At 42.0% G+C, this 219,539-nt stretch overlaps 3 protein-coding genes and 1 pseudogene across 6 annotated transcripts in view; all 4 read left to right on the forward strand.

The window, feature by feature from the left end:
* Positions 1-34,113, forward strand: part of AFG1L (AFG1 like ATPase) — a 221,512-nt gene extending 187,399 nt beyond the window's left edge. The window contains exons 11-15 of one of the 3 annotated variants that reach the window (XR_007152444.1): positions 14,640-14,780; positions 16,953-17,066; positions 30,826-31,199; positions 33,352-33,514; positions 34,059-34,113. Coding sequence is in view for 1 of the 3 variants with exons in the window: in XM_047860287.1 (XP_047716243.1) it covers positions 14,640-14,780; positions 16,953-17,066; positions 20,332-20,460 (384 nt within the window). In the remaining 2 variants the exon portion in view is untranslated. Of the gene's footprint in view, positions 1-4,084; positions 4,221-14,639; positions 14,781-16,952; positions 17,067-20,331; positions 20,713-30,825; positions 31,200-33,351; positions 33,515-34,058 lie in introns of those variants that run through there. The other 2 variants (XR_007152445.1, XM_047860287.1) reach the window with 2 other exon arrangements.
* A 19,671-nt stretch (positions 34,114-53,784) lies between these two features.
* LOC125166902 (uncharacterized) lies at positions 53,785-53,879 on the forward strand (annotated as a pseudogene).
* Positions 53,880-63,988: 10,109 nt separating this feature from the next.
* Positions 63,989-189,451, forward strand: FOXO3 (forkhead box O3). 2 transcript variants are annotated; one of them, XR_007152086.1, is made up of 4 exons: positions 63,989-64,642; positions 168,612-170,047; positions 184,265-184,459; positions 184,654-189,451. XR_007152086.1 is itself a non-coding variant. In XM_047858252.1 (3 exons), exons 1-2 carry the CDS (start codon positions 64,025-64,027, stop codon positions 170,010-170,012), a joined length of 2,019 nt encoding a protein of 672 aa, XP_047714208.1. In that variant the 5' UTR covers positions 63,989-64,024; the 3' UTR covers positions 170,013-170,047; positions 184,654-189,451. The 2 variants fall into 2 exon arrangements, 1 of the variants encoding a protein (XP_047714208.1); XM_047858252.1 differs by lacking the exon at positions 184,265-184,459.
* Positions 189,452-209,227: 19,776 nt separating this feature from the next.
* LOC125166535 (chromobox protein homolog 3-like) lies at positions 209,228-209,969 on the forward strand. Its single transcript, XM_047860406.1, has 2 exons — positions 209,228-209,687; positions 209,887-209,969. The coding sequence occupies exons 1-2, from the start codon at positions 209,228-209,230 to the stop codon at positions 209,967-209,969; spliced, it is 543 nt and encodes a 180-aa protein (XP_047716362.1).
* Positions 209,970-219,539: the final 9,570 nt, after the last annotated feature.

Genomic DNA, 219,539 nt, shown 5'->3' on the forward strand with positions numbered 1-219,539 from the left:
GAAACAACTAAAATCTCCCACCATTTCTTGAATAATTTTTTTATTTTTATTTTTATTTAAAATTTTTTTTAACGTTTATTTATTTTTGAGACAGAGAGAGACAGAGCATGAACGGGGGAGGGTCAGAGAGAGGGAGACACAGAATCTGAAACAGGCTCCAGGCTCTGAGCTGTCAGCACAGAGCCCGACGCAGGGCTCGAACTCACGGACCGCGAGATCATGACCTGAGCTGAAGTCGGCCGCTTAACTGACTGAGACACCCAGGCACCCCTTGAAGAATTTTTTTAAATGAAAGTAATTTACTAGATTGGTAACATCTTGGGATTTGGAGGTTACTATGTAAAATGTGTTAATAGATGAATATAACAAGCCTCTGCTCTTAACTTAATCTTACTGTTTTCCAACCTTAATATATGTGGAAAAACTCTGTAAAATATAAATTATCCTTCACACTTACATGGAGATACAAAAATTATCTTACATACATTTTCCCCCAGTTTTATTGAGAAATAATTGACATACATCACCATATAAGGTTTAAAGTGTACAGCATGATGATTTGACTTACATATATTGTGAAATGTGATTACCCACAATAGGTTTAGTTAACGTCCATCATTTCATATAGATAAAAAGAAAAGGAAGAGTGATTGTCTCATAACTGAAAGTTTGCACCTTTTAACCACATTCCTCCATCTCCCTTCCTCCCAGCTCCCCACCTCTGGTAACCACAAATCTGATCTCTTTTTCTATGAGTTTTTTGTTTTTTGTTTTTTAGATTCCACATATAAGTGAGTTTAAGTTAGTCTGTTAACTAACAAACTTAAAAGATGTACTGCTGTTGAGTATCTAAAGTTCTTACATTTTATTTCCCGGATTCCCTTTTGCTTCCCATCTAATTAAAACAAACTAAATAACAAAATAAGCCTTAAAAAGAAATAGAAAAAGAATAATTTAGGCATGTATTTATTTGTAGCAAAAAATATTACAGATATACACATATACTCACAAATAGAATTATGTAGATTTTTTTAAAAAGCAGGGCAAAGAGAAAATAGAGAATAATTAAGTTGAAAGGAAAAGTTAGTATATGTAAATGCATGTCATAAACCTCTACAAGGTTCTTACACTGAACAATTATATCAGCTGTCAGCTTCTCCCAAAGAGGGGGAAAGATGTTCAGTAAGTTATAAGACATAAAATTAGTTACTCAGGAGAAGTGAAGCTTTTTCTGGCACTTGGACCCATAGGGGCTTCTAAAAGATGCCGGCAGACAGTTTTCTCAGCACTATTTCTGCTGTCAGTACAAGTTTGTATCACACAGATTCTTATAAACAAGCTGGGGCCCTTATGACAAAGTACTGTTCAATGAAACTAGTGCTATAAGAGGTCAAAAATGCCTTATAAGTAAGCTTTTCTATTATCAGGTTGATCCAGAGAAATTGCTTAGAAATTGGATAAATGCTTGGAGGTTGGATAGACTCATGTTCAAACCTTTCATGAATGTTGTATATTTTAATAAAAGTTGAGTAGCAGATAATTCAAGGTTGTCTTTTTGGTAAGAAGACGGAGTGAAGAATTCTATTGGTCTTACTCTGAAGCATTTGGCCCTTTGTGTATCTAACAGCACAGAGAGGCATTCAGCCTTGCTCTAATTAACTTTTTAGTATCTTTAGAATATTAATTAGTATTTTTCACCAAGTATTTCCATGATTTTGAAAGCAGAAGAGTGGGAGGAAGAAAAATTCTTTGATATCCATTTCTTTTCCAACTCTGATTAGGCTTTTTCAGTATCCAAGTCTAAGAGGATTGGGGAGAGTCCGTGAACTCTCACAGGGAAAAGCAAAACAAAAATAACAAAATCTCTGCATTTGTAAGACTTTAACAGTTTCAGAAGTCATCATCCTCAAATTTAAAATAAGTTACTTGCAGGTGCCTGGGTGCCTCAGTTGTTAGGCATCTGACTTTGGCTCAGGTCATGATCTCATGGTTCGTGACTTCAGAGTCCCACATCTGGTGAGCACAAACCCTGCTTTGGGTAAAAACATGAATCTGCTTTGGGTGTGCCCCGCTTCTGCCTCACTCCCTCCTCCCTCCCTCCCTCCCTCCCTCCCTCCCTCTCGCTCTCTCTCTCTCTCTCTCTCTCTTTCCCTTTCTCTCTCTCTGTCTCTCTGACCCTTGCCCACTTGTGCCCCCCCTCAAAATAAAATAAAATAGGTTACTTGCTATTCTATATCCTCTTGCTTTTTAGTGTCTTAAATGTCACTTTTCGTGCCTCCTTGCTTTGATTTCCAAAGGAAGGAGTTTACATTGATGAACCTTTCTTTTCAAACGCACGTTTAAAACCAGTAGCAAAGGTGTAGACCCTCATTTGGGGGTAATCTTTGAAATTTCTTCTGGATAGATCTCAAAGCCAGGCAAATTTAGAACAGTCTTTCCTCCAACAGAGATGTAGCAAATACTGCCCTCTACCGAGGGGATACGCAGGATGGCTTGACTATGTTAATGATTAAGTGCTAGTCTTCAGTTACTGATTTCAGTGAATTTGGTGGAATCATGTTGTTACTAATTACTTCATCATTACTGTATACATTCTTATTAAAATCATTATATTAAAAAATAGAAAACATAAGGGATGAAACATTTTAGCCTTGGCCACATACATTATTACCTCTGTCGTCTGTACAATCAGATATAATGTCTGAGGCATTAATAGTGTTTAAATTTCCATTTGTTTTAAACCAGCTAATAAAATCTTTTTACTAGTGGGAAATTAGAAGGAGGTTGTTACCGTATTGTTTTCATAAATGAGTTTGTAAAATGCAGTAATGATGAAGTAATTAGTAAAAAAAAAAAAATAAAAACAGGAAAAATGTGGAGATAACTTAAAAACACAGCGTTAGAAGAATGTGAAAAAGTAGGAAATCGTTAGCATCATCATCATTATTAAGAGGCACCACTGAATGTAAGCATCAATACAGCTCCAAGAAAATACATAAAAATTTTGGTTTTCTGTGCTACAGGCTATAAATAAAATATTTTTGTGACAGTTGTTGGAGTTTATATTTCCTAAATGAACTGGAAGTATTCCTGGGAATCAACCCAGCGCAGTGCTTTTCATCCAGCAGGTACTCAATAGATCTGATTTGATGTGGTTTGTGTTTTAAGAAAGTTGTCAGTTCTGGAATCTCCAGACTTAGGTATCTCCAGAATTTGGAGATTTATTACATACAGAAAGCTAGTCAAGTCAGAGTGAGGAAAGAGTGCAATCACCTCTGGTTTGCCACATAGATTTTTTTGTTGCCATTGTTATTATACACTCCATTAAAAATGACACGCACAACCCCAAAAGAGTACTGCATTAGCCCATCATTATCTCGAGGGGATAGAGAGTTTGCTAAAGATCCGGTAGATTTGGGGAGAACTAGCCTTCCTGCCATTGAGACTCTAAGTCAAGGAGTAAATCTTTCCCTCAGCACACCAGAGAACATTTTCTGAAGTAGAGTGTGTAAGAGATGGTAATATTTTCTGGAATAGTGAGCTATTTCCCAGTTGGATGGTAGGGACTTCATATTAATGTGATTTCTCATATTAAGGTGCCTTATTACCAGTCTTGGGAAATTATGTACTCTACAAATACACACATTTCAGTGCTTTGTTTTTCTAGTTATTATCTTTATTGATTTGGTGCACATAGTTGTTTTAACAAATTCATATGATATTTTTAGTTTGTTTTGAAAAGGATGCATTCATCCTAATTAAAGTGTTTTTTTTCCCCTATTAAAAAGCACTTTTCTTTAAGATATGATGTATTGTCATTTCTGTATACACAAAGCAAGATGCCATGCATACTTGTGTAATGAGGGGCTATCAGGGTAGCACTACAAGGAATTTATAAAGAGAAGTCTATACAGATAAAGAGTAACCCTTAGGACAATATAATCTAGACAGCGCTTGAAATAATAATCATCCTACTTGAGCTGAAATAATGGTGGCAGAGCAAGCATTAGCCAGGCAGAGAAAAAAGAAACTCAAGCTGACAGCTCATTCGTGTGTGCTGAAGTGGACCAACCGCTCATTGCAGGGCAGAAGGCAGCCTGGTGGTAACGCTCGTGCATTTCACACTGGTGTGGCTTTGAGAAAATCCCCGCTCCTGGCACCAGGGTCAAACCGAAGCAGACAGCTGTGCCGTTTCTCATACAGGAGAAAGAAGACAGCAGGCAAGCTCTTTATTCCTAAAAGTTTTTTAGAAAAACTGTGCTACATATAATCCAGCTGTATACTCCCAGTAATTAAGGAAAACAAATGCTCTTTGCAAACTCATTATAGATTTAAAGTTCTTTAGGTTTTCATCAGGTTTCCACAGAAACAAAGAGTTTGAAACAATAGTCGAGAATGCACAAACCATCGAATAAGTGGATTTTAATTGTTTCTGTTTAGAAAATTATTCAGATAGCCAGCCACATCAGAGACTATTAAACTTTTTAATTGCTCAGGTAGAAAGATGGAGAGTGCCATCATTATCTATCATAAGAAGAATCTGCATTAGATAATGCTACTTGAATTTTGAGCTAGAATAACATACTCAAGGATGCTACTAACTGAAGTGGCATTTAGTAGTCGAAAATAATCATATGCTTTAATTATTCATAGGACACAATGCATGAATTTATAATACTAATTATGGTTTCAAAAGGTGTCTTATGCTATGGTTTACTTACATAAGAGGATCAACTAATGCAAACAAAAGTGTAAATACTTACAACTGCTATAGAGATCATGTGCATGCAATTTTGTGGTGTGTTAGGTCAGAAGAGTAGAGAAACGTATCTTTGTGTTTTGCGAAGTTCTTGTGAGAGTTAGTACAAAATTTGTATTTGTTAAGCGTTCAGTAGTTACCATTGGTTCTGAAGAAGACTTGGTGATCATGTGTTTACTTGTTCACTAGTCTTGTATTATGCAAGATCGTGTTCCCTGGGCTGGTAGGTGCCCCAGACACTTGGGTGGACAAGATAGTACTGACCCTCCTGGGACTCCCAGTCTCGTACAGTGGAGTAAATGAGGGTGGCAACTGCAGCTTTGAATAGATTTGTAACTCCTCAAGCTCTTTAGTATATGCATTTGCGGTGACTGTTTTACACATTCACTCTTCATGATTATTAGGGAAGAGGCAGGGGATTAAATAACTGAAAAGCAGGGGCGCCTGGGTGGCTCACTTGGTTAAGTGTCTGACTTTGGTTCAGGTCATGATCTCACAGTTTGTGAGTTCGAGCCCCATGTCGGGCTCTGTGCTAACAGCTCAGAGCCTGGAGCCTGCTTCGGATTCTGTGTCTCCTCCTCTCTCTGCCCCTCATGCTCATGCTCTGTCTTTCAATAAGATATAAACGTTAAATTTTTTTTTAAACAGCTGAAAAACAAAACCAAAGAGTATACTTTGCAATCAGTAAAGATCTTCAACATTGTTTTGCTACATCATTCACTTTTTACTCTTTTGTCACAATATATTTTATTTCCCTTTTGGAAAATGCAGAAAAATCTATAAAATAAAGATCATAAAATACAGACTTCTAAGTCTGTCACTATCTATAACAATTGTTAGCATTTTTACGTATTTAGTCTTTTTCCTACATATATATTTTGAGCAAAATAGGTACCTTAGTATAATTATAATTTTGAAGTATGAGTTTTTCACTTAGCTTTTTATCATAAGCATGTTTTCATATCATAAAATATGTTTCGTAAACATTATTATTTGTTGGCAATATGTTCCATTATGTCAGCATGCCATAATTTATTGAGCCTTTCCTCTGTTGTTTTATTTTAAAGTTGCTTTTAGTTCACATAGTTATAAATAATCCTGTATATAGCCTTTGGTTGGATTTCTGGTCACTTCCTGTAGATTGATTTCTAGAAACAGAATGATTGGGTCAAGTCGATGACTTCTTTTAGGGCTCTTAATACAATCCAACAAAATATTTTTGGAGCATCTGAACTAATTTACTCTCTTAGCAGCAATGGATGTCTCATTACCTACTTGCCAGCATTGAGTAGTATAATTTATTTTTCTTGGCAAAATTGCTATATGAAAAATGATATATCATTGGTTACTAGTGAGCTTGACTATATTTTTCATTTGTTTATTAGCCTCTTCGACTTTGCTTTTAGTTCAGGAATTATGTATTCGTATCCTGTGTCCATTTTTCTGTTGGAATGCTCTTATAATTTTAGTTTCATTGCAGTCAGTCCTTATCTCTCTCAGTTGCCTTTTTCATGCCAGCTTGTTTTTTCTCTGTGACTTTCTGTTTTTATTTGATTGGTCCATGTCTTCTGGTATTCTATTGGGATGCCACATAATTGTCTAGCTTTTTTTCCTTCTAGCTCTTGTATACAGTTAATCACCAAGTTTTATTTTTAGACATGAGTTCTGTGCTACACCATAAAAATGCCATAATTGATTAAGAAAAATAAATGAACATAAAACAAATGACAGTATGTGTCTTTACATATCCTCATCAATTATATAAGACCAATCTTGCTACAAAAGCTAGACATACTTTTCTACGTGTGCTGGACTTGCTAAGGACTTTTGAAATATGGGCTTTTCCTAGTAAACCTCTCTGTAGCAAGTATAGTGTTTCAGTTAGCTATTGCCACATAACAAATCACCCCCAAAATTCAGTAGCTTAAAAAAATAAGCCTTTATTATTGCTCTCTAATCTACAGGCTTAGCTGGAAAGTTCTTTTAATATATTTTGGATTCACTTATGCATCTGCAGTCAGCTTTGCTGATCTTGGTTGGGTTCTCTCATCTACTATGGGCAGGTGGGGCAGCAGGCTGGAGGCTGGCCTCAGCTGTTTTCTCAGCTTAGACAGTTGGCTCTTCTTCTTATGCTGTCTCCTTCATCGGGAGTCCAGCCCAGCTGTTGCAACAGAATGAGCAGAAGTGTGCAAAGCCTCTTGAGACCTAAGCTCAGAACTGGAAAATTGTGACTTTAGCCTCATTCTATTGGTTGTGGTAAATACAAGTCTGGCCCAGATTGAGGAGTTGGGCAGACAGATGCTAAGACATGGAAGAGATGGAAAGTCACAATCTAAAGAGTGTAGACAAGGAGGCAAGAACAATTGGAACCATTATGATAATTAGACTACCCCACAAAGGCATTCTTTATTTCTCCAAAAATATATTAAATGGGTTTAAACTGAAAATTTTTTAAGAGAATTTTTAAGTTGCACTTGAATGCCCCAAGCATATTTAAATATCGAATACTAGGGGAAGTAAGGGTGAGTAGTCCTGTGGCAGCATACCATTTGGAGGGTACACAGGGCTAGATGAGATAATTTGTCAGCATCTATATGTGTTTCGATGAAAGTGTTTACTAAATTTCTGTTATATAATCAGAAGAAAAATAAACTTACAGACATATTTAAAATGCATCAAATATTAAATTTGAACAAAACTTTAACATCTTTTCAAATTTGTAATGAGAAAAGTTGCCTCCGTTAACATAACTTTTTAAAAATCAGCTTTGGGGGTGCCTGGGTGGCTCAGTCGGTTAAGCATCCGACTTCAGCTCAGGTCATGATCTCACAGTCCGAGAGTTTGAGCCCCGCCTTCCCCCACCTGTAGTGCCTGGAGCCTGCTTCAGAGTCTGTGTCTCCCTCTCTCTCTGCCCCTCCCCCTCTCATGCTCTGTCTCTCTCTGTCTCAAAAATAAATAAAAACATTAAAAATTTTTAAAAATAAATAAAAACCAGCTTTGATTTGAAATGGATAAGTGCAGTTCCTGATTAAAAAATTTTAATGATAATCTGAAGAAAACTTGAAGAGAAATTTTTGATAGTGACCATCTTGTGTGAAGAAGAATCCTTATCCACCTAGGAAATGTGAGAAAGTCTTCCACTTCCAATAATGGTGGACTCTGTCAGTAATTTGCACTGATCCTGTCGTTAGGATGATGAAGGAAGATGGATGAAATAAGAATTAGGATAAGCTAGCTGCTGAAACAAACAACCCCAAATCTCAGAGGCTGAACAAATGAACGTGTATTTCTTGCTCATATCACCATCCAGTGTAAGTTGGCCAGGACACTGCTCCATGTGGTCCTTCATGGAACCAGACTTTGTCCCTGTTGTGCTTCCACCCCTCCTTCGAGTCCTCAGAGCTCTCTGTTCAGCATGCAGGTAAGTCAAGGCAGTGAGGATCCTGTGGGCCAGATCTAGAAGCCATGCAGATCACTTTCCTTTACATTCCACTGGCCTTAACCTGATCACACGGCCACACCTAAGTGCAAGAGAGTCTGGGGAATAAGTGTCTAGCTGGGTGCCCAAGAAGATGAGGAAAACATGGATAGTGGTGAGTGCTAGCAATCTTTAAAAAAAAATGAGCTGAGTTGAACTGAGCTTACTTTTGGCAGCCTCACTGGACCAGCAGGACAAAAGTCAGAGTTTAGGACCAGCCCAGGATGGGGACCTAGTAAACTACCCCCACTTTGGATGGAACCTTGAAGGACTGAATGCTAGGAATAAGTGTGAACTAGAAGTCAACTAGCTCTCTCGTGGACTTCGGTCAAATTCAATGAGCCAAGTGACTCAGAATACTTCAAGCCTCGAACTTGGCTTTACTTCTATGAGTGTTTTTTTTTTCCCAAGATATACGAAGATACACAAAGCAAACATATGAGGAGACAAGACACTGTGGATGTGAACAAGAACAAGAACAAGAACAAATGATAAAATTAGGAACTCCAGATATTGGAATTATGAGTCTCTATTTTAAACAACTAACCTTACATATTCAAAGAGATTTTTTTTAATAGGCTTGGAAATTTAAGTGTAGGGATCTAGAAAGGTACATCGGCTTTGGAAAGAACCAATAGAAATTCTAGACCTATAAAGTACAATAACCAAAACAACTCAATGGATGAGTTTAAGAGCAAATAAACCAGAGCTAAAGAGAAATATAGTGGACTAGAATAGGGGTCAGAGGAAGCTATCCACGGTGAGTCATGAAGAACTGAAAAAGGGAAAATACAAAATAAAGGATAAAAGCAATGGAGAATATGAAGTTTAGCTTAGGTTCTCTTAGAGTACCAGAAGGAGAAGAATGATGGAGCATGGAGCAGAGGCAATATACATGTACAGATGGACTAGATGTTGTCTGACATTTATGGAGAAAAGGAATACAGCACATTCATCATCAAGCTTGCATGGAGAAAATTTGCTCAAATTAAAACATGACATAAATGGAAATATATCAATCTGGGCTGTGACAAAATGGATTTTGACATCACTAGGCCTTTGATCAGGGAACTCTGGCGCTTGGCCGCAAAAGCTAAACGTGAACTATTGGGAGATGCTACCATTTACCTCATCCCCTCTGTCTGGTTTTCCTAGTGTGAAGAACATAACTATATAACTAAAGTCAAATTTCACCCCAAATATGAAATCCCTTATCCTTTTGTCAGACTGTATAGGAGAAAATATATGTTCAGCCTTATGCTTTATTTTCTTTTTAAATATCCCTGAAAAAATAATACTTCCATGATGAAGAAAACCTTGGGGGAAAAAATGTCCGTGAAAAAACTGATATTATGATCTCACACATACGAGATGGGGTATAAGATTCCAATTATAAAAAATGACCCCCCACCAGAAATACTATTTTTGTTATTTAAAAGTAACACAGTTCATGGGGCAGGGATGGGGGGAGATCAAAAAGGTATAACAAAATTAATCTTTGATTCCACCACCCAAAGATAACCACTGTTAACATTTTGATCTATATCTTTCTAGACTTTTCCTACATACATACTAAGATATACAACAAAGGCTTGCCTTGGGAATGGGGAATTTGGGCCAACTAAGAAAGAATAGGAGTTTTTTTTGTAGGTGGTTCAATTATTTTGGAGACAAATGGGTATAAAAGAAAGAATAAGTCTGCTCCTTGGGCTGTGTTGTGTTTTATTCACACATTCATTTGCTAATTCATTCAGTAAGTATTAAGCACTTCCTATGTGCCATGGTGCCATGTGCTGGGGGTAGGCGCTCTTCATTCTGTGGGCCTGGTGCCTTTCCCCACCTGTAGTGCTAATGGTATTACCAAAAAAGTGGGAGGGGGCTGGCCTGAGACATGCTATTTTTGTCATCTGTAAATATGACTTCATAGAGCGCTAATGTGCCTGGCTGACAGAGACCGCAGCTTTTACCTCCTGAGTGCAAAGGCAGAAGCAAACTGGAGTCGAACTATTCACTTGTTTGGGCTCCCTGGCCTCATGAGCTCAGGAAAAGGTTATTTGATAGTTACTAGAAGAGTGGCTACTATTCATTAAATATCTGTTGTATGCCACATAGGTACTGTGCAGATACCATTTCATTTGCTTTTCATGTGACCTCTTAAAATTAATTTAAAATTATATTAATAAATTAATAAAATAAATGTGCTTTTCACATGACCACTTTAATAACTAACATTTATTGAGCACTTACTATGTGACGGCCACTGTTAGAAGATTTTACACGCAGTCAGTACAGTGAAGCTTCAGGACAAACCTGTGAGACATGTCCTGCTATGATCCCCAGTTTACAGATGAGGAGATGGAAGTTCAGAGATACTTGCTCAAGGTCGCATGACTGGATGTGACCAACAATTCCAAAGTATAAAGTATGTTTTTGCCCACAACTTTAACTTATTTTATTAATGAAAAATCGCATTTCTGAGTAATAAAAAAACAAACCAACCCATCTCTCACCAAAATCAATTCTGAGAGTTTATCACTTCTTGGATACTTCAACATTGAATCTAGTATAAGAAAACACTCTTTACTAAAGATTTCACATTTTAGATTAATATTAATCTAATGTTGGAGCTGATTTCCTTGGTTAATGATGTCCTCCTTCAATTAATACATTTCATTCTTAGGTTTTATTTATTTACTTATTTATTATTTTATGTTTATTTATTTATTTTTTGAGAGAGAAATAGAGACAAAGACAGAGAATCCCAAGCAGGCCCCGCACTGTCAGCACAGAGCCCTACGCAGGGCTTGAACTCAGGAACCATGAGATCATGACCTTAACCGAAATCCAGAGTCGGGTGCTTAATTGAGTCACCCAGGCGCCCTTCTTCTTATATATACATTATATATATATATATATATATATATTTTTTTTTTTAGTGTTTTTTTTTTTTTTTTTTTGAGAAAGAGACAACGTGCAAGTGGGGGAGGGGCAGAGAGAGAGGAAGACACAGAATCTGAAGCAGGGTTCAGACTCTGAGGTGACAGCACAGAACCTGATGCAGGGCTCAAACTCACAAACTGAACTCATGGACCAGAAGTCAGAGGCTTAACTGAACTGAGCCACCCAGGTGCCCCTCTTTTTATGCTTTTAAAGAAAAAATTATATTGTTACCTCTCTGCAGCCTAAGTTGGGATTTCTTTGTCAGTGAATAACCTTTACTAGTTTTAATGTTTTTTGTGGTGGTGGTGGTAAAATAATATATAATATAAAATTTGCCTTTTTTTTTTTTTTTGGCCATTTAACCATTTTTAAGAGTGAAGTTCAGTGGCATTAAGTCCATTCGTGCTGTTGTGCAGCCCCCACCACGGTTCATCTCTAGAACACTTTCATCATATTCCCAGACTGAAACTCAGTATCCATTAAACAGTCACTCCCCAGTGCCCACTGTTTTTTTTTTAACCATTGTTTTAAACTGTATAAAGCTTAATTTTCTTTACATGAATGAGCATGTAATTTTTTAGGGATATGATATTTGCTAATATAATGGCAAATGTAGAACCTACTGACAAAGGTATATAATTTGTAAAAATAGCTGAGTGGGCAAAATTCTGATTTTCAGTTGCCCTAGGCACTCCAGTGCACTTCTGATGATGATTTTCCTTGGGCATGTAGTTATACTGATAGAAATCACATCCGTGCATAAAGAACGAGTTTAATTATACATAACTACATACCTAAGATGAGGTTTTACATTTTTTTACATATACTTTCTGATTTACAAAAGATGAGACACTAAATTCTCACTGATCTTAAAAAAGTAGCGTGTCACCCTCAGAGCGAGTGTCCTATTGTATGAGTTACACGCTGTATCTTGCCTTCCCCCTCCCCCTTTAGGGAATTGTTTTCCTTCTAGGGGATTCCACAGGCTCATTTGGTCCCTGCTGTGACTCTGAGGACTGGCAAATGCACAAAGACTGATTTAGGGGTTTGGATATGGTGGATGGGGGAGCAACGTAACTGGTCCTATTTAAAATGACACTTTACATCCTCAACTCGTCTGTATTGAGCCTAATCATTTGAGCTCAAGATAATAAAAATAAAAAGCAGCCAAAGTGATTTGAGTGCTAATGTATGCCCTAGGCACTGTGGTAAATGCTTTGCCTGTATTATTTTGTGTCATCTTCACAATCCTGTGAGATAGGAATCAAACTCCCATTTATAGATGGGAAAACTAAAGGAAGAGAGGGTGCCTGGGTGGCTCAGTCAGATCATCTGACTCTTGACCACAGCTCAGGTCATGATCTCATGGGTTTGTGAGATCAGGCTCTGCGCTTACAGCATGAAGGAGTTCTTGGGATTCTCTCTCTCCTTCTCTCTCTGTCCCTCCCCGCTTGCTTTTACTCTCTCTCTCTCTCTCTCTCTCTCTCTCTCAAAATAAACATAAAAAAAAAAACAAAAAACTAAAGGAAGAGAAAGATTAGGTAGCTTGCCAAAGGTGCACAGTTAATAAGTAACAGACTGAGTATTCACTCCTGGTTCTTAACAGGCTTGACAGCAGGGTTCCCTTGAAGACAGCCAAGGTTAAACAAACCAACAACCCCACAGTAGAGTCCCTATATGGCCGAGTGAGTTGGGGAGCCTCAGCTAAGGCCAGGCACTGGGTCTGGAGGTAAAGGCTGTCCAGCCAGGGAGGGAAATGGGAAAGGCAAGGGTCCCCTCTTCCAGCCTCATTTGGTACCTGGTTGGTGAGAGGAGATGTGGAGAAGGGACATCTCTAAGCAGATTTCCAAAGGAGCCAGGACATTCTTTGTGCTTCTTTGTGCCCTCAGTCTCGTGCGCCTTTGCTCAGGGTCTGATAATTGCTGCATGCTTTTTTTTTTTTTTTAAGTTTATTCATTTATTTTTGAGAAAGCAAGAGAATGCATGAGTGGGGGAAGAGAGAGAGAGAGAGAGAGAGAGAGAGAGAGAGAGAGAGAGAGAATCTCACACATTGTCAGTGCGGAACCTGACTAAAGGCTCTATCTAATGAACTGTGAGATCATGACCTGAGCGGAAGTCAGATGCTCAACCAGCTGAGCCACCCAGGCGCCCCAACTGCTGTATCCTTCTTAGAAGCTGCTCTCGCTTGAGGGAACCACTTCCCCAGAGCTTCACTCTCTGATTTACTCTCACCTCCCCACACTTCCGTGAGAGGTCTACTTTCCTGAGTGACTGGATTCAGCTGGTTGCCGGGAGAGTATAGGCTTAAATAGATGGGCTCTGTAGTGGAAATGACTGTCTCTCCTTGTCACAAGTCCCTAATTCTCCCTGGAACATAGTCATACCTACATTTCTGGAAGAAGTTTTGATGCAAATAACTCAAGGAAGGGAGAGGTTTTTGGACAGGGTGGAGTGTTGGTGGATTCTGCCTGAAACTGAGAGGCTTCACAGCCTGTGTCCCAGAATGTGTTTGCAGATAGTTTTCACGATTTTCATGAGCTAAATTCATGTTTCAGGAAGAAGTGCCTTACGTTATAGGTGGAGCCTTTGTGAATAATTTTGTGAGCCTTGAGTGTTGGACCCTCCTCACATCAAGAGGGAACATGTTGCTCCAACTTATGCTCAAGGTCTCTGTCTGCTTCTGGTCAGGAAACCCTCTAGTATCTCCTATAGAAGCTGGCAGTGTTCACTGTCTTGCTCTTGAACACGTGTACTTGAAATTCAATGGAAGATTTTTTCTGATGATTTTTTTATTATTATTTTAATGTTTAATTATTTTTAAGAGAGAGAGACAGAACATGAGCCGGGGAGAGGCAGAGAGAGAGGGAGACACAGAATCCGAAGCAGGCTCCAGGCTCCGAGCTGTCAGCACAGAGCCCGACGAGGGGCTGGAACTCACAAGCTGTGAGATCATGACCTGAGCTAAAGTTGGATGCTTAACTGACTGAGCCACCCAGAGGCCCCATTTTCTGATGATTTCATACTGAAGCATAGTCTGTATGTCAAAATGGTGACATCAGAGGTGGCTTGCCATTGTAAGATAGCGCCATTTAGTGGTAGTGACAGTTTGCGGTTGAGCCATAAGAAGGATTTGTTGGGACACGTTTACAGTTATGTCATAGAAATAAAAAAAGTGAAGGCTGAGTTTAAGACAGGGACCTACAACCTAACAACTGAGGCGGCTCAAGATACTCTTTCACTCGTCACCACACTCTGTCCTCTCTCCTGCCCCTTTCCTCCATCGCTATTACAGTTTCGGTAGACACCGCTCTTCACCTGCTGTGAAAACTGCTCCATTTGGTCAGGTTACCCCAAACCACCCCCTAGATCCGACCATGACCAGAAAAGGAGGTGTTTTCAAATTAAGGCAGGGCAACCAGAATTGGCTTTAGGTTTCTAGTCTTTACTTCATTTTAATTACAGCCACTTGGAGCCAGTGACTATCTGGAACTGTCAAAGAATTTCGATACGGTATTTTTACGAAACATTCCACAATTTACGCTGGCCAAGAGGACGCAAGCTCGAAGATTCATAACTCTCATTGATAACTTCTATGATTTCAAGGTAAGGATGTAGTGCATTTTCTCAAGACTAAACATTTTGAACTGTGGAGCCAGCTTGCCTGGGCTGGAATCCTGGTTTATTCTCTGTGCCTCAGTATCCTCCTCTGCAAATTGGGGATAATATGATTTGCCTCAGAGGATTGCTGTTGTTGAGGGCAAAATAAGCTAATCCATGAAGAACATTTAAAACGTTGTTTTGGTTGTTTTGAGGATTAAATGAGCATGTAAGGCAACTCGAATATCATGTGGCATTTGAGGGCAGGAGGCAAGTACCAGAATCCACTAGGAGGGAGAGGTGAGATTTTAATGTTTCATTAATTCATTCATTCAGCAACCTTTCTCATGCTAAGCAGTGCTAAATGCTAGAAATTCAATGACAGGCGAAGCCAGGTCTAGTGCCTGCCTTCATAGAGCTTATAGTCTAGTGTCAGAGAAACATTAATCAGACATCCACAGAGCTAAATGTGAAGTCACCACTGAGGACTGATCTCTTGGAAGGAGAGAGAGGAGTATGGTGCTCTGAGGGTCTGGGGGAGAGAAGGCTGATCTTTGGAGCCACATTCCAGAGCCCACCCTGTCCCCAGACCAGCAAATGAGCCCTAATCCCAGGGCTGTTCATCTGCAGATTCACAAGCTCCTACACCACTCCTTATAAATGCTGGAGAAGCGATGGCTAACCTCCAGTGCAGGTTGAAAAGGGGTCACCAGGGGGCATGTTTGCAGCTTGCAGCAAAGGCCCTGTGGTAGGCCTGAGCACAAAGGGCAACCAGCCTGGCTCAGGCATGGTGCCGAGAGGACTCGGCCACAGTGAGTCACCTCAAAATGTGCCACACACTCCAATGGGGCCAGCATACACATGCTCAGCTAGACAGGAGAGGAAGGAAGCTAGGGGATCAAGTCCGGTCTCTTGTCTCCTGCATCACTTATCCAGACACCCTGCTCTGAAATAATCATGTGGGGTCCAGCATGAAGGGAGTGAGCCTGGAGGTGGCCCTCTGTTTTTAGAGGGCAATGCTTTAAGAAGAAAGTGGCAGAGGGGCATTAGTAGGTGGTTCTTAGAGTAAGAGGATTGATAAACTCTTACTTGTACATGTTTCAGCTAGGAATAACTTAAGGAAAACATATGCCTCTCCCCCTGTCCTATCTCACCCCCCATTGTTTCACTTCTTAATTAATGGGAAAGAAGATTTCTGTGGCAATATGATGGAATACCAGAACCACTCTCCTAACGTTTGCTTTAACTATATATCACACATGTAGGGCTGATATTCTTTTTTTAGAGAATCATTGAAATTCTCTTATTTCAGAAATTGGGAGCGCTAAACAGACATTATTCTAGAATGTATTCATGGAAATTTGTGAAATCAGAGTATTCCTGTCTCAATGATGAAAGAAGTGTCATTTGTGATTAAAAAGAATTTGTAAGAGGAGGTAGGAGACCGTCTGGAGATGGAAAAACTAGTCCCAATGTCAATACATTATTTTAAAGTATTGGTATCGTTGTTTAAATAATGATTTTTTAAAGGATAGCTGTGAATCCTGAAAACAAATTCAGGACTTGGTAAGCATCAAGAAGAGTATGTATTATCTTTAAATTTGTGGACATAGAGTTTATAAAGATATAAAAGCTGTTTCCAATATATGATCACATATGCACACTCAAACACTTACGTAATCAACAAATATTAATGCCAAGCTTAGTCTTTTTGAAGAATCTCTTAGTGTAGGATGCTGATATAAATGTAGGTTCTAGAAATTCAGGGTGTAATTAGAGTAGCAATGCATTGAACTTAGCAGTCACCTCTGCAAGAAGCATCTTTGATGTACACAGAGACGGGCTCCAACCAGCCAGGTGTAAATGTCAACATCAAGGTGTAACGGAAAGGCCACTGGACTTCAGATTGGGAGACCTGAGCTGGCATCACGAAAATCTTTGCTTCCTACTTTACAGGATATTACAAGATGTAAGGAAATATTTAGAAACGTACCATGCAGTTTAAAAATACCACTTTAAAGAAACACAAACTATTAGGAAGAATACAGACGTTCTAAAAGCGAACATCTAAACTCCTTGTAATGACAAACACAATTTTATTTCATGAGAGATTTGCTCTTACTTTCGAGTTGTGACATGTAAGGAGTCGTACCATTTCCTCATTCTCCTCTCTTTCAGGTGCGCATAATTTGTTCTGCATCGACTCCTATATCAAGCTTATTTTTGCATCAACATCATGACAGTGAGTTGGAGCATAGCAGAATACTGATGGATGACTTGGGGCTGAGCCAGGTAGGCAATATTAACATAATCTCTTTTTATTATAAAACAGCCTAATTGTTTTGGGTTTTATACGTGGCTACGTTTTGAAGAAGGAATGCGATACATATTTAACTATTGACTTGCTGCTTTCTTCTAAAGCCATTATAGCAGACTTTTCTCTCAATGTCACTAAAGTAGAGAATAAAATCTTAGGGTGGAAGGAATCTTCATGATCGTTTTTTGCATATAACGAAAACGAAGACCAGAGAAGGGGACCAGTGGGCCTGTGATCATCCTGCTGACTAATGGTGGGCAGGCCAGAAGCTGGACACCAGGGCACCTGTGTCTGGTGCTGGGCTCATTCTGCTACACCATGCTGCCTTTTTCTTTTTTTTTCTTTTTTTTTAATTTTTTTCCATGTTTTTATTTTTTGTTTTTGAGACAGAGAGAGACAGAGCATGAGCAGGGGAGGGGCAGAGAGAGAGCAAGACACAGAATGCGAAGCAGACTCCAGGCTCTGAGCTGTCAGCACAGAGCCCAACATGGGGCTCGAACCCACGGACCGTGAGATCATGACCTGAGCTGAAGTCAGACGCCCAACTGACTGAGCCACCCAGGCGCCCCACCATGCTGCCTTTTGTAGATATTCTTCGTGTCTACTGGACTTGTAGAGTGCAAGATACAGTATCCAAGCATGCAGGCTGACTATTCCAGGACCATAGAGTGCCTGGCAAGACCCTTGGTTTAAAAAGAAGTACATCTTTCATCTCCCAACACCTATTCCATAAACATGCTATAGAGAACCAGCCAGTGCTGGCTCAGTCCTCCTGGAGCTTGGGGTCTGGTGATTCACCCCAGGCCAACCTAAAGTGATGTTACATTTCCTTATTCTGTATGAACATTACAGGGGATATTTCTCAACAGTTGAAATATTAGTCAAAATTTTAAAGCTATCCATAAACAATAATCTCCAGAATGAGGGGAGCCCATTCTTCCAACCCCAGAGTTGAAAGACCATCTGGAGTGAGGAAACATTTCCTTACTGACCCAAGTAGAAATTATGCAATCTTAGGAGTTTGGGGAAATGAGGCCTATAATTCATTAAAAGGTGAACTTCTGGGGCACCTGGGTGGCTCAGTCAGTTAAGTGTCTGACTTTGGCTCAGGTCATGATCTCACATTTGTGAGTTTGAGCCCCATGTCAGGGTTTGCGCTGACAGCTCAGAGCCTGGATCCTGCTTCGAATTCTGTGTCTCCCTCTCTCTTTGCCCCTCCCCTGCTCACGCTTTGTGTCTCTCTTTTTCTCAAAAGAGAAATAAACAGGGGCGCCTGGGTGGCGCAGTCGGTTAAGCGTCCGACTTCAGCCAGGTCACGATCTCGCGGTCCGTGAGTTCGAGCCCCGCGTCGGGCTCTGGGCTGATGGCTCAGAGCCTGGAGCCTGTTTCCGATTCTGTGACTCCCTCTCTCGCTGCCCCTCCCCCGTTCATGCTCTGTCTCTCTCTGTCCCCAAAATAAATAAACGTTGAAAAAAAAAAAAATTTTAAAAAAAAAAAGAGAAATAAACATTAAAATGTTTAATAATTTTTAAATAATTATTAAAATGTAATAATAAATAAACATTAAAAAATTAAAAAAAAAAAGAAAAAGGTGAACTTTCAGGGCACTTGGGTGGCTCAGTCAGTTAAGTGTCTGACTTTTGCTCAGGTCATGATCTCACGGTTCGTGAATTTGAGCCCCACATTGGGCTCTGTGCTGACAGCTCAGAGCCTGGAGCCTGCTTTGGATTCTGTGTCTCCATCTTTCTCTGCCCTTGCCCACTCATGCTGTCTCTCTCAAAAAATAAATAAACATTAAGAAAATAAAATTAAAAAATAAATTTTGAATTTTTTTTTCCAACGTTTATTTATTTTTGGGACAGAGAGAGACAGAGCATGAACGGGGGAGGGGCAGAGAGAGAGGGAGACACAGAATTGGAAACAGGCTCCAGGCTCTGAGCCATCAGCCCAGAGCCTGACGCGGGGCTCGAACTCCCGGACCGCGAGATCGTGACCTGGCTGAAGTCGGACGCTCAACCGACTGCGCCACCCAGGCGCCCCTGAATATTTTTTTTTAAAGTGAACTTTCAAAATATGACTGCTTAAACCTATGTGTAAAAATAAATAGCTACTTATAAATCTATATGCTAAGAACTTTCAAAATGGTGGTTTCTTTAAGAACGATACGTGTATCCAAATAATATCTTTTACTGTTTGAAAAAATACACTGGAGGGGCTATATCATCTCAGTTTCTAAAGTTTTTTAAATCATTGGCGCTTCAGTTTTTCTCCCTATGATCAGGGTTCACATGTAGGGTAAAGTAAGCTCAACATGTGGGGCCAATAATCTATGAAGGAATGAGGGCTTTGGACCACAGGGTCATGCAGTTTTGCAGTAGGTCAGCCAGGAATACGTGGACTAAGGAGTCGAGAAGTTTTCTCTGAAGAAATGTGGTAGAAACCCCTAAGGAAAGAGACGCAATTTCTCTTTCTCACTTACTGACCACAAGCCCATGTTGCTATCACCAGTCCCAGGCTGTTTGCTGCCCTCACTGAGGGATCCCCGACTTAACCGTGGTTGGTGGGATCACAAAATGTCCCAGCAGCTCAAGACCAAAGGGCAGCTCTGCCTTCCCAAAATAGGCTTCCAGGCCACTCTCTAGGCCCACAGGGGACCTCTGTGTCAGCCCATTAGGAAAAGGTTCTGCAGGAGTTTATCCTCAGGGCCTCTGGTTGGGAATGTGGCCCTGCCTGTGACGCTTCAGAGGGATGTGTCAGCCTCTTCCAAACTTGCCAGAACTGCTGTGTTTTGGGCATTACTTCCTTCTGGTGTGCACTTTTGGAGAAAGAATTCTTTTCTGTCTGACGTGTCCTTTCTTCAGATTCTGCAGAAAACTTTCATCATGCAAAAACTTTCTTCATGCAAAAATGTTCATATTTGGATTTTGGGGCATTGCTTCAGCTTTAATTATTCTTCTTATGTTTTCCCTATCATTTTCTCCCTGGTAATTTGTTCTATCCATTGATTATTGGCTTAAATTAGTGGATTCTCCAATATCCAGAGAGATTATTATATATGAAAAGAGATTATTATATATGAAAAAAAGGTGTATGAAACATTTTAAAATCTAAACCAAAAAAGGTAAACCTAAAAAGTTGTTTTAACCCTGTACTTAGTTTTGTAAATCTTCATTTGTGGTAGTTTTAATTGGTGCTGGGTTGTTTCCTTTGTTTTGTTTTGTTTTGTGTTTTGGTAACCAGGACTCAGCAGAAGGACTCTCCATGTTTACCGGAGAAGAGGAAATCTTTGCGTTTCAGCGCACGATTTCCCGGCTCACAGAAATGCAGACTGAGCAGTACTGGAATGAAGGGGACAGAGGCAAGAAGTAACCGTGACTTTTTCATGAATAAAACTCAGGACAGATGATCACGGCGGGGAGAACTCTTCATTATGGAACTTGAAGGAATCGTTTTCTCATCGTTAATTATGCACTTTGTCCGTCCTCTGGACCATTTTTATCTAAAATTTCCCTCAGAGATGTAGTAGTGGATTCGTAAGTCAAAGCCATTTTTGTAGGGTTTTTTTTGCCTATTTATTTGGCTTTATTTCTGCACCACAAAATTAAAATCATCACTGCTGAAGATTAATGTAGGACCAGACCTTTTGGTTTTGTATTAAGCCACTTGAATGATCCTTGAACACACACACACACACACACACACACACACACACATACACACACGGTTAAATGCGGTGTCGTTATGGAAATCTCCGAGCTTTGACTGCATAGTAGCCTCATGATACAAACGCATCTTTTATGAGAGGGGAGAAAAACCCCTATATTTCAATTCAAAGCCAAGAAACTGTCTGATCTTATTATAAACTAAAGAGAATAACATTTTAGAATATGGGCTTATATGTGTGATTTTGGGGGGCCAAGAATGACACTAAATCTCCCAGGCTTTCAGGATTCCTCACAACCAAGGGTATGTTTTTTGACCTGCTATCAGGCTTGGCAGAGGCAGGACCAGATCTTCAGTGGACACGAAGTTGCCCGAAAAAAATTGAGGATGACACCATAGAATAAGGAGCGAGGGTGTCAAATTCTAACCCGCAGGCAGATCCCCCAAGTCTGACTGCCAGTAGAGGAACAGATGCCAGGAATAGGGGCCAGCGAGAGGGTGTCAGGAGGGGACAGAGTCCTGGGCACACAAAGTAGCAGAGCGGATTCCAGCTCATCTGACGCCAGCAGGACCCCAGTGGACGGGAGGCTCTGCCCAGCGCTCGGACGCCTTTGCTCTGGCTGCCAAATGCCACTCCCCACTCTCGCCTCTGCTTCTGTGGTGAGATGGACTTAACCGTAAATGGGAAGGAACACTGATGAACCTGCTTAAATAAAATCTGACTTGTCCTTCATCGAGGTCTTTCCTTCCTTCATTCAAGTACAACCTGACTTTGCTATTATCCCAGAAGGGATCTGAGTTGAGGCTGTTAATGGGATCTAAATCCCTCTTCCAGGAAAAAAGAGAAAAGGAAAACTGCGAAATCTATAACATATTGTGAAAATCAAATACGTGGGGGGAGTAGGCACAGTTCAAATGATTACGGTTGTCAACACAAGCCCTTTTGAATCTTTTGAATTTATACGTGAATCTATCCACATGGGTCTATTTTGGACATTAACCTAAGTCAAGCAGATAGATGGATAGGGTACCCAAGTATAGAGAGAAGTTTAAATCAAGGATTCTGAAGATTAACTGTGGATTTAAAAACATTAAAAGTTTTTTATTTCTGGGGTGCCTGGGTGGCTCAGTCATTTAAGCATCTGACTTCAGCTCAGGTCACGATCTCATGGTTTGTGAGTTCGAGCCCCACGTCGGATTCTGTGCTGACAGCTCAGAGCCTGGAGCCTGGCTTCAGATTCTGTGTCTCCCTCTCTCTCTGCCTCTCCCCTGCTCGCATTCTGTTTATCTCTCTCAAAAATAAATAAACATTAAAAAAACATTAAACTTTTTAAAAATTGAAGTATAGTCACACAGTGTTGCATTTAGTTTCAAGTGTACGTGATTCCACAAGTCCGTACATTATGCTGTGCTCACCACAAGTGTCGTTATCATACAACGCTATTACAGTACCATTGACTATATTCCCTATGCTGTACCTTTTATCCCTGTGACTTATTCATTCCATAGCTGGAAGCCTCTATCTTCCATTTCCCTTCACCCATTCTGCCCATCCCCCCAGCCTCCTCATCCCTGGAAACCATCAGTTTGTTCTCTGTACTTGTGGGTTTGTTTCTGCTTTTTGTTTGTTTGTTTTGTTTTTTAAATTCCATGTGTGAGTGAAATCGTATGATATTTGCCCTTTTCCGCCTGACTTATTTCACCAGCATAATACCTTCTAGGTCCATCCGTGTTGCTGCAGATGGAAAGATCTCACCCTTCTTTATGGCTAAGTGTAAAAATATCTTCATTGAAGTGAAACAAAAAGCGTCAGGCTCTGGGCTGATGGCTCAGAGCCTGGAGCCTGTTTCGGATTCTGTGTCTCCCTCTCTCTCTGCCCCTCCCCCGTTCATGCTCTGTCTCTCTCTGTCCCAAAAATAAATAAACGTTGAAAAAAAAAATTTGAAGTGAAACAAAAAGAGTTCAAAAACATGCCAAATAGGTTAAGGGGGACAAAGGTGGGATATATCCACTGTCTGCCAGATTTATTGCTAGATATTTATATTATCTCAGATAAAAAATTTAGCCTAGAGAGTTATATAATCATCCCTGTTTATAGATAAGGAACCAAGGCTTGGAAAAGTTAAGTAGCTGGACCTAAGATTCACAACTACAAAACTCACTTGTGCTTTATACCACATCACCTCTACAAAAAAGAGGTTATTTTTAATATTTTTATAAAAACTTCAGTGAATATGAATTTACAACAGAACCATTGCTTTAAACTCTGTAAGTATGAAATGTGTAACTTGTTTCCATCAATCTTAGTTTTTTGCTTTTCACATTTCTTTGGCAATTGTGCTATACCTTAATAAAAAGACGGTATGAACGGATGGACAGACAGACAGATGGCCAGCCTGACTGATAGAGGAACTGTCTCTGAGGGTGTGGGTGTATGTGAACTAGTCTGTACTCAAATACTATTGTAAAAGTTCAGTTGAGGTAAGGTATTTGGAATTAGAATTTCACTTTTCTATGGAAACAATGAGGTGATGTTAGGGCCCTGACTCACTGCACAGAAGCCCATGGAATTCTCAGTGTGACTGACCCATAATTTTGGTACTAAAGAACTTTAACTTTATATATTGTTTCTATAGGGCAAATTGTAGTTCAGGTTCCACCGTACTTGGATCATGTCCCCACCTCTGTCCCATCCCCTATGCCTCACCTCCTCCAGGGCCTGGCAGTATAGGCCATAGTGAAGGGGCTGTCTGAGCTGGGAGTTGGGGAGAGGAGGGAGTTACATGGTGGCTGGAAATGGCACGTCTTTATCCCCATCTACTCTCCACAGAGTCTGTTTCATAAACAGCCTGCAAGAAAAAGAAACAAGTCTTAAAGAATAGCTGTTACCAAAAAAAGAAAAAAAAAAAAAAGCTGTTACCAGGAAACAGTATGGTGCTAAAAAAAATTAATGCCAAAATGAGACATGAAAAACAACTTTTAGATTGGAAAGCAGTGTTTCAATTCATCTGTTTTTCTTGCAAATCCTGTCCCTATTACATTCTCAACATTCCAGTCTTTCTCCCTGGGGTTGCATGAAATCTCTCAAAGCAAATGTTCTCTCTCTCTCTATTTTTAATGCGTTAAATTGATACTTGAAGATGGAGGTTTGACCTGAGTATTTTTGTGGAACCCTCCCATGCACCTTAGAAAGTCAGACCGAGGAAATCTTTATAGTCAGGAAAATACCCAGGGCACCGTCCGCAATGACCACTAATTACCAAACTTAGAAGCAATCAAGTAGAGAAAAAGGGCAACTTTTCTTTAAAAGAGAAAGAAAAATCTGATCATTGCATTTTTCTTGGATTACCTTAGCAGTGGATAGGCTTATTTGCCAACATCAGTAATAATGAAAAGAAAGATGTGGTGGGCCTAGAGAATTTTTAACTTATTTCTGATGTTTATAAAATGTCAAAGACTACAGTACCATTCTAATCTAATCTATGCATTTTCAGTGGGATTTCAGATTTTAGCCATAAGGAATACTTGAATCTTCCTGAAGTAGATTTCTTGTAGCTGCAAGTGTACAAATAACATCATATTTGAATTGCTTGGAATTCTGAAAACAACTTTAAGATTTTACTTGTAAAATATGTAAGTGGAAGAGCTCATATCCACTTATTTCTTTAGCATTATGTAAGAAACACATGGTGCTTACTATATGCTGGGCATGGTTCTAATACTTTATAAATAAATTCTTTTGATCCTTAAGAACAATCCTGTGAGATAGATTACCATTTTACAGACGTGGAAACTGAGGCACAGAAAATGGTAAAACAACATACTGAATTGCTAGGATGTACATTGGAGCCAGTAAAAGTACCCACATACTGATTTATTATCTGTCCTGAAAACAGTCTCCCTGAGTCCGTACTTGAACCTCTACTTGTAGCACCTCGTCTGGGATACAAGCACCTGAGAGATAGGGGTCCCCGGGCTCTGACATTTGGGTTCCTGACTGATAGCCAGAATTTGTGTGGCAGCAAGTCTGTAACAAGTGATCTTGTGATCTTGTAAATCACCGTCCTCAGATCTACTGACCCGTAAGACATCCCTTGCTGGTAGAAAAAGATTTTCTTTGGAGATTGAGTTTCCACCTTTTTCTTAAGGCAGAAATAAGATTTGTTTTTCTCATTGGCGTAGCAGTTCATTTTCCTGGATCACAAAATTAAAAATAATAGGGGCGCCTGGGTTGGCTCAGTCAGTGAGCGGCCGACCCTTGGTTTCGGCTCAGGTTATAATTTCACGGTTCATAAGTTCGAGCCCCTCGTCAGCCTTCTGCTGACTGTGCGGAGCCTGCTTGGGATTCTCTCTCCCTCTGTCTCTGCCCCTTCTGCACGTGCTCTGTCTGTCTCTCTCTCAAATAAACTTTAAAAATAATAAAGTCTGTCTTCTTCATTGAATGTCTGCTGATTCTGTCCAGCTTCACACTGGAAACTGCCCATCTATTACCTCAGCAAGGCACTCAGCCCCAGTCAGACATGTCTACCGACCTGCTGTCTGTGATAACGTCAAAGTCCGGAGGACCTCTGTCTTTCCTGCCTGCCTGGGAAGTCCTCCAGAGGTTTTCCTGAGAGGTTTCCTTTCTCAGGGCTGTACTTTTTGGGTCCCCAGTGGTTGACTGCTAGTCTCTATGATGTGCCTTCTCTTCTCATCCAAGTATAGTGGGAAGGGTTCAGCATCTGGTTCTGCCAGCTTTTGCTTTGTGACCTTGAACTAGTGCTCTGAACCTCAGTTTTCTCATCAATTCTCATCTGTAAGTGAGAATAGTAATACCCATCTCACAGAGTTTTTCTGAGAATATTTGGCGAAAAGCACTTTGCAAGTGGTAGATGAAAAGCAGTTATAGATACTAGTGACTAGAATCACAAAGTAATAATAAATGCCTACTCTGCTTCGCATTCTAGCGCTTGAGGAAACAAAACAGTAGATGACACATCCCAACTCACTAAGGTTTCCAGCTGAAGAGAAAATAGACACATTAAAGTGCTAGACCCAAGGGCATGGAATTCTGGCTTAGTGAGATGCTGTGAAGATTGTTAAATTCAAATATATTCTTTCAGGACCTGAGAGCAAATAGATTGCTGCCTGTTTGGCGATCATCAAAGATTTCCCAGAAAGAGGGCACCATCTTGTGGTCAGCGGGATGAACTGACAGGAAAAAAAGTCCAAGAATCACACAAGCTGCCTATTCCCAGGCCTAGGTCCCACTCCTGGGGAGCCCAATACACTTGGTCAAGTGTGGGGCTTCGGGCCAGTACTTGTTAATGCTCCCATGGGTTCTCATGTGCAGCCAGGGTTGATCACTGCCCATCGGGCGCTTGCCCATGACCGCATGGCCAGTAACCACAGAGTTGGGCCTATAGCTGGGTCTTCTGACTCCCACACCTGGAGCACTTCCCAGGGAGCAAAGGCTGCTGCTCAGAGGTCCTGGAGCCCAGGTCACTGGCACAGACGGACATCTCCAGGGCCTCCCTGCTGCCTCCTAGTGCCTGTTCTCTTCCTTCTTCTGCTTCTCATCCTTTCTTAGACTTTCCTGCCTTTCGCCCCCATTCCCACTAACAACAGAGTAGCTAACCCAGCATGCTCCTACCCTGTCATTTCATCCATAGCAGTCTGAGGGAGATCCGAATATTCCTACTTTTTTATGAGGAAATGGAAGCCAGGGGTAACACAGCTGGGAAACATGTCTTCTGGACCCAGATCCTGTGCTCTGTGGCCTTCCCTGCTCCAGTAGTAATAAAATAAAAATAACAGCCCCCATTTATTGAGTCATTGTGGACCCTGATGTCTGGGGTAGGAAAGATGTGGGTGTAGGAGCATGTACAAAGGGGCTGTTCCTCACTGTAACGTGTGCGATGGCAAAGAACCGGAATCACAGTGGTTGGCAAGACTTTGAAGTCCCAACTGGCACAATAACTCTGTAAGAGGAGGTATGATCACTACCAGTCTTTTCGTTTAATGAGAAAATGGAGCGTCAAAGAATTTGCCTAAGTGGAGGCCACCTAAGGGAGTCTGTCAGTGGGGGAATGGCTAAGGAGGGTGCCCTGAGCTTGCAGGGGGTCCTCTGCAACAGTGAGAAGCAATGACCTGGATTTATGTATGGTATCATGGGCAAGCCCAAACTGTCCTGCGGGAGCATTAGATTCAGTACCATTAATATGAGTTTGGAAACCCATACATAAAATAACACCCAATATTTTTCTAGGGCATGCAAAATCTAAATGTATTAATGGCAGATAGATTGGAGGGAAAGAATATATACTAGAATGGATGCTTCTGGGGGGGAGGGAAATGACATGGGGTGTGGCAGATGAGAGGGAAAAACAAAAGGGTGGCCTTGCATGGGCAAATGATGTCACTGTGTCATAAACTGAGGAGTATAAGCCACATAATTTGACGCACCAGAGGTCCCTAGAAAGAAGACTGGAAGGTATTTGGAACGAGGGTTTGAAGGGAAGTGGGGGTGAGAGTGTCCCTTCAGGGTTGATTGCAGCTGCTGGGAAGGTCCAGCCAAGGTTGGGGGGTGGGGTGGGGGATGGTTGCTGTGAGTGCTACAGGAGCCAGTGGGCAGGGTCACCAGAATTCTCCATCACTGGGCCTCCAGGGAGATGCAGAGACAACAGACATTTTGGGGAATGGCAATGACTTTGTAGAAAGTCTGTGCAAGGATGGGAAACTGGGGTGCTGGTGAGAAACTGGGGAGGCAGGAAAGGCTGTGGTGTCCACACAGCAGAAGAGCTGGGTCGGGGAGGGGACGAAGGAAGGAGGGGACTGACCTTCCTCTACTGCTGCCTTGTGCAAAGAGAAGGCTTGAAGAAGTAAGGAACTTGATAAACTGTTTACTCTTTTTGTTAATGTTTATTTTGAGAGAGAGGAAGAGTGAGAGCAAGCAGGGAGAGAGGAAAAGAGAATCCCAAGTAGGCTCCATACTGTCAGTGCAGAACCCAACACCTGAGATCGTGACCTCAGCCAAAATCCAGAGTCTGATGCTTAACCAACTGAGCCACCCCGGTGCCTCTGGACCATTGTTTACTCTTAAAATTACTGCAGATTCCAAAAAGCTTTTATTTGTGTGTTTGTGTGTGTGTGTGGGGGGGGTGTTTATTTAACCATATGAGAAATTAAAATTGAGAAATTAAGTGTTAATTCATTTTAAAAATAATAAGCTCATTACATATTACATGAATAGCATTATAAAAATAGCTATATTTTTCAAAACAAAAACAATTTAGTAAATGGCATTGCTTAAAATTTTTGCAAACATCTGGCTTAATAGAATATAGTCAGAGTCTCATATCAGCTTATGCACTCCATCTGTTGTGATGTGACGCATCATGTAGCTTCTGGAAAATTCAAGTGTATACCTGTGAGGGAGTGACAAAGGTAGAGAATGTCTTGGTGGTATTATGAAAAATAGTTTTGATCTCACACTCACTGAAAGAGTCTTTGGACTATACTTTGACAAGGTTGAATTTTATTGCTAAAGGGATAAAGGATTCCTATGAGCCCAGTGGGGCCCAGCAGTTGAGGGCTGGTCTAGGGAGCTGGACTGGGGAGAGGGCACTGGGCATGGAGGTGGGGGGAGCAGGTGGGGCTAAGCCCTATGGGGATCTGAATAAAGAGAAGATGGCGGTCAGTCTACCTAATGAAACCTCTCTCTCTCAAGCCAGCCCTAACTTCCTCATTGCCAACTGCAGAGCTCTGGCTTTAGCCTTCAGTATCTCCTGCTGCTCTGAAGCACTTAGTGCTTCACCACCCCAGCCCCACCTTTACAGCTCTCTCTTCTCTAGCCGCCATACACCAATACTTGATTCTCCTCCTGCTTCTTATCTTCTCCTTCTCTGAATGCCCTTGGCTCTTTTTCCTTCTTCTCACCCCCTAAGTTCTTTCTTGAACCCATTAAAAATGGTAATTATAAAAAGACCCAATATTATACAAAATACTTTCACCCCTATCATTTTCTTCATAATTCTCTTCTTGATTCCCACAGCTACAAATACCACCCGATGCCGGTAATTCCCAAGTGTGTATCCCCACCCCTGACTTCCCCCCATCTCCCAGTCTGTACTGCCAACCGCCTATTGGACCTCTCCTCCTGAATGTTCTTTAAACTCAGTATGTCTAAAATGGTACTTCTTTCAACCCAGTCTTCCAAGCCCACAGTATCTTCTTGCAATGGTATCATCCAAGGCACTCAGGCAGCTGCAATACTCCATGAATTGGCAAGGACCAGTGATGTCAGAAAAAGAGGAGAAGTGATAGATGTTAGAATCATGTCGATACATGCTTCAGAAATGGTTCAAATAAGTGTTTGCACAGGACCAGACTTGGTACGTCATTAATTCTTGGAATGAATAGCAAATCCAATAATCTGAAGGTGGGAGCAGTTTGAGCAAACATGATCCTAAGCCCTCTGGGCCTGTCCTGAGTTCTACGGTAACTGAATTAGGTTTGGAGTCTCCACGGGCCTCATTATTCGCCCTGTGACTGAGGATATTGGAGACTTACAGAAAGGTAGAGGCTGGCCTTCAGGAGTACAATAGAAAGTTGATAGTTCTCATTCCTCTCATTCATTCTCTAACTCATCAAATTAAGGGCTTCTTATGGTGAGGCACTCTGCCAGATGCCATGTGGGCTATAATGATGTAAATGCTTACAAAATAGTGGTTATTTTGGTAAGAGAATCTATATGTTGACTAAACTGTTTCCCTAAGGAAATCTCTCCAATTTCAATCAAAATAAAACCTAGAATTAGGCAAGGATAAGCCATACTTGTTGAATTTCCCCAAATCTTAGCTAAGACAAAGACTTTCTTCATGTTTTGGGGGACACAGATAATAAACTCAGAAAGTACTTGGGATCCAGATGATTTGGCTTATCACACTTAATTTGATTATCTTCAGCTTGCACCTCCCCTTTGCTTCAGCTCTCCCTCCACAATCCAGACTCCTCCTCTGTCCCCTACCAGGAAGGGATACTCTAATAGACACAAAGATACCTCCAAGAACCGCACCCCCCCAAGGAAGACCAAAAAGAACCCCCTTCCCCAGCCGTGGCAGATGTTACCAGAGCTAATGCATCATCCAGTTTGTCTTTCCTTCCAAGCTTACAGGAGGATCACACCTCCTTTCCCCTAGACTGTTAGGCAAGTCCATGTAACTAGTTCTAAGCAATTGGTTGTGAGCAGAAATGGTGTGCCCTGTTGCTTCCGAGGTGAAGCATCATCAGGTGGTTTGAAGTCTTCTAGATTGCTCTTCTCTTGCCATGGAAAACATGGAAATATATTAAGACAGTTACACCCAAGACAGAAGTAGCCTGGAGTGCTGAGCCACCACATGGAAACCCATGGTGAATGTTGCATGAGCAAGGAATAAGATTACATTCTGATAAGCCATGGAGATTTTTGGTGGTGTTTATTTATTGCAGCATAAATGAGCTTATTTTGACTGGGTGGCAGCCATCCCCCAGGCTAGCTCTTTTCATTTTGGTTAATTGTCTGAGGACCTCACGCCTTCCTGAGAATTCACACTAAGGATGGCTTCCCTCTTCAGCTTTATCTCCAGATCCATGTGCTGTGTCCCTGGGAGGATGGGGGTATGACAGCTTATCTCTATATTCTCCCAAACCCCAGCATTCGTACATAAGCCATGACTGTCCTTACCAGCCCTACCTCATTCCTTAACTTTTAGTACTTTCCTACTTCATTTTTGTGTTCACAGTCATAGTGACAACATTAAGTGGATAGGTTTAAATTTGTTCTGTAACTTGAAACCCATGCTCGAGGGGCACCTGGGTGGCTCAGTCGGTTAAGTGTCCGACTTCGGCTCAGGTCATGATCACTATTGCACGGCTCGTGAGTTCGAGTATGCTGGGCTCTGTGCTGACAGCTCAGAATCTGGAGCCTGTTTCAGATTCTGTGTCTCTGTCTCTCTCTGCCCCTCCCCCGCTCGCACTCTCTCTCTCTCTCAAAAATACAAGTAAACATTTAAAAACATTTAAAAACTAAAACCATCTTCGCTTGCACTCTAGTGACAAGGAATGTTGCTTCAAGTTACTTAATGCTTGGAGTTCAGCCACCAGTTGCTTCAAACTTTAAGTAGCTGCAAGTTATAAAAACCGTCTGCTCAAGTACAAAGTCAGCACCCAGACAAAACCATCTTCAGAGATGAAACCAACCAACCAAAGACAAAAGGATACGGCCTAAAATCAAAAAGTGCTGGAGCACATGCTTATGCTGACTCCTAAGGAATTCAATGATTTATTGGATGAATCTTCACTCATCCAAGGGCATCGGAATCCAGAGGCAACCTGACGGAAGGGCCAGGTGGGCAAGAAAGAGCACTGGTTAGGAGTCAGGAGTACATTGGAGACCCTGTATTGCGTCTAGCCACGCACAACCTTGGGTAAGTCATCTGTGAAGTTTTCCTGTGAAGCTCTGACATTTTATAATTTGATTAAATAGCGTACAGATATAAGTGGCCAATAAGCACATGAGAAAATGCTCGGTAACTCGTTAGGGAAATGCAAATCAAAACCACAATCATATATCATGCCACACCAGTAGGATGGCTAGAATCAGAGAGACAGATAATGACAAGTGTTGATCAGGTTGCGGAGAAACTGGAACCCTCCTATGTCACTGGTGAAAGTGTAAAATGGTGCGGCTTTTGAGAACAGTTTGGCAGTTCCACAAAATGTTAAACATAAAGTCACACCAAGGTGAATGAGACAAACTCCCTAGCCATGATGTGCGCATGATCTTCCCGGGACAACACACGGACATAATGTTGTAGATGCCAAGAGGGTGGCTTGCCCAGGTGTCCTGGGAACACTGAGGGGGCTCAAGTCAGTCAAGAAGTTTAGTAAAAGGCAGAGGAAGAACAGAGTGACAGACATCATGTGCTTAGGGAGAGGTGCAAGATGGCAGGACCTATCCCTCCTCTCCAGAAGATTAACCTGATAAGAAGGAAGAATAGAGGGCAGGGTGTGATACATACCATGAGAAATTACTAAGTGCTCTGGATATTCAGAGGAGGGAGATAGAATGACTTGAATGTTATTCTTCTGAGTGTTGACAGAAATGGGATATCAGTTGGTCCTCCTAGATTTAACAACTCATTTTTAGAACACCAAATTTAGGATGCATAGTGTAAAAACTGCTGCTAGCCATTAAAACATACCCATATTTTGCACCAGTAACCTATCATATTAAAAAAAAATGTTTTTTAGTGTTCAAAATTTTTTTTAGTGTTCATTCATTTTTGAGAGACAGAGCACGAGTCGGGGAGGGGCAGGGAGAGAGAGAAACAGAATCTGAAGCTGGCTACAGGCTCAGAGTTGTCAGCCCAGAGCCCGATGTGGGGCTCAGAACCCACAAACCGTGAGATCACGACCTGAGCCGAAGTCAGACACTTAACCAACGGAGCCACCCAGGTGCCCCGAGTAACCTATCATATGTTTAACCGAATTCTGTAACATGCAGAATGTTAAATTCAATTGCTAAAGAAATATCAGTTGATTTCTGCTGAATAGAGTAACATAGTCTGTAGAATTAAATATAATTGCTTATGCCTTTGCGGTGCGGACATAATCAGATTTAACGGCACAAAAATAATCCTCTAACCATGATAAGGTAACACTGAGTTTGGGGCAAAGGAGATGCCCAGAGCACAGGTGAGCGACACCCTCGTGTTAGGATGCCTGTGACGCAGCCCACACTCTGAGAAGGAGGGAAGGACAGCTGTGGCGTGGCTGGCAGGGCACTCCTTCCCGGGCGTGCAGGAGGGACAGGATATCAACATCCAAAGCTGTTGTGGCACAAGGCAGACGGTTCCAGGGTGGCCTTCTGATGCCGGCTGAGGGCAGCTCCTTCGCCCCGTCTGGGCTGGTGCGACCAGCTCCCAGAGAAGCCCAGGGCACAGCATCTAATGTGGGGCTGAACGGGAACTGCAGCCTGTGTGTGGATTCTGGGACCTCCTATGCACCTGCCTCAGAAAGAGCTTTCTTCCCCAAGGTTCTGGGCTGTCCCCAGTTTGGGCCACTGAGCTTCAGCGCCATCAGCTCGGCCTCGAGGCCAGAAACTGTGCCCCAGGGTTGCATGGGTGGGGAGAGGTTGTGCTCACACCTGTCCTCTCCCTCACAGTCTGCTTTTGCCTTGTTTAAGTCCCGGGAAGAGCATAGCTTCTGTTTCTGGCTTCCATTCGTGGTGGAACGGGTCTGGACTGGGACCAAGAGACATCAGCTCGGAGCCTGGCACCATGCCGGGGCAAAGCCCAGTTCTTAATGTCCTTCCCATGGAGGGCCAGCTTGCTGTTTGGAGTCTGACCCTCTAGATAGCCACGTGACCTTGGTGTGTTACCTAAGGTCGCCCTGCCTGCAGGTTCCCGTTGTAAAATGGGTGGGGCAAAGCACACAGACCTTGCAGCCTGTTATGAGGATGAGCACGTGGCAAGGTTAGGCATCTGTTTGGTGATCATGGTCATCTATGATTCTCTTCCCGAGAGACGTGCTGGGTCACATACCCACTCTGATCCATTAGTTGGCCTGACATTTCAGGTCCGTCGGAAGGATTTGCAAGGAGACCCCGAGGAAGCTGCCCCTTGAATTCAGAGACCCAGATGATGACTGGAGCGGTCCACTGCAGCTCCCTGACCATTAGCCTTCCTCTGCCACGCTCACTGCTATCTGTCCGCGGCCTGCCTCCAGCCTGGCAGCACAGGTGAGCTGGCGGAGGGCCGGGCTTGAGCCTCCCTCCCCAGACATGATGCCTGCAGGGCAGCGGGACCCACTGGCACCATGATGCCATGACAAGCAGTCTCAGCCCCTAAGCTGAGGCTTCACCTTTTCAGTGTCAGGCTCCATCGAGAGCTGAGCATGAATGCCAGAGCATGCTGAGCATGAAAGGCCAGAGGCCTTTTCAGAGCAAGGGAAACACGGCCCATTCTGTACACAGATCCTCTGAGGCCTTTGCGCAGATTCTCGAGTGGCCCAGGGACCCCACGTTAAGATGTGTGCAGTGGCCTCTCCTAGTCAGGGAAGGGGCTCAAGCGCCCACCTGCTTTCTGGAAGGCCAAATTCAGGGTGTCCCTGCCCAGGCACTGATGCCGGGAGTGCCGAGGGTGAGCTGCCCTCCTCTCAGGCAGGCCCGGCCCCCACGACACACCTCCAAGTGTCTGGTACATTTGGAGAGAGTCCAGCCAAATGCCAACATTATAATCAGGTTTGAAGCAAAATCTTTCACTTTTTTTAACACTGTTTTCCAGCCATGAGCTTTCCAATGGTACAACGAAGCATTGATACAGTTTTCCGGACGATCGGGAAAGGGTAAGTTGTTGTATTGCCCCCAAACCCAGTGAGCCACACGACCACCTGTGAAGCCTCATGCAGATTATTGGAGACCACCTCAAGGCTCCTGAGTTTCAGTCTTCTGTGGAGGGGCCTGGGAATCTGCATTTTAAATAATGCTCTCAGAGAAGCTGATGATTGAGACTGGGAAACAAGGACTTAAGACATTTAACATTTCTAGAGAAATTTGTGGGCAAATCAAATACTCGAAGTTACATCCCTGAGGGATTTTAATGTGTCTATTAGTTCTACCAACTTTTTTTCTACAACCTAAGTAAGGTAACCTTGAGAGGTGCATAGAACACAGTGATTTTTTTTTTAACTGAAATAAGAGAAATGAAACAGATTAGATTTAAAAAGAAGTTAAACTGGGGCGCCTGGGTGGCTCAGTCAGTTATGCGTCGACTTCAGCTCAGGTCATGATCTCATGGTTCGTGAGTTCAAGCCCTGTGTCGAGCTCTGTGCTGACAGCTCAGAGCCTGGACCCTACTTTGGATTCTGTGTCTCCCTCTCTCTCTGCCCCTCCCCCGCTTGCACGCGTGCGTGTGCGCGCACGCGCTCTCTCTCTCTCTCTCAAAAATAATAAATAAATAAATAAATAAATAAATAAATAGGGGCACCTGGATGGCTCAGTCGGTTGAGCGTCCAACTTCAGCTCAGGTCAGCCCGTGAGTTCGAGCCCCGTGTCGGGCTCTGGGCTGATGGCTCAGAGCCTGGAGCCTGCTTCTGATTCTGTGTCTCCCTTTCTCTCTGCCCCTCCCCCGTTCATGCTCTGTCTCTCTCTGTCTCAAAAATAAATAAACTTAAAAAAATAAATAAATAAATACAAATAAGTTAAACTAAAGCTGTCTTATAACCTCATATATCAGATTTCACTGGAGCAATTTCTACTTTCTTATATTCATCCCTCTCTGTCTCCCTTGCCCCCTTTCTCTTTCTATTTTCCCCCATAAGTGGATTTGGGGTCATCTCAAATGAGACTTTTATTAAACTTACCCTGTAACAAGTATTTTAAGAGGATACGAGTGAAGTCTTTACCCAATATTTATTTATAAGGGTCAGCTGCCCTGACCCTTATATTCGTGTGTGTGTATGTGTGTGTTGGGGTGAGGGGAACAGACAGTTAACAAATGCACGTAAAAATAAACAAGAAAACATCCAGGTAGGCTTAGTGTTGAGACGAAAGTAGAGAAGGTGCTGTGATGGAAAGTGCCAGGCTTCCCTCGATCAGGTCAGGGAAGCTCTTGAGGAGGTAGCATCTGAGTGGAGCCCCAAATGACGTAGGGGACCAACTGTGTGACCTCGAGGGAGGGTGTTCAAGACAGACGGAAGCTACTGCAAGGACCCTAAGGCAGGACCGTGTTAGGGATGTGGGAGGAACAGAAAGAACATCTGTTGAGTCTGCATCTAAAGACCTTTTTTGTTCACTGTGCAAAATTTTTTATTAGAAACCCAATGTACCTGGAACACTGTAGGGGGGGCTACCTTACTGTCCCCTCCCGTGACCTGTGGATTGTTGAGTTTGTCCTTGCGAGTGACATGGTGAGCTCTTCCTCTTCCATCTATACGTTCCCCTGACAGGTTCTTCTTCGTGACATCTCCTAAAGGCCACTCCATCATCTTCTCTCCATCCTTTCCCCTTGTTGCAATGGTACCAAAACCGGTACCACTGAATAGCATGCCACCTCCTCCAGGAAGCCTTTCTCAATCCTTCTAGGGAGAATGAGCCAGAACAAGGGTCTTTAGCTTCATGCTCCTACAGCCCTTTCTTGCATTTCTCCAGCAGCTCCTACTTTGTCCTGCCCTGGATTGTATGCCATCCCTTATTTATACATCTCTCATCCCAGTACATGAAGAAGCCTCAAGAATGAGGTCTAGGCTTTATTCAGCTGAGCCCTGCCCCCACTGGGTTGGTGGGCATCTGCACGTGAGAGGGCTCGCTGTTGGTGGAGCCCCTCATTCCATTAACCCAGGGGCCTGGAGCACCTGAGCTTTGCTCTACCTGTGCTAGATTCTGGGGGGACGAGAAGGATAAGGCCCAACCCTTGCTTTTAAGAAGCTTAGAAATCTATATTGGTGGGGGAGGGGCAGGCAAGACTGGCACCCTGGAAGTACCATCAGGGGCAGTGGTCTCCAAACTGGGGGGGGGGAGCACACACCCCAGGAGCACTTGACGAGCACTAGGATGCAGGAAGAAAGCATAAGCAGCTCTAGTTTGTTGTACTGCTTACTATCGATTTAGAAATAAATGAAAAATTTAGAAATAAACATTGTTTTACTGATTTTCGCTATCTGGCTTGCCCTTGACACCTCTCCAGGCCCCTTGTCAGACAGCCACAGTCACATGACTCCCCAGGGAGAGGTTGCAGCTGGAGTGAGGAGGCCTGGGCCTCAGTGCCCTCACTTGTCCTTGCTAGTGACGACTCACCTCACACTCCAGTTTAGGTGTTACAGGATGTCATCAACATGGCTACTTCTATGAAGACAAGACCTTGAGGGGCACCTGGGTGGCTCAGTCGGTTGTGTGTCTGACTTTGGCTCAGGTCATGATCTTGCAGTTTGTGAGTTCGAGCCCGGTGTCAGGCTCTGTGCTGGCAGCTCAGGGCCTGGAGCCTGTTTGGATTCTGTGTCTCCCTCTCTCTCTGCCCCTCCCTGCTCGTGCTTGTCTCTCTCTCTCTCTCTCTCTCAAAATAAACATTAAAAAAAATTTATAAAGACGAGACCTTTAAGTAATAGGAACTTTAGGGGCACCTGGGTGGCTCAGTTGGTTAAGCATCTGACTTCCGCTCAGTTCATGATCTCACGGTCTGTGAGTTCAAGCCCCGTGTCAGGCTTTATGCTGACAGCTCAGAACCTGAAGCCTGTTTCGGATTCTGTGTCTCCCTCTCTCTCGGCCCTCCCCTGCTCATGCTCTGTCTCTCTCTGTCTCTCTCTCTGAAAAACAAATAAACATTAAAAAATTTTTTTTAAATAAACAATAGGAACTTTATGATATTTTGCAAATGAAATGGTGGGGAAAAGGAGTTGGCCATGAAAATCTTTTGTACCACAGAGAGGTTCTGGGGTTAAATTAAAAGAATTGTTGGACTTAAAGATGAACTACACATTTTTTCCTTGACAAACGGGCAAATAAGAGAAGAAAACGTAATTGTTCCAACTATGCCCGCCTTTCCTGGGATCAGTGGTTTAGTAATGGGCCACCAATGAGTATGTTTTAATGTGATACCTTCAAGGGATGGGTGATGTTTTTAAACGAGTGTGAGAAAAGAGCAGCCTTCCCATAGCAGTAGCAGCTGTACAAAGAGAGCATTTTGAACATGTCTGGGAATATTGCATCATAATAGGATTTGTGGCCAAAAGGGATGTTAAGTGTCATTAGTAAGAACTCCCACATCTGCACACTTAAAAAACAGTCTTTCAAATTAAGGGTTCATTTGTTTAAAAAAGAAACCCACAAAACACAATACCTTTTGGTGTCAAGAAGGTGGAAAAGAACCTCGTAAGTGGTAGATAGAACTGAAATACTAGTATCATGAATTAGTAAGTGCAGTGATTAATACAATTTTCCTAATTTTAACCTATAAACAACATCTTCTTCTGCAACAACAGCCTTTAAAACCAAGTATAGAAATAAACCCAGGACTAGGCCTTTGAATCATAAAGTATTACACTACAATTTTAAAAAGGCAATAAAACATTTCCAGTCACGATCTTATTTTAAAGTTGGGAAAAAATTGACATTCAATATCATGTTAGTTTTAGGTGTACAATATGATGATATTTGTATATACTGTATTGTGAAATGATCACCATAATAAGTCTAGTTGTATCCGTCATCATATATAGATACAAAATTGGTGTGTGTGTGTGTGTGTGTGTGTGTGTGTGTGATGAGAGCTTTTAAGATCTACTACTCTTATCAAACTTCCAAATATGCAACAGTAGCATTAACTATAGTTACTGTTCTGTACATTATCTCATAACTGGAACTTTGACCTTTTGACCACCTTCACTCATTTCCCCCATCCCCAAAACCCTTGCCTCTGGCAACCACCAGTCTGTTTTCTGTATCTGTGAACTCGGTTTTTTGTATGTTTGTTTGTTTTTAATTCCCACATATAAGTCAGATTGTATGGTATTTGTCTTTGTTTGGCTTATTTCACTTAGCATAATGCCTTGAGATCCAGCCACATTGTTGCAAATGGCAAAATTTCATTCTTTATATGACTGAATACTATTCCATTGTACATGTATACCACATTTTCTTATATTCATCTATCTGCCACATATTCATCTATCTGCCAACCGACACATTGTTTCCGTGTCCTTGCTATTGTGAATAATGCTGCAATAAACGGGGTGGGGGGTGCAGGCATTCTTTGAGAGAGTGATTTTGCTTCCTTTGGCTATATACCTAGAAATGAAATTGTATCATATGGTAGTTATATTTTTAATTTTGGGGGGAACCACCATACTGTTTTCCATAGTAGCTGTGCCAGTTTACATTCCCACCAATAGTGCACGAGTTCCCTTTTCTCCACATCCTTGCCAACATTTGTTATCTCTTGTCCTTTGATAAGAGCCATTCTGATAGGTATGAGGTAATATCTCATTGTGGTTTTGATTTTCATTTCCCTCATGATTAGTGATAGTGAGCATCTTTTTATGTATCTGTTGGTTTCATGTAACTGTATATGTTCTTTGGAAAAATGTCTATTCAGATCTGCTGCCCAGATTTTTAAAAATTAATTAATTAATTAATTTAAAAATTTACATCCAAGTTAGTTAGCATATAGTGCAACAATGATTTCAGGAGTAGATTCCTTAATGCCCCTTACCCGTTGAGCCTATCCCCCCTCCTACAACCCCACTAGCAACGCTCTGTTTGTTCTCTATGCTTAAGGGTCTTTTATATTTTGTCCCCCTCCCTGTTTTTATATTATTTTTGTTTCCCTTCCCTTATATCCATCTGCTTTGTATCTAAAATTCCTCATATGAGTAAAGTCATATAATACTTGTCTTTCTCTGATGGACTAATTTCGCTTAGAATAATACCCTCTAGTTCCATCCACATAGTTGCAAATGGCAAGATTTCATTCTTTTTGATTGCTGAGTAATACTCCATTGTGTATGTATGTATATATATATACCATATATATGGTGTGTGTGTGTGTATATATATATATATATATATATATGGTGGATGTGTGTGTATATATATGTATATAGTACATATATATGTACACACATATATATGTATATGTGCATATATGTATATGTGTATATATATGTATATACACACATATATATGGTACATATATATATATATACACACACACCCACCATATATATATACCATATATATATATACACACCATATATATATGCCATATATATATATACCATATATATCATTTGCCATACATATATATCATATATATGTATATACACGATATATATCATATACCATATATATCATATATATATATATATATCATATGTATATATGTATATATCTTCTTTATCCATTCATCTGTCAATGGACATTTGGGCTCTTTCCATACTTTGGCTATTGTCAATAGTGGTGCTATAAATATTCGGGTGCATGTGCCCCTTCAAAACAGTACACCATATCCCTTGGATAAATACCTCCTAGTGCAATTCCTGGGTTATAGGGTAGTTCTATTTTTAATTTTTAGGAACCTCCACACTATTTTCGAGTGGCTGCACCAGTTTGCATTCCCACCAGCAGTGCAAAAGGGGTCCTCTTTCTCCACATCTTTGCCAACATCTGTTGTTGCCTGAGTTGTTAATGCTAGCCATTCTGACAGGTGTGAGGTGGTATCTCATTGTAGTTTTGATTTGTATTTCCCTGATGATGAGTGATGTGGAGCATTTTTTCATGTGTTGGTTGGCCATCTGGATGTCTTCTTTGCAGAAGTGTCTATTCTTGTCTTTTGTCCATTTCTTCACTGGATTATTTGTTTTGTGGATGTTGAGCTCAATAAGTTCTTTATATTTTTTGGATACTAACCTTTTATCTGATATGTCATTTGCAAATATCTTCTCCAATTCTGTCAGTTGCCTTTTAGTTTTTCTGATTGTTTCCTTCACTGTGCAGAAGCTTTTTATTTTGATGAGGTCCCAATAGTTCATTTTTGCTTTTGTTTCCCTTGCCTCTGGAGGCATGTTGAGTAAGAAGTTGCTGCGGCCAAGGTCGAAGAGGTTTTTGCCTGCTTTCTCCTCGAGGATTTTGATGGCTTCCTGTCTTACATTTAGGTCTTTCATCCATTTTGAGTTTATTTTTGTGTATGGTGTAAGAAAGTGGTCCAGGTTCATTCTTCTGCATGTTGCTGTCCAGTTTTCCCAGCACCACTTGCTGAAGAGACTGTCTTTATTCCATTGGATATTCTTTCCTGCTTTGTCAAAGACTAGTTGGCCATACGTTTGTGGGTCCATTTCTGGGTTCTCTATTCTGTTCCATTGATCTAAGTGTCTGTTTTTGTGCCAGTACCATACTGTCTGGATGATTACAGCTTTTAATACAGCTTGAAGGCTGGATTGTGATGCCTCCAGCTTTGGTTTTCTTTTTCAAGATTACTTTGGCTATTCGGGGTCTTTTCTGGTTCCATACAAATTTTAGGATTGTTTGTTCTAGCTCTGTGAATCTTCTGCCCAGTTTTTAATTTTTTTTTTCAACGTTTTTTATTTATTTTTGGGACAGAGAGAGACAGAGCATGAACGGGGGAGGGGCAGAGAGAGAGGGAGACACAGAATCCGAAACAGGCTCCAGGCTCTGAGCCATCAGCCCAGAGCCCGACGCGGGGCTCGAACTCACGGACTGTGAGATCGTGACCTGGCTGAAGTCGGACGCTTAACCGACTGCGCCACCCCGGCGCCCCTTCTGCCCAGTTTTAATCAGATTTTTTTGCTATTTCAATCACAGTCTTGAGAGAGAAAACAATTTTTCAACCCTGTTAATAAAATAAGATAAAAACTGTTTATGATTTTACTTTAATTTCAGCCTTTAAAATATATTTTTCTGAAACTAATATTACATTGTATGTTAACTAACTGGAATTTTTAAAAAATTGGAAGAAAAAAATGATACATACATAAATATATATATTGGTATTATAGTATACAAATAGATGCTACATTAGTGTAAATCTGTAATTTATGTATTAAATATACATCATGTTTATTGATTGGGGGTATATGATGAAAAAAATTGGAAACTAGTGGTGTGGTACTTTTGTAAAGTTTTTGTTCGTGTTATAGTAATGTTGTATTAGTTCAGGTGTACAATATAGTGATTCAACACTTCCATACATTACCCAGTGCTCATCACAAGTGCGCTTGTTAATCTCCACCACCTATTTCACCCATCCCCACCCCCACACACACACACCTCCCCTCTGGTAGCCATCAGTTTGTTTTCTATAGTTAAGATTATGTTTCTTGGTTTGCCTCTCTCTCCTCCCCCCCTTTGTTCATTGCTTTGTTTCTTAAATCCCCCATATGAGTGAAATCATATGGTATTTGTCTCTCTCTGACTTATTTCATTTGGCATAATATTCTCTAGCTCCATTCTTGTCGCTGCAAATGACAAGATTTCATTCTTTCTCATGGCTAAGTAATATTCCTATATATATATATATATATATATATATATCATATCTTCTTTATCCATTCACCAATAGATGGATACTTGGGCCATTTCCATGATTTCACTGTTGTAGATAATGCTGCTATAAACATTGGTGTATATGTATCCCTTTGAATTAGTATTTTTGTACTCTTTGGGTAAATACCTTGTAGTGTGATTGCTGGATCATAGGGTAGTTCTATTTTTAACTTTATGAGGAACTTGCGATCTGTTTTCCACAATGGTTGCACCAGTTTCCATTCCTACCAACAGTGCAAAAGAGTGTGGTACACTCTTATTGGTTACCTCCCTAGCATCTATTCCTTTTCTCCCACCAAAATTCAGGGTCCAGTTTTCCTTGGAGAATGCTCCCACCCCATTCTGTGGTAGCCATACGTGCTGTGTGAGACTGATTCCACCCTAACTCCAGAGTGGACCCTGTTTGGCTTACATTAGTCAGAGAATCCTACCCCCTGCTTTGGGCATTGTGATTGGCTTAGGGATAAGAACCAATTGTGATTGGCTTAGGGATAGGGACCAGTCTTGGCCTCACAAAGATACAAGGAAATACTTAACAAGGGCTTTTGATCAGGAAGCTTCCTTGATCTTCTGGGCACTACCAAAGGAGATAGCTCATCTTTGTCTGGACTATGTAGCATGAAGATACGAGGTCTGGCCTGGCATTGCCACAGTCAGTTCTGTAGCCTGCGGATGATGCCAACATACCAAAGGGCAAGGGTAGAAAGAACCACACAGACAAGGACTCAGAACCCTGAAGACAACATGAACTTCTGGATCAATCCATGCCTGAACTTTTCCTTACCTTTGTTTTTTTTTTTTTTTTTTTGCAGTTATATGAGCCAAGAAATTCCTTTTATTGTGTTTGTATGTTATATTACTCAAAACATGAAAAGGCCCTGCCAAAACATTTAGAGAGTAGTAAATTTAGCTGAATTATGGGACAGAGGCATCCAAAGTGTTCTGGAATATCACTAATGGTGGGGGGGTGCAATGCTCATTAAATTAAGACTTGTGGGGGCGCCTGGGTGGCTCGGTCGGTTAAGTGTCCGACTTCAGCTCAGGTCATGATCTCAGGGTCCGTGGATTCAAGCCCCGTGTCGGGCTCTGTGCTGACCGCTCAGAGCCTGGAGCCTGTTTCAGATTCTGTGTCTCTCTCTGTGACCCTCCCCCGTTCATGCTCTGTCTCTCTCTGTCTCAAAAATAAATAAACGTTAAAAAAAATAAAAAAAAAAATTAAGACTTGTTCGTAAAGTTTATTCTCAAGCATAGGTAGCCCGCACTTCAGAACCAAAGCTGGATTGATGGGAAGGTCCCCATTCTTTGGGCACCTCATCTACCCAATTTCAGCAAAAGTTCACCTTGGTAAAAGTTGGCATCTGATGTTTTCTGCCTCCTCTTTTGATAACTGTACGATGTTCTCAAACAGTTTCTTTCTCCTTGTTTCATACTAACGGGTAAATGAATCATGCGTGTAGTGGATTCTTCCTCCCATGGTGTAGATTGCAAGGGATAGAAACTCACTCTGATTGTTTAGAGAGCCTGGGAAATGAAGACTGGAATTTGCATGTACACTTGGCTCGCAGCCACAAGATGGCAGGAAGAGACCAGTAAACACAGGCAAAGACCTGGCTCTTCCCAGCTCTGCAGAGGGCAGCCTGGGGACGCTTGGTCCACTTTGAGGAAAACACAACCTGCCAACTCACCTGAATTTCTTTTAAATTTTCTGTAAAACAGTGAGAGGTGCTGAGGAAAACAAGTGGAGGCTGTGAAGTTTGATAGTGAAGGTAGCCAGTATGGAGGGATGTGTGTTTCTGCTCTTCCTCTCTCGCTCTGCCTCTCTTTCTCCCTGTGCAAAATAGGGGATCTGGCTGTGACCTCCCTCACTGCGATAAAGCAGGTAAAGAATAAGATGTGCGAAGTGCCCTGAGAGCCACAGAGGAAAGATGTATTTCTAGAAAGATGGGCATCAGACTACTACCATGTGTGTCTGACCCTCCTGGAACCTTCTGGGCGCACATAATGTGCCCTGGTACAGGGTGACTGTAGACTATGGACAGTCTCTAAATGTGTCTCCCATTCTGACATGATTCTCTACTTAAGTAAGACAGTGACACCAGCGGAGTTACGGACACTTGCCAGAAAGAGGTGCCAGAGGCAGAGGGAAAGATACTTTCTTCTTGCGGGGGATTCTAGGAAGGATGAATTTGGAGCCAGGGGCTGTGGTAAGGTCCAGCCCTGTTCTCACCAAGCCTGGTTCTTGGCCTCAACTCTCCTACCTGGAAATAAAGGACTGCCTACCGCGTAAGCCCCTCACAGGGCTCAGCGGAGATGACAAGAAACGTTAATTCTGATCTGAATCGAGTTTGTATATAAGCATGTGGGGCAGTTAAGAGACGGCCTCTTCCCGGTCCTTTGTGCTGAATTTCACCATGTTCTGTCAACTTCAGTCTAGGTACCTCATCGCATTAGCCGTGGTAGGAGGACACCGTCTGTGGTCAGCTGCTCAGCCAGTTTTGATTTCTTTCTGCTTCTGCAGAGTCACCCCTTCCTATTTCATAAATATCATTGTAATTTCTTGGCACCTTAAGCTGGCAAATGAACAACAGTACTGGGGTCACTGTGTATTTTCACTTTAGTTAAGAAATGCTTCTTGAGACTTTACTAAAGCTCTTTCTGTTCCCACCCCAACCCTCCGAGCGTGTTATACGTGGTGGCTGGCGGGAGAGAATGAGAAGGAACTGTGGAAGCCTTGGGAGTGATGAAGATGAAGGCACTTGAGGAGGAGGGAGCCTGCTCGGGCCTTGGCGAGTAGGTTCTCCCAAGGGATCTGTCCTCTCCAAGTACAGTGGCAGCAGCCTCAGGCCGACTCTTGGGGAAACTGGAAAACCTGGCCTAAGAACAAGCCATTCTTCGAAGGGAGTGTTTTTACCAGGCGAAAATCTGGAGGCTGGAACGAAAGGAGCTTGAGGCAGAGAATTAAAGTGAAGACAATTACAACTGTGGAACTGGCAGGCATTGGTGGGGCTGTGCTCTGGGAGCACTGGGGGGTTGCAAGCACATGCAGAGCTCAGCTGCTGACCCGCCTGAGAGGCCTGCTGGGCCGCCGAATGCACTCAGGGGCTCCCTGATGGTGGCCGTTTGCACGGATCTAAGGGACCGTAACAGTTGGCAGCAGCAAGAGTGGGGAGCCCACAGCAAGCCGGTTCATGACAATCCACAGCAACACCCGCGGAGAGAGCGATGTCAAACAGCACTGCACGGATGCTTCCAGCAAGGATGGCAGCGGCAAGGGGTATCTACACCAGACCAGGAGTACTAGGCCAGCGCTTGGCTCAGGACACAGAGTAGACCAACCCCCCTGGTTCACGCTGGGTTCGTGCAGGCAAACAACGGTGCAAATACGAATGAAGGCCTCCACTGGCAAGCCCCGGTTTCAAGATTATTCTGAAAAATTACCCTTTCGGGAGAAAAATGTTCCAGAATTGGGTCTCATCCCTGAAGTGATTCATTTACTTTTCAGCAACCATTCCATTTTTTAGAGAAATGCAAGACTAGAATGGGAGTGGTGGTGGTTATAAAACCCAGAATAAATGTTAGGGGCTTTGGTATGTAGCTCATCTCTTTTTAAAAAGGGATATTTTTTCCCCAAGCTGAATCTTTCCTATGACAGCAGTTACAGGCCAACTAAGGCAGGAGTTTAAAGACATCAAGCCCATCATCCACTCGTGCAGAACCCCCTTGCTGATGAGAAAGTGTTGACATCTTTCCTTCGCCTAATCCCCAAAGAACAGGAAGCCAGGGATCCCTGAATGGGAATATAGGGCCATCAGTCAGGTACAAAATATCTATTGTATCTTTTGCCCACCTTTCTATAAACAAGGGCTTCCTTTTAGTGTCAAAACGAACTCAGGCATCTCCCATGATCGTGGCTCTACTTTATTTTCCATTAATTGAGAATAATTCTTAATGACAAGTATTCGTGACAGTGCTTAAATACCATTTGAAAATCGTAACACATGGATGTGTGAGATAGTGTTTTTCAGCCTCAGGCAATGGTTAGAAGATATGGCAGAGCCATTGCAGCGGCTCCAGGAAACGCAGGAGGGGAAAAAAGCTAAGACATATCCTAACCCTTAAGAAGTGTATCACCTAGTTTTAAAAATGGGCCTACACGGGGCTTGACCTTACAGAGTTGTGATTAGCATAGCACTTGGAGACTGAGAGCTTTGGCACAAGTCAGGGATTTACTTGGCACTTGACACAGCACCTTTCGCCCACAGAGTCCCTCCGGAAGTGTTGCTGAATACCTGGCGATTACGGAGGGGGATGCGGAGGGGAGGGGTCACCTGTGGCCAGAAACTGTCCCAGGACCCCAGCTCCTCCACACGTGAGAGAAGTAGGTGGCTGTCTAGAGGCTCAGCCCCTGGGACCTTCCCTCAGAACCTCTCCCAAGTCTCAGCTGGTTTGAGACATGAGAACTTTGTAGACAGAAAGAGTCTGAAGTCAGCCTGGCTCTATTCCAGGCTCGTTTTGGTGCTTTGAAAAGTAAAGTCCACCTTTCTACCTAGAGACTAGTCTTCTCCCCCTGGACACCTTAGAGGGAAATGGTAAAGAAAACATAAATCAGCAGCCTGATCCTCCACAACCAGCCTAAGGTCAGACCTTTTAGTGGGGGTGGGGGTGGGGGTGGGGGTGGGGGTGGCAAGTCTGTTTTGCACCCCCCTGCCCCCGAGGGAGAGGTCCGGAAGTCCAAAGACTTCTTTTTCAGAGGGCAAAAGGTTGTCATGTGAGAGCAGGAGAGCACCTTGGCTAAGCACAGGAGAACTAGGTTGAGCAAAATAAAATTTTGTGTTTTGCACTTGAGTTAGGGACATGGACCTGGTGACTGTGGGCAGGAAATGTAATTGGGGCATATTCATAATAAGTCATGGGTCCCCAGGAAGTTTGGCAGAACTCAGAGCTGGACCCAGATAAAGAAAATTAGACCTTCCTAAACAGCACCTCTAAAACACACTAACAAAAACTAGCAGAAAGCAGGTTGCCTTATACTACACACCAATTCAGCAGAAATAACGGATCTCCCAAAGCTGTCGACTTTCTATGGTTAAAAGCCAAATGAGTCTGGTAACTGTATTACGATTCATTTCTGTTCTCCTTTGCATTCAGGGACACTTGGCATCCTTTATCATGGCCACAATACCATTAGGTACCCGTGAAAGGCTTCAGTAAAAAAAAAGGTAATTTTGTATAGCTCTGATGATCTACTGGTTCAGTGAAAGGTCAGAGCTTGCAACCAATGGCACCCTGTACGGACAGGGACTGTGGTTTAAATATCGACCGTCTCTGTGCTCAGTGATATCACAAGTATGGGAAGATTCTAAACATCAGTCCTCCTTTTCTCCCTCTTGCCCTTCCTCCCTTGCTTCCTTCTATGTTTATTGAACATCTGCGATGTGCTGGAGATACAAAGACAAATTAGACAATCCCTGGCCTCAAATCCCTGGCCTCACTGAGCTTCCAGGCTGGTGGGGAAATAACGAAGATGGCTCTTGCTAAAAAAGAACCAAATCCGGTGGTTAGAAATAGGTAAGCCACGAAGACATAACAAATATCCCTGAACATGTAAAGAAGGGAAAACGACAGCTCTGTGGCATTTTATCTGAATATTAATGATATGGGCCAGAGTTTCATTTATAAAAGGATGCAAACAGAAGGTGTTAGATAAATGCTTTTTGAAGAAATTAATTAGCCCAGTCACAGATGCTAGCACCAAGTGCCTCTGAGATTGTCTAGGCTAGCCTTTTCATTTTATAGAAGGAGACAGTGAGACATAGAAGGAGACATATAGAAGGAGACAGTGAGACATGGGAAAGTCAAATGGCCTGGGTGAGCTGAGAATGGAGCAGGGGACAGCAGCCATGTCCCCTGGGCCTTGTGCTTTTTCTCCTATATTGCTCCTGGTCTGAGCATTCAACACCCAATTTTTTCTTTTTTTCTTTCCTTTCCTTCTACTTTATTTCATTTCCTTTAGTTTCATCATACTTTACCCACTTTACTGAGGTATGACTGATACTCAAAAAGCTGTATATATTTAAGGTATACAACCTGATGAGTTTGGAGATAAGTATGTGCTCTCCCAGACCATCACCACCATCAAGGCCATAAACTTATTCATCATCACCTCTAAAAGTTTATTTCTGCCCCATTTCTTTTTTTCTCTCTTTTCATTACTTTTTTTTTCTTTTTTTAATGTTTATTTATTTTTGAGACAGAGACAGAGCGTGAGCAGGGGAGGGGCAGAGAGAGAGAGGGAGACACAGAATCTGAAACAGGCTCCAGGCTCCGAGGGGTCAGCACAGAGCCCATCGTGGGGCTCGAACTCGTGAACTGTGAGATCATGACCTGAGGTGAAGTCAGACACTCAACTGACTGAGCCACCCAGGAGCCCCTTTTTTTTCTTTTGTGGTAAGAGTACTTAACATAAGATCTCCCCTCTTAGCGAAATTTTAAGTATGTAACACAGAATTGTTAACTACAGGTCCTATGTTGGTAGAGATCCCCAGAATTTATTCATCTTATATAACTGAAACTCCACACCCTTTGACACCTCCTCGAAACACATGATTTTTTTTTTAAAGGGATTAAAACACAGTCTTTGTATTCAAGTAGCTCAGAGTCTGGGAGGGAAGATCCCCCTGCAAAAGGACTAAGGCTGAGCTGAAGGAGAAGGAAGTGGGGTTCCGGGCAATAAACAAAACAGAATAAACTAGTTTTAAAAGAGTGTTTAAGAGGAATCCTTTATAACAAGAGAAATGTGGTTCAGCTGGGTGAGTGCAGTGTGACCTGTAAAGTTCCCTTCAGGTGGTGGAGTCTGTGAGGTGTGTGTGAGGTCAGAACCGGGGCCTGGTGCCCAGCAAGGGCCTGGGGTGGACTCTAAGCAACATACTTCTGACCCAGCCATCTGTCTTCCAGATGCTGATGAGGGGAAGCAGAGGTCAGGGATGGAGACTGTGTAGGAACGTGGAGAGTGTGTGGTCTTTGTAAGTCCGCCAGACCTGGCTTCTGGTCCCACTTTTGTCACGGCCTCTGCTGGGAAACTTCTAGCTTGTGGCTTTCATTTTCCTCATTTATGAAATGGAGAGAACATCATCCCCTTTTGGGGGCTGTTGTGACTTTATGATGATTAAATACACAGAGAAGTTCTAGTATCGGCACTGCTTCTTAGCAGATGCTCAGTAAATCTCAATTAAATCTAAATCATCACTAAAAGAAACTGACAAAATTAAATGGTTCAACAATTTTAATTGCTAGTGAGAATGTGGACAAAGAGCGCACACATCCGGTGCTGGTGAGAGTGCAAACGGTACAACCACTTCAGAGAACAGTCCAGCGTTCAGTGAAGCGGGAGATGCCTATGACCCAGAAACTCCTCTATCAAGTATAGACTGAAGTCATGCACGCATGCCTAGGAACGCCAGAACAACAATGTTCTCAACTGCACTGAAATGGAAACAACCCAATTAGCCATCAACATTTGAATAGAGACACTAACTATATATAGATTATACATAGATGGAGAGCTATTCATACAACTGACTATTTGGCAACAAAAATGAATGAAGCAGAGCAGCCCATAGCAATATGGGTGAACCTCACATTATCCAGAGAGGAAATAAGACCCAAAAGAAGACGTAGAGATCACATATGCAGTGTGATCCCATTCATATAAAGGTAAAAAAAATTTTAAAAAAGAGGCAAAACTAAAGGAGAGTGTAGGGGCGCCTGGGTGGCTCAGTCGGTTAAGCATCCAACTTTGGCCCAGGTTATGATCTCACGGTTCATAAGTTCGAGCCCCGTGTTGAGCTCTGTGCTGACAGTTCAGAGCCTGGAGCCTGCTTTGGATCCTATGTCCCCTTCTCTCTCTGACCTTCCCCCGCTCATGTTCTGCCTCTCTCTCTCAAAAATACAGTAAACATTAAAACATTTTAATTAAAAAAAACAAAACAAAACCAAAGGAGAGTGTTTAGGGCTGCAAACAAGGTGGAAAGCTATAAAGAAAAGCAAAGAAATTACCACAAGTTTAGGAGTGATGACTTTTAGGGAGATAGGGGAAGGCTTTGATGGGAAAGGGCACTTTAGGGATTTTAGGGTGCTGGTAATCTTCTATTTCTTTTTTTAAATATATTTTTTAAATGTTTATTTATTTTGGAGAGAGAGAGGGAGACAGAGGACAGGAAGCAGGCTCTGTGCTGTCAGTACAAGGCCTGATTCAGGGCTCAAACTCATGAACTACAAGATCATGACCTGAGCCAAAGTCGGATACTTAACCCACGGAGCCACCCAGGCACCCTTTCTATTTCTTGACCTGAGTGTTAGCTATATGATGTTCTCCTAACAGCCATTCATTAAACTGTACTGTCATATAAAGTGTAAACTCTTCTCTGACTTTCTGTAAACATGTTATATTTCTCAATAGAGAACTGAAAAAAAGAAAGTATATGTTGAAAAAGAAGATAGGCGTATCATCCTCATAGATATAGGACAAGTACAAAACATAGATGCCTTTTAAAATATTTTAAGTGCCTTTGTTTCCTATTGGATAAGTTGAAAGATTCAAGGTTAATACACTTTTTTATTTTCTTTTTAGTATCTGAGAGAATGAAAGCATTAGGCGGGACCACATTAAGGACTTCTAGAAGGGATTTTCCAAGCATTCTCATCTTCTGAGTATTTCTTGAATCCAGAAGTTAAGCAACAATGGTGTAAGAATTCTGACCAGCCTGCTTTCAATATTAATATACTACAACTGTGGAAAAGGGGAGGAGGACTAACTTAAAACATACTAGAAACTAGTTTTTATACTTGAGATAGGAATGCAATTCTAATTGTTCACTTGGGGGATCAATTTGTTTAAAAGGAACAACTTATTGGTAATACTGAGTTTATAGGGGGAGGGGCGAAAAGGTCAAAATGACTTCTTTCAGACTGAGCCTCATGGAATTCTTCCACCTGTGGTTTCCCCAGCTCGGCTCTGATTCTCTATTCAGCAGGTGAGGAAAGTTGATTTCACCACTTACCACTGAGCTGTCAGGTCCAGGGGACAGCTGAGAATGGTTTCTGAGGCCACCAACCATCCCCTGGCTGTTGGACTCTCCTCTCTGCTGCCTGTGCACTGGAGAAAGGCCAGCTGTGCAGGCCGCAGTATCTCCCACTTCTAGGCTCCTTGTGGGTCACAGCCCTTCCAGTTGGTTGTCATGACAACCAATCACTCTTCAACCACATAGTATGATAACACAACAAATGAGAAAAAAAGGGGGGGCTTGGCTCAAACCTCATCTTATTGGTGGGCAAGATCCCTACAAACTACAAAGTGAGTTTCACTCTCCATAGTGAATAGGAAAGCCTGACCCAAAGTGACGGGTTTGGTTAGTTCCCTCAACAGGACAGGTACCCTAGGGATTGTGGGTTTTTATGGAATTATTCATTTGGCTTCATTATTTGTTTCCAAAATACAGATTTTATAAAAGTTTAAGAGTAAAAAAAAAAAAAAAAGAAGCCCTTAACAGTATACATTTGAGAATTAATTGAAGTTGCAAAAGAGCTCTAAATGCCGTGCAAATACGTGTGGTTCAGATGTTACGCTTTCATAAAATGACTCGTGTTTGGAGGCCTGGAGGCTTCTTCCTCACATATGTCTCATTTAGCGATTTTGTCACCTATTTTGTTGGCATCCATAGTCTCTCCAGAAATGAGCACAGGTAACCCCTGAGAGGGCGCAGAAATGTGATTATTAAAGGAATGTGAACTATCTAGAGAGTCAAGCAACAGAATGAAGGTGAGGCCTTTCCAACACGTGGACAAGAGTGGATCGAACCACCAACCAGACTTTCCTCCCTGGTGAGAACCCAGGTGCTCAGGCCAGATGCCCTGAATGCTTCTTGAAGTGGGCAGACTGGACTCAGAAAGCAGGTCCCACTAATGGCACTAGGACCCCTACTCAGGCCACCAAGAAGGGGTCTGCCATGACCTGAATTGAAAGAGAAGTTCCTCTGGCAAAGGATAAACCTTCTTCCAAGACATAAGGCAACCGCGGTAGCTTACCCAGTACTTTCCTATGCCAGGCTTTGCTGTAACATATGCACAGACCTCATACCTTGCTAGTTTGAGGATTTTAAATTGTTTACATCAGACTTGCAAAATTTGTCAAACTTTTATATGTTTCCTCTGCCGTCTTCCTGTTCCACAAATTTACTCCGTTTCCAGCTGTGAATGTAGGAGAGGCAATAATCATGTCTCGTGAGCCTTGAAACACACCCTGTAGGGATTTTAGTATTAGATTATTCTAGAAAACTTTACACACTAGTGGACATGCCAAATTGCACCAGGTAGATGTAAGTCTGAAGAATAACGAATGGTTCCATGTGACCTTGATTTCTTTAAAGTACCACATCAATGTTTTAAAGTAATTTGTATGTAAGATTCCAATTACTAGGCATTTAAAATAGATTTTCCAGCAAGTAGATGTACAAGTTTTCCCCAAATGAGAAATGGAGTGGATGCACCACTTATGATGCCCAATGCAGTCTGCTGCAGGCCTGTCAGCTGGCAGCATTGCATTAATTCTGCCTTCCTGGCTTCCCTTCCTTTAGAAGTGACTTGTTGGGGGGGCGCCTGGGTGGCTCAGTCGGTTAAGCATCTGACTTTGGATCAGGTCATGATCTCGAGGTCTGGTCCGTGAGTTCAAGCCCCGCATTGGACTCTGTGCTGACAGCTTGGAGCCTGGAGCCTGCTTCGGATTCTGTCTCGCTGTCTCTCTCCTTGTGCTCTCTCTGTTTCTCAAAAATAAATACACATTAAAAAAAAATTTAGAAGTGATTTTTTGAATCTTATAATAGAATTTAGAAATTGTGGTCACAAACTCAATTCTTACTGCTGGCTTTCAAAAGAAGAATTGAGTACTTCCTTCCTTCAACTGGCAAACAATAACCTATAAGGCATTCAGCCTAGCCCTGAGGTCTTCAAGGACCTAAACTCTACTTGGGAAGAAAAAATTAAAAATAAGTAAGAAGTCTTTGATTTAAAATCTATTTAGCTTTTGTTTTCTTTTGAACTCTGTTCTTTGCTTATATTTTCAAGCTTCTCTTTTATTTCTTGAAATATATTAAACACACTTATATTCTGGGTCTGCTTATTGCAATATCCTAAATCTTTGTGTATCTGATCTTTTTTTGTTTCTATCTGCTCTTACTTATGGAGGCTTGCTTCCTTATTTGTTTTGTTTTTTTTTTATTTTAATTTTTAATTTTTTTATTTTTGAGACAGAGAGAGACAGAGCATGAGCAGGGGAGGAACAGAGAGAGGGGGAGACACAGAATCTGAAGCAGGCTCCAGGCTCTGAGCTGTCAGCACAGAGCCCGATGTGGGGCTCCAACTCATGGAGTGTGAGATCATGACCTGAGCTGAAGTCGGAGGCTCAACCGACTGAGCCACCCAGGCGCCCCTGTTTTGTTTTCTGATTATAAACTTCTGTTCTTGAAACTTCATCTGTGGGCATTCTTTGGGGCCTAAGTTCAAGATCTCCTCCTCCAGAGAGGATTGTGTCTGCTCTTTCCAGTTGTTTGGAGTACCCCAAACTTGAACTGATTAGGTTTTTAAAATTCCATGGTATCAGGAATTTAAATCACAATCTTATGTGCGATCACAGTGTAGTGATGAACTCTCAAGGAAGATTCATATGTCTTTTTGGTTTTACTCCATCCAGCACCAGATCAATACCGGCAAATTTTGGGGGGGGGTCCGCTTCTGCAGAACAAGTCAATTTCACATTCACCTTTATTTGGCTCTTTGGAATCCCAGTTTTATCAGAGAGGTTCTTTCTTTTTTAATATATAAGTGTTTTATATGAAATATTTTCTCCCAATTTTATTAAGGTATAGTTGACATGTAACATTGTGTAAGTTTAAGTTGTACAGCGTGTGCTCACTTCGGCAGCACATATGCAAAAATTGGAATGATAGCATAGCCCCTGTGCAAAGAAGACATACAAATTTGTAAAGCATTCCATATTTTTTAAAAAAAAGGTCCACAGCATGATTATTTGATATATGTATATATCGGGAAATGATTAGCACCATTAGGTTAGTTAACACACCCATCACTTCACATAATTACTCGTGTGTGTGTGTGTGTGTGTGTGTGTGTGTGTGTGGTGAGAACATTTAAGATTTACTCTCTTAGTAACTTTCAAGTATAAAATACAGTGTTGTTAAGTATAGTCACCGTGCTGTACATTAGATCCCCAGAACTTAATCATCTTATAACTGAAAGTTTATACCCTTTGACCAACATTTCTCCATTGCTTCACAAAAAACCCCTGGCAACCACCAATCCACTATTTCTAGGAATTCGACTTTTTTAGATTCTACATATATGTGAGATACTACACTCCTTCTCTGTGTGACTTATTTTGCTTAGCATAATGCCCTCAAGTTTCATCCATGTTGTCACAAATGGCAGGACTTCTTTCTTTTTTATAAGTAATATTCCATTGCATAAACACCACATCTTCTTTATTCCTTCATCCCTCGGTGGACAGTTGTTTACATGCCTTGGGAAACATACCTTGGGTATTGTGAATTATGCTGCAATGAATATTGGGGGTGCAGATATCTTTTTGAGATAGTTATTTCATTTCCTTTGGATCTCCAGAAGTGAGATTGCTGGATCATATGGTTGTTCTATTTTTTTTTTTAATTTTTTAACATTTATTTTTTGAGAGACAGAGACTGAGCATGAGTGGGGGAGGGGCAGAGAGAGAGGGAGACACAGAATCCAAAGCAGGCTCCAGGCCCTGAGCGGTCAGCATAGAGCTGGACGCGGGGCTTGAACTCACAAACTGTGAGATTGTGACCTGAGCCAAAGTCAGCCAGTTAACTGACTGAGCCACACAGGCGCCCCTGGTTGTTCTATTTTTAATATTTTGAGGAACCTCCTTACTGTTTTCCATAGTGGTTGTGCCAATTTACATTGGGATAGGTTCTTGTTATGCTCGTGATCTTGGATAGGCTTCGGGGTATATCTTCTGGGTCTCCACCACTGGGTACCTGTCATTGTGGAAGCTCAAGGACACTGCTGTTTGACAGATTTTCTAGGAGCTTGCTCACTTGCCAGGGGTCCCACCGTAACTTTGTTTTTGACTTTGGTGGTTTCCCTGCTTTCTTGCCAGTTCAGTGATTCACTTTAAAAAATAGTAAAACATCCAAATTTAGTTTTCATCAAGAGGCTGTACTCCATCACAGTAAGTTCAAGTACTTTAAAAATAAGGTTAGACAGGGGCACCCGGGTGGCTCAGGTGGCTAAGTGTCTAACTTTGGGTCAGGTCATGATCTTGAGGTTCGAGGGTTTGAGCCCCGTGTTGGGCTCTGAGCTGGTGGTGTGGCGCCTGCTTGGGATTCTCTCTCTCTGCCCCTTCCCCACCTGCTCTCTCTCTCACTCTGTCTCTCTCTCAGCATAAATAAACTTTAAAAATAATAAAAATTAGACAATGTATAATCAATTACTTAGCAGAATTGAAGTAGTTTCTCAAACACTTCTGTTCCCTTCACTTTCTACTTAGAACAAATCTTCGTCTTCAGAGCCCCAGACAGTAGCTGAGTGGAGTGGGGGCAATGGTGTGCCAGCAAACTGACTTTCAGGAAAAACGAAAACAAAACAAAACCCACAAAAGACTCGACTGTTAGCATCACCAGTTTCTGTGGGGTAACAACTCCCACAACAATCCATTTCGAGTGACCAGTCTGTTTCACGGAACAAAGAGTTGGGTAGGGATGTGCACAGTCACTGCTCATGAGCTGGAAGGAGCCAGCTCTGTTGTGCCCTGTTGAGGCAGAAGATAAAGTTAGGTGGCTAAGTTGAAAGTCTAGAGGTCGGTCAGGAGACATAAATGAAGAGGGCCTGATGATGTAGAGGTGAGCTGGAGAGCACATAGCAGCTAATTGTTGCCATGTGTTACCAGAGTTACTTATTTCTCAAGAAGAATGAGAAATCTGACTTTCAGGTGAAATATCCTCCTTTTCAGATGTTGCCAATTGATTCAAAAACTTTAATTTTTTTAAATGTTTATTTGATTTTTGATAGAGAGAGAGTGCGAGTGGGAGAGGGGCAGAGAGAGAGAGGGAGACACAGAATCTGAAGCAGGATCCAGGTTCTGAGCTGTCAGCACAGAGTCCGACACGGGGCTCGGACCCACGAACCGTGAGATCATGACCTGAGCTGAAGTCGGATGCTTAACTGACTGAGCCACCCAGGCACCCCTCAAAAACTTTAAAAACACATGAGAGATCCAAGAAAACAACCTGATGGGTGCAGATTTGGCCAAACACCAGCTTTGGGTTGGTTGGGTTTGCACTTGGAGTTCTGTTTGTTTGCCTGTTTCCAGCTCTGTTTCTCTAGGCTAAATGGCCCACCTAGATAAGACTTGCAGCGTTGGTGAAGGAGCAAATGCCATGGACCCACACAGCCTTTTGTGCCAATTCTGGGCCTACCACTCATTGTGTGACCCAGGGCAAAATGCTGTAAAATGAGAGGGATGGTCCCTACTGGGGTAGGTTGTTCTAGAGACAAACTGAGATGTGTATGAGACCTGCCCCCTTGTGCATACTTAATGGTCTGTCATTATTCTTGAGCAGAAGCCAATAGTTCTAGCTGAAGGCAAACACTGGAGTGCAAAGAGAAGAGAGACCTCGAATTCAGTGTTCTCAGTTTTCACTGCTTTAGATTCATCTGGCAAACATTAAAAAAAAAAAAAAAATCAGTGCCAGAACATACTCTTCAGTTGGTCCCAAATGGAGCCTGGGCATCACTATATTCAAAGCCCCCCTTTCCCAGTATTCTAATCCTAAATGCTTTAGGTTCACCTCATTTAACCTAATCTTTCCAAAATTATTCTCATTTCATGAATGAGAAACTAAGGCCAAGGGTTAAATAATAGCCCAAGGTCACATACCTGGTAAGTGAGGGGATCCGACTTAACCTCAGAGCCTGAATTCTTAACCCCATGACATTTAGCATTTGGTGTATCTACCTGATTTGGTCTTTGTGAGGGCTTAAATACTGTAAATAAAGTGCTTACTTCAGGGCCTGGGCCAGGACAAATAAAGGTTAGCTATCATTATTACCTCATAATACCAAAACAGAGAATCCTTTCCACTTCCTCTTCTCGATGCAATTCCCTTTCAGGTACACCTTCAATGTTTTTTGGATCCCCACTCTTTCCCTGCTGAGAACATTCATAGTTGTCCTCCAAATGAGTCCTAAGGCAGTCACTATCATGACTAGGGGAGGCTCTGCCAGGGTGTGTCATGCCCGAAGGAGGCAGAGGAGAGAGGACAGGAGCTCTAGAGATTCTTGGGGAGGGTGGTGATGAAACCTGCCTCGAATGATGCCTTGCTATATAACAAAAATTCAACTGAGTAAAATTGAAGCTCAAACTGGCTTTGTTAAACTATTATGAATTGAGCGGCATCCCATCCAGCAGAAGAGAGCTCCACCAAGCTATAAAGAAGGAAAGGTTTTTAAAGGTGGAAAGGGGGTGGAAAAAAAGACATTATTAGCAAAGAATGCATTGTTTCAGGCAAGGTCGCCTTCCTAAGGGGACTGGAAAGGGGACTTCCCATTGGGATGGTTATCTCATTAGTGCTAACCAGGTAATTCCATGTTGACTGGTTACAGGCTACATTCCTGGGGGTGGCACGGGGTGGGTATTGAAACTGCAATTATATTAGGTATAAAGTCTTGGTTTGTTGATGTGGGACTTAGCAAAAGTAACTCCATTTTGGGCCTGCTGTCTCCTTAACACCCTGAAAGACAAGGCAAAGTTCAAGCTCTTTCATACATAGTGTTCTATATTTTTTCCCTGTGAGTAGTTTGCTGAGGAATGGGAGGCAGAGGAAGGGACTAATGTGGATGTCAGACAAAGGGTGGGGAGCAGCCATAGACCTGAATATTGGGGATCCTTCTTTCTTTCCAGCTGGGTCACATATATGTTTGGAGGCTTCTACTGTACTTGTTTCCTGTCTTCATTGTTGAGATGGATGTAGAAGCCAGTCCTCGAGGGAAATGAGCACTGGGTTGACGGGAAGCATGCTCGCTCCCTAGTATTTAGGCTCTGGGGTCAGAGGAGTATGCAGCTGACAGGTATGAGGAGCATCAGTAAGGACCCAGGTGCTGAGTGGTGGCCCCCTCAGAGGCAGAGCTCTGGCATCTACTACCAATTGCCTCACAGTTAGATGTTGGAAATGGTGAATTTACTTAGCTTATTCGGGTAAAAAGTTTTGTAAAGTCTTGTTCCTCCAGTGACTGAATTTACAATGGAGTGAACAATTACCACCTCAGATCATTTATAAAAGTAAACAAGAAGTGGGTTAAGAAGTGGGGAAAGTTTTGGGGCGCCTGGGTGGCTCATTTGGTTTAGTCATCCGATGTTGGCTCAGGTCATGATCTTGCAGTCCGTGAGTTTGAGCCCTGTGTCGGGCTCTGCACTGACAGCTTGGAGCCTGGAGCCTGCTTGGGATTCTGTGTCTCCCTCTCTCTCTGCCCCTCCCCCCACCCTGTCCCTCTCCAAAAAAAAAAAAAAAAAAAAGACGTAGGGAAAGTTTTGACCAAAAATTCTACCACAAAGTTGAGGCTGGCATTCCTTCTCGATCAACAACCATAACTTACTCAGCTTTCCTATACAGATCTTCCTTGACTTATGATATGGTTATGTCCTGAAAATACCCAGTGTAGGTTGAAAATGCATTTAATGTACCTAACCTATCGAACATCATAACTTAGCCTTGCCTACCTTATGCTCAGAACACTTGTATTTTTTTTTTTTTTTGTTTATTTATTTTTGAGAGAGAGACAGCAAGACAGAGTGTGAGTGGGGGAGGAACACAGAGAGAGGAAGACACAGAATACGAAGTGGGATCCAGGCTCTGAGCTGTCAGCACAGAGCCCGAGGCGGGGCTGGAACCCGCGAACCGCAAGATCATGACCTGAGCCAAAGTCAGATGTTTAACTGACTGAGCCACCCAGGCGCCCCTCAGAACACTTATATTAATAATCTACAGTTGGACAAAATCATCTAACACAAATCCTACTTTATAATAAAATGTTGACTATCTCATGTAATTTATTGAATGCTGACAGTGAAAAACACAATGACCATATAGGTATAGAATGGTTCTAAGTATATTGGTTGTTAAGGCCAGTGATCAGGTGGCTGGCTGGGAACTGTGGCTCACTGCTGCTGTCCAGCATCACAAGAAATGATCTGCAGCACACGGCGGGGGGTGCAAAAGATTAACATTCAAAATTTGAAGTAGGGTTTCTACTGAATGTGAATCGCTTGCACATCACTGTAAAGTTGAAAAACGCTAAATTGAACAATTCTAAGTTTGGGATTATACGTACTAAAAAGTGTAGGGAGAAAAAGTTGCGGGTAAGAAATGAAGGCGCATGGAGGCTTTGTGGGGAAAGCAAAGGTCAAAGCAATTTCACGCTAAAATGTAACAATCACTGAGATTTTCCAAGGTTTGCCCATAGGGACAAATTACAAGGGTAAATTTTCTGAGTAAGATGCACATTTACCAAGCTCAATGTTTCTGATCACTGCCATTTGAAGTTTTTGTTGTTGTTATTTTATTTCCATTTGAAGTTTTGATCCTCAACTCATTGGAAACTTACCCAACACTATGCATGACCTCTTGTGTTTGTCTTGTACTGCTTTTCAACTCTCGAAATACTGAACTTTTTAATGTCTTGTCTCCTCAAGGCTGTAAGCTTTCTGAGAGACATAGCTTTATCATGTACCCAACCTCCATTCCTCACCAAGGGGGTCACAAAAAGCTAAATTAATCTACTGAATCTTTAATGCTTCCAGGTTTTGAATGCCCTTGGGATAGGCATTCTGTAAATGGACACTCAACAGATTTTTAGTGAAAATCTAATAACCTGAGAGCCCAGCCAGTGTAAACATATTCTAAGTCTGCATGTTTGTACTTTAAGGACAAAAGTTTGCTTAGATTCAGAGTGTGAACTTTTTTTTTTTTTTTTTTTTTTTAACAGTGTGCTATAAGTATTAAGAAGGAACAACTCAAAGTTCTTTGTATTCTATGCTCTATCACGGTGCAAAGCAATGGGTGATCTGGCCTCTGGGTTCCTCCCAAAAAGCTGAACACGCTGATGCTGAACACGACTCCTGGTAACATGCCCCAAAGCCCCTCGGCCCCCCATGTGATCTTTGAAGTCCCAATCCGCCCCCTTACCCCCCAGGGACACTTTCAGTTGAGAGTTGTCCTATGTCAGGGTCCACATTGCCAGGCTATAAACCAAACGCAAACTCAGGGCTCTCAGGACAGGCCCACAATGAGAAAAGTGGAGCAGAAAGCGCAGGAACACCACCAGGAAGCAGTCAGAGCCCCCCTTCCCAGAGTTCCCTTCCAAAGAGAAGCCGAGGTAGCAAAAGCGCATTTGTACGTGCCAGAGCTGTATGCCCAAGTGACGGGCGCGTTCGGGGGACATTCTGAGCAAGAGAGCGAGGTCACAAACTACGCAAGGTGATAAATCCACCTCGCGGCCAGGGTGTAGTGTGCCAGGGAGTATGTGAGCATGTGAAATCGGCTCCGGAACCTGTGGCCGCGGAGCCCCGCCGGCTTTGTTCCCGAAATGTTATTGAAAGAGCCGAAACCGGGCTTAAAGAAGGCAGCTTTTGGTGGCGGGAATTCGTCGTCTCCGCAGGGGCTTGGGCAGCGCGCGAAAGTCGCCATCAGGCTCACCGGCCCCAGCCAGCCGCTGCGCTGGAATCCTGCAGCGGAGACAGTCTGCCTGGCCCATGAGCGGAGCCCGGAGAGGTCGTGGCCCGGGTCTGCAGCGTCCCCCAGCCAGCGCGGGCTGCCCCACGCGCCAGCCACTCCGCTGCGCCGCCAGCACAACATTCCATTTAAAAATAACACCCACGTGCGCTGGTAAACAAGCGCGCGCGGCTACTGCTGCCGCGCGCCCCGGGTGAGCCAGTTCGGCGCGCGCCCGCCCTCCTCCCGCACGTGTCTGCCGGCTCCGCCCGCGCCGCTCCGGCGTGTCTCACTCTCCACCCCCTCGGACTGCCGCGCACCGCCCAGAAGCCCCAAGCCCGGCAGCTCCAGGGCCCTAGTGTCCCTCCACTTTGGCAGGCGCGCCCCGCAGGGTGCTCTCCAAGTTTCCTCTCCCTACACCACCACCTCGCAGCAGGACCCATCGCCCCAGGTCTGCTCCCCTTCTTCCCTCCTCTGTCCTCTCAAGTCCCCCGCCTCTGAACTCTCCCTCAGCGCGCGAAAGGTTGGCTTCAGGTTCGCCCTCTCTTTCTCTCCTCTCCTCTCTGTCCCCTCCTTTCTTCCTTAGAATTTTACTCGATTGTTTATTATTTGCTGGGGGGCGGGGGCGGGGGGCGGAGAGGGGTGTCTGGGGCCTGGAGACTGGTGCCCGCGGCCAGTCAGCGCGCGGCGTGGTTTGACGAGTAGGCGGTGCAGCGAATGGGGACGCGGCGCAGAGCTCCCGGGTCACGCGCGTGTGGATACAATGACATCATCTGTTTGTACGCGTCGAACTAGCTTGGTGCAGGGGCGGGGACGCGCGTCACTTGAGTGACGGGCCCTGCGCAAAGCCCGGAGTCTGGAATTGGCTGGGTGGGCGGACTCCTGAGTACCCTGGGTTGGACCTTTTTTGTGTATTGGGTTGTTGAGGAGCGAGCTCTGGACTCTGAGGTCTCCAGTGACTGACAAAGATTTAAGAAAAAAGGGGAAAAAAGAGATTTATGAACCAAAGTGAACAGAGCTTTGGTGTGCGTATCGCATGTAGTGCATTGTTAGTGTACAAATGAATTTAGGCACTGATAATAGGATAAGGACTTGTGAAGATGTTTTCCCAAACCTAAAGAAGTAGCTTTAAATAAAAAAACCCAAAACTTAAAAATGCACAATTAGCTGTTCTGGAGTCATTTACAAATTAGAAGCAATTTAGTTCCCATTCATAATTGTTCAAAATCTGCCCTTGCGTTTAGGAATGGGGGAAAATTTGCATTTCTCCCGAGTTAGTTACACTTCTCCCCTCATTTGCCAAGAAATCCACGACAAGTCGAGCGTCCTAGGTAAGAAACTCAGCTGCAAACCTTTTGGTGCCTGATCAAATCTGAGGGCGTCAGTTTATCGAAGTCTTGTATGGCACCAACATCTTCTCTTGTCAGTATTTCCACGCCGAGGTAACCTCTGCGATCTGCGGTCAGCATCTTATCTCGGGTGTTACCTGGTGTCCGATTCTAACCGGGAACCGGACACCAGGGCGGGCCCAGAGCCTGGCGGGCGGACGCGCCCGCCGGGGACCCTCAGTACCAGGCGCCCTGCCCGGAGTCTGAGAGGCCGCGCGACTGCGCTCATGGAGCGTTCGGGGCTCTGCTCTCCCCCTCCTTCTTCTCCTAGGCTGGCGCCGCGCTTTGTTGTCGTTGAGACTCTCGGGAGGAGGAGCCCAGCGAGGAGGGCTGCGGGAGCCCGCCTAGTCCCGGCCCGCGGCGCGCGCCCCGACACCCACGCCCGCAGTCCCGCGGAGCCGGGTCGCGCAGGCGCGCGCGCGAGCACACATATACACACACGCACACACACGCACGCACACAGCACACCCGGGCCCGCCGCCCAGCCCTCCCCTTGGGCGGGGACCCGCCCGCCGTCAGCTTAGGTTGAGGCACCCTGCGTGTGTCTATAACTTTGTGCTGCTGCCGCGGCCGCCCTGCTCGTGTAAGGGAGGAGGAGGAGGAGGAATGTGGAAGGCGGCGGCGCGCAGGCTGACAGGCGTTTCCTCAGGCGGGCTGCGGCGGCAGCCGGAGCGCCTCTCCTTCGCCGAGGTTGCGCGCCCCCTCCTCGCCGTGCCCCGGGCCCGCGCGGGATTGTGCGTCCTCCCCACTCGTCCCTGAAGGGAAGGAACTGAGGTAGGCGCCGGAGCTTTGCAGCGGGGCGGCCGCCTTCCCGGTGACTCCGGATCTGCTTCCGAGCTGGGCCAGGCGCTTCCCTTTTCCCTCCCCGTGACTCGGTGTGCGCGCCCCCTTTCCCTCCCGCTAGTGTTTTTAAAGGACTTGAGTGAAGGGGGGAAAACTGTCAAGATGGCAGCAGCGGGAGCAAGGAGGTGATGAACGTGCTGGTCCGGGTTTTCTGGCAGCCCGGGAGACTTGGCGCTTCCTGACCTGTTGGAAGATTTATGTTCCGACTTGTCCCCTCCCCGCGTTCTTTACAGGGAAGGGGGTGGAGGGTACAACGTCCGCGAGCAAATAAACCACACAAAAACCCAAAGTGGTCGTTCCTGCTTGGCTCGACCCTTTGCAAACACCCGCTGAGCTGCTTGCCCCCCTGCTTCCCGTCTGGTCCTTTTTCTGGAAGTGTCAAGGGCCGGTCCGCGCTCGGACTCATGTTCGCCTTCCCGGCCCGCGGGGCCAAGAGAGGAGAAGGTGGCTGCCCGTGCCGTTCCCGGGCTCGGGCCCCTCGGCCAGGAGAAGGGGTACAAGGGGGCGCGGAGGCGGCAGGGCCAGGGGCGAGGAGGAGAAGAGCGGAAGACGCCACAGACTTTGGCTGCGGCGCCGCGGGAAGCACTTGAGCGGGCCCGAACGAAACATAAACAAACGCACGCCCGCTCGGGCTCCTACCGCCGCTCGGCTGCGCCAGCTCCGGCCGCTGCCCGCTTTAAAGGCGCGGCCCGCGCCCCTCCCCCGCCCCCGCCCCTCCCCCTTCTTCCCCGCCCAGCCACCTAGCCCAGGAGGGACCTGCAGATCTGGCGGCCGCGGCGGCGGGGGAGGGGGCTGCCCCGTGCGAGCCCGTCGATTCGCTCCGGTCTCCCCCGAGGCCTGGCCAGGGGGCGGTGTCTGCTGCGCCAGGTTCGCGGGACGCACGTCTCCAGGTCTGCCTGCTTCTAGGAGGCGGGCGCCGTGCGGCCGGGAAGCGGCGGCAGCGGGCGAGGACTCGCCGAGGACCGGGCTCCAGCCCGGGATAACGAACTCTCCTTCTCTCTCCTCTCGTGCTTCCCCAGGCGGCGGCAGTAGCGGCAGCGGCTCCCGGGAGCCCGAGCCTTCGCGGCGCCCCCGTCCCTCCCCCGCCGCACCCCGCCCCGGCGCGAGAGGAGAGCGCGAGAGCCCGAGCCGCGGGCGGGCGGGCGGCGAAGATGGCAGAGGCACCGGCCTCCCCGGCCCCGCTCTCTCCGCTCGAAGTGGAGCTGGACCCGGAGTTCGAGCCCCAGAGCCGGCCGCGCTCCTGTACGTGGCCCCTGCAGAGGCCAGAGCTCCAGGGGAGCCCGGCCAAGCCCTCGGGGGAGACGGCCGCCGATTCCATGATCCCCGAAGAGGAGGACGATGAAGACGACGAGGACGGTAGCGGTAGGGCCAGCTCGGCCATGGCGATCGGCGGCGGCGGGAGCGGCACGCTGGGCTCCGGGCTGCTCCTTGAAGACTCGGCCCGGCTGCTGGCTCCTGGAGGGCAGGACTCCGGGTCCGGGCCAGCCCTCGCGGCGGGCGCGCTGAGCGGGGGGACGCAGACGCCGCTGCCGCCTCAGCAGCCACTGCCACCGCCGCAGCCGGGGGCGGCTGGGGGCTCCGGGCAGCCGAGGAAATGCTCGTCGCGGCGGAACGCCTGGGGAAACCTGTCCTACGCCGACCTGATCACTCGCGCCATCGAGAGCTCCCCGGACAAACGGCTCACTCTGTCCCAGATCTACGAGTGGATGGTGCGCTGCGTGCCCTACTTCAAGGATAAGGGCGATAGCAACAGCTCGGCCGGGTGGAAGGTGCGTACCCACCTCGGGCGGGCGGCCGGACCCGCCGGGCCTCCTGCGCAGTGCGAGACGCGCCTTCGATTCATCGGAGCGCGCCTGCGGGCGCTGGGGAGAGGGGTTGGCAGCGAGAGCCTCCGCTGTGAGGTTTCGGGGGATCTGTGTGACCCCCAGAGGAGGGGAACCTGGGGTCGGCCGCGGAGGGGGGTTGGGGAAATGAGGCTTCCGGGGAAGCCTCGGGCATGGCCAGGTGAGGAGAGGGGGCAAGGGATGCCGGCGAGGGAAGGACTGGCGGACAGGAGTGCGTTTGACGGATTCCCCGGACTGCGCGGAGGAGGTAGGTCTGCGGCTAACTTCGAAGTAGAAATCACCGTAGTGGGGGGTGCGGGGAGGGCGCTGCGGGTGGAGTGAGAGGATGTGGGGGAGTGTTTGGGACTTGGTGCCCGGAGAAGCGGTTGGATTTGTGGTTCCCAGTCTGTCACAGGAGCATGGTCGTTGTTACTAGCTGGATGAGCACCCTTACGTCGAAGTTTCTAGCGTGTGGATGTTAATTCCCACAGGCATACCGGTCCCATTAGAAAAAGCAGTGGTCGTAAACCTTTTCCTGGCTGCTTGTCTTTCCTTGTCTGTGTTGACGTCTTTATTAGAGAGGTTTTCCCAGTAAACGAGTCTCCAAACTTGAGATGTTCTGGGTCCTGGAATGGGCCAGCCCTTCCACCTTAAGGCAGACTAGCCACACCTGCTGCTTCTATTGAGGCCTGGACTCTGGCGCTATTTGAGGCCAGGTCCAGGTGTGGAGGACTGGGGCCTGGAGCTTCACCTAGCCTTCCCTGGCCTAGGGGAGGGAGATGTAGTGGCAGGACTGGGCCATAATGGCTTCTACCTATAAGTGAACCAGAAGGGAGGCTCTCTACTGTTCCTTTTCAGCCTCTTGGGGCACTGGGCACATGGTAGGGAGAGAGGTGTGGAAAGGCCTATGATGTAATGACTTCCTGCAGTTGGGCATCTAAACAGATTAACTCCTGTGCCCCTGCTGGGCTGCTGATACCCAGCTGCTTTGCTCTTCCTGGCACCTCATTCTCCTGGCCTCTACCCCAAGATATGAATGTGTCATTACCAGGCAAAAGAGGTACATGTGGAGATACATATCACTTATCAGTTGCTTCTATTTGCAAGTTAGCTTTTTTTTTTTTAATTAAAGAGGTGGTTGCTTCCTTCCTCAGTCCTCTTCACTGTATCTTCCTGGATTCCAGTATGTGTGTACAGCAAGAACAGTGTAATCTTGGTGGAGAACTGGAGCCCTGGAGAGGAATTTGTGTAAAAATTGAAGAATGTAGTGTGTTTTAAAGAAAAAAGAACTTAATGTGTTGAGTTTTAATTTGCTTAAAAAAAAACTTGCAAAGTACCTTTTTTTAAAATTTCTTATGGCTAGAAAAGGACTTGTTGAGATTTTTTTTCTTTTTTTTTTAAGTTTATTAATCTTGAGAGAGACAGACAGCGTGAGGGAGGGGCAGAGAGAGAATCCCAAGCAGTCTCCATGCTGTGAGTGCAGAGGCCAGCTCAGGGCTCGAACTCAGGAAACTGAGATCATGACCTGAGCCGAAATCGAGAGTCAGATGCTTAACTGAGCCACCCAGGCGCCCCTTGCTGAGATACTTTAAAAGCAAAATGTGTGCTTTGAAATTATTCCACATATCTGTCTCATTTCCTTTAATGAATGCTGACATTATGAATCTTACATTTGATTTAATTTTAAAGCTTTGCAAAAGAATGCCAGCTGTGTGATCCGAGGGCCATTTACAGAAAGCATGGGAGTGAGTTCCATTTCAAAACAGTGTTACTGTGATAGCTTTTAAAACTGAATTTCCAAGTGAATAGCAAGGGTTAATCTCAGTGTATAGTGTCAGGAAGGGGTGGATTTCAAGATCTAAGAAAATGGATATAGGGGTTTGGAATATTTTTCAAATTTCTCACACTTGCAGTGAGTCCTGTATATTTTGAACTTGGTGCAGAGGATCTGCTAGTTAAAAGTTAGCTAGTTAAAGCTAAAAAGTTAGCGTTGGAAGGGTTTTCACATTTCCTATGACTTTCAAGTTTACAAAAGTAATTTAATCCCACAAATAATATTTCTTGCTATTGTGCTTACAGTTAAAGATGGTAACAGTTTTGATTTTTTTTTTTTAAAGATCTAGGTGAGAAAGTAGTATTACCAAAAGTAGCCATGAATTGTGATTGAGTTAATTATATTTTCACATAGCTTGCAGGACTTAAACAATAGAGATTTGGGGCCTAGTCATAAACTTTATGGTTTTATGTCCTTAACCTTTTTTTGGTCTCATGCTATCTCATGTCTCTCTCTCTCTCTCTCTCTCTCTCTCTCTTTTTTGGTTGGAGTATATTCAATGCACAGTGTTAAATTAGTTTCTATCTTATCTCTAACATTTGTGAAATATAAATTGAAACTCGAGCCTTAATATGTTTAATACAGGGCATAAAGTAAAATGTCTTTATGTTTAAGGTAAGTAAAATTATTTTTAAGATTTTATACTAGTTCTGAGTATCACATGACAACTTGTGGGGATATCCTTTAAAGATTTTTTGTAAGATGACTTTCATCAAAAGATGCACCCATGCAGGAACTTCCAAATCTTTGATGATGGAGAAAGCCCTTTGAAACTGGGGCTGGTTTCATATTCTGATTATGACTAATAGCCAGCCTTTTTTTGTGCTTGTGGTTCAGTGGGGGTGGTAGAAGAGGGAAGAGGGAGAGGTCAGGAGCTAATTGTGACCCATTTCCCTGCGTCCAAGTTTCAGGAGTTGATTCCTATCACGATTAGTCATTTTGAGAGCAGGCATGTGCACTTAAACCACACTGCTTTCATTCTTAGTTACGCATTAAGGTTTTTAACTTCTAAAAATGTCTAGAATTCAGGTTAACCTCTCCTAGTCCTGTGTGCACATAGGCACAGTATGCAGGGCTTAGGCCTTGCTTTTTTCGTGGCTTTTTTGGCCTGTTGCATTCTGAGATTCTGTCACCAGAATTCTCACCCTAAGATCAGAGAATGAAAGGATTAGAAAAGAAGGCATTGGAGATCAGAACTGGGACTAGTGATTTGAAGCCCTGGTTGCATATTAGAATCACCTGGGAGCTTAAAAAAAAAAAGCCAATACCCAGAGAATCGGTTTTAATTGGGCTGGTCTGGGGCTTAGCATTATTTTTGTTTGTTTGTTTTTGTTTAAGTTTCTCAGGTTATTCTAATACACAGCCAGGATGAGGCTTGCAGAGATTTTTCAACTCCCTCATAGGTGAAGAACCTGATTCTTCAAGTTAAGGACTTCTCTAAGATCACACAGCTAGTTAGTACACAGGTCATTAATAGTCGCAGTTCTGGAGATTTGTTCTTTATCACACTATTTTCCTCTTTAAATCGAGGATCTATTTTTTAAAAGTCACTTACTAAGTAACAAGTAGTCTTACACAAGTAAAAGATGCTTTCCTGAAAAGCATATTTGCCTCTCAGTCTAAAGATATCTTGGTTATTATTTTAGCATCAGAAACAGATGAATATTGATGGAGGCTGAATGAGTTTTTCATATTTGTATAGCCGTCCAGTGTTGATCAGTACGGGTACTTAGGAATTATGAAGTGATGAAGGTGGCAGAAAAGATAGCATTTTAACAAAAGGAGGAAGTTCCTGGTTAACTTAGGTTTGAAAGATGCATATTGTGCCAGACAGAAAGGTGATGGCTATCTCACAGGCTCCCTTACCTCAGGCAATAAGTAGAAATGAATAATCAGATGTGGTCACGAGGGGAAAAGGTTACATTTCCTTTAATTCGGATTAAGTTTACTTGTACTGCACCACCCATAATTAAACTGGTTTGTTCTCTCGGTTCCTCCTGGGGAGGGGGGCAGACCTCTAGGACTCCAGGGTTTACCTGTTAAGGTCTATTTATTGCTTATTCACCTACTCACACCCACACACCTGCATTTCCCACGGGGTTAGGGCATGATTGTATCAAGTAGCCGTGAGTTTCTGTTCTGGTTCTCAAAATTTCACAATGGAGGATCTTGTGTGTGTGACGATTTCTGCTGCTGCTTTGGAGGTTAATTCTGCAAGAGACTAGTCTTCTTTCATGTGACAATGTGTACTCTTACAGCCTCTTCCCAGAGTGAAAAGATGAGGACCCACCTGCCACGCAGTGCTTGTTGATGTTCTTACCGTTCTGGTTCTTTAGATTAATGCATGCAGTTCCTTCCCAACACACTGTGTTAAGAAAATGTCATTTTAACTGCAACTTTTATATTTAAAAAATATTTTTTTTTAATTCCAAAATGACAAAGTTGTGATAATTCCATGTTGGCTTGTAATTCTCCCCTCAGTCACCTTTTGGAGTAACTCACCAAAGGGCCAGTTACAGTCGTGTGTAAGGAATCTGTCTTCTGCTTGGCCCATGTTACCAAAATGCTGTTTTGTAACTTCCTTTGGCAGGACTGTCTTCGTCAGGGATTCTCAGCGAATACACTTCCTCTTCCTACAGCCTCAGCACACTAGGGGGACTGGGGGACTGTTTTTCCTCTTTTTCAAAGCTGTGTCATCGACCTCTGAAGTGAAGAAATTGGCCCTTTTAAACTTTGATCTGTGGGCCCTGTAGCAGAGAGAGTCTTTAAAAAAGAAGCTAAGTGTTTGTTTTGATGTGTTTATCTCCTTCTTAGAAAATGAAATGAAACTATGCAGACTTATTTTTAGGAGATTTTAGGAGGGTTCTATTTTAAGAGAATGACACCATAGAAGAACATCTTGTAGTTCAACTTCTTAATACGTGTGATTCTTACTTAAAACCTGCAAGATATTTTTATTTAGGAAATTAATGAAGAGTCCTTGTCCCAGTAAAAAGTCATTTATTTGGTCTGGAAAAAGTTTAGCAGATACCATCCATCCAAAGATCTTCATAAATATGCAAAGATAAGACTGTTTAGGTCTGTACATTCTGGCAGGGCACCCTGCTGACCCACTGCTTATCAGATCAGATTCCCAGGCTGGAGAGAATATGGAATTTATTTTGTTTTCATACCTTACTCGTCTTGCCTGGAGGGAACAGACTTGATCCTCTCTTGAGTCATTTTTCTCCTTACCTTTTCCTGTATCACAAATTGAAGAGTCGTGAAGAGCCACTCTGGCCTTTTGCTGCTATAGAAGGAGTTGGGAATGACACATATATAGGTAAGTTAGTGTCCGTGGACGTTATAGCTGGCATACAGTAAGTGACCGAAGATCAGAGAGAGAAAACCTTTTTACCATTTTCATCACATGCCATTTTATTCATGCAACAAACCGTCAAAGGCATCCCATTCACAGACAGGGCTTTCTCCTGGGCCTAAGGGATATAGTAGGAGCACAAGTCACATAAGGTTCCAGTTCACAGGATTCATGTTCTATTGGAGGAAGACAAAAAATAAACGTGCAAATCAGTGTTCTATGAACTTGTCATTGTTGTTCATTCACTTTGCCTTTTTTCACATCTGTACTTCTGCTTTCATCAGTGCTTCAGCTCTCTGCAGAGAAGTTACTGGCAAATTGGAAAGTTGGTGTTGAACTCTGGCTTGGAGCTGGTCTTTAATTCTCTGCCGATCATTTTTTTCCAGCTTGCTTTGGAGACGCAAGGCCACTGTGGCATGGCTCCTATAGTTTGGGTCTGTTTGGGAGAAGCTGGGTTTTTTCCAGGTCTGCCCAGATTAGGGCACACCTGTGGTCCTGGCCTGATCTGGGATCTCCAGTTCTGTCGTATGGGGCCTGGTAGAGGACTGGCCTCCCTCTGGAGTGGAGGTGGAGCCTTGATACAGCTGACTCATCCACATTGCTTCTCGCCTCAAATTTAGAACTAAAAGAGGTTTTAAAGATCATCTAACTACTTCATTTTATGGGTGAGGAGCAGGACGAGAGCATGTGAGTGACTGTCCAGGATCCTACAAGCTAGCAGAGATGGAGCTAAGAGTGTGTCCACGTGAGCCCCGGGAACCACTGTTCTGTAATGTCTGCTGTTAACCATTGTGGTTTCACAGCTGTTCGTGTCATTGCTTCCATTTCTGCAAACTCTTACTTCATTTGCTTGCCTCTGATTCCCCTCCCCCTTCGTTTAGGCTGGTTTGTGCTAAAGTAACTGTGTTGCTCTTTTAGCATTCTCCATCAGTGCTTTTAGCTTAACCTAAAAGCCCTCTGTTTTAACCCTACTCCACCCTACTGTGCCCACCCCTGACTCCCACCTACTTGCTTTGTCATTTTTCTCTGACTCCTCTTGATTCCCAAGGACAGTGTAAGAGCCTCCAAAGCGCAGAATGTGTCTGCCAGACAATAACATATCTGATCCTTGGAGCTGCTTTTTGGATCATTATGTCCACAGCCCATGAAGATAGCCTTGTTCTGGGACTCTTGACACTGAGAGAGATGATGTGATTCGAGAGTGAGAGTGAGCGATACCACATGTGGAGTCTTTTGGATACTTCTAGCTATGAAGTCTGAGACCTCCTAGCATTGATGTTGCTAGGGTATGGTGTAGTTATGAAAGGATACTCTGCTATCTAAGGCATTTCTTCTTAGTGTCTTATTTCCTCATGTAGAAGTCCCTGAAAACTTCATTAGTGCCAGTTACTACCCATCACAGAAACTGAGGGGAACCTGATCTTGGAATGACTTCATTTAGAGAAAAAGTTGAAATCAAGTCTGCTTTCTGTGTGTATGCCCCACCGATGCAGCATCAATATGCACCATCTAGAGAGAGTCTCCATGGGATTGTTCAGCCTAAAATTCATTTACCCACTTCTTACAGGAGCAAAGCTGTTGTGTAAGTTGTCCATAATGTTCTGCATTTGGAGGCAGAAGTCCCAGATGGACCTGAAGTTTTATATCCATGGATTGGGAAATAGAAGTCGTGTATGAAGGAGGAAGAGACAGCAAGCACTGTTTGAGATGGATCTTTTAAGGGCTAGTCTGGAGCTCTTCCGAGTTCATGTTTTTGAAATGTATGGTTAGGCTGTGATTATGATACAAGAGCCCAATTCTGATGGCATCCTTACCCTGACAGACTCAGTGCCTTTAACCATTTTATTCCTGACTGAACAACATTTCTTTCTCAGTATCACAATTTCCCCAGTTGGAAAAAGAAGCACAGTAGCAAGCATCCATAGAATATTGTGATGTATCCTTCCTTCCTGATAAAACACAAGTGTGTGATTGGTGCATGTTTCAAGCTGGGCTTTTCTAGACAGTGTGTCTTTCAGTTTCCACTCAGGCTTTTTTTTTTTTTTTTTTTTTTTGTCCTATTATGGGATAACATTATAAAATGAAATGGACTAGGTTCCCTTATGGGCTGTGGTCCTTTCAGTAATTTGCTACTCTAGTAGTTGCTTGTGATGAATAAGCCAGGTTCTCTTCTAGGGGCTCACCATGCCTGGGTGTCAGATGTATCCTCGTCCTGCAGTGGAGAGGTGCACACAGAGCAAGGAAAGCTTGTGGCACACTTGTAGGGGGCAAGGCTGATGCAGGAAGTGACTCCTGCTACAAACAAGTGAAATGCATTAGCTTTCCTCTGGAGTAAACTTACAATAAATCCAACAGAGATGCCTTTGGCAGTTTTAAGTAGGTGTTTGGAATTTCTTATTTGTGTGTGTGTGTGTGTGTGTGTGTGTGTGTGTGTGTGTGTGTGTGTTGGGGGAGAATCCACATCATATTTTTCATTGTGTTTTAGATGTCTAGTGAAATTAATAATTTGGCACCTGAAGCCATTGAGAATTTACTTTAAATTCAGAGCCAGCAGAGGGAGTACACAGGTCTTAAAGCTCATCTCAAGTGTTTTTTTCCCCATAAAGCCGAAATAATACCTTGATTAAAATAAAAAGGACTGTGATATATAGTGCTTCCATGTAGGTTTATGTCATCAGAAACAGATAATTTGAGGGGCGCCTGGGTGGCTCAGTCGGTTAAGCGGCTGACTTTGGGTCGGGTCATGATCTCGCGGTTTGTGAGTTCTGGCCCCGCGTTGGGCTCTGTGCTGACAGCTCAGAGCCTGCAGCCTGTTTCGGATTCTGTGTCTCCCTCTCTCTGACCCTCCCCTGCTCGTGCTCTGGCTCTCTCTGTCTCAGAAATAAATAAAACATTAAAAAAAAAACAACGGATAATTTGTGGAGGGGCTGTTAAAAACCTAAGGTAACTTTTTAAAAATTTATTTTTATTAAAATTTTTTTTTTCTTTGAAAATTCCATTTATTGGTATTGATGAACTTTGATTGCTTTTAGCTCATGCTAATAACAGCTGCTGACCACTAAGGTAACTTTTTTTTTTTTTTAAATTTTTTTTTTCAACGTTTTTATTTATTTTTGGGACAGAGAGAGACAGAGCATGAACGGGGGAGGGGCAGAGAGAGAGGGAGACACAGAATTGGAAACAGGCTCCAGGCTCCGCGCCATCAGCCCAGAGCCTGACGCGGGGCTCGAACTCACGGACCGCGAGATCGTGACCTGGCTGAAGTCGGACGTTTAACCGACTGCGCCACCCAGGCGCCCCAGGTAACTTTTTTTTTGAAAGGAAACCTTGGTCTTCTGAGACCCATGATCCACTTTCCATCCCCGAATAGTTAAATGAAAGCACTTTTAACTGAAAAATATCCTTCCCTGTCTTTCATCTTTTGTTGTTTCACTTCTGATAATATATGTGAGTGTTTATACGTAATACCAAATTTTTCAGAGTATTCAAGTGTCTGGGCTAGTGGAATGTCCTGTGTTTTAGTGCTATTTTGATTGGGACTTATGATATTTTCCAAGACTTCACAGTTTCCCACAGGTGAGAGAAAGGCAAAAGCTACATTATTTCTAATTCAGTTTGGAAGTAATAGTCCACTGGCAATTATAACCTTGAATTATTTTTTTTGATATTTCTGTAATGCTGTGATTTTGTCATCTTCTTCCCCTTTGCCCCATACTTTGGTGGTGTTGCTTTACTTTAATTTGGGAGTTGTAGTGGGTTGAATGGTATTCCCCCCAAATTCATGTCCACTTGGAACCTCAGAATGTGACCTTATTTAAAAATAGGGTCTTTTAAGGGGTGATGTGGTTAGTAGCCAAGCGCAGCAGGCGTTGCTGGGAGCCACCTGAAGCTAGGAAGAGGCCAGGGACAGTCCCCACCCTGGCATCTTCAGAGGGAGCATGGCCCTGCTGAATCCTTGGACTTCTAGCCTCCAGCACTGTGAGAGAATAGATTCTTGTTGTTTGAAGACCTCGAATTTGGTGATTTGTTATGGTAGTCTTGGGAAACAAACACGAGAGCTTGGAGATGGAAGAGAGGGACAGGCAGGGTTGCAGATAGAGGAGAAGAGTACAAAGTTCTGTTTATTTTATTACTGAGATTATTTGCCATATAACATTGGTTTCAGCTGTACAACATACTGATTCAACTTTGGTGTCTGTCACAAAACGTTCACCACAATAAGCCTACTTGAATTAACATCCATTGGTGCTCACAGTTGCAAATTTCTTTTTTTTTCTTGTAATTAGAACTTTTAAGATCTACTCTGATTTTATACCTGGAAGTTTGTGCCTTTTGACCACTGTCATCCATTCTGCCCCTCCCCATTTTAAATTAGATTAAAATTAAAATGTTAATCATTTACAGGCCACTTATAATTTAAATTTCTTCATTCTGCTGTGGGAGACAGAAGGGAGGCATGAATTTACCTGATTTCCCAGTTAGAACCACTAGAACTTGTTCCTCCTTCCCATTTCTAATATGTCCCAGGTTCCCCCTCATACCCCCTCCCCTGTCCCCCTTACTGAATTTATTTCTTGAAGCTTATGGAATGGCTGCACGTGTGGAGTGTGGGCTTGAGGTTTCTCTGAAGCCCAGGAATTCTGGCTGAGAGCTTTGGTCTAGAATCGTCCCTCTTTGAGGAGAGAAGGAAAGGAGCCTTGGGTTCTCAGTGGAAGGATCCTTTCTTTCCTATCAGGGCTTGAGAAGGTAGAGCCCAGTCAGGTCCATTGTCCTTGATTATGGTAGTAAGGCTAATCCAGAATCTCTGGAGTCCCCTCAGCTCCTCCTGTGCTTGGTTCAGGGACTTTCAAAGTTTCTCATACCTGAGCCTTCAGGCTCTTGTCTCCTTTGTGTATATTTATGTCCCAAAAACCAGTCATCTTAACGAAGCATAGAACATAGAGTGGTTGTCATCTTAGAAGTAGAAACAGTTCTGAAGTATTTAAGAGTGAGAATTGCACAGTTTAACATTCTATTTCAAAATGATATTTTTGGGAAGGAGAGCCCGGAGAGACAGTTTGATTCTTACAACAAAAAGGCGTCTTCACAACCACATTCTCAGACCTAGATATTATACTAATTATAATAATAGTAGCTAGAATTTATTGAGTACTAAGCACCAAATGCTCAGCTAGGTTTTTACATCTAATGTTGATCCTACAAGATAGGCATTTAAATGTAAATCCCAATTTAAAGATGAGGAAATGGTTCAAGGAACTTGAGATCAGACCCCAGGTTTCTTGGACTCTGGAACTTTTTTTTGCCTTTTCTATTGTGCTCTACTGTCTCCTGAGTGCCAGTGGGACTTTGGGTTGGGTGGGGGGTAAAATAAAATAGCTGCCATTTCACTTATTATTCATTTGGCAGGGAGAGTTGAGTTTGTGTGTGTGTGTGTTTTAATTTAGGTAAATTTGACATACAACATTAACTTCAGGTGTATAATGTAGCAAGTCAGTATTTGTATATATTGCAGAATGCTCACCACAAAAAGTCTAGTTAACCTCCGTCACCATTCATAGTTACAGACTTTTTTTTCTTGTGATGAGAACTTTTAAGATTTACTCTCCTAGAAACCTTCAAATATGCGATACAGTTATTAACTGTAGTCACCATGCTGTACATTACATCCCCGTGACTTATAACTGGAAGTTTGTACTTTTAGAAAATAGCTTCCATTTTAAAGGTTGCTGCTGTGTGCCACATCTTTACATATGTTACCACTAATCCTCATATTAATCCACCGGAATACTGTCTTGAAGGCTTGTCTTCCAAGTTGTGGCTGACTGGGGTAACCCCTCTGTGTGCTGCTAGGGGAGTGGACTTGGACCCATGATTTAGGCTCCTTTCCTTGATTTTATTAGCATGAGCTAATAACTTAAAAATTGAGTCAGTGCCTCGGCTTTTAGTGGGAGAATAGAAGTGGCTTGAATATTCTGTCAAAAACCTGCAGGTGTGTGGATTCTCATTTCTGATTGGTCACTTCTTTGCAGGAGCATGGTTTACTCTGCCTCATATACAAAGTGTACTATTTAGAACTAATAGACTCATACATAGTGTATAGAAATCCTTTGGGTTGGACTATTATCTCTGGCAAATTTCTGCCTTGGGAGAAGGCAGGGTATCTGTGCTTCTATTATGTTTTAGACTTTACCTAAAGCATCTAAAGTAGATGAAGGGAGACGAGACCACCAAGAAAAACAGATTGCAGGGAAACAAAATTTATAAGAAGCTCCTGGCAGCAGTTTGGCTGCTGAATCAGATCTCATAACTAAAGGTATTAAAATACCTTGTGAGGTGTTTGACTCTTTGCTATGCAGGTACCGTTGGGTTTAAAGGCAGGTTGCCAAGACAGAGACTGAAAACGTTGCATAATGCAAGTTGCTGGCCAGGTTAAAGTGTTTATCTCTACTGAAGAGCTTATTGCTTTTATCTTCAAGGTAAAAATATGTATGGGTAGGACCTAAAATGATGGTTTTAATTGGCCAGGGGAATGCAGTACTCATGTGCCCTAAGATAAAATGTGGCTAGCAGAACACGAATCCTACGTGTGTTTGAAAAAACTTCAGAACTCTCAGTTTCATAGTAAAGATAGGTGAGTAGTGCCTGGATAGTGTCCAGAAGATAGACTGAAACACTATGATAAATGTGGAGCCGGCAGAACGGTTCTGCCTGATAACTGAATATAGAGGGTGCTGGGGAGGGTGACGGGGCTGGAGGCAGTTGCAGTAGAAGGTGGCAGTGGCCACAGTGGACTTTTAAAGGTACAACTTGGGTAATCAACCTGAAGTTTAAGGTGGGCATAAAATTATATCCAATAGAGCTTGTTAGATGTGTCCTTGAAAATTCGTACTACTTTAGAAAGATCAAGTGGACGGCTGAGTCATTAATTCATATAATTCAAATTTCAAAACTGCTTTTTTCCTGAAGTGTCCAAATAATTGATTTTTGAAATATTTCTTTCATCATAAATTATCTAGATAATAGCTTCAGTTTCATATTTCATATTAAGCTCAGCTGAGTGATGTTTAACCCTTCCTGCTCACATTCCTCTCTTTTTTAAGTTTTAATTTTACTTGATATTTTTATTTTTTTTACTCAGTATTTTTAAAAGCTTGATGCATTTAAATTTTTTTATAATACCATAATGGCTTTATAAAGTAAAACTCTTTCTCTGAATGTCTCCATTAGAACTTATCTTGCTGGTAAATTCTTTAAAAATTTTTTACCTAATTTAAAATTCAGTGTTGCTGTAGATCTTCTAGGGTTTTTACCTTATTAGTTAGGATAGCTGTCCTGGGGCTTCCTGCCAGCATTTATTTGCATGTCAAGGATTTGTTGTTAAACTCACCCTCTCACCCTTTATACATGTGCATCTTTGTAAATATATATATATATATATATTTACCCCCCAGTTGGTAGAATGAGAAGGGATGTATCTTTATTTACTAGTTTTCAGTACAGTCTCATTAACAGCATTAATTTGCCATGTATGCATGTACCCATCATGCAAATAAACAGTGACCCACAGACTAAATTTTCAGCAAGATACTTTTTTTTTAAAGTAAACATTGAAACTCTGAACCCAAACATTCTTCTGAATTTGTTTAAAAGAATAATGAGCAGTTAGGTCAGGTGTACTGTTTGTGTAATCCTGAGAAGCCTAGAATGGGTTTATGAAAATTATGGGCCTGATTAATTTAAGGTTTTCTTCGAGCTGATTCCAGGGTGAGTATGCTTGCTTTGGCACACTTGGATTCTGAAGGTCCTCATAGATAACTTCCTAGGTGAGCTAGTATACAATTTCTTGAAATTAGTGGCCTAGATCAGGCCTTCTATCGCCAACCCTGTCCAGTAAAGGTAAGCTTACAGCCTTCTGTTTGACTAGGTAGATGCATGTCCTCTGCTGAACTGAAATATCTAAAGCAGTCCTATTAGTCTTCTCCCTTTCCAAGAAAGATCCTTATTTCAGGCTGAAAGGCTGTGTGTTCTGGGCCATACTTTTGGCTTTACCACATTCAACTTTCACGTTCATTGTTAAGGTAAAATTTGGTGCTTTGATCATAGGTAGCAATTAGTAGGTGTTCTTTGGGAGGAGGGAAAGGGTTTATTCTGATGGTCTTATGAAATCAGGGAATGCTTTGAGTTAATTTGTGGGTAATCAGTACTGAGTAAGTGAAGTAGCATGTGTTAAATTAGAAAAGTTGTATTAGTGAAAACTATGTCTTCTAAATTGATTTTGAAATAATTACTTAACAAATGGATGTTTTTAATCAAATTATAGTTCTCATTTTCAAGATGCTGATTTATCCACATCTTAGTTTTCTAATCAGATCAAAAACTTTAAATTGATGAATTGGTTTTTAAATGTTAACACGGTGGAAATACATCTGAATTTTTCTCTCTGGGCTCCCAGTGTTTGACCTACTGATATGAGCAGAGATAATTTTCACCCGACTTCTGTCTGTATCATCTGCTTTGAGATTCCCTGCTCTGTCCATTGAGCACCAACTCTGTTTTGCTGTTTTGCTTCATAATTATACCTTAAATAGGATCGTAAAGCATTCAAACATTTTTTTTTCCAGCTTGTTACCTCATGCATCTAGTGCTAGTCAAGAAGGGAGAGAAGAAAATAACTTGGTTTTATCATCTGAACCACATGATTTTACAACTTTGAAAACTCATTTGTCAGTGTGGTTACTAGGAAGATAATTTCACTTACCAAGTGCTCTGAGAGTTATTCCTTCAATCTCCTTCCTCTTGCATCCCCTTTAAAATTTTTTAAAAATTGTTTTCAGGGGTGGGGGCTCCCTAGTGGCTCATTCGGTTGAGCATCCAACTCTTGATCTTGGCTCAAGTCCAGGTGGGACTCAGTGGTGTGTGTGGCACCTGCTTGGGATTCTCTCTCTCCCTCTCTCTCTGCACCTCCCCCATGCATGCGCCCCCCCCTTCCGAAAATAGATAAACATTAAAAATATATATATTTAGGGGCGCCTGGGTGGCTCCGTCGGTTGGGCGTCTGTCTTCGGCTCAGGTCATGGTCTCACAGTTTGTGGGTTCAAGCCCTGCATCAGGCTCTGTGTTGATAGCTGGAAGTCTGGAGCCTGTTTTGGATTCTGTGTCTCCCTCTCTCTGCCCCTCCCCCACTTGCACTCTTTCTCTCGCTCTCTCAAAAATAAACATTAAAAAAAGGTATATATGTATATTTATAATTTTCTTCAGGGGTAAGTTTTTTGGCACATGATTTCAAAGTTGAACCTTTAGATGATTTGTTTGTGAGAAGTTAAAGCTGTTTGCCTTAAGTCTCTAGTTATTAACTCTTCTGAGAAAAAATAGTACATTTTGTTAAAAGGGTTTCTTGAAATATCCTCTGGACTGTTATAAGTCTTTGACAAATGTGGGCAGTTCCTTGATCATGTAGCCATTTCTGATTTTTGAACCTCGAACAGCCAACAATGCTGGGTTGATTTTTATATCAGTCTCGGAATCTAAGAGCCTCAGTTTTACCTGCTGCAGTCACCCTCAGCTCTTCTCCCATTTTTTTTCTTTCCTTTTATGTCATTAAGAGATTATGAAAGGGGACTCACTGCCCTTCTTTTTCCCATTCACCTACTATCTCTCTGTGATCTTTCTCCTACATCAGTGATTTTCATCTTCAGCTGCATTTGAGAATTGCCTGGGGATCTTTGAAAAACACCTGTGTCTAGGTCCCATCCTAAAATAATTAGGTTAGAATCTCTAGATATGGGGCCTAGGCATCCATATTTTTTAAGGCTCTCAGGAGGCTACAGTATACAGTTAGGGCTGAGAACCGTTGTCTTAGAGAAATGAGTTATCAACTATTTTAGAATTGACTTCTAGACCTATTTCTACCTTCTCCTCCGTGGGAAGATTACCAAGTAGAGTTTGCTCCCTGGAAGCTCCATATAAAAGGGACTGCTGTCTAGTTGGGCTCAAAGAGAACAGTTGGTTTCTAAGACAAGGGCATCATTATTTAACAAACTGTGCTTAGCTAGGATTTCCTCCTCTCTTTCATATAAATGAATGTGGTTTCTTTAATGTTTCCAACTCCCACCTGTTTTTCTAGTTTCCAGTGGACCCTGGTTAACCTATTTTAAAGTTTTCAGGAATTTGCAAAAAGAGATGGTGCTATTTCAAGTCATTGCATGAGACTTGAACACTGAGACACTTAAATGTACTGTCTTTCTTTTGTGCAACCCAACCTGATATACTAATGAGACCTGCCATATTCTGACATTAAGCTAGTGGTTCTCAAAGTGTGGCCTCCAGAACAGCAACATTAGCATCACCTAGGAACTTGGAAATGCAGGTTCTTGGGCCCAGCTCAGACATTGAATCAGAATCTCTGGACCCAGCATTCAATGTTATAATAAGGCCTCCAGGTAATTCTGCAAGCTGAAATTTAAGAACTGCTTAAGTCATTTGCTAAGACTGGAATTCCTCTGGTAACAGATTGGGAGTCAAAAATAAAAATTCTCATACCACCTTGGCTTCAGAATCCTGACAAGAGTGGGAAAAGATGAACAGCCATCTCATGGTGGTATCTGTTGAAATGGAATGAAGACCCTAGCCCCTTGAGTGTTCTAGACTTGCCACAAATCCTCGTTGCCGTGTAGCTTCCTGTGAGGGCAAGGGCACCAACCTCCCTCCTGGATAACCTTAATGAAGGATCTGCTCAGGTGCACAGAGGATGCCAGATGTTCATTCTGGAGCATATATTGTGTTCAAAGGACTTGTGTTTAGGTTGGATTCTTGTTGTTTTGTGATCTTTTTTCCCTTGTTTGTTTTGGTCTTTTGGGAATGTTCTTAGATTTAAGACTAGCATCAGACAGGGGAGTAGTTGTAGTGACTCATCCACCGACAGACGTGGGACATGTGGGAGAAAGATAAGATTAAAATGTGCTGGGTGTAATCAGTGTGGAGGGTGAGTGACGCGAAGGGGAAAGTGATGCAGCTTTCATGATGAGGTCAGAGGCGACGCCGTGGTGGTGAGGAGATGGCATCCATCTTGGCTCAGGGTCCTAAAAAGGCGCACAGCCTCTCCCACAAGGTGAAGCCAGGTAAAGATCAAAACAAGTTACTCGTGCTGTCAGTATCATTGGATTCTGTAGTCCATTAAGCTGGGCCTCATGATCATCCATATCAAACATAGCTGATCGCTTTAGGAATATAAATAGTGCAAAGAAGAGTGGGTTGGCCAGACTTGGAGGTTCATTTCAGGACCTCTTAGCAGCTGCTTCAGAATGCTGCCTGAGATTCATAAATACTCTTATATCTGACACATTAAAAAAACAACAACACAGGATTAGTTTGGATTACAAATTCCTCTGCTGTTAGTAGCATACCTTTTCCTTCATGAAGCTCTGTCAGAGGCAACAGGGCTTGCTTGGGTACTGAGCTGCGGAGGCGTGGTGATCTGTTTCTTCCTGGGAATGGGGAGGCCAGACAAGTTACTTTTCTCAGATTCGCCAAGATTCTTGAGAATGATCAGGAAGGCAGGTTCAGATGTTGAGACATCAGAATGTTCACGCAGTGGTGGAGAAAGCTACATCGAGATACTTCTGTCTGGGGCCAGAGTTTGGAGGAGTGTCCTAAAAGTGCCATGAACACTGTAAGCAGCATTCAAAGTTGGACTCCAGGAGATTACTAGGGACTTCTAAGATCAGAAGTCAGTCAGAGACAGCTGGTGGGATGCTTCCCAAAGCTGCCACTGCTCACAGATGAAATGTGTAAATGTCTTCATTCACTTCCATTTTGTTTTTCCAAAAGGATGGGCCACTGCTTGCATGTTTTGGGCATGGGGAAAGAGGGGTATCTTGAAAAAATCCTGGTATCAAGGATGCATTTGCAGAGGAGTAAAGTATCTTAAGGAAGAGTCAGGCTCATAAGAAAAAGCCTGCCTGGCAGCAGTCTTAGAAGTCTTGGCTCCCAGCCCAAGGATGAGAGGGATCTGAGTCCTTAGCTCCTGTGGCCCAGATCTGAAGATGGTAACAAGGGACATCTGTCTGGTTGACCCCTCTTTCAAAATCCCTTCTCGGAGGCTGTAGAGGAGGCCTTTGGTTTTGAGGAGAAGGTCCCTCTGTTCCCTGACTTCTGCATGCTGCTGAACTGGGGAGAGTTGATGATGCTGGAAAGCTTTTATCCCCTCTCTCCGAAAAGGGCAAAAACCATTATATCTTCATCCTGCTTTGGTGCAAATGAGAGATATGTGCAGTCTCAGCCTTAAGGTTTACCCATCATTTTCATGGCTGTAACTAAAAGCTACTATTATTTGGCATATATTATGTGCCAAATACTGCTAAGAGTAGTATGCATATTAGCTCTTCCTCTTTACAGATGAGGAAACTGAGGTACAGGAATATTAAGTGACTTGGCTAAAACCATACAGTTGAGATACCTGCGTCAGTATGTCTCTGCTTGGACTAAACTCTGAAATCAATAATTTATCTACTTTAGGGATTTTGATTTTATAATACTGCCTGAGACCTCACTGGACTGACGTCTCTCATTTGGGTTTAAGAGTAGAGAAAGGAGGGGAGTTTGCATGATCTTCTGTTAAAATTAAGACAGATGTGTTCTGCCTGGCCTGTCACTCTTTCAGAGCCCATAAAGAACAGGCTTGAGTGTTAAGCTGTAGGCAAGCATTCATATTGAACACAACAGGCTTTTGTTTTATTATTATTTTTTAAAGATTTGCACTCCTGTGAAGTGTAATTATTCTTAGGGATGGGACTCTGCAAACTGCCTATTTTCTCCAGGTTGCAAAGCAGATATAAGTGATATTCCAAGAAGGGCGACCCAAGTCATATTTTGCAAATTGAGAAATGAGACACAGATGCTCTGACTTGAACTGCATCTAAACTTCCCTGTGACCACTGCTTTTTCTCTCTCCCTCTCCCTCTCCCCTGGGCAAGTGGAAGCAGCCCAATTGTGTTCCACCACTTGGTGAATAGCTACATCTTTGTGGCCTGGCTTGGGAAGCCAGTGGATCATTTAGGTCTAGCTTTCATTCTTTTCTTGGATCTTTTTCACACTCAGGCCCAGGATATTGTGTGTGTTGGTTTAAGAAGATGAACTGAAGTGAAAAGGTGTTGAATTATGGAAGCATCAGGAGGAGGATAAGTTGTAGAGGACATGGGTGAATACTTGATTGGCAAAGAGGGATCTAGGAACATGGGTGATGGCCCAGTAAAAATACCTTGGCTGGGGCGCCTGGGTGGCACAGTCGGTTAAGCGTCCGACTTCAGCCAGGTCACGATCTCGCGGTCCGTGAGTTTGAGCCCCGCGTCAGGCTCTGGGCTGATGGCTCAGAGCCTGGAGCCTGTTTCCGATTCTGTGTCTCCCTCTCTCTCTGCCCCTCCCCCGTTCATGCTCTGTCTCTGTCCCAAAAATAAATAAAAACGTTGAAAAAAAATAAAAAAAAAAATACCTTGGCTGAAGCTGGATTGTGATGACATATTAGGAGCAATGGCTGGGTTTAGGACAATTTAGCTATTATGTAACTTCTTCAAAGAACATTATCAAACAACACATACATACTCTCAGATGGTATCGTTAATAAACACATTTTCTGATTAAAATGTAAACAATTTGCTTTTAGTCTCTGCCATGGAACCATTGAGACTCCTTTGGGGAGAAAAGTGAACCACAGCAGTTCTTATTCTGGAAAAAAAAAGAGGAAAGCAAAGTTATTTGTGGTTCTGGAATGGTAAAAATGTAATAATGTTTTATGCTTTGATAGTGTCTTTCAGGGAGTTTAGAATTCTGAATAATTTTTTCTTAGTCAAAGTGGGAGAGGCATTCTTATGTAAACCCAATCTCACAAGGTCCCTGGTGCTTGAGGGGCCAAAGAAAGAGAGGAGAAGAGAAGGAAACTGTGCCATCCTTTCCTCACTGTCACCTTGTCATGAAAAATGATCTGCGACTTGCCAAGACTTTGTTGAAAGAACTTGGTTGTCTGGTATTTCTCATCTGCATGAAAAATAAAGTGCTTCCATTTTTTTCTGAGATTAATGATAAAGATAAAAGTTTCTCAATACTTTAAAATATAGGCTGCGCTGTCTCTAAGAAAAAGCTTCCTAAGAGCAATTGAGGCTATTTTTTGAATATTTATTATACAAACAGAGTTTTCAATGTCCTATAGAGACAAAAATACTTTCCTTGCACTTTTAACCCCCATGGGAAAAAGGAGAAATCAGCCTTCTTTGTGGGTTTGGTATAGGCCATTTATTTACTAGCTGCTTCAGCAAGTGCCTGCTAGCTTCTTCTGGATTAAAGATAGGGACTATCCTAAACATCTTGTTTTCCAGATGTAGGGAGCAGGCCCCAGCAGGCTTGTGACTTCCCTAGAAGTAGTGAGTGTACATGAAGATGAAGCCATGTGCTAAGTCCAAGATTCCCAGCTCTGTGTTCTAGCGGGAGACAGCTAGCTCTTCATCCAAGAAGTTGCATGGAGACCTTTATACCTTGTGAGAACTCAGAAACATCTCTTTCTCAGTCATTGAATAATATTTTTAAAAGAAGTTGGGGTTTTTTAAATGAAAATTTTGCATTCTGCATGTAAAGAGAAATGTCCTGAAAGACCTAAAAGAAAATAAAGGCGCTGTTTGTAAGGTAATGCATTTACCCTATTTAATTTAATACCTTTCAGTTAGGTTTTTGTCATGTAGATGTGAGTGTCTCTTCTAGAAGAGGGTAAGGGGTGAGGTTCTTTGTTTTTTGAGGAGACCGTTTTCAGGACACACTTGAAGTTTGGTTTCTCGTGTATATCAGGGACTCAGCTTTCCAAATCTGACCCAGAAAAAATAGTGCAGTAGGTCCGTCCATTGTTACTCACTACCTGCATAGGGTGTAACTGGCCTCACTCCCGACTCTCAGTACCCAGACCACCCTTCCTGGCAATCCCACTTTATATACCCAACATTCCCCTGTCCATCTCACCTGGGCCTTGTTCCATGAGGGATTTTCCAGGGGAAGGACTGATATGAGAAACAAATTAATGCTAAATTGATGATGGAACCTCTGAGTTCCAGAACTAAAGGGTCTTGGTTGTCATCTGGTTTATTTTCTGGATGAGGAGATTAAGGATGAGAGATGTAAAGGAGCTTAGCTGAAAAGTGCATAGTGAGGCCACTCCTAGTTTTGAACTGCCTAGTGGTCACCCTAGTCACCACCACTTTTATGGAGGATGGCCTGCCCAGCTGCCTCATGGGGGTTTGTGAACATGCCCGTACCTGCCTGGACATGTTCCTCACTTCAAATACCACTACATTATTCCCCAGGGAGGAACAAAGCATTTTATTTCACCATGGCCAGTGTGGAGGCATTCTATGGAAATATACCTGTGAGAGACTTTCTCAGGTGGCCAAATGTTGTCTTCTAAATCTCCAGACATTGAAGAATGATTGATTGGTGGCAGTCCTATAATCCAGAGTGATGAGGCCTGAATTTTCCGTGTAGTTGTAGAGGGTTGTAATTTGGGGTAAGAATTACATTGCATATAATGTTTCCAAGAATAAGTGACTTTGTGCCAGAGGAATGGGCACAGTTAGCTGGATCAATGGTTTTAATTATCAGCAGTTTGCTGCAAAAGAAATTTACAGTTCTGCCAGTCTTGATGCTAGACAGCTCATACCTTAAATGTGTTTGGTAGACTTGGATGTCTTTTATTGGGAATTAAGCCCCCAAAACAGTTTTCTATAACTATTAAAGTCTGATTGATATGCTTAGCTCTTTTGATGGCATTGAGGAAATTTGGTAGTCTTTGGAAGGAGCCATTTCTTTGGCACTGAGAGCAAAAATGCCACTTGTAGTTGAAAGGTTTGTGGCAGATGGGATTTCTAATGCTGTGATGTATATGTCCTTTACAGGTGAAATAACAATATGGCAAGTTATCTGAGTCAAACTCCTGTAAACACTTTTTTTTTTTTTTTTTTTTAAAATAAAGTGGTTGGATGTTCTGGTCCTTCAACAGTGTATTGGTAGCAATGTTGCTGGCTTTTATAGCCTGGGCCAGGGTCTAGGTCTAACCCCAGGGTCCTCATGATGTACTTCTTTGGGGAAAGGGCATAGGAGTGTGCTGCCTGGGCCACAGCCATGATTATTTATTCATCTGATTTATTTTTCTGCTTTCATTCAGCAAATGTATTGAAGTATTGAAGATCAAGATGGATGTAGAAGTAGGCATTGCCTTTGATGAGTTAGTGTATAGTGTGGTACACGACAGGAATGTACACATAGAAATGTGCAGCATTTCTTGGGAGACAGCATTAAGGAAGGCCTCTATGGGCCCAGAATCTACCTTGCCTGGGAAGAAGGGAAGTCTTGCTGAGCCATGTGTCCTGGCACATATTTCTGCCCATCCTTCACTTTCACTTCTGATAGTGAAATTTCTGTCAGTATAGTATGTTGTTGGAGTTCATTTTCTTTTGTTGATAAAAGTATTACAGTAATCAAAGAATTCCTTGCAGGACTTTTGCAACCCTCAAGGAAAAGTGATAAAACACAGACCCTGCCTGATAAATTGCAGGGTACAGGGAGGGGAGGGAGTTGTCCTTCCTTTCACTTTGGCTTTGCTGTTTGTTTGTGTAACCGTGAAAGAATACTGAGTCTGCTTTTTGTAAAGGAGATAACTTGGCTCATCCCTAACATGCAGAGTGTTGGGTGAATTAATGAGTGGAAGGCACGTAATAATATGTGGTACTTATGTAGTCTTTTGATGATTTCACCTAAAATCTTGCCATCTGGAAACTTGCATTTACTAGGATGCAGAGCCAATTTTGGATGATACTGAGTCCAATGTGTATTTAAAGTGGTTTAGATTTTCATTTGGCTAAAATTTAGGAGGTTATGGACTAATAGAATAATAATAATGATTGCTTTTCCTAAGGAGACTTGAATAGCCTCCGAAGCACTCTAATGGAGATAAAAGGCAGGAATCTTATCTGTTTCCTAGCCATGAAATTGAAACATGGTAGCCTGCTCTAGAGCTGGTCCTAGAGCTGTCTGTTTTGAAATGAAAAGTTGAATTCACAATCTATGGCTTTGGTTCTTGCTTTGCTACCAAGCATTGCTGACTGTAAAGTCTCTAAGCCACAAAGAATCTTTGTCATCTTAATTTTCCAGCTGGGGAAGAGATGTTTCCCACCTGGAATTTAAATTCTGCTGAAGGTGCCTAAATCCAAGCCTGATAAGATTGCAAAGCTGGTTGGGGCCACAGGCCCCTTGACTTGGGGAACAGATGCTGACTGTTGAGTTTGGAGCTCAGTTGGCAGTGTCCATAGTTCCTTTGCTGTCTAGGGGGCCCCTGTGCACTTCCTCAGCACTTCAGTAGAATGAGGCTAGGCTCTTCTTCCCAAGACAGCTGAGAGCCTCTGCAAGGTGTGTCCCATGCTTTCCTACAATTTAGAGATGCCTTTTACCTCCCATTAGAGTGCTTTAAGGCTATTCAGGGTACCTTAGGAAAAGTGATCATAATTATTATTCTATTAGTCTACAGTCTCAAAGATTTTAGCCAAATGAATACCTAAACCGCTTTAAATACACTTTGGATTCAGTATCATCCAAAATTGGCTTCCATAGAGTGATGGAGTGTGCTGCTCCAGGCATCTGTGCCCTTCATTCTGGCTGCTGTCCTGACACATCCTTCAAGGTGCATGGGGGAGAGGTGAGGAGCACAGGCCTAGTTCTGCTTCTGCCTTGTTCCCATACCACATTCTTAGCAGGTTCTGTGCTTTTTCACTGCCTCTAAAAATCATCACAGATCTGCCATTCCTGGATAGACCCAAACCTATGGAAAAGCAAAGACCATCTTCCCCTAAAAATGTTAATTTCAAATTGATGTTTGTTTATGCTCCTTCACTGTGGCAACTTACAAAAATTTATTCTGTATAAAAGGATGAACCTGAGGGTAAAGGACAGTGTAGTGCTTGATAGGTGCTACAGTCAGACCACAGACTCTGCTCTCGAGTTTCATAACAGCTGAAGCAAAAAGGGATATAAGATCAGCTTCCAAATTTATAATTGCTTTTAATAAAAACAGATCAGTTTCACAGAAGAACCATGACTTTTTCTGTTACTGAAAAGCTTTTTCTCTTAGGACATACTAAACAGAACACTGATCTAATGGATGACATTCTCATATTTGAAATTTGGTTCTCTAGAGTAATGAGCCAGTCCATTTGAGCATTCTTTACTCAGTGGTTTATTTCTCTCTATCCAGCCTTGTAAATCCTTTTTTGACATACTAGGTGATTGGTTGAGTGTGTACGGCTCCAGACTTTGGAAGTGACTGGGACTTACATATGAAGCAATATGGATGAAGTTCTTTGGGAAAGTTCTCAGAGTTACACATGGAAAAAACCAAGGCAGGTGGGAAGACTGAGGAATCAGGAGAGATGGGTCGAAGGCAAAAGTCTTAGTATAAGGAATTGCCTGTCCCAAGAAGAAATAGCAGAGACTCAGCGGAAGGGGCTGGGGTTGAGGGGAATGCCAGGGAGCTGATATGTAGTTGGTGCTCAGCACAAGTGCACTAGCATAGTCTAGCCTCCAGCAGGACTCAGGTGTGAGACAAGACTGGTTCTCAGGGAAGGGGCTAGGGAGTCATTAAGGGGCTAGGGAGTCAACATTTATTGAGTACCATCCTCACAGTAAACCTGAGGGTAAATCTTTTTTTGAGTTGCTGAGGAAGCTGAGGCTCAGAGTTGGGTCTGGCCCCTGATTGGTTCGGCAGGGGACTGGTGTGCCCAGTGGATCAAGCTCACCCAGGTTCTGAGGGGCAGAGTAAATACAGACCCAGACTGCTCACCCCACCTTCTCCTTCCTCCTTCTCCTCCTCTTCCTCCTTCTGCTGTCAGAGGTCTCTATCACTTAGGATAGTTACTCAGGGCTGAAGCTTCTCCTTGGGCAGAATTGGTCCCCAGACTGTTCAAGGGAGTGGAGTGAGGTGGTTCCATTGAGGGCCATTAGATGTAGGGATTGGTGGGAATGGGTGTCAGGCAGCACTAGGAAATTTGTGTGCCCACCTGTGGTGCGTATATTTTGCTACTTCATAGAAACATGTATATACAGTATATGTGTGTGTATATGTGTATACACACACACACACACACACACACACACACACACACACACACACACACGATTCCTCAATTTGCCTTTGAAGTGAAAGCTGTGGCCCAGTGCTGCCCTTGTTTTTTCTCCCCTCCATTTTAGGCCAGTCCACGTTCCTGCAAACAGACAAGGCATTGTTTAAAGTACAATGTACTCTGCTGCTTTTGCATTGTCATCAGAAACCCTTGACAAAATGTTTAATTTCTCTCTGAGGTTATCTGCGCTTAGTCGACTTGCCTAATGGTGCATTTGGTTCTGAAACCTGGAACTTTTGCCCACCTGTGTTGCATTAAGTCTGTCATAGGACACAAATACTTTTATAGAAAAATTAAGGATTCCTGCATTTTGAGATGACTCAGACCAGTATTTCCAAACTAGTAACGTTAACTAGGACACACGCCGGAGAAGGGCTTCCTCTCCCGCCCCTGCAGCCTGTTGCTGGTGCCATCCTTCTCAGACCTCCTATACAGTAAAAAGAAGGGACCTGCCTCCTCAATGTAGGGTTCCATCTTACAATGGAGACTATTTAAGGCAACCTTAACATAGTTAAAGCTCTAATTGTTGTGATGAACTAACCAGTTGCATTCCTTGTGACCTCATTTAAGAACATGTTTTGATAAATTCAACAAACGTAGAGATGATAGGTGTGAGTTGTTTTTTGAGTAAATTACTTTTGAGCTATACTTTAATATATTTTGAAAGTTCAATTCATGTTTCTTTTCTGCATTTGGGCTTATTCTTTTGGTGGTATGCTGGTTCATTTGCATGGACCATTACCTGGATATAACAGTATTACTTTTTTAAGCTAAACTATATGAAAAATTAAGATTTAACAAAAAGATATAAGCTGAGGTCGTTGTACAATCATTTCTTTAATGAGCTGTTACATTTTAAAGAATCAGAGTGTAGAAATTCAGTTATAGTCAACTTTACAAGAATATATTTGTTATACAAAATGAGATATATGTGTATAGACGCACAACAACTTCCTCCTTCTGGTCAGAACTGCTTCTATTTTATATCTGTATATTCCTTAGTCCCTCACCCTCACCCCAGAGATGCAGGATAAGAAGAAACTTAGAATATCAAGACACACTGAGACTGTCTTTGTGGTGAGTCAAGATGCAGTGTCCTGCTAGCTGGGAAACCATGGTGTGGGCCTCTCAGAATATAGTAGGTTGGAGAAACAGAGAAAATACAGCTTGACTGGGTCTTGCCCTCACACTCAAAACCTCAGCAGGATGCTTTCGGCTCTGCTGGGATTATTTTCTGCAACTAGGCAAAAACAAAACAAAACAAAACAACAACAACAAAAAAAAAAAACAAGAAAGAAAGAACACAGTTTGTTCTGGTGGGACTGGAAAATGGAAAAACTTGAAGGAATATTTAAACAGTTTTTGATGGAAAGTAATGATAGTATCTTAGTTCCTTAGCATTTATTAAGTAAACATAATGTTGTAGGTGCTGCAGTAGAACATTTAAAAATTGACATTCCTGAGGCTATTTTCTAAGACAGGAAAGTCAGACCTGTTTTGGGTCTGGCAGAGTTGGAGTAGTTTGATGCAAATGTGTCTTGAGAAAAATGGGCGGCTTCTAAGTGGCTGTGTGCTATTCCTGTGGACCATTCCACATGTAGCTGTTTTCCATGTTCCAGCTTTACTTAACTTTTTCAGAAAATTATTGTTTTTGAAAAAAAAAATCTAACTGGTAGAAATACAGGCTGTATTTAAACTGGACTTTGTAATTTTTCCTGGTCACACGCAGCCCACATTTTGGAGCTTCATGACGTAAGTGCCCCTTGACTGGGAGTCGAGAGTCTTGACTGACCAGGCCTTGGCTGCCCCGGGGCCATACAGACGCCTGCATAACCCGGATCCTTGTTTACTTCCTCTTCAAGTGCTGGGGACATTTAGTACTAAGAGGGACCGTGCGCCTCCACAAGCGCTGCCGCCAGCGTTCTCTCAGCCCTGCCATTCCTGACTGTCTTGGAAAGTGCCTCATCCGTGAGGCGGGCTTTTGTTCTTCGAGTGCAGCCATCCGTCCTTCTCCAAATTCCAGTGAGGGAGGACCTGCAGGCCCACTCCCCTGCACTCTGGCAGCAGAAACTCAGTTTTAACTGCTATTAACTTCAAGAGCAAGAGGAGGAATCAGGCAGGGGGTGGATCTTGCTAGAGCCGGGTGGCTGGCTCTACCGCACCAGATTCTGTGACTAATATTTGGGAAAGCGGTGCTCTGTTTAGACACTTATGGGAAATTCTAGGGGCTTTTGGATTGTACAGTGTTGCCTAATGTGGACTCTAAGACACAGCCTTCTAATTGTGAGTAAAAAAAACTTTCATACTGAATATTAGGCTGAAGTGATCCTTTGCAATTTTGTGAAAAATCAAAAGGACATTGCCTGGAAAGAAACTATTGTAAAATGAAGTGGCAATTTTTCTTCCCAAGGAAACTTTTCACCTTCTAGAGATTTATTCTTAATCAAAGGATGTCATGTTCTGTACAGTGTCATAATAAAAACTCTTAAGCATTGGTATTCAGACAACAACAGGCACAGATGTGTAAAGTTAAATGTGAAGACTGCAACTCATTGATAGGATTTAATTTCTCTGTGTGTTTTTGTTTTAGAGCCGGAGCTCTAAACAGGGGAGAGGGGCAGAGGGATGGGGTGAAAGAATCACAAGCAGGCTCCATGCTCATGCTCAGAGTGAAGCCTGTTGTGGGGCTGGATCTCATGACCCTGGGATCTTGACCTGAGCCACCCTGACCATCAAGAGTCTAAAACTCAACAGACTGAGCCACCCAGGCACCCTAGTGCTTTTCTTTTTTGAGGGATAATACTCAAATTAGAGGAAAAGAAAGAGGTAATGGATAGACAAAATCAAAGTACTTATTTAAAGACTGTAACAGCCAAGAATTATGAATGGAGAATTGAGATTGATGTTTCTGTCAGAATTTTGGATGCCATGTTCATAAATTATATTATGGTTCAAAAAATACACAACTTTTCTCCTTTTAGTCTTGGGATGATTGCTTTTTTATGAGACTCCTGTTACAGCTTTCAGACTGGAGGGTACATTACAGCTCATTCTAGGTCAGCTGCCTCATTTGATAGAAAAAGAAAACTGAGGCCTGGAACTTGGTGGTAGGTCAGTGCACCCAGCTGGTTAGTTAGGCAGTGTGGACAGGAAGTAGTCTTCTCAGTCCAGGCCTTTTCGTTTAGAAGATGCTGCTGCCTGCCTTTGTGACTGTTATAAAGACCTGCTTCGTCATGGGTAGGGCAGTGGGGGCTGAGGGTACAGAGATTTCCTTTGCTTCTAAGGATTAGAGTTTCTCATTTCACAGGTGTGGCTGGGACTCACTGGGAGATCTTGAGAAACTTTTTTTTTTTTAAGTTTATTTATTTTGAGAGAGAGCACGCATGGGCAAGTGCATGAGCAGGGGAGGGGCAGAGAGAGAGAGAGAGAGAGAGGGAGAATTCTAAGCAGGTTCCACACTGTCAGCACAGAGCCCTACACAGGGCTCAGGCTCATGAACTGCAAGATCATTCATTGCCTGAGCTGAAATCAAGTCAATGCTTAACCGACTGAGCCAGTTTCCAGGTGCCCTGAGAAACCCTGTTTTTAGCTTTGTACCCAACAATTGGATAAGAGTGGTCCGTTAACATTCAGAGTATAACCATGTCTGTGATAGACAGGCAGCTATCCTAAAGCTAAGTACCATGTGAGAGATGTACATTATATCTGTTAGGACAGTGTTTCCCAAATTGTATTCCCTTGAAAATAATAGTAGTCTTCATGGTTTAGGTTAGGTTAAACAAAATTTAAATCAGAACCATATTAAATTATAGTCCTTAAGTTCACTTTTCGGTCAGACTTTCAGGAAGTAGCACATGAAAATTTACTTGGAGAGTTTCCTCATAGTTCTTCAGTAGTTTGGAATGACATCTTGAGCTGGCAGTAAACAAAAATGTTAGGTTATTGTTTTTCTTTCCATTGAACAAGTTATTGTATAGGGAGGTGAAACAAAACAAAACTTCATGTTCCTGAAGCCAAAGGTTTTGTGGTCTGCACTTCATATAGTTTATGGGTTCCAGTTACCTTGAGAAAAAGAAATAATGGTGTTCTTAAAAAGTTTTATGTATGTGTTTTAAAGTCAGTCATTGATGCTTTTTTGTTTTATTTTTTATTTTATTTTTAATATAATTTATTATCAAGTTGGCTAACATACAGTGTATACAGGGTGCTCCTGGTTTTGGGGGTAGATTCCCAGGATTCATTGCTTACATATGACACCCAGTGCTCATCCCAATGCTGTCTTTTTGTTTTAAAAAAAAGTTTGGAAAATTGTGTTATATTGATACAAAGGGAATACTATTCAACAATAAAGAGAAACCATTGATATAAAACATCGATGAATCTCAGAAACATGCAGAAGAGTGCAAACTATTTGTTCCCATTTATATGAAGTTCTAGAAAAGGCCCAACTAACCCATGGTGACAGCAGATCAGTGATTGCCAGGGGCTGTGAGTTGAGAGGAGATTGTCTGCAATAAGGGAACTCTCTAGAGAGATGAAAATGTTCTATATCATTATTGTGGTGGTTACACTGGTGTATACATTTGCCAAAATTCATCTAACAGTATGCTTAAAATGGGTGCATTTTTTGATGTTAAATTATACTTCAGTAAAGTTGATTTATGAAGAAAAGTTCAGGAAAGGCTATGGTTGGGGATTTCTTGAAGAACAGATACTACATTTTGGCCAGGTTTTTTTTTTGTTTTTGTTTTTTGTTTTTTTTAGCACTGGGCACTGAAAGCCAGGCCCTTTGCTTTCATGTTTCTTCAGCTATCTTTTTATTCATGATTACACAAGAGTCTTAACACCTTTCTCTTTTGCCTCCCCCATCCTTTCATGCTTTGAGCAATAGAAATTCTTTTTTTTGAGGAAGAAAAGAAGTCCTTGTTAGTAGCAAGCAAGAATGAACTTTAAATTCACCTGAAATTATTTTTCAAGTAGGAGGTTCCGTAAGCATTGCTGGCCTTTTGGAATGGAAGTGTGTGGGAAAAGGGTGTGTGTTCCTCATATAATTGTGCTGTGGTTCCTCACACTTGTGTAAGCTTCTGTGTGAATGCTAAAAGTGTCATGAATTGTGCTTCTGGCATTTGTCTGCCACAGCTGGGGCTTCAGGTCGCACATTTGTTGTGGTGTCAGAGTCTGAGAAGCATTATTTGAGAGGCTGTGCAGTAGTCATTCAGTGGGTAAGCGGGGGGATGAGGGGTCTCCGTGCTTTCACTGGCCTCCAGTCTTTAATCTCAATCTTGACACCATTAGAAACTTGAGAGGGCCTTTCTCTAGTGTATCCTCAGAGAAATGTGTGAATGCTTGGGAAAGTATAATTTAGTGGGTTATTTGAACATGTAGGTATCAGGAATATTGTTGAGTGTTTTTAAAGTTCAAGTCTTCCGTGTACGGTCAAGGTTAACCTCTAAGAAAGAACTAGCATGTTCTTAATGGATCATGTTAGCTGGATTTGGTCCAAGTGTTTTTTTTCTTAGAAGGGAGGATTACACTTTATAGTAACAAGATGTTCCTTTATTTCCTAGTTTATCAAAAGATGTTGATTGTGAAATAGGGTGTGCAGATATTTTAGATCTTACTGTTTTTAAATAGATGAGCTTGAGAGACTGAGTAAAGGTTGTGCCAGAAGGTTAACTGTGCCTGAGGAAAGCTAAATAATTGGGGGGTGGGGAGGGAAAAGTAAATATTTTTTTCCTTTGCTATGTATTTCTTTTGGACATCTTTTGGTTTTGTGTTTGTGTTTTGTTTGTGTTAACTTGGACTTTTCTTAAAACTGCTAAAGCAAAGAGAGGAGAGATGGCACAAAGCTGTATGTGGATATTCTTCCCTCTTGTTTTTTCCCCTCCTAAAACGGTTGTTGGCAAATTAATTTCAAAAGTAGGGGGCTGGGAAGGGGCAGCTTGAGATACTTAGATTGATTTAAGCTGTGTTTGTTACAAAATGACAACAGGTAAAGTTTGCAAAGCTTCAGAGAAGAAACGAGAGTCCCCGTTCTCTTTTTCCTTCTCAGGGGAGTTGTAGAATATCAGAAGCATGTTTCATACTCCTAAGGTTTAAATGCCAAATGAAGAAAACAAAGCTGCCAAGTTACTGGAATTTTGGTTCTTTATTAACAGAATAAAGGTATGAAATGGCCTCATGGATTGTGGTAGCATCATCCATGTTCCCCAAAGGTTTCTGTGAGGCAAGACGCATCCAGTTACTTCCTTTCCTCCTTCCCCACATCAGTCCCATTTCCCTCTTTGCGCTTGCCTCCATCTCTGGCCCTCTTCTTCTTTTGGCTTTTTGCCATACTGTTTTTGAATTACTGCTTTCTAAACTCCCAAGAATGTAGATGGCACATCCGAACCCTGCCTCCTTGGTGGTGGCCCCTGGCTTCTGTGCCCCCTTGAGTCCCTTGGGCCTCTGGGTCTGGCATGGCGTGTCCCAGTGACTCAGCCAGTGTAGGAGTTCAGGACAGCCCAGCCTCTCATCCCCAAATCTGGCTTTGTTGAATGTGGCAGAGCTCCAGCTCTTTCCAAACGGACTCCAGCTCTTTCCAAACGGACTCCTGCCTGCCCTATGCAGTGAGAGAAGAATGGGCTTCACCTGAGGAGTTTTGTGGGCAGCTCTCTTCCTTTGTGTGCTCCTGGAAGCCATTTCAGAACCTGTATGAATGATCTGTAGTGGCAGGGAAAGGATGTAATTTTTGGTGGAGACCTTTGTGATCCAAAATATCTTCACAGTGGTTCCCCAGACAGCACTAGCAAGAACTGAGAGTTCAGTTTATCCTTCCGATATCTTAATGTCGTACTCAAGGAGAGATTTTTTGGGGGGTGGGGGTGTGACTTCCACCCATCCCACTCACCCATCTCTCAGGCAGCTGGGTTTTGTAAACTCTTGTCAAGCCACAAGTTCTTGAGGCCAAAAGCCTCCTGCTTATTTTTTGTTGAGTTTATAGAGGTGTGCATATATAGTGTTTCTAGATAGTGATGTGGAATGCAAATAGAGTTTTCAGGAATACTGAAAATACTTCTGGAGAAGGAGGTAAAGTGAAAATGCTTTCTTTTTTAAGATTTTATTTATTTTTTAAAAAATGCTTATTTTTGACAGAGAGAGAGAAAGTATGTGTGAGCAAGGAGGGGCAGAGAGAGAGGGAGACAGAGGTTCTGAAGCAGACTGTGCTGGCAGCCGACGTGGGGCTCAAACTCATGAATCGTAAGATCATGGCCTGACCCAAAGTCAGATGCTTAACTGACTGAGCTGCCCAGGTACCCCCTAAGATTTTATTTTTAAGTAATCTCTACATCCCACCATGGGGCTCAACTTAAAACCCTGAGATCAGAACCCACTGACTGAGCCAGCCAGGCACCCCAAAAATACTTTTAATTGTAACTCACCTCTCAAACTCTTCTACTTAAAGCTGAATTTAGCAATATAGAAAAACTTTGGGCTTATTATGTTGAATTAATTTTCCAGGTATGGCCATTGTATGAGTAACAATGTAAGTTTTTGTTATTAAAAAACTCAATACAAGCTATTGGGTACAGGGGACCCTTTTGCCCTTTTATTATTTGATGTTCTCTCTGCCTTAGAAATATGCTTTTTTTGGAGGAAAGGCAAGTTTGTTCATACCATTCCCAAAGGTTGGTTATTTACTCTAGAAAAGAATTAAAAAAAATTTTTTTTTAACATTTATTCATTTTTAAGAGTGAGAGAGACAGAGCATGAGCGGGGGAGGGGCAGAAAGAGAGGGAGACACAGAATCCGAAACAGGCTCCAGGCTTTGAGCTGTCAGCATAGAGCCTGATGCGGGGCTTGAACTCACGGAGTGCGAGATCATGACCTGAGCTGAAGTCGGACGCTTAACCAACTGAGCCACCCAGGCGCCTCTACTCTAGAAAATTAACAAAAATGGAAACTTTATAGAATCTGCCTTCTTAATGTCTCTTATTCCTAAGACTTAGGGTAAAACCTACTTTTCTGTTTGTAGCAATTGCTGTCTAAGGGAGCTTTTTGCATGCACATGAAATAGTGACCTCTGTAAGACCACATGATATGAGGGACCTGCTGGTGTTAACAGGCCAAGTCACCATTGTACCTTATTAGTGATAAGCTTCATATTCCTGCTGGAAATTGGTTTTGCATTAATGAGCCAAGTATAGAACATTTTGATATTCTAGTAAAATAAATATTTTAATCGTGACAGCCCTGTTCCCCATCATTCTGTCAGACCCTGTCTAGACTTTGTTTCCTTCCTCCTGTCCTTGTTGTATAAACTTACCCTTATTTTTTTCTTCCTGAAATGTTCACTTACTTTGAAGAATGCCCCCCAAACTTATAATCTGTCAGTATGTATTATTTTACCATAAAGATCAAAAGCGTGATTTTTAAAAAATTTTTCCTCCATTCAATTATCCCTTAGCATTAAAAGCACTTTTATAATACCACGTTTGCTCTTTGCTATTTTGAGAAATAATTGACCCCTTTGAAAAAGTTTTACTGCCCATCTCAGAAAAATGTGGTTACATAAGACATTTTGCATCTGATTTGCATATGATTTCAGAGGTTTAAGGACCCTCTAAATCCCATCCTTGGCTCCTGGTTAATATTCTAAGGGGCTCCTGGTAGCTCCAGTTAAGTGTCTGACTCTTGATTTTGGTTCAGGTCATGACCTCAGGGTCATGAGCTCAAGCACCGAGTTGGACTCTGCACTGGGTGTGGAGCCTGCTTAAGATTCTTTCTCTCTGCCTCTACTGCTCACACACACACACTCTCTAAAAAATTAAAATTAAATAAGATAAATACTGTAATTAGGACAATCGCTCAAATAAAAGCAGTAATACGGACTCAGAGATATATGGGGAAAATGTCCAGATTACTTAAAAGTTACAGGTTGGGGCTCCTGAGTGGCTCAGTCAGTTAAGCATCTGACTTCGGCTCAGGTCATGATCTCATGGTCCGTGGGTTCGAGCCCCGTGTCAGGCTCTGTGCTGATAGCTGAGAGCCTGGAGCCTGTTTCAGATTCTGTATCTCCCTCTCTCTCTGACCCTCCCCCGTTCATGCTCTCTCTGTCTCAAAAATAAATAAACATTAAAAAAAAAAGTTACAGGTTGTTGAAGGATGAACATCTCAAGTATCTTCTGTAAGCAGGGAAGGAAAATGTTTGCGAAGGAGTGGGAAAGTTTAGACAGGAAATGGACATCAGAGATAGGAGCACTGAGAAGGGATGTTTAGGGGAAAGAGAGAGGTAAATGTGCACCTGTTCATAGGCAAAATTGTAGGAAGTTTGGGAGGAGAATCTAGAACCCTTAGACTGTTTCCACATTTTATTTAAAAAGAGATCTGTCGTTCAGTGAGTTTAGAAAATACTTAATATGCTATTGCCCTTTAGGGGCTTCAAGACATGTATCTGCAGGTTGAAGTTCCCGAGGAGCCCTGCAGTAAAAAACAGAACAAACAAACAAACAAACAAACAAAAAAACCTGTTTTACATAGTTGAACCCAGCATATCCCAAACAGCTTTGGGTCCAAAGGATTTTTTTTTTTTTCAACGTTTATTTATTTTTGGGACAGAGAGAGACAGAGCATGAACGGGGGAGGGGCAGAGAGAGAGGGAGACACAGAATCGGAAACAGGCTCCAGGCTCTGAGCCATCAGCCCAGAGCCCGACGCGGGGCTCGAACTCATGGACTGCGAGATCGTGACCTGGCTGAAGTCGGACGCTTAACCGACTGCGCCACCCAGGCGCCCCAGGATTTTTTTTTTTTTTTAATGCAAAAAATAGTTATCAGCAGAACACACTTTGAGAAGTGAAATGCTTGGACTAGATAAAGTAGTCCTTTCTGACTTTTTAGAATCTGAGGTGTGGATGATGTCCTGAACGGCAATAAGCAGAGGGAATCCCAAAGGACTGGAGAGAAAATTTCACTTGGAGGTGGCAGCAGCTAAGTGAGCCATGCAGTTGTGCCTTCACTGGCCCCAGAGGAGGGAGTGCTGGAATGTGGGTGATGCTGTTGGGCTATGTTGAGAGCCGTGTTGGGCTGTGTGTAGCTCAGAGGTTGTGTAAGTTCTTACTGTGGCTACATGAGAAAGAGAGGCAGACGGGAGACTGTTTGGTTGAGCCATTAGAAACAGTGTCACCCTAGAGATTCACTCTTTCAACTTCTTTGTCCCCATTAATCCAGAAGCCCACCAGGCTGATAATAGGTAATGGGGTTTAGGCATAAAAAAATTGGTTGTGATTCTGAATGTGGAAGGCATTTTCCTTTTTAGCTGTGAGGATGGTCATTTAAGAAAAATTGCTTTCTTTATTAAACAAAATCTTTGTGCTGTCTTTAATTGGATCAGGACATCTCTGAGCTGCCTTGTGGTGTTCATACCCATTCTAGATAATGACTTTGTGAAATAAGGGACTCCGTGGGCTAAATTTAAGCTAGCAGTGCAGGGCAAAGGGATACTTTGATACCATTATGCATTGTTATCAGTCCCCTGAGCCCAGCATTCTCTTGGTTAGATACTCCATGTTTAATATGTTTCAAGGAATTTTTTTTACACAGATATTCTGTAGTATTAATAGGCTTTGGTGGCTCATACTGTAGACCTTTATGTGGCTGAGTCCAGCCGCAGCATGTGCAGTAGGCAGAGAGCTATTTCAGGAACAAACCTGTTTCCTCTAATTTTTAATAAGCACTTAGGTCTGCCTGACTCTTCAGATGTATCACAGAGTCCATCACATGCCACCTACTAGAGTACTAAAGAGGTCCTAAAATTAGAATTTATGTTTTGGTTTTTTTAAGTTAGTGATTCTTCTTCCTTTGCTGAAACTACTTATAGTCAGCCATATTTGTTAAATAATCTCTTCTAAGTCTGCAAATTCTAAGATGGAATTTTTGAGCATTCTAATCAAGCAAGAAAAAATTTTAACAAAAAACATAATTCCCCTCATGGAGTTTTGAGGTTCCCAATTATTTGGTGGGGCATATATTTTCCTTTAAGGATCCAATTCCCATGCAGTTCATAACATACCATATTGTACATGTATGTATATTACATATACAAATCCTATTGCATAATCTACTGGAATCCTTGCCTTCTTCCTCTTGACCCTCCCTTCTCCTATCTCTCCCAATTTAGGGAGGGAAAAACCCCTGTGCTTCTCTCAGTCTGAAGTCGTCTTTCAGCCCCAGAATTGTGTTCTTCAGACTTTCTTCATCTTTACTTGAGTCACCTCAGTTCCAGAGGAGGAATGGATTGATTGGCTGAATTCTGCTGACTTGTTGCTGCCCAGCTCTGCTGATACGGACGTTCTAGGGTGGGGATGACAGGGGATTACCAAGCACTTGCTGAGTGATAAACTGAACTGAGGCAACCACAAGCAGGATGTGCACAAAAGAGCCACTGGGACACACTGACCCATTGCTCTGAACCAGCTGTCTGTGCTGGAGCCTGCTGGGAAACAGGGCAGGAATCAGGAGCTTTCTCTCGAACAAGTTAAGTACAACATGAGTCAGAAGCATAATTCCAAAAGGCTTTGGGGCTGTCCAGATTTGGTGGTGGGAGCAGGGAGGGAGAAGTGTCACACATTCTGTGGTGATTGACTTACTGGAAATTCACCATCATGGAAACAGAAATTTAGGGAAAGAATTCTTAATATGTTCTGGGAAGGCTCCCATTCATGGGATTGGTTTGGCAGACAAATGGCTTCCAGGAATGCCAACCAGAATTATATAGCAAGATGCAGATGGTTGATAGTCTCTTTTCCTGTTACTGCAACCTGGTGGTGGTTGGAGACTTCGACTTAGGGCAGGAGCCCGCTGTCTTCACACATGACCCTCCACCTCCTTCACTTTTGGCTTCTGATGACCAGGAAGGAATTTCTCAAATTCTCATCTGTGCATGTTCTTTATCCCATTTCTTTTTCGATGTAATTAATAAAAAGATTACTAGTAATTATTATATAAGAAACTTGAGGTGCAAACTGAGTTCATTAGAAACTTGGATGAATGCTGTTTGCTCATTGCTAGATTAGAATGACTATTAATGCAAGTTGCTTTATTCCCTGTCTTCCTTCTTCCTTTTCCCCTGTTGTTATTCTAGGTAATAAGTAAATGACCCTTCTGAACTGAAACAGATACAGGAGTGTTCTTTAAAAACAGAACCTTTTTTAATGGGGATTTTCTCTTTAGACAGGGAAATTTTATATAAAAGAGAAAAATATAATCCTTCTGGGTGTACTAACTTTGTTGCTTATTCTGGGACCAAAAATAAATTAATTTCTATACTGTATGCTCTCAGCTATGCCTAGGATAGTGTGTGTATATGTCTGTGTGTATGTGTGCATATTACAGCCATAGTTTGTGGATTTACATTTTGAACACAGTTATCTCTTATTTGAATGGTGTTCGGTAGTCAATAGTCAAGCACCATAAATAGTTTAAGATTATAGACTTCTCATAATGACCTTTCACCCAATATGTTCCATCCTCTGGAACTCAATGGGAATGTTATACTTTCTCAGAGATGCTTCTAGTCTTTTTCCTCATCATCTGCCACAAAAGACTTTCCCAAGTTTGATGTCCCAACCTTTTATTGCAGTTCAGTGGATTTACTTTTCTAGAATCCTTCTCATTTTCCTTAAAAAAAAAAAGCAAAAAACCCCCACTTAGTACATTAAAATCTGACTCACAAACTTAGAAATGCTTTAAAATAGATATATTGAGAAGTAAGCCCACTCTACATCCATTATGTACAGTTGTTTCTGTTAAGGGCTATCCCATTTCTTCAGACAGATTCCAGCGTCTTTCCATCTCATTTATTCTTGACTGTCGATGTAGATTGTTCCATTTCACTTTTCAATTCAGAATAGAATACAGATGTTATAGGTATTCTATAGAATAGAATGTAACCAAATTCCAACATTGGGTGGCCAGTTCTTTCCTTCCATGTGAATCTGAATCAGCCTTCTGTTTGGGCAAGATTTGAGTTACTGGTCAGCACAACTTGCCCCTAGGTATTCCTGTGTTTTCAAGACTTTTGAGGGGTAAGCCATTCACTTATTTACTTTATTTTTTATTGAGATATAATTGACATATAACATTGTATTAGTTTTAGGCATACAATATAATGACTTAATATGTGTAGATTGCAAAATGATTACTGCGGTAAGTTTAGGTAACATCCATCACTACACATAGTTACATTTGTTTTTTCCTTTAAGCCATTCACTTCAAGAGTACTGTCAAAACCTAGTTGTGTTACCTGGGAAGACCAGTTAACACAAGTTGGTGTTCCATAGATAAAAGCCTTTAAAATTTATTTCCTTTTAGTATTAGGGTATCTGTGTTGATTGAGAAAAATTTGAAAACTACAAATTGCAAAAATGAAGAAAATAAAAATCACCTATAATTCTGCAGTTTATTGTGAACATTTCTTTGTGCTTATTTCTTGGTTTGGTTGACTGGGATTATGTATTATACCTATAGCTTTAACACCTGGTTTCTCCTTTAAGCCTCGGGAACTTGGTAGTTTGATATCTTGACTAATTTTCATAAGGGAGGAGGGATTATAGAGACTTTTCCATGTCACTAAATAATTGTTAATGATTTCATTTTTAAAATTTAAATGTCTGGGCGCCTAGGTGTCTTAGTTAAACGTCCAACTTTGGCTCAGGTCATGATCTTGCCATTCGTGAGTTTGAGACCTGCGTCGGGCTCTATACTGACAGCTCAGAGCCTTGAGCCTGCTTCAGATTCTGTGTCTCCCTCTCTCTCTGCCACTCCCCCATGCTTGCTTGCTCTCTCTCTCTCTCTCTTAAAAATAAACATAAAAAATATTTGAACATAAGGTTTTCTCTGGGATAAATGCCCAATGACTTCATTTTAATGATGGCCTAATATTTCCTTTGTATGACATTGTTTTTCATTGTATAGAATAAATATGTCATTTATTTAGTTGGTTATTTCTAGATGGATTAAGGCTCTTTTCCCTCCAGTTTTTTTTGCTGTTGTGAGTACACTGATAAGAAACTTATAGGTAAGCCTTAATGCACATCTTTTTTTTTCTAGAAGTGGAATTGATACCTCAGAGTGTGCAGAATTTTAAAACTTTGTTTTTTTTTTCTCTAATATCTCTGTCCGTTAAAATTCTACCAGCAGTGTATGAAAGTGCCCATTTACCCATTTCTCATACCTTTGCCAACACAGAACATTATTACTTTCAAAAAATCCTTGTTAATCTCTACCATACCCCCCCCCCCCCAGCCACATACACTTACAACTTAACTCTTTTCCAGTCCCACTTAGCCTAAGAAAATCTTTCAGAATAGTGGAAGTACCATTAAAATCTTATCTTTATATTAAGTTTGGGACTCTACTGAAGTGGTTTTGTAGAGCCTCAGTGGATTTGTTATAAGATGGGTACAGAGGGATGCTTGGCTGGCTCAGTTGGTGAAACAGGGGACTCTTTTTTTTTTTTTAATTTTTTTTTTTTAATGTTTATTTATTTTTGAGACAGAGACAGAGCATGAACAGGGGAGGGGCAGAGAGAGAGGGAGACACAGAATCTGAAACAGGCTCCAGGCTCTGAGCTGTCAGCACAGAGCCCGACGCGGGGCTCGAACTCCCAGACCGCGAGATCGTGACCTGAGCCGAAGTCGGCTGCCCAACCGACTGAGCCACCCAGGCGCCCCGAAACAGGGGACTCTTAATCTCGGGGTTGTAAATTCAAAATCCCCATTGGGTATTGAGATTAAACTCCCCACTGGGTATTAAGATTAAAAAAATAAAATCTTAAAAAAAAAAAGGTGGGAACAGAGAATTACAAGAAATCACTCAGTCTGCCTAATCTTGTGCCTTGTCTCTTTTCTACCTTATATTCATCCAGAAGAATTAAACATGGGTGTGCTGCCATCACTAATAGACTTAAACAAAGGAAAACCTTCGAGATGTGAATCACTTTTTGTAAAAACTGATTAATATAAGCAATATAGGTAAGAGTGTGTATGTGTTTTATCAGGATAGTAGCCCATTTTTTACTCTTATAGATGAGAGTTAAGTATAGTCCTTTAATGGAAGTTAAGAGTATGTAGAGCAGTAGTTGCTTTTTTTCTCCCTTCTTACACTAAAGTGTTTTAGTGTTTTTCTCAGTGTGACTAGGCAGTGATTTTGAAGGGATAAAGCAGGAAGAAGAATATTTATCTATTAAAACCTGAATGTATTTGTTTTCTGAGATAAATGAAATCTTTGGCTTGAAAATTACTTTCTGGTAGAATATGGCAAACTGACATTCCTTCCAGGTAAGACATTTTTTTCTCTTTGTGTTTTGAAATCTGTAGTTACTTTTCTTCATCTGTGGGTACCATATTTAAGATGAATCAAGATGTCAGTAAAAATTGTTTTATTGTTAGAATGGCAAATCACTCTGTAGGAGATTGGATGATTTCAGAAGAGATTGTGCTTACTACTTTGGTGCTCAGTTAGTGTCCTGTGACAAAGACAGATGCCATTCTTACAAAGAAACAAATTAAGGAGGCTGGAAGAATCTGGCATTTTTCTCTTTAAAGTTATAAGAATTATTACTCATTCAGCCATTTAAATATCTTCTACAAGTTTGTAGCTGAAGACTAATAATGAAATGAGCAGATAAAGCAAAGCATCATCCATGAAAACTATTCACTTTCTCAGGTATGATAAAGAAAATCTTCTCTTTTCATTTTTCCCAGTTTATCATGATCCTTACTGCACCAGTGATCTTAACATTAAGTATCTAGAACATTCACACACCTTTTGGCCTAGGAAGGAAAGTGTGTTATTGAACATCAAGCCAGTCATTCTTACATCCAGGTGTTACATACAACCTAATTTGTCAAGCATTACCTTTGCTATAAAGAGAACGCAGGAAAGGAGTTCTGCTTAATGGGGGAAAGGGGCGACCATTGGGGAAGTTTCAGATGGAGCATTTTCTTTGAGCTCAGCCTGTACAGCTTTCCCCAGGGCAGTAGAAGAGCCCTGGAATCTGTCAACTTCATTGAAGCTCAGAGTTTCATTTTATCTTTGAAATAAAAATTTCTCTATGTGTTATATTTAGACAACATTTTTTATTTAAAAAGAAGTATTTTTATAACAATCATGGAACTATCTACAGGTCTAAGAACTCCTAGAAGAATCTTTGACTACGAATTTGACCAAGAACAGTGGCTTATGCAACTCTGTAAGCACATGATGTTGAGAATGATCAAATGCAAACAGCATCGAACCCTCAGACTTCTTTGACTAAAATGGTGATGTACAATTCTGATCTGAGGGGTTGTCAAAAGACAGGTCAACATCATGCAGAATTCATTTACTGTAGGTCAGAAGGTACTACAGAGAAAAACATATTTTAAGCGATCAAGATTTATTATATAGATATTTCAGGAAAGATTTGCTCATGAAAATCTAGAATTATGGTGGATATAGTAATAAAAAGAAACTGAAAGACAGCATTATATTTCTTGGTGGATAAATGAGGTAAAAACATTGGATTCCTTTTACCTCTTCAGTGGCAGGTTAAGTTTTTGTGGATCATTATACTTTTGTGTGACTGTGTGGGAGAACTTCCAACATATTTTGTGTTCTTTCTGGATTTGGATAACACTCAACAGAAGACTGCTTTTGCCTAAAATGAGTGAATAGTCCTGTTCTAAAACTGTATTGAAGTGTGGAGGCTTCATATGATTTATTAGTACATAATACTGTGTTTGACATTGACCTATTTGTGGACAAGGAATATTCAGTTCACATTCATTGTTCATTATTGTGTTTGAACCACAAATAAATGTTATAGTTCTAGGGCCTGTGCTAGAACTGAACTGCCTGTGAATTCTGCCAAAGAAAACAGCCAGCCTGGATGTTTCAGAGCCCCTTAAGTTTTTGAGAGTTGGTGGATTTTTTTTTTTTTTTTTTTTTTTTTTTTTTTTGCTTTTCAGTGTGTTTTGTTGGGTCCTTTATAAATATCTGGAGTATTGTCTTAACTCCATTTCACCCCTTATGGAGATGCCCTCATGTGCCATATCTAAATGTCATGAATGGGAAGTGATTTTGAGACTTTTCCCATTTTGTTGTGCCTTGCTCACCTGTGGATCATGATGACTCAGTGAGGAGAGAGAAAAGGATATTTATTTAAAGCCAAATGCTTCTCTTTTGCAGATTTTCTTCACACTGTTCCACGTGGACATGGCTTCTTAGCTCTACTAATTTTCATTTTTAAGCATAAGATATTCCTTAGGCCAAAATAAGCTTTGTAATTGAGATAAGTGAAGTTCATAGTCCTATTCTCTATTATAGGGGTCCTTCTGTTTACTATTGATTTTTTGCATTCATACTGTGTTTCAGATACATATGTCTAATCCATACCCTAAAAGTTACTCATTTCTCATAAAAGAAACAGAAGCTTAGATCAATTAAAAGCTTGCCTAAGATGACACTTTAGTAAAAAAAAAAAGGGGGGGTTAGATCAAATTATCTTAATTTCGCAAATGGTTTGGGAATGATTGGAATTACCCTAGAAAGAGAAGGTTTGTTTGCTTTTGTTTTGTTTTGTTTTAGCACAGGGAGTGCTAAGTGGGATGGTTCTGTTTTGATAACCTGCTTAGATAAAATGAGGGACCAGGCTGGGATAGGGGGGTGGGGTGGATGGGGAAGTGAATATGGAAATGTAGCATGAGGTTGAAGTAAGACAGCAAATTAGAAGAACATTTGATTAAAGGGAGAAGTCACAAGATGCATTTATTTTGTAAAATGTGGTGCTTTCACATCACTCAAAAAAAAAAAAACCCTGAAAAATCTATCTTGCAGTGTGAGCATGTGGTACCTGATAATTAGTTGATTTGTAAAATTGTCATTGATAAAAATTTTTGGATTTTTTTAAATGTAAGAATTACAAGTAAAATAAGTTTGTGCCACAAAACAACTTTGGTCTGAAACAACAATTACACATTAAAAGAGGTGGCGGGCACCAGGGGGCTCAGTCCATTAAGCGTCCAACTCTTGATTTCGGGTCAGTTCATGATCTCCAGGTTCGTGGGTTCAGGGTCTGAATCGGGCTGTGTGCTGACAGCGTGGAGCCTGCTTGAAATTCTCTTCCTCCCTCTCTCAAATAAATAAATAAATACAAAGGTGGGACAGGGTCAGAAGACAACTAATTTGGTATTGAGCGTTCGAAGACTGGAATTCTGCGTAGTTTGACAGGAGGCTGATCAGAGCATCTTCCTTGGTTGTCAGTGGTCTCAGCTAATGACTAATTGCTGCTCTTGCCCAGAAATCCAGAAACTCTGGAGATGAGGAATTCTTTTTGAAACTAATTCCACAGTACATCACCCCTTTTGTTCACCACCACACACTGTACCCTGGCTCCTCTTCCCAAGGGCGGTTCATTGGCACGTCTGTCTGGTAGGGTGGCGTTTTCTGCATAGTAATCAGGCCTCTGCAATTGTGACATCCCTCCCCCTCACCCTAAACTCTTTGGGTTCTTGACACGCGGTGGCAATGCCACTGGTAGAACAAAAATCAAAAGGAGAAAAGGGAAAAAAAAAAAGTCTTCTTGAATTTGATGTAACTGCATAGTTCTGCCACGTTGTGGTTAAGGAAACTCCTTTAAAAACTTTCTTCTTCTTCCCAGGAAGCAGCCTTGTGAACAGGCAGGTTCAGAAAGCCAGGGAGCCAACAGATTTTTTCTAGTCATTTACCAGCCTGTCCTACTTTATACCAAGTGCTTAGTGATCAGTGTGCACATTTTAAATGGTTAAAATTTGTATTTTGACCCCTTTTAGTATGTGCTAATTTGCAAAACTTTTAAAAGTTGGCTCTTTGGCCACTGTTGTGTGCAGTTTTCATTTTTGTTGCCTGTGTGACAAGAGTGGGTAGGGGCAAGGTCTCCTAAAGATAGCTCAACATGAGTACATTGAAGGAGGCAGTGCAAGTTCGGCCAGCAAGTGTCCATGTTTTTTCTTTTGTTATGTTTAAAAAACAAACAGACCCCTGGAATATTAGAATATTTAGGAGCAAGGTGTTATTGTTTCTTAGACTCACAGAATTTATAACTAGACTTTTATTAACTTGTGTTTTTTATCTTGCACACACAAAAGGGCATACTTAGAAGATGAAAGATTTATCACAAATTGAAATACTATATAGAAGACTAATGTTCCCTATACTCTCTTAAGAAACTTGCCTCGCTAATACTGTATTTTCTGATTCTGGTAAGGCTACATGTCTTGAAAATGGGATTGTGAGGTGTATTTGTTTCCAACCCTGTTGATCTTGCTCTATTCAGATGCCCAGATGATTGTGGACAAATTCTGCTCAGTTTCCAAAACCCAAGGGAGTTCCCATATGGTTATTTTTCTGAAAATCCTGACTTAGTAAGATATAAGCATCCTTTTGGAGGGGGTCACAGATTAAATTCCTTGGATGCCTTACCTTAGATGCTAAGGAAGAAATTTACACTCACTCAATAAATGTTTATTGATACCTACCATGTGCCAGGCACTGAAATGTGTATTCTTTAACAGTGGGTTAGCCTGGAAGAACTACTCTTGATCATTAGTAGTTTCTCAGTTCAGCACAGCACCATTCTGACCATTGCTGGCAGCTCTGACCTTCATTCCTGTCCTATTTGCTGCCATTTTCCAAGGACCTTGGGATTATAGAATGTCAGACTTGAAAGATATATAGACCTTCTAGTCCACTTCTTTCATATGATTCATGAGGAGTAATGTAGGACTTCATATGCATACTCCCAGTTGGTCTCAAGATCACCTCGAGTTTCTCTAATTTAAATGTAAGTATCTGTTTAATACTGAGAGTCATTTTCAGAATGCTTGAGTTGGGTGAGATCTCTAGTTCAACCCCTTGAAAAAACTGATGGGTGGATAAATTAACACTCCTACTTAGAGATGGTTGAGAGGGGCGCCTGGGTGGCGCAGTTGGTTAAGTGTCCGACTTCAGCCAGGTCACGATCTTGCGGTCCGTGAGTTCGAACCCCGCGTCGGGCTCTGGGCTGATGGCTCAGAGCCTGGAGCCTGTTTCCGATTCTGTGTCTCCCTCTCTCTCTGCCCCTCCCCCGTTCATGCTCTGTCTCTCTCTGTCCCAAAAATAAATAAACGTTGAAAAAAAAAAAGATGGTTGAGAATTGGCTATCACAGACATATTACAAGTAGTTCTGCCAAAGAGGCTTATGCTAACCAGGAATTATCTTTTTACTCTCAGAGGGATACGGACCATAGACTAGATTAGAGATGTAGTCCAAATAAAGTAGAAGGATGATTAGAGAACTTTTCAGAACTTGTTAAATTAAAAAAAAAAACCCAAACCCAATCCTTTTCTGATGCTGCTATAATTTCTCTATCAAAAACAAGATCCAGAAACAAAAATGCCCTGACAACAATCAGGAAACCAAATATCCTACCTGCTAGCCAACTCTATGGGTTGTGAACACAGTGTACCATTTGGGATACCTTTGAGTTGTCTTTAGGTTTATTTGAAAACAACTCCAGTGTGTTCATGAGTGGCAAACAATTTAAAAGCTCTTTATGGCCTTGGTACTTTTATAAAATTTAGCATTTCCAGTAGTTCTTCAAAGTTTGAAGAGAAGTATGCTGTTATCACAGAGGAAAAAGTAAAAGCTTAACTTTTTTTTTTCTTTACCCCTCCCCCACAGCGGTCAGAACACTGGCTCTAATTTCCCTGGACAGATTTGTTTCAGGCTCAAGATAGCTGCTTAAGCAGTTCATGTGTATAGAACTGTGTAGAACATGTATCCTTCTGTTAACACTGAGGTGGCCAGAGTGCTTCCACCAGCTGCAGAGGTGTGTTAGCTGGACCTCGAGATTTTTGCCTTAATCCAGATGGACAGTTACCAGAGGACATGATGCAGAAGAGGTTATTGGAGGTTAGTTCTGAAATGTCTTTAAGATCAGCCTCCTGTAATTCACATTCAGTAAAGCAGTGGTTTATAACTGGTAAGCTGAGTAAATGGATTATCTCTAAGCCTTACTATTTTTAGCCTTTTCCCCAAAATGAATGGTGAATTGTCACGTCTCTTCCAAAAGCTTTTGTTCCCGTGAGTGCTTAGAGATGAGATAGAGCCCCATCATTACTCCTAAAAGGAAGGCAGTGGGTGGGAATGGTTGTACTGACTCGGGGTAATGTCCAACATTCAGAGAGAGGCCCTGGGAGTTAATACTCTGGTGCCCATGGACCTAGGGTCTAGTCCAGGTTTAGCTACTTAGTAGTGGAGTGAATATGATAAAGCTCTGGGTCTTGATCTCTTTAGTTTTAACATTAGCCAAAATACTGTCTGTCCTGTGTACTACTTTTAAGGTGGTGGTGACAGTAGAGTATTGAGATTGAAGATGGTATTATTAAGAAGGAGAGGACAGAAGGCTAAATAACAGGCAAGTGAATTTGTTTCTCACTGTGTCTAATGCTATGGATCACCGTAGGGTGAATGTATTTGTGTTTCTGGGTCAGCCACATGGGACAACAAAGTGATCTCTTAAATTGGAAAGCAATGTTGTTCTTACTTGGCTATTTCTTCATGTCACACCCCTTTAGTGGTGCACACATGGTCTTCTGTTGTAGCTTAGTACCTGACAGCATGCATATACATGCAGGTAATGTGCCTAGAGGCTTTAATTTGACCTGGCTGCTTTTTCCCTAGGCTAGAGTCCTTTCATTAAACTCAGAAGATGTGCGTATTTGATGAAAAAATATATATATACACACATACATACACTTTTAAAAAGAAAAAAGTTGGAGAAGACCTGTTATAATCCTTCTTAATTTAGGTGTTCCTTGCAGATTTGGTCATTTGCACATGAGCTATTTATTTAGGTTCATTAAGAGATTTTCTGTTCTTTGTTTTCTGTGTTTTGTTTTTATCTATGCATAGGCTTTATAGTTTATTGCTTTAAGAGGAGAAGAATTGGATGGATTTATAATTTATTTAACTATTTCTTTGTTGGAGAGCACTTGTTATTTTTTCCCTTTATTTTAATATTCTATAATTTATAGTTATTGTTTTTATAATTTTATTTTATTTTTATACGTTTATTTTTGATAAAGACAGAGCATGAGTGGGGGAGGGGCAGAGAGTGAGGAAGACACAGAATCTGCAGCAGGCTTCAGGCTCTGAGCTCTGAACTGTCAGCACAGAGCCTGACGCAGGGCTCAAACTCATAAACCGTGAGATCATGACCTGAACCGAAGTCAGATGCTTAACCGACTGAGCCACCCAGGCACCCCGATAATTTTACTTTATTTTAATATAATTTTTAAAAATACTTATTTATGTTTGAGAGACAGAGCGTGAGCAGGGGAGAGGTAGAGATGGAGACACAGAATCTGAAGCAGCCTCCAAGCTCTGAGCTGTCAGCACAGAGCCCGATGCGGGGCTCAAACCCATGAACTGTGAGATTATGACCTGAACCAAAGTCACATGCTTAACTGACTGAGCCAATCCAGGTGTCCCTGTTTTTATAATTTTAAAATAAGAGGAATGCATCTAAGTGTTCTGTAAATTGCTAAGGTTCTAACTGTGGACTCCTGACTAGGAACTCACAGTAAACTAGCTACAGGGAAATTTGGCTACAAGAAATGCAATAGAATTGAGCAGAGGATTCTGTGTTTGTAAGTGTGTACAAATGAGTCACGAGACTGGACCTCTCATTTGTGATCCAAGGAGGATGAAGACCTTTTTCTTACAATCCTGCTGTTTGAAGCATTTGGATAATTTTACAACGAAATAAAATTATCTCTTTAAAAAAAATTTTTTTTAACATTTATTTATTTTTGAGACACAGAGAGACAGAGCATGAACGGGGCAGGGTCAGAGAAAGAGGGAGACACAGAATCTGAAACAGGCTCCAGGCTCTGAACTGTCAGCACAGAGCCCAATGTGGGGCTCGAACTCACAGACCGCAAGATCATGACCTGGGCCGAAGTTGGACGCTTAACCGACTGAGCCACCCAGGTGCCCCTAAAATTATCTCTTAAAAAAGAAAAAAACAACTATGAGGCATCTGGCTGGCTCAGTCAGTGGACCATGAGATTCTTGATCTCAGGGTTACGAGTTTGAGTCCCGTGTTGGGTGGAGAGATTACTTAAAATCTTTAAAAGCAAACAGAAACTATGGTGATTTATTTTGAAAAAATTAATCTATTGAATGGTATAACTTGAGTGTAATAAAATTTGCCATTTTATGTGCAGAATGTGAGTTTTGATAAAGGTATATAGTTGTGTAACATCACAGTCATGATGTAAAGCATTTCAAACATTTTCATCACCACCCCTTGTACTCATTTCCAGCCATTCCCCTCCCCCTGCTTTTGGCCCCTGGCAACATCTGAGCTGCCTTTGCCTTTTCTGGAATTTTATATAAATGGTGTCATACTGTATGTAGCTTTTTGTGTTAGCTCCTTTCACTTAGAATAGTGCATATGAGATTCATTCCTGTCTTGTGTCAGTTCATTCCTTTTAATTGCTATGAAACATTCCATTTTGTGAATATTCCACGAGCAGAATATTTTATCCATTTATCTATCAGTAGATGGACTTTTGGGTTATTTCCAGTTTTTTGTTGTTTTTTTGTGTTTTTTTTTTACTATTATGAATAAAGTTGCTTGGAGTATTCACATTCAAGTCTTTGGGGATATATTTTTCCATTTCTTGGGGATAAATCCCTAGGAATAGGATTGCTGGGTCATATGTACAGTGCATGTTAATTTTATAAGAAACTGCCAAACTGCCAGACCACCAAACCAGCAGTATAGGAGAGTTCTAGTTGTTTCCCGTCCTCTCCAACATTTGAATGGTTTGTCAGTCATTTTACTTTTATCCACTGTAGAATGTATTGAGTGTGTAATGGTAGATATCTTATACTTTTAATTTGCATTTGCTTCATTAATAATGTTAAGCATCTTTCTATGTGCTTATTTCTGATTTGTAAATCTTTGGTCAAGCGTTGAAACCTGCCTTTTTCAAAAATAGGAATATTTGTGTTCATACTATTCCGTTATAAGAGTTTTGTTGTATTTTGTTTTAATCTTTAAATGTGAAGAAGCACATTGATTTTCAATGTTAAACCAACCTGGTATTGCTGGAGTGTATCTGACTTTGTCATAACATGTTACCTTTTGTGTTGCTAGATTCAAATTGCTAAATTTTTGTTAAGGATTTTTGTGTCTGTCTTCATGAGGGATATTGATCTATAAGTTTCTTTTAATATTTTGTCTGGTTTTGGTAATCAGAGTAATGGTAGTCTCAAAATGAGTTGGAAATTGTTCTTTCTTCTGTTTTCTGGTAGAATTTGTATTATCTTTCCCTTCAATGTTTGGTAGAATTCAACAGTTAATCCTTAAGAGCCTGGAGTTTTCTTTGTAAGGTTTTTAATTACCGATTCAATTTATTTATTAAATAGTGAGGCTGTTGGTTTTTAAATTTTTCCTGGAGTGAGTTTTGACAGTTTGTGCCTTTCTAGAAATTTGTCCATTTCATTTAAGTGGTCAAATTTATGAACATAGAGGTGTTTATGTTATTCTCTTATCCTTTTAATATATGTGTGACCTGTAGGGATTTTGTTTTCATTCTTGATATTGATAATTTGTTTTCTGTCTTTTCCCTTATTCTGGCTAGAGCCATATGATTATTGACTTTTTCAAAGAATCAGCATTTGGTATCATTGATTTTTCTCTGTTGTTTTTATGTTTTTAGTTTCATTAATTTCTGCTCTTTATTTTCATTCTGCTTGTTATGGGTTTAATTTGCTCTTTTTCTGGTAACTTAGGATGGAAGGTTAGACCATTTATTTGAGACTCTCCTTTCCTACCACAAATATTAAAAGATAAATTTCCTTCAAGCAACTGCTTTAGCTACATATAACAATGTTTGTTTTTTACTTTCAGCTGAAAATACTTTCCAATTTAACTGGTGATTTCTTTTTTGATGTATGGTTTATTGAGAAATGAATTATTTATTTTCCACATATGTGGAGGATTTTCTAGATTTTATTTATGTATGTATGCATGTATGTATGCATGTATGTATGTATGTATGTAAGCAAGCTCTGCCCCCAACATAGGGCTTGAACTCATGATCTCAAGATCAAAAGTTACACAGGCTCTACAGACTGACAAGCCAGGTGCCCCTCTATTATTACTTTCTAACTTAATCCTTTTGTGGTCAGAGAATCTACTTTGTATAATTTCAGCCTTCTTAAAAATTTATGGAGACTTGTTTATAGCCTACAATTTGGTCTGTCTTGGTGAATGTTTTATGTATATTTGAAAAGAATATATTTTTTTGGGTGTGTGTTCTATAAATGCCAGTTAGGTCAAGGGGGTCAACTTCATTTGGTGAGTGCTTGTTATATTAATTACTGTGAAATGAATTTTGAAATTCCAGCTGTAATTGTGGATTTATCTACTTGTTTTTTCAGTTCTCTTTTTGCTTCGTGTATTTTGAAATTCTATTGCTGGCAGATAAACATTTAAGATTGTTCTGTATCTTCTTGATACATTGACTCCTTTGTTATGGAATGTCCCTCTTCATCCTGGCAATATTCTTTGTTAAAAATCTGTATAATAAAGGTAATATAGTACCACTACCACTCCAGCTACTTTTGTTTAGTAAGCTACTTTAACTTTCTTTCGATTACTATTTGTATGGTACCTCTTTTACCCTCCTTACACTTACAACCTATCTCTGTGTTTAGACACAACTAATCTTTGTATGTATGTATGTATATAAGCAGCATATAATTAGTTGGGTCTTGTTTTTGTTGTTGCTATTATTTAATCCAGTCTGACACTCTCTGCCTTTTGTTAGGAGGGTTTTTAAAAAGACCATTTCATATAATGTAATTGTGATTTGTTTAGGTTTAAATCTACTATCTTGTTGTTAGTTTTCTATTTGTCCTGTGTGTTTTTGTGTTCTTTTCCTGCCTTCTATTAAGTAGTTATTGTTTCAATGAATACCATTTACCTAGCATATTAGCCACATCCCTTTGTTATTTTATAATGGTTTCTCTAGTGTTTTACATGTTTAACCAATTATAGTCAGTCTCCAAATAAGACTTTATGTAGAATGTAAGATCCTTAAAATAACATGCTGCCATTTCTCCCTTCCTACTCTTAGTTCTATTTTATGTCTACATGTTATAAACATGTTATAAACGATATATTACTAGGTTGCTTTAAATAGTTCTTGTCTTTTAAAAAGATTAAAAATGAGGGAAGAAAATCTCTATCATGTATTGATAATTTCTGGCTTTTCATTCCTTTGATGTCCATCTGATAGCATTTCTTTCTGCTTGAAGAACTTTCTTATGACATTACTTACAGGGCCGCTCTGCTGGCAGTGAATTCTCTCAGCTTTTGTTTGTCTGAAAGTCTTTATTTTGTCTTCAATTTTGAAAGACAGTTTTACTAGGTATAGAATTCTAGGATGATGGTTTTTCTGTTCCCTTATTAAGGGTGTTCCTCCATTGTCTTCTGTCTTAATAGTTTATGAAAAGCACTTTGCTCTCATTCTATCTTTATTCCTTTTTTAAAAATTTTAATTGAAATTCCAGTTAATTAACATAGTACAGTATTAGTTTCAGGTGTACAGTATAGTGATTCAACACTTGCATACCTCACCTGGTGCTCATCACAACAAGTGCACTCCTAATATCCCCATTATCTATTTAACCCATCTTCCTGCCCACCTTCTGGTAACTATCAGTTTGTTCTCTATAGTTAAGAGTCTGTTTCTTGGTTTGCCCTTCTCTTTTTCCCCCACCTTTGCTCATTTGTTTCTTAAATTCCACATTTGGGTAAAAATCATATAGTGTTTGTCTTTGACTGACTTATTTCGTTTAGTGTAATACTCTCTCTAGCTCCATCCGTGTCATTACAAATGGCAAGACTTCATTCTTTTTTATGGCTGAGTAATATTTCATTGTGTATATATATGCCACATCTTTATCAACCGATTGATATTTGGGTTATTTCCATAATTTTTAGATAATGCTACTCTAGGTAATGCTGCTATAAACATAAGAGCACATGTGTCCCTTTTGGTTAGTATTTTTGTATTCTTTATCTTCTTTTATTGTCTTTTTCTCTGACTGCTTATAATTTTTCTTCTTTATCACTAATTTTAATATGATTTGCCTTTGTGTGGTTTTCTTTATATTATTCTATTTGGGGTTTAAGTTTTCTTGAATCTGTGGGATTATAGTTTTTAGCAAAAAAAAAATATTTTAGCTATTATTTTTCAATTATTTTTTCCTGTCCTCTTCCTCTCTTCTTCTTGACCTTAATTACAGATATGTTAGATAGCTTAATGTTGTCTTCCCACAAGTCACTGATACTCTTTTAATTTGTTTTTCAGTCTTTTTGCTCTCTATGCTTCATTTTGGATAGTTTTGTTGTGTGTTAAAGTTTACTGATCTTTTGCAATGTCTAATCCACTGTTAATCCCATCCAGTATATTTTTTTAATTTCAGATATTATATTTTTCTTTACTGAAAGTGCCACTGGATTTGTTTTTTTATCTATCCCTTCGCTGCTTCCTTTTTCTACCTGGAATATATTTAGAATAACTTTTTAACAACTGTATTGAGACATAACTCACATTGGCATGTAATTTATCCATTTAAAGTATATAAATCAATGCTTTTAGTACATTAACAGAGTTGTGCAATCATCACAATCTAATTTTAGAACATTTTCATCACCCCATAAAGAAACTCTTTACCCATTAGTCCCCATTCTGTATCGCTCCTCTCCAGCATACACAACCACTAATCTACTTTCTGTCTCTATAAATTTGATTATTCAACAAATTTCATATAAATGGGATCATATGATACATGGTTTTTTGTATCTGTTTCTTTTCACTTAGCATAATGCTTTTAAGGTTCATCCATGTTGTAATATGTATCAGTACTTCTCTTTATGGTTGAATAATATTCTACTTGTATGGATATATCACGTTTTATTCATTAGTTGATAGACATTTGGATTGTTTCAATTTGGGGGCTATTATGAATAGTGCTCTTGTGAACATTTATGTACAAGTTTTTCCGTGGACGTGTATTTTTATTTTGGGTATTTGCCTAGGAGTGGGATTGCTGGGTCATATGGTTACTCTATGTATAACCTTTTGAGGAACTGTTTTTCCAAAGAAGCTATACCAGTATAATAACCTGTTTAATGCCCTTGTCTACTAATTCCATCATCTTTTGTCATTTCTGGGTCTGTTTCTATTGATTGGTTTTTCTCCTAGTTATGAGTCATAATTTCCTCTTCCTTTTCATGCCTGATAAATTTTACTTGGATACTGTTCTTGGGTGCTAGATTTTGTTGTATTCCCTTAAATAGTACTGGACTTAGTTCTGGCATGCAGTTAAGTTACTGGAAATAAGTTGTATCATTTTTTTTTTTTTTTTTTTTTTTTTTGAGACAGAGAGACAGAGCATGAACGGGGGAGGGGCAGAGAGAGGGGGAGACACAGAATGGAAGCAGGCTCCAGGCTCCGAGCCATCAGCCCAGAGCCCGACGCGGGGCTCGAACTCACGGACCGCGAGATCGTGACCTGGCTGAAGTCGGACGCTTAACCGACTGCGCCACCCAGGCGCCCCAGTTGTATCATTTTTTAAGCCAGCTGTTGGGCTTTATTAGGATAAGTCCAGAGCAGCCATTAGTTTAGGGATGATTTAGCTCCAGTTCTAAAACAAAACTCTTCTGAGGATTTTATCTGATGGTGTGAGTATTATGAATTATTTCTGCTTTTGTTGGTGAAAACATGAATTATTCCTAGCTCTTTTTGAGCTCTGGGACTTAGACCAACTGTTTTTGGTGCTTTTCTCCCTAACTTTAAGTGGTCTCCTCTCACAAAGAACTCAGCCTGAGATTCTAAAGGACCTTTGCACTGCTCCCTCCTTCCAGGTGTGCTGCCTTGCCAATTCTAGCCAGCTTGGCCTCCCTGAATCCTGATCTCTGTCCCCCTCAACTCAGTATGACTGCCACACTCTGAGTTTTTCCTTTCTCTATGTTGTGGCTTGGAAACTGCGATGATCAGGCAATCATAGGACATGCTCATTTGTTTCACTCTCCTCAGGAATTAAGTCCTACACTGCCTGTTGTCCAGTGTCTGAAAATAATTGTTTCATATATTCTGTCTGGTTTTCTAGCTGTTACTCCATCATAGCTGAAATCCTTGATAAATGCGATGTCAGTGCCAAAGCATGCTGCTGTATTAACTATTTAAAGTAGAGCTTGTTATATACAGGGAGAAGAAAAAGAGTTAGTGTTACCTGTGAAGCCAAGGCAGGAGACATTCTGCATGTATACTACAGAAATGGTACCTTTACTTTGTAACTTAGGGCATTTGTGATTTTCAATACAGTAGTCACTGTTGGAAAAATTGCCCCTTTTAGTCATCCAAGTAATATTTATTAAATATCCACAGAGTACTTGGTGCTGTGCTAGGCATTATTTTGTATTCGTACTTTTTTTTTTAATGTTTATTTTTGAGAGAGAACACAAGCGGGGGAGGGGCAGGGAGAGAGAGGGACAGAGGATTTGAAGTGGGCTCTGTGCTGACAGCAGAGAGCCCAGTGTGGGGTACGATGTGATGAACCATGAGATCATGACCCGAGCCAAGTCGGACACTCAACCCACTGAACCACCCAGGCACCCCTCTTATTCCTACCTCTTTTTTTTTTTTTTTCCTACCTCTTAACAGTTGGAGTATGCCAAACAAATGAAATAAAAATAATTTTGCTATTCTGGTTACCAGTTAGATTCTTGGATTTATCTCTCAGGCTTTGACATTCAGAAACTGGGAGTAGAATATAGTATCTTCTCAGCTGTAAAGTTGATCTCATTTCCTCACTGGCCATCTGTTTGTTTGTCTCCAAGAATAACAAAAATTTCATAGCCATATATGTATTATTTAATTACTTAAAATAATGAATGGGCTGAACCATGCTTGCCCCACTTTTGAAACAGTTCCTCCTATAGGCTGTTGCAGTAGGAAGCTAATACCTCTGATTAAGAATAAAGACCAGACCTACATAAGCATATGTTGTACTGCTGTATCTGAAGTCATGAGGGTGTGATTAATGGTCCTTAAGAGTTTTAATTTGGCGTGTCTTACTCCTAAATCTCACTTAAGCTTGGTTGCAAAGCCTTACAAATGAGTCTTCTGTACATGCCAAGCTAAGACAAGTCACTGCCTTCTTGGGGCCTCATTTCCTAAGCCTGTCTGGGTTCCCTACAGGTTAAATTACAGGACAAAGCTTGCATGGGGTCGTAGGGAATCTTCACAGATCATTCTTGGAGCAGAGGAGTTAAGTAACATTCTTTGCCTGAAAGCATGGTTCATTTCCTAAGCCCAGTTCTAACAGTGCCCTCTTTTAAATCTTTAAGTTAATTAAATCCTTTCATTATATTTTTGGGGTCAGAAAAACAGACCGTGCTTGTACTCAGGAGTCTAGAAACACACAGCATCATTGACTAATTACTTTCTTAGAGGTCTTACATGGCTTCATGCTGCCTTTTGATTTGTTTTTATGTGTGAAACATTTTTTCTTTTATTTATTTATTTATTTATTTTTTCAACGTTTATTTATTTTTGGGACAGAGAGAGACAGAGCATGAACGGGCGAGGGGCAGAGAGAGAGGGAGACACAGAATCGGAAACAGGCTCCAGGGTCCGAGCCATCAGCCCAGAGCCTGACGCGGGGCTCGAACTCACGGACCGCGAGATCGTGACCTGGCTGAAGTGGGACGCCCAACCGACTGCGCCACCCAGGCGCCCCGAAACATTTTTTCTTAACACATTTAACGGTACATAGTTTTTTGTCTGCCCTTTCCTTAAATAGAAGGGTGACAGTTTCTTTAGGAGGAAAATATATGATGATAAGTGACCTCAGTTTATTTCATGTGGGATGTAGATGTTTCCCGTAAAAATTAAAGTTAACTGTTTTTTGCAGATAGGGCCCCTGTATTTTTTCCATAGCACTTTATAGATGGAAGGAATTGTGTGTGTTTAAAGACATGATGCTTTTCTGGAGGAGCTGGAATCGTTTGTATTATTAAGTCATGTTTCTGAGTCTGAGGATTAGAATACCTCTTTGATATGTATCTTGGAATGAGCTAATAATTTGTTTATAATAAGAATTTTATTCTTCAATAGCAGCTGTTCTTGGCAGCTTATTACAAAAAAATTCAAGTTGTAGTCTTTAATCTGGGGTGGGATTAGGGGAGAACAAAATACTATTAATAATTTTACTTGATACAAGTTTGGTTTATTTGATACAACTAGTGTCTTTATCGCATACTGCTCTATTACTGACATTCAGCAAATGATTCCCTCTGTGCCTGCGACCTTCTGCGATATCCAAAATGTAGGTACTTAAATGTTTGAATGAATGACACAACCTAAAGTATTCAAATGCTTACTAAAATGATGCCTTGTATACCCCTACTTCCAAAGAAAATTTTGAGGATGACTAGTATTTCAATTGTTCAAGTTGGATAATTTTGTTTGGATGGAGAATCTATGTTCTTGTGAAATTGAAGTTTATGAAATAAGATTGGAAAAAAATAGAGTGTATAATTGGGCACATCCTGTACTGCTTAGTGAATCACCAACCCAGTGTAATTGCCATTAAGCATTTTGGAAACCAGACTTGTATGTTCTTGCTCTGCCTGTAAAGCTAGGAGTTGCCCAGGGGGAGCAGCAGTTCATCTGGGCTAGAGTCATTGGAGTGACGCATCGAGCCCCTGCTCATGTGTGTAAGCCATTTGCCTTGCTGGCTGACTGCTGTTGTGAGTTGTGAAGGCATCAGATGCCGTCATACCAAAGCAGGACCTTCCTTGGTCATTTTTAAGGCCATGACAGGAGTTATGTTCAAAATATAATTAATTAATAAGGCAATGTCCAGGAGAAAAAATTAATTGTATGTGTAGTTCATGATGTACCTTAGCTACTGCAATGAAAAATCATTGGAATGAATCTCTTACCACATTGGCCAGTCCCTCATCAGTCCAGTACAAACCTGCTTTGGGAGGAGTAGATGGATCATTAAGATGAAGATGCCTGAAAAAGTGAAATCCAAACCTAGGGCCAATTAGGTATTCCTATCCTTCTGACCTCATAATGTGTAAAAGTTTTCTAAGCGCTCTTAGAATGGCATGCCACAGTACGTGTGCATGTGCATTTTTCTGGGAAGTGGGTGCATCTCACTCACTGGACTGTCAGAGGAGTCCACAGGATGAAGAGTCACTGACCTGGAGTGACAGGTATGGTTGTGAAAAGAAAGGCAAAGTTTTAAACCCAGTAAAAATGGCAGTACTCATCTTTGGAAGAAAAAGGAGCAGTTATTGACCTTCATCCGTTCCTGCGTACAGCACCCCTCTCACTCCAAGCCCTGAATCCTTTTAAGGAAAGACTTTGATTTCCCTTGTGGGCAGTAGTGTTTCCAGTAGTTGGTTAGGCTACTGTGTGAGATATGGAGCTAATTTTTAAAGAACTTTTTGCGTTGGAAGTACTTTTTCTTCTCCTTTGTCAACAGTGCTTGGCTTTCCTTTGAGCATTCCAGTGGTCTACAAGTCCCCAGCACTCTAGCCCTTGTGTGCTCCTGCAGGGTTATGGTCTTTCACATTGAGTCAAGTGAGTCTGAAATGGAAGATATCTGTCTTTGAATCCCAACTCCACTGTGGATTAGCTGTATGACTTTGAGCAAGTCACCTAGTCTCTTTGAACCTCAGATTGGTTTTTGTTTTTTGTGTTTTTTTTTGGCTATGGAATAGGGATAGTAGCTCCCTATGTTGAAGGGCTTTTGTAAGAATTAAAAGAGATAATGAATATAAAATGCCTTGCATACCACTTGGCACTTTGTGAGCTTCCAGTAAACCTTAGCTGCTGCTATTAGACCGTGTGCATATTGGTGAATGTGTAATCTCTTCTTTTCCCCACTTGGTTGTTAGCAACTTGAGGGCAGGAATCATGCTTTATTCTTGGTCTGTCATCTGGATTGCCTAGAATAATAATTGTTGGTTGCTTTTTCAATGTGGTCCTGAGTCCCTGAATCATTCCATGTCATAGGCATGTGTCTCAACTATTCCAGTTTTAATATGTGGAGCACAGGGCACTTGTCAAGTACTCTTAGAGACATTCCTCAGGCAGAAATGGTGGGATTTTTGGCTTCATTTTATTGGCCAGGTTGAGTTTGACTCTTTGGTCATGGTGTTTGGTGAGTTTCAGTCTTTGAGGTTTTGTAACTTCTTACAGTGTCAAGTCTATACTGCTTGGATAAGACAGAGACTTAAGTTCCATTCCCTCATAAATAGGGGAAAGGGCAGCTTCAAGTCCTATACTGTGAATGGTGGGTCAGCTCTTCCTTTTTGTACCATTTCCTGTTGGCAGCATCCTCCATTCCCATCCCCGACCTCAGCCCCGCCTAAGGCTGAGCCCTCTCAGTGTGGTCATACCCTTATCAGTCTGTACTCCTCTCAGAACATAGATTAACTCATACCAAAGTCTTAGTCCTTAGTAGTGCTATTCATGTCTTACTTCTCCCTCTAAGAATATGAGGCTTTATAAAGTGAGTATGCAGAGGTGATATCTTAAGCCAGTGGTTCTTAACATGGGTGGGGCAGGTGTGTGTGGTTTTGCCCCCAGGTGACATTTAGATACTTTTGATTGTCACAAGGTGGGGTGGGGGCAGTGGCTGCTGCTGGAATCAATCTAGTAGGTAGAGATCAGGGATGTTCTAAACATAGTACACCACACAGGATAGTCCCCCACAATAGAAAATTATCCAGCTCAAAATGTCAAGTATTGCCAAGGCTGAGAAACATTGCCTTTAGCCTGACAGGGGTATAAGTCATCTGACAATTTGTTGGGGGAGAAAATGGGAGGTAAGAGGTATTTAGCTGTCCTAAGTGAGGCCACTTCAGTACTTGCCAGGTAGGCAATACCTAGTGGCAGGATATGCTAGAAAGAGTCCTGAATTTGGCCTCATGGAGTCATGTTTATGTGACATTAGGGATGATCTGGACCTGATGCCCCCGAGGAGTAAATTGCCATGCTCTGTCTGGAGAGTTGGGAAGAAAGAAGCAGAGGCATCTGAAACTTTGAGGAGTGGTTGGGGCATTTCTCCTTAAGTTCCTCTTAGAGAGCAAGAGAATCAGGGAGAGAGTGGAAGCTTTCTCTCCTGAGATTTGCTTTGTACCTGAGAATCCACTTGAATCAGCCAGAAGAAGGAACTAGAGGGAAGGAAGATAGATCTTGTCCTGAGTAATTTCTCTTTGGGATCAAATCATAGGGCAGAGTCCCTGCCCCTTGGGGAACGATTGAGGAGCTGGTTGAGTTGAGAATTTTCACATACACACACACTTGTCATTTTTTGTTTTCAATAGCTCTGTTTTCTTCCCTTCCCAGTATTTCCCCTGACCCCCTTCTCCCCTGCAACTACATAGACGTTGGGAGGAGCCTTTCTTGCTCTTCTACAGAAGGAGTCAGTGTGTATGGAAGCAGCAGGCATTTGCACTGGACTGCACCTTTTCTGTTGCTGTGATAGTCTTACACGTCCAGTGTCCACAAATCCATGTGGATCCATCTGCCTTACTCATTTACTCTGAACAAGGACAGCAGCAGCACCAGCAATAGCAAACGGAGATGAAATGACTCATTTTGCATGATGTCTGTGAGAGAGCCGGGGCCTCCTTTGTGCTGTGTCTCCCATTCAGGCATTCTTTCAGGAACTTGCTTCTCTGTAGTTCTAGAATTGTGTGTAAGAGGGCCTTTTTAAAAAAGTTGGAAATGTTCCTCTTCCTGAGTTGCAGTGGAAACAGCAGGAGGGTCAGCCACTTCCAGGACAGTGAGAGAGGCACAGAAGAGGACACAGAAGGAGGTCTGAGCCTGGGCAAATGCTGTGTGTCTGTCTCTGCTTTGTGACACGGTTCCCTTTCTCATATTGGCTATGTCATAGGACCAAAAGCATGTCTCAGAAACCTACTGGATTCTGCACATGGCTTCTAGCATCTGATTTGGGGAAAGATTCTGGGGTGCTCCAAGGGCTAGCTCCCAGCAAGGGTTAGAACAGACATCATGAGCCCTGGATGCCTAGGGAGCCTTCTCTGATGAGCTTACAAACTGGCCTTTCATGATTTCTGGGTCCTTGGTGAGTGTGAGTTGTCATTGTCATTGTAGGATATTTGGTGGAGTAGAAGATGGCAGGCAGGTTTTAGTGAAACCACCGGCACATGTAAACCTTCCCTTAATGTCTTACCTCCTCAGTTTGGGAGGAGAAGCTCCCTACCTCCAGGTTCCCTCCCCAAGGACAACAAATTACTATGACAGGTTCAGAACTACAGACGCTGGTTCAGCCCCATTGTGGGCTGCTGGGCCTGGCCTTCAGTAGAAGCTTCTTTTTTAACCTGGGCAGGCCTTGTCAGACTTTTTGCTTCTGGGTACTTTTTTTTTAAATGTTATTATCATACAAAAATCACAGTCTTTTCAGGAAGGCAAAGGAATCTATCCCTCTCAAGCTTCCAACCTTTGTAGAAAGCACAGTGGTAACAAAGTACAAACCAGTTTGTACTGTTTGATTAAGGAGGAAAGAATTTCAACTATTAAAATGATGTGGGAAGGAAAGAAATTCAGGTCTTGGGCTGTGGGTCTTGGACCTAAACTAGACTTAACAGTTAAAGTTTTCCTCCTTTCATGATGCTAACTTTCTTAATGTTTCCCTTATGAACAGTTGAGACAAGAGTTTTTACCTTTCAGCTAAAAAATAGACAACCTCCTGCAAGTTGTGTTGTTTCCTTCATTAAATGGATTTAAAAGGAATGGAGAAGTTCTTAATAAAAATATGTATCAAATTAATGGGTAGGTAGGACTCATCGTGCCACCAAGATTTGGACACCTGGATTTTATACAGACTGTGACAAAAACGTTGTAAGATAGTGTTGGGGCCAGGGAATTTCATTCTTCCATGAACCTGTTTGATATTTTGGGAATGTTCTGAGAGAGATTCTTTTACTTACTTGGTGAGCAGGGTCCAGATTAGTTTGTACCTGGGGCTTCTCAAGGAGTTATGTTGAGCCAAAGATTGGAAGCCCGTGGATGATGGAATTTAGGGTATATCTCCCTTCTTTGTTTGGATAAGATATTTCTTAAGATAGCCTAATGGTAATAACAAAAATGAAACACTCTAGACTTTTACTCTAGACAGATATAGCTCTTTGGGCACAAATCCAAGGAAATACAGGGGAAGATTAGGTTTTATAACTATTTCATTCTGTTTCAAGATGATAAGGGGGAAATTATCAAGCTTATCAGACTAGTAGGTTGCTTGCTTAATAAATAGTGGCAAAGAATAAAGCTATGGGTCCAAAATGAGTGCACTTTTTAGAAAAGATTATTTTGTAGTGTTAGGGTATATCCTGTATGTGGGCTTGGAAAGAACTTAGGTTGCCACTTTATTTTTGCAGGGAATAATTAAAATATAAAAGTGAAAATTAGTATTGCATTTTGGTAAAGCTTTGGATGTTTATTTCTTTTTTTTTTTTTAATTTTTTTTCAATGTTTTTTATTTATTTTTGGGACAGAGAGAGACAGAGCATGAACGGGGGAGGGGCAGAGAGAGAGAGGGAGACACAGAATCGGAAACAGGCTCCAGGCTCCGAGCCATCAGCCCAGAGCCTGACGCGGGGCTCGAACTCACGGACCGCGAGATCATGACCTGGCTGAAGTCGGACGCTTAGCCGACTGCGCCACCCAGGTGCCCCTGGATGTTTATTTCTTAAACTTTTTTTCTGTGAATAAAAGCAGAGGTCAAAGAAATCATAAGAGCATCTTCAACTGAATGGGACTGGATGCTGGTGTTTCTCATATGTATATATGTTTTTTTGCAGTTACTCAACATTTTTAAAGATTCAGATTAAAAAGTTTATTCTCTGAAGTCATGGGGTTATGGGATCCATACTAAGCATGGAGCCTGCTGGGGATTCTCTCTCTCCCTCTGCTCCTCTTCCCTGCTTACTCTTTCTAAAAAAAAAAAGGTAGATATTATAAAAAAAATAAAAAACTTTATCCACTGTGCATAAGATTAAACATTTGATCTGGTATTTGTTATCTGTTTTATCCAGAGATTTGATAAAACTTCATGTAATGAACATAACTTGCGGTTATGGTTTTCTTACAATTGTTATTTAGTTTCCTGTGAAAAATTCCATTTCTTGACACTTCTATGCTCTTTGGCAAGTTTGCTCAACTGTTTAATCTTAAAATAATGATTGAAGTACTGATTCTGTTAGATCATTAGGTGGATGGCCTCCTCTTTTGTGTAGTCATAACAGTTGACTTCATTCTTAAGGTTTATTGATGAAAACTAGTGAAGATCTAAGTTGCTCATAGGACTATAGTTAAAGGTGCATCCTTGTGTCTGGTATGAGATATTTGTCTTCACACTAGTAATTATTTGCATTTAACCAATAAATCTTACCTTCTTTTTTTTTTTAAGTTTATGTGTTTATTTTGAGAGAAGGAACGAGGTGGTCGGGGAGAGAGAGAAAGAGAGGGAGAGGGAGAGAGAGAGAGAGAGAGCGAGCATGAGTGGGGGAGGGGCAGAGAGAGAAGGAAAGAGAGAATCCCAAGCAGGCTCCACACCACCAGCACAGAGTCCAATGTGGGGCTCAAACTCACGAACCATGAGGTCTTGACCTGAGCCAAAATCAAGAGTTGGACGCTTAACTGACTGAGCCACCCAGGTGCCCTGATAAATTTTACCTTCTAAAAGATCAGATGAAGGTGAAATGGTATAATGGTGAAATGAATTTCTCTAGAACTAAAGAAATCCTTACTCTGGGGGACTGTGGTGAGCCCTCTAAGCTGCACTGGGGTCTTCAGGCGAGGCCTTAACTCCTCCATGACTCAGCTTTGGTGTAGTGGAAGGATGGCACTCCTTGGAGTCAGAAGGCTGGGACCCTGCCCCACCCTGCCACCACCATCTGTGAGACCTTGGGTGAGCCAGCAACTTTGCCAGGACCTTATCTTAAAGTAGAGACAGTGTGACTATGTTCTGGGTTTGTTTCAATGAGGTGATGGAATATTGAGGTGGTGCCTTCCCCACCACAGGCGCTTAGTGTGTTAGGGTTCTTTTCCTGCCTCCACCCCCCTTGTAAAGGGGACCAGAGTGTGTTTGCTTAGAATTGTGTCTCAATTCAGCTGGTGTGTTGCATAAGCTTAGTTATCTACTTTTCCTTTCAGTTCTTCCTAGGTATACAGCTGGTTAGGGGGGAGGTGGGGCTGAGGCTGAGGAGAGGAAGCTGCTTATAGCAGGTGCTGGGGAGAGGAAGTCGTCTGAGGCTGTTTGGTATCAAGCACACTTTAGTATGACCCTAGACATCCAGAAAATGTTAAATTTTGTCCAGTATGTCTTGTAAAATGGCTAATGTTTTAATGTTTTGGCATTTAAAAGTAAGTGTTAGTTATTTGAAAATTTCACTTGGGTGTAATCCCCTTATTTTCCTGTGGTACAAGATCATCAGGAGGTGTATCAGTTGGCCTGGGTAGAGTTTGAATCACAGCTACCCGTGTGATCTCCAAAGATGCTGGTGTTCTTTCCTGAGGTGTCAGAACTCATTGGCTGTGCTGTCAGCTCAGATACCTGTGGCATGTTGTCTTCCTAGCAAGTGGTCACTGTTTCTGGAATATGTGTCACTACCTTAAGGCAAGCCACATTATTTTTAATCCGTGTTCCTAGGTTACTTGATGACTTGAGCACATATATCAGAGATAAACAGACAGGCAGGCCATTGATTTTTTTTTTTTTTTTTTTTTTTTTTTTTGAGATGAACAGCTCTATAGCCAGGGAGGGAAAGATAAAATCAGTTTATAAGTTACAGTGGTTCAGGGTGCTCTGCCTTCTCAGATTTTTTACCCCCCAGGAATCATTGATTTCATGGATTTTTATTTTAAACTTTACCGTTCTGCATATTTCAGAGTGAAATGTCCTATGAGGATAATCTTATTAATCTTTAATCTGGAATTTTATGTTCCTCACCTGGCTATGCCAGTATTTTTACTTGGATTTTAGGTGATTTTTAAATCCACTATAAACTTGACATAACTCACTGTCCACCAAATACTTAAAACGAGGGGTATCTTCAAAGATTTGACATAGGAGGTGGCATTCGAGCTGAACCTTGAATCACAACTGGGGTTTTTTAAGGTGGAACAGGATGGATGAGCTCCATGAGGCAAGACTGTGTGTCTCTAGTTCACCCATATTTCCAACTCCTAACGGAGACCCTGGTATATGGTGATTACTCCCTATGTAGCTGTCAAAAGAGTAAATGACTATGTGGTGGGGCCCCCAGGTAAGAGTAGATGGTGGGGAGATAGGAGACAAATCAACCAACGGTAAACTGGAGCCTGTAAGAGGCCTTGATGTCAGATCAGAGGCTGTATTCTTTCTGCTGTAGGCAAGGGAGGTTGGTAGGTGCCCTGTTGCAAGCTGACCTTCTGGTTAGTGGTGGCTTCTGAGGTCACTCGCAGGAGGGAGGGCTTTGAGCTGGTGTGGACATTGGGCAAGGAGGGAATGGAGTGGGGTGTGGCAGTCCTGTTGCTGAGCTTGCTCTCCCATGGTTTGGAGATGAGGAGTAGAGGAATCTAACCTATACCATTGTCAATCTATACCATCTGCCTCCACATATGCCCAGAGTGGACCCACAGGGGCTGGCTAGGAGACTTTGAAGGCTGCTGATGTGGGAGGAACTGGGGACCTGAGCCTGGGCCAGGGCAGTGGAGCTGACAGCAAGAGCTCCCAACAGTCAGCTCCCCTCCATGTATTGCACCAGGCTCAGTTATATACTGATGTCCCTGCCTAAGTTGGTTCACAGTACTGATTGCGAAGTGGGGTGTGAAAAGTGATCCCTGTCCTCAAAGAGTTTGCATTCTTGTTGGAGAAAAAAACGCCCCCCAAAATAGTGAAACAAAGTGACTATAAGAGCACAGATGTTGGAGCCTCAGCCTAGGTTTAAATCTTTACTTTTACTTATCTGCTGTATGACCTTGGGCAAGTGACTTGATTCTGTCCCTCAGTTTGTTCATCTGTTAGTATCACCTACTGCATAGGGCTCTTGTGAGGATTAAATGAGTCAAGATGTGCATATTTAAGGTGCTTAGAACAGAGTGTGGCACACAGTAAGTGCTGTATAATTGCTTTGGTGGTAGAGTCCCTAAGTCTCCATTTCCTCTTATAATAAGAACTTTACACGATTATGAAGATTAGGTGAAATAATGTATGTAAAGCATCTAGCACAGAGCCGAACAGAGACCAACTGCTCAATCAATCGTAATCATTATTGTTCTTTGTATTTGATACTTGCCCCTTGGTATAAGTTTGATTCTCCCTCTATGGAAAGATAAAATGTATTTTAGTCATCTGTTTTTGCTTTCAGTTTCAGAATCTACTTTTTAGTACAAAATATGCATTTGTTATTGGGCTGCATCATGCTAAGAAAAATGACAAGATTACCTCTGGGTATTCTTCTCTCCTCCTCCTAAAGCACTGTATGAGCTTGAAGTCTCTGGCATGCATAATTATTTATTTTTCAGTGTTTATTTATTTTGAGAGAGAGCATGAGCAGGGGAGGGGCAGAGAGAAAGGGAGAGAGAGAATCCCAAGCAGGTTCCACATCGTCAGCATGGTGCCCTACACCAGGCTTGATCTCAGGAACCCTGAGCTCGTGACCTGAGCCGAAAATCAAGATTCAGAAGCTTAACTGACTGAGCTATCCAGGGGTCCCAGGCGTGCATATTTAATTAAGTCTTAACTAAGATAAAGCAGGAGCTCATTAGGAGCTTTCTAATGGCTAATCCACAGTAACTCATTTTTTCAGTCTTTTTCTCCCACACAAGAGAAGACCTAGCAGTGACAGGATATTTTGGTGGTCCTTTGAAAGGAATGTCACCCACAGGGTTTGGGGACACAGAGAGGAAGAGCTGTGTTTCACCTTGGAGCTTTGTGGCTTGGTGTGTGATTCTCCTCTAGGTCCATTGGCTTCACCCAGGATGTGAGGTGGAGATGGAGAAAGAGGAAGCAGACTCCCTCAAGGCTTTAAGCAAGTTCCACGGTGCTAGAGTTTAAACCCATATTCTCAGCCAGATATAATTAGGAAGAAGCAGATTAGCACTCTACCCTGGGATAATATGGGGAGGCCACCTCCTTCTTCCCCTGTGAGGCAAAGACACAAAAGATAGGAAGAACCTTGGGTGGATGTCCAGGTTTTTACATCCTGGTGTTGGTGGTCTTCTGGTCTCTGGGGGCCTTTGAACTTCTAGAGTTGGGATGGAGGCATAGAGGGTCCTTTTTGGGTAAGGTTGTGTCATGGTTAAGAATTTGGGCTTCAGACTCAGACCTAGGTTTCAGTCTGAACTCCTTGACTTACTGGCTGAGGACCTTGAGGAGCAAGTTCTGTAAGTTTTCTGTCCCCCTGTTTCTCATAGGTAAAAATCCCAATTGAGGATTACATTGAGATTATACATATTAAGGGCTTATTATCATAATTTCTAGCAAAAATGAAAAGTTATCTATTACTGTTGTTGGTAATACTAGTAATCACCAGTAATAATCAAAAGTGCCAAGGGAGATAGACAGAAGAAACAGGCAGCATTCTCAAGGGTGAGAGATCAGAATTGCCTTCTAAATTATGAAGGACCCTTCTAAAACCTCTCTGTTCAGTTCAGTAAGAAAGGCAAGTAAGGTTGAAGATGAGGATTGTATAATTTCCTGGTACCTTCTATCAGTCTCTTAAGATATGAGACACAGTGGAATCAAGTGGAGTAGGGGGAGAACTGCCAGCAGAGAGAGGTTTGGTAGTTTGTGGTATCACTTTAGAGGGACGTCCTTTGTTATTTCTCTCATCTTACTGTCTTATCCAGCATGACATACTTTGATGCCATTGAAAAGTCAAAGGAGAATAATGTTATAAGCAATAATCTTTTCAGAAGGGATTTAGGAGGAAGTTGAAGCTTTAGTTAGTATTTTTGTTTCATAGTAAAAGCTTTCAACAGGTTTATTCTGTAATCTAAAAACAAACCCCACCCCCCTTTTTTTAAATGACCGGAGACAGTAAATAATTAAGATATCTGCTATTTATGTCTTTCCTCAGGCTTTTTTTGAACATACTAGCACTTGTCTTTAGGTACCTTTAAATAGGAGTTTAAATAATGAACCAGGGAAAGGTATCTTTTTCATCCATAAGTCCCTGTGGCTTTGATGGTGAACCCATGATAAAAGGATTAGAAATACAGATGAGGAGACTGATTTAGATACATTTTCGTGTTACAGAAATTCTGAACTTCTGGCCCTGAAATAGGAAAGGCCCATTTGAAGTTTTGTGGGCCTCCTTACTACTTTCCAGGTCAACCTTGAAGTTGTTTAAAAAATTTTGTAGCATGACCAATTTTTTAAAATATATATTTTATTGATTTAAACTCCATGTTCACCTTTTCTAAGATTTTGGGTTTTTTTTGCTTTGGTCATAGACATGAGGGGCTTTAGGAAATAGCTTATAGGTGTAGAATGTAGAGGGGAGGAGAGGGTAGGTACAGAAAGTTTTAGGCAATACAAGTAAGAATGGGAGCCATTGTCAAAGAAAGATTTCAAGAGGAGGGGACAAAGAAGAGGGGAGAGAGGAAAGAGCAGGTTGGAACAGAAAGGGAGAAAGAGGGGTACGATGGTGAAAATAGGGGAAAACGAATAATCCAGAGAGGAAGAGAAGGTACTAGGCAGGAATGGTAGAAGTGAAGTTCAGATAAAAAAGGTAGAGGTGGGTGAGTTTGGAAAAGAGAACATAGGGACACCTGGGTAGCTCCATGGGTTAGGCATCCGATTCTTTTTTTTTTTTTTTTTTTTTTTTTTTTTTTTTTTACATTTTGGTGTGCATTTTATTTTTGATTGGAAACATGTCCATATGAAGGAAAATTGCCAAAGTATCTTTTAATCTTAAAAGCTAGGCCCTTGCCTTGCTGTGTCAGAGGAAAGCAAAACTAAGCCAGTAATGCTGGAGACATCCCTATTTCCGTATCCCCACTGACAGGAGAGGAGCTGTCTAGGAAATGCCTTTTGATTGATGAACAGAGGAGAATCTATACACATATTAAATACAAATGGAAACACATCAGCACACACAAGTCATTAGCCTGGTCCTCTGGCATCTACTAGCATAGGCATCCGATTCTTGATTTCAGCTCAGGTCATGATCTCACGGTTTGTGGGTTCAAGGGATTCTTGATTTTGGCTCAAGTCATTATCCCATGGTTCTTGGGATTTTCTCTCTCTCTCTCTGTCCCTCTCCCATGTGCACTCGCTCTCTCTCTCTCTCTCTCTCTCTCTCTCTCAAGGTAAATAAACCTAAAAAAAAAAAAAGAAAAAACACATTAAATATGATGGTGGTGGGGAACAGTGCCCAAGGGATACCTTCATGGTCATGAGGCTTTCAAGGGAATTTAAACATTTGGAATGTCCAAGGTGATATTCAGAACCTGGTTGATTTGGGGAGCTATTGGGCATTAGTGTCTAAGGGGATCACCTGAACTTTTGTGCTTTGGTGTGGGGAGGAAATCGTAGAAGGCAACTTTTGCTTGTCTTTTTATGTTAGTTTTCGTGTGATCTTGTGACTAAGGCCTGTCTTTGTTGGGTCAGCTTTTCTACATTTCCACCTCCTTTCTTTAAGTTGGATCAAATCATGCATAAGTCTTGTCACTTCTCTCTATAACTAACTCTTTGTGACTTGTTTCATTTGAAAGAAGAAGAAGAAACTCTGACAGACTTTCCCAAGTTCTGCTACCCTTTCTTCCCTTGCTTTCTTCATATTGCCACCAAGAGTCATTGTCCTCCTTCTCAGGGGGCCATTACAAAAAGACTGGGTTTGTTAATTAATTCACTAGAATGCATAAAATAATCATGAACCTTAGGATCATTGCTTTTCATTCAATAAAAGTTTGGGGGTTGTTTTTGTATTTAATCATAGGTAAATGCTCAAGCCCTTTTATAAAATTTAGACATTTTAATAGTAGTTTTCTAAAATGCATTAAATTGTACTGCCTTTTATTTTTACTTTATTTTTTATTTATTTTGAGAGAGAGAGAGGGCGAGCACAAGCAGGGGAGGGGCAGGGGAAAGAGAGAGGGAGACAGAGAATCCCAAGCAGGCTCTGCACTGTCATTGTGGAGCCTGATGCGGGCTCAAACTCACAGAACTGTGAGATCATGATCTGAGCTGAAACCAAGAGTCCGATACTTATTGAGCCACTCAAGCACCCCCCATGTACCCCCTGCTTTTTCATACTGAATCTATGGAACTTAGTTTATCATCGTGGCCATCGGTATTTTCTAAGTCTCCTGGTTTTGAGAAGAGAGAAGGCTGAGTTAGTTAGGATTGTGGATACAGTTACATTCATCAGAGTGTGTATTCTCTGCTGGGCACCTGGGGATAGTGGTGAACAAGGCAGACACCATCCCCGCATCGTTGGAGTTTAAGTTTGTAAGCCTGAATGATGATGCAGACAGCTCAGTATGGAAAGTGCCAGTTTTGTTGAGCTGCCTCCAGATAAATGGGGATATCCCTCTCTTTAGGGATCTTACACACACGGTCATTTCCACCTCTGGTCTACAAACACATAGCCCCTCAATCAACATGGAGTTTGGGATTTTATTTTCTTGGGTGTTAAGGAAAGAAAGAGGGTAAGGAAAAGGGTATATGTTGATTTGCAAGAAAACAGGATAGTATTGTGTATTCTGTAAATGATTATTCTGTAATCTTTTAAAAACATACTTCGTTTTCGTACAGAAGACATTAAGTATGGAATCAACGTCTTTTTATTTGGTTTTCCAAGGCTTTTTTTTATGAATAGAGTAACACTTGTCTTTAATCACCTTTGATAAAGTACATTTGGCTGAAACTAATATAACATTCTATGTCAATTATATTTCAATTAAAATTTTAAAAAGTACTTTCTGTGACGCTGTCTTACTCTAAGTTTCTTCTGCTTTGTACTTTGCATTTCTCTGTGAGTTGTCCCTGAGGCCTGGGTGTAGATGCTGTCCTTCCTGGCGTAGGAAGCATGCCAGTGGTCTGCTGAAGGGACCATGTGTACGGATGGATGCTGCCTGTAGCATTACTATTTATTAATCATCTGATAGCACGTAAAATGTCACACTCTTGTAAACAATATCTGGTACAGGTAATCAGAAAAGAAAACTTATTTTGTTCATTTAATGAAGCAATTATTGAAGTACAGAGGTCTCATTTCTAGATTTGAATATATTTGCTTAGTTTCTGTATACAATAATTTTGAATTACTGCTTTTGAGCTTAGTTTAAAAATTATTAAAAAATTCAAACAGGGTCTACTTTTTGGGTTTTTTTTCTTTCCTTGAGAAGTTGTTTTTGTTTTTTTTAAGTTTATTTATTTTGAGAGAGAGTGTGCAAGCAGGGGAGAGACAAAGAAAGAGGGGGAGAGAGAGAATCCCAAGTAGACTCCCCCAAGCAAGGGTCAAACTCAAAAACCATGAGATCATGACCTGAGCTGAAACCAAGAGTCAGACACTTAACCAACTGACCAACCCAGGCGCCCCCTTCCTTGAGAATTTTAAAGCAACTCCTAGGCTTGTTATTTCACTTCTGTATACTTCAGGGTGCCCCTTCAAAAGACATAGACTTAGTTTTACATAACCACAATGCTGTTATCATAACTATACTTGCCATATTTTGTTGGTAGCATCTAATGCCCAGTTTATAATAAAAAAGTTTTTCCCAATTGTGTAAAAATATTTATGTGTGTGTATTTTACAGTGTTTTGCTAGAACCACAATCTGATTAAGGTCCACACGTGGGGCTTGGATCTTACATCTTTTAGTTAAGAGTAGTCCCCAATTCCTGCCCCCCCCTTCTTTTTTCATGCTTTTACTTGTTGTAGAAACTGGATCAGTTGTCCTGTAGAATGTCCCACATTCTGGATATATCTGTTTTCTTGTGGTGTCATTATCTTGTTCTTCTGTTGCCTGAATTTCCTAAAACTGGAAATTAGCTCTAGAGGCTCAATTAGATTTAGGTTTAGCCTTTTTAGTTGCAGAGTGCTGTGTCCTTTACATTGCTTCACACCAGGGAAAGCCTCCTTAATTTAATTAAATAAAAAAATTTTATTGGTGAGCAGAAGAGTTTGGTTTAGACATGGTGCTAGATACTCTGGGGACTACAGAAATGAACAAAGTATAGTGTCAGCTGCCTCAAATTTCTCTTTGGAAGCAGACCATGACCAGCAGCTGACAGAGGGTAAGTAAAGTGTAGCCAGGGACCAGGAAGTCAAGAGTTAACCAGTCAGTAAATAGTTCTTATCAAGAGAGATTGCCTAAGAAGCTTTTGAAATTTTAGCACTCCAAAAAAGTTAATACAGAAAAGAAGTACTCTCCATCTACAATAGCAGCTGTGCTCTTCCTACAACCATTTTATATAATTCCTTCTTGAAGTTTTGGTTTTTTTTTTAATCTCTTCTCTAACTCATTGTGCATTGCATTATTCAAGGTATTATAACATTGTTATAGATGCTTTATAGTGCACCTAGGTCAGGATAAGACCTGCAGGCATTTCTATAACTTCCCATATGTAGTCAGTGAAACACAAAAGGGAAGTGAAGTTCATGGTATAAGAGAAAGCTGGCACCATGTTTGAACTGGTGATCCATCGGTATCAGCTGGCTCTGTTTCTCTGTCTCATCCTGCCTGACCTATGTTAATTTAGAGCATGCAAATAGTACAGTGTAAAAAACTTCAACTTTCTAGTGAACACCTTAATATTTCTTTTCCCTCTTTCCTTTCTTTTGGAGTTATATTATGGAGAGGTTTATACTACCAAAGCTGAAGCTTTAAAATTGTTTATGTGGACTTTATAAAACTGTTTTAAGAACCTACAAAATAATATCTATTACCATTATATAGTCTTTTTACCAGTCTCTTCTCTACCCAATCCCCACCCCTTGTAAGTTTTTATTTCCCATAAGAAAGTAAAATTTCAACTAGAAGATGTCTTCTCAATTGAGGGTTCATAAGTCAAGAACTTATGCAAAAGAGGAAATTCCTCTGTATATTCCAAATAAAGGCTCCCTGAGGAGTATCTTGTTCACTGATGTATTTAAACATTTAATGCAGTGCTGGGTACTCAGTGCTCAATAAATACTGATTGAGTAAATAAAATGGGACGTTGGGGCTATAGTATGCACTCTTGTTTAGATATTGCAAGTAAATATTATGATCATAAAAAAAAAATCCTTAGCCTACCTTGGATAAGGAACTTTGGCCCAAGCACTCCGGGGTGCTTAGACGGTTGGGGGGGCGGGGGAGGAGGGAGAAGGAGAGTGTGTGTGCTGTGTGTGTGTGTGTGTGGCACATTGACAAATAGAAGAGGATTTATCTTATCTGTTGATTTTTTTTTCTTGAGATTGTATGTTTATAAAGAAATAGCATTTAAGATATGCAACCTAAAAAACTGCTGAGTAAAATTGTGAATTTTCTTAAAAGAAAAATCACATTTCTAACTTAGGAACCAATTTTTATTATAAATAACCAAAAATTGTTAGAGACTAAGCTTTGATACATTTACTGCTGCATGAAGGTCAAATACTTAGGTCATTATAATTCTGCCCCTTTTTTGTGCATGCAATACAATGAGCTCTTTGATGTGGAGATACCACATTCTCAAGATGAAGGAAGGTCACGTGTTTTCGGGCATTAAGAGCATGATCTACTCTTTTTCTGTTCCTTGTTGTAAGTGGCTATTGAGAGGGGAAGCTAGACTAATGAATGGCTTTTGTCTACCTTTGTACTATTTTTTGCTTACACAGAAGTCAGTTTGATTGTGACCTCTTAAAAGGAAAAGTTAAATATCATAGAGCTGAGAACCAATTGCCCAGAGCATCCACAGCCAGCCTTCAGTCTGGCTCATTTACTCAGATTTTTATCACATATTTGCTAGTGGTGTTTTGATGGCCTCCAAACATTCGAGTATGTGGCTTCTTTGAGTTCCACTGGGAACTGGCCCTTTTGCTAAGGAGGTAGTGTGGCTTGTTATGTGGGCCCTGGAGCCGTCCACTTCAATACAGGGCTCCACTTATTAGCCACCTTGAGGAAATTATTTAATTCTTTTGTGCATTTGCCTCATCTGTAAAATGAGTTAATAGTGCAACCTGAGTCATGAAAAAAAATGCCTAGCACAAAGAGAGCACACGATAAACATTAGCAACTAACCGTTTCATCTGTATGTGTAAATGCATTTGGAGCTGTAGTTCAAGTATTGAGTATTGAAGGAGGATGGAGTTTTTTCTCTAGGCATCAAGAAGGTATCTTGAGAAATTCACGTATTTAGAGAGAAGACTGAGCTGGAGTTGGAGCTGTGCACAGTGGAAAGGTTCATAGATGATCTCCCTGCTTCAAAGCCGCTGAGAAGGGAGAAACTCATGCTTAGACTCCTGAGTCCTAACCAAAGCTGGCATTTCATTGCCTTATTGGAGCCATTTGCTTAACGATTTGAGCTGTGATTCCTAGGGTGGTTGAAACCAGGTTATATGTTTGCCTTTTTTTTTTTTTTCTTTTGGCCCCCTTCTGCTTTGGCTTCTCTTTAAAAAAAAGAGAGGAAGGAAGGAAGGAAGGAAGGAAGGAAGGAAGGAAGGGCTAGCTCCAGGAGAAAATAGATCTTTGAAAGTTTCACACATATGGGATTTGTTTCAGAGTAATTGGGGGGCCAAGAGGGGGATGAGAGGGAAGGGGATGAATGTAATTTATGTATATAGATATAATAAGATTGGTCATAAGGCTGGATGATAAGTACATGGGAGTTTATTGTAACCTTTTTACTTTTGCATAAGTTTGAAACTTTCATAAGAAAAAGAAAAAAATTGAGCAGGAAATGCAAGTTGCTTAACTATAGTGTGATACCATTTATATAACGTTTTGAGCTATGCAAAGAATATATATTGTTTATGCGTATATACTTATGTAGTAAAAATTCTAAATCTTATAAAAATAATAACTACTAACTTTAGTGGTTGCCTGTGAGGAGAATGGAAGACAAGTGGAACGAGCAGGGGATACACAGGGCGTTTCTGTAATATTTTATTTCCTTTTTAAAAAGTTATTTGAGGGGCGCCTGGGTGGCGCAGTCGGTTAAGTGTCCGACTTCAGCCAGGTCACGATCTCATGGTCCGTGAGTTCGAGCCCCGCGTCAGGCTCTGCGCTGATGGCTCGGAGCCTGGAGCCTGTTTCCGATTCTGTGTCTCCCTCTCTCTCTGCCCCTCCCCTGTTCATGCTCTGTCTCTCTCTGTCCCAAAAATAAATAAAAATGTTGAAAAAAAAAATTAAAAAAAAAAAGTTATTTGAAGCAAATATGGCAGATTCTAGGATGTGTTAAAGTTGAGTGAGCAGTGGGTACATGGGTGTTTGTTACATTCTGTGTAATTTGTTTTGTCTGTTTAAAATATATCCCAATAAAAAGAATAATAAAATGCCATGTGTTTTTGGATATGGCAGGAACCACCAAGCTATAGGAGGTATGAGGGGTGCCTTCCCCTGCTGTTAGAGATCATGTCCTGTCAGGGCATTTCACTTGGCAGGGGTGATGCAATGGCCAGTCACTCATACAGTTGCATAATGGTAGAGAAGCCCTCGTGGGTCAGGAGCAATGGTGGTAGGGGAGTCAGAATTAAAGGCAAGTTAGTTATGGCAGAGTTAGGGTTTTCTGGAACATGTTGACCTATTGCCTTTATCAGAAAGTTTGGGCTAAGTCATGGGGGATGAGTTAGTTATAATGACTCCAGTGTTTAGAGACAACAAGAAAAAGGGAGATTTTTTAAAAGCATAGTTTTTGAGTAAAATGTAATAATTGGTTCCCTTGATAAGACTTAATCAGAAACAAGAAAGCAGTTTGTACTGCTGATTGGTTGTCCCTGTGGTAATAATCTCATCAGCCTTCCCACACAAAGTGAGATTAAGCTGTGTCACCCCTCAACTAGAGAAGCAAAGCCCTCAGTTTGGGGAGTAAGAAGACCGATTGTTCTGAGGCCGGGCTTCATGGCCTGCTTCCAGCATGTGGCTAGCACCTCCGTGTCTGAAGACTGAGAGGTTGGAGTGATCCTTGTGCCCAGGTCCCGCTCTGTGTGACTTAATGTATTTGTAGATGTTGAGGTAGTGAGCATGTGCAGTATGCACACATAAAATGTTATTGTGGTCTCTTGGGGAATACAGATGTAAGATACTCACATCTTTGGTATTTTTATTCACTTGAAACCTCTCAGCCAGAGATCACTGTTTCCTATGCTCAAGAGAACTCATTTAACAGAGAGAAAGCATAAAGCCCGCATGCCTTACAAGTTAAACGTTCTGCTAATAGAACACACCCGATGTAGAGCCCATATGCAGTTGGGGAAAAGGGATGCATGGGGCAGGAGACCAAGCATCCAGAGACCCTGCTTTTTAGTGTCCTAGAATCTGAGGAAGGCAGTGACTTGAAGTCCAGACCAGCCCTTCACCACTGTGTGTCCTAGAAATGGCCTCTTCCTTGAAGTGGGGATGGAGGTCTCTAGGGGTATGTTCTAGAAGTTTGTGAGGATGAGGATTGGCGTGAACTCACCACCTGGGAAAGGACCTTTGGTGTATGCCAGATGAAAAACCACAGGAAGCAAAGACTGCCCAGACTGGCAGCCCCTGAGGAGAGCTCTGTTTCGGGGGGGGGGGGGGGGGGGGGGGCACTCACTTCATGTTCTGTACCTATCTGGGCTTATTTGCATTTCCTGGAAGAATTTGAGAGGCTACCAGACCCAAGCAGTTCTGCAGCCTCCTCCCAGGCAATCCCATGAAACTACGTCTATTTAAATCCCAACTCTTCTGAGTGATCAGCCCTGTAAATGGATTGGAAGATGTTCTGACATGCAGGAATGAACTGGGGCGAGGTACAGATTTCTGTGGAGTGAGGGGGTTTCTAGGTCCTGGGCAGGGTTTGGTTACATTGCCTTTGGTCTTTAGTTCTCAACTTTATGTCTTCCTTTTTATCATGGTTTCCTCCCAAACTGGCAAGGAATAAAATAAATTGAAGCATTAAAAGCACACACATACATGACTGAGGGGTTGTTTTTCTGTTTATTTTTTTTTTTTTGTCTTCCTTAATTGTTTGGCTAGTTTAGCACCACCTCAAAAATTTTTTTATTTAAGCTTAATTAGTTCCATACGAGCATGTGAATCTGCCGGGTTCAGTGACACAATATAGAAATTAGAAAGCCAGAAACCAGCTGAGGAAGTTGGCAGAGAGCTTTGTCCTAAAGTCCTACTTTATACTTGGACCTTGTTACAGATTTAAAAGTGTCTAAATCCAGCCCTTGGTTCTCCTCCAAAATAGGGGTGGCAACATTGGTTAATAACAGAATGATGTAATTAGTCTCAGAATGTTTCCATGGATATATAAAAAGTAAGATAGATGATGGAGCACCTGGGTGGCTCAGTTGGTTAAGCGTCCAACTTCGGCTCAGATTGTGATCTCATGGTCCATGGGTTTGAGCCCTGCATTGGGCTCTGTGCTGATAGCACTGAGCCTGCTTGGGATTCTCTCCCTCCACCCCTCTCCCACTTGCATGTGTGAGAGCACGCGTGCTGTCTCTCTCTCTCTATTTCTCAAAATAAGTAAATTAAAAAAAAAAAAGACTAAGATAGATGAGTTAGGTCTGTATGGGTTTACTCTACATATCAGACTCTTGGTAAAGATAGAAATAGTTCCTTTTCCTAAGATTTGTGGTTCAATTAGACTGTATTTCCACCAAGAATTTTCTTAGTATCTCTTTTTTAACCCAAGTCTTTCTCCCCATGTGACTATTGGCACTGCACATCCTTCCCTCTTGTCCTGAGCTTTTCTGTCCCCAGTAGCTTTCTGGTTGTCTTCCCCTATAGCTAATACTATCTCTATTAAAAATTTTCCTCTCACTTCTGTTGCATGATTATAATGTCCAAGTCTTCTGATGTATTTCCTAAGATAGCCATTTATCAAAAAAAAAAAAAAATCCTGAAATCCTCATGAGTGTTAATAAAAATTTAATTTGTTAAGCAAATATATGTCCAGTGTCAAGTCAGTGAAGCAGGACAGAAAATTATGTTTTCAAATTTTTGAAACAAATATACTTAGAAGAAAAAAATGAAAACAGTATATCAAACTGCCAACAATGGTTAAGGCAGGGTACTTGGAATATGAGTAACTTTTTACCCCACTTTCCAAATTATCAGTAATGTCATTATATTTGTGCTTATATTTATCCCTCCCCCCCCCCCCCCATCCGTGTGGCATTTTTAGGTATGTGGCACAATGGAGTGTAAAGGAGTGTGGTGTAAGAGCAGTTGTTCTCAAATGCAGACCTAAAAGACCCCAGAAATCCTCAGAGCAGGGCTGCAGGTCCCTGAGGGAAGGGAAGGTGGAGGTTAGGGAAAGAGAGCTCTCTGGGCCTCCTTCTCCCCACCCCCTTTAACCAGAGCAGTTTTTCTATGATTTGTTCTACACATCAAGGTCTGACTAAGATAGTATAGAGAAAAGAGTGAATCTTGGCATCAGAGCCAGGACACCTGGGTGTGGGCCCCGGCCCCGCCCTTTTTAACTAGCAGCGTGTAACCGTGCAAGTTGCTTCCGTTCTCTAGACTCTGTGTCTGAAGTGATGCGTTAAGGTGAAGTGATGTCTGAAGGTCCCCTATAGCTCTGACATTTTAGGGTTAAATTCAGGTGATGTTAAAAAATAACTCCAGGAAAAGAAGGCTGCTACCGACCCTCCTCCTGCCGCCCCCACCTGGCGGTTTTTGACTTGCGGTCTGTTTCTAATAGGAGTGTGTGGTTGGGGCGAGGAGAAATAGCAGCCAGTATATGATGTACATTGCTGTTTTTAAAGATGACTTACTGGTTTAGATTAGAGGCCCAGGCTGTTTGGAAGAAATGGACAGTAATTTCTTTCATCCTAAAATGATTCCAAATTGACAGTAGGAAAGGGGCCAGAACAGTGGCACCTTGTCCTGGCTAACAGGTCTTGGGTGTCCATTTCTGGAATCTTTGCCCACTGCTGTGTCAGCACTGTCTAGATCGTTTTAGATGGGTGTGAGGAGGCTGTTCTGATATCCAGGTCTATGACAGGAGATTTTTCCCATTAATGAACCAAGAGGAAAGGTAACCTCAGGATCTGTCCTTTCTCACTGGAGATGCTTGGAGCCCTGGCATCCAGAGCCCCATAGCTCTTCTGACCTGATGATAGGGCATTCTCCTTCATACCGTGCCTTTCGAAGCCACGCAGCCACATCCATGAGGCCTGGATCCTGCTCCGTTTCGTATGCAAAGTATGGACTCTACACCAGACCGCCTCTGGGGAAGGAAACAAGAACTCCATTGGTTGATACACTAATTCAGTCATTAGCTTTTTGATTTTCGACAAAGCTTTCATCTCTGTGTACATAAAGTATACAGCGTTGTAAATAAAATCAGAAAGCTCAGCTTGTTGGTCACAAGTGCATTGGACTGAAATGAGAGAAAGCGAGATGAGACTGTCTTATTTCTTATTGTATTCTGCTTTCCGAAAGCATTTCCTGGGACAGAGAACCCTGCTTAAGAATGGGTGCAGCGACCCCAGGTGACAGCAACAACAGGGGCTCCTCAGAAAGGAGCAAATGGGGTTGTACCCTGTCTTGGGCAGGTTTGTGTTTGCTAGCAGGTTGGGCTTAACATTCCCTCCCCCACCCCCCTTTCCAGAATCCGGTTACTGCCAGCTACTTAGGCACCTTCCTTTTCTGTTTAACCTGAATAAATTAAGTGTGGACTAACTCTCCCTGAAAAGTGCAATCAATTTTAAGAGGACAAAACCTAGATGATAGATGTATTGAGGTCTTGGTCCTATAGCATAAAACTGTAGATTTTACTTTCTGGATAATTATTGAACACCAGTAGAAAACTTGCTTGTTGGTCTCTGAGTTTACAATCTATTTGGAAAGGTATCATTAAATAGAAAAACAGATACCTGTGAAATTAGTTCAAAACTGCAAAGCACTGAGTGTAAGACAGCCCTGCGTTTAAAGATGGGGTACCTGCTTCCAGATACTGAAGAGCACGACTGTGATTTGAATCAAACCAAGGAGCCAGTCTTGCAAGTAGTGAGTTTTAAGTTGGAGTGTTGAGGAAGTGATGGGCATGAGGAGGAGAGCCAGCCCCAGAGAGGCTCATGGAAAGAAGCAAGCAGTTTTCATTGGAGAAGAAAGGTAGAGATGCTGTTGTGTAATAAGACAGATTGAGACTTTAAAATACACATAAGATCACTGAAAAGCTTAGCTACAGCACAGTAGGCATTCATATAGGAGAATTTTTCAGGCAGCAATATATATATATATATATTTATATTTATATATATATATAAATATATATATAAATATATATAAATATAAATATATATATATATGGGCTGCATTGAAATGGATATACCCCTCCTCACCCCCACTCCTCAAGGTTAGCCATATGCTTCTATGTTAGGACACGAAGTGTTTTACCAGCAGCATACATACTTCTATGAACACTAAGCACATATTAAATAAATTAAAAATATATGCTTCATCAGTAACAAAAATGTCAGTATTTCATGTACTGTTGTTCCATTTATTCTATGTTTTAAACTTTTTTTTAATCCATTTTCAGTTGTGTGGATTATTTAGCATCCATTATATAGCATGTTTAGGACACTTAATTAATTTGGGTTTTTGATCCTTCACAATTTCATACATATAATTAGTAGATATGAAATTTGGGATATTAATCATACAGCTTATTAATGCCTTCCAGACTTCCTTTCTACCACTTTGGATTATTTTACCATTTCACATTAGGTTTTTCTACAAATGATGGATCCCATTCATTTATAAGTTCATTTAGCAAATACCTATTGGCCCTATTTTGCTGTTACTGATCAGAAACAAAATTCAGCATTTCAGTGGGATGGGATTGTTTTAGCTAATTTTGGTTTCCCTATGATGCCTTTGAATTTAAGTTATGGATTTAATTTATTTCAAAACATTTTATCATCATTAGCAAAAACCAAACATTCTTACTAATGGTATTAAAACATTTCTGTAAATGCTTTTGAAAGCAATGAATTTTGGTGAATTTTGCACATTGAATTTTAGTGAGTTGGTCGGCTTCCTCCACCTAAGGCCCTGAAAAACCTCCACTGCTCCACTAAGCAGTTGGAACACCACTGGTTTAGTTGATCACTGATGTCTCTTCCCATTCTGAAATTCTGCCTCGCCTTCTCTGTGCCATTTTTCTTCTGCATTAAGTAGGGTAATAACATTTAACTTACCAACCAGATTTATGATGATCACTTGATACAGATTTAAGGTGCAATTCTCTTTAATCTAAAAAAGGTCTTTTTTCCCCTTCAGTGGGTTGGTTGCCCCTACCACAAGCAGGATGGAACATGAGAACTGGAGAGCACAGAAGGCACCATTAAAATCCAAGTATTAAGTATGAGAGGGAAAACTTCAAGTGTGATATGTGCAGTAAGACTACAGCTGTCCCCCTAAAAACCAGAGCAGTTACCCTATAGATGTACCTCTTGTGTTTTGTCTTGTAAAGGATAAACTTTTTAGTGAAGAAAAAAAAAAAAGAAAAGAAAAAGAAAAACTTTGTACTTTGAGTACAGTTGCTATTCATTGTATTAGACCTGTCTATACAGGTGGATTAGCTGGAAGAGAATTCTGCATGGAATTTAAGAAGAATGCCAGAAGACCAGAAACCCTTGGTTTTTGTCTTTTTGTCTCCACATTATTCTGATTTTGCTTAGATTTTTAGAATAAATATGTATTACTTTGGTAATCAAAGAAAAGGTAAAGACTGTAAAGAAAAGTTCAGCAACATTTACCCAATTCAAGGCTAGTAAATAACAAAAACTGTGGAAAATTAGAATGATTTGTGAATGGCAGTACCTGCAGTCTAAATTACTGTTCTCACTGAGATGAGAATTTTAAGTCTTGCATTGTTTTTGACAATTGGCTGGAAGAGTCACAGGTAGGATTGTGTGACCCCTGTGCTAAAGCATGAAGCCATTGTAATTAGTGGTCCCATAAAGCTAGTTCATCCCCAGCTACTGCAATTTCAGTTTGTTATTGTTGCAGTTTGTTTCTAGTCCTTTGAATACAGATTGAGCTCATAGTTTCTAAGGATCTAACATAATGTGTATTTCACATGATCTGGTAAGTACAGCTAAGCTTCCTAGCCAAAGAATTTCTATGTGCTCTCTACTTCCTAATCCAAAGAGACTAACTCATAAAATGTTAAATATGTTTGCAAATTCTCTTTTCCCCCCTTTTTGGAAATCTCTATGGGATGCTTCACTTGAGGAGAAATTGGATTTCATCCCGGTTCTTGTGTAGTGCTGTTCTGAAGAGGAGGATTTCATTTTTTTGTTCATTCTTGTAATTTTACTGTGTAAACAATAAATAAATTCTTTACCCAGGGCCAGCTTGACCTTTTTGGGCTTAGTGTACATTAAACTGGCTAAAGGCAGAAAGGACAGGAAGGGGCAGGGGAATGGGAAGGTTTACTTGCCCTACTGGTTCGCACCATTCTGAGGTCACCTCAGAAACTAAGCATACACCCCTCAAGTACCTAAAAACGATTCCCAGGTGGAAGTGAAGGCAATTGGGACTGCTGGATTTTGAAAACAAGAGGAAGGGACCTCAGAAGATAGGCACAACTGCTCTGTTTTGTTTTGTGTTTGTTTGTCGGTTATGGAATGAAAGGACTCTTCAACAGCAATCCCTCAGTTTCTTCTCATTGCTCCACTTTCCCTCCTGCCTAAACCATGTGAGGAGAGGACACAGCCAGAACGATCCTGTGTGTTTTGCTTTGCTTTGTCCCTGCCCAGCCTGTGGCAGGCGGGGAGCCCCTGGACTAAAAGTAATATTGCCCGGAGCTGAACTGTAGAGAATTGAGGCCATGGGGCAGGAGCCATACACCTGACTTCAGTGTCACAGCTTTGTTTGTCCCTTAGGTCATCTCGAGGTTGAAATTATTCTTAGAGGTCTCTCACTGATGAATGGTGGAAAAGCAAGTTGGAAATTGTCCAAGTATGTATTCTGGGACGTACCAGCCCTTAGTAATTATTTTCCCCAGATGGAAGGATGATCCTATGGCCGTTGCACCAGTTACAGCCTGTAGAATCTTCTTACCCCATCTCATGACCTCAGCTAGGAAAGGCCCGTATGTGACTCATGGACCAGGACACTGCCAGGCCCTGCCTGTAGGGCCTGGGTCATACTCCCTCACCCCCTGAGGCCTTCACCGCATAGTATTTGGACTCTGGAGCCAGACCCCTTGAGTTCTAATCTTGGATCCTCTGCTCACATCATGGAGTCTTGCGCAGGTTTCCTCAAGCTTCAGTTTCCTCATCTGTAAAATGGGGGATAATGTTACCCCTATTGTTAGAATAGTGCTTAGTATGTAATAAGCACTCAATAAATGTTAACTTTTTTGTTATGATTAGTGATTCCTTATTGGCATCGTCCCTGGTTTCTGCCACTAGCACTCAATCACCAGTGATAACCTCTTTGTTGCCAAAGCTCGTGGACACTCCTCATCTCTTCCTCATTCTACAGTTTTCAGTGGTGAGTGCTCTCTCCTTCTTGAAGTGCTATATTCTCATGGCCATGATCACCACACTCTTCTCTTGTCTGGTTGCTCCTGTTCATTCTGTTTTGTTGGGTCCTTATTCTCTACCTGACCTCATGTTGCAAGGTTTCAAGGAAAAGTCATGTTTCTCTTCTCCCTTTTCTCTGTAGGTAAATTCATCCACTCCAATGACTTTTGTTACTTGGTTGCTCATTCTTCAAGTCTTAGGTCTTTCTTGTCTTTCCAGTCTCTTAAGTCTCTCCACCCCACCCATTATTTTCTCTCATGGCACCCTGTTGTTTCCCTTCAGAACACTTTTCAGTTTATAATTATGTGTGCATTTATTCATTGTAATTAATGTCTGTCCCTCACTTCCCCCTTTATCCCACAAAATTGTAATGAGACCAGGGAGGGACTATGTCTGTCTGTTCACTCATGTTTGTATACCTGGTGCATGGAGGGACCTTAGTAAACACCTGTTTGAATGACTTGATGTATGTGAAGCCCCTCCACTTCTTCCTCCACTGCTCCAGCCCCGGCAGTTCTGGGGAGGCTGAACCTTTGTTCTTATTCCTTCTACTCCCTGCCAACCTAAATCTGTTCTGTATGTCAGGGGAAGTCTTATGGAGTTGTGCCATTTCTCTTTCACCTTTGAAACGTAGAAGCCTCAAAGTTAATGATCAGAAGACTAAAGGAGGCACCAGGTGCTAGTTCCTGGGAAGCAGTTAGGATGAAACATCCTGGATTGTTCAGCTCAAATCCCTAAGCAAAAGGAAATCAGGTTTTGATGTAGAGCATTTATACCTGACGACAAAATGGTAACAAACTAAAATCACTCTCCGAAACAACTATTCACTCATCAAACATTGGTGACTTGGAGGGTCTCCTTTTTAATGTTTCCTTTAGTGTGGTTATAGGTTTAATGAGAGCATGTTTATAGAGTGCTCAGCTCTGTGGGAGGAGTTTCATGGGAGACACCAAAGAAGTTGGCACTCCTGGCCCCATGGCCTTATGCTCTGGCAAGGAAGTTGGTGCTATAGGGGCCATTTAAAAACCAAGACTTTACAGATTTATTTATGAAGTGCCAGGAGTAGACTCAACAGCATGACAAGAAGGAGTTAAAAGATGTTGAAAGGGACAGTTAGGCTCTGAAATAAACCCTTTCCCTCAGGCACAGGCTTTGGGAGCAACTATGTAGTATTTATCAGTGAAATGAATATATCAGTTACTAAGTGACCACCTTTCCTCTGAGTAAGTGGCCCATCTTTTGTTCTTCTCCTGGGAATGGCCCTGTTCATTAACAGTCAGTGACTACAACCCAGTAAATATATACCTAACTAGGAATATTCAGAACTGTTTCCCTGGCATGTTCTTTCTTACATATTGATAGAATTGGGCAGTGTAGTTAAATATTCATAATGCTTTCCTGTTTACTAGGCCTTCACAGACTGATTTTTCAGTATCTAGACTTTAGATATGAAAAAGAGAGATAGTCAATTGGTATCCTAATGAGATATAGTTTTACTCTCATATAACATTGATTATTCAGAATATTGGAATGGGTTTCCGACAGATTTCTTCATTTGCTCATTTCCTGATTTTTCAAAATTCATTTTAGAGAAGGATAACTGACCACAGTTTTGTTCAGTGGGAATATAGAATTATTTTTAAAACTCTTACTGGATGCTATCCCACATTGTCCAGATATGAGACCATTGGTTTCCTTATTGGATAGAATTTTTATCTTTTGGGTTTGATGCTTTGGGCTTGTTGGAAACTAGTATGTCACTATTCTGCCTTACTTTCTTTCTGCTCATTTCTTGTTGCTCCAAAGTCAGAAGAGTATAAATTTTTGTCCGAGTGATGACATTGTGGTATATTCTAGATGTTCTTTGCTCACTGGCTGTTGATGTTATTTCTGATCGTTTTGTGAAAAGTGTTGCTAAGACAGTGGCCCAGGTATATTCTCATGATTGGTAGAAATAGCCTTATGGAAACCATACGTCTCAGAGCTGTCTTTCCCAAAATTCATTTTTATGTCTTGAAGCCCCCCAAATACTCTTTTTATTAAAATCCAGGTTGACCCAAAACAAGTTTTATTTATTTATTTTTAATGTATATTTATTTATTTATTCACGTTTATTTATTTTTGAGAGCGAGAGAGAGCACGAGTGGGGGAGTGGCAGAGAAAGGGAAACACAGGATCCGAAGCAGGCTCCAGGCTCTGAGCTGTCAGCACAGAGCCCAGTGTGGGGCTTGAATTCCTAAACTGTGAGATCATGACCTGAGCCGAAGTTGAACACTTAACCGACTGAGCCCCCCAGGTACTCCCCAAAACAAGTTTTAAAAGCCTCATGATAATACAGCCTGTTCACTTGGAAATGTGTTGCGTCCCTATCCTTAGTGTCTCCATATCAGAACTTCTAAAACTTTGGGACCAGGAGGATCACTGCTCATCCTACCAGCCTTGTAACATTGGCGAATGATGGTGTCCAGCACATACACAATCATTCCCTGAAAAGCACTTTCAAAGTGCCTGATAACACATACACGAAGGTAGGTGGGAAATAGGCACAGAAAAACCTTTCTTGCTAGGTGTGTCTGTTGCATTATTTACTTGCTGTGATTTGAAACCTCTAATTACCATCATTAATACTTGGAATTCTGTAATCAACTATTTTTTTATTATCAATATGTGCAAAAGTGGAGAGAGAAAACATATATGGATAACACACGCAGAGGGGTGTATCAGTAAAATAATTCCTAAAAACAGAGTTTCTGGGTTTATCAATCAGGATTAGATTTGGCCTTGTTTAACAGAAAACCCAGATTTAATAGTGAATTATTTTCATGTAAAGGAAGTCTAGAACTGGGGTGCCTGGGTGACTCAGTCTGTTAAGCATCCGACTTCAGCTCAGGTCATGATCTCACAGCTCTTGAATTCAAGCCCTGCATCGAGCTCTGTGCTGACAGCTCAGAGCCTGGAGTCTGTTTCAGATTCTGTGTCCCCTCTCTGTCCACCCCACCCCTGCTTGTGCTCTCTCTCTGTCTTTCAAAAAAAATAGATAAACATTTAAAAAAAAAATGAAGTCTAGGGCTGATATGATCATTCTAAGAAGTGATTGACGACGTGTCTCTGAGATTCTCTTCCACCATTGCAGGTGCTTTTCATCATCAAGGTCCTCTCATGGTTCATCTAGATATAGATGGACTGAATAAATGCAGAACAAAAGGAACTCTCATCTGAGTTAGTTAGCTTTAAACAGTATTCCAGAAAGTTCTGTGGGACTCCCAGTTACATATCATACTTGTCATATGGCCACATCTAATTTTTCAAGGAAGGCTGGGAAATTTAGTGTCTTTTTTTTTCTGGGCAGTCATGTGCCCAGAATAAAATCAACCTTCTGTTAGTAAGAAAGAAGAAGAGACTGGAATCGTCTATTCCACTAAGTTAAAGGTTATGTACATTTTTAATATCAGTAGGTATTAATATATTTTTTGAAGTTTGCATTCAATTAATACTTTTTCCAGTTAATTGAAATGTTTATTTCCCCACAGGTGAACAAACAAAAAAAATTCTGAATCTTGATAAAATGTTCTCCTCTGTATTGGAATTGTATAGTCCGCTAGAGGCATGAGTATGATCTCCAAGAAAACAAATAACATCCACATTTTGAACTTCTAAGTGCTTCTGAAGTTTAAGGCAGATAACTTAATTTTTAAAAATCTGATACTTTATTTACTGTGTATTTGCTATGACTTTCAGCGCTAAAAGTAGATTTCCTTAGAGATGGAGAACCTGAGAAAAGAGAGTCTATTTCTTTAACACTGGACTTCCTGGATTGTATTGCAGGTGCTAACTTTATTCAGCATAGTTTAGTTCAAAAGGGAAAACAAGAGTTTATTTCAAGAAAATGAGAGTCTTTTGTATGTCAGTCATCTCTAGCATTGACAAGAAGTAGTTGTGCTTTCTTTTGTCATTTATTTTTTTAATGTTGTTGTTGTTGTTTTTTAATTAGAAAGGGTAAGTAGGGGAGAGGGGCAGAGGGACAGAGAGAGAATCCTAAGCAGGCTCCACACTTAGCACAGAGCCTTATGCGGGTCTTGATCCCATGACCCTGCGATCATGACCTGAGCCAAAATCAAGAGTTGGGTACTCAACCACCTGAGCCGCCCAAGCACCCCTTTCTTTTGGTGTTTGACACTTCCTAGTTGTTTTCTTATATGAATGTATATGACTTGTCCATATATTTTTTTTAAATGTTTATTTTTGAGAGAGAAAGAACGTGAGCAGAAGAGGGACAGAGAGAGAGAGGGAGACACAGGTTCTAGGCTCTGAGCTGTCAGCACAGAGCCCAATGCGGGGCTCAAACTCATGAACTGTGAGATCAAGACCTGAACCGAAGTCAGACACTGAACCGACTGAGCCACCCAGGACCCCCCAACTTGTCTATATTTTAATGCACCTTTTCCTTCTAAGAAATATTTTAGTAATCATCACTAAACATAGTACTACATAAAAGCTGTCAGGAAGAAAGAAAAGCCATACGGCTTTTTAAATGTCCAAGTGGTATCTAAATTTTAAACCTTTATTTTTTTCTATTTCTAGACCTCATATATAGACCTAGATAGACAAAGTAAAACCTATTTTACTATAGTAAGACTACCTCATTGTAGCTTGAATTGGCGTGTTTTTAAATGATGGCTTTTGCCAAGTTCTTTTGGCAGCTACTCTAGACTGAAAGAAAGTACTAAAAATTGATTACTTGCAAGCTGTTACTAATAGTTCCTTTTTTATGCAGCCATTGCCACCCAGCCCAGGCTGGGGTCCCTGTAAAATGTTAGTATCTGCGGTGACTATGTGGGGGACCTGTTGCCCAAGTGGAGTGAGTTAACTCTAATTTACTCCTGGATGTCTGCATTCTTTTCCACAACTGTCCACAAATAGCGTCACAGCAAATTAATGTAATTTTCTGATTGATGCAAAGAGTAACCAAAGAAAGCTTGTTGTGTTTGGTGGCCAAAATACCACACAGTGTGAGCAAAGTAGAACTGCTGGCCCATTTTATAGCACTCTAATTGATAATTATTTCTCAAAGAGCACATTATTTGGCCGTGTGGCAACAATTCAGTATTATTCCAGAGGCATTAGACGTGTAGGTGCATGTGAACACTGCAGTAAATAAATGCTTCCTTTTGCCAAGAATGGAAGTAGGTTATCCAAGAAGAAAGGGGAGGGAAAAGAAAATATCAATTTCCTATGTACCAGAACAGGCCTGGCTTAAATCGGTTAGTTAAAAAACTGTAGAGTGTGAAATCTTGTAAAGTTTTTTTTTATTTTATTTTGTAGTAGAGGCTTCTGGTTTATATTTAATAACCTAGAAAATTAACTCTCTTCTGGAAACTTGGAGAAAGTATATACAGTAAAAACCTTGGTTTGCGAGCATAATTTGTTTCAGAAATGCTTGTAACGCAAAGCACTTTGTATATCAAAGCAAATTTCCCCATAAGAAATAATGGAAACTCAGAGGATTTGTTCCACAACCCAAAAATATTCATATGAAAATGATTACAAATATTGTAATATAATACAAGATAATAAAGAAAATAAAAAATATAAAGAAAAATAAATGAACCTACACTTACCTTTGAAAACCTTCGTGGCTGGTATGAGGGAGACAAGAGAAGGGGGGGATTATTATGTAGGACGACTTTGACTATCACAACGGAATCACTGCTATCTCTTGGCTCAATGGAATCTTTTTTCTGCATGGGGACCATTGTATACGCTCACACAGGTGTTGACTACGGTACAGTATTAGTAAACTCTTGTCATATACTGTATTTAATGTCACTGGCAATAAGACAGCAGAGGAAAGTTTCTAAATCTGCAGACAGCCTGGCCTAGAATGAAGCAAAGCGTCCCTAAGCTTACTCTTGTATGGAAAAGCAAAGGACTGTACACAGGTGCTTTGAAGTGACAAAAAAGATACCAGTGCCAGTTGTGGGCACATTCCAACGTTCTGAAAAATCACTGATTTCTGCCAGACGCCACGGCCTGAGACCAAGCATCTGAGTATGGGAGACGATTGCGCACAATCCCTCAGAGAGAGAGGGAGAGAGAGAGAAAAGAACCATTGGCTCAGTTGTGATCATGTGGCATTTGGCATCATGTACTACTCATGTTGCAAGATATTGCTTGTTAATCAAGTTAAAATTTATTAGAAATGTTTGCTCGTCTTGTGGAACACTCAGAACAACTTACTTGCAATCCAGGCTTTTACTGTAAATGTTTATGTGCAGGTGTTTGCTTTTGGTTCATGGGAACTCCCCAGTCCATCCTTTTTGCAGGTCTAATGCTGCTAAATACTGTAGAGGAATGAAGAAAATGGATGTGGAAGAGCTAAAGTGGTAAGAGGAGGGAATCCTGGGTTTCTACACGTGTGACCTGTTACAACGACAGAGTCACTGTGGCAAGGAGAAAGGCCTGAAAGCATTTCCATAAGGGTTAAATTTGGGGCTGTCAGTAGACAAGTGTAGGGGACTGAGGAGAAGCTCTTCCCTCTGAGAATGGCCCAGCGCTCCAAAATCGAGATCTGGATCCTGTGGAAACTCAACCAGTGTAACCTAGAGGACTTCCATGCAATGGGGCAGTTGGTTGTCAGGGAGATGGGGAGTGTGGACATAATGTGATCTGCTCTTGCGTCTGGTCAAGGGAGGCAAAGAGCGAGAAACCTGCTGCCTGCTCAGCTCTGCTCATCACAGGCAAACAGCAGCATTGAGCAACAGCTGGGAAAGATGGTGACTGATGCAGATGAAACACTGCACAGAGACTATACCTGGGGAGCTGCTCTTCTATGAATGGTTTATTTTCATAAGGCCTTACAGGTCCTCAGCAAAGCCAGATCAGACTATTCAGATTGCTGGAGCCACACGTCTGCTCTTTTACTTGTGACTTCAATTTCCTCCTTCATCCCCTTGTCTTCTGTTCTTGCTCATTTATGTAGGAGTAGAGAAGAAAATTAGCTAGAGATGAATTGCCACATTACATCTTTTGCATTTGACCCCACTAGCCATGAGACTCGTAGGTCAGAGGCAAAGGAATGTATTACGCATAGCACAGCAAGCTGCACAAGCAGCAACGTATTTTGCATCAGTTTCCACTTTGCTCCCAAGTCCCACAGGAGTGACGCAGATGGGCCCAGGTTGATGCCTACACATGCAGTGGGTGCTGTTAATAGGAGGGGAACCCTAGGTTTAGGGATCCTTTATCTTTTATGATGGGCAGTAAGTATATCTGTACGTTGCTCTGGAGGGAGACACTACCACTATCTTTCAAGTCTGTTCACTATGCAAATGCAAACATTCAAGAAAGATAGTTCAGAACAGAGGGCCATTAGTGCTTGCTTGCAAGACATGCAGAAACTCCAGCAACCCATGGAGAGTTCTGTCTCAACTTGGATTTATTAACCCTTTAGGAAGCTTGCGTGACTTCTGTTTCTGTCCACAAATTAACATCAGGACTCAGCTGCCTTTCTTGGGAAGACAACGGAGATCATGGCTGTTCAAAAGAACCTTAATGAACTTGTTTCTGGAGAAAGCTAACACAGGGTAATATGGTTCTGTATAATGCCTCAGAGAGTTGGAAGTGTATTATTTGAAGCTACCTTTGAACCTGAAAATAGCTCAGCAACATCTGTCCCTGTGTATTTTTCTTCCCTTGTCTTGATTTGAAGGGATTAATTTCCATGGCCCCTGTATATACAGTGATTTGTTATGCTTTAGGGGAAGACCTAGTACCTGGTCATGCTCTGAGTGCACACACACATTTCCTCTTAGCAAATGTACAGTTTGACTAAGGGAAAAGAGTTGGAAACTTCAGCTGAGGAGCCCTGGTGATAGGCCCAAGGAAGTTGAGAAAATCTGTGGGATAAATCTGCCAAGACAGACTCAACCAAGGAGGCAATTATAAGGCCAGAGGTCCCCTGTCCTCAAGAATGGCCTTGGAGGGGCACCTGGGTGGCTCAGTCAGTTAGGCATCTGACTTCAGCTCAGGCCATGATCTCACGGTTCGTGAGTTTGAGCCCCACGTTGGACTCTGTGCTGACAGCTCAGAGCCTGGAGCCTGCTTTGGATTCTATGTCTTTCTCTCTCTCTCTCTCTCTCTCTCTCTCTCTCTCTCTCTCTCTCTCGCTGCCCCCCCCCCCCCCCACTCCTGGCTCATGCTCAGTCTTTCTCTGTCTCTCAACAAATAAATAAACATTAAAAAAAAAGAAAAAAAGAATGGCCTTGGAGTCACAGACAGTTGGTATGCAGGGACCAGTGAGCCCTGGAGCACTATGACACCTGCTAAGTGAGGCGTGGGCTCACCCCCTAACTTCACCATACTAAGAGTTTCTTATGTGCCTATCCTTGCCAGTTAATATTATCCCTCCTACCCTTTGGGTGATAGATACTATACTACTGGTGTTTCCAGGTTTTTAAGTGCTTTCAAGCTTACCCCACACATCAAGTAGATTAGAGCCTAGCACATATTAATACTACAGTACTGCATTCCTTTCATGGCCTTTTGAAAAACTGCCTTATCCCGTGCACATTCAGCCTTTTTCATCATAGTTTGGAGAACAGTGCTAATTAACGTGTACATTTAGGAACATCCTAGATTTTAAGTTAAAATGTGCTGGTATCTAAATGTCCACCACCACTACCACTCCCCACAAACAGTGGAATGGGTGTCTGGTTCCTTAGTTGATCATTTTCTGTGGACTTTTGAGCTGTGTGGTGCTCATCTGTACGTGTGATTGGCACCCAGAAGTGTCCTGGAATGAACAGTTGATTCACTTGGTTGGCATTTAGCAATATCATTACATTGGTCATCAGCCACTTTTGCATCCTATGGTTTTAAACAAGAGGAAATCTTGCAAAATCAGTGCAGTGAAATGCTGCACATGCAGGTAAGGTTACAGGGTAGAGAAAGCAGTTCCTCAGGAGGCTCCTTTTTAGCTGAATGTCATTGGGCTGTGGAAAGGAAAGAGAAGGGTACTGTAGACCTGAGTCACTTTGCAGAATTGTCTGCTGCGTTCTTTATTCCTGTAAAGAGAAAGTCCATCAGTTGTTTTCTTTGCAGTAGCCGACATGAGATATTCTGTCGGGTGGCATTTACTTTTTTTGTCTTCTGCTTTTTACCAGTATCGTCTTGATTTTTGATGACTATCAGAAAAACTAACATTGACATTTGGAAGATAGCCTGCTTCCACATACATATACACTTGTCTGTTCTGTAAACCCTAGCCCAAACTTTTTCCTTCCCTAGCTGAAAAATGTGCCTCTACCCCTCCTGGTCTTTCCAGGGTGTGGGCCTGTGCTTAGCTGTGTGACTGTGCCCACACGTTGGCATATATTTCGGTGCTACCCAAAAGTAATCCGTTGCCCTTGAAATAACAAGATGAAAAAGAATTGTTTTTCTGAGCCATAACATCTGAAGAGCTGGAAACAGTTGTGTTTGTATGTGTGCCGCTAAAGCCAGTGAATTTCATGTGAAGGAAGGGATTGTAAACCAAGAACAGAAAAGCAGTTTTCCTGGATTTCAGATGACAAACTCAAGCTGTTTAACTCACCCACTCAGCACCTCCACAGCCATCCCTTTAATGTGCTTGCAGGCATTGTCAGTGATTTCTGTTTCTGCAGCTTTTGTTGCCAGAAGACAAATAATAAAATAGCATGCATATACAAACTTAAAGCAGTTTTCTACCAGTGTTTGATTGAGGTTAAACAGAAGCATCCTGATCATGCTGTCAGTTGGCAGGCAAAGGCATATTTTAAAACTCACATAGATTTAAAGAAAGCTAATCTTTTCTGGCTCTGTAATAAACTAATTACATGTTTAAAATAGTATAGAGCTGAGTCCCTGTTTCAGATTAAGCCTCGTAATGGCAAGGTCAGGACAAAGCAGACATTTGCTCTGGCTTTGCCTGATGTCTCTGGCTTGAGGATCCACAGCACGGTGCCAGCTGTTTCAGAGCCTGAATAGGTCTGCCAAGGACGGCCAGGTAATACTGACTTGACTCACTAATGGGTTAATGCTCTCTGAGCACAGAAGCCACCAGACGTGCCACCGAGGAAGACCTGGATACTTAATAGTTTATGGCAGTAATCTTGTTTGGTTCCCTAAAAGAGGTGATCCCAGGTCAGGTTAGGACATACCAGTAGTGTCTCTTTTGGGGTATATCTGAGAAAAAAAGTGTCATTTCTAAACATGATCTGGTTTCAACAAGGCTGACTTCATAGCTAGTCATTCTTCCACTCTTTCCCTTCTTTTCATAATCCTAGGGACCATGTGCAGAAACTTAGAGATGGGAACATGTCATTCAGTAACATAGATTTTTGTTCTTGTTCCTTCATGTTCCTTGGTCACCTGTTAGTGGTGCCTCTCTCCTTAGGCAGTTTGGTGATGTCAGAGGGAAACATATATGGACGTGGTGAGAGCTGCACTCTGGAGTTAGCCTTGGGCTTGATTACTAGCACCACCAGACAAGCTACTTAAATTTTCTGTACCTCAGTTTCCTCCTGACAGGCTTGTCGTGAAAATAAGTGAGATTAGGTTTGTCAAGCACAGAGACTTGGCCTTGGTAGATGTCAAATACATTAAGTTCTTTCAGATTGCAGGTGAAGTAGACTCTTCTTTTGGATTTTTCTGTTCTTGTTTTTCTTTGGATGTGCCTTGGAGGAGACTTAGTACCAGAGTGTGTTATCTATGATTTTGAGTCTGCCTCTGAGGGCTCTGGGCCAACCTCATTACCAAGAATGAGGCCCTGTAGCATCTCAAGGCAGGTAAGGAGTCAGCTCTTCTCCCTAGATGGACATGACACCTTTGTGCCAAGCCCTTGCTCCTCCAAGTAGCTCACACACTGTCACGTTGCCCTTCTTAGCATCTCTTATTACAGAGAACCGTAAATCTACTAATTAGGCTGTCATCTTGTTTTTGGAAATTGGATTGTATAATTGAAGTTAATACTCAAAGGGGAGACTTGCTACTTCACATTTTACAGTGGATGCTTATTTCCATCTTCACTCACGTGAGGATTGGTCATTGAGCTCATGTTTTATAACATTGCCAAGTATAATTCAGGTTTGTTTTGTGGCTGTTGCCCCTTTTCACCAATTCACTGATTAAACAAATATTTTTTTGAACACCTACTATGTACCAGGCCCCATGCTAGGTGCTAAAGCTATAATAAGACATGGTGTCTGGTTGTGAAGAGTTCTATATGTGTTTGGGGAGACACGTTCTCCTCAAATTATAAAACAAGGCAGACTGAAGTTGGATGGCTTGGTGGCTGGCTGGATGGGTGGGTAGAAGATACTACCTACCCATGCTTTGTGCTCCCTGCACTTCATCCCTTTAACCGGTGTGGTAATCCAGACATTGGAACCGATGTTGTTTCTGGGTATTACTGTTCTACCTTAAGGCCAGGAGATCAGAGTTTGTCTCAGCGTGGCGTCCACTTACTAGCTGATTGACTTCAGGTACTCCCTTGTATCTCTTTGGCCCTTTGTTTCTTTCACTATAAAGTTAAGGCTGCGTGTTACTAGATGGGTTTCACAGCCCTCTCCATTTTCCCCAGTTTACTTTTTACTGAACTTCTGCTCTGATTACTTATATAATGCCATGAAAGTGATTATTAAACTCTGATGTATTCCTGAATTCTGGTCATGTATTTCCAATGCCTTTTTATTCTGTTTCCACCCACAATAAATTTTCAAACTGGAAAAACTTGTAGCTTTATTGTTTTTTAATCTAAGTGAAAATTATGTTAATAGTAAAACTATTTCTGTTCTACTTTGTTCTACTCTGTGGAGTCCATTTCAAGAATGTTCTGTAACTTCATGGTGTTTAACCCTTTGAGGCATCCATTTCGTGTAGCTAGCTGTGCATGGTCTCCACAGGGAATTGACATAGTGTGTGCCCGTGTGGGAAAGGGAAATGGATTCAGTAACAACATCAGAGAAGAAGCTTGGAGAAAGAGAGCAGGAGCTGCCAAAGGCTATAACTTTAACCTGCTTTCTGGGGATTGTAATTCTATTGACTGCATGCCTTTAACTGCTTCTCCCTCAGTCTGGGGAGAAGGATGGGCAGGGGATTGGAAGCAGGAGGGCTCATGGGGAGGGGCAGGGTGCTGCCGACAGTGGGTGTGGGCAGAGGTTGCAAGGCTGCCAGGGTTCTCTTTGTGCCGGAAGTGCAGGTTTGGCTGTAAGGAATGGAATGTTCCCTCTTGCCCTCCAAGAACAGAAACAGCTGTGGAAGAGCTTGAAAAGATTACTAAATGAAAAAAAAAAATTAATATGAAAATAAAAGCCACATAGAAAATCCAACAAGACTGCAGTAGAGTAGTAGCCGTCTTTTTCATGCTCTTCGAGAGAACTTTCTTCCTATCTAGGATTCCTTTTTTTCATTTGAAGGCAGGGCAGATTGTCTGCCCAGCCCTTCCTCTTCTAAGAAAGCCTCATGTGTCTCGTTTTGCTTGGGTAAAGAATGGGTTCATAATGCTGATTATCAGATGATTGCTATTATTTTATTCGGTTTAGTGAGAGACCAGAACCTGTCACTTACTGCATGAAAACTTGAAGCAAACGTTAATTTTCAAAGGAGGTCTCTGTGGGTAGAGGATTATTGTTAGCAAATTTAACAGAAATCTTGTTTCAAGCTGGAAATTTAATCCTTCAGCCAAGTTCCTGACACTATTTATTTTAGAACATTGTCTTTTTTTTTTTTTTTTAATTTTTTTTTTCAATGTTTATTTATTTTTGGGACAGAGAGAGACAGAGCATGAACGGGGGAGGGGCAGAGAGAGAGGGAGACACAGAATCGGAAACAGGCTCCAGGCTCTGAGCCATCAGCCCAGAGCCCGACGCGGGGCTTGAACTCACGGACTGCGAGATCGTGACCTGGCTGAAGTCGGACGCCTAACCGACTGCGCCACCCAGGCGCCCCGAACATTGTCTTTTTAAAATAAGTCCCTTAATGGTTTAAACTTAGTGTTTTAAACAAGAGTAAGAGTAGAGCTAGCCTGGGACTTGTCTTACACATCAGGGTTGATTGTGCAATGCTTTATGTGAATGTTTATTTAAGTTTTCTTCTGTCTAAAAGGCTTGCTTGCCTATTACAGCTGGTATTCCATATAGTCAGAAATAATAACTGTTTCTGATTTCAAGTCTGTTTTATGCTATCATGCTTTCTGTACTTGCTTTTGAACAACAGATTAGCCCCAAAGAAGATAAAATCTAGTGGAAAATCTAGTGGAAGCTAGCTAAAACCTAGACTCTACCAGTTTCTAATAAGAAGGACCAGCCTCACACTTGCCCCTCAGATGGCGGCACTACTTGGCTCTTTGCCATGTCCACTCAAGGATCTTTGCCCTGAGTGTAATGATGTAGTGTTTTGCACAGTTGAGGAATGAGAAGGAATGAGAAATGGAATATGTGATTATTATTTTTGAGACTGAATATGTCCTCAGGAAGTTCATCAAGTGATATTTTGCTGTCTTAACAGTGGGAGCTGATAAGTACCTCAGGATTGGGGTATGGCTTTTTCAGTAGTTATTTTTACCCAGTCTGTCTTTTTGGCATTTTGCTTGAAGGATAGTCTATGAAAGGGATTGTATGAGATTGCATGCTAATTCAGGGAGGCTCCTGAAAATTATAGGGATTAGCTACTGTCCCAGCTCATCCTGTCTTCAGCCTATTATCAATTCTTAATTTTGTGAATGCCCACATGTCCTCTTTTCTGTCCATGCCTATCCATGCTGGGTGGAGAAGTGGCACAGGACAGAATGAGATGACCATCCACAGGCAGTACAAGGTCAAGGACCCTTCTTCCCTGTCTCCCTTGCCTTTTTTTTTTTTTTCTTTCTAAGAAAAAAGATAATCTGGATCCCAGTGGCCTGAAAAATTACTCTGTTTTACTCTGCACATATAATCACAGCTTGATTCTATAGCCCCAGTTCTCATCCTTATTTTCTAAGTGGTGGGAACTTGAACTTAGAAAACACTGATTCTGCTTCCCAGACCTGGGAAGACTAGGGACGGTTAGGTTAGACTCAGAGTCTCAGTCACTGGAAAGGCAAGGGGGAAATTCCAGTGATTCTCAGCTCTCCTTGCACAGAACAATCTGGGGAGCTTTAAAAATGCACCTCTACCTTAGCCTTACCCACACCAATTGAATCAGAATCCCTGGGAGTAGGGCAGGAGTATGTATGTAAAGCCTCCCCAGGTGATTCTAATGGGCAGCCAGGGGAAAGAATTAATACTTAAGAGAAGTCAGGGCCTTGTCCAGAGAACTGCCTTTGAAAGAGCCTGTCATTATAAATCAAAGGCCACTTCCCAGGCCCTCTCCTAAAGCTGTATCTTTGCATTACTCTGCAGTGGCACCCAGCCCCCTGGGTCTCCTCGTGACTTGTGGTTTTCATTGGGCTTTTCACGTGACCTTTATCATCGACTGCTCAGGAGATGCATATATTAGAGTTCAGGCATTTGGCAGCCTCATTCTGAATTGTCATTGCCCACAAGTCAAAGCAGTGAGACCTACTTGAAATGCTGGTCCTATGTGTAAGGTAGATGAATATTGTGTCTAAAAGCAATCTTTTGCAGATTGTCCCCACTGAAATCCCTTAGAAGGACCAGGTGGATGCCTGCAATCTGCCTGGTGGGGAGCAATGGGTCTGGCTTAGAGGTTGACAGCCATAGCTCTCATTTTGCTACTTTTGAGACAGCACAAAAAAAGAGAGGGAGGGGTTGTCTTCAATAAATAAATAAATAAATAAATAAAATGGAAGGTAGGCAGGGGCCTTTAAGAGTTAAATTACACAACTCCCTTTTTATTTTTAAAGTCAGTGGATTCCTTGTTGCCGTTGCTGAGAAAGATAAATTGATACCACATGTTGCTTCCAGACAAAACCCTCTCTGTGTTCCAGGGGGAGCACATGCAGCTGGTGTCTGGGTTAGTGGACAGTCTCCACAAGGTAAACATGGGTTGGAAGGGGCTGGAGTGGACATAGGGTAGCAACAGTTAGGAAATTACCAGTCACTCCTGACTGACACAGCACCTTTGAAATACTTTTAAGAGTCTGAAATCTTCCTGGAAGGAGCCGCCCTCTCACCTTTTGGCTTAAATTATACGATGCTCGGAAAACAGTAAGTGAACGTTTCTGATGTCACTGCTTCCGTATGTGGGATTTGACAGTTGAGAGCCTCTTTTGTGCTTGGCACTTCAGTGAGTACTTTGCATGCGCAATTTCATTTAACCTTCCCGAAGATCCTAGAGTTAGGCAGAGAGGGTAATTTTATCCTCATTTTGTGAAAGGGGCATCTGAGGTTCACTCAGTTGCCCAAGGTCATTGGACAAATGTCAGAGCCAGGATTCTAGCTCGGACCTGACTGACATCAGAGTCTGTACTCTTCCTTCAACATCATGCTGCCCCACCTCCATTAGCCACCTTAAATTGTGTGTGTGAATTATCCACTTTGTAAAGTTCCAGTGGGGAATACTTGGTCATTTCAGGCAGCTTCTCTTGGACACCTAACCTAATCTGTTCTGGGTCCATGTGTCTTCACAATCAGTTGGCATATATGTAGTGACCATGTGCACTTTAATATTAGTAATAAATGTATCTTACAGTAGAAAACTGCCTTTCAGGAGAGCAAGAAAAATAATTACCAGATTCTGATAAGTACAGTCATCTTTATGCTAATTTCTTCAAGGAGAACCAAGCAAAGAAATCTCATGCTGACTGTGGGCCACAGCCCAGAGTGTGAAATCGAGTTCGTTCATACTACCTCCTTCACACACCTTCTGCACATACCTCCTTGAAGGATTAGGCCACTAAATACAGCTGCAATCACACAGGACACAGGTTTTCCAGATCTCTTCCTATTTAACTCCATCGAAAACATCTAAAGCATTTCTGTCCCAAGCTTGCTTGGGTGTAAATCATTTTGTAAAAGAGAGCATTGACATAAAATGGGATGAAGAGTATTCTTCTCTCTGCTCTCTCTTCAGACACATTGTGTTAGAGATGCTTTAAGGATTCTCTAAATCTTTGGGGCAGGTTGGAAAAAAAACTGGTATATTTGTCCCTGACACTAAAGTTTCTTCCTAGAAAATGTTTGCTTTCCTATAATTTCCAGTATCTGGATTTCTTAGTAGTGAACTTAAATAACCAGAACTATTCACATGATTTGGGGTTGAGGTTGTAGTGTAGCTTCGTGGCTCCTTTAGTAAGTGTGATGATAGAATGGCCTGTGCTCTAGCAATAGGACTTTTGGTTATTAATATTTACCTTATCAAGTTAACATTAAGGAAAACACATCCTTAGTACTTCAGCCAATTAACAATGGCTTGCCTTACAAAGTATTAGAAAAGTTAATTCTAGTCTTGTCACACCATTCTTCTTTTTTTTTTTTTTAATGTTTTATTTTATTTTTGAGAGAGACAGAGACAGAATGCAAGTAGGTTAGGGGCAGAGAGAGAGGGAGACACAGAATCCAAAGGAAGCTCCAAGCTGTCAGCACAGAGCCCGATGCAGGGCTCAAACTCACAGAGCTGTGAGATCATGACCTGAGCCAAAGTCAGACGCTCAACCGACCGAGCCACCCAGGCACCCCAGCCATTCTTCCTTTACTTCAGCTCCCAATCCACAAACTAATGTAAAATCCTAGAAATATAAACTGTTTTGTATGGTATATGAATTAGTGGAAAACTATAGAATATTTTTAATGGCGGTTTTTATAGTTTAAAATACACACAAGTAGGGAGGCACCTGGCTGGCTCAGTTGGAAGAGCACGCGACTCTTGATTTCCAGGTTGTGAGTTTGAGCCCCACGTTGGGTGAGGAGATTATAAAAAGGATAAATAAACTTTAAAAAATAAATAAATAAAATACAGTACACCGGAAACTAATTTACAGACCATAATATAGAGGTCTTTAGAGAACTTAAATGATAGATCATGAGATTTTACAGTTGGCCTGTTTTTAGAAATCCCACTTCTCCTTTCTGGGACTGACTTGAAGGAGTATCATCCCTTTGAAATCTTACAGAAGTCATATCACCATTAACTTTTGTTATCAGGGAAGGTGTGGGGAAACATCATACTCCTGACATTTTATCTGGCATTTATTTATTTATTTATTTATTTATTTATTTATTTATTTATTTACCTTTTCCTGCTTTCCCAAAATGTAGGTAGAGAAACTACTGATTAGAATCATGACCTGTAAGAAAACCAGAATCTATTTCTGGAATCCACCTTGTTAGGATGAGGGAGCATTTGAACTGGAAATGGACAGAAGGACCATATTTATTGGCCTTTGGATTTTATAAATGGGAAGCTGGCCAGCCTATATGTGTAGAGGCTCCTGAGATAGGGGACTGTCACATTGGTGGTGGCATTGTGTTGTCTTGGTCATATAACCTGAAAAACCTGTCTGAGTGTTGTGTAGGTAATATGCCTAAGGGCATGCATTCTGCTAGTAATAATCTCTAAAACAAGAGTAGAGCAAAGAGTGGAAACTGAAGCTAGTCACCGATTTAATAAGTCAGGTTTTGTTTCAGAACCTAAGGACAGTTAACATTGGTTGGTATGGTGACCATTGCCCTCTCCCTAGAAGGAATGCTATCATGGCCTCCTTAGTAAAGAAACACAAACATGGGCTGTGTGAGCCTTCACTTTCTTGTCAGTTCTTCTGAAAGACTTTCTTTAAAAAAAGGTTTATTTTTAATTTAGGAAAGACCCATCAAATTATTATCCCTATTTCATAAACAGAATTACAGTAATAAAGTTGTGCTTTTATATCCTTGTTCTTTATTAAATGTTTCTTTAAAATGTTAACAGAAATAGGTTAAACGATGACTTCTAAATAATTTGGTGACAAACCTGTGAAAGGTTATATAGTAAAAGCATTGGATTTGAGTACGGAAAACAAATTTCACTTTGGGTTATATAGGCAGTGTGACCCTGGTGTAAGTTATTTAATATCTCTCAGCCTGAGCCCTCATATAGATGATGAGAGCACTGATACCAACTTTGCAGGTTTATTATAAGGATTAGAGACCATGAATTTAAAAGCTATGGCTCAGTAACTGGCAGTGCTCTAATTAGGCAGGTTCTCATTTCTTCACCCTTGAGATCAGGGCTCTGGGCCCTGACATCTTGTCCTGTGCTTCTGGTCCTAAATGTGGGTATTCCAGCCCCTTTACCACATGTCCTTACAGAAGCTTAATTTCTGTCTCCAAATTTTAGCCAATTGTAGCTTGAAATTTTGTTAAATTATACATATACATTGTTGAAGTTTAGAGTTGTAGTAATAGATGACTATTAGAAAGTTCATGTAGGGCATTTTGGAATTCTGTAAAGTGTTCCTTTTTTTTTTTTGTAGTTGGTTTGGAATTGGTGAAAATAAAAATACATTTAAAAAATACTATTCTCTAAGTGCTTTTTTTTTTTTTTAAGTTTATTTATTTTCAGAGAGAATGCACCCATGAATGGCGAAGGGGCAGAGAGAGAGGGAGAAAGAAAGAATCCCAAGCAGACTCTGTGCTGATAGCAGCCCATGTCGGGGTCAAACTCCGGAACCATGAGATCATGACCTCAGTCGAAATCAAGAGTCTGATGTTACAGACTAAGCCATCCAGGCACACTCCCTCCCCCTCAAGTGCTTTTTAAAGAGGGGATAACAGGATACTTAAGATTGGTCATTATTAATCCTAGGTGTTATATGAACTCATTCCAAAACCTAGAGCAAAGGGGCCTGGCCAGGGTTCCACATTGCTCCCATATAGCTTCAGAACCTTCCTGTTTTCACCAAGAAGTTTAAGTTTTTCATTTAATATATCTAGTTATTTGAGTACTCAGATTGTAGAACCACCTTGCACCTGCCTGCTTTTTGAACCCTACAGAGTGAATTTTAAGAACGTGCTTTGACTCTGTTTTATAAAGGGTTTTACTTTAAAAAAAATTTTTTTTTTCAACGTTTATTTATTTTTGGGACAGAGAGAGACAGAGCATGAACCGGGGAGGGGCAGAGAGAGAGGGAGACACAGAATCGGAAACAGGCTCCAGGCTCTGAGCCATCAGCCCAGAGCCCGACGCGGGGCTCGAACTCACGGACCGCGAGATCGTGACCTGGCTGAAGTCGGACGCTTAACCGACTGCGCCACCCAGGCGCCCCGAGTTTTACTTTTTAAAGAAACAATTTCTGAACCATTAGTAGACATGCCATTATTTTATTTATTTATTTATTTATTTTTTTTTTTTTTATTTTTATTTTTTAATATGAAATTTATTGTCAAATTGGTTTCCATTATTCTTTTAAAAACCAGAAGAGTAAAAGGGAATCAGAGTATATAGTCTCCTGGGCAACATTCGTCTTATACTCACTATGTTGCCTGTTTTTTTCTCTCAACTGTGTCTTTATGGGCATATCATAGAAATGCCAACTTATGACCCGTGGTTGTTCATGTTCATTGCCCAACCTGAACTGCAGGCCCTCCTTACATAGGAACACATACATGGGAATCACTGAGTATTTTGAGTTACTTATGGTAAAATCCTGCCCACTTTCTGCGTTCTAAAAACATTCTGGTAGAACACATGTATTTGTATCTTCTACATAAATACAGTGGTGATTGCCAATTTTTTAAAAACTGTGGGAACTTCTAGGATTGTTTGTATTTCATATACTGCACAAGGCAATACTTTTTGTCTTTAACTTGTGAGTAAAAACTCATCTGTCCTGTAGTTTCTGTTCCAGATGTGGAGAAGACCATCAACTCCTCTCTTTTACTGCACATGAGGCATTTTATAGATTAGAATGAGCCCGCATCAGGTGATGAGCTCTCCCCACCATGGACTCTGTGTTTTATAATAGCAATAAGAATACCCTGACTTGGTAGAGTGATCAGTTCCTAAAGCATATTACCATATATCATTCTTACATCATCCCTGTCAGGGAGGGATGGTTTGGATGTTGTTATGGCTATAATGAAGATAGAGAAGTGAAGTTGTTGCAGACGGATTAAATGATTTGCTCAAGGTCACATGGTTGATCATTGCAGAGATAGGACTGGATCTAGGTCATCCCAGCCAACCAAGCTTATCTACCAAGCTGAGAGGAAGATCTTGCAAGATGGCTGCAGTTGTTAGGATTTTAAAGATATTTTGCTCTTTTTTTTAATCCTTTAATATGAAATAGTTTTAAATGTACAGAAAAGTTGGAAAACTACTGCAGAGTTCTCATATCGCAACATCAAGTTTCCCGTTGTTAACATCTTACCTTAAAGTTTAGTACATTTGCCACAACTAATGAACTAATATTAATACCTTATTATGAACTGAAGTCCATACGTTATTCAGATCTCCCTCATTTTTACCTAATGTCCTTTTTCTGTTCCAGCATCCTGTCCAGGTTGCTACGTTACATTTAATCATCGTTCTTCCTTAGATTCCTTGTGGGTCTGACAGTTGGGAAGAGTATGCAACAGACATTTTTTAAATGTCCCTTAATTGGTATTTGTCTGATGTTTTTCTCATAGTTAGACTGGGGTGACGGTTTTTAGAAGGAAGACTACAAAAGAGGGTACCATTTTCATCATATCATATCAAGAGTACATATCAACATGACTTAGCCCTATTGATGTTGACCTCGATCACCTGAGATAGTGTTTGTTTCTCTACTGTCAAGTTACTTTTTCCCTCCTTTCCAGACTGAACTCTTTGGAAGGAAGTTACTATGCTCAGACTGCATTGCCTGGAAGGGAAATATCTATATAAATTACTTGAAATTGTTCTGAATGGGCAACTTGCCTATTTCTGTCAACTCAGCAAATTTTACTCTACCATTTTCTTCTTCTTTTTTTTTTTTTAATGTTTATTTTGAGAGAGAACAAGAGTGTGAGCACAGAAGGGGCAGAGGGAGAGGAAGAGGAAGAGAGAGAGAGAGAGAGAGAGAGAGAGAGAGAGAGAGAGAATATCCCAAGCAGGCTCCACACCATCAGCTCAGAGCCCGACATGGAGCTCGATCTCATGAACCATGAGATCATGACCTGAGCTGAAATCAAGAGTTGGATGCTTAACCCACGGAGCCACATAAACACCCCACCATTTTTTTTTTTATACCTGGCAGACAGGTATGAAATTATGGCAGGAAGAGATGGGAGTTATAGAAAGGATAGGTAACAATTCACACCAGTTGAGTTTATAGTAGTGATTAAGAAAAGGTAGATGCTGCCTTTATACTAGTGGAGGAGGGAACCATAAGAAAATAGAGTAGCCCCTTGAGTGATTACTTACCCTTAGAGAGCCAGGGAGGTTTGTTGCAAAATGGAAGAGTGCTGTGGTAATAAAATTATACAAGTGTGAACTTCAGTGTAGGAAATAGTATTCTAGAAAAGGACAACAAAACTTAGGAATTTGGGAAAAACAATGTCATTGAGCATATACATTTCCAGCATCTCCTGGATATGAAACCATCTCCCACCTCCTAAATACCACAATTGGCCATTTACAATGTTGTCATTGTTCCGAGCTGGGTGGGGAGCATATCATACAAATGTTTATCTTTTTTTTTTTCTTTTTAATCCTCCAAAAACTAAGGAGGCTTTTAAAAATAAGTCTGATTAACTACTTCTGGCTGCTTAGTTTTGGTCCATTTTGTCTCATATTCTGCATTTTCCATTCTCTCCACAGAACTCTATTCGGCACAACCTGTCACTGCACAGCCGTTTCATGCGGGTCCAGAATGAGGGGACTGGCAAGAGCTCTTGGTGGATCATCAACCCTGATGGGGGGAAGAGCGGGAAGGCACCCCGGCGGCGGGCTGTCTCCATGGACAACAGCAACAAGTATACCAAGAGTCGTGGCCGTGCAGCCAAGAAGAAGGCAGCCCTGCAGACAGCCCCCGAGTCAGCAGATGACAGTCCCTCCCAGCTCTCCAAGTGGCCTGGCAGCCCCACGTCACGCAGCAGTGACGAGCTGGATGCGTGGACCGACTTCCGCTCACGCACCAATTCCAATGCCAGCACGGTCAGTGGCCGCCTGTCACCCATCTTGGCAAGCACGGAGTTGGATGACGTCCAGGATGATGATGCACCGCTCTCCCCCATGCTCTACAGCAGCTCAGCTAGCCTGTCACCCTCTGTAAGTAAGCCATGCACCGTGGAACTACCACGGCTGACTGACATGGCGGGCACCATGAATCTGAATGATGGGCTCTCTGACAACCTCATGGATGACCTGCTGGATAACATCACACTCCCATCGTCCCAGCCATCGCCCACCGGAGGGCTCATGCAGCGGAGCTCTAGCTTCCCATACACCGCCAAGGGCTCCGGCCTGGGCTCTCCAACCAGCTCCTTCAATAGCACGGTGTTTGGACCCTCGTCTCTGAATTCCCTGCGCCAGTCTCCCATGCAGACCATCCAAGAGAACAAGCCAGCTACCTTCTCTTCCATGTCACACTATGGCAACCAGACACTCCAGGACCTGCTCACTTCAGACTCACTCAGCCACAGCGATGTCATGATGACCCAGTCAGACCCCTTGATGTCTCAGGCCAGCACCGCTGTGTCTGCCCAGAACTCCCGCCGGAACGTGATGCTTCGAAATGACCCAATGATGTCCTTTGCTGCCCAGCCTAACCAGGGGAGTTTGGTCAATCAGAACTTGCTCCACCACCAGCACCAAACCCAGGGCGCTCTCGGTGGCAGCCGTGCCTTGTCGAATTCTGTCAGCAACATGGGCTTGAGCGACTCCAGCAGCCTTGGGTCAGTCAAACACCAGCAACAATCTCCTGTCAGCCAGTCTATGCAAACCCTCTCGGACTCTCTCTCAGGCTCCTCCTTGTACTCAGCTAGTGCAAACCTTCCCGTCGTGGGCCACGAGAAGTTCCCCAGCGACTTGGACCTGGACATGTTCAATGGGAGCTTGGAGTGCGACATGGAGTCCATTATCCGTAGTGAACTCATGGATGCCGATGGGTTGGATTTTAATTTTGATTCCCTCATCTCCACACAGAATGTTGTTGGTTTGAACGTGGGGAACTTCACTGGTGCTAAGCAGGCCTCATCTCAGAGCTGGGTGCCAGGCTGAAGGATCACTGAGGAAAGGGGAAGTGGGCAAAGCAGGTCAGTGCCCAATGCTATGGCATTTAATAACAAAGTGTGGTTAATTGGGGGGAGGCTGACTTTTATTTACTTTGAACTTTACTCCACATTGAGAAATCGAGAACCATGGAGCAGTGGTACACGGTACATGGCTCCCAACCTGTTCAACTCCAAGTCAGACAGGGCCATCAGGTGCCCCTCTCCGCAGTTTGCTGACAGCTCAGGAATTTTACTGCCAGTAAAAAGAACATACACATATTCAGATATTTCATTCTATTCTTTTTTTCTTTTTTTGTATCTAGTCATCCTCACTTACCTATGACACAGGTCTCCCTACTTGATGGATGGATGAGGATAGAATGGAAAGGGGGGAGGAAGGGAGACCTTAGGTCACACAAACTTCAAGGTTAAGGACCCAGCCAGAAGACATTCTTAGATGCTCAGGTCCAACACCACCTTTGTCGATCTTCCATGTTATGGTTTCTTCATCTTTTTCCAGTGAAGTAACAATTCACATGTACTTCTAATTTAACTGTAGAATATATATTCTGGAATCTTTCATGCATAAGTATTTCCACCAAAAGCAAGATCTGTTAGGGGCGCCTGGGTGGCTCAGTCAGTTAAGCATCTGACTTCAGCTCAGGTCATGATCTCACTGAGGTCTGTGAGTTCGAGCCCCGTGTCGGGCTCTGTGCTGACAACTCAGAGCCTGGAGCCTGCTTCGGATTCTGTGTCTCCCTCTCTCTCTCTGCCCCTCCCCTGTTTGCACTCTGTCTCTCTCAAAAATAAACATTAAAAAAAATTAAAAAAAAAACAAAACAAGATCTGTTAGATTCTTCACCATAGGACTAATCATGTTTATGAGTTAGCGTTCAGCATACAAGCATTTAGAGAGCAAAAGATTACATTGGAAACCGTTTTTATGTGAATGAGAAAGAGAGCACTTGGTCATGTGCTTCTTGTTCCTCAACGTGTAAGTGAGGTCAGGTTCCTAACAGTGACGTGAGTTGCAAAAGGGGGAAGAGATTTTTTTAAATTGTGGCATTTTAATACTGTTGGAACCAGAAGGATCATATAACATGATGTGGTAAGAAAAGCATTTTATTAAAATCAGAAATCAAGGGTTCAGTTTCACTTCTGCTAGTTTCTGGCCACTATCAGGGGTGTGCCACTTAGCTTCTGAGCCTCAATTTCCACTCTTATAAAAATGAGTAGAATAGCCCCTTTGTTACCTATCACAGGGTTATTCTAAGTATCAAATGCACCGAAGTATATGGAAGTGCTTGTGAAACTGCAGTGGGCTGAAATATGTATGGTGTAATTAGGTAAACATACTGATTGATAGAAGAGTAAGCACAGAGCCCAGAAAGGCTAAGTAGTTTGCTGAAGGTCACACAGCTGGACCCAAAATCCATATTTCCTGAATGGCTTGAACCATGATAGTTTTCCCTAATTTTCTCTAAGTAGAAAAAAATAGGAAGTGCTCTGAACTGAAGCCAGCATAGCAGAAATACACAAGCTTGCCCCAAAACTCTCCTTAAGAAGTAACATGAGCACTGGGGTATTCTGCTGACAGGTTTGTGCCTCCAGACCCTACCCATGTTCAAGAGCTCTGTCTGTTCTGTGCCCCAGCTCCTCTTTTTAAAAAACCTCAGTAAGCTCCTTACACCCTTCTTTAAATGGTGTAAAAGGGAAATGCGATTCAAAGCCATAAAAACCCGGAGCCTTGTTTAACCCTCTGCCCTGGTGAAGGAATTACAAGGGTCCCCTATGGTGAACTCACTGCAGCTCACGAGGTAGTTGTAGAAAGGGGAGTGTCAAGAGTGTTGTGGTGCTGCAGCTTCTCAGCTTTCCCAGGCATAAGCGGGCCCCTAATGGGACTCAGACATCTGTTTTCAGTCATTTAATAGCCCTTGAGATGGTAAAAAGACTGTAATGGAAGCTAAATAGGGTGACACACTTGCATGCCAGCCAGTTCAGTACCAGAACTCAGACTGTGAAGATTTTGCCTTGAGAAATAGAGACATTTGGCTTTTGAAGAATAGATAGTTTGTTTTCCTTTAAGAAGTGGAATGTGATTGTGGCTTCTAATGACACAAGTAAATTTTAATTTTGGTAGAGTTGTAAAGGAGACCCACATTCTAATTTGTTGAAAAGAGTTCAGGAGAAAATGTAGTATCAATTTTTGTGTAATTTTTCAAGTGTAGGTTTTCTTTTTAGTTGAATAGCAGACCTTTCTTGTATATGTATAATTCTAAAAGATTGTATAAAAATATTTTAAGGGAGATTTAAATACTTACATTTTAAAAACATGTTTAATGAATTATTATTTGAATAATAAATAACCACTTTTGGGATAATGCATTTTATTGTTACGCCCTAATGGAGCTTTAGGATCGTTTAGTCACCTTTTTCTCACAACATTTTGGGGAGTTTCTTTTGAGAAGATATTTCTTCATTTAAAAATGAAAAGCCACCAAAAATGTCCTGAAAGTAAACTAGCTCAATGTGATCAGAGCAAGATAAAAAGCATCCTAAAGACGATGGGGTCTTTGAGGGAATCTGGTTTCTAGGTGTAGGATTTCCATATTGCTTTGGAATGAATTGTTCTTCTAAACTGCCAGGAGCACATGTGACCTGAAGTATATTTACCTTTAAACTTATCTTGTGTCTATCACTTTATTGAAGACTCTTAAATTCACAGAACAAGCCTGAAGTCACAACCTCAGACCTCTCTTCTCCCAAATGAAGTACCCCAGCTTCCCAAGAGTTGTTCTAGAATAGCTTTCTTGGTTTGGCTTTTTTTTTTTTTTTTTTTTTTTTTTTTAAAACAAGTCGCCATGGTGTTCTCCAAACTCCTTTCCTGCCCAGACTGAGCGTCACGTGGCCCTAAATTGCAGTTGTGTAGTTGTGGAGTAAACGGAACGGCTCTGTCCAATTGACAGTCCTTCTGGAGAGCCGTGGAGAGGTGCTTCTTTGGAGGGCTGGGTGTTTCACACACACGTCATTCATCTTAGACTATGTGTAAAATCCTTTGATCTGTGGGTCTATCTGGAAAAGAAAAAAGAACGATACCTTTTTACGAGTGCCAGCTACTGGGATGTGAAGGGCACTTTCTTCTCTATAAAGCGTGGTGCACATACTTTGAAATTGGCAGTGGAGTTGTCTGTGAGCTAGTGTGGTGGTTGCAACGCTGAGCTTCCATGGAGCCCTCCTGTATCTGACGTGGGTCTCCTCTCAGTGGGAAAGCAGCCTTGACCTCACTGTAGTTTTGAGGTCAAAAGATGCCCAAGTTCACAAGCTCCTTCATTCATCTTCACCTTTTGACATTTGGAGACCCCATTAGGGAACAGCCCAGTATTTAGTTTTAAACTACTTGGAGATAAAGAATGGAAAACATCAAGAAAGAATTTTTCCGCATTCTAATATTCTTTCCACAAAGTGGCCCTAGTAAGAGATACGTGATGATCCAGAACTAAAAAGAAACAGTGGTATACTAGTGTGAAAACAGCAGGATCTAGTGCTGGAGGCCATTTAGAATTTATATTTAGGCTGCTTTCCAAAAGGAGCAAATCTTTGATACTTGTTGAACTAATATTTGAATGCTGTGATCTGTTACATATTCATGTTGGGGAATAGAACTAATTCTGACCAAATACAGACAATGTAGGCTATTTATGTCATGATCTTTTTCTTGATGTAGATATTTCTGTGTTAGGCAGTATAATGTATGATAAATATGAATCTGTAGGTATTGCATGGAGAATATACCCTGTTACTTGCACTTGTGACTGTAGTCTACTCTTTGGTTACAATATGCCAGCCTCAAGAATTCTTCGTCTGCAGGGATCTTTATTCTTACCTTTAAAAGAGCCTGCAGTCTGAACTGTCATTCATTGAGAGAATGGCTGTCTGGATCCTTTTAGCGTTGACAACAGTAAAGGAAAATTGACATAGCTGTGAAAAGGGGTTTTCTGTGCAGAGGCTGGTATACTCCTTACATACATTCTTTTCTCTGGCAAGCTGTGATACCCAGCACTGAGGCTGCTCTTCCTGGGCAAAGGGACAGAGCCTGAATGACTCTCACTTTAAGCAGTTGCATTTATAAATGGCTTTCTGGACAGTCTCTTTGGCCACAGAGCTTATGTGGAGCATGAATAAATGGGGTGAAAATCACCTGAATTACTACTGGAAATTCTTGTAAACTTTAAGCTCCCACTAAATGCTTCTTTTTCTAGGGTTCATAATGCTCAATACTTAACATCTTATAAATAAAGTTTCAGGATGCCTGGGTGAATCAGTTGGTTTAATATCTGTCTCTTGATTTCGGCTCAGGTCATGATCTCATGGTTTGTGGGATTGCGTCCTACTTTGGACTCTACGCTGACAGCACAGAACTTGCTTGAGATTCATATTCTCTCTCTCTTTCTGTCTCTCTCTCTCAAAATACATAAATTAAAAAAATAACATCTTCTCAAGTACAGTCTTCCCCCAGGTGCCACATATGCTTCTCATAAGGCTTCCCTTTCTGTATGGAAACTGGAGAAAGGACCTTGACGGGATCTACTTCTGTGCTATCACTGGAGAGATTGGCCAGGGGGCTGCCTTGTTCCTGGGGCGGGGAGAAGGATGTTTGCTGACTGCTTGCTCTTTCTGACTTGGAGATGCATGCTTTAATGCTAGATTTTCATTCCAAGGTGGAGAATCCCCACTTTGTAAGAGGCATCCCCCACTTCACCCTGGTTTTATTAATGTGTTCATTTGATTTAAAAAACATTGCTTTCGCCCATCTTCCAAATTGTTTTGAAGTTCCAAAAACTAAAATGAGTTAAAATTTTGTTTTGAAGGGAGCCTGGGTGGCTCATTTGGTTAAGTGTCCAACTTTGGCTCAGGTCATAATTTTGTGGTTCATGAGTTTGAGCCCTGCATCGGGCTCTCTGCTGTCAGCACGGAGCCCACTTCAGATCCTCTGGCCCTTCCCTCCCCACCCCCCAAATAAAATAAATAAGCTTTTAAAAATGGTAAAAAAATAAAATTTGTTTAAAAAAATTTTTGGTATGAAAACTAGTAATACTTCTGATATTTAGAGATCCTGTAAATGAGTGTTTCTCAAAGTGTTTCACAGAATACAGATCCTCAAGGTATTCCTGGGTATTATGTAGAAAATGCATTCTGTGGTCAAATTTGAGGACTACCATGTTAAACAGTGAAATAGGGATGTTTCGATGTTTCCAGCAGGGTTTCTCAGAGCCTTTTTTAAAAAATATAATTTATTGTCAAATTGACTTATGTACAGTGCTCATGCCAACAAGTGCCCTCCTCAATGCCCATCACCCATTTTCCCTTCTCCCCCAACTCCCCATCAATCCTCTGTTCTCCCTATTTAAGATTCTCTTGTGGTTTGCCTCCCTCCCTCTCTGTTTGTAACTATTTTTTCCCCTTCCCTTCCCCCACAGACTTCTGTTAAGTTTCTCAAGATCCACATATGAGTGAAAACATATGATATCTGTTCTTCTCTCAGAGACTTTTTAATATATGTTATGAGCCTTGTAGATAGGATTGCAGGGTTTCATAAATTCATTTGATATTTTGAGTCAAATCCTTTTTCTTCAAGAAACCAGGACCAGTGTTCTAAGAAAACCCCTAAAGACATGAGCCAGCTACCCACTTCAGCTCACTGTCCCTGGGGTTCTGTTGTGATGGGAACTGTGGATTTAAAAAGCCTCCCTACAACCCAGTCCAAGTTAAGTATTGTCTGTGTGGTACGGCAGAGGGGCTGTGGGATTTGTAGCAGGCTTCCATTTTCATGGCTATATGTCATTGAGTCAAGTCCCTCCTCTGCTTATCTGTGACCCGAGGTTAAAATGGAAACCTATCCCACAGAGCTCTTGCATGGGCTAATGTCCTTTGGCAACTTTTTAAAAAGTTATTTAATATTTATTGTTACTTAAAATGGCTCCAGAGGTTAATACAGAATAAAGGAGCCAGCCAAGCAAGCCAGTGTTACACTGTTGGCAGAAAGAATGAGTACATTCCTCAATAAACTAGAACCAGTCCATTTTCTTATTAAAAAGGTATAGCAGTTGCCTGTTGGGTGAACCTTTTTGGTGATTTTTCCCTAGAAGTCCCACCTACCAATTTGGAGGTGCCTGTGAGAGAAGCTATTGTTTCACTAACAGCCCTCTGTTAGGGAACTTCTGATGCAGATGGAATGAGAAGGTTTGTATGTGGTACCTAAAATGTTCCCTTAGCAACTTTAAAGGATTGTCTGAGAAATCCTGGCTTTCCTTGGGTGCCAATCAGTATCCAAAGGGCTGGTAGCGCTCTGCTGAGGGAGAAGCCTCGCCTTCCCCCTTCTCTGCTCCCTCAGTGTGGCCTCTTCCTGCTGGTAGGGAGCCTAGAAATCTGATCATCCCCCTCCCACTGCCAGCCCATCCCAAGCCATGCAGAGAAATAACGAGCTGTTCCAGCCCTCCTAGGGCTGTCTTGAGGGCCGAAATCCCCAAGGTTGCCCCACAATAAATAACTTGGTGCTGGCAGAGGTCTGGCCATAGACACCCCCACCCCCTGGGGCTGGCGGTTTACCCCCTATTGGCTAATGTGACACAATTTGGGATTCCGAAAATGTGGTCGCTGTGCCCTTACCATCTCTTCCAGTGAAAACCCAGAGAAATGGGCTGTTCTTATCTGGGAGCTTTCCTCCCAAAGAAGCAGGACCAAGACTGGAACTGAAGCACACTACTCCCTAAAGAACCGCTGTGCACTTGGGTGCAGGTGCTGTGTTTTGTTTCTCTTCCCAGTAATAGATGGGACTGCACTCTGTAATTCTAGGTTTTCTGTTTTTTTAATAACCTCTTTTTTGCTAAAAATCTATGACATTCATTTATTAAACGATGAGAATTATTTGGTCATGGAAGCCTCAGAAAGTAATTCCACTGTTTCTGAAGGATAAAACATTAATTGCCAGTGTTGGTTTGATTGAAGGTTTGTATATCAGTATGTCTTATCTCTCCCTCTCTCCCCCTTCCCCTCCCTCCTCTGTGTATTTCTCTCTGATGAAAGAAAAGTCTGGATAGTTAAGATTTTCTTTTTTTTTTAACGTATTCATGTCTGTGTGGAGTGTTTGATTTGACTCCCTAAGGGAATTTAACGGCCAAGAAGAGAAGGCCAGAGGTTCTGAGGTTGAAATTTTAAATTAATTTCCAGTGGGTTTCCATGTATATGTGCCATTGTAATTATTTGGAACTTCCATTGGTCATTTTATGTTCAGAAATGATCACAAAGCAGTACAGCCCAACATATCTGTAAGTGATCAGAAAATATGTGTTGACTGGTAGACCTGTTATAAGTCAGCCCTTTCCCACTGCCTGAATGCCTCAAGCCAAAGCACTCTGTGTCCAGCCCCGCTCAATCCAGGTTGCCTGCTGGCGGGGGGGCCCCGTGGAAGGGAGCTGCAGGCACTTAGTAGGCTGCATAGGGAGAGGAGGGCCACCCATGCCGCACAACGTGTGGATTTGCCTCACTCCTGGAGTCTACACTCCTGGCCAGACTGTTGACCTTAGGATGGTCCTTTGTCTCTATTAATCTCGGAGCCACCCTTGAGACCTTCCTTTCAGTTCCCTTCTTGGTTTCCTTCTTCTGTTGTGCTGGTATAATTGTTGCTTCTTGGCCACCACCTGTGTCACCTGCATGTCCTGTCATACCTTACAGGTGGACTATTTGTGGAACTAAAATAGCTCGTTTTGTGTTTTCAGTTTCAGAATCACTTTTGGAAAAATTAGATTATCTTAAAAACCTTGTATATCTAAAGCAGGAAAAGAGGACTTTGGAGTCTGCTCTCTTCAGTACCTAGTTGTGGAACCCTTAGATGGGCTGGCACACTAGACCTACATTTGCAGTCCCAAGTCCCAGGGATCTAGTGTGCCCCAGACTGAAGGGATGGCTGCACCCGTCCCCCTGCAACTATCCCCACCCCCAGCGACTAAATGTAGTGAAGTCACACAGGCAAACATAAACACGTGGTGTTCAGCTCATGGTTTATGGCTCTACGCGTTTCTTCCTGGATGACAGTTCCCTCTTGTTTGTAAGTGGTGAATCACTAAAGCACTGATAGCAAGTTGAGAGAGTAGGAAGATGTTAATTTGGAGGCTGGTAATAAAGGATGTGTATGGTAGGATGTACAGAAAAGATGGGAGGAGGTAAATATTAAATACTATTTTAAATTTAAAAAATTTTTTTAATATTTATTTTTGAGAGAAAGAGTGAGGGGGAGAAGGGGCAGAGAGAGAGGGAGACACAGGTTCCGAAGCAGGCTCCAGACTCTGAACTGTAAGCAAAGAGCCTGACGCAGGGCTGGAACTCATGAACCGTGAGATCATAACCTGAGCCAAAGTCAGACGCTTAACTGACTAAGCCACCCAGGCACCCCTATTATTTTAGGTTTTTTAATTGTTGTTAAATTAGTTGAATGTTAAAAGTGTGCCTTGTATTGATCCTTAGGTGGTTTCATAAGAAACACAGGGTTTAGAAAGTTAATCAGAAGTCATCCTCCCCAGAAAAGGACATTAAAATTCTGTGTTTTGTCCCACAAGCAGTAGGTTCTGCCTGAAATAAGATTAAGTCTGAGCAAATGTGAGTAGGTTTAAAATGCTTCATGGAAGCTTGTAGCATTTAAAGGCTGCTAAGTATTTGAATTGGCAGAGGGGAAGAGAGGGCTATTCCAGGAGGATGTTCATTCATTTCTTCAGCCAACATTTATTTTGTGCCTATTCTATATTTCAACTTTCCAGTCTACTTAGGACATCAAGAAAATTTTATATATTATGCTTCTCTAGGGCAAATACCATGTCTAAGATACTGCTTTTAAAATAATAGGTGCTCCATAAGTGTTCGATTTGGGGGTTTTGCTCTGCTTTCAAGGAGTTCAGCATATTGGGAGTTCAAGGTCTAAAAAAGTAACCATCTGAGCACTATGTGATTAAGTGCCAGGTGAGTGGCTTAGGAGTTTAGTAGTGAACAGCCTGGGGAAGGTGGGGCTGGAGGACTCCTCTCGACACATGGGTTGATTCACCTGTGTGGGGGAAGCAAACCAGGCAAAGTGTGATTGAACCTGACCATCGGGTGAGGAGGGTTTGAACCCATCAGCAGTAGTGGGAAACAGAGCCTAGGTGAGGACAGTGGAGCCTGAGCCCACAGGTCTCTGCCAGCTAAGTTTGGGGGATATTATAATTAAGGTTACATAACCATGAGTCCCAAAAGACCTAAACATCACTTAAAGGCTTTTGCCTTTAAAACGATTCTTTAAAAGATGTAATACAAATTTTACATGCTATGCTATGTGGTTTGAAAATCTACGACTCTTAAGAAAATATGAAATCTCTACAACTTTACTGTCAATGGTAAATTAATATGTATCCTATTTCTGCCATGGTAATCACCATATTCGACCCTGGAGGCATAAAGGCTATTGGCTAACATAACCTCTGCCCAATATAAAGACAGAGATAGGACATTCTTCAGTGAAACGTATATTAACCAACAATCCCTGCAGTTTAAGCCACAGGACAGTCAGTGCCTCTCTGCAGGTCAGCCCTGCCTTCATCCCTCAGCTGTGACACACTAGGATTGTGGTTCCTTCTCCTGTTTCTTCAGTGGTTTATTAGTACAGCATAAAGGCTGCGTGGAGGGCAGTCCACACTAGGTCCAGATTTTGAAGTGTCCTGGAGGGAAAGGCTTGTCAGCGGACTCTCACCAGCCTTCACAGACAGGCTTCACCTGCCCCCTTGAAGAACCCAGGAATTACTGGGATGTAGCAGAAAGGAGTGCTCACACAGGTCAAGCTTTTACACAAACTGAACTTTTTTTTTTTTTTGGGGGGGGAATAGCATGGGTAGCTGAGTGTCTTTCCAGTGTTACCTTTGCCATAAAAAGCTTCTTATAGTAAGCTTTCCTATGACATCCCCACCTTCTCTATAAATATTTACTTGCCCATTAAAAAGCATCAGAGGGGCGCCTGGGTGGCTCAGTCGGTTAAGCGTCCGACTTTGGCTCAGGTCACGATCTCGCGGTCCGTGAGTTCGAGCCCCGCGTCGGGCTCTGGGCTGATGGCTCGGAGCCTGGAGCCTGCTTCCGATTCTGTGTCTCCCTCTCTCTCTGCCCCTCCCCCCGTTCATGCTCTGTCTCTCTCTGTCTCAAAAATAAATGTTAAAAAATAAATAAATAAATAAATAAATAAATAAATAAATAAATAAATAAATAAATAAAGCATCAGAGCCTATAGGCCGTATTTCCTAGGAACTTGACTTTCCTTAAGTGAGGCTCCTCAAACAATACAAATTTGGCCTCTAGCCTGACCAAACTTCCATACCTGTTCTGTTTCTCTCATAAATTATTCAATGTCAAAAGTGGCAAGTTGACGGCATTTGTCAAAATGTATTTTTGTAGAGCTGCACCTCCTAATTCCTCTTCCCTGGCAGTCGTGGAGGATGGCATGATTTGGCCAGCATCACAGGCAGACGGCTGGGTTGTAATCTGCCAGATCCCTGCTATCACAGGTGACCACCAGGCTGGTTCTCAGGTGCTTCCATAAGTCATCTTCATCTCCCACTCGAACCTGGAAGATAATGAAAAATTACCAAATTAAACCAGAGTGTTGGGTCCATGAAGTGTGTTCTTGAGCTGCTCCACGTTTGGGCTGTGAGGATGGGCTCCAAGGGATCTGCTGCCATTTTGGCACTCCCAAATGAGACGTGGCTGCCTAGCCCAAGATGCAGAGAAATGCTGTTTTTCCAGGGGTGACACGAGCTACAAAAGCCTCAGTGGATGGTGGCAGATGGTTGTGGCTCATGATGGATTTGGTATCCCGGAGATCCCTCTGGGGACAAAGCAGAGATGGTGACAGGCAGGCATTTCTTTGTTCCCTCCTCACAAGTGGAAACATTCAGATAGTCTGAAGCCCTCACCTGTTCTCTGAACTCCACATGAGGTTTCCTTGTCAGATCGAGTGAGCATTGATTCATTTCCTTCTCTGTCCTAAATATTCCATATTTAATCCCCAGCTTATCCTGGGGGTTGCAGGTTTGGCTTAAATTAAGTTTATGTTTAAAGAGTGGGGAGAGTGGTGTTTCACTTTGTGTTTTCCAGGCAGACTTCCTCCAAACATCTTGCGTTTTAGCTAGGAAAGCAGTGGATAACCTTCCCGGATTTGTGGGTGTGCGAGCTGCATGCTACTGGCTCGTTTTCCTTCCATGTCGGATTTGGTATTGGGGTCCTATTCCTTTCCTCTCTGCCAAAAACATGAAAACACTACTGAGAAGTCCAAATTTGTCACAGTGGAGTTATGTTGTGGGAGGACAGCAGTAGGGACTTTTATGTTTTATTTCCAGATTAAAGTTGATTGGGGTTGTTATGTTTTGTGTAGAGTTTTTTGGAGGCGTTGCCCTTTCTTAGAACATCATGTGATTTAGTGGTGATAATTAGGCAGAAACTTGTCTTCCCTACAGATGCCAAGATTATAGAGGGACTTACTCTCACCAGAGACCAGATGACAGCATCCATAGATATTTTTAGAACCGGTCTCATCATTTGGCTTCTCCATTTCATTTTCCTTGCATTAACAGCCTGATTTCAAACTTACTGGGCAGGGAGAGGGGAGAGAGGGGACCTTCTCCTTATTAAAGTCACTGATGGGACAGAGCAACATTTTCTTTTCTTTTAGGACAACATTTTCATATTTATTCTTAGTTGGCCCTTTGCCTAGTAACTGCAAAATGATAGCTGCAGTTCTCTTCAGCTGTATGCTTCCTTTTCCTTCCAAAAGTTTTGCTTAATCTGATGTGTTTTTAAACTTAGCATCAGCATACTTAAACCTTAGTTCACTTAAACGTCTTACTTTAAACAATGTAAGAATGGGGGAGCTTCATTGAAACCTACCAAACTTGTACCCAACCTGTGCATCATTAAATTCCCAGCTCGGGAGCTGGTGTCGTCATTTAAAGTGCTTCATCTATTTTTTTCGGTCATTGATAGAGTCAGATAAACGTGTGCAAACAGTGAGCCACTAAAGAACAGCTAAAAATCTAAGGCAGATAAGGAGCTGTGTTCTTTGTGACTATTTTTAATCATAGAGTCTTCCTAGTGAATGGTGATTTGGTGTCCCTTTTAGAAGAATGCTTGTATTCTGTTCAACATTTATCTGATTTCTTTATGTTTTCAAAATATTTTACAATCTCTTTGCTTTCTATTGCAGAGAAGAGTCACCTTTATGTCCTGTGGAGTGAAATTTCTTTATTACATTTGTCCTTGTGAGAACTTCTTCTAAACCTGGGCCTCTCCTCTCCTGGCTTCTCTTTTAAGCACAGGGGGTTTCCTGAGCAGATTGGGAGGCATTGCCTGAGAGACCCCCAGGGAGCACCAGCACTTAGTGCCACTGGGGGCCCCAACCCATTCTGTAGAAATGGAAAGAGTTCTGATCAGTGCATTGCCTTTTTAATGATAACTGTTCCCAGAAGATTCTGGGCTTTGTGATGACGGAATGTGTATTTGGCCTGGGGATTGTTGTGGGTTGTTGCTCTAGACTGCCCAGTGTGGGCCTCCTGCCCCTGGTTTCAGGGCTGATGCCCTGTTCTGCTTAGCATGATGCCATGTTGAGGGTTATAGGTGCCCTCTGCCCTCTTCCCTCCTACACTGACCCAGCTCCAGCATGAGAGCAAGCTGCATGCTCTGCCTCTGTACTTGGGGAATGAATTATGTCACCTTCCCAGTATGCACTGGTTTCCATGGCTGAATAATTAACACCGAAGGGAACCAGGATGGGGTCTGAGTTAGGTAATGCTTTACAGCTTCTCCCTTGGCACCTGGGGACCGTAGTCCCCTGACAACTAATTGCATAGTGATGTTAGACTGTGGTTTATTAAGTGTTATTTGAAGGAAGAAACCAAATACCCTTCCGAAGAATATTGTCTGTACCTCTGTCCATTCACGCCTCAGTGGTCCCAGGCAGAGTAGCTAGAATAGCACTGGCTCACCCTAGATGGCTAAATTCCTCACAGATACTTAGATCTGGTATCTGTTTTTAGCTTTTTCTTTTTTTTTTTAAGTAATCTCTACACCCAACATGGGACTCGAACTCACAACCCCAAGATCTAGAGTCACATGCTCTACTGACTGAGCCAGCCAGGTGCCCCTCTTTTAGTTTTTTTAATGTTGTGAAATCAACAAGTCCGGGATAATATTGTCTAGTACCTTTACAAAGCAAAAAAATCCATCAGCCAGGGAAGCTGGCTGGGTGGGGAAAGGGGCCCTTTTTTCCCTTCGTTCTTGTCACTGCCTCCGATAAAACAACCTAAGTACTTCTGTTTGGAGCTATAACAAGGGTAATTGTGACCATAGGTATGTAACATCATAAACACTAGGCCCTGCTGTCTTTCTGAATATTGGTAGTGAAAGGTAAGATTGCCAGCCAGTCCAGCCACAGAAGAGACTGAAGTCATAAGTACATTTGTGAAAATTCCAAATGAACCTAGTATAATATCTGTTCTAAAGAGGGGAGAAGTAGATGTCTGCAATGCGTGAGCATACTGGTGCATATTTCGTGACTTGCTTGCCTTCTCGGATGAGAAGATCGTGAGTTCCTGTTGCTTCACTACCACTTTTCTATCCATTTCTCAGCTGAGAGCCATTTTTCCCTACCACGACAGCTGACGCTGTCTCCATAAACAAAAGGTCTTAGGTCTTGAGGTCAGCCTTGTCGATTCCTTTAGCTACATCTCTATGAGTACTTTTTTTTTAATCCTTTAACTTTTCTGGGCTCAGGGGTCACATGAAGTCTGATAAGACTGTAAATTCAGATGCTCTGAGAGGACCTCTCTTGTGCGTCACCATTGAAGACTGTTGGAGGCAAAATAATAATAAGTTGTTAACTGCTAAAGGGATGTTTTGTGAGAGGGCTTTTTGGCCGTATATGTGTGTGTTCTATAATTGTTTTCTCTGCAGATTCTTAATATAAAAAAAAATTCCTAAGACAGCCCACTTAGAGATCACTTACTCCTTTCATGGTGAGCGAAGTCAAGATAATCTCTGTCCAGCAGTACAGACTGATTAAACCTTTGTGGAAAGTGGCCATTTCAACTCCCCCTGATACTGGATGGTAAACAAGGCCAGTGAGTCCATATAGCCAGTGAGAGAGAACCAGAAAAGCACCGCTGGTCTGCTTAGGGTGACCACTTTTTATGATTTTAGCATGAAAGGTCCATGTCCCAGGACATCTCTCAATCTGAAGTCGAGAGCAAAACCCCATCTGTACCCTGGACTTACCTATCTTAAAAAGGCCTATTGAAACACCACCTTTCTTTGTTAACCTCCCGAAATGGATGACCTCGTTTCCTCTAGGCTTTTTCAACTTGAGAGCATCTTGTAATGAAGCCCAGAAGTGAGGTAAGTAGTCTCCATGCTTTATCCTGGGTTTTCAGACCTCTGAACCTAGTGTAGCAAAACAGCTTTACTATGAGTACTGTTAGCTTGGAGGTGAGGTGAGGGGATAGGAGGCTGGTGAAGTGTGACCCTGAGGTGCCTACGATTGCTGTTTGCATGTTCCTAATCACCTCTGGTTTTCTTTTCTCCTTCTGCAGACCCTCAAACTGACACAAGACCTACAGAGAAAACCCTTTGCCAAATCTGCTCTCAGCAAGTGGACAGTGATACCGTTTACAGCTTAACACCTTTGTGAATCCCGCACCATTTTCCTAACCCAGCAGAGACTGTTAATGGCCCCTTACCCCGGGTGAAGCACTTACTCTTGGAACAGAACTCTCTATATATAAAGTATGCAAAATCTTCCTTGTACGGGGTGATGAGCCACCTGCCAGCAAAGGACAGCATCCTGTCAGCACCACCCACCCTCGTTCAGAGCACACCGTGAGCTCCTGTTGGCAATTCTGTGGTGTATTCATATCACGATGGTTTATGGGATGTTTTAAGTGTTGTTTTTGTGTTTGTTTTCCTTTGACTTTCTGAGTTTTTCACATGCATTAACTTGCAGTATTTTTATGTTAAAATGTTAATCATCCTTCCCCTGGCAAATTTAAAACCAGAAGGAAAATGTTGTACCAATTACTGTTCTGGCTTTGGTCATCACAAGCATTTGAACCCTTGGAACTCCATAAACTAACAAATTACGTAAACCAGAGGGGGATTTTCTTTCTTCTTTTGTTTGGTAGAAAACTATCCTTTTCTAAAAACCAAACGATGGCACAACTGTTTGCTGTGCACACCAGTTCAGGACTGAATCCTGCACAGGCAAAACAAGTGGAGTGTGGCACTCGACCCAGTGTGTTTTAGTTCTGAGGTGCTCAGGGGGTGAGACCCCCAGTACCTAGTCTACAGTTGCCAGGTCAGTGGGTCTCTTGGTCTCCTGGCATGATCCTCAGCTAATGCAGTGAACAGTGATGGTATGTGGGTTAGAAATTAGGATGTTTTCAAGAATGAAATCAGCTCAGCTGCCCACTCGTTGCCAAATACCACTAGAGGATTTAGTTTTAAGGAGAAAAGGAAAAAAAAAAAGTAGTCCTGGTTTGCTTTGCAGAAGAAATGAACTCACAGCAAAGATTGCATGAAAAGTACAAACCGGAGTCACTATTTTCCTAAAATACACACCCTTGAATATTTTCAGCCTTGCTGTGTATAATCTGATCTACTAGACGTGTATGAGTGAGAGGCAATAGCATACAAACTGATTTATATATATATACGTGCGTATATATATATATACATATATATATATATACATACACACACACGCGTGCACATATATATATAAAAGCTTAGACTGTAATTGTACAAGTGACACAATGAAAGTACAAGATAGGGCGGTTTTGACTTTATTTTTCCCCACTTTTCTGCTTCTATGGATTTCATTTTGTTTTGTTTTCAAAAAGTTATGGTGCTGTATAGGTGCTTTCTGTTTAACCTGGAAAGTGTGATGATATTAGTTACCCTCTTTGGTAGACAGAATAGTTGGGAACACCTTTGGTACATATGAAACTGTGTAATGAAGCTCTGATTAGCACAGCATATGCATACTTCTCCAAAGTGATATATGAAGACTCTTTTCTTTGCATAAAAGCATTAGGCATATAAATGTATAAATAAATTTTATCATGTACAGTACAAAAATGGAACATTCTGCATGGACGTTAGGAATACAGGCTAGTATTTCAGCACAGACCTCCCTGCATGAGTTCTCGCTGACACTTGCACTGTGCAGTGGGCACCGACTCCCTTCCACCAACACAGACGTGCCACCCCACCCCCTGCACCTACCACCGGCCGCCAGGGGCCCCTTTGTGCACCTTTGCTTTATGATTCCTCTGGGGGTGATATTGGTGGTGATAACAGCTCCTAGCATAATGAAAGTTCCATTTGACGTATTGTCACACGTCTTTCCCGCCTCGCGTGGGTTGTCATGTTTGAGTGATGGCCCTGTTGATTTCACCCTGCCTTTTACTGAATCTGTAAATTGTCGTGCAATTGTGGTTATAGTAGACTTGTAGCAATATTGCCTTTTCTAAACTGCTACACGTTTGTAATCTTCATTTTAAAAGTATGTATAATTTTTAAAAATATGTATTCTATTCACGTGGTCTGCTTGTCAGTGAGACAGACTTTTGCTTACTGTATTCCTTTATAATAATGCTAGCCGCTTCCTTGATTCCTTGGTAGTCTACTATATGCAGGAACTGTTGAGCATCCGTGAAAGAAGGCTACCTCTCTGGGTTTCTAAGAAATGCTGCCCTGGGTGGGGATACAGTTTAGAGGCAGCCACAGCAGCTGTGGGGACCGAAGGGTATAGGGGTATCAGGTACTAGGAAAATCCAGAGGGCTTACAGGAGTAGAGCCCAGAGAATTTCTCTCCTGAACTCAAATTAAAAAAAAAAGTAAACTAACAAAAATATCTATTTGCCTTTGCAGTTTTATAGACCCTGATTGCCACCTTGGCAGTAAGAAGAGCAACCCTCAAATATGTTTCAACTTTAAAATGTTGAATTCCTTTCAGACATGTGGCATCTCATTTATTCTCCTTTTTTCTCAATGTTTGTTAGATTTTAGGCAGAATGTCTGACAGAATGTCCTAGAGCCAGATTATAATTTAATCTAAAACAGCTGAGGGAGGGACAGGAGGTATGAGAACAGGGCTGCCACAGAACACGTCAAGAATATGGAGGGGAAGGGGTGCTTTGAATTTGTGTGTTTTTTTGTTTGTTTTTTAATGCAAACAGCATCTACGTGTCGAGCATTGTGGAGAGTTGAGATCAGGACAAAGTCCAGTGCCAGCATGAGTTCCAGGTGGGAGTCAGGCAAGAGCGGAACAGTTAGGCCTATCCAGGATCACAGCAGCACTTTTAGCCATGGCCACTGCCAGCTGGCCCTCCACCTGGAGGCCAGGCTCCCTGAGACTCGCTGGGTTCTTAGGTGGTCAGACGGGGCAGAGGTGCGACCTGACCTCCATTTCTTATACTGAGACTGCTTTCAGGAAGGCCCACCATGTGGCGTTCTGGGTGTCATGGGTCCTTCTCAGTAAGCTTTCTGATCTGGAGCCTCTCAGTGGAATACTTAGTAGGCTCCGGGGGCCCGGCAGCTGTAATGTTTGCATCCTGATGAGAACTATTCCAGGCTGTCCTCAGCCTCTAAATAAGCTGCTCTAGGGAGCCTTCCACTTTCTGATGGGAAATTAGAAGAGTAACTAATGTTGAAAACATGACATGTACTCTGGGGTTCTGTTCTCCCTTCAGGTCTCCAGAACCAGATACCTTTTACCAAAGTCAGAAAAGAGCTTTATCGTAAGCCTTCACTGTCCTGGTGTGAGAACAGACTGCCAGGTTCAGCGTACCCATTAACTGTGAATGAATCTGAGGTCGATTTCCTTTATTGCATCCTCTTCAATATAATGATTGCTGAAACACGTGTTTTCTAAAAATTTCACAAGTTTGTCTTTCCTGTTAACGGGAGGATTACACACACATGTGTAGTACGAGGTGGACTTTGTGTGTGTGTGTGTGTGTTTGGTATTGAGTTTGGGTATTGTGTGCGTGTGTCACTTCACCACCCTGAGGTCAGATCCTCATGACTCCTAGCTCAGGACAGCTCTGCCAGGTCTCAGGGTATCATTTCAGGTGGCTTCTGATCTTGTTAAAGATGGTAGGGACAGACTTCATCTATACCCAGTGGACCCCGCCTGAAGAAGAAGGAACATTTGAATCTCTTGGAAAGACCTTCAAGAGTAAAGCGGTCATTCAGCCAGTCCTATTTTGCGTGCTCATGCCATGGGCTGGCAAAGGGAAATACAAATGTTACCCTTTCTCTCTGAAAGCAGAAGCAAACCCTGATAGCTCTAACTCTGATTTCCTTTTTCTTGCTGTAGTTGGGGAACATTGTAAGACTAGGCATACCATTGTATTTTTTAATTTAGCAAAGTTTTTTTGTAGAAATGCAATCACTGGCAAAGAGGTACGAAAAAGCCAGCCTCTCCTAAAGACTGGGGGCAGCAGGCACGATGAGGGTAAAGCGAAGCCCTTGTGAAATCATGTCTGCCAAACAAGATCTTCATGCAGATGCCCAAGTAACTGAAGAGTATATTCTATCTGATCTAAATCATCAGTAGATAACATTTTATGCAGTTTAAATGAATGAACTATTTTCCTCTTTAGTTTTATTTGTGTGCGCTTTTCTTTGATGAATGATTGGTTCTGAGGCCTCTGCCACACTCCAGAATTACTTGTGTGGCTGCTTTAAAAAATTGAATGTCTGGTCACTTATTTCTCTAAAATTATCTCATTGCCTGGCAATCAGTCTTCTCTCGTATACTTGTCCTAGCACATTACATACATGGGAAATGTAAACAGATGTGAAGGAGGACCAGAAAAATGAGTTAATACTAAAAAAAAAAAAAAATGTATTGTGCGTTTTGGCTTCACATGTTTAACTTTTTTAAGAAAAAAAAGTTGCATGAATGGAAAAAAAATCTGTATACAGTATCTGTAAAATTGTCTTACCTGTTTCAATTTCTTGCTCATTCCCCATTCAGACTAGAATTAAATATGGTGCATGGCCATATTCAAACACCTAAGAGTCAAGCAGCTGATACTTTGGTTTGAAGCACCTCATTCTTTCTTTCCAAGCGAACACTATCATATTGCATTCTTACTGAGGATTTTGTCTAACCATATGTTGCCATGAGTTAACTCTACCACCTTTCTTCCCAAAAATCAAAACCAGTTTGATTTGGGAATCTCCCCTTTCCAAATGAAATAGAGATGCAGTACTTAACTTTCCTCGGTGTTTGTAGATATTGCCTTGTGTATTCCATTTACAGCCGTAATCTAGTTTGTAAACGAGATGGTGACGCATGTAAATAAAGCATCAGTGACACTCTGTCTCACTCCAAGACGTCTTTTGTTCTCTCTTCCCCATCCTTTACCTCCAGACATGAACTAGCTGCGTTTATGTCAAGGTCTTCCTTTGGAATTCCTTCACAGGCTGGGAGAGGCCCAAAGCTTGAAAGACTCTGTTGTGAACTCTCTAAACTGAATAATCTAGCAAGCTTTTTCTTCAGCCAACTTTCAAGCTCCACAGACAACCAGACAATTTAATAAAAGCAGATTTATGGCATCATTCATGGTGGCTGATCGTCATTTGGGTGTGCACAGAATCATGTTGCCCTGGAGGAGCTTTTAAGTAGGAAGGCAGGATTTAGACTCTCTGCCTTTACTGAGTGTCGGAGATTTTGACCTAATAAGGTCCTCCTTGTGTGAGAGCAGCAGATGAGCACCGGTCATCAACAGAGCCTTCCTGCATATTGAAAATCACACACACACAATATTTCAAACTTCTGGTGGCAACAGCACAAATATTTCCTTGGTATGTACGTTTAGGGCTTCTCAGACAAGTGAGCGGGAACCCCACCCCATCGTAAAACTATCCCTCATAGCCTGAGTGGCATTTTTCATTTTAAAAGACATAAAAATGTTTCATCTTTTAGAAACTCCCTAGGATTGGGTTCAAAGTCCCAAGGAATATGATGGACTCTTATTTCAGATCAAGTAGGTAAATAAGTTTGCCCTTTGGGATAAATTTTCTATTGGTTGAGAGTCATGCTTTCAGAAGTTTGTCCTTATCATTGTTTTAATTACCTATGAAGGTAAAACCTCAACATCTTCTAATACCAAAGCCAACTGGGAAAACGTATTTAATTTGATTTTGTCTCCTAAAAGATTAAAGATAGAAATCTAATACTAGCTATCCTAAGATTCTCAGTAGGGAGTTCTCCTAAACCAGGTAAAAATTCAACCAAAAACCAATTAAAGTTAATGATCAACAATTACCAAGTTAAGTGTGGCAGTGGCCCAGACTCTGATGAGCACCAGGAGAACCAGGACCTGGGCCCTGCCCCCATGAGTTTAGAGGTATCTGCTCCACCTTGATGAATAAAGGGCTAATTCTTGCTGACTCTCTCTGCTTCAGCTTCTGGGTTAAAAAAGGAAGAATTTGGATTAATCTCTACAACACTTTAGGGATTCAGTTTTGCAAATCAAGTTCAAGTAATGAGGGCAAACCTTTAAGCTAGCAAATGTGACCTGCATTAAGCCAGTCACACACACAATGGCTGGAATACAGGGGTCGAAGGTAGAGGAAGGTGGAATTCCTGGCTGCTATCTGCCAGATGCTCCACCCCATCCCCACACAGCCTGTCCCCTGGGACATGGAAAAGAAGGGAGATGGCTACCAGGGAAGGGTTGGCAATGGGTAGGGGAGCATATTGGTAGCGTGGAGGTAAAGAAAAGAGCGTTCAGAAGGGGACTTACCTTAGCTCTGCTTTTATCTCCAGCTGAGAGAAGCAATGGTGCTGGGCTCTGAGGACTAGACACCTTTGGAACTGGAGGAAGAGGAGGACTTCCTTCCAAATTTGAATGAGGAAAACTATCAGCAATATGTAAGACCTGAAGAGGGGTGTGTGTGTGTGTGTGTGTGTGTGTGTGTGTGTGTGTGTGTGTGTGTAGTTCTGCCAAGTGACTGTCCTATAATAATGGCTCAAAACTGCATTGTTGCGTGTCTTCTCTGAGGACTTCCTAGAAACACTACAAACATCCCCACTCCCACTCAGGTAAGAAAAATGTTGATTCCCTTCTTGTATTGGCACAGGGCCTCCTCTGAATCCTACCTCACCCATCTGCACCTACAGTGCCAGGCACAGTCTTTGTCCCAGAGAGATGGGCCTAAAGGAGCTGGAGTGAAATGTAGGGCTGCTGGCACGAGTTCTTACGTGGGTGAATCCTACGAATGATATACTAAGAATATGATGGAGGGGCAGAGGACGTAAAGCCAAGGTGACCCAAAGGAGGGGAACATTTGAACAGAAAGGCAAAAATGGGTTGAGTTTTCTGGTTCAAGTGATGAATCTCAAGGACAGAGGAGGCAGGAAAGATTGGACCGTATTTGGGAAACAGTGAGTAGTGGGCTTGTTTGGGGCTTAAAGAGCTCAAGGAAGATCAATGAGAAGTCAGACAAGGAAAGTGGGCTGCTAGAAAATTCTAGAACTGTGGCTTGGACTCTGATAGTGGAATGGGAAGAGGGCAGGGACCTATTTTGAGTGAGCCTTTAGAAAGGGCACACCGTGGGAGGTGGATCCTAGGAGGAGGATGTTGAGGAAATGAGAAGTCATGGTTTTTCTGGAACTATTTTCACAACATGCTACCCACAGAAAATGATGAGTGTATTGCTCATTGGGATGACAGAGAAAGCTGCTCCAGGTCCCGGGCCCTAGAAGCTGCCCCAAGGCTGACAGGTTAATAGTTCTCAGCATCCTTGTGACTTTGCAACCCAGGTAAGAGTCCTGATCTAGCGGAAATCACAGAAAACTTAGTTAAGTCCAGAAGATTTTGGCTTTCAACTCTTTACCTTGTGTACAATTTTAATTTATCAAAGTGGGAGTGTATTACTTTTATAAAGACACCTACAGTTTCATGCTGGGACCTATCCCTAGGAGACAAATGTCCATTTTACCTGGCAATTGGGTTACAGAATTTTTTGTCAAAATTATCTTCATTTTGTTGCAGTGTATTTAAAAAAAAAAAAATTTGAAAGGTAATGCATTTGCATGAGCCAAGGTGGAAAGCCTGGCTTTGACTCCTAAGACTGCAAGAAATAAGCAATAAGGTGGGAGAAGGGTATTAGGGTGTAAAAGTGGAGATAATGAGGTAACTGTACTGTTTAAAAGGAATCTGATAGGGGCGCCTGGGTGGCTCAGTCGATTGGGCATCCAACTTGGGCTCAGGTCATGATCTCATGGTTTGTGAATTCAAGCCCCACGTTGGGCTCTGTGCTGACAGCTCAGAGCCTGGAGCCTGCTTCAGATTCTGTGTCTCCCTCTCTCTCTGCACTGCACCCCCCCCCCCCACCAACTCATGTTCTGTCTCTCAAAAATAAATAAACATTAAAAAATAAAACATAAATAAAAGGAATCTGATAAACAAATAGTATCACTGCAAAGTTATGTCTTCATAACTTTGGATTTCCATAATTTCATCCTATTAACATCTTAAATATCAGTATAGGGAATACCTAGCCAGAACAAAGGAGTATTACGCATCAATTAAAATAATAATTATGAAAGCTCTTCATATATTTAGAAAATGCTCATATCAGATATGCTCTTAGAAATGTAATTATTGCTGTCCTATTATAACCTTATGTATTAATATTAGAAAAAAAGAACAGAAATAGTACCGCCAGTGTAAACTATGGCTGGGGAGAGGTCCTAAAAAGGAAAAATGCAAAAATTGAAATAATTCTTGTGACACTTTTGGCCTCAACACTGGACCTTGGACCTCAACTGTTGCCGCCATGAAGTATTCCTCAGTCCCTCCTCCAAATTCAAAGTCAGAGGGCACCTGCTGGAGCCCCCACTGGCAGTGGCATCAGGAACCACGAACCATGTTCTGCTCCAGTAGGGGAGGAGGGGCTCTTCCTCCTGCCGGGATATTCCTATTGGATGACTCCCTCAAGTAGGAGGGGATGCTCATGCTGGAACCTGTCCCCACAAGACAAGTGTCTTTGGGGTTATGGAATTTTTGGTTAAAATTATCTTCATTTTGTTGCACTGTATTTTTAAATACTTTGAAAGTTAATTCATGCACAAGATCCAAAAACCAGAAAGCATGTAGATACACGCAAGAATGTTTTCTTTTCTTCCCTGGTGTAGTTGTCCGCATTGTTCCTCTCACCTCAGAATTTATTGTGCATGCTTCCAGGATTTCTTCTGCACCCACAAGCAATAAAAACACAAATTCTTATTTCCCCCTTTTTATTACCCAAAAAGTACATTATACACACTGTCAGGCATCTTACTTTGTTAACTACTTTCTCACACATAGAGAGAAAATATCAGTACATAGAAAGCCTCCTCATTTTATAGTACCATAGCATCCCATTGTATTATTATATCATAGCTCATATAACCAGTAGTCCCCTATTGATAGACAACAAATAATTGTTTCTAAATGTTATTATCAACAACACTGCAGTGAATAACCTTATACATATATTACATATGCACGTAAGTATCTTTGTACAATTAATACCCAAATTTGGACTTGCTGGGCCAAAGCGTACATGTACATTTGTGATTTTAACAGAGATTGACCAAACTGCCCTCCAAGGTACCAATTCACCTCACCAACAATATAGGAGAACCTCTGTTTTCCCACAGCCTCGTATTTTTAATGTTTAAAATTTTTTTTTGTAACTTTTATTTATTTTTGAGACAAAGAGAGACAGAGCATGAATGGGGGAGGTTTCAGAGAGAGGGAGACAGAATCTGAAACAGGCTCCAGGCTCTGAGTTGTCAGCACAGAGCCCGACGCGGGGCTCGAACTCACGGACCTCGAGATCGTGACCTGAGCCGAAGTCAGCCGCTTAACCGACTGAGCCACTCAGGCGCCCCTGTTTTAAAAAATTACATTGCAAGTCTGTCTTTCCCTCTCCCCCTCCAAACTTCTTTTAGTACTACCTAAGGTAATGAGGGCCCGGTGCGAGGGAGGGATGCAAGGTAGGAGGGGCTCAGGAGGCAGAGTCAGGGCAGCCTGGCAATGGCTGGGGACAGAGGAGGAGCTGCTGGCGCTCAGTTAAACACCCATCCTTGTGCCAGCACGCTGAGGATCGTGGTGCCAACCTGTCCATCCAGTCTGGCCACAGGCCCCACCCCTCACGCCACCAGCTTGGACCGCCCAGCCTCAGGGTCAGCAGCCTGACCTCACAGCTGCGCTCCCTTACCTCCCAGAATTCCAGAGGGGAGCTGTCACCCGAAGGAAACCAGTCTGGTCTCTTTGGCACCAAACCACACACCTAGACCTATTCATGGCAAGATTGCACAAGCAGCTGGAGAGCAGCCCGGCTGGCTGGGCATGGGGAGAACAGGGCCACTTGTGGGCCAGGCCATGACCCATCGGTGCCCCCCCCAGGCCTTTCAGCTTTCAGAGCAGGGCTGTCCCTGGGGGCGGGGGAGGGGGGGGTTCTGCGGCCTCAAAGTTCTGGCTGGCTTCTCCTCCTAAGTGGGGGAAACCTGTCCCTCCAAAGGAAAAGCTCTAACACTCTCCTGTGAGCTGGTGCCCCATGAGCTCTCCTTCTGCCCTACCGTGCAGGTAGGAGGGGGAGCCTCTCCTTAGCACAGAAACCAGGAGGCCAGCTTTTACACAAGAGGAAACTGAGTCACTTAATGACTAAGCCCTTCATGTCTCTGTGGGGAGCCAGTGTCATGGAGTAGGGGAGGGAAACTCAACTCTGAAATGGGACAGATGTTGATTTGAACCCAGCCCTACCTGTTCCCTAGCTGAATGATGATTAGGTGGGTCAATTAACTTCTCTGGGCCTCTGTTTTTTCTCGTGTGAAATGGAACAAGGCTGCTTGTGTTGTGAATTGCGAGGATCACCTGAGAACATGCCTGTGAAGGATTGCAGCGTGCTTCCCCATCAGCAGGAGACCTTCATCAGAGTCCTCTCTGTTTACACACAGCCCATGGGCCCACACACTGTGGGATGTTGGATTTTTTTTTTTTTAGTTGAAGTATAGTTGGCACACAATAGAGTATATTGGAACAGTGGTTGCAGATGTACAACACAGCGATTTGACAAGTTTGTAAGTTATGCTGTACTCGCTGCAAGTGTAGTTACCGCCTGTCACTACGCATCACTCTTACAACACCCTGAACTGCATTCCCTGTGCTTAGCCTCTCATCCCTGTGACTTACTCCATAAATGGAAGCCTGTATCTCCTGCTCCTCTTCACCCATTTGCCTGTCTTCCCACCCTCTCCCCTTTGGCAAACCATCAGTTTGTTCTCTGTATTTAAAGGTCTGGCTCTGCTTTTTGTTTGTTTGTTCATTTGCTCTGGGGTGTTGGTTTTTATCATGTAAACATATAAAACAAACTTTGACATATTAATGAGCCCCATCAGTATAATTAGACTGCGCAGTAATTAAGCATGAAAGGTAACCAACTTGTAAAGTTTTCCTGCTCTCATTTTCTTTGATGTTCTTTGGGATCTGTTAGCAGTACCCGTGTGCATGGTCCATGCTGTGTGCAATAGAATCATCATCATGATCACAAAGAACTCAAATGTTCTTTTGAGTTGGGAGTTGGGGCTGTTGGGAGGCTTGTTTCTGGTCCTAGCTCTGCCATTTAATACTGTGTGGTCTTGAGGGAGTTATTTCCCTCCTTGGGGCCTCGGGTTTCCCCATCTGCAAAAGTCTACTTCAGGAACATTCCACACTTCATAAGGCTGTCATTATGGGCCCAGATATGGAGCACACATTTCACAAGCCACAAAGCAAGTACCAGGACCACAGATGCTTCTTTGAGTTAGGAAGTCGGCAAATGTTAATACATTCGTTTTCCAGAAGGGAAACCGAGGCAGAGTCCAAAGTGGGTTTAAAGGTTCGTGGTTTCTTGCTACTCCCCAACCCTCTGCCTTCAAAGCCACACACTTTAGGCTGTGAGACCCTGGAGAGAGAGTTGGGGTACAGCGCACCCTAAGGAGGCAGGAAAAGGATGGCAGAAAAGGAGGCAGAGATGGAGGAGACCCAGGGGGAAAGGGACCTGCGGCAGGGACCGGCAGGGGAGGGGGTGGGGGGAAGGAGCTGCGCGCCGTACACAAATGTTAGCCCTATAACCGGCCTGCTGGCATTACAGTGAGACTCTCTAATTTGTGTCCTAAACAAGTGGAATGACACAGGCAGCGCCGCAGGAAGGGCTCTCCGACAGACACAGGGCGATCCCCTGCTCCTTTGAAGGGTACCAGGAATGGCAGCAGGCTGGGAGCCACTGGTGTATCGAAGGGAAGCTGTCGGCCCCCCACTCCCCTACCCCTGGCTCTCCGCCCCTGTCCTCCCGCCACCGCCACCCGTGTGTGGGGGAGGGGCAGGGGGACAGGCAGGCAGGCGGAGAAAGAGGCCTCTGAGTTGCCCTCTCCCGGATGTGCCTGGATGGCATTTCCTCCGTAGACCCCTTCCTGCCCAAGGCACTCTCGTGGCCCTGCTGGGTGCTTGGAGAACAGAATGAAAGCGAACTTCCCTGGGCGGTTTAAAGCTTTTAATTGCCCTATGTGTACCTCTCAGGCCGCCTCTCTCCCGCTTGGCCCTGCCCAGGGTTAGCTCCACTCTGGGACAGTCAAAAAACTTTCCACTGGGGCCTGATTCTGTACATTTAGGTTCTTGTTAAGAGAAGCCACTTGTTAACTACAGAACTGAAAGCAAATGTAACTTGGACAGCAGCGAGACGTTTCTATAATAAAAAATGCACGGTTGGAAAACACTCCTATGTGCGAGCCTGTGGACCTCCTTCTTCAGAAGCCCGTGGTGAGCGGCACCACGTGGATCTCAGACTCAGACACCGTGATGGGGCCGGCCTCTATCCTCCCTGTGACCTCGGGCCCTTGTGGTTTCCTGGGGGTAATAATACCTTCCTTTAGGATTCTTATGAGGATTAGAGCTAATGCATACAAACACCTACTTACTTATTTACCCTAGAATTCAACGCATACTTCCTGAGGGCCTACTGTGTGCCGGCACTGGTCTAGTTAGTAGTTAAGAGCTCAGGTCTTTCATTTTAGAGATTCACCTCTATGGAGCTTCTGCTCAAGAGGATACTTCATTAAAAAAGAAAAAAAGAAAGAAGAAGAAAAGAGCTCACCAGCCTTTAGAAACAGAAAAGTAACCTTAGTCAGGTTACCTAGCCCCCTGCACCACCCTTTTCTCATCTGATGAATGGAGAGGACAGTAATGCCCCCTACCTGGCCAGTGTTAGTGTGAGCGTTAAATGAGATGCTATGCCACAGCACTCAGTGTCTGGTACAGGGCAAGTGCTTGATGAACTTTAGCTGTATTTATCAGTACTTTGGAATTGCTCAATAAATCAAAGAGCGTAGATTTTGTAACTGGGTTTCTAAAATGTAGTCGCTCTACCTTCCAGTGACAAAGGAAAGCAGATATTTCAAAATGAGCCCCTGTGGGGATGAAGGGAGCTTGCTAAAAACTCGGATTCCTTGGGTCCATTTCAGAAGTGCTGAATCCGCATCCAACGGGGCCTGAAATTCTGCCTTTTCAAACATTGTTTTTCATGATTCTGAAGTACACTAAAGTGTGAAAATTCCTGGGAGTAAGAGGTAAAAATGCTCCGCCATTGAGGGGGATTCTCTGTGGTGTGCAGAATAATGGCTCCCCCAAAGATGTTCATGTTCTGATCCCTGGAACCTGTGACTATGTTAGGTTACAAGGGGGAATTCAGTTAATAGTAAACTTTACAATAAGGAGATTATCTACCCAATGTAATACATGTGTCCTTAAATGGAGTAGAGGAAGATGGAAGAGTTAGAATCGGCGGAATGGCATTGGGAGGAAGACTCCACTGGCCTTGAAGATGAAGGAACGGCCCCTAGGGTGAGGGATGTGGGCAGCCTCTAGAAACCAGAAAAGGCAAGAAAATGGATTCTCTCATAGACCCTCCAGAAGGAACACAGCCCTGCTTGATTTGAGTCCCATGAGACCCATTCTGGACCTCTGACCTCTAGAATCATGATAAATTTTTGTTGTTTTAAGCCACTAAGTTTGTGGTGATTTGTTACAGCAGCAACAGGAAAGGAAAATGTCCTCTTCAAGCACGTTGGATTCGTGTCGCCAGATCTGGAAGACCCATGAGGCCCAGCCTTGGGCTAGGGTGGGAGCCTTGAATGAGGGGAGCGACAAGGGAAGGAGCCCAGCTGCCCAGCTGAGGGCTGCCCTCATGGATTTGCTGACGCTCTTTTTGTTATTTTGTCCTTGTTCATTTACTCTCTGATATTCAGGACGGCTGTTGAACAGGACTCATATACATCAGGGAGGCTCAGAGTGTCTACAAACTGCAAACAATCTGGAGGCCCAGGGGATCTCTATCATGTTTTCCACCTCAACCAAGAGGGCCTGAAGCACCTGCAAATGGCCCAGAACCCTGAGGAAAGGGAAAAGAACATTCCAGGAACCTCCCAAATGGAGTGGAATACTCCTTCCCCACACCCAGATTCTCTGGAGATGGGAAGACGAAAAGCAGTTCTCACGCCCACACCCTCCCAAGAGTGGGCCTTGCAAGGACTTCCACATCCCTTGGTTCTTTGCTCTCCAGGGGCTCCTCTGGCACTGGGCTAGCCTGTAGCCCTTCTTCTCCTCTCCCCCTGCCACTCCCTTCCCTGCCACCTCGTGCTTCCCCTGCTCTCTGACCTGCTGACACCCACTGAGTGGCAGGCACTGTGCTGATGGTTTTACATGCATCTTTTTTTTTCTCCTGATTTTATTATGAAAATCTTCAAACATACAGAAAAGTTGGAAGAGTGATGACCCATATTACCTGTCACCTCAAGTCAACAATTCTTTACTTATTTTGAGGGAGAGAGAGAACGCGTGCATGTGAGCAGGGCAGAAGGAGGGAGAGAGAGAATCCTAAACGGGCTCCTGGCTGTCAGTGCAGTGCTGTGCAGTGCTACTTAATCTCACGAGTTATGAAATTATGACCTGAGCCAAAATCAAGAGACAGACACTCAACCAACCAAGCCACCCAGGTGCCCCTAGATTCAACAATCCTTAACATTTGCCAGGTTAACACATATATAACACAGGTGTGTATGGTTTTGTTTTTGCCAAATCTTTTGACAGCTCAGCCATCATAATACCTTTAAACACCTCGGCATTCATCTTTCAAACCCCGTAGGATCCCTGCAAAGTCAGTACAGGTATTGGCCCCAGTTGACACCTGAAAGATTTGAATGTAAGAGTTTGAGATTCTAAGAAATGGACTTTCTTGCCCAGAATCACGCAGACAGTGAGCAACAGAACTGAGGTTTGAAGCCAGGCTCTCATCCTGTCTTCTAGTTGAATGGTTCTAGAGCTCGGAATTATGGTCATTGCAGAAGGCAAGCCTCTGGCTTTGAGTTTCTGTGAAAAAACTCAAAGCATTTCGGAGAGACAAAATTTCATCTTAAGAATAGATCCTTAAGGTCAGAGCTACCACTTTCCAAGAGGTTGGGTATTTTCCAAGATGCCAGATTACTGGAAAAGATGTTCAAGGTGCAGGCCCCAGAGGAACAGATCGTTAGGGATGCAAGACTACTGCTGCTGGAATGAGGTAACGCTTTGGAGCACCCCATCATGTACCTGAATGTTCTCCCATCCCAAATCGCCGTGAAATTTTCCTAGTTCACTACTCACTAAATGTGTGAATAGGACTTCATCCCCTTTGACTATTCGACACTCTTAAAGTCTTATTTTACTTTATTTTTAAAAGATTTTAGGGGCACCTGGGTGGCACAGTCGGTTAAGCGTCCGATTTCAGCCAGGTCACGATCTCGCGGTGCGGGAGTTTGAGCCCTGCGTCAGGCTCTGAGCCATCAGCTCTGAGCTGATGGCTCAGAGCCTGGAGCCTGTTTCCGATTCTGTGTCTCCCTCTCTCTCTCTGCCCCTCCCCCGTTCATGCTCTCTCTCTGTCCCAAAAATAAACAAACGTTGAAAAAAAAATTTTTTTTTAAATAAAAAAAAAATAAAAGATTTTATTTTTGAGCGCCTGGGTGCTCAGTCAGTTAAGCATATGATTTCGACTCAGGTCATGATCTCTCAGTTCATGGGTTCGAGTCCCACGTCAGGCTCTGTGCTGACAGCTCAGAGCCTGGAGCCCACTTCAGATTCCGTCTCCCTCTACCTCTGCCCCTCCCCGTCTTGCACACTGTCTTTCTCTGTCCAAAATAAATAAACCTTAAAAAAATTTTTTTTTAAGATTTTATTTTTAAGTAATCTCTATACCCAATGTGGGGCTTCAGACAGAACCAGCCAGGCGCCCCCCCTTAATGTCCTATTTTAGCTTTATATTTCAGAAATGGTGAAACATAGATGTGTTCAATAAAATACAAAATTTAAAGGGAAGGGGGCCTGGCTGGCTCTGTGGGAAGAGCGTGTGACTCTTGATCCTGGACATAAGTTCAAGCCCCAAGTCACCATGAAGCAGGAGACAGGCTAATTGTCCTCATTTCACTGGTAGAAATTGCAATGCATACAGGGACGTGCACATTATTCCCAAATAATGAAGAAATGCTGAATGGTGGGTCTCAAAATGTGGACCATTAGCCACCTGAACCCAAACAACCTGGAAAGCTTGTTTAAAATATAGACTCCTGGAGCGCCTGGGTGGCTCAGTTGGTTAAGCGTCTGACTCTTAGTTTCAGCTCAGGTCATGATCTCACAGTTTGTGGGTTCGAGCCCTGTGTTGGGCTCTGCACTGACAGCATGGAGCCTGTGTGGGATTATGTCTCTCTCTCTGCCCCTCTCATACATGCTCTCTCTCTCTCTCAAAAATAATAAATACATACATACATACATACATAATAAAAAATAAATAAAATGTAGACTCTGGGGTTTACCAGGGAATCAGGTCACCAAGGGATGGGCCCCTCTTAACACCTTACCCAGGTGATTGTTCCTAACCCAAGTCAGAGAACCAGTGGCTAAATTCCCAGACTATGACACCACACTAGGTACACTATTCTACCTACTGCAGCATTATACGATACTATGGGACTCCCTGCCAAATCGCTCTGCTTTCTCAATGACCCATTTGTAAAAATTCTGAGTAGTTTATTTTTTAACTTTTAAAAGTTTTTTCTTAATTTACCTACCATAAAATTCACTCTTTTTGATATACAGTTCTAGGAGTTTTAACAAATGTAACCCTGTAACCCCAACCACAATCAGATAACAGAACAGGTCATAATCCCCCCAAACTCCTTTGAGTCACTCCTTTCTAGTCAGATCCTTCCCGAAACTTACCTCTGGTAACCACTGATCTCTTCCTAGTCCTGTAGTTTCGCCTCTTCCCGAATGTCATATAAATGGAATCATAGAATACATAGCCTTTTGAATCTGGCTCTTTCCATTTAGCATAAAGCATTTGTTGCACATAACAGTATTTCATTCCTTTGTTGCTGAGTAATATTGTTGTGTGAATGTACCATGACTGTTTATCTTTTCCCCCAACTGAAGGACATTTGGGTTGTTTCTGGGCTTTGATGATAAACTCAATGATCCAAATTTAATTACACTGATTCTTTTCCATGGAAGAATAGCAATCTCATATAGTACCAGTGATAAGGGAGGGTAGTAGGTAGAATGAAGGCAATAGCTCACATATGGTTCCTGCCAGTGGGTCATCTGTTTAATGGGACAGGTTCAGGACTTAAATTTGTCATTATGATAAACCTTCTGGTCTTCCAAAACCATAAAAATAACAGGGTCTTACAGAGTGCCTCAGAGCCTATTTCTGACAAATGAAATGAAAGGCTCTTGGCATGTCAGACCCCAGAATTCCCCCTGAAACCACCTGGGTGAGCCTCTCTTGTCTTGGAATATGTTGTGTCCTGTGGCAGAGTGAGAGTCATCAAGCACCATCATCCTTCTCTACAGTTTATGATGCTTTTGCCCAACTGGATCTATCTGATCTTCCAACAGACCCAAGAAGGAAGAAAGGAAGATATTTTTACTTGCACTATTTTGAAGATGAGTTTGTAGGAGCTCAAGGAAGCTGGTACTTGTCCAAAGTCAATGAGTCCCTTTGGTGAGGAAGAAACCCTAACTCTAATCCTCAATCCGGCAGTTTCCGGTTTTAAAGTTTTTTTTAGAATGGTGATTTATCTCTTGAATCTGCACATTTGAGAATCAACTCTTCTCAGAGTAAGTGATGGGGTGGGCAGAAAGAGAACCAAGCCGAGTTCAAACCCTGCCTTTGCTTGCTGGCTGCGTGGCCTCAATGTTCTCACAAGACAGGTGACACGGTTACTACCTCCTACTTAGTGTTCAAAGCTGAGAGGTCTCAGAAGAGCTAATGCAAGTGGGTAAGGCATACAAGGTACTCCATAAGTGGCCGCAATTATTATCAACGTGGTTCCTTAGGAGAAACTATAGAATGTGTACACCATGAACTCCGTGTGGTGGGTGCACTCTGCCCCGGAGCAGGATATCCGAGGCCTGACTTTTCTGGCACTGACAGAGGAAACCAAGGGGTTAAGGAGGAGGCCTGGAAGCTGGCACAGCTGCGGACCATTCGTTTCTAAGTTTCTGAGGAGGGGCTGAGGGACACAGCTGAGGCAGCTGTGCTCAGGGACACTGAGGGTGTCTCCGTGGAGGACACTGGGCTGAAAGCTTTGTGTTTCTTATTTCTGAACTTGGCTTTACACTCCGGAGGGGAGTTCTTCACGTCTGAGCTTGGTGTTTGAGCCCTGGCGCTGGTGGTTCCCGCAGTCAATGGCTCGCCATTCTTTGTGAGGCAATATTGCTATTGATGTCGGGCCAGGGTGGTTAGGAAACGGGATCTTCCAAATGGGGACTTTGTGGTTTGGCCACACCGAGCTGTGCCTCCACAAGCACAGTTGGGGGTTGAGACAGTTACCCACAGGGTGGGGCTTGAGGGTGAAGTGGTGTTTCTCCGCCGCTGCACTCCTTCCCCCTTCTCAGCAGCATTACCACGGCCCTGTGTGGCCATATCGTGGGCTCAGACTCCACCAAGAGAAGGGGCTGTGTGGGAACGACTGGACCCTGAGGAGGCTCCTGAGAGTGAAAAGCAGGAGACCAAGGTGCCAGCTCTCTGAAGGATGAACCGTGTGCGCTGCCTGCCTGTCTCCCACAGCACAGGGCCCTGTCCAAGACCCGGGCCAAGAGGTGGAAAGGCAGTGGGCCTGGAGAAGTACACTCCACCCTCTCTGGGAAGCCTTTTATGTCCTCCAGACAGCCAGAGGCGCCTTCTGCCCTGACCTCCCGCAGCCCTGTGTCCCCTCCTCTATGCAGCCCTGGTCAGTGTATTGTAATTACTCGTGGGGCTGGCGGTGCCCCCACCGCACCTACCACACGCAGCCATGCCAGCTGCTCAGAACACATTGATGGAGTGACTGAATGGATCTGAAGAGACAAAAGAAATCTGAAGATAGCTCCCAGAAGGAGCTGAAGGGGCTTCTGGACAGGGAACCACTTGCTCTGCATTTTTTGCCCTGATGGAAATCCTCTCACAAAAGAGTGGCAGCTAAGAGCCCTCACTCCTGCCCTCTGAGTTCGATTTCCTTTGAAATTCTTCCTTTTTATTCCAACTATTTTCTAGAAGCAGTGAGTACTGGCTTGGTTTCAGGCACATGTGATGTTTCTCTTCAAAGCCACCACTGATGTTAGAGACCTCCCCCCAGTTCTGCGGTCCCCTCTGGTCAGCCAGGCAGATGAGGTAAACTTGTTCACTGAACTCATTTACCTTGTTCTTGACCGTGGCTTCGTGCCCTGCCCCTTCGGTGCTGAAGTAACAGTATTCATGACAATATGGAGTGAGCTCAGTCCTGACCATTGAAAAGGGGAGGCTGAAGATGAACAAAAGCATCTTAAATGAGATACCTACTGTGCGCTGGGTAGTGGGGGAAGGAAGGAAAAAATACAGAGCCCATGTCCATGGTCTAATGTGGAGACGACAGCTAATGACCATATAGTGTGAGAAGAGCTAGGATGTGGTGAATGACCAAATGGCAAAGCTGGTGACCCCTCTGGACTTTGCATTAGTTCACATGGCCTGCCCCTCTTCATCTGGACTCATGTGGGTGGCCTGTCTCCCTCAGCAGGCTGATTCTCTCCTCCCAGGCAGAGAGGCAGACAGGAAGATGCTCAGGATCCAGGCTAACTGAGCCAGTTGGACATTCAGTTGATTTGCAGAAGCTTTTATTTCCACATATCCATTTGTTGATGTTTTTCCTCATTCTCATTGCCCAAGAGGATTGATTATACGCGAAATTGTGATGTGTATTCTATGATCTGCCTAGAGAATTACCTCAACATTGGCCAGAGCTTAGCATTCTTAGCCACATGGGGCTCCGGAGGTACATACAGTGGGACCCAGACCTTCTGGATTCCCTGCAGCCTGAGCATCAGCACATTCTAGAGGCAGGGACTAGGATGCAAAGTAGGGATGGAGGGTATGGAATAAATAGTCCTATGCCCCTGGGCTCGAATCCCCTTTTCCCTGACGTGTGCTTCTCCCACTGACTTCTAAACCCCTGGGCCTCCAAGGGCTGCCTCTGCTCCTCGGACCCTTGTCCTCTCCTCTAGCACCTAGGTTCCCTTTGCAAACCCTGAAGCCCAGCCACAGGAGGATAAGCAGCGGGAGAAGTCTCTCAGCTCAGGCCAGAGAGAGGAGTCCTAGGCCATAGCTATTTTCAGAACTAAAATTGAAGCCCATGGTTTATTTCCTCAGCACTTAATTAGACTCCAGCACTGCACAGGGCTGCCTCCTTCCCGCCCACGAACGAAAGCCTGACCAGTGGGTTTGGGAGCTGATGCCATGTCACAGGCAGGAGGGCTGGGGCCTGGAGTATTTTTACTTATGGGAGGCTGTGGAGAACAAAACCACTTGGCCCTGTGCCAGTTAGACTAAGTCAGTTGGGAGAGGGAGCATAGCAGGAAAGCTGTTATATCATCCTTCCTTCTTTGAACTGTGTTGTAAATCTGCTAGACAGGAAATGGGGATTGGGAGGGGGAGGGGACTGCATAGCCAGGCTGGAGTGGGGGCTGGTTACCACCACCCTCAGAGCCCAGCTTAGGCGAGGCCCTGTCCCCAGGGGAAGGTAAGGGGAGTAGGGAAGACTCACATGGGGCTGGGGCATGGTGGGTGAGAGGGCACACTGACTGTGTTCAAAGCTTCCTGGGTCAGGTTGGGTATAGGGTGAGTGTATATGCCTGTGGGTGATTTCTGGGCTGGCTTTAGGTCCTCCAAATAATACCACTCAAACAAATACGGTTTTTAGAGCTGGAAGGAACTTTGAGACTCTTTAATGAGGATGTCAAGGACAATAGAGAAAAAAGAAATGACCTAAAGCCACACAGCTAATGAGAACCGAAACTGGGGATGGGAAGGGGGGTGGCGTCTTCTGACATCTGTAAGATGGCTGTTCTAGATCTCCTTTTCTTACTGCTGTTTCTGGGCTTTCATTCCAGAGCAAGAGTAGGCATAAAATGCAAATACGCTTGGGTAAATGACACGTTAATTCAGTTCACATTAAGAACTAAATAATTGATGTTTAATACTTTTCTGAGGAGAGATTTTGGTGAGTGAGAGACCCCTGAGCTCCATGAAGCAGCATTTCTGATCACAAGGGTAGGAGGCATCATCTATTTATGATCAACCTAAGACCATGGGAGCCTCAGTGTTCCGGGGGGGGGGGGGGGGCGGGGTGGCCGTGAAGGGAAGATGAGACCTGTGATGTCTCTAAAATAGAACCAGTTTCTTCTGGGGGAGAAGTGAAAATAGGAAACCTGGCTAATGGCTTCCCATATTCATACATTTGGGCAACATTTCCCCACAAAAGTCTGGAAACCAGCCTTAGGAGCACCATCGCTGTTGGAGTAAACTCCTGCTCCCCCATAGAACCAAGGAACCTCCTGTTTTCCACTTCTTCCCCTCCCACAACACTCCGAGGCTGCCTCTCAAATGAGGAATCCTTATGACAATAGTCTAAGACCTTCCTACACACTCCAGGACCCTAAATTAAGTTAAATAATGGCCATACCTAACCTTTATTTTGCTTTTGTTTTGTTTTGTTTTGGTTTGGCCTGGTTTTGGCCAAGCACTTCACTAGCATTATCCCATATCATCTTGATTATTATTATCATCTCCATTTCACAATGAGGACATTGAGGCTCAGAGAGGTTAAATAATTTTCCCAAAGTCACCTAAGTGACAGTAAGAGCCACAACTTGAACCAAGGGAGACTTATTCTGTAACTTCTGTGTTACCCACCTCAGACTGCTTCCAATGGTGGAAATAAAATTCTTTGGAGTGCAGAGGACGCTAAATAGAATTTCATCCAACAGCAGGAAGGAGGCCCATATTGTTTATCACCTAGGCTCAAGGATACAAAAGGGTGAGGAATGCTAGGCCCTGGAGGGTGTCTGGCTGAGAGCTGAAGTTGGGAGTGAGGTTGCCATGTTCTGCCATGCCAGAACACGGTGTTGGGTGTACATTTCTGGTTTTTGGGCAAATAGCCTAAATATCCCTTTCACTTCTCCTTGGCAGGGTCTTGGGCCATTAATACCCTATCACCACCATCCCATTCTTATATTGGTCACCCAACTCATTTCTGTGACCTAAACCTGCAATTACTTGATGTCTATTGAATGCAAATAAAACTGATTCTTGACACCCAGGGACAGTTGACATAAGATCTTGGTTGTTCTCTCTTCTCCTGTTACTTCTTCCCTATCACCTCCACCAGGGAGCACACAAGTGGAAAATATCCTTGTTCATTATTAGTCTTTTGCTATAAACTAACTTTGTTAGTATTTCCCACTAGAAAAAGACTAGTGGGGAAATAGTTTGAGGCTTGTACCTTACCTTTTTGTGTGTGCATTCCTGGTCATCTGATAGCCTAGATAACATCTCAACTTTTTTCTTAGTTGGTCCTTGGCTGTGTTTGTTGAATTGTTGTGTTGTGTTTGTGATTATATGTCATCTTTTACCCAGGTCCCCCCTTGGTCAAATTCTATGATTGATGAATATGGATAGCACTGGACTCTCACTGTATCCCATTAAATGAACTCATACATGTAACATACTAGGACATTTCCTGGCCCAAAACAAACACCCAATAATTGTCAGTTATTATTGTTGATGTTATAAGATGTGCTTGAAAAAATAATATTCAAAATTGAAGGCATCAATTTTTTTTTTCTTGTTGTCCTGATATTTTTCATTATAGCAACCAGGACTGAAGCAAAGTTCCTCAAGGACAGGAACCAAGGATGATAATATGGAGCATTACGAGTTATAAACCCATTAGGGGAAGACTTCTGCTCCTAGTTATTATGGACTAGCTTGTATCAGATCAATGCTCCACATGAGAACAACTAGAAAAACCTAGATTTTGTTTTTAAATGTTTATTCATTTTTGAGAGAGAGAGCACGAGTTGCGGGGGGGGGGGGCGCAGAGAGAGGGGGACAGAGGATCTGAAGTGGGCTCTGCACTGACAGCAGAGACCCTGATGCAAGGCTCGAACTGACAAACCAGGAGATCATGACCTGAGCTGACATTGGACTTAAGATTAACCAACTGAGCCACCAAGGCACCCTTAGATTTTATTAAAAGTGAGAAACACCTATTTGAAAGCATTGGAGACATATAAGACAGAGTCTAAGGTATTGGAGAAAAAGGAAATAAAGAGAGGTGAGCAGCTTAATATATGCAGCTACTTTCTCCCAAGAGACATTTGATGATTCTGAGTAAGTTAAGTACAGAGAAGCTGAGCAGCTGGACAGGACTGTTGGCAGTCTTACAGGGGTAAGGAGATAAAAATTGGGATTCAGAGCTTTCCAAAAGGAGGGGATCTGGTAAACAGCCCAGTCTTCAGCTGGGAACCTTGAGGGACTACACCCTGGTAATAAAGCTAGCCCGAAAATAGACGAGCACTCACAGAAACTGTAACTCAGATCTGAATCAAACCAATCTCCGATTAGACTAAGAAGTTATACTCCTTGCTAGCTGCCTGCCAGAAGCAAAGCAAATCCTCTTCGGAGAAATACGACATCATCCAGGCTCTCAAATTATCGCTACATTTTTCATATGGTGTCTGGCATTAAACAAATAGATGATAACAATAACAACAACACCAGGCATAACAGGAGCTAGGAACAAATGACTGAAAACCAAAAGAAAAAAAATGTTGTAATTTAAACAGATATGTTGAATATATTTTAAGAATAATCTAATAAAACTTCTAGGATTGAAATTAAGAACTCAGAGGAAAGATTTCAAAGCAGATTAGACTCAACTGAAGAGATGATTCATGAACTTGAATATAGACTAGAAAAAAATATGTGGACTTCACTACAATTACAGCAGGATAAGATTTTTAAGAAATACCAAAAAGTGGGGCACTTGGGTGGTGCAGTCGGTTAGGCATCCCACTTCAGCCAGGTCACGATCTCGCGGTGCGGGAGTTCGAGCCCCGCGTCAGGCTCTGGGCTGATGGCTCAGAGCCTGGAGACTGTTTCTGATTCTGTGTCTCCCTCTCTCTCTGCCCCTCCCCCGTTCATGCTCTGTCTCTCTCTGTCCCAAAAATAAATAAACGTTGAAAAAAAAAATTAAAAAAAAAAAAAGAAATACCAAAAAGAAAGACTGGGAGATATATGGGATTCGGTGTAGACATTTGTGTAATTAGAGTCCTAGAAGAAAAGGAGAGAGAGTGTGTAGCATAAACAATATTTGAAGAGCAAATAATCTAAGGATTTAAAAACTGATAAAAGACATAGAGGCACAGATAAATACAAAGAAAGTTACAACTAGACCCATCGTTGTAAAATAGGTAAAAAACAACTAAAGACAAAAACTGTAAATGAAGTTAGTATAAAAAAATAATAAAACACATTTTGTTCAGGGGCACAAAATAAGACAGCCAAATTTTCAATAAAAACAATGGAAGCCAAAAAATAATGAAATGATATCTTTAAAAGGCCAAAAGAAAGGATGTGGCTGGAGTTTGAGGTGCACAGGGCCAGTGACGCTGCAGACCTGAGACCTGAAGCAGCCTAGAGGCAGTGAAAAATAGCCCTGAACGCCTGCAATAAAAAATGGCCTCTAATAAAACTACATTGCAAAAAGTGGGAAAGAAACAGAAAGGAAAGAGTAAAGTAGAAGAGGCAGAGCCGGAAGAATTTGTGGTGGAGAAAGTAGTAAATGGGAAAATGGAATATTTCCTGAAGTGGAAGGGATTTACAGATGTTGACAATACTTGGGAGCTTGAAGAAAATTTAGATTGTCCAGAGTTAATGGAAGCATTTCCTAATTCTCAAAAAGCTGGTAAAGAAAAAGACGGTACAAAAAAAGACTCTTTATCCGACAGTGAATCTGATGATGGCAAATCCAAGAAGAAAAGAGATGCTGCTGATAAACCAACAGACTTTGCCAGAGGTCTTGATCCTGAACAAATAATTGGTGCTGCAGACAGCAGTGGAGAATTCACATTTCTCATGAAATGGAAAAATTCAGAAGAGGCAGAGTCGGCGTTGGCAAAGGAGGCAAATGTGAAGCGTCTTCAAATTATAATTGCATTTTCTTTATTTTAAAGTTCATTTCTTTTGAGACAGAGAGAACAAGTGGGGGAAGAGCAGAGAGAGAATCCCAAGCAGGCCCCTCACTATCAGTGCAGAGCCCAACGCAGGGCTTGATCTCACGAACCGTGGGATCATGACCCAAGTCAAAATCAAGAGTCCACGCTTAACCGACTGAGCCACCCAGGCACCCCAAATTGTAATTCTTTTTTATGAAGAGAGATTAACTTGTCATTCTTGTCTGGAAGATGAAGCTCAATGATATATCATTTGGGGGAGTTGTTAGGGATTTTTTGCATCTCTAGCACTGGTTACTTTGAATAAATAAAAGCTTTCTATAGTTGCTTCCTTTATCAGAAAAGAATATTTGAGACCATGGTATATTATTCCCCTGCATTAGAGAGCACCTTTTCTTAATGCTGGGGGAAATCTTCATAGTTGGTACTCAACCAGAATTTGTGTTTAATTCCTACATGCCTAAGGACCATTCTGGGTTTTTTGTTTATTTGGTTTTTGTGTGTGTGTGTGAGTGTATACATAAAAATACATACATAAATGGTTTTCTTTGTAAAAAAAAGAAAAAACATTCACCCAAACAAAAGCAGAATTTCATGACCATGGATAAGCCCATGTTTCCGGGATGCTGTCGTTTTCAGCAACCTAAGATATAAATCACTTAAAGTAAATTGAAATTTTCCCTGAACAGGCCTTAACTTTTAAAATTTCATAATTAATTGGACAATTTAAATATACCGTAAACAATTTAAATTGGGCAATTTAAAAGTAGCCATATCAGAATCCATATCCATATCTAGAGTCATATAAATGCAAGTTTATTTGCAAGACCCCTGAAAGAAAAATTTTAGCATTACCAACAACCTCCCCACCCACATGAGAAAACTAGACAAGTCCTGGTGTGTTTAAATTAGGTAAGCAAAACTTAGTTACGTGGACATTTAAAGTTTCCTTCTGGTGAATCATTCCTTTGCAAGAGGTTGAAATCTCTGCGATATTGACTAAAAGGTCACAATTTATGGAATGTCTAAGGCTTTGTTCATGGAAACGTAATCATAATCAGATGGTTAGAAATGTTGACAGTTTAGCACCTGCTGGAATAAATGGGGGGACAAACTTCCGTATTGTAAATTCTTGACCTGCATGTGTTTTCTTTACCCCAGCTCATTCCTTACATGCGGGCCCAATCTTCTCAGTATTTGAGTTCCTGGTTCAGCAGAAACCGGGAAAAACAATCATCAGAATGTTATCCAACTATATATTGTTTACTTTATTGTAAATATTGGTAAATAGTGGTCAATAGTTTATATTCAAAAGGATAAACACAAATCAAAGGCTAAAGGAAAATATCTACTAACCTAAAAATTCTATACCCAGAGAAAGTATCGTTCAAAAATGAAAGCAAATCGTTCAAAAATGAAAGCGAAAAAAAGACATTTCCAGCCAAACAACTGAAATGATTTAGAGCTTGCTGACAGACACTAGTGGGAAAACTAGTTTTTCAGGTAGAAGGGAAGAATTCCAAATGGAAGCAAGAAGATGAAGAAGGGGACGAAGAGCACTGTAAAGAGTAGACACATGAGGGAATTTAAATTAGTATTGACTGTATAAATATATATGTATAGAATAGATGCTGAATTAAAGTATGTAACAATACACAAAATGTAAGTGGAAAAAGGAGTTAAAGGATTCCAATGTCCTTATCCATGAATTGAAAAAAAATACTAATTGGACTTTAATAAGTCAAGGATGCATGTTGTAATCTTTAGGTCTAGGCTAACCAATAAACATGATAAAAGAATCAATGACTAGTTCATAGAAGAGGGAAATGAAATAATAATAATAAATATTTTATTCCAAAGAAGTTAAGAAAGGGGAAAAGAAAGCAGAACAATTGTAACAACTAAAAAATTAAAACATGGTAGACTTGGGACACCTGAGTGGCTCAGTTGGTTAAGCACCCGACTTCGGCTCAGGTCACGATCTCCTCATTTCTGAGTTCGAGCAGCACAGAGCCTGGAGCCTGTTTCAGATTCTGTGTCTCCCTTTCTCTCTGCCCTTCCCCCTCTCAAAAATAAATAAACATTAAAAAAATTTTTTTGAGAAAAAACGTCAAAGATTTATATCCAAATATGTCCGTAAGTGTATTAAATGTAAACTAAGAGTTCTAATTAAAAGATCAACATTGTGAGACTGGATTAAAAATAAACATACCCCTACACCCAAATATAAGCACACAGAAAGAATACAAGTAAAAGGAGTAAGAAATATATTTCTAACTAAAAGAAAACTGGTATGTTTATACTAATATCAGACACTGTTTAAGGCAAGAAGCTTTACAAGAAATAAAGTAGTACATTTCATAAGGATAAAAATGGCAGTCCATCTGAAGGATATAGCAATTCTTCATTGTACCTAATAACACATCCTCAAATTTTATAATGTAATAATTGACAGAACTAAAAGGAAAAATGGAACTTTTTAAATAAAAGTTTTTTTTTAAAGTAATGTCCATGCCCACTGTGGGGCTCAAAACCATGACCCTGAGATCAAGAGTCACATGCTCTACTGACTGAACCAGCCAGGCGCCCCCAAAATGGCACATTTTAATACACCTTTCACTTCTCTCGTTAACTTTTAGAAGAAGCAGCAGAAAACAGAAACCAACTATAGGGATACAAAGAATTTGAATAATACAATTAACAAATGCATATGTGATCTACTTATTATGTATAGAATGCTGCACACAACTGCAGGATACAGTTTTAAAGTTTTGATTACACATGGTACATTTACCGAAATTGGCTGTATGCTGATCCATAAACAAATCTCAACACATCTCAGAAGATTTAAATAATCTTTTCCTTTCCTTCCCTCCCCACCCCCCCCTTATAATATCTTTGTCAGGTTTTGGTATTAAGGTTAAACTGCCCTCATGAAATGAATGGTAAGTGTTTTTTCCATTTGTTTTCTTTGGGACAATTTATGTATCTATGACCAGAGTAAAAGTCAGCTAGAAATCAATAGCAAGAAATACCTAGAAAGATCCTCACAATTTCAGAAAATAAACTTCTAAATAATCCGTGGGTCAAAGAAAAAGGAGAGAAAACATTTTGACTAAATGATAATAAAAATATATCAAAACAGGTGGGACCCGGTTCAAGCTGTGCTTGGGTAGAGACGGCAATTTGTAGCTTTAAACGCAAATGGTGAAGAAAAGCTAAAAATCAGTTATATAAGAATCTATCTCAAGAAATGGAGGGGGAAGGGGGAACCCAGCTAATTAAACCCAAGGAAGTAGAAACATAAGAAAGATAAAAGCAGAAAATTAATGAAATAGTAAACAAATGTACAATGAGAGAATCAACAAACCCAAAAGTTGGTTCTACAAAAAGATCAATTAATATTGATAAACCTCTACCAAGAATAGTTGAGAAAAAAATGGGAAACAAAGTATCAATATCAGGAATGAAAAAGAGCACCTCGCCACAGTAATATATTTACAAGAGAATCCGAGGAGGGGCACACGGCAGTCTCATTTGGTGGAGCATGCCAACTCTTGATCTCGGGAGTCCTGAGTTTGAGCCCCATGTTGGGCATGGAGCCCGCCAAAAAAAAAAAAAAAAAGACTATGAGGATATTATGAAAAGTTTTCTGTCAACACATTTGAAAATAGGAAATAAATTCTTCAAAAAGGACACTTTAGGGTGCCTGGGTGGCTCAGTCAGTTGAGTGTCCAGCTTCGGCTCAGGTCATGATCTCATGCTTTGTGGGTTTGAGCCCCATGTCAGGCTCTGTGCTGACAGCTCAGAGCTTGGAGCCTGCTTTGGATTCTGTGTCTCCCTCGCTCTCTGCCCCTCCCCTGCTTGCGCTCTGTCTCTCTTTGTCTCTCAACAATAAATAAATGTGAAAAAGGACACTAGTAAACCTGAGACAAGGGTAAATAGAAATCTAACTAGTCCTATATATATCAAATCTATAATTTAAAACCTTTCCTTCCTCAAGGAAAACTCCAGCCCCCACATAACTTCATTAGTGATTTCTTCAAGAATTTAAGGAAGAAATAGCAACAATCTTACATAAACCATAAACTCTCCTAGAGAATAAAGAGGTAACAATTACTACCTTGTTTTATGAAGCCAACTTAACCTTAAATCCTGACAAAGATCTTCAGAAAAGGAAAATTACAGTCCAAACTTTGTTATAAGCATAGAAACAAACATTCTTTCAAAATATTAGCCTAAAATATATGAAAAAATGTAACCAATTTGAGTTTATTCTGAAAATATAAGGAAGGTTTAACATTTAAAATTCAATCAACGCTGGCAGATACCACTTTAACCAAGTGATTGAGGTTACCATCGCCAGTAAGAAGACATATCATGCATCCCCTGGGGTCGTGCACTGGGAAGAGCATATCACCTCTGTTGTATATTGCTGAAAAATGAAAGTATTCAATCTAACCCTGAGAAGACATCAGACAAACCTAAATTAAAGGATAGTCTAACAAGGGGCGCCTGGGTGGCTCAGTCGGTTGAGCATCCAACTTCAGCTCAGGTCATGATCTCACGGTCTGTGAGTTCGAGCCCTGCGTCGGGCTCTGTGCTGACCGCGCAGAGCCTGGAGCCTGCTTCTGGTTCTGTGTCTCCTTCTCTCTCTCTGTCCTCTCCCCTGCTCATGCTCTGTCTCTCTCTCTGTGTCAAAAATAAATAAACATTAAAAAATTTAAAAAATAATAAAAATAAAGGATAGTCTAACAAAATACCTGACCAATTCTCTTCAACAGTGTCAAAGTTGTGAAAGTCAAGGAAGGACTGAGGAACTGTCAAAGATTAGAGCAGACTAATGAGATGCCACAAAATGCAACATGGCATTGTGAAATAGAAAAAGAACATTAGTGGAAAAACAAGTAAAATCCAACTAAGTATATAATAAAATTAAAAGTATTGTACCAATGTTATTTAAGTTTTGACAATTGTCCTATGGTTATATAAAATGAGCATTAGGGAAGTTGGGTAAAGGATATATGGAAACTCTATTATTTTTGCAACTCTTCCATAAGTGTAAAATTATTTCAAAATAAAAAGTCAAGATAGCTCAATGTAATTAATCACATGAACAGAATAGGAGGGAAAACCTTATGATTGTCTCAAAAAGATACAGAAAAAAACATTTAAAAAATTCAATATTCATTTATGATTAAAAATAAATTCTTAGCAAACTAGAAATATAAAGAACTTCCTGCCTCCTATAAAGGGCATCTCTAAATAATCCTACAGCAAACATCATAATCCCCCTAATTTGGAAATGAGACAAAGATGTCTGTTACCACACCTATTCAGAATTAGACTGGAGGCTCACAGCTAATGCAATAAGGCAAGAAAAAGAAATTGGTGTGAGAAAGAGAAAGAAAGAAAGAAAACTGCCATTATTCATCAGCATCATGGATAATATACAGATATATATATATATGAGTATGTATGTAAAACATATTATTTATATAGACATAGCTATAGAGAGAAGATCCAAAAGAACCTACATACTAAATAAATTAGCAGATGAACTTAGCCAGGTAGCTGAATGCAAGATCAATATAAAAAATCAATTATATTCTATGTACTAAAAATAAATCAGAAAAATAAAAAATTTTAAATGATAATACATCATTATAATAACAACAGGGGTGCCTGGGTGGCTCAGTTGGTTGTGCATCCCACTTTGGCTCTGGTCATGATCTCACAGTCTGTGGGTTCAAGTCCCGTGTCGGGCTCTGTGCTGATAGTTCAGGGCCTGAAGCCTGCTTTGGATTCTGTGTCTCCCTCTGTCTCTTCCCCTCCCCTGCTTGTGCTCTGTCTCTCTCACTTCAAAAATAAATAAACACTAAAAAAATAAAAAAAATATTAAACACCTAAAAATCAGTGGAAGATGTACAACCACCTTCATGCAAAAAGAATAACATGTCATTGAACTAAGTTAAAGAAGACCCAAATAAATGTTCAAGGACTAGGGGACTAGGTATTATAAACATGCTCTCCCACATAATTTACAGATTCAGTGCAGCCCCAGTCAAATTCCCAGAAATTGATAAACTGATTTTAAAATGTATATGACAGTGCAGAAGGCCAGGAAGGGCCAAGATAATATTGAATGACAAAGTTGGATAACTTGTACCTGTGGTTATCTAGTTTTATTTAAAAGCTACAGTGATTGAGATAGTGTGGTATGGTGCTAAACAGATGTTTAAGATAAAAATGGTAATTCAGACCAGGAGGGGAAGGCAGTCTTTTCAAAATCATACTGGATTATATGAGAATCCATATAGATTCATATGAGGCAAAATGAACCTCAATAATGAGCTCACACCATTCACAAAAAACAATTCTAGATGGACTGTAGGTTTTAATGCCATAGGTAAAATAATATAGCAACTAGAGGAAACATAGAGTATCTTCATTATTTGGGGTAGGTAGGCAAATATTTCTTTCAAGAGACACAAAAGCACTAAGACTGATAAATTAGACTACTCTAAAACTTAAAACTTTTTGAAATCAAAAGACATCATTAAAGGGGCGCCTGTGTGGCTCAGTTGGTTAAGCATCTTGATTTTGGCTCAGGTCATGGTCTCACGGTTCATGGGTTTGAGCCCTGCATTGGGCTCCATGCTGGCAGTGTGGAGCCTGCTTGAGATTCTCTCTCTCCTTCTCTCTCTCTGCCTCTCCCCTCTCTTGCACTCTCTTGCCCTCTCTCTCAAAATAAATAAACTAAAAAAAAAAAAAAAAAGACATCATTAAAAGGGTATATGATTCTATTTACTTAAAGTTCAAAATAGGAAAAATGAATCTATGGTTTTATGGTCTGAGGTAGGCTAAATAGTGCCCCCCCAACATATCTTTGTCCTAATCCCCTGAACCCTGGGATATATTACTGTGTATATAGTAAAAGAGATTTTGTAGCTGTGATTAAATTAAAGGTTTCAAGATAGGGAGATTTACCTTGATTATCCAAGTAGACCTAATCTAATGATAAGGATCCTAATAAGAGGAAAGCAGAAGGATCAGAGTCAGAGAAGAAATGCTATGATGCTGGCTTTGAAAATGTAGGAAGAGGGCCATAAGTCAGGCCATGTAGAGGAGGCCTCCAGAAGCTGGAAAAGACAAGGATGTTCTCTCCAGAGAGCCTCTGGAAGGAATCAGCCCTGCCAACATCTTGATTTTAGCTCAGTGAGACTGATTTGGGATTTCTGTTCTCCAGGGCTATAAGAGAATATTGTTTCAAGCCACTAAGTTTGTGCTAATTTGTTACAGCAGTAATAGGAAACTGATACATGGTTGGAACCCTGGTTATCGATAGGAAGGAGGGGAGGGGCCCCAGGTGTGGGGAGCTGATAATGTTCTATTTCCTGATGTAGGTGGTGGTTACATGAGCATATTTTGTGAAATGTATGATTTGCGTATCTTTCTGAATATATAATTCAATAAAAATTTATATATTAAAGAAAGCAAAAATTCCTTATTGGGGAATATGTTCTATGTTCCCCCACTATAGCCGGCACAGACCTTTGCCAGGAAGAGGAGTTGAGAGAATTCTCTCTGTTGAGAGAATAGCTGAGCAGAAGAGTAATTCCCAGATGTCACTTAAGGACATCACTAATAGGAACATATATTTCATGTTATGAAAAGAGGAGTCCTGTGCTCATGTTAGAAAGTAGTCTTGGCTTGTCTTATCTCTAAGACAAGTATAATCCTCCCTCTTTGAGAAATTTATTTCTTCCAGCAGCCTAATATTCAATCAACGTATAAAAGATTAACAAAAGGTTTTATAGCAGGAAGGATGAACTTAGAGACCTCATTATCTCAAGTGGTGATACAAGATTAAGACAATAAATAGGCTTTTGTAAGTTTTAGATAAATTCGTGGGTGTTAGATCCATACTTGACTATTAAAGAGAAGCCAGGATGCTTGGGGTATGGCTCTGGCCTTTAAACTTGACCTCATGAGGACAATCATGTGCTTCCACTGACAACGGACCTTAGGTCTGACTCAGTGTAGCCATTCTTAGGTTATTAAGAGGAAGCAGGCCAGCAACCTGATCAGAAGCATAGGCTTTGCAGCTACCAGATGAAGTCTCAGAGGATCCAAGCATCAGCCTCACAACTATTAAATTAATAATATTGTTAAAGACCATGTGTTTTCATGTGGGAGCAGCGAAGGTCATAAAACTGAACATGATGTTGGACTCAGTGACCTGGTTGTCCCAGCTTTGGTTCCAGGTCTTCCCCCGACCAACTGTGAGACACTGGGCATTGGGCATGCCATTTAACGTAGCTGAACCTCATCTGTGAGTAGGGATCCTGAGACCACCCCAAGAAGCTTATTTTGGGAGTTGAATAAGAAGTGATATGAAAGCACTTAGTCAAGCGTGACACACTATTTAAATGTGAGGTATTGCTATTGGTTTTATTCACAAAGGAAAAAAAAGATAGTGCTCCGGTTACCATACTCTACTGTCAGAAAGATTTTTCTTTCTATCAGTAAGATGCCCTGTGATAGGAGGATTCTGTGGCCAAAAAAGTTCAGGGATCTCTGAATTAAGGTATCTCTGCATTTAATTTTTTTAAATGTTTTTATTTATTTTTGAGAGAGACAGAGACAGAGCATGAGCGGGGGAGGGTCAGAGAGAGAGGGAGAGACACAGGATCTGAAGCAGGCTCCAGGCTCTGAGTGTCAGCACAGAGCCTGAGGTGGTGCTCGAACTCACAAGCTATGAGATCATGACCTGAGCCGAAGTCAGATACTTAACCAACTGAGCCACACAGGTGCTCCAAGGTGTCTCTGCATTTAGAGATTCCCAGTGTTCATTAGTCCTTTTTATCCCTTCCAGAAATACAAACACTCATTAGCCTTTTAAAGTCCCCCCACCCCTCCGCCGCGCCCCACTGCCCCAAGAGTTCCTGCAGGAAAGAAATCAGTTTAATTATATTTAACTCAACATTCAAACATATTTGACCAACAAAGCCACATCTCTGTACACATTCATACTTTCATATTCTGCCTATGTGGCCTCATTCATACCCAAGTCCTCAATAACCCTCATACACCAGTCACTTCCGAACTGATATTACTATTCCAGGCCTCTCCCATGAGGTTCAGATCTATTCATCCTGTGGCTTCCACCTGGCGGTCTCAAGGGCGCCTCCAACTTTATCTGTCTAAAATGTCTAAAATCAGACCTTCCATCCCATACCTGGATCTTTTCGAGGGCTCCCTAACTTGGTGAAAGGCCCCAGCATCCCCCCAATTCCCCAGGTAGAAACCTCACACCTCTTTCCCTATCATCCCTTATAAAGCCCCCACATTCACCCTATCACAAATTCCTGCCCAATATACATCTAAATATGTTTTGAACCTATCCCATTCTCTGTACCCCTGTGTCCATCGCCCTGGCCCAGCCCCCCCTTGAGCTATCATGTGCACCCCTCTGAGAGCTCTCTACCTGGTCTCCCTGCTTGCTCTCCTGCCCTCTCAATTCCATCTTCCAGGAACATGTAGGATACATTTTTAGAATCCAAGTCTAATTCCTACCTTAAACCCTGTTATTATTTCTCCTTGTTCTTATGTTCTCAGTGCCCCAGTCACCAGGTTTCTTCTATTTTCTCAGATGTCCCACAGCAGTGCCTTCGCTTATGTCCTTTCCAATGTCTAGAATGTTCTCACCCTGCCCCTACTCCACTCCTTTCACTGAAATAACCTTTGCTCAACCTTTAGATCTTCACCTGAATCCGACATCCTCAGGGAAGCTGTCCTGACATACACCCAAC

Source organism: Prionailurus viverrinus, chromosome B2 (genome assembly GCF_022837055.1).
Source record: "Prionailurus viverrinus isolate Anna chromosome B2, UM_Priviv_1.0, whole genome shotgun sequence".
Lineage (NCBI taxonomy): Eukaryota > Metazoa > Chordata > Mammalia > Carnivora > Felidae > Prionailurus > Prionailurus viverrinus.

Coding starts and splice junctions, on each gene's coding strand:
- LOC125166535 (XM_047860406.1), top strand. CDS start 209,228: ATGGCCTCTAATAAAACTACATTGCAAAAAGTGGGAAAGAAACAGAAA. Junction 209,688..209,886: donor AAAGGAGGCAAATGTGAAGC/GTCTTCAAATTA, acceptor TAACCGACTGAG/CCACCCAGGCACCCCAAATT.
- FOXO3 (XM_047858252.1), top strand. CDS start 64,025: ATGGCAGAGGCACCGGCCTCCCCGGCCCCGCTCTCTCCGCTCGAAGTG. Junction 64,643..168,611: donor ACAGCTCGGCCGGGTGGAAG/GTGCGTACCCAC, acceptor TTCTCTCCACAG/AACTCTATTCGGCACAACCT.